The sequence below is a fragment of the Symphalangus syndactylus genome, chromosome 13, assembly GCF_028878055.3.
Source record: "Symphalangus syndactylus isolate Jambi chromosome 13, NHGRI_mSymSyn1-v2.1_pri, whole genome shotgun sequence".
Lineage (NCBI taxonomy): Eukaryota > Metazoa > Chordata > Mammalia > Primates > Hylobatidae > Symphalangus > Symphalangus syndactylus.
This window is the reverse complement of record NC_072435.2, coordinates 27947046-28176250: the sequence shown is the minus strand read 5'-3', so window position 1 is coordinate 28176250 and position 229205 is coordinate 27947046. Positions and strand designations below refer to the sequence as shown.

Here is a 229205-nt window from a genome sequence, read left to right as displayed (position 1 = left end):
GTACCACGGCGTGGATGGGCTTCTCTGGCAACACTGTGTTTTCACACGTCATTGTTGAGTGCATTAAGTGCTCTCCATATGACCCTACTGGCAGAGGACACCTGGAAGCTCATGCTTGGTCTCTCCTAGACTCCATCCTATGCACCTTTTCCCATTGCTGGTTTTAATCTCTATTCTTTAGCTGTAATAAATGCAATCAAGTATAACAGCTTTGCTGAGTTTTATGAGCCCTTCTAATGAATTACTGAACCTAAGGGTCCACTGCCTTCTCTGAGCCTCAGTTTCTCCAGTGGACTCAAGAATGATACTCGGTTTAAGGATTCTCAAAACGAGCATCAGCCGGTTCTGCCCACGCCGGCCTCCTGGGCTCAATTGTCTAATAACCACCTCCCTTTCCCCGCCTACTCCAGCCAATCCTTGCGCTGACTCGGCTCCTGGCTACGCCCTATCCCCGCCTCCGCTGCCTTTAAACCCGTCCCTACCCCTGCAGCCTCATAGGCTGCCGCCAGATTCTGGAGCCCGTCTATTCCTCTCGGTAGCCTAAATCCCCGAAATCCCCGACGGCTCGGGGCCACTCTTCAGGCCAAAATGGGCCCAAAATGGGGAGGGCAAATGATGAATGTCACCAGACAGCCGGGCCCTCAAGGACCTGGCAACTGGGGGCTTGGACCTCGGATCGCCCTCCCACGCGAAACCTGCTCCTCACCAGCATCCCGACGTTGGTGGCGACGCTGCCCCGGCCCCACGGATGCTTCCGCGCCTGTCAGACTCCCTGATGAACTTCCCTTCCCAGAGTCCCGCGGGAGCTCGCTCTCCTTAGGGCGACGGTCCTCTGATGGCAGATGCGGGAGAAACCCTGGCGTCAGGCGGCCCTCGCGTGGGGCACACAAAGTCGTGGCCTAGTCTGGCTTCAGTATGCGGGGTGGAGAAGGCGATCCACGCAGCTGCGTCTATTTCCTATGGATCAATCGCAGAATACGTTCTGTAAGCCCCGCCCCCACTGCGTGCCGGCGGCTTTTGTCTCCACGGTAACCGTCAACTCTGGAAACGCCTGTCTGTCTCCATGGCAACTGTCTACGCCACAGGCTGGAGCCGCCCGTTACCGGAGCCTTTAAGCAGTATGGGTGCTGGACAAACAGCGTGATCGGGTCGTAAAACTTGGTGGAAAACGAATATTAGAGCACAAAGAAGGAAAAACCGGGCTGGGCGGGACTGAAATAGTTGATGTGAGGGAAGATTTCTCAAAGGAGGGAGACTATTTTTTTGTTGTTTGTTTTTTACTTTTATTTTTTCAAGACGAGGTCTCGCTCTGTTGCCCAAGCTTGAGCACAGTGGCACGATCTCGGCTCACTGCAACCTCCGCCTTCCGAATTCAAGCGATTCTCTTGCCTCAGCCTCCCGAGTGGCTGGGATTACAGGCGCCTGCCACCACGCCTGGATAATCTTTTGTATTTTTAGTAGTGGGAGAAACGGGAAAGCTCTTCTTCAAAGATTATAAAAAGTCACAATTTCTTACTATAAGATTGCTATCCACTATTATATATTCCAACTCAGCTGTCTTAGCTTGTTCCTGCATGCCTGACAGAACTAGACAAGCCCCAGCCCATAGTGCATAGTTAAGGAAGCATCCTTAACTAGTCCTGGGCAACTTCCTTTTCTTTCTTTGTTCTCTTCCCCTTACCCAATTAAAAAAGTTTTAAACTAATAGCCAATCGGGTAAAGTGTAAAACGTGAGGTCCTATTCCAGCCAATGGAACCTGGACACAACAGTAGGGTAGACGTGTCATCAGCTTATAAATAACTCCGTCTCCTTTGTTCGGTGGGGTCTCGTGGTTGGACAGCTATTGAGTAGCACCCTTTCTGCAGAAAGTAAAGCTTGCCTTGCTGAGAGATCATTTGTTCTCGCATTCTTTTTTTTTTTTTTTTGACACCAAAAACTTCATTTCCAACAGTAGAGATGGGGTTTCACCATGTTGCCCAGGCTGGTTGCCAACTCCTGACCTCAAGTGATCCACCTGCCTTGGTCTCCCAAAGTGCTAGGATTACAGGCGTAAGCGACTGCTCCTGGCCCAGGCGGCAGTCTTTGAATAAGGCTTTGAGGGATGAGCAGGAGGTCTCCAGGAAGAGAAGGGAAAATATACTATACCTAGAGATCTGGCCAAAATTAAAATCTTAACGAGGGTGTGGAGAAACTGCCATTCTCCTACCCTGCTGGTAGGGAGAGGAATGTCTTCAGCCTTTGAGGAAGTAAAGCAGTCAGTCAGTGGGTGACTGTTTGCTGAGAACCTACTGTATACTGGGCAGTGCTCCAGATGCTAGGGATACAGCAGGGAAAGACATACAGGGGGCAGGCAGTAACCACGAGACATATGATTGGAAATTATAAGTGATGTGAAGTAGGCCGGGTGTGGTGGCTCACACCTGTAATCCCAGCACTTTGGAAGGCCGAGGCGGGTGCATCACTTGAGGCCAAGAGTTCAAGACCAGCCTGGCCAACATGGTGAAACCCCATCTCTACTAAAAAGACAAAAATTAGCCAGGGTGGTGGCAGGCACCTGTAATCCCAGTTACTCAGGAGGCTGAGGCAGGGGAATCACTTGAACCTGGGAGGCAGAGGTTGTAACTGAGCCGAGATCACACCACTGCACTCCAGCCTGGGCCACAGAATGAGACTCTGTCTCAAAAAAAAAAGTGCTGTGAAGTAAATAGGCAGGGGCTGAGATGGGAATGAAGGAGGGACTGTGGGATCAAGAAACATAATTCTTTGAGAACATAATGTGACATAATAAAAATAATATCAACCTCAAGAGAAATGTAGAGGAATACTATGAATTGCAGCTGGAATCTGCCCTAAATGTACATTTCTTCTTCCTGGTGTTTGTGACAATTTGAGTTGGGGTTTTCTTTTAGTCACAGCTGAAGGCATCCTGATGTGCTAGCATAAACAAGATGAGTGTCTTGCTTTTGATGCTTTTAGCTAGTAAATTATCAAGCCAGTAAATTATCATTCTCGTTTGAGCTGTGTGAGAGGTGGTCAAGTTCAGCATTTGAAGGAAGAGTTGAAAGATTCACTGAATGGGAGAGAGGGATAGGAAGAACATGGCTTCTTTCTGTTTAGGTTTCTAAGGTGATAGGAGATAAGCCTGGAGCTGCTGGTGGCCACCTTGCCACCATGGGGGGAGAACTTGCCAGAAAATGAAACTAACCAAAAAGGAAGCTGAGCTAAGAGGAGTGACCAGATTACTGACATGTCTCTTAAGCACCTGGATCTATCTGTTCCTGAAGGCAAAACTGTTCAGTTACATAGGCTAATAAATTTCCTTTCTTCCTTAAGCAAGCAGAATACTCCTGGCTGGAAATAAATTTCTACCTTATTTAAAAATCCAGATTGGATCAAAGTTTTAATTGTGAAAAAAATCATGAAAGTACTAGAATAAAATATAGCAGAACTTTTTTTTTCATAATCTTAGGGGTGAGGAAGGCCTTTGTTAGCATGATAGTAGATCCAAGAACTATAAAGGAAAATACGGATAGATTTAAATATCTAAAAATTTAAAAACTCTATAACAAACATAAACAAAATTGAAGAGAAACTGGGAGAAAATATTAGTCACTTATATACCAAAGTGTTAATATGCATAATATATAAGGACTTGCCATTATAAATCAACACAAAAAGGCTTCCCAATTAAAAATGGGCAAAATACACAAATAGGCAATTCAGAGGATACAAATAAATGCATAAAAAGATAATCTCACAACCAAGAGGACATTTTTACCTATCAGAGTAAAATTGCTTTAAAAAATGACTAATACCGCCAGGCGCGGTGGCTCACGCCCGTAATTCCAGCACTTTGGGAAGCCGAGACGGGCAGATCACCTGAGATCAGGAGTTCAAGACCAGCCTCAACATGGAGAAACCCCATCTCTACTAAAAAATACAAAATTAGCCAGGTGTGGTGGTGCAGGCCTGTAATCCCAGCTACTCGGGAGGCTGAGGCAGGAGAATTGTTTGAACCTGGGAGGCGGAGGTTGCGGTGAGCTGAGATCACACCATTGCACTCCATCCTGGGCAACAAAAGCAAAACTCCATCTCAAAAAAAAAAAAAAAATGACTAATACCAAGTATTTGAGAAGGAAATAAAGGAACAGAGAAATAGGCACTCATATACACTTCCAGGAGCTGTGCAAATTGTTTCATCCCTTTTGGAGGACTATTTAGCAATAACTATGAAAAATTTAAATGTAGGTGTTCTGTGATCCCACAAGTATACTTGTGGGAATTCATTCTGTACATATGTCAAATAATAAATATCCAATGATGGAAAAGAAAATGAAAGCAACTTAAATATCCATTAATAGGGATTGGTTAAACAAATTAAAGAAACCCAACCATGAAACATTATGCAGCTGTGAAAAATGAAAATACCTATGTATGTATATATTTTTGTGTAATATGTACAATATGTATATATTTTGCATTATCATGGGAAAGTATCCACGTTATATCAAGTGAGAAAAGTAACTTCTTAAAATTATGTTTGCATGTGGTTATGCCATATATACCATACATATGTGAATATATATACATATAAAATCAGTTTCATAAAAACAGAAAGGGAGATTTCTTATTTATAGAAAAAGTATGAAATCTTTGGAATGAAGTTTTTTTTTTGAGATGGATTTTGCTCTCGTTGCCCAGGCTGGAGTGCAATGGCGCAATCTCAGCTCACTGCACCCTCTGTCTCCCAGGTTCAAGCGATTCTCCTACCTCAGCCTCCCAAGTAGCTGAGACTACAGGTATGTGCCACCACACCCAGCTAATTTTTTATTTTTACTTTTAGTAGCGACAGAGTTTCACCATGTTAATCAGGCTGGTCTCAAACTCCTGACCTCAGGTGATCCACATGCCTCAGACTCCCAAAGTGCTGGGATTACAGGCGTAAGCCACCACACTCGGCCTGGAACAAAGATTTACAGGGCACTAAAGATTTCTTCATTTTTGTATCATCTGAATTATTCACAATGAATAATTACAATATTCACAATGAATATTACTTCAATCATGAAAGAAGCCACAAAAGATGAGGGGAAAATACCTGGGCAATGACTTTAAAATACGATAATAGCACAGAAGAAGGCTAGTGAGACACAGCCCCATATATTGACAGAAGTTCCAGCTGATACAGAACTCTAGCAACCCATTGGCAACATACTCGAGGTCACAGAAATCCTCTCCCTATGACCCCATGACCTCACTGCCAGGATTTCACCTGGGAAATGGTTAGGCACTCATCCCTTCCATAAAAGGAATGTTCCATACTATATATATGTGAAAGTCTAAAGCAGCCAGGTGTGGTGGCTCACGCCTGTAATCCCAGCACTTTGGGAGGCCGAGGCGGGCGGATCACGAGGTCAGGAGATCGAGACCATCCTGGTTAACATGGTGAAACCCCGTCTCTACTAAAAATACAAAAATTAGCCAGGCGTGGTGGTGGGCGTCTGTAGTCCCAGCTACTCAGGAGGCTGAGGCAGGAGAATGGTGTGAACCCGGGAGGCAGAGGTTGCAGTGAGCCGAGATCGCACCACTGCACTCCAGCCTGGGTGACAGCAAAACTCCTTCTCAAAAAAAAAAAAAAAAAGCCAAAAGCTAGAAACAACCAAAATGTCCAAGAAGGGACTGGATAATATGTTGGCTGAATATACATAAGCAACGTGAAACTGCAAAACATCAGGTTGTTAAAGGTGACTTAATGATATGTTAAATAGCTGACACTCATTGCTATAAAAATGTAGTGCATCCATGGTCCGTGTGCCCAGCCATGGCAGGTAGGTTAAGTTCAGCCCTTTGGAAAGCAATATGGCAACTTGTGTGAGTAATCAGGAAAATGGCTGGAACCTTGGTTCCCATCAATGCCATTGTGGGAATTTTACTCTGAGGAATAGTCACCCCACAGGGAGAGAGGAAGTGAGCATGGACATGTTCATTATAACATTATTTGTAACTGAGATAACTGGTGAACAACCCCTGTCAGTCAAAAGCTTAAAGAAGAATCTAAATGGAGAATGGATTTTTAAATTACACCTTCTCAATGGCATATCATTATCCTTAATAATGATAAAAGTGAGGCCGGGCGCGGTGGCTCACGCTTGTAATCCCAGCACTTTGGGAGGCTGAGGCGAGCGGATCACGAGGTCAGGAGATCTAGACCATGGTGAAACCCCGTCTCTACTAAAAATACAAAAAAAATTAGCTGGGCGTGGTGGCGGGCGCCTGTAGTCCCAGCTACTCGGAGACGCTGAGGCAGGAGAATGGCGTGAACCCGGGAGGCGGAGCTTGCAGTGAGCCGAGATCGCACCACGGCACTCCAGCCTGGGTGACAGAGCGAGACTCCATCTCAAAAAAAAAAAAAAAAAAAAAAAATGATAAAAGTGTATGGAGACAATGACAATGCTCGTGGCATAATGACGGCAAAAACGGTCTCTGCATTGTGATTACAATGAAATAAACTTATACTTGTTTAAAAGATTTGAAAGGAGCCGGGCGCGGTGGCTCACGCTTGTAATCCCAGCACTTTGGGAGGCCGAGGCGGGCGGATCACGAGGTCAGGAGATCGAGACCATGGTGAGACCCCGTCTCTACTAAAAAATACAAAAAATTAGCCGGGCGTGGTGGCGGGCGCCTGTAGTCCCAGCTACTTGGAGAGGCTGAGGCAGGAGAATGGCATGAACTGGGGAGGCGGAGCTTGCAGTGAGCCAAGATTGCGCCACTGCACTCCAGCCTGGGTGACAGAGCGAGACTCCGAGACTCTGTCTCAAAAAAAAAAAAAAAAAAAAAAAGATTTGAAAGGAAATATAAAAAATAAAAACAATATGACTTCTAAGGATGGCCAAATTGTCAGCAATGGCTTTTATTTCTTCGACCCAAAATTTCTGACAACTAAACCTATGGATATGGGATATAGATTAAAAAAACCATAAAGAGGCCGGGCGCGATGGCTCACGCCTGTAATCCCAACACTTTGGGAGGCCAAGGAGGGTGGATCATGCAGGAGTTCAAGACCAGCCTGGCCAGGATGGTGAAACCCCATCTCTACTAAACCTACAAAAATTAGCCAGGTGTGATGGCAGGTGCCTATAATCCCAGCTACTTGGGAGGCTGAGGCAGGAGAATCACTTGAACCTGGGTGGCAGAGGTTGCAGTGAGCCGAGATCACACCACTGCACTCTAGCCTGGGCGACAGAGTGAGACTCCGTCTCAAAAAACAAAAAACAAAAAAACATAAAGAAACACACCCAAGAATGACTGGTGAGTCTCTCTGAGCTGCAGAATTACAGGGAATTTGTCTTTTATTTCATACTTCTTTACACTTTCCAAATTATCCTTTATGATGAGCATATGGTATTTCACTAAAATTTTTTCTGTTATAAAAATATATGGCTGGGCACGGTGGCTCATGCCTGTAAATCCCAGCACTTTGGGAGATCAAACTGGGCGGATTACGAGGTCAGGAGTTCAAGACCAGCTTGGCCAATATGGTGAAACCCCATCTCTACTAAAAATACGAAAATTAGCTGGGCATGGTGGCACACACCTGTAGTCCCATCTACTCGGGAGGCTGAGGCAGAAGAATTGCTTGAACCTGGGAAGCAGAGGTTGCAGTGAGTCAAGATCTTGCCATTGCATTCCAGCCTGGGCAACAGCGAGATTCCGTCTCAAAAAAAAAAAAAAAAAATATATATATATATATATATATATATATATATATATATATATATAAAATTATTAAATGAAAAATAATACTATGTTTTAAAAATATGATTAAAAGTCTCCCCTTGGGAGGTGGGGCTTGCAGTCAGCCAAGATCGTGCCACTGCACTCCAGCCTGGGCAACAGATCGAGACTCTGTCTCAAAAAAATAATAATAAAATAAAAAATCTCCCCTTGGACATGAATAAACAGTGACGCTTAAGAACATGATGCTTAATAGAACAATCACTTTGTAGACCGGGCACGGGAGCTCACACCTATAATCCCAACACTTTGGGAGGCTGACGGAGGAGGATCACATGAGGCCAGGTGTTTGAGACCAGCCTGGCCAACATGGTGTAACCCCACGTCTTCTAAAAATAACAAAAATTTGCTGGGAGTGGTGGCAGGTGCCTGTAATCCCAGCTTCTTGGGAGGCTAATGTAGGAGAATCACTTGAACCCAGGTGGTAGAGGTTGCAGTGAGATGAGATCATGCCACTGCACTCCAGCCTGGTAACAGCAATATTCTGTCTCAAAAATAAATAAATAAATAAATAAATAAAAGAACAGAAAAATAGCTTTGTAAAGCATAGATCCTGGAAACATAATAAACAGAAACAATAGGACATTAAAAATGTCTATAAATATGTGAAACATTTATATTTATATTCATATTTATATGAAACATATTTATTGTTTAATCCAACTGCAGATTCTGATATTTGTAGCTTAAAGTTTTAAAGGAAACTAAAAATGTTACTTTAAAGGGTTAATCTTTACAGTGGTCTTCCCCCCTTGAATATTCAGGCTCCAGTTTAAGGAAGGATGAAACAGTTTAAGAAGCTTGGAGAGAGCTGTTCTTGGTGAAGGTCCCAGATGAAATGGCATCCCTTTGGACCACCCTCTAACTATACCACAATCTAGGGACATGGCAGGGTGGAGGAAATATGCAAGGGAAGCCCCCAGAATGATCAGAACCTGTCCCAGCTAGTGAAAAACTGTGCCACCTTCCCTCTAGGGAACAAAGGAACAAACCATCTCAACATATGGTGCCAGCATCCTTCTCTGGGGAGTTCTTAGTGTTGATGAAGAGCAGATTGCTGAAAGGCCGTTTATGCACCTGGATCCATCTGTTCCTGAAGGCAAAATTGTTCCTAGGGTTCCTAGTGTTGATGAAGGTGGGATGGCACCTAACAGCAGGACAGCCAGCTCATTACACACTCAGATTGTCTAATCAGCATGAGTTCTCTGATGATCAGCAAGCTGTGTGCCTCAAGCAAAGGCTTCCTCAAAATCATCATAGATGTAGGCATCCTGGCCAGTGTGAAGCCTCCGGTGTTCAGTCAGGTGCGAACTCCAGCTGAAACCCTCTCCACACTCCTCACATGCATAGCGTTTGCTGCCAGTGTGGACCTTCTGATGTTGGAGAAGGTGTGAGATCTGGGTATAGGTTCTCCCACAGTTGCTACACTTGTAAGGTTTCTCTCCAGTGTGAATCCTTTGGTGTTGGATTAAGTGGATGCTCTGGTTGAAGGCCTTCCCACATTCCTTGCAGGCATAGGGCTTCTCGCCAGTGTGAATCCTCTGATGTTGAGTGAGGGATGAGTTGTGACTGAAGGTTTTCCCACACTCCTTACACTTATAGGGCTTCTCACCAGTGTGGATCTTCTGGTGCTCAATGAGGTGCGTGCTCCGGCTGAAGGCTTTCCCACACTCGCTGCACTCATAGGGCCTCTCTCCAGTGTGAATCCTCTGGTGTTGAATGAGGTGGGAGATCTGGGTATAGGCTTTCCCACACACTTTACATTCATAGGGTTTCTCTCCTGTGTGAATCCTCTGGTGGCGTGTGAGGGAGGAGTTCTGGCTGAAGGTTTTCCCACACTCGGTACATTTGTAGGGCTTCTCACCGGTGTGGATGGTCTGGTGCTGGGTAAAGGATGAGGTGTGGCTGAAAGCCTTCCCACATTCATTGCATATGTAGGGCTTTTCCCCCACATGAGTGCTCTGGTGCCTCATGAGGTGGGAAATCTGTGTGTAAGCCTTCCCGCACTCGTGACACGCATAGGGCTTCTCGCCAGTGTGAATTCGCTGATGCTGAGTCAGGGACGAGCTGTGGCTGAAGGCTTTGCCACAGTCAGTGCACTCATAGGGTTTTTCTCCAGTGTGGACTCGCTGGTGCTGAGTCAGGGATGAGCTGTGGCTGAACGTTTTCCCACACTCGTTACATTTGTAGGGTTTCTCCCCAGTGTGGACGGTCTGGTGTTGGGTCAGGGAGGAGGTGTGACAGAAGGCCTTGCCGCACTCTCCACATTGGTAGGGCTTCTCCCCTGTGTGGATTTTCTGGTGGCGGGTGAGGTGGGAGACCTGTGAGTAGAACTTCCCACACTGGCCGCATTTGTAGGGCTTCTCCCCGGTGTGGCACCGCTGGTGTTTGATGAGGGATGAGCTCTGTGTGAAGGCCTTCCCGCAGTCCTTGCATGTGTAGGGCTTCTCTCCGGTGTGAATCCTCTGATGCTCGGTAAGCGAAGAGCTTTGAGTGAAGGTCTTGCCACATGCATGGCAGGCATAGGGCTTCTCACCTGTGTGGATGATGTGGTGCTGAATGAAATATGAGCTGTTGCTGAATGCCTTCCCGCAGTCATGGCACTTGTAGGGCTTCTCCCCACTGTGAATTCGCTGATGGAGAATATAGTCCGAATGGTAAATGAAGGCTTTCCCACATTCCGTGCAGTTAAATGGTTTCTTCTCCACAAACGTCCTTTGGCGTTTCAAGCTCTTCCGGGGCCTGCCCCACTTCCGGGGCCTGTCTCCAAGGGGCACTCGTTGCTTCTGGATGAGGGTAGAGGCCTGCCGGAGGCTTCTCCCAAGCTCGTTACACCCAAGGCCTCTCTCCCCTGAGGTGTCTCCCTTGGGAGTAGCAAATAAACACCTCAAATGCCTCTCCTGCTTTCTTGCATCCTCCAATGGACAGTGACATGCCAAGGGTTTCCCCACCTGGGCATCTCCAAGCATAGCCCTTAAAGGTCCCTCTACTGGGGAAGCTGAATCTTCAGAAATGCTCTTTTTTCGAGGTGTTTCTCGAATAGTCACAGAGCTTGTCTCCAAGTCTGAAAGAAATGGAAAATACCAATACCATCTGTCCCAGGACAAAGCAAGCTGATTACTTGGAAGTGGCAGTGTAAACCTAAAAAAAAAAAAAAGTTTTCAAACTTGATGTTGCTATTTTGTTTGTTTCTTTTTTCTTTTCTTTCTTTCTTTTCTTTTTTTTTTTTTGTGAGACAGAGTCTTGTTCTGTTGCCCTGGCTGGAGTGCAGTGGCGCCATCTCCACCTCCTGGGTTCAAGCAATTCTCCTGCCTCAGCCTCCTGAGTTGCTGGGACCACAGGCGCCCACCACCACACCTGGCTAACTTCTTTTTATTTTTAGTAGAGATGGGGTTTCACCATATTGGCCAAGCTGGTCTCAAACTCCTGACCTCCTGATCCACCTGCCTCGGCCTCCCAAAGTGCTGGGATTACAGGCATGAGCCACCACGCTCGGCCGATGTTGCTATTTTGAAAGGCATGGTGTACGTAGATAGATTCATGTTCTGACATGGAAGGATAGCCTCAATACACTAAAAATGAAGACAACCAAGTTGTAAACAGTTTATGTACACAGAGTTGAGTAGCTATGCTATAGAGTACATTTTTTTTACAAATCAATAAGAAAAATGATAGAAAAAAATCTAAGAAAATAGAGAGGCGAGAATATGAGTAGACGATTCATGGAAGAAAAATAAGAGGCTGATAAATACATGTATAGATGCTGAACATCAGCAATAGTTAAAAAAATCGCATCATTAGGACGCTACTTTACCCATTTTAGATTGGAAAATATTAAAGATATCCAGTGTTGCCAAGGGAGCATGGCACAGACTTCTCACACTATGTTTGTGGGAATGTGCAAGGGAAGAGTGAACAGAAGGTCCATCTCAGTTTTTTTTTTGTTTTTGTTTTGTTTTGTTTTGTTTTGTTTTTGAGACAGATTCTTGCTCTGTCACCCAGGCTGGAGTGCAATGGCACGATCTCAGCTTACTGCAACCTCCATATCCCAGGTTCAAGCCATTCTCCTGCCTCAGCCTCCCAGGTAGCTGGGAGTACAGGCATGTGCCACCACGCCTGGCTAATTTTTTTTTTTTGTATTTTTAGTAGAGATGGGGTTTCACCATGTCGGCCAGGATGGTCTTTATCTCTTGACCTCACGATCCGCCCACCTCAGTCTCCCAAAGTGCTGGGATTACAGGTGTGAGCTACCACACCCAGCCACAACTCAATATTTTTAAAAACTCAATTAAAAAAGGGCAAAGTTCTCAATAGTCATTTCTTTAAAGATACACAAATGGCCAATAAGTACACGAAAAGATACTCAACATCATTAGACATCAAGGAAAATAAAATGAAAATCATGAGATTCCACTTCACACTCACTAGTTATATAATAAAAAAGACATAATAACAAGCGTTGGTGATGATGTGGAGAAATCAGAGCCCTCACACACTGCTGGTGGGAACGTAACATGGTACGGCTACTTTGGAAAATAGCCTGGCAGTTTCTCGAAAGGTTAAACATAGAATTACCCTATGATTCAACAATTCCACTCCTAGGTATCTACCCAAAATAAATGAAAACATGCATTCACACAAAAACCTGTGCATGAATGTTCATAGCAGTATGATTCATAATGGCCAAAAAGAAGACATAACTCAAATGTTCACCAACTGATGAATAAACCAATTGTGGCGCATTCATACAACAAAATATTTTTTTTTTTTTTGAGACGGAGTCTCGCTCTGTTGCCCAGGCTGGAGTGCAGTGGCGCGACCTCGGCTCACTGCAAGCTCCGCCTCCTGGGTTCAAACCATTCTCCTGCCTCAGCCTCTAGAGTAACTGGGACTACAGGCACCCGCCACCACGCCTGGCTAATTTTTTTTGTATTTTTAGTAGAGATGGGGTTTCACTGTGTTAGCCAGGATGGTCTTGATCTCCTGACCTCGTGATCCGCTCACCTCAGCCTCCCAAAGTGCTGGGATTACAGGCGTGAGCCACTGCACCAAGCCCATACAACAAAATATTATTCAGCCATAAACAGGAATGAAGCTCTCATACATACTGCAATGTGAATGACTCTTAAAAATATTATGCTAGGCTGGGCGTGGTGGCTCATGCCTGTAATCCCAGCACTTTGGGAGGCTGAGGTAGGTGGATCACTTGAGGTCAGCAGTTCGAGACCAGCCTGGCCACCATGGTGAAATTCTGCCTTTACTAAAAATACAAAAATTAGCCAGGTGTGGTGGCAGGCACCCATAATCCCAGCTACTCGGGAGGCTGAGGCAGCAGAATCACTTGAACCTGGGAGGCACAGGTTGCAGTGAGCCCAGATAGTGCCACTGCACTCCAGCCTAGGTGACAGAGTGAGACTCTGTCCCCCCCAAAAAAAAAAAAAAATATATATATATATATATACACACATATATATATATATGAAAAAGGAAAGAACATACTTGAAAGAACTCCATTGAAATGTCAAAAGTTGGGCCGGGTGTGGTGGCTCATGCCTGTAATCCCAGCACTTTAGGAGGCCAAGTCGGGCGGATCATGAGGTCAGGAGATCGAGACCATCCTGGCTAACACAGTGAAAGCCCATATCTACTAAAAATACAAAAAATTAGCCGGGCGTGCTGGCAGGCGCCTGTAGTCCCAGCTACTTGGGAGGCTGAGGCAGGAGGATGGCATGAACCCAGGAGGTGGAGCTTGCAGTGAGCCGAGTTCGTGCCACTGCACTCCAGCCTGGGTGACAGAGCGAGACTCTGTCTCAAAAAAAAAATAAATAAATAAAATAAAATAAATAAATAAAAATATGTAGAAAGCTGAAACTGGATCCCTTCCTTACACCTTATACAAAAATTAATTCAAGATGGATTAAAGACTTAAATGTTAGACCTAAAACCATTAAAATCCTACAAGAAAACCTAGGCAATACCATTCAGGACATAGGCGTGGGCAAGGATTTCATGTCTAAAACACCAAAAGCAATGGCAACGAAAGCCAAAATTGACAAATGGGATCTAATTAAACTAAAGAGCTTCTGCACAGCAAAAGAAACCACCATCAGAGTGAACAGGCAACCTACAGAATGGGAGAAAATTTTTGCAACCTACTCATCTGACAAAGGGCTAATATCCAGAATCTACAATGAACTCAAACAAATTTACAAGAAAAAAACAAACAACCCCATCAAAAAGTGGGCAAAGGACATGAACAGACACTTCTCAAAAGAAGACATTTATGTAGCCAAAAAACACATGAAGAAATGCTCATCATTGGCCGGGCGTGGTGGCTCACGCTTGTAATCCCAGCACTTTGGGAGGCCGAGGCGGGCGGATCACGAGGTCAGGGGATCGAGACCATCCTGGCTAACATGGTGAAACCCCGTCTCTACTAAAAATACAAAAAATTAGCCGGGCGTGGTGGCGGGCGCCTGTAGTCCCAGCTACTCGGAGAGGCTGAGGCAGGAGAATGGCATGAACCTGGGAGGCGGAGCTTGCAGTGAGCCGAGATTGCGCCACTGCACTCCAGCCTGGGCGACAGAGCGAGACTCCGTCTCAAAAAAAAAAAGAAATGCTCATCATCACTGGCCATCAGAGAAACGCAAATCAAAACCACAATGAGATACCATCTCACACCAGTTAGAATGGCGATCATTAAAAAAGCAGGAAACAACAGGTGCTGGAGAGGATGTGGAGAAATTTTACACTGTTGGTGGGACTGTAAACTAGTTCAACCATTGTGGAAGTCGGTGTGGCGATTCCTCAGGGATCTAGAACTAGAAATACCATTTGACCCAGCCATTACTGGGTATATACCCAAAGGACTATAAATGTATAATGGTATATACCCAGTATATACCATTACTGGGTATATACCCAAAGGACTATAAATCATGCTGCTATAAAGACACATGCACACGTATGTTTATTGCGGCACTATTCACAATAGCAAAGAGTTGGAACCAACCCAAATGTCCAACAACGATAGACTGGATTAAGAAAATGTGGCACATATACACCACGGAATACTATGCAGCCATAAAAAATGATGAGTTCATGTCCTTTGTAGGGACATGGATGAAACTGGAAAACATCATTCTCAGTAAACTATCGCAAGGACAAAAAACCAAACACTGCATGTTCTCACTCATAGGTGGGAATTGAACAATGAGAACTCATGGACACAGGAAGGGGAACATCACACTCCGGGGACTGTTGTGGGGTTGGGGGAGGGCGGAGGGACAGCATTAGGAGATATACCTAATGCTAAATGACAAGTTAATGGGTGCAGCAAAACAACATGGCACATGTATACACATGTAACAAACCTGCACATTGTGCACATGTACCCTAAAACCTAAAGTATAATAATAAAATAAAAATAAAAAAATAAAATGAATAAAAAGAAACAATGAGCAGAAAGCAAAACCATTTGGAATTTGTGGAGGAAATGGATTTTTTTTGGAGCTAGTGGGTTTGTTCATGGAATGTCCATTAATTACATATGTGCCAACCACGGTGCTGTGAGTGGGTGACCTTTTGCTAAACAAGATATCTGGTTCTTGTCCTCAAAGAGGAGGGAGGGGCAGGCTTGTATTCAGACATTTTGGACATATCCTACTTATCTCTTTAGCATCCCTGTCTTTGAACAACCACTGCTCCCCTTTTCCTATAGTCTCGGTGGGGCTGTCACATATCTCCCCAACCCCCACCTCAGCAATGGGCATCGGACTTCAGACTGGCCAATCATAATACCCCATTCCTCGGGCCATAATAATTGGTTCATCACCCAAAGGGACTCAGTCAGAGACTTCCCTGAGATGAATATATGGGGTTATTAGGCAGAATATAAGTTTGAGACTGTGGGTAGCCATGTTGATTGCTACTTGGAGAGGCCTGTAGACAGAAGGAAGCTAGAAACAGACAGAATCAACACATGTGTAAAGGGAAGGAGGGGGAAGGGGGGGGTTGTGGAGAGAGAGAGAGAGAGAGGGAGAACAAGTACCATTTAAGGCCTTAGATTCATTTAAGGCCAATACCATTTAAGGCCTTAGATTCATCTATGCCAAAAGTCTTGCACTGCAATACTTCCTAGTTATATGGGTCAAAAAAAATCTAATTTTTCTTAAGCTATTTTGATTCTTTACATGCGAGAGTCCTGACATATCAGATAATAACAATTATTATTATTGCAATAAAGAACATTCATTAAATGCTTACTACATGCCAGATACTATTCTGAGCTTGTTCTGTGTATTAAGTAATTTAATCATCCAAACATTTCAGTGAGGTGGGTACTATTAGTCTCCCTATTTAATAGGTAAGGACGGCCAGGCGCGGTGGCTCACGCCTGTAATCCCCGCACTTTGGGAGGCTGAGGCGGGTGGATCATGAGGTCAGGAGTTCGAGACCAGACTGGCCAACATGGTGAAACCTCGTCTCTACTAAAAATACAAAAAAAATTAGCCAGGCACGGTAGTGGGCACCTATAATCCCAGCTACTTGGGAGGCTGAGACAGGAGAATCACTTGAACTCGAGAGGCGGAGGTTGCAGTGAGTCTAGGTCACACCACTGTACTCTAGCCTGGGCGACAGAGCAAGACTCCGTCTCAAAAAAAAAAAAAAGGTAAGGAAATGGAGGTACCAGTAGGTTAAGTCACTTGCCCACAGTCATGCAGTGGGAGAAAGGGGATTTGAACTCAGAGTCTGTACTCTTAAGTACAACATGCACAAGTGCAGTAATAGCACCTCGAGCAAGGAGCTGTGAAAGCGCTGAGAAGCGATGGCCTAGCTGTCATGGAAGGCCACCTGGAGGAGGTGACCTGTAAGCTTCATCTTGAAACACGTGAAGGTGTTTGCCAGGCAGAAAAAGCAGGGAAGGGTGTCCCAGACAGAGGGAACAGCATGTGTGAACGCCCAAAGGTGGCAACACACATTCAGGTTCAGGTACGGACAGGTGCTTCAGTGAGGTCAGGGCATGGGTACAACCAGGGGTGGATGGTGAAGATGAGGCCAGAGAACACACAGGCTGAGTTACACAGGGCACTGAGTGCCAGGCTGAGGGGCTGGGACTTCATCTTGGGGGTACTGGGGAAGCAGGGGAGGATGTGAGCAGGGGAAGGAGGGGGTTAGCTCTCAGTATGGAAGGATCCCCTGGGGTGGTGTCAACTGGAGGGTTAAGCCTGGGGGCCAGGAGGCTGGGGTGAAGGTCTAGGGGAGAGAAGCTGAGGCCTGGCCAGGGGCAGGAGGGACAAGCTGGGGAATGCTGGGCTGTGACGGGACAAGGGGAGGGGGGGTGAGAATTATAATGATGACAGCCATTAAAGCCACTACCGACTCTGTGCCAAGCTCTGGGCTCTGCTCTGTATCTGTTAATTCATTTATTCCCCCCAATCCTAGACACTCATGTCACCTCCTTTTCACAGATGAAAAAATCAAAGCACAGAGGGGCTAAGTGACTTGCCCAAGGCCACACAGCCAGGAAGCAATCAGCTGGGATTTGAACCCACACAACCCGACTCCAGAGCCCACGATGATCATCCGTGTGTTCCACTGCCTCATCCGAGTGAACCTCACTGACCATGAGAGATGGGGTAGGAAGAGGGCTCACACCTGCTGGATATCCTCACTCACCTGGACAGGTAACTCGCCAGGCCTCTCTCTCCTCCTGCCTCGGCTCTTCCCCTCGCTCCAGACGGGAGATCACGTCGGGTTTGGATCCAGGCAGCCCTGCCCCTGGGGAAAGATACAAGAGTTGGCTGTGGGTGCCAGAATCACAGGGAGGTCTGCAGGGAAGGTGCACGCATTGAGCGCCTAATGATTAGAAGTACAAATGACCAACGCTAGACTTATTTGTTGTGTGCTTAGCACACTGCAGAGAGGCTGAGCTCTGACAAAGCTGTTTAAGGCTCCGGGTCTGTGCTGTTCGAGTTAACTGCACTGGACAGTGTAAAAAACACTGTCTTCTGTGTTTCGAAGACTTACTAAAGAAAAAAACAGTAAAATCTCTCAATCATTTGTTAATCGATTATTATTTCAGTGTGTCAAGATGATACGATTTTAGATAGCTTGAGGTGAATAAAATGTATTATTAAAATTAATTTCATTTGTTTCTTCTTTTTTTTTTTTAACGTGACCACCAAAAAATGTAAAATTTACCTAACTGGGTTGCATCTTATTTCTGATGGACAACTCTGTTTTAGATTCATTGATGCCCAAAGCTTCCATCTTAAGACTTCTAAATACTTAAGTTAAAACATTCACTTTTTTTTTTTTTTTGAGACAGGGTCTTGCTCTGTTGCCCAGGCTGGAGTGCAGTGGCACAATCATGGCTCACTGCAGCCTCGACCTCCTGGGCTCAAGTGATCCTCCCACCTCAGCCTCCTGAGTAGCTGGGACTACAGGCATGCACCACCATGCCTGGCTAATTTTCAAATTTTTTGTAGAGATGAGGTCACACTATGTTACCCAGGCTGATCTTGAATTCCTGGGCTCAAGTGATACACCCACCCTGAATGTTTCCTTTATTCTTTTTTAGATGGAGTTTCACTCTTGTTGCCCAGGCTGGAGTGCAATGGTGTGGTCTCGGCTCACTGCAACCTCCGTCTCCTGGGTTGAAGCAATTCTCCTGCCTCAGCCTTCCAAGTAGCTGGGATTACAGGTGCCTGCCACCATGCTTGGCTAATTTTTGTATTTTTAGTAGAAACGGGTTTCACCATGTTGGCCAGGCTGGTCTCGAACTCCTGACCTCAGGTGATCCACCCCCCTCGGCCTGTCAAAGTGCTGGGATTGCAGGCATGAGCCACTGCACCCAGCCCGAACGTTTTCATTTTGATGAAATTGTCTTGAATCACTGTAGACAAACATACCATCCCTGATTAAAACATGAGATAATTACAACAATAGTTAGGGTGATACTAAAAAGTAAATGTCTATTAAGCACAGACTACGTGCCAGACATGTTTCTAAGCTGGTTAAATGTATTAGCTCGTTTTCACCCTTCAGTCAGGAAACCGAGGCACAGTCTAGTGTTGTGTGAGCAGGAATGGAAGAAACACACAACGCTGCACAGGAAGTCACAGAGGGTGGAGAAATCAAAGGAAACTTCCTGGAGGAGGCGAGCCAAGAGGTGACTAGACTAGGGGTGAGGAGGAGATGAATTTTGGCTCAACAAATATGCCTGGCCAGGTGCGGTGGCTCACGTCTGTAATCCCGGCACTTTGGGAGGCTGAGGCGGGTGGATCACGAGGTCAGGAGTTCAAGACCAGCCTGGAGGGCCGGGCGCGGTGGCTCAAGCCTGTAATCCCAGCACTTTGGGAGGCCGAGGCAGGCGGATCACGAGGTCAGGAGATCGAGACCATCCTGGCTAACATGGTGAAACCCCGTCTCTACTAAAAATACAAAAAATTAGCCGGGCGTGTTGGCGGGCGCCTGTAGTCCCAGCTACTCGGGAGGCTGAGGCAGGAGAATGGCGTGAACCCGGGAGGCGGAGCTTGCAGTGAGCCGAGATCGCGCCATTGCACTCCAGCCTGGGTGACACAGCAAGATTCTGTCTCAAAAAAAAAAAAAAAAAAAGACCAGCCTGGCCAACATGGTGAAACCCCATCTCTACTAAAAATACAAAAATTATCTGGGTGTGGTGGTGCATGCCTGTAATTCCAGTTACTCAGAAGGCTGAGGCAGGAGAATTGCTTGAACCTGGGAGGCAGAGGTGGCAGTGAGCCGAGATCATGCTACTACTCCAGCCTGGGAGACAGAGTGAGACTCCGTCTCAAAAACAAACAAACAAAAAAAACAAAAAAAGTCAGTGTCTTGGCCTGGCCTGGTCCCTGGGTGGGCAGGGGTCTGTCTCTGAGATGGGAGACCTGAAGGAGGAGTGAGTTTGGGCACGGTGACATGACCTGCTCAGGGGAGACAGGGAGTGTGGGGTCCTCAGCCTTCTCCACGGTAATGTTCTGGAGGCCACGAGCTGCACAAGGTTGAAACTCATGGGACACATTGAAGGGACACCATCGTGGATGTGTGGAAGAGGGTGAACACAGCCGACCTGAGATGCTCCCTTTGGAAAGGCCTGCTGGCCAGGTAGGCCCTAGGCTGAGGTCCAGCAACCTGGACTTTAGGAGGGTTCCCAGAATTTCCTAATTGATGTGGGGCTCACTAGAGCCTCAGTTGCTTGTGGTTTTAATTTTAATTTTAATTTTATTTTTTATTTTTTTATTTTTATTTTTTATTTTTTTTGAGACAGAGTCTCGCTGTCGCCCAGGCTGGAGTGCAGTGGCGCGATCTCGGCTCACTGCAGGCTCCGCCCCCCGGGGTTCACGCCATTCTCCTGCCTCAGCCTCCCAAGTAGCTGGGACTACAGGCGCCCGCCACCTCGCCTGGCTAATTTTTTGTATTTTTAGTAGAGACGGGGTTTCACCGTGTTAGCCAGGATGGTCTCGATCTCCTGACCTCGTGATCCGCCCGCCTCGGCCTCCCAAAGTGCTGGGATTACAGGCGTGAGCCACTGCGCCCGGCCTTAATTTTTATTTTAATTTTTTTTAGAGGTGGGGGTCTCACTATGTTGCCCAGGCTGGCCTTGTAATCCTGGGCTCAGGTGATCCTCCTCTCTTGGCCTCCCAAACTGCTGGGATTACAGGCGTGAGCCACTGTGTCCAGCCCTAAACTGTTTGTGCAAACACCATGGTTTACGTTGAACACCTGCTTTTTTCCCAGGAGTCTAAAATTTGGGTACATTTTAGAAGTGGGGGCTGTGTGACCAACCCCCAGGAAAAACCCTGAGCACAGCCAGGCACGATGGCTCATGCCTGTAATCCCAGCTCGTAGGGAGGAAGGGGCTGGAGGATAGCTTGAGCCCAGGAGTTTAAGACCTGCCTGGGCAATATAGGGAGATCCTGTTAAAAAGAAAAAATGCTGAGTACTGAGTCTCTGGTGAGCTTCTCTGGTGACAGCATTTCACACGTGTTGTCACATCTTGTTGCTGGCAGAATTAAACTCATCCTATGTGGCTCCACTGGGAGAAGGTTCTGGAAGCTTGCGTTTCATTTCTCCTGGATGTCGCCCCGGGTGCCCTTCCCCTTTGCCAGCTGTGCTGTCTCCTTTCTCTGTAATAAACCATCACTGAGCGTTTAACTAAGGGCTGAGTCCCTGGCATCCGCTAACGATCACTCACCTGTGGTGGTCTTGGGGACCCTGATGGAGAAGTTTAGGCCACGTTTTTAATGAGACCACTTCTTTTTTTTTTTTTTTTTTTTTTTGAGACAGAGTCTCACTCTTGCCCAGGCTGGAGTGCAATGGCGTGATCTTGGCTCACTGCAACCTCTGCCTCCCAAGTTCAAGTGATTCTCCTGCCTCAGCCTCCTGAGTAGCTAGGATTACAGGCGCCCGCCACCATGCTCGGCTAATGTTTGTATTTTTAGTAGAGACGGGGTTTCACCGTGTTGTCCAGGCTAGTCTCAAACTCCTGACCTCAAATGATCCGGCCACCTCGGCCTCTCAAAGTGCTGGGATTACAGGCGTGAGCCACCGCACCCGGCCAACTCTGACATAAATTTCTGCTGTTAGAAGCTACCCAGTTTACAGCATTTTGTTAGAGCAGCTCAAACTAAGCAAGATAGGGCCGAGGATGGTGCCTGGGGGTCTGGTCTGGAGACCTGGGGGGATGTGGGGCCAACCAGAGGTGGGGAACTGGAGGAAGAGAAGCAGGACAGTGGGTGAACTGAGCTCAGTGGGTGAACTGAGCTCAGCGTGGGGTGGATGTGAGGGGCGGGAGGTGGGGAGGGCTATGCCTGGGGGCAGGAAGGTGGGCAAGTGCAGGATCTCGGAGACACGCTAGTGGACAGCGTTTATATGCTCCGGGGAGAAGATGCCGAGGTCAGATTGGGACCTGTTGATTGGGAACATGTCCGGGAGGCACTTGGAGCCTGAGATTCTGGATTGGGCATTCCAGTGAGGAGCCTGAAGTCTGGGGACAGGGAAGTCACCATGTGTGGAAGGGAAAGCGTTAGAAGAAGCTGGGTGACCGGGCACGGTGGCTGATGCCTATAATCCCAGCACTTTGGGAGTCCAAGGTGGGCGGATCATCTGAGGTCAGGAGTTCCAGACCAGCCTGGCCAACACAGCGAACCGTCTCTACTAAAAATGCAAAAATTAGCCAGCGTGGTGGTGTGTGCCTGTAATCCCAGCTACTCGGGAGGCTAAGACAGGAGAATTGCTTGAAATCAGGAGGTGGAGGTTGCAGTGAGCTGAGATTGTGCCACTGCCCTCCAGCCTGGGTGACCGAGTGAGACTCCATCTCAAAAAAAAAAAAAAGAAGAAGCAGCTGGGGACACAGCCTGAAGAGTGTGTGGGACCCACATTTTATAGGACAGGCCAAGGGACTCGGGCCCTCCTGGCTGCTGGGACTCCAAGATCGGCCGGCAGAAAGAGAGGAAGAGAGAGGCCAGGCGTGAGGGACCAGTGAGAGGAGCACAGAGGCCCCCAGATGGCAGGGGATGGACATGAATGAGAAGAGGGTGCCAGGGGGCATCAGAGAGAGCACTGGGGGCATCAGAGAGGGTGCCAGGGGGCATCAGGCCTCCCCTGGGGGAGGGCAGGGGGAGGGGCCTCACCCAGGGAGAGAAGATTCCGGTAGTTCTCCAGCATCACGTCTCGGTACAGCTCCCTCTGGCCAGGCGCCAGCCAGCCCCACTCCTCCAGGGTGAAGTCCACGGCCACATCCTTGAAGGTCACTGATTCCTGCAAGGGCCAATTTCACTCTGTGGAGGGGCACGTCCTTCTGGAACTCGGGGGCAGAAGTGTCAGGGGTCAAGAGCCCACAACAGCCCCCTGGGCTGGAACATTCTGATTGTGCAGAATTGGGATGCCTGAATCCAACTGGCCTATGGGAACTTATCTAAGGCAGAAACTCGCCCATAGGCACCTTGGTAGATAGTAGAACAAGGAGCCCTTTCACATGACTCTTCACTGCCATGTGTTGGGAAGTCATTGTAATATACCAATTAATTTAGTGTACGATAGTTTACCAAACTGCCTGCAAATTGCCACCAATGTATGAGGTATAAAGTGAGAGTCCTGTCCGGGATGAGGCACCCTTGTGCAGTGCATAACCTGCACAGCTCTAAGTGACTGCCTTAAGAAATACTTAAAGAAAAAACTGTCAAGCTGTTGTGTGCAGGAGATATTCACAAGTCCCATTCCATCCCAGACCCCATCCCTGATCCTCACCCCCATTCCTGACTCCAGGGATGAGGCTCAGGGGTGAAGCAAAACCATCCACTGCCCACTCTGCCTGGTAACCGAAAGGCTGCAGTGTTAGATGAAAAATGTTTAGACTGTGTGATGCCGTCCCAGCTCAGAGCATGCTGCCTCTGCCCCCTGCCCCTCAGCACTGCCCGGCTCCCCTCTCCTCATACCCCCTTTCCCAGTATTGGAAGAGTCAGGAGACCTTGAGATCATGCACAGGGATGAAGAGGGCCCACTCGAGTCCACACAGCCATCCTGGGGAAGAGGAAGCCCAGACTCACCTGGCCCTCGGCCATCAGGGTCCCGTTGGCCATTGCTGGGTCATGGGCATGTGCCTCTGGGAGAAGGGTCCACGCCAGGGCCTGAAGAGCTGGAGGAGGAGACCACAGCAGAAAAAGGGTCATTTGTGACCCTGACAGACAGATGCTTTCCCCAAGACTCCTGGTCACAGAAGGGGCCATGGTCCCTTAAGAGTCAAAGCAAAGTCCCAGGACAGGCCACCTGAGGCCCCCATTCCATACCAGTGACAACAGCTAGCAACCATGAGGCTGTCTCACCTCCCCGACACAACAGCTCTCGGACATGGGAGCTATGGTTATCCCTAGATGAGGACATTGAGGCACAAGAGGTCAAGACTTGCTCAAGTTCATGGAGACAAAAAGTTTCAGAGAAGTCTAGCCACAGGGTCACCCCTATCTTTTTTCTTATCTTTTTTTTTTTTTTAGATGGAGTCTCGCTCAGTGTCCCAGGCTGGCTGGAGTGCAGTGGCGCCATCTCGGCTCACTGCAACCTCCGCCTCCCAGGATCAAGCAATTCTCTTGCCTCAGCTTCCTGAATAGCTGGGATTACAAGCACCCGCCACCATGCCTGGCTAATGTTTACATTTTTAGTAGAGATGGGGTTTCACCATGTTGGCAAGGCTGGTCTCAAACTCCTGACCTCAGGTGATCCACCCACCTCGGGCTCCGAAATTGCTGGGATTTTAGGCCTGAGCCACTGCGCCTGGGCCAGGGGTTCTTATTTATTTATATAATTTATTATTTTTTAATAATACAGACAGGGTCTCTCTATGTTGCCCAGGCTGGTCGTGTACTCCTGGGCTCAAGCAATCCTCCCACCTCGGACTCCCAACGTGCTGGGATTACAGGCATGAGCCACCACACCCAGCCTTGGCAAAGATTCTTAAAACTTTATTCCGTAAACTGGGACTTCCTGCCTGGTGGGGTAGATAGGCTGTATAACAGCCCCCAAAGATATCCCTGGAACCTACGAATCTTATCTTATATGGAAAGAGGCTTTGCAGAAGGGATTAAGTGAAGGATCTTTAGATGGGGGGAATTATCCTGGATTATCTGGGCGGGCCCTAAATGCCTTCACAAGTGTCCTTATAACAGGGGGCAGAGGAGGGTCTGACACAGGACAGAAGAAGGCCACGTGCCAGAAGCAGAGAGCAGCAGAGGCTGAGAGAGAGGACACTACACTGCTGGCTTTGACGACAGAGGAAAGGGCTACAAGCCAAGGAAAGCAGGCCCCTGGAAACTGGCAATGAGGCAGCGAAACAGATGTGTCCCTGGAGCCTCTGCATGGAGCATGATGGTGCTGACCCCTTGATCCCTTTGAATCCCGCTTCCGACTTCTGGCCTCCAGGATTGTAATATAATAAAATTGTGTCATTTTAAGTGTTTGACAATTTGTTACAGCGCCATGGGAAACTAATACAGTCCACAAAATGAAAAGATGCAGCGCCTCATACACATTTTCCAGGCGAGGAGCCACACACATTCCCGGCTACACAGAACATATACACCTGAATGCTGAAACTAGTGCATGAGGTGGTTTTTTTTTTTTTTTTTTTTTGAGATGGAGTCTCTATCTGTTGCCCAGGCTGGAGTGCAATGGCACGAGCTTGGCTCACTGCAAGCTCCACCTCCCAGGTTCACGCCATTCTCCTGCCTCAGCCTCCTGAGTAGCTGGGACTACAGGCACCTGCCATCACTTCTGGCTATTTTTTTTTTTTTTTTTTTAGTAGAGACAGGGTTTCACCATGTTAGCCAGGATGGTCTCAATCTCCTGACCTCATGATTCACCCGCTTCAGCCTCCCAAAGTGCTGGGATTACAGGTGTGAGCCACCACACCCGGCCTAGTGCACGAGGTTTTGATGAGAAAATGAGGACAAGAGTCTTAACTTTGTCCCCATGAATCACTTGTTAATTACAAAAAGAACAGGGTAACTGTTTTTTTTTTTTTTTTTTGAGACGGAGTCTCGCTGTCGCCCAGGCTGGAGTGCAGTGGTGCGATCTCGGCTCACTGCAAGCTCTGCCTCCCAGGTTCACGCCATTCTCCTGCCTCAGCCTCTCTGAGTAGCTGGGACTATAGGCGCCTGCCACCACGCCCGGCTAATTTTTTGTATTTTTAGTAGAGACAGGGTTTCACCGTGGTCTCGATCTCCTGACCTCGTGATCCACCCGCCTTGGCCTCCCAAAGTGCTGGGATTACAAGCGTGAGCCACCACGCCCGGCAGAACAGTGTAACTTTTTTATCTTATTTAAATAGTTAATTTAATAATTTGGAGACAGAGTTTCACTCTTGTTGCCCAGGCTGGAGTGCAGTGACTCAATCTCAGCTCACTGCAATCTCCGCCTCCTGGGTTCATGCAATTCTCCTGCCTCAGCCTCCCGAGTAGCTGGGATTACAGGTATCCACCACCACACCCGGCTAATTTTTTGTATTTTTAGTAGAGACGGGGTTTCACCGTGTTGGCCAGACTGGTCTCGAACTCCTGACCTCAGGTGATCCACCCGCCTCAGCCTCCCAAAGTGCTGGTATTACAGGCGTGAGCCAACACACCTGACTTTATTTTATTTTTGAGACAGAGTCTCGCTCTGTCACTCAGGCTGGAGTGCAGTGAGGCAATCTTGGTTCACTGAAACTTCCACCTCCCGGGTTTCAAGTGATTCTCAGGCCTCAGATTCCTGAGTAGCTGGGGTTAGAGGAGCCCGCCACCACACCCAGCTAATTTTTGTATTATTATTATTATTATTTGAGATGGAGTCTTGCTCTGCTGCCTAGGCTGGAGCGCAGTGGCGCGATCTCGGCTCACTGCAACCTCCACCTCTCAGCTTCAAGCGATTCTCCTGCCTCAGCCTCCCAAGTAGCTGGGATTACAGGTGTGTGCCACCACACCAGGCTAATTTTTTTGTATTTTTAGTAGAGATGGGGTTTCACCATGTTGGCCAGGCTGGTCTCGAACTCCTAACCTCGGGTTATCCGCCCCCCCCATCGGCCTCCCAAAGTGCTGGGATTACAGGTGTGAGTCACTGTGCCCAGACCAGGGAAACTTTAGAGAGGAGAAACTTGGCAGATGCCACCTTACCTATGTGAGTGAGGCTGATGTGGTGTGTGGTGGGACAAGTGGAGCCCAGGGTCCCCAGTCTGATGAGGAGACAGCATCACTCCTAGGGCATCCCTGCCAAAAGCGTGTGACCTAAATCTAACTATGAAGAAGCACCAGACAAACCCAGACTGAGGGACATGCAAGTACATGGTCTGTAATCTTTGGAACTTCCAAAAGAAGACTGAAAACCGGTTCCAGACTGAAGGAGATCCAACGATGCGTGCAATGCGTGACCTAGGATTTCCTTTGTCCATTGAGGACATTATTGGAGCCAGCTGTAATCCCAGCACTTTGGGAGGCTGAGGTGGGAGGATCGCTTGAGCCCAAGAGTTTGAGACCGAGACCAGCCCGGGCAACATAGTGAGACCCCGTTTCTACAAAAAAAATTTTAAAAAATTAGCCGGGCGTGGTGGCGTGTTCTTGTAATCCCGACTACTCAGAAGACTGAAGTGGGAGGAGCTCTTGAGCCCAGGAGGTCGAGGCTGCAGTGAGCTATGATTGTGCCACTGCACTCCAGCCTGGGTGACAGAGCAAGACTCTGTCTCCAAAAAAAGAAAAAGAAAAAAAAAACAAAAAGACATTATTGGAAGAATCATCAAAAATTTGAATAAAGTCTATAGATTAGCTATTAGTATTACATCAATATTAATTTCCTTATTGTGGTCGTGGAGCTATGGTTATGTAAGAAAATGACCTTGTCTTTGGAAAACACAGAGATTCGCTAGAAGGGCTGGGGAGTGGGAGGGCGCAGAGACCGAGAGAGGGCGACAGAGACCCACAGAGAGCGGGGACAGGACCTGAGGCAGCGAGGGTAAGGGGAAGATCAGAGAGAGATGGGAGACCCGGAGAGGGAAGAACAGATGCTCAGGATAAGGGGAGCCGAGACCGAGTCTGTGCCCGTGCAGTGCTACTCCTCGGGTTCTGGGGTCAGAATCTGGGTTGCAGCTCTACCAGCCTGAGAGAAATCGCGGAGTCTCCCCGAGTCGCAGTTTCTTCAACTGCAAAGTGAGGAAAGGTAGGTTCCCCTTCCTAGGGATCGCAGCAGTCCCACGCTCCGCCGGACTCGTGGCAAACAGCAGGTGCCCAATTCCTGCGCGCTGAGCGGTTTGAGCCGCGCTGATACTAGGTGGGACTCAGGGAATGACAAGAGGGGGCGGGGCGTCACCCACATCGCCCTCCCCACTCCCACCCAGACCCAACTCGGGCCTGCCCCCGGAGCTTCTGCTAGCCTGTCTGGTCCGGCCTGCACCCACCTGCTCCGGTCGGGTCCGCGAGGCCCGTACGTCCAGGCGGATTCCTCTGGACAGCCAGGCCTTCCCTTCCTCCGCCCGGTCCCGGAACGCGCCTGCGCGGTCCCTGTCTCGGAACTGTAAGTCCCGGTTCTTTAAACTCGGCATCACGGCTGGACTACATTTCCCAGAAACCATTGAGGCTCATGCTTCTCCCGGCCTAAGGGCTCTGACTGCGGGGGAATGCTGGGAAATGGAGTCTGGGAGCAGGATGCGGGGCGGGAGTAAGACTGTATTTAGATACATACACAACAGCTTTTGGAGGAAAATTGGTATTCGGGACATGCCTGACTGTACTGGCACGCGAATATCCCTGTTTTAGGCAGAGGCGATGCCATAGTCCATTTAATCCAAATTTCTTATACCATGGCTGAAGTCTTCAGGACAGATAAAAGTTGGCCCTGTGTAAACTGATAGTGAATTGAACCACTGTTACTGGGCATCTGCCTTACTGTTTGCCTCAGTTTCACCCATTACGTCTTAAAGGGCAGTGTGGTAAAGGCAATGGAGCCTATTCTGGGAGCTGGGAGATGTGTGTTCAGGAGTGCAAGGATGGTTTGATATTACGACATTACGCAATTTATCTTTTGACCTTTCTGAATATATCAATATGCAACCATATCTATAGATACACTAAAAAGACTTTTAATAACATTCAGTAACCCTAGATGCTGAGAAAGTTTACAAAAAAAAATTCCATAACCAGTCATTTCTACATAAGCTTAATAAATTAAGCATATATTCATATTGAACAACAATAGCAACAATGTTAAAGAATTACTGGCTTCTTATTGTGTTTATGTATGTCCATATAATCAAAACCTCATATCAGGCTTAATCGTAAAACACTAAAAGAACTGTCAGGCTGGGTGCAGTGGTTCACACCTGAAATCCCAGCACTTTGGGATTTCAAAGAGGGAAGCTAAAGAGGGAGGATCACTTGCACTCAGAAGTTTGAGACCAGCCTGGGCAACATAGCGAGACCCCCATCTCTACAGAAAATATAAAAGTTAGCCAAGCATAGTGGTGAACACCTGGAGACCCAGCTACTCAGGAGGCTGAGGTAGGAGGATCAATTGAGCCCAGGAGGGCAAGGCTGCAGTGAGCTGTGATGGTGCCAGCCTGGGCAAGAGAGCAAGACCCTGTCTCAAAAAAAAAGTGTAAACCATATATGTGCTCATGAGCAAAAGCTGGATGGCTCATTGCCAGAATGATATAATAATAGGTGTTACTTACTGACAACACGTTGTGAGCTTTACTAGCTGACTGAGCTGGCACCACCACCCTATGAAGAAGGCATTGCTCTCCCTATTTTACAGACAAGGACACTGAGATAGAGGATTTATGTCATCCCTCCAAGCTCCCAGACCTAGTTGAGGACAGAGACAGGACTTGAATCCAGGTCCAGCCCATATTTGCAACCACTTCATTTTACTGCTGCCAAATTTTCTCCTTTTTCCCTGTGTCCTGATAACCAAATGCTCCAAGCACAGGTTGTACTGTCAGCTGAGGCTCTAGAGTCAGGGTGGCATGGAGCAGAGCCTCAGCTAATCTATAATAGGCATGTCACACTGTGGAGACAAAGGTGACTCCATCTCGGATGGTAATCCGCCATGTTGACTTCTGATTAATCCCAGTCCTGGGAATTCCTTCTGATTTCTACTTTACTTACTGTCCCTAGTGTAAGAACATGTCAACCTTGATGGTGTCACAGAAATTATAGGCAATGACACAAACAGCATTCTTGCCCGTTCTGGAGGGTTAATTGTCTTAACCCTTAATTGTCTTGCTAAAGCAAGTATTCCCCTTCCCTATGTTAGATAAACCTTAGGATTAGGGAGTAACTGTGTGGAGATAGACCTGTCTTGCTGCTACCAAAGACCATGCTTCCCTTTGTAAATTCCCCAAATAAATCACCCCTTACCAACGAACTGGGTTTGTCTCCCTCTTTTTTGGTTTATTGGCTCCTTCCACATTTGGGGGTTATTTTGCATAAAGTCCTTATATGGAACACACGTGAACAAGGAGTAAGTCTTCATTGCTATAAGCCATGAAGGAGGTTGGGGGGGTGTTTGTTACTGAAGCATAACTACTTATCCTGGCTGATACAACTGTCTCCAAAGGTTTTGATGAAGCTGAAATTTGATATTAAATACAAGTTATTATCAGAGCTTTGCAAGTCATTAACCTCTCTGTGCCTCAGTTTCCTCATTGTACATAGGGCGATAATAAGTACCCACTTTATCAGGTTATGAGATTTGAATAGGTAGATAGAAGTAAAGCCATTAGAACAGTATGTGACAGATAGAAAACACAATATAAGTGTTTGCTATTATTAAAAAAAAAAAAGTGTTTGCATTAGGCCAGGCATGGTGGCTCATGCCTGTAATCTCAACACTTTGGGAGGCCAAGGCAGGTGGATCACTTGAGGTCAGGAGTTCAAAACCAGCCTGGCCAATATGGGGAAACCCTGTCTCTACTAAAAATACAAAAAAATTAGCCGGATTGGGTGGCTGGGGCCTGTAATCTCAGCTACTCGGGAGGCTGAGGCAGGAGAATTGCTTGACCCGGGAGGCCGAGGTTGTAGTGAGCCAAGATCGCACTACTGCACTCCAGCCTGGGCAACAGACTGAGACTCCGTCTCAAAAAATACCAAATAAAAAACGTGTTAATAGTTCCCACCTGTGACTTCCATTTTTTACTTATTTATTTTTTGAGATGGAGTCTCACTCTGTTGCCAGGCTGGAGTGCAGTGGCACCATCTCGGCTCACTGCAACCTCTGCCTCCCGAGTTCAAGCGATTTTCCTGCCTCAGCCGCCCGAGTAGCTGAGACTACAGGCGTGCGCCACCATGCCCAGCTAATTTTTGTATTTTTAGTAGAGACGGGGTTTCACCGTGTTGGCCAGGATGGTCTGGATCTCTTGACTTTGTGATCCGCCCGCCTCGGCCTCCCAAAGTGCTGGGATTACAGGCGTGAGCCACAGCGCCCGGCCCCAACTGTTACTTTCTATTTGCTCTTCCTTCTACCTTTTCCCCACTACTGCTTTCGGAAAACACCTACTTTTCTTGCGAGAACAAGTTCTGACAGCCTCTCCTGCAGTAAACTTTCTCTGATTTCCACCGAGCTGAGGCGGAGCTGGCAATTAGCTCTTGGGTTCCCACAGGAACATCCCAGTATCTTATAGGGCTATGTGCTAACCGCTGTGTTGTAATTCTTTGTAACTGTCTGTCTCTCTCCCTCCAGTCTCATCACACTATAATTTATGTATGACTTAATTATCTGTTTATTCTGCACTTCTCCCAGGAAGTTTCCATGAAGTTGAGGAAGTGTCTGGACCTGCAGCATTAAGACGTTAAAACAAACACACCCCGGCCAGTTGCGGTGGCTCACGCCTGTAATCCCAGAACTTTGGGAGGCCGAGGCGGACGGATCACGAGGTCAACAGATCGAGACCATCTTGGCCAACATGGTGAAACCCCGTCTCTACTAAAAAAACAAAAATTAGCTGGGTGTGGTGGTGCGCACCTGTAGTCCTAGCTACTTGGGAAGCTGAGGCAGGAGAATCGCTTGAACTCGTGAGGTAGAGGTTGCAGCGAGCCGAGATCGCACTACTGCACTTCAGCCTGGGTGACAGAGCGAGACTCCGTCTCGAAAAAAAACAAAAAACACAAAAACCAAACCCATAACACTGCTCACTACTGGCCAAGCAAAAAGCATTTTGGGACCACTAGTTTGCGACCCTCAAAGTTGAGTTTTTCCCAGGTGCTGCAGTCCGGCTACCAGCTTCAGAGGTGCGCGTGAAGTGAAGCATCTCTGACGCATCTGCTGCAGCCACGTCCCCGGCCAGCGCACAGGTGACGGTGACGTAGCGCGCACCAGGAGGAGAGTCGTCATGGCAACTAGCGTTCCGTCTCCCGGCCACTTCCGCAGGAGACTGGAGCCGGCTCCCAGCGGAGGCGCGGAGTGAAAAGAGGAGGGAGAAAAAGAGGAGGGAGCATTTCTCAGATATAGAGAGGTCCAGACGTTAGAGCCTGGTTCCCGCGGACTTTCAGAGCGGAGTAAGTAAGCGCCAATGCCGCGTAGGACAGTCCGCCTGCGCAGGCTGAGGCCGTAAACTACCATTCCCAGAGTCCTTCCGGTTGCAGCCAGATCAATTTCAGAGGTTGGCGCCAGTGCTCCATCTTCAAAACTGCTCACTCAAGGCGCACCGTACTGCGCATGTGCTAAAAATGGTATCTTGGCAACGGATGGGGCTAGACCAACGAAGTCAAGGTTTCGACCAATCAGAAGTCGCGCTCGGCCGGGCGCGGTAGCTCACGCCTGTAATCCCAGCACTTTGAGAGGCTGAGGCGGACGGATCACTTGAGGTCAGGAGTTCGAGACCAGCCTGGCCAACATGGTGAAACCCTGTCTCTACTAAAAATACAAAAATTAGCTGGGCATGGTGGCGCACGCCTGTAATCCCAGCTACTGAGGAGGCTGAGGCAGGAGAATCGCTTGAAACCGGGAGGCAGAGATTGCAGTGAGCTGAGATCATGGCACTATACTCCAACCTGGGCGACAGAGCAGGACTCCGTCTCAAAAAAAAAAAAAAAAAAAGAAAGAAAGAAAGAGAAAGAAAAGAAAGAAAATGTATTCGACTCTAGTATTCAGGTGCACAGAGGGTGAAGAATTGTAGTTCAGATAGAGAAGAAAACCTGTACCTTCCACATTGACCACTGCTCTTCCTGTAACCATCCTCGAGGGTTACACTGAGTCATGTCCTTTCGGTTCCTTCCCAGAGGATAAGTGGTTGTCGCTTCAAACCCTTACAATATGCTGTCCATCCCTTTTGAAAGTCCAAGTCACTTCTACCTTGAATTAGGATAATGGGTGTCTACAGATGAGTGGGATCTGGTCCCAGCCTTTGAGGAGCACCCAGTCAGGTAGAGAAACAGAGCTGGACACCAACTAGGGGGAGGGTCCCCAGGAAACGGACAGAGACATTGATGGATTTGTCACCAATTTTATTAAATTTATTTTCCTTTCTCCTTACCCCCAAACCACCGTCCTACTGCAGCAGGAGTTTTCGGTTTTGTCTGTATGTACAAGCCCTGGTCAGAGAGAAAAAGCCTGTAGATTAGAATGAGAATTTCAGGCTCTTCCAGATCAAGGGACCCGTAACTTCCCTCCCCATAACTTTACTCCAATCGTTGGCCTGATTTGGCTCATCCAGTGACATCATGGGTATCTGGGCAGATTTTCAGGGTTCTCTGCCAATCGGAGTTGGTGAGGAGAGAGGAAAGAAGAGTTGGGACCAGGCGTGATGGTAAAATGTGGGAACAGAAAGAGTCCAAAAAGACAAGAGGAGACACAGGCAGAAACGGAGAGAGAGAAGGTAGAGACAGGGTATAGTGGAAGCAGGTATAGTGGGTTACGCTGTGTCCCCCACCCCAAAGATATATCCAAGTCCCAACTCCTAGGATCTGGGAATGTGACCTTAATTGGAAACGCGGTCTTTGGAGATGTAATTAAGTTAAGGTGACATGAGATTTAGGATGGGCCCTACATCTAAAGACAGGTGTCCTTAGAAGAGAAAGGAGAGGGAGATTTGAGATGGACATATAGGAAACAAAACCATGTGAAGACAGAGGCAGGGATTAGAAGGGAGCTAAGGAATGCCAGCAGCCACCAGCAGCTAGGACACAGGCATGGGGTGGATTCACTCTCAGAGGCTCCGGAAGGAACCAACTTTGCCAACCCCTTGATTTCAGACTTCTGCTTTCAGAACCCAGAGAATACATTTCTTTTGCTTTAAGTCACCCAATTTGTGGTGATGTTACAGCAGCAGTAGGATATGAATACACAGGGAGACAGAGAAATGAGGAGAGAGAGTTGGAAGAGAGGCTGAGCAAGTTCACAGTGAGAGCTAGCCTGCACAGGAGCACTCCCCATGCGCTAAGTGTTATTAAGGGCGTTCACTGGCCGGGCGCAGTGGCTCATGACTGTAATCCCAGCACTTTGGGAGGACGAAACGGGTGGATCACCTAAGGTCAGGAGTTTGAGACCAGCCTGGCCAACATGGCGAAACCCCGTCTCTACTGAAAATACAACAATTAGCCAGGCTTGGTGGTGGGCACCTGTAGTCCCAGCTACTCAGGAGGCTGAGGCAGAAGAATCGCTTGAACCTGGGAGGCGGCGGTTGCAGTGAGCCAAGGTCGCAAGATCGCGCCACTGCACTCCAGCTTGGGCCACAGAGCAAGACTCCGTCTCAAGAAAAAAAAAAAAGAGCGTTCACTGACTCAGTGATCACCACACCCCCCAGTGGGAGGTGATGGCATTACTCCCTTTCTGCATATGAAGAAACTGAGGCGTTAGGGAAAAGAGATTTAATTGGGCACTTGGAGGAGGCAGAGAGAGAGAAATTGAGACGGAGAGGGGAAGAGAGGGGCTGGAGAAGGGGCTGGGGGGGCACAAGCAGAAAGAGGCAGCAAGATAAGCTTAGAGGGGGAGAGGAAGGTGAGGGCCACTTCCTCCCTAGGCACAGGGCCTGGGGTCCATGGAAATGTTTTCACTGTAGTATCTTTAAAAGCCAGGAGAAGATAAATGAATATAACAACAGTAATTATGATGATGCATAGAACATAATGAAGCCAACTTGGATGATATTTGTCTTTCTACCAATGCATCCACAAAATATAATTTTTAGCGTTTTTTTTTTTTTTAAATGTAAGAAGAGGCCCACAAAGGCAAAAGTGCTGAGGACCCGAGAAAGTTGTAATGTGGCCCAGAGGTGGAGAAAAAGGAAAATGAGAAAGACGGACAGAAATACAGATGAGAGAAAGGTACGGGGGCAGGGGGCGGGAGGGAGAAGAGGGAGGAGAGAGACAGAGAGAGAAAAAGAGAGACAGAGACTAAAGTGACTGAAAAGGGGACTCCCAAAGTACACAGTGACCCATCCAGGGAGTCGCCATTTTTGAGGGGCCCAGTGGCTTCCACGGGGGACTGAGGAGGGGGCAAGGATGACTCACGAGACCACGATGACCACGAAGACAAAGACAGCCAGAGACACAGAAATGAGGATGCCCAACAGCGCCTGGTTCCTCGGGTATTTGCTGTCCATCTGATACTTCAGGGCCACGCGGGGTTGCCGGTCGACTGGGGCGGGTGGGGAAACAGCTCTGACCTCCAAGTCACCACCCCTCCTTAGCCTCATACCCACCCCACCTGTTCATTCAGCAGCCTGCGCAGGGGTGGGGGGGGGGGCGCTCTCTCTTCTTCCTGCTTGTTCCCTGCCCTCTCCTGGGGTCTGACTCTCCATTTGTCCATTCCTCTAATGCTCTGTCTCAGGCACCATTGTAGGCATTTGGGATATAGCCGGGAAGCAAACTGGCAAACTGGCCTCATGGAGTTGACAGTCCACCCCGCATATCACAGTTATCACAGTTACAGTGAGGAGCTAGTTCTAAAAGCATTTCATTTGATGGGATGGGGTGGGGTGGGGAGGACTTGGGAAGTCTGACTCAAAACCAAAAGATACAGATACAATGGTCAGGCATGGTGAGCTCACGCCTATAATCCCAGTACTTTGGGAGGCTGAGGCAGGGGGATCACTTGAGCCCAGGAGTTCAAGTGAGCATGGGCTGTGAGATCCTATCTCTACGAAAAAGAAAAAATTAGCTAGGTATGGTGGCACAAGCCTGTAGTCCTAGCAACTCGGGAGGCTGAGGTGGAAGGATTGCTTGAGCACAGGAGGTTGAGGCTGCAGTGAGCTGTGACTGTGCCACTACACCCCAGCCTGGGAGATGGAGCAAGACCCTGTCTCAGAAAACAAAACAAAACAAAAACAAAAACAAAAACAAAACAAAAACCAGAGACACCATGCACATGAGAGGGAGGTGCAAAATGCGAACAGTTTCACAAGATGAAAGTCTTAGTTGCTACATCTTAGCTGAAGGTGGCCTTGGGAGTTGCTTTCTGCATCTTCCACTTGCCTCCCACCACCAACTCTTTCCTTCTATCAGCAAAGCCTCTTGGCTTGACCTTCAAACTGTAGGCAGAATCCAGTCCACCTCCATGGCTACCAAGCGGGTCCAACCCCAGCCCACTGCTTCTCTTAGGGGGCTCCCTTGACTCCTCCTCCCACAGTTCCTCACATGGCCTCCAGGAGGCGCTGTTAAAACCTAAGTCGGCTCCCTCTGCACAGTGTCTTCCTGCTACTCCATGGCCCCCCATCTCAGAATAAAAGCTTAAGTTCTCACCATGCTCTCGCAAGCCCTGCACCATCTGGTTCCCACGGGACCCGGCCATTGTTCTAGCCACCCTACTATTCTCTTTCATTCACTCGGCTCTGGCCACACTGGCCTTCTCCTCCTTATTGCTTAATCATGTTGGATCTTTGCATGTGCTGTTCCCTCTGTCATTGACACTGTTCCCGTTGCTCGCTTACTTCCTTCAGCTTTCAAAAGTCACCTCTTTAGAGGGGCCCTACATCCGTATTTTCTAAAGTAGCAGCCTCCCCCAGGCACTATCTACCAAACCATTCTATTTTCATTAGAACACCATTGCCATCTGGATCAAGCCTGTTTATTTGTTCATGCAATTACCATCTAACCCAGTGGTTCTCAATTAGGGATAATTTTGTCGCTCAGGGGACATTTCTGATTGTCATAATGGGGAGGGAGATGCTACCGGCATCTGGTGGATCGAAGCTAGGGATGCCGCTAAACATCCCACAATAACCAGGACAGCCTCCCTAACAAAGAATGATCCAGCTCCAAATTTCAACAGTGCTGAGGTTGAGAAACCCTAGTCTAACCTCTGGCCCCATTAAAATGTGGGCTCCATGAGGGCAGGAACTACATCTGTCTCCCATTCCACTGTTTCTCAGTTTGGGTATCGTAGGGTGCTCAAAATATTTGTTGTCACCAAATACCAGCCAAAGGAAGCACATAGGCAAATCCAAAAGTGGGACACTCTATAGGACACACTCCCTTCTTTTTCAATGCTAATGTCATGGAGGGGAAAAAAAAAAAACTGATAAGAGAAACTGTTCCAGGCCGGGTGCAGTGACTCACGCCTGTAATCCCAGCACTTTGGGAGGTCGAGGTGGGCAAATCATTTGAGCCCAGGAGTTCGAGACCAGCCTGGCCAACATGGCAAGACCCAGTCTAAAAAAAAAAAAAAAAAAAACTGTTCTAGATTTTAAAAAGAAGAGAAAAACCTAACAATTGAATGATATAAGAAGTCCTTTCATTGGACCCTGGTTTGAACAAATCAACTGTGAAAAATATTCTGGGGACAATTAGGGAAGTTGACAGTGAGACCTGGAATTATTTGACATTGAGGAATCATTGCTAGGTTTGGTGGGTATGGGAACAACATTGTGGCTACTTAGGAAAATGTCATTATTTTTAGTGATACATGCTATGTATGGGGCATGGTGTCTGTGATTTCTTTTAAGATACTATGGCAAAGAATAAAGTAGGTGAAATAAATATGGAAGAATGTTAATTGTTAGGCTGGGCGTGGTGGCTCACGCCTGTAATCCCAGCACTTTGGGAGGCTGAGGCGGGCAGATCATGAGGTCAGGAGATCGAGACCATCCTGGCTAACACAGTGAAACCCTGTCTCTACTAAAAATACAAAAAATTAGCCGGGCGTGGTGGCGGGTAACTGTAGTCCCAGCTACTTGGGAGGCTCAGGCAGGAGAATGGTGTGAACCCGGGAGGTGGAGCTTGCAGTGAGCCGAGATCGCGCCACTGCACTCCAGCCTGGGTGACAGAGTGAAACTCCATCTCAAAAAAAAAAAAAAAAGAAAAAGAAAAAAAAAGAATGTTAATTGTTAACATAATTTGATAGCAAGTGCTACTTTTGAGATTATGATCAGAGAGGCCTGTCTGAGGAATTGACCTTTGAGACCCAAATAAAGTGAAGGAGTGATTGGAACAGTGTGACAGAGAGAGGGAACAGCATGTGAAAAGATCCAGCATGACTATTCAACCTGGATAGATATATGTGGATTTATTACACCTTTTTTTTTTTTTGGAGATGGAGTCTCGCACTGTTACCCAAGCTGAAGTGCAATGGTGTGATCTTGGCTCACTGTAGCCTCCACCTCCTAGATTCAAGTGATTCTCCTGCCTCAACCTCCTGAATAGCTGGGATTGCAGGTGCCCGCTACCACGCCAGGGTAATTTTTTGTATTTTGAATAGAGACGGGGTTTCACTATGTTGGCCAGGCTGGTCTCGAACTCCTGACCTTGTGATCTGCCTGCCACGGCCTCCCAAAGTGCTGGGATTACAGGCGTGAGCCACTGCATGTCCAGCCTCATTGTACTATTCTTTCTGCTATAAGAATATGTTTTTAGGCCGGGCGCGGTGGCTCACGCTTGTAATCCCAGCACTTTGGGAGGCCGAGGCGGGTGGATCATGAGGTCAGGAGATCGAGACCACGGTGAAACCCCGTCTCTACTAAAAATACAAAAAATTAGCCGGGCGTGGTGGCGGGCGCCTGTAGTCCCAGCTACTTGGAGAGGCTGAGGCAGGAGAATGGCATGAACCCGGGAGGCGGAGCTTGCAGTGAGCCGAGATTGCGCCACTGCACTCTAGCCTGGGCGACAGAGCGAGACTCCGTCTCAAAAAAAAAAAAAAAAAAGAATATGTTTTTTAGGCCGGGCATGGTGGCTTACGCCTGTAATCCCAGAACTTTGGGAGGCCGAGTGGATCACCTGAGGTCAGGAGTTTGAGACCAGCCTGGCCAACATGGTGAAACCCCATCTCTACTAAAAATACAAAAATTAGCCGGGTATGGTGGTGCACACTTGTAGTCCCAGCTACTTGGGAGGCTGAGGCAGGAGAATCACTTGAACCTGGGAGGGGGAGGTTGCAGTGAGCCAAGATCGTGCCATTGCACTCCAGCCTGGGCGAGACTCTATCTCAAAAAAAAAAAAAAAAAAAAGGATGTATGTTTTTTAGATTTGTGAATGAATGAATGACTGAATTCAGCACATCCTTCCAAATTCCCCAGGTACAGCAATGGCTAAGAATAAAATCTTTTTCTAGCACCTGCCATTCTGGTGCTAGGGGCATTCTAAAGTTCCAGGGAGTCTTTCCATTTAACAGATGGAGGAAAGTGAATTTCAGAATACAGAAGCAACTTCTGGGCTACACTCTAAGCAAATGGTTAGGGCAGGATTCGAGGCTGCATGTGGGAGCCTCGAAACCCGTATCTAGTGGGTCATGGCTGTCTTAATCTCTTGCACGCCTGTCCCGTGTCTTCCCCCACCCCCAGAAGCTTACCAAAGCAGTCCTTTTTGTGGATACACTTGGGACTGATCCTCTGGCAATGTAAACAGTCCAACACCTCTTCTTTTAGCAAGCCTAGCAAGGGGAAAGGGAGAAGTAAGACAAGGGCAGATATCAGAGGACCGGCAAGGGTGGGAAGGAAGAAGGAGAAAGAGGAGATGGGATCCCTTGGCTTCTCCTAAATTTCATAGGTCCCACTGCTCAGCAGAGGAACTGAGCAAAATGCACTGACAATTCACATAAAAAATAATTGTTATATAATCATTGAAGAGTTAAATTCAGTTGCAGTCATCAACATTCTGTTTGTGGACATTTAATTAAACATTTGTTAATTCTGAGTTTGCACTTTTCTTTTTCTAATTTGGAGCCTCCTTTGCAGACACTGGTGAGATGTCTCCTCTTTGGGCGCACTGCCTCCTCCTTTACTGGTGCATACAGGAGGACTACATTTCCCAGGGTGCCTTTCAGTAAATTGTGTCCATGTGACCTAGTCCTGGCCAATGGAAAGTGAGCAGGATCATGTGTGCCCCTTCCAGGCTTGGCTATAAAACTCTCAGTGTGAGTGCTATTGCTTTTCCGTTTGAAGCATGCTTAGAAGCTACCATGTGTGTATAGCCTGGATCCTTGAGTCACCAACCTGGACTGCCACTCAACTGTCAATGAAATTTGGGTGAAAGAAAAATAAACCTTTGTTGTGTTAAACCACTGAGATGTGAGGGTTTATTTGTTAATACAACATAGCCTACCTTATGATGACTTACATACCTTCAAAATGTTGTTTTGCAGATAGTCATTATTTTCATAAATCTTTAAAAAGCAAATCTCCCTAGATACCATGGCTTTGGGGTAAGGGAACTGCCAAATGGAGTAAGGAGTGGTAACCGGGTTTGATTTGGGGAGACAGGGTGAAGGGGGTTAGGAGGGCAGAGAAGGGAGAGATAGACGATCCAGAACTCACGGCAAAGTTTGGGGTTGCAGGCTGCAAGAGAAAATTGCTGAGGTGAATTAAATTGGGATGGCAACTTGATAATTTAATTGGAAAGGGATCAGGAGAGCAGGTAAGGGGTGAGGCTGGGAAAGGAGAGAAGGGAAGATTGGGGAGAGATGAAGAAGGCTGAGTTATAGGGGAGGTGAAGAAGGAGTTTGGGAGAAAAAGTGATAAAAGGGGATCAAGAGATCAAGGGAGAAGGGGAGAGGGGATTGGTGGAGAGATATGCTGCACCTTTTAATTCATATGAAATTAAAACTTTCTTGAGTTCCTTGATCACACTCGCCCTGAGGGTCACCAGCTCCTCTAGCAGAGGCTCATCTGAGGACAGAAAGAGATCTCTGTGGGGCGGGAGGCACACAGAAAGCCCACCCCACTACCTGCAGCTTCCAGGAGAAGAGATGAGGAAGCTCCTCTTCATTTATAAGGGGTAACCAAGACCAGGATTACTAAGGGTCCCCTGGGCAAATCTATGGCCGGGGAGATCCTGCATCTATATTCTGATTCACTGTGGGGCCTAGGGAAAGCCACCCTTCGTTGGCCTCACTTTCCTCATCTGGAAGTGGATTTGATCTCTCTTCTCCTCTTCTTTTTTTTTCTTTTAGAGACGGAGTCTCACTCTGTTGCCCAGGCTGGAGTGCAGTGGTGTGATCTCAGCTCACTGCAACCTCAGCCTCCCAAGTTCAAGCGATTCTCCTGCCTCAGCCTCCCAAATAGCTGGGATTACAGGCATGTGCCACCACGCCTGGCTAATTTTTTTGTATTTTTAGTAGAGACGGGGTTTCGCCATGTTGGCCAGGCTGGTTTCAAACTCCTGACCTCAGGTGATCCTCCCACCTTGGCCTCCCAAAGTGCTGGGATTACAGGCGTGAGCCACCGCACCCAACCACGTCTTTTTTGTGTCTACACTCACTCCTTCATGATTTCAATCCATATGGCTTTATATATTATCTAGACTTGCACTGTCCAGTGTGGTAGCCACTAGCCACACATGGCTACTGAACACTTGAAATGGGCTAATCTGAATTGAGATGTGCTGTAGGTATAAAATGTACACTGGATTTTAAAGACATTGTGCAAAAACCTGTAAAATATATTGATAATTCCTATGTGGACTGCATGTTGAAATGGTGATATTTTATATATTGGGTTAACTAAAATATATTATCAAAATTAATTTCACCTGTTTCTATTTACCTTTTTAAAAATGTGGCTACTAGATTTTTTTTTTTTTTTTTTTTTGACACGGAGTTTTGCTCTTGTCGCCCAGGCTGGAGTGCAATGGCGTTATCTCTGCTCACTGCAACCTCTGCCTCTGGGTTCAAGTGATTCTCCTGCCTCAGCCTGAGTAGCTGGGATTACAGGTGCCCGCCACCACACCTGGCTAATTTTTGTATTTTTAGTAGAGACAGGGTTTTACCATGTTGGCCAGGCTAGTCTTGAATTCCTGACCTCAGGCGATCCACCTGTCTCGGCATCCCAAAGTGCTGGGATTACAGGCATGAGCCACCGTGCCCGGCTGCTATTAGAAAATTTAAAATTGCATATGTGACTCCTATTTGTGGCTGACATTCTATTTCTATTGGATGGTGCTGTTCTATACGCAGATGCCCCCCACATTTCTATTACTGGCCCAGAGGGCTCACTGAAGGTGGGATTCATATACCCAACTATCTGGTCAAGATCTCCAATTGGATGCTAAGAGGCATCTCAAACCCACTAAGTCCAAAACTGAACCCTTGTTATTCTCCTCCAGACCTACTCCCAACCTCCCAGTCTACTCCATCTTAGTAAATAGATGTGTCACGATTCTAATTGCTCAATTCACAATCCTTGGTGCTATCTTTGACGCCTTTTTCTTTTTCTTTTTTTTTTTTTTTGAGACGGAGTTTTGCTCTTGTTGCCCAGGCTGGAGTGCAATGGCGCGATATCAGCCCACCGCAACCTCCGCCTCGTGGGTTCAAGCAATTCTCCTGCCCAGCCCCCTGAGCAGCTGGGATTACAGACATGCGCCACCACAGCCGGCTAATTTTGTATTTTTAGTAGAGACGGGGTTTCTGCATGTTGGTCAGGCTGGTCTCGAACTCCTGACCTCAGGTGATCCATCGTCCTCAGCCTCCCAAAGTGCTGGGATTACAGGCATGAGCCACCGCGCCTGGCTGACGCCTTTCTTTTTTTTATATCCCAGTGCAATTCGTCAGCATGACTGGCAACAAATCCTGTTTGTTCAATATTCAAAACACCCATTCCCTCCCCTTAACTCTAAGATCTCATCTTCCACAGGGACAATGTCGCCCTCTCACTTCACTCTGGCCTTCTTGGATGTTCTGTGAATATGCCAAACATAGTCCCATCTCAGGGATTCCACCAGCTGTTCTTTCTGCCTGTACCCTTCTACCCCTAGACCCCCTCATGGCTGCTTCCCTCTCGCCTTCAGGTCTTTTCTCACATGCCCCTTTTTAAGGGACATCTTTTTTGGATGCCCTACTTTAAGCTGCAATCCCCACCCCTACTCACAGCACTTGCTATTCTGTGGTCCCTGCTTTATTTTTTTTCCTCCTTAGCATCTCCCTCCATTTGACATATTTTATTGGGCAATAAAGGATTAACTGAGCAGGCCTGGGTTGTCCCAACCCTGCACATCCCCTGCCCCCGCCCAAAAAAAAAAATTTGGCTCTTGCCTGGCTCACGGAAGGTAACCTCTATTTCCTTGGAATATCCTGCTTGTTAAGAATATCTTGGTTTGGCCAGGCATGGTGGCTTACGCCTATAATCCCAGCACTTTGGGAGACCGAGGCGGGCAGATCGCTTGAGGTCAGAGTTTGAGAACAGCCTGGCCAACATGGTGAAACCCCATCTCTACTAAAAATACAAACTAGCCGGGCATGGTGATGGGCGCCTGTAATCCCAGCTACTCGGGAGGCTGAGGCAGGAAAATTGCTTGAACCCAGCAGGCGGAAGCTCCAGTGAGCAGAGATCGTGGCACTGCACTCCAGCCTGGGTGACAGGGCAAGACCGTCTCAAAAAATAAAAATAAATAAGTAAATAAAAGAGTATCTTGGTTTATGACCAAGTGCAGCGGCTCACACCTGTAATCCCAGCACTTTGGGAGGCTGAGACAGGAGGATTTATTGAGGCCAGGAGTTTGAGACCAGCCTGGGCAATATAATGAGACCCCGTCTCTACAAAAAGTTAAAAAATAAAAAATTTGCCAGGTGTGGTGGCACACACCTGTGGTCCCAGCTACTTGGGAGGCTGAGGCGGCAGGATCGCTGGAGCCCTGGAGGTCGAGGCGGCAGGATCGCTGGAGCCCTGGAGGTCGAGGCTGCAGTGAGCTGTGATGGTGCCACTGCACTCCAGCCGGAGCGACAGTGAGGCTCTGCCTCTTAAAAAAAAAAAAAAAAAAAAAAAAAAGGCTACATTACATGCGTGTGGCTCTTATTTTTATATTCAAGGGAGGTGGAGAGGAGTGCTGGAGAAGGCGTTCCCTCGTCTCTCCTACCTTTCAGAGAGTTACCCATTAAGTGCTGCGTCTGGTTCTTGACGAAGGACGCCACAAGGTCCAGTTGATTTGTCTCTGGGGGAGAAGGGAGAGGACACTTCAGTGGGCCCCCCGAAGAGCCAAGTGACCTCGCCGCCTCCAGGCCTGGCCTCGACCCCTCTTGTGGGCGTGGTCTCCGGCATCCCTCGCCCAGCCCCGCTGCCCAACTTCTCCCAGCACGCACCCACTTTCCCCACAAACACGTTCAGCGCGTAGTCCCGGAAGAAAGGCCCCTCCATGCCCATGAGCACTGCTCCGGCGCGCGCCTGCAGCTGCTCCAACTGGAAGCGACTGGGGATGAGGGCGGAGCGCAGGTGACTCAGGGCCTCCAGCACCAAGGGGTCGCACTGCAGGCAGCCCCAGCCTCCGGGGTCGCCCAGGCCCGAGAGCAGCAGAAGGGTCAAGGCCAGAGGCATGGCGGGGCCTTTGTGACGTCACAGAGAGAGCCCAGCCTGCCCCGCCTCCCAGGCTAGGGCGCGGTCAAGAGGCCCAGGGAGCATTAGAGTGTTACAGGCACGTGTTAGCTGAGCACCTGCTATGTGCCAGGCACGGTTCTAGAACCCAGAGAGAGAGTCAAGAAAAAACAGCCTCTGCTCTACCCCTCTTGGAACTTACTAATTCCTCTTAAATTTATTCATTCAACACATATTGTTTTATTTTATTTATTTATTTATTTTTTCCTGAGACGGAGTCTCACTCTGTCACCCAGGCTGGAGTGCAGTGGTGTGATCTCGGTTAACTGCAACCTCTGCCTCCCAGATTCAAGCGATTATCCTGCCTCAGCCTCCCAAGTAGCTGGGACTACAGGCGCCCACCACCACCTCTGGCTAATTTTTTATTTTTGGTAGAGACGGGGTTTCATCATGTTGGCCAGGCTGGTCTCAAGCTCCTGACCTCAGGTGATCCGCTCGCCTCGGCGTCCCAAAGTGCTGGGATTATAGGTGTGAGCCACCACATCCGGCCCACATATTGTTTTTTTTTTGTTTTGAGACAGAGTCTTGCTCTGTCACCCAGGCTGGAGTGCAGTGGTGCGATCCCGGGTCACGGCAAGCTCTACCTCCCAGGTTCAACCTGTTTTTGTGCCTCAGCCTACCGAGCTGGGGTTACCGTGCCACCACCCGGTTAATTTGTGTGTGTGTGTATATATATATATATATATATGTGTGTGTGTGTGTATATATATATGTATGTATATATATGTATGTATATATGTATGTATATATGTATGTATATATATGTATACATATATATGTATGTATGTATATATGTATACATATATATGTATGTATGTGTGTGTGTGTGTATATATATATATATATAGAGAGAGAGAGATGGAGTCTCACTCTGTGTCACAGGCTGGAGCTCAGTGGTGCGATCTCAGCTCACTGCAACCTTTGCCTCCCAGGTTCAAGAGATTCTCCTACCTCAGCCTCGTGTGTAGCTGGGATTACAGGCATGTGCCAACACACCCAGCTGATTTTTGTATTTTTAGTAGAAACGGGGTTTCACCCTGCTGGTCAGGCTGGTCTGGAACTCCTGACCTGAAGTGATTCACCCGCCTCAGCCTCCCAAAGTGCTGGGATTACAGGCCACCGCGTTCAACCTTACATGCAACACATATTTATTTATTGAACACCTACTATGTGCCAGGTGCTGTTCAAGGCCCCCAGAGCTAGAGCTGAGAAAAACAAAAGGTTCTTGTGCTTGTGGTACTTAAATTAATTAACTCAACAAATATTTATTGAGCACCTACTATGTGCCAGGCGCCAGAGATAGACTGACATAAGACGAACACAATCTGTGCTCATAGAGTTCAGGCTACCAGGGGTGGGAGCAAGCGGCAGGAAGAGAAACGTAAAACCTGGTACACAGATGGGTAACCGAAATAATGACAAACTGTATTACCTGCTGGGAAGCAAATACACAGTGCGATACAGTTAAGAGAGTTCCTTGAGACCAGGAGGTGGGGTCTGGTTCCCTGCTGTAGTCCAGCGCCTAGCATGTACTAGGTGTTCAACAGATATTTAGCAAATCAATGAATCCACAAGGGAGGGTATGCTGAGGGAAGGGCACTTTGTTTTTCCCTGCAATTTTCATCTTGAAAGTTTTAAAATCTGGAGAACAGTTGCAAGAATGGCCCAATAAACACTCAGATATGACTTCACATTTTGCATTCGCTGTATCTCTCTATATATGTAGATGAATTTAATATCAATTTAATCATATTCAACTAAAAGACATTATAATAGTATACAGAAATATAGCAAATGTCAAAATAATATATTAATATATAGTTAAATATCAATTCAGAGAGATTACATTAATTAAGACTAAATATTATTACTACGTGGAGGGAGAGAGGAGGAGAGAGACAGAGTAGGAGAGGGCAGTTGTCTTATTAATAGTTTAGGTGCTATAACAAAACACCACAGACTGGGTGGCTTATAAACAACAGAATTTATTTCTTGCCATTCTGGAGGCTGGAAATCCAAGATCAGAGCGCCAGCAAGGTCGGGTTCTGGTGGGGCTCTCTTCTTGTATCCTCACATGGCAGAAAGAGGGTGAGAGGACTCTCTGGGTTCCCTTTTTTATTTTTTAATTTTTGAGATGGAGTCTTGCTCTTGTCATCCAGGCTGGAGTGCAATGGCACAATCTCAGCTCACTGCAACCTCCACTTCCCAGGTTCAAGCGATTCTCCTGCTTCAGCCCCCTGAGTAGCTGGGACCACAGGCGTGTGCCACCACGCCCGGCTAATTTTTGAATTTTTAGTAGAGATGGGGTTTCGCCATGTTGGCCAGGCTGGTCTCGAACTCCCGACCTCAAGTGATCTGCACCCCCTTCGGCCTCACAAAGTGCTGGGATTACCAAGTGTGAGATCAGGCCACAAGGAGGTGCTCACACCCAAGTGAAATTCTCTCTGCTCCCGGACTGAGAGTCAGGGCCTTGCTGCCCATGCCTAGCTTTCTTAGGATCATCCAGTTGTCTACCTAATGCTGTGGGGGCCATCATTTGAAAAATGAACCTGAGATATTAACGTGTGCATCCTTTTCCTCACCCCCTATTACCATCTGCCTTTCAGGCAGGGAGTCAAGGGGCTGTTGTTTGACCTAAGAAGGGGTGGCCAGAATGGGATGAGAAGGCCGCTCATTCCTCAGCTTCAAGCCCCAAACCCTCAGGCCCGGGCGTGAGGCAGGAAGGCCTGGGATGCAGAACCGGTTTTGTTTATCGGGTTCGGCCATGCTAATTTGGTAACACGTAAGTTAAATGAACTATCATCAGATTTCACACCCCAGCAAAAGTGGCTGGGGAAGTTCCCACACTCGCCCTCCAGGCGCACAGATGTCCATCACCGTGTTGTTGGCGGCACTGGGAGGCAAAGGAAAGCTGGATGTCCTCACTGGGGAGGTGGGTCGCCGGTGTACAGGACCCTGCAAGCAGCTAGAAGAACAGACGAGCCTCTCCACACCATGCCATGAATGGATCCAAGTGAAAACAGCAAAGAGCAAAACAAAGCAAGCAAACAAACAAAAAACCCACAGTGAAACCTACAACTCAACACCATTGATGTAATTTTTTTTTTTTTTTTTTCTGGAGACAAGGTTCTCCCTCTGTCGCTCAGGCTGGAGTGCAGTGGCAGGATCTCAGCTCACTGCAGCCTCAGCCTCCTGGGCTCAAGTGATCATCCTGCCTCAGGCTCCCACATAGAATAGAAAAAGAAATAGCCGGGTGTGGTGGCGTGTGCCTGTAGTCCTAGCTACTTGGGAGACTTAAGTGGGAGGATCGCCCAAACCTGGGAAATCGAGGCTGAAGCGAGCCATGCCTCGCGACTGCACTCCAGCCTGGGGCAGAGAGCAAGACCCTGTTTCAAAAAATGAAAAGGAAAAGAAAACGATGATATGTTTGTTCATTTGTTTATTTTGAGACAGAGTTTTGCTCTGTCGCCCAGGCTGGAGTGCAGTGGCACGATCTCAACTCACTGTAATCTCTGCCTCCTGGGTTCAAGCGGTTCTCCTGCCTCAGCCTCCTGAGTAGCTGGCACCACGGGTGTGCGCCATCACACCTGGCTAATTTTTGTATTTTTGTATTTTTTTTTTTTTTTTGAGACAGAGTCTCAATCTGTTGCCCAGGCTGGAGTGCAATGGCATGGTCTCGGCTCACTGCAACCTCTGCCTCCCGGGTTCAAGTGATTCCCTTGCCTCAGCCTCCTGAGTAGCTGGGACTACAGGCGCGCGCCACCACACACAGCTAATTTTGTATTTTTAGTGGAGATGGGGTTTAACTATGTTGGCTAGGCTGGTCTTGAACTCCTGACCTTGTGATCCACCCACCTCGGCCTCCCAAAGTGCTGGGATTACAGGCATGAGCCACTGCGCCCGGCCAATTTTTGTATTTTTAGTAGACACGGGTTTCACCATGTTGGCCAGGCTGTTCTCAAACTCCTGGCTTCAAGTGATCTGCCACCTTGCCTCCCAAAGTGCTGGGATTACAGTTGTGAGCCACCACGCCCAGCTGAAAAGGACTATATGTTTTATGCTCATCTGAGTTTGTGACTGTACAAAGTTGTGCCTGCTGCTCTAATATTTCCAGAGGGTTTGGGGGGCTTTGTGAACCTCATGAAGTAATGTACATACACGTGTGTGTATTGCCAGAATGAAGGCATACCTTATCTCATTTCGTCCACTCGAAATTTGGCTGATGTGGATTCGGAGGCAGAGCAGGGACAGTCTACTCGTGTGAGGTCACGCAGGTAGAGACAGAGACAGATGTGGGGCCAGGCAGGCAGCCAGAGGTCCCCAGGCTGCAAAGCCCTGCTGAGTGACACTAATGGCCTGATTTGGCGTTGGTGTGCAGCAGGCGGAAAAGAATGTCTGGGAAATGGTTAGAGGGATTTGGCTTCAAGCCCAGCGGAGGGGGGAATTAGAGGAGGTGGTTCCAGCGTAGGGGGGTGGGGTGAGGGGTGTTTTCTCACCATCCACTTCCCATGTCCAGCCCCCTCCCTAGTACACGTGGTGTGGCTACAAAAATGGTCACCTGTTCTCATGCACAGCTGTGGGAGGGCAGACAGGGACAGCCACGTTGGAAAGCTGTCAGGCTCTATGCAGGCTGGCCATGTGCACATCCCTTCCTCCACATGCACACACAGGAAATGGGGCACACATCCGCCAGGGCACACAGACACGAATCCCCTTGGCAGCATCCTTTGTAAGGAGCTCAAGGTGGAGACAGCCCAAATATTCGTCAACGGGAAGACTCGCTAGATAAACCCACTGTGGCGTGTTCCTCGGATGGAAACCCGCACGGCAGTGGGATGATGATCTAGCTGCCCACAAACGTCCCTGGGGCATCATTCAAACGTGATGTTGAGCAAAAGCAGAAACCAAGGACGACGTGATCTGCAATTCCTTCTCTTTTTTTTTTTTTTTTTTTTGACAGAGTCTCGCTCTGTCGCCCAGGCTGGAGTGCAGTGGCGTGATCTCGGCTCGCTGCAAGTGATCCGCCGCCCGGGTTCAAGCGATTCTTCCGCCTCAGCCTCCCCAGTAGCTGGGACTACAGGCGCCCACCACCACGCCCAGCTAATTTTTTGTATTTTTAGTAGAGACGGGGTTTCACTGTGTTAGCCAGGATGGTCTCGATCTCCTGACCTCGTGATCTGCTCGCCTCAGCCTCCCAAAGTGCTGGGATTACAGGTGTGAGCCACCGCGCCCGGCCAATCTGCAATTCCATTGATGGAAAGTTCAGAACAGGCAAAGGCATGGGATGGAGCCACAGCTGCATGCTCACCTGACCTGCGGTCTCTGCAAGGACAGTGATGATGGGAAAGTGAGGAGAGAGGTTTTCTCTGCAGGGACAAGGGGGCTCTGACTGGGCCGCCTTCTGAGGGGCCTTGAGTTTCTGTTTCATTTTGTAGGACAGGGCTTCATTTTATGTTCATTGATGAAACTGCTTGTTCTGGTTTTTGTGTTTTTTGTTTTGTGTTTTTTTGAGATGGGGTCTCACTATGTTGCCCAGGCTGGAGTGCAGTGGCATGATCTCGGCTCACTGCAACCTCCGCCTCCCGGGTTCAAGTGATTCTCCTGCCTCAGCCTCCTGAGTAGCTGGGACTACAGGCATGTGCCACCACACCTGGCTAATTTTTGTATTTTTAGTAGAGACGAGGTTTTACCGTGTTGGCCAGCATGGTCTCGATCTCTTGATCTTGTGATCCGCCCACCTCGGCCTCCCAAAGTGCTGGGATTACAGGCGTGAGCCACCACGCCTGTCCTACAGCCTCCTTTTTTAAGGCTGAATAATATTCCGTTGTATGGATGGGCTACACTGCGTGCATTCATTCATCGGTCGATAGATACGTGGGTTGCTTGCACATTGTGTTCTGCATTCTTTTCTGGATGTGTGTTATATTTCACACACACAAAAACTTTAAAATAACATGCTTTGTTATTTGCATGGCCTGGGATTGACTGGCACCCCAAGGCAGAGGCGGGGCCCATGACCTGCCCTGTGGGGCACTTCTCACCTAGTTCAGTGACTCTCACACCCACGGGTGGGGCACGGTCACACCCACACTTCCTCTCACTCCATCACCAGCACCGAGGGGTGACATGGGCTCTGCTCACACACTGGTCCTGGAGGCTGCCCCTCAGGCCAGAGTCCCCACACCCTCCCGAGGCCCAGGGGTTCTCTGTATGCTGCTTGTCTCCATCACCTGCTCTCTGGACGGAAAACTGGGGTGTGAGGTGACCACAGGCTGTCTGCCCCCAGCCAATCCTAACTGTCCCTCTTGTTCCTCAAACTCTATCACTCGCTCTGTTTTCTCTTATGCCTCCGTCTCTGCCTCTTTCTCTCTCTCTCTCTCGGTCTCTGTCTCCTCCACGGGTGTCTGTCTCTCTCTCTCTCTGGGTCTCTGTCCCCTCCCCCCTCTGGGTCTCTATTCCCCTGTCTCTCTCTGGGTCTCTGTCCCCCTCTCTTTGGGTCTCTGTACCACTTCTCTCTGGGTCTCTGCCCTCCCAGTCTCTCTGAGTCTCTTTTTTCCCTCTCTTTCTCTCTGTCCCTCTCTCTCAGGGTCTCTGTCCCCATCTCTCTGGGTGTTTGTCCCCTTCCTCTCTGGGTCTCTGTCCCCCTTTCTCTGGGTCTCTGTCCCCCCAACCCTCTGGGTCTCTGTCCCTCTCTCTATCCCTCTCTCTCTGGGTCTCTGTCTCCCTCTCTCTCTCTGAGTCTCTGTCACCCTCTCTCTGGTTCTCTGTCCCCCTCTCTCTGGGTCTCTATCCCCTGTCTCCTATCTCTGCCCCCTCCCTGTGTCTCAGTGCTTTGTCTCCTTTTTCCTGTCTTGCTCCTCCCTCCCTCCCTCCCTCCCTCTGTCCCTCCCTCCCTCCCTCCCTTCATTCCTTCTTTCCTTCCTTCCCTCCCTCCCTCTCTCCCTCCCTTCTTTCCCTCCTTCCCTCCCTTCCTTCTCTCCTCCCTTCCTTCCTTTCCTGTTGCCTGCCTGCTTTTCAAACTCTGAGAGCCCCATATTCTGTGTGACATTGGGCAGGAGGCTTCCTCTCTTTGTCCCTCAGTTTCCTCACTGCACCATCGCACTCACTGGGCTGACGTGAAACTGAAGGGAATCACTGTGTGTTCTGGACACCTGGTATTTAGCAAATGCTGAACCAAACCCACGGCCCACATGGGTTGAGAGTGTGGACTCTGTGCCAGGCCACATGCCAAGGCCTGGCACCTTCTTTCATCCTCACTGTGTGCTGTAAGAGAAGCAATGGCATTGTCCCTGTCTACAGATGAGGATGATGAGGTTGTACAACTTGCCCCAAATTGGACAGTGAGTAGGAGGCAGGGCGAGAACTTGAACTGGGGCTGCCCGGCCTCAGAGCCTGTGCTCTAACCCTACGCTGTGAGGGTTTCATATTGGCTGTTATGTGTATCGGTAAATCGGGATTTCCCAACCTCAGCGCTACTGACGTTTGGGGCTGGATGATCCGTCCTTGTAGGCCCCAACCTGTGCACGGTATAGGATGTGGGCAGCATCTCTGGCCTTTACTCACTAAATGCCAGCAGCACCCTCACTCCCAGCTGTGACAACCATAGATGTCCGTAGATAATGCCGAAAGTCCCCCATCTGTGAATCACTGTATTCAACACAGTGTGCAGGATCAAGAATACACGGTCCTGGCCGGGCGCGGTGGCTCACGCCTGTAATCCCAGCACTTTGGGAGGCTGAGGCGGGCAGATCACGAGGTCGGGAGATCGAGACCATCCTGGCTAACAAGGTGAAACCCCGTCTCTACTAAAAATACAAAAAAAAAAAAAAAATAGTCGGGTATGGTGGCGGGCGCCTGTAGTCCCAGCTACTCGGGAGGCTGAGGAAGGAGAATGGCGTGAACCGGGGATCGTGCCACTGTACTCCAGCCTGGGGGACAGAGTGAGACTCCATCTCAAAAAAAAAAAATACATAGGCCATCGAGGACTTAACCAAAATAAAAAAATCTGAAGTCCTTTGGGCTTCAGAAAACACCATCCAGAAACTGAATGGACAACTATATAATATAAAAATATATTTACAACCAGGCGCTCACGCCTGTAATCCCAGCACTTTAGGAGGCCGAGGTGGGTGGATCATTTGAGGTCAGGGGTTTGGGAACAGCCTGGCCAACATGGTGAAACCCTGTCTTTACTAAAAATACAAAAATTAGCTGGGTGCGGTGGTGCACGCCTGTCGTCTCGGCTACTTGGGAGGCTGAGGCAGGAGAATTGCTTGAACCCAGGAGGCGGAGGTTGCAGTGAGCCGAGATTGCACCATTGCACTCCAGCCTGGGCGGCAAAGCAAGACTCTGTCTCAACAAAAAGAAAAATTAAAAAAAAAAAAAAAAAAAAAAGAAGAGAAAATGCTCTGGAATTAGATAGTGGGGATAGTTGCGCAACCATATGAATATACTAAAACCCACCGAATTGCACATGTTAAAATGGTGAATTTTATGGCATGTGAATTATATTTTTAAAAAAATTTAAAAGGTAGTTGTTTTTTTTTTAAAGAGTGTGGGCTGTAGCGTCAGGATCCCAGCTTTGTCCCTTACGAACTGTGCGACCTGCGCATATTCCCCCGTACCTCAATGTCCTCATCCGTAAAATGAAGACAACATTGGCATCTCTACAATAGTTTCGCTGTGAGGGGCAAATGGGATGATGAATTTAAAGTCCTTGTACACAGACATCGTTCCGTAAATGTGAGCTGGGAGCACAGAGGTATGGCCTGTGAGATACCTGAGAATTCTGTTTGGTGAGAACTCAGCTCACATCCTCTCTCCGACTAGTCCCTGGCCCCAACCTGCCCCCAGCCCCCCTCCCAGCCAGGAAAGTTTTATACTGTATGCATGCACTACTTTGGACCAAAATCTAGGGCCTTTTTTTTCTTTTCTTTTTTTTTTTTTTGAGACAAGAGTCTGGCTCTGTCGCCCAGGCTGGAGTCCAGTGGCATGATCTCAGCTCACTGGAATCTCTGTCTCCCAGGTTCAAACGATTCTCCCACCTCAGCCTCCCAAGTAGCTGGGACTATAGGCATGTGGCACCATGCCCGGCTAATTTTCCGTATTTTTAGTAGAAATGGGGTTTTACCACATTGGCCAGGCTGGTCTCGAACTCCTGACCTCAGGTGATCCACCCACCTTGGCCTTCTAAAGTGCTGGGATTACAGGTGTGAGCCACTGTGGCCGGCCTCTAGAGCTTTAATTTTTTTTTTTTTTTTTTTTAGAGATGGGGTCTCACTATGTTGCCCAGGCTGGTCTTGAACTCATGGCCTCAAGTGATCCTCCCACCTTGGCCTCCCAAAGTGCTAGGATTACAGGCTTGAGCCACTGTGCCTGGCCAGGGCTTATTTTATGGCACAACACTGCATAGGAGAGAAAAATCTTAACGATTGTAAGGCATCATGCAATTATGAAAAGCTAATTATTTTCTATATCAAAGGTTACAATCTCAACCTAAAAAAAACCCAGTCATGCAACATGCAGTAAATATTTGACATAATGAGTGTCTAGATGTGCTTTTGAGTTGTAGAGCTGTTTGGCTGTTAAAAGTACATTCAGCCTGGTGGCTCACGCCTGTAATCCCAGCACTTTGGGAGGCTGAGGTGGGTAGATCTTGAATCTAGGAATTTGAGACAAGCCTGGGCAACACAGGGAGACCCTGTTTCTACCAAAAAAAAAAAAAAAAAAAAAAAAAAAAAGCTGGATGTGGTGGCTCACAGCTGTGTTCCCAGCTACTTGGGATGCTGAGGTGGGAGAATCCCTTGGGCCTGGGAGGTCAAGGCCGCGGTGAGCCATGATCACACCACTGCACTCCAGCCTGGGTGACTGGGTGAGATCCTAACTCAAAAAGGAAGAAAAGAGAAAAGGAAAAAAGGGAGGAAGGAAGGAAGGAAAGAAGGAAGGAAGGAAGGAAGGAAGGAAGGACGGACAGAAGGAAGGAAGGAAGGAAGGAAGGAAGGAAGGAAGGAAGGAAGGAAGGAAGGATGGGAGGGAGGGAGGGAGGGAGGAAGGGAGGGAGGGAAAAAAAATCCAGCCTCGGGGGCATTTCCAAGGAAAATGCTGTCCTGGTCACAGGACACTGCTCCACCCATGGCTGAGGCAATTGTTCCTCCCTCACAGATCTTATCAGGCTGCAGGACAGTATCGGTTTCTCTTTCCCTTGAGGACTCAGCCCTCCCCACCTCAGACAGCGACTGCTGTAGGCCGGAGCCTTATCTGAGTTCCTTAGGCCTCCAGAACCCACCCCTGTTTCTAGCCACACGGTAGACATGCTTTTTTCATGTGCACATTCATTCATAGACACAGCACATGCATCACCTCTATGCCAGGCGCAGTTCTAGACACGGGGGCTACACCAGTGACCAGCTCAGACTCAAACCCCTGGAGCTATGTTCTAATAAAATAAGCACATGAAATATATAGTATATTTCATGGTCTTCGGCACTAAGGGGAAATAAATAAAGCAGGTAGGGAGGGTGGGAGGAGGTGGCAGGAGGTGCTGCTGATTTCCAGGGTTCTGCAAAGGAGGGGAGAGCTCACCGAGAAGGTGATATTCAGGTAAAGTCCAGAGGGAAATGAGGAACAAATCATGAGGTCATCCCAGGGAAGAGCCTTCTGGGCAGAGGAAACAGCAAATGCAAAGGCCCTGGGGTGAGAACGTGCCTGGCGTTTTTTTTTTTTTTTTTTTTTTTTTTTTTTTGAGACAGAGTCTTACTCTGTCGCCCAGGCTAGAGGGCAGTGGTGCAATCTTGGCTCACTGCAACCTGCGCCTCCTGGATTCAGGCGATTCTCCTGCCTCAGCCTCCCGAGTAGCTGGAATTACAGGCATGGCCACCATACCCGAATAATTTTTGTATTTTTAGTAGAGACGGGGTTTTGCCATGTTGGCCAGGCTGGTCTCGAACTGCTGACCTCAAGTGATCCATCCACCTTGGCCTCCCAAAATGCTGGGATTACAGGTGGGAGGATCGCTTGAGCCCAGGAGTTCAAGACCAGCCTGGGCCACATAGAGAGATCCCATCTTCACAAAAAATACAAAAATTAGCCAGGGCTGGTGGTGCACGCCTGTAGTCCCAGTTACTCGGGAGGCCGAGGTGGGAGGATCGCTTGAGGCTGAAAGTTCAAGTGTAGCACCTGTTCTGTGCATGCACTTTGTGTCCTTCTGCCACAGGACCTCTGCACACGCTGTCTCTTCTGCCTGGACCACCTTACTCTCCCATTCTACCTAATAACCCCTACTCATCTTTCAACTTAAAGCTCAATGAGGACACCTTCTAAGGGAAGACCTTGGGATGGTCCTGACAAGGTCAAATCCCTCTGTTAGATGTTCTCAGAACACTATGCATTTTTCCACAGTAGCCCTCAGCAGGGAGGGGAGTTTACATTTGTGGGTGTGACTGCCGGATTAATGATGGCCTTCCCCACCTGAACGTAAGCTCTATGTGGACATGAACTTGCTCCCTGCTGTGTCCCCAGCCCCTCGAACAATACCTGTTACGCAGTAGGGGCTCAATAAATATTTGTCGGATGAATGAGTGAATGTATGAATGAGAAAAATAACAAGAATGCAGGCTAACAACTAATGAGCTCAGACAGGAAGGGATAAATACAAGCCACGTTGCAAAGGAAGAATGGGTAGGAGGCGGATTTGGAGAGAAAATAATAATAATAACCTGGCTGGGGCCGGGCATGGTGGCTCACGCCTGTAATCCCAGCACTTTGGGAGGCCAAGGTGGGCGGATCACAAGGTCAGGAGATTGAGACCATCCTGACTAACATGGTGAAACCCCGTCTCTACTAAAAACACAAAAAATTAGCCGGGCGTGGTGGCGGGCGCCTGTAGTCCCAGCTACTCGGGAGGCTGAAGCAGGAGAATGGCTCAAACCCGGGAGGCAGAGCTTGCAGTGAGCCAAGATCGTGCCACTGCACTCCAGCCTGGGCAACAGAGCGAGACTCCGTCTCAAAGAAATAAATAGATAAATAATAATAATAATAATAATAATAATAATAACCTGGCTGGGTGCAGTGGCTCACACCTGTATTCTCAGCACTTTGGGAGGCCAAGGTGGGCAGATCATTTGAGGTCAGGAGTTCGAGACCAGCCTGGTCAACATGGCAAAACCCTGTCTCTCCTAAAAATACAAAAATTAGCCAGGCGTGGGTGGCACATGCCTGTAATCCCAGCTACTCAGGAGGCTGAGCCAGGAGAATCACTTGAACCCAAGAGGCGGAGGTTGCAGTGAGCCGAGATCATGCCACTGCACTCCAGCCTGGGTGACAGAGCGAGACCCTGTCTGAAATAATAATAAATAATAATAATAAATAATAACAACAACCTTGGCAGAGAGAGGGAAATCCAGCCGAGATGGTGGAGGCTTACCCCAAACCTAAAAAGTCACCAGTCTTAGGAATGTTTGAGTTTGAAGGTTGAGTTTGCAGCTGGTCACCACATGTGGCTCCGAAGCACCTGAAATGTGGTTGGTCTGAGTTGAGATGGGATTTGAGATTTCAAAGGACTTAGTATAAAAAAAAAAGAATGTCAAATATCTCCTCATAATTTATTACAGTGACCACATGTTAAAATGATAATGATTTACATATATTGTATTAAGTTAAAATATATTACTAAAATAAATGTCACCTGTTTTTTTCTTTTTGTTATTTTTGAGACAGGGTCTCACTCTGTCACTCATACTAGAGTGCAGTGGTGCGATCATAGCTCATTGCATCCTCTAACTCCTGGGTTCAAATGATCCTCTCACATCAGCCTCCAGAACAACTTGGAGTATAGGCGCATGATCCCAGTGCCCAGCTAATTAGAAATTAATATTTTTTTTATAGATGGGGTCTTGCTGTGCTGCTCAGGCTGGTCTCAAACTCCTGGCTTCAAGTGATCCTCCCACCTTGGCCTCCTAACGTCACGCTGGGTTTGTAGTTGTTCAGGGTGATGATATTACCTGTGCAAGCCCTGGCTACTTCATTATGTCATCCAGGTCAACACTTCTCAAACTTTAATGCACACATGGATCTCCTGGAGGTGTTGATCAAATGCGGATTCTGATGTATGAGGTTTAGAGTGGGGCGTAACGTTCTAAATGTTTTCCAAGCTTCCAGGAGTCGATGATGCTTCTGTTACCAGAAAAAGGGGTCTTGATCCAGGCCCCAAAAGAGGGTCTTTAAATCTCTTGCAGGAAGGAATTCAAGGACAGTCACAGAGTGCAGTGACAAGAAAGATTTTATTGAAGGCTACTTTATTGCAGAGGAGGGCATCCTCGGAAAGCAAGCAGAAGAATGCATCGTCCTTGTTTTAAGTTTTTCTTATATAGGGGTCTTGTCTACGTAAAGACTAAACTAGGCCTGGTGGCCCATGCCTGTAATCCCAGCACTTTGGGAGGCAGAGGGGGTGGATCACCTGATGTCAGGAGTTCGAGACCAGCCTGGCCAACATGGCTAAACCCTGTCTCTACTAAAAATAAAAAAAATTAAAAAATAAAAAAATTAGCTGGGTGTGGTGGCATGTGCCTGTTATCCCAGCTACTCAGGAGGCTGAGGCAGGAGAATTGCTTGAATCCAGGAGGCGGAGGTTGCAGTGAACCAAGATGACGCCATTGCACTCCAGCCTGGGCGACAGAGCAAGACTCCATCTCAAAGAAAAAAAAAAAGACTAAACTAAACTGTGCCTGCGTGCAAGGAATGTGCCTTGTCAGTCCCAGGATGGAGCAGAACTGAAAATGGGGTTCTTCTGGCTCTCTGGGCTCCTGTTTCCCTAATGCTTCTGGTCCATGGATCACATCTCAGGAGTAAGGCTCCAGGGAGGGGTTTCTCAGCCTTGGCGCTGTTGACATTTGGGGCCGTACGATTCTTTGTTGTTGGGGGCTGTCCTATGTGTTGAAGGATGTTGAGCAGCATCTTTGGCCTCCACTTTTGTTTTTTGTTGTTGTTGTTGTTGTTGTTGAGACAAGAGTCTTGCTCTGTCGCCCAGGCTGGAGTGCAGTGGCATGATCTCAGCTTACTGTAACCTCTGTCTCCTGGGTTCAAGCGATTCTCATGCTTCAGCCTCCCCAGTAGCTAGGATTACAGGCATGCACCACCAAACCCGGCTAATTTTTTTGTATTTTTAGTAGAGATGGGGTTTCACCATGTTACTCAGGCTAATCTCGATCTCCTGACCTCAGGTAATCCGCCCACCTTGGCCTCCCAAAGTGCTGGGATTACAGGTGTGAACCAACGCATCCAGTCTTGGCCCCTTTAGATGTCAGGGGACCTCCCTACCAGCCAGGAAAATCAATCAAAACTGTCTCCAGACATTGCAACGTCCCCTGGGGGACACTATTTCTCCTGTTTGAGAATCACTGATCCGATATGATCATACCTATAGCAGTCAGAATGAAATGTGTTGCGTTGCAGGAACAAACCAACCCCAAATCTCAGAGACATGAAACAGCAGAGATATGCTTCTTACTCATGCGAATGCCCACCACAGCCCGCTCAGGACTCTACCTCCACATCCTCAGAGTTCTGACTATTGAACCCAGGCTAACAAATCAGCCATTCGTGGGACATTGCTGCCAGTTACTAAGGCTGAGAAGCCAACGTGCCTAAATCCTCCCGTGCCAATGAAATGACACATATTCCTGGTCTCATTTCATTGGCTCAAGCAAGTCACATGACAGGAAGTACAATCTTATGTGCTCAGAAAAGCGAACAACAAAATATCTGTGAACAGTCTACTGCAATGTACCAACATTTGCATATAAGTATTCACACTATCTGCCGGACGTGGTGGCTCACGCCTGTAATCCCAGCACTTCGGGAGGCCGAGGCGGGTGGACCATTTGAGGCCAGGAATTTGAAACCAGCTTGGCCAACATGGTGAAACTCCATCTCTTCTAAAAATAGAAAAAAAAATTTGGCCGGGTGTGGTGCAGAGGCCTGTAACCCCAGCTACTTGGGAGGCTGAGGCAGGAGAATCGCTTGAACCTGGGAGACGGAGGTTGCAGTGAGCCGAGATTGTGCCATTGCAGTCTAGCCTGGGCGACAAGAACGAAACTCTGTCTCAAAGAAAAAAAAAAATTCATATTATCTTATTAAAGTTATTTTACTTTATTTCTCCTATATCTTACAGTTATTTGATTTTTTTTTTTTTTTTTGAGACGGAGTCTCGCTCTGTCACCCAGGCTGGAGTGTAGTGGCGCGATCTCGGCTCGCTGCAACCTCCACCTCCCGGGTTAAAGCAATTCTCCTGCCGCAGCCTCCCGAGTAGCTGGGACTACAGGCGCCCGCCACCACAACTGGCTAATTTTTTTTTTTTTTTTTTTTTTTTTTTTTTTTTTTTTTTTTAGTAGAGACGGGGTTTTACATGTTAGCCAGGATGGTCTCTATCTCCTGACCTCATGATCCGTCCGCCTCGGCCTCCGAAAGTGCTGGGATTACAGGCGTGAGCCACTGCGCCCGGCCTATTTCTCCTTTATCTTAAAGTTATTTGATTTTTTAAAGTTATGTGTGTAAATAGTTTAGATTACCCATGGATTTTATTCCAGCAGAGTACAGAGGAAAAACAGAACATTTGTAATAAAAGAGGGACCTTGGCATACCCAACCACGATGCACATGTGTGTTCACCAAAATCCACGTACTAAAACACGGATTGGCTAACTACAGGGGCTAAATTCGGTCTACAGCCTGTTCTTTTATGAGCCAGAGCTAAGAATGGTTTTTGTTTTTAAAGGGTTGTAGGCCAGGCACGGTGGCTCGCGCCTCTAATCCCAGCACTTTGGGAGGCCGAGGCAGGCAGATCACAAAGTCAGGGGTTTGAGACCAGCCTGGTCAACATGGTGAAATCCCGTCTCTACTAAAAATAGGAAAAGTAGCGGGGCATGGTGGTGGGCACCTGTAATCCCAGCTACTCGGAAGGCTGAGGTAGAATTGCTTGAAACTGGAAGGCAGAGGTTGCAGTGAGCCGAGATTGCGCCACTGCACTCCAACCTGGGCAAAAGAGCGAAACTCCATCTCAAAAAAAAAAAAAAAAAAAAGGGTTGTTTAAAAAAAAAAAAAAAGTATATGTGATAAAGATCTTTTTTTTTTTTTTTTTTTGAGATGGAGTCTCGCTCTGTCGCCCCAGCTGGAGTGCAGTGGCACGATCACAATCTCAGCTCACTGCAATCTCCGCCTCCTGGGTTCATGCCATTCTCCTGCCTCAACCTCCCCAGCAGCTGGGACTACAGGCGCCCACCACCATGCCTGGCTAATTTTTTGTATTTTTGGTAGAGACGGGGTTTCACCGTGTTAGCGATCTCCTGACCTTGTGATCCGCTTGCCTCGGCCTCCCAAAGTGCTGGGATTACAGGCTAGAGCCACTGTGCCCAGCCTGACAAAGATCTTATATGATTCCCTAAGTTTAAAATATTTCCTCTCTGGGCCAGGCATGGTGGCTCACACCTGTAATCTCAGCACTTTGGGAGGCCGAGGTGGGTGGATCACCTGAGGTCAGGAGTTTGAGAGCAGCCTGGTCAACATGGTGATACCTCATCTCTACTAAAAATGCAAAAATTAGCCCGGTGTGGTGGCGCACCCCTGTAATCCCAGCTACTCAGGAGGCTGATGTGGGAGAATTGCTTGAATCCGGGAGGTGGAGGCTGCAGTGAGCCGAGATTGCACCACTGCACTCCAGACTGAGTGACGGAGTGAGACCCCGTCTCAAGATAAAAAATAAAATTAAATAGTATTTCCTCTCTGGCTTGTTTTAAAAAAAGTTTCACAACTCCATAAAAGACTGTTCGTAGAAACCCTATTGTAATAACCCCAAACTGGAAACTGCACAAACATCCATCCGTCCACCATTGAATGGATAAATAGATTGTGTTATATTTGTACAGTGGGATGCCATCTAGGAGGGGTTGACAAACTTTTTCTGTTAAGGACCAGATAGTAAATATTTTCGGTTTTCTAGGCCATATGGTCTCTGCAGCAGCCATTGCCAGGCTTACACAGCTATAGACCACAGTGAATGAATGCGCATGGCTTTGTTCCAGTAAAACTTTATTTACACAAACAGGCAACGGTCTAGAGCTGACTCCAGGTTGTAGTTTTCCAGCCTGTGCCATTCAGCAGTGAGAGTCAGCAATCAACATAGAACCTATGTTAAGTGGAGGAAGACAGACTCAAAGGAGCACAGACTGTACTGTTCCATTTATATAAAGTTCAAGAACAGGAAGAAGTAATCTATGGTGTTAGAAGTCAGAATAGTGGTGACTCTTGGGAGAAGAGGAGGGACAACAGGGCTTGGGGATGTTCTGATTTTAAAATCCGGTGCTGGCTTCATGGGCTTGTTCACTTTGTGATAATTTGTTGAGCTATACATTCACAATGTTTGCACCATTTTTGTGTGCATGTTATTCTAAATAAAGCTGGGCAAGGGTGTTGCCTGTGACAGTCTGATACCTGGCACAGCAGCTGTGCAGCAGAAACCCCCAGCTTCTCACCGGAATTGGGATCTGACAGCTTCTCAGCCTCACAGCTGTTGGAGCTTCTCAGATCCACTGATTTAGTGAATTTGACACGGCGGAAAAATTCTCAGGTTCTTTCAAGAACCACGCCTCAATGACTCTCCTCTTTCTTGATCTCACCACTTTCAAACCAGGAAATGAGCAGAAAAAAAAAAAACCAAAAACAACAATAAACCAGTTTAAATACCTCTGAGACACCAAGGGAAATGTCCTAAACGCCAGGCAATGAAGTCCGTGTTCTTTACTCCTGGGAAAGCGTCGCTAATTCATCTCCTTCATGCTGTGACTCATGCATCTCTGGTGAAGAGAGGCCTTCCCAGACCACCTGATCTAAGGGAGCAGCCCCTCACCCCAGCGTTTCCCGGCAGTCTTCTCTGCTTTCTGTTTTGCCTTCATGAGTGTAAGAAATTGAATTGTGTCTCCCCCTAAAAAAGAATTGTTGACATCCTAACCCCCAATACCTCAGAATGTGACCATATTTAGAAACAGGGTTATTGCAGATGTAATTAGTCAAGATGAGGTCATCCTGGAGCAGAGTGAACCTTTAAACCAATTTGACTGGTGTGCTTATAAAAATAATGCCATGTGGGCTGGGTGCGGTGCCTCATGCCTGTAATCCCACACTTTGGGAGGCCAAGGTGGGCAGATCACTTGAGGTAAGGAGTTCGACACCAGCCTGGCCAACACGGTGAAAGTCTATCTCTACTAAAAATACAAAAATTAGCCAGGTGTGGTGGCACACACCTGTAGTGCCATCTACTCGGGAGGCTGAGGCTGGGACAGAGGACTGGGACAGATTCTCCCTCGTGGACTTCAGCAGGAACCCGCTCAGGCAACACTGCAAATTTCTGGCCTCTGGAATTGTGAGACAATAAATTTCTTTTTTTTTTTTTTTTTTTTTTTTTTTTTGAGACGGAGTCTCGCTCTGTCGCCCAGGCTAGAGTGCAGTGGCGCGATCTCGGCTCACTGCAAGCTCCGCCTCCCGGGTTCACGCCATTCTCCTGCCTCAGCCTCTCCGAGTAGCTGGGACTACAGGCGCCCGCCACCGCGCCCGGCTAATTTTTTGTATTTTTAGTAGAGACGGGGTTTCACCGTGGTCTCGATCTCCTGACCTCGTGATCCGCCCGCCTCGGCCTCCCAAAGTGCTGGGATTACAAGCGTGAGCCACCGCGCCCGGCCGAGACAATAAATTTCTACCATTTAAGCCACACAGTTTGTGGTGCTTGGTTATGGCTAATACAGATGGATAAAATTCAGATATGGGGGACGGGGAGGATGGGCGTTCAAGGTGAAGGGAACAGCGTGGGCAAAGGTTAGGAACCAGGACACCACTAGTCTTCCACAGAGAAGGATGCACAGTTTAGTGTCACGGGGTTGTGGTATGCATTACTATAGGATGCTGCATCTCAAGGACACTTGACCCATGCCCACTGTCCCCTTCTCAGTTCCAAACGTGTGTCTCTGACAGGGTCTGGCCAGGCAAACGAAAATCACCTTAGGTCTTTCAACAGGAGGTAATTTAATATAGGGGATTGATCACACAGAGGGTGGAAGCACTAAAGAGTTACACGCTGCACAGGGAGGCTTTCTAGAGAGTCTGTACATAGAGCACAGCTATCTGTCTATCTATCTTTTTAATTTTTATTTTTGAGACAGAGTTTCACTCTTGTTGCCCAGGCTGGAGTGCAGTGGCACTTTCTCAGCTCACTGCAACCTCTGCCTCCCGGGTTCTAGCAATTCTCCTGCTTCGGCCTCCTGAGTAGCTGGGATTACAGGTGCCCGCCACCATGCCTGGCTAATTTTTGTATTTTTAGTAGAGACAGGATTTTGACATGTTGGCCAGGCTGGTCTTGAACTCCTGACCTTAGATGATCTCCCCACCTTGGCCTCCCAAAGTGCTGGGATTACAGGCATGAGCCACTGTGCCAGCCTATCTATCTATCTATCTATCATCTGTCTATCTATCTATCATCTACCTTTTCAGAGACAAGGTCTCACTCTGTCACCCAGGCTGGAGTGCAGTGGCTCGATCACAGTTCACTGCAGCCTCAAACTCCTGGGCCCAAGTGATTCTCCCACTTCAGCCTCCTGAGTAGCTGGACTACAGGTGCATGTCATTACGCCTGGTTAATTTTAATTTTTTTTAATAGAGATGGGGGTCTTGCTATGTTGCCCAGGCCAGTCTTGAACTCCTAGCCTCAAGCAATTCTCCTGCGTTGGCCTCCCAAAGTGCTGAGATTACAGGCATGAGCCACTGTGCAATCCATACAATCTGGATTTTGCCAAGTCCTAGAGGTGGTCTTCAGCTTTGCTCAAGTTTAAGCAGCTCCAGCTTTGCTGCTTAAAATGTGGTCCATGAAGTAGCAGCATTAGCATCACCTGGAGTTTATTAAAAATACAGAACCTCCACCCTACCCTGGACCTGATGAATCAGAATCTTAAGATCCCTCACAACATTAACTGTGGGAGGGATGCTGCGTCCTTGATGCATGACATCAAGAGGTCTCTGATGTCAGCAGGTCCCACAACGGGTGATACTAACTAACTTTGATCCCATGCTTAAGATGCTGTCTACCCAGTTTCTCCTCTGTGAAGTTACTCTTTCTCACACAGAGCTCATTTGATGGCTTTTACCAATGCACATTTTTAGAGCATATGAGACTGTGAGAATCCCTGATCTGGAGAGTATTGGTCAATAACCATAGGTGTAATGACCCGTGTTTGTAATAACAGCCCTGAGTCAAGGAAAGAGCTGATTAATGATGGCACCTGTGGGAGGTAATTTAGCTTAATGGGTAAGAGTACAGACTTGGAGGCACCAAATTAGGGAAGCAGGTAGCCAAAGCGCAGAGGTTTAAAACTTCTATCTTCACCGTACTTTTGTTTCCTATTCTCAGCATTCAGCTCCTTACTATGTTCTCTCTATCCCCTTGTTGCCTTGTTTTGTTGTATTTTTTTTTGAGACAGGGTCTCTCTCTGTCACCCAGGCTGCAGTGCAGTGGCGTGATCTTGGCTCACTGCAACCCCCGCCTCCTGGGTTCAAGTGATTCTCCTGTCTCAGCCTCCCAAATAGTTGGGATTACAGGCATGTGCCACCAAACCTGGCTAATTTTTGTAGTTTTGTAGTACAGATGGGGTTTTACTGTGTTGGCCAGGCTGGTCTCGAACTCCTGACCTCAGGTGATCCACCTTCCAGGGTCTTTCTCTGTTGCCCACGCTGCAGTGCAGTGGTGCAATCATAGCTCACTGCAGCCTTGAACTCCTGGGCTCACGCGATCCTCCTGCCTCAGCCTCCAGAGTGGTTGGTACTACAGGCATGTACTACCATGCCTGGCTAACTTTTTGATTCTTGGTAGAGACAGGAGTAGAGGCTGGCCTCGAACTCCTGACGTCAAATGATCCGCCCGCCTTAGCCACCCAAAGTGCTGGGATTACAGACATGAGCCACCACGCTCAGCCTTGTTCAGCATTTTTAAAAGCTTCACTGCCTGCCCGGCGTGGTGGCTCACACCTGTAATCCCAGCACTTTGGGAGGCCGAGCGGGGCAGATCATGAGGTCAGGGATTTGAGACCAGCCTGACTAACATGGTGAAACCCTGTCTCTACTAAAAATACAAAAATTAGCCAAGTGTGGTGGCAGGCGCCTGTAGTCCCAGCTACTTGGGAGGCTGAGGCAGGAGAATCGCTTGAACCTGGCGGGGGCAGAGGTTGCAGTGAGCTGAGATCACGCCACTGCACTCTAGCTTGGTGACAGAGTGAGACGCCATCTAAAATAAAAATAAATAAATAAATAAATAAATAAATAAATAAATAAATGCAAGCTTCACCGCCTGACATTATGTCAAACATTTTATTGTTTACTTGTTCATTTTCTCTTCCATGAGAAGTTGAGATCCAGGAGGACAGACACTCTGGCTTGTCCATGGGGATAGTCTCAGTTCACAGCACAGTGCCTAGCATACGGTAGGTGCTTAAAAAATTGTGTTGAATTTTTAAAAATGTAAGCACTGGAATCAGACTCACGTGAGTTCAAATCCCAGCTCTGCCCCTTACTTATCTGTCTCTAAGTCTGTTTCTGTGCTGGTGAAATTGAGATAATGGTGCTGAAAGGGTTAAAGAAATATGATGCATGTGAAGTTTTTGCCATACATGGCTTTTTAAAAACTTTTTATTTTGAAATAATTTCAGACTTAACAAAAAAGTTGCAAAAATAATGCAAAGAATTCTCATACAAAATAATGCAAAGAATTCTCACCCTTCACCCAAGCTTCTCCAAAGGTTGAAACTTTTCATAACCACAGTAAAATATTACGAAATAAACATGGTAACATTTCTATGAACTAATCTACGAACACTTTTCTTTTCTTCCTTCCTTCCTTCCTTCCTTCCTTCCTTCCTTCCTTCCTTCCTTCCTTCCTTCCTTCTCCTTCTTCCCCTCCTTCCCTCCCTCCTTCCCTTCTTTCTCTTTCTCTCCTTCTTTCCCTCCCTCCTCCTCCCCTCCCCTCCCCTCCCCTCCCTCCCCCTCCTTCCCCCCTCCCTCCCTCCCCCCTCCCTCCCCCCCTCCCTCCCTCCCTTCCTTCCTTCCTTCCTTCCTTCCTTCCTTCCTTCCTTCCTTCCTTCCTTCCTTCCTTCCAACAGAGTCTCACTCTGTTGCCCAGGCTGGAGTGTGGTGGCACAGTCACAGCTCACTGCAGGCTTGACCTCCTGGGCTCAAGCAATCCTTGAACCAGGACCTGGGTCACCTACTGATTTCTTTTTGTTACAGGCATGTGCCACCATGTCTGGGTAATTTTTTTTTAAAATTTTGTAGAGATAGGGGTCTCTTGGCTGGGCGTGGTGGCTTGCGCCTGTAATCCCAGCACTTTGGGAAGCTGAGGCAGGCAGATCGCCTGAGGTCTGGAGTTCGAGACCAGCCTGGCCGACATGGTGAAACCCCGTCTGTACTAAAAATACAAAAATTAGCCGGGCATGGTGGCGGACACTTGTAATCCCAGCTACTTGGGAGGCTGAGGCAGGAGAATCGCTTGAACCCGGGAGGTGGAGGTTGCAGTGAGCCGAGATTGTGCCTCTGCACTCCAGCCTCTGTCTCAAAAAAAAAACAAAAAACAAAAAACAAAAAAAAGAGATGAGGGTCTCCCTATGTTGCCCAAGCTTGTCTCGAACCCCTAGGCTCAAGCGATCCTCCTGCCTCAGCTTCTAAAGTACTGGGATTATAAGCATGAGACACTGTGCCCAGCCAAACCTTTTTTCACATTTCACTGTATTCCCACTCATGCCCTTTTTCTGCTCCAGGATCCCATCCAGGATCCCACACAACATTTAGTTGTCATGTCTCCTCAGTCCCCTCCAATCTGTGACAGCTCATCTTTCGTTGACTTTCATGACCTGAGACTTCTACGAAAGTCTTCAAGAGAAAGGTCCTGGTCGTTTAGTTTGTAGAATATCTCTTGGTTTGGGTTTGTCGATTTTGTTTTTCATTAGTTAGATTCAGATTGAGCACTTTGGGCAGAGACACTGTGGGAGGGATGCTGGGTCCTATTTGGTGCATGACATCACCAAATGGATGTTAGAAACTGATGTGGAAGGTCCCATCACTAGTGATCTTACCTTTGATCACCTGCTTAAGGTGCTGTCTTCTTCAATTCTCCTCTGTAAACGTATGATTTCTGACACAGAGTTCATTTGATATTACCTATTATTAACCGTTTTTTATCCCAATATACATTTACCGAGCACTTATTATGTGCTAGGCCCTGTCCAAGATGTGGCAACCATTTTCCCCTCCTGGAGCTTACACTCTTACAGGGAAGACTGATAGGTAGTCAGAAACTCACAAAAGAGAGAAACCAGTGGGTGACCCAGGTCTCATACAGTACTGCAGGAGACTGGAGGAGAGTGTGAAGGGATATTTGAGTTGGGTGTTGAAGGATGAGTAGGAGTTCACCAGGGAGGGAGAGTAAAGGAGTTGTGCTTGTGCAGAGATGAAAGACAGCATTTCCATTGCCAGACTGAAGGGCAGGAGTATGGTCCTAGAAGCCTGAGGAGATGCCAGACTGAAGGGCTGGAGTATGGTCCTAGAAGCCTGAGGAGCCATGGGAGGGCTGCGAGCCAAGGATGAGTAGGATCGGTTCTAGGTGTAGAAAGATCCTCTGGGGCTATGTAGGGGGCAGGGTGGACAGAACAACCTACAGGCCTGGGAGGAGGCTCGGAAAGAATGAGGCTTGAATGGAAGTGGTCACCCTGAGGATGGAGAAAATGACTTGGGGCAGAGACAGGGGTAGGAGGCCCATGTGTGAGGGGTGGGCAAGGAGGAGAGAGGCAGTGAGGGTGATGGGATGATGCCCCCCGTATCTAACCTGGACACTTACAGATATAGAGAAACTATTATTGACCAAGAGGGGGAAATTCAAGTATTAGAACAGGTTTGGCAGGGAAGATAATGAGCCCTGTTTTAGCATAAGTGGATGACACATTTCAGAGAGATTTCCCTCCGAGATGGCTGGCCCCCGAGAGGTGTGTGGAACTTAAAGAGTTAATCCCTCTGCTGTCTGGGAAAACAAGGGGCTTAGCATGAATGTCTTTCTCTCCTGCTCCTCCTATTTCTCTGGAAATAAATGTAAGTCAGATAATGTATTCAAGAAAGTACTTGGAACTTGGTAAATGCTTATTAGATGGCAGTTGTATTTTTAAAAAATGTAATGAGTGCTTACAAAGTGCCAGACAATTATTATTTTTATGGTTGGATGTCTTTTTCTCGTTGTCTCTTATTTCTTCCTTTTCTCAGCCCCTGTGGGAAGGCAGTTGTCTAGCATAATAATACATCTGTGCAATCCTGCGAAAGGTCATCACTGCAGGAGACAGGTTGATTTCCCTGTAGACTTGTAGAACTTCCCGTGATGCTTGAAATGTGGAATGTCTGTGCTGCCAACAGGGTAGATACCAACCTATACCAACCTATGTGGCTGTTGATCACTGAACATGTGGCTAGTGGGACTGAGGAACTGAATTTTTTTTCTGTTTTCTTTTTTTTTTTCAGAGACAGAATCTTGCTCTGTCACCTAGGCTGGAGTGCAGCGGCTCGATCATAGCTCACTGCAGCCTCAACCCCCTGGGCTCAAGCAATCCTCTCTCCTCGGCCTCCTGAGTAGCTGGGGCTACAGGTCCACACCACCATGCCTGGCTCATTTTTAAATTTTTGGTAGACATGAGATCTCACTATGTTGCCCAGATGGTCTCAAACTCCTGGAATCAAGTGATCCTCCCGCCTTGGCCTCCTAAAGTGCTGGGATTACAGGCATGAGCCACAGCGCCTGGCTTTGAAGATTTTAATCTTATTTAATTTTAATTCATTTACATTTAAACCACCTCATGCGACTAGCAGTTACCACATGGGACAATGCAATTCTACAGCTGAGCCTGCTCCCTAGGAAGCATAAAAATTTATCCCATTGCCAGGCGCGGTGGCTCACGCTTGTAATCCCAGCTACTCGGGAGGCTGAGGCAGGAGAATCACTTGAACCCGGGGGGCAGAGGTTGCAGTGAGCTGAGATCGGGGTCATTGCACTCCAGCCTGGGTGACAGAGCAAGACTCCATCTCAAAAGAAAAATAATAATAATTAATTTTTAATAATTTATATATAAAAAAACCTAGTGGTAATTTGTTACTGCAGCCATAGGTAGCTAATACAGCCACCTTGGAGTGAAGGCTGGCACTTTTTAAAAAGTAAACCTGGGCTGGGCATGGTGGCTCACTCCTGTAATCCCAGAACTTCGGGAGGCCGAGGTCAGTGGGTCGTTTGAGGTCAGGAGTTCGAGACCAGCCTGACCAACGTAATGAAACCCCGTTTCTACTAAAAATACAAAAAAATTAGCCGGATGTGTTGGTGCACGCCTGTAATCCCAGCTACTCGGGAGGCTGAGGCAGGAGAATCGCTTGAACCTGGGAGGCAGAGGTTGCAGCGAGCCAAGATTGCGCTACTGCACTCCAGCCTGGGTGACAGAGTGACTCTGTCTTGGGAAAAAAAAAAAAAAAAGTAAACCTGATGCAGGGCAGGCTCTTGGCTTCTACCAGGAAGGAATTCAAGAGGGAGCCGGTGGTGGAAGAAAATAGCTTTACTGAGGTGGTGGCAGACTTACAGCTCTGGGACCACAGGCAGTTCAGCAAGCAGCATGCTGGGTGGGAACAGCAGCTCAGGGCAGGGCTGCAGTCATACTTATACCTACGTTTAATGATATGCTAATTAAGGGGGCGGGTTATTCAGAATTAGCTAGAGAATGAGCTGGTAACTTCTGGGCGTTGCCATGGCCATGGTAAACTGTCATGGCGCTGGTGGGCATGTCTCCTGGAGAGGTGCTTTCAGTGCCTCTTCCTGGCTTTGGCCAGTCTTCAATCTGGTCCGGAGTCGAGTCTTGCCTTCCTCCTACCTCAATCCTGTACCTCCTATACGACCAGGAAATTCCACTCTTAGGTATTTACCCCAAGAAAAATGAAAACATATATCCACAAAAAGACTCATGCAAGATAGTGATCTAGCTTTATTCACAATAACCCCAAACTCAAAATATCCCAGCTATCCATCAACCTGAGAATGGACGAGCAAGCTGGCACATCCATATGATGGAATACTAGACAGCAATTAAAAAAGACAAATGACTTGCCGGGCATGGTGGCTCACGCCTGTAATCCCAGCACTTTGGGAGGCCGAGGCGGTCGGATCACCTGAGCTCAGGAGTTTGAGACCAGCCTGGCCAACATGGCGAAACCCTGTCTCTACTAAAAATACAAAAATCAGCTGCGCATGGTGGCACGTGCCTGTAATCCCAGCTACTCCGGAGGCTGAGGCAGGAGAATCGCTTGAACCCGGGAAGCGGAGGTTGCAGTGAGCCAAGGTCATGCCACTGCACTCCAGCCTGGGCGACAGAAAAAGACTCCATCTCAAAAATACAAAAATTAGCCAGGCATGGTGGCGGGCGCCTGTAATCCCAGCTACTTGGGAGGCTGAGGCAGGAGAATCGCTTGAACCTGGGAGGTGGAGGTTGTGGTGAGCCAAGACTGTGCCACTGTACTCCAGCCTGGGCAACAAGAGTGAAACCTCGTCTCAAAAAAAAAAAAAAAAGTAATAAATAAAAATAAAGAGACAAATGACTGATTCATGTAACAACATGGATGAATATCAAAAGCTTTATGTGCAGTGAAAGAAACACAAAAGATGATCTACTATAGGATTCTATTTATAAAAAGCTCTAGAACAGACAAAACTAATCTGTGGTGATAAAAATCAGAACATTAGTTGCCTGGGGGTGGGTGAGGTGGGAGTTGGCTGAGGAGTGTCAGGTAACTTTCTATGACATGGAAATGTTCTATTTTTTTCTAGTTGGGTGTATACATTTGTCAAAACTCATTGAATGGTATACTTAGGAATTGTACATTTAACTGTCTGTAAATTTTACCTAAAAAAAAGGAACCGTAAACAAATATTGACATTGAGTTAATGATGTGTGCAATGAAGTGTTTATGGCTGAAGCCCACTGACGTCGGCAGATGATTCTAATGAATTAGGATAAACTGCAGTTTCTCAACGCCAGCACTATTGACATTGGAGGCCAGAGAATTAGTTGTTGTAGGAGGCTGTCCTGTGCATTGTAGGATGTGGTTGACATCCTGGCCTCTACCCACTAAATGCCAGCAGCACTCCCACACACACAGGTTGACAGTAATGTTTCCAGACATTGCCAATGTCCCTAGGGGGACAAATTTGTCCTTGGTTTAGAACTGCTGAAATAGAAGGATGAATGGATGCGTATGTATCCAATGCAGCTAATACAGCATATATATATATATATATATATACTTTTATATATATATACACATATATATGCTTATGTATACACATATATGCTTATACATGTATATATGCGTATATATGTATATATACGCATATATATGCATATATGTGTATATATACACATACGCATATATATGTGTGTATATATATGTGTATATATACACATATGTATACATATGTGTATATATACACATATGTATACATATGTGTATATATACACACATATATGCATATATATGCATATATATACACATATATGCATATATGTGTATATATATACATATATGCATATATATGCGTATATATACACATATATGCATATATGTGTATATATATATATACATATATATATATATTTTTTGAGACAGAGTCTCACTCTGTTACCCAGGCAGGAGTGCAGTGACACGATCACAACTCATTGCATCCTCTACCTACTGGACTCAAGCGATTCTCCTGCCTCATTTTTTGACTTTTCTATAAAGAGAAGATCTCACTATGTTGGCCAGGCTGGTCTTGAACTCCTGGCCTCAAGCAATTCTCCCACCTTGGCCTCCCAAAGTGCTGGGATTGCAGGCATGAGCCATTGTGCCTGGCCTAATACAGCAGAATATTAATAGCTATAGAATCTAGCCAGTGGCTACTTAGAGGTTCATTGTACACTTTTTTCCCCCAAATTTTCTGTATCCTTGAAATGTTCCATAAGTATTAGGGGAAAAATGCATACACCCTAAGATCCAGCAGTACCACTTACTAGTGACTACCCTAGGGAAAAATAATTGGCCTGCATTCACAAAGAGGCATGTATAAAAAGATCCTTTACAAAAAAATCCCTTGTCTAAAATAGCAAAACACTGAAACAATGTAAATGCGCATCAACCCATCAACTGTGGAATGTTTTTTTGTTTGTTTCTTGTTTTTTTTTTTGTTGTTTTGTTTTTTTTTTTTTTCTTTTGAGACAGAGTCTCACGCTCTCGCCCAGGCTGGAGTGCAGTGGCGTGATCTCGGCTCACTGCAAGCTCCACCTCCCAGGTTCACACCATTCTCCTGCCTCAGTCTGCCGAGTAGCTGGGATTACAAGCACCCGCCACCACACCCGGCTAATTTTTTATATTTTTAGTAGAGACAGGGTTTCACCGTGTTAGCCAGGATGGTCTTGATCTCCTGACCTTGTGATCTGTCCACCTCAGCCTCCCAAAGTGCTGGGATTACAGGCGTGAGCCGCCATGCCTGGCCCAACTGTGGAATGTTTAAAATGAACTATGGGCTGGGCATGGTGGCCAATGCCTATAATCCCAGCAGTTTGGGAGGTGGAGGCAAGGGGATTGCTTGAGTCCAGGAGCTTGAGACCAGCCTGGGCAAACAGAGAGACCCCATCTCTACAAAAAAGTTTTTAAAAATTAGCCAGGTGTGGTGGTGCATGCCTGTAGTCCCAGCTACTCAGGAGGCTGAGGCAGGAGGATCGCCTGAGCCCAGAAGTTCAAGGTTGCAGTGAGCCCTGATTGCACCATTGCCCTCCAGCTTGAGTGACAGAGTGAGATTCTGTCACACACATACACACACAAAAAAAAAGAAAAGAAAAGAAAAGAAAAAAGATCCTTAATTACATCTGCAAAGTTCCTTTTGCCATGTAAAATAGCATATTCACAGGCTTCAAGGATTAGGATGCAGACATCTTTGGGGGGCCATTACTCATCCTACCACAGTGATTGTGCCATTTTACATTCCCAATATCAGTATAAAAGAACTCCAGTTGCTCCACATCCTCACCAACAGTTGGTGTTGTCAATCTTGTTTATTTTAGCCATTCTGCTACATTTCATGATGATAAATAATATACCTTAATTTTACACATTTGAAAACATTGGGCTGGGTGCAGTGGCTCACGCCTGTAATCCCAGCATTTTGGGAGGCCAAGGTGGGAGGATCACTTGAGCCCAGGAGTTTGAGACCAGTCTGGGCAACATAGCAAGATACCATCTCTATATTTAAATAACAACAATAAAATAAAAACATTATTCTATATCCATTATTGCCACACCAAAGAATTATACAGGCTAAATATCCTTTGACTAGCGAATGTAAGACAAACTGTGGTATATTTATACAATAGAGTACTACTCAGCAATGAAAAAGCATAGACTACTGATACATGCCACAACATGGGTAAATCTCACATGCGTCATGCTAAATGGAAGACACCAGACTCAGAGGCTATACACTCTGTGATTCTATTTATATAACATCCTGCAAAAGGCACACCACAGGGACCAAAAACAGAGCAGTGTTTGTCAGGAGCAAGAAAGGAGTTGACTGCAAAGAGGCACAAGGGAATTTTCAAGGGTGACAGATCTGTTCTGTGTCTTAATTTTGGTGGTGGTTACACAGGTGTAAGCATTTGTCAAAAAGCATAGAACTGAGGCCGGGCACAGTGACTCCAGCCTGTAATTCCACCACTTTGGGAGGCCAAGGTGGGAGGATCTTTTGAGTCCAGGAGTTCAAAACCAGCCTGAGCAATATAGTGAGACCCACCCCCATCTCTATAAAAATTTTAAAAAAATTATCTGGGTGTGGTGGCGCAAGGCTGTGGTGGCAGTTACTTGGGAGGCTGAGGCAGAAGGATTCTTTGAGCGCAGGAGATTGAGGCTGCAGTGAACTGTGATTGCACCACTGTACTCCAGCCTAGGCGACAGAGTGAGACTCCATCTCAAAAAAAAAAAAAATTGTACATTAAAAAGGGTGAATTTTACCTCATAGGTATACACATATAAATTATATATGTATCTATATTATGTAAAACTGTGTGCAAATATGGCTGGGTATGGAGGCTCATGCCTACAATCCCAGCACTTTGGGAGGCTGAGGTGGGCAGATCACGGGGTCAGGAGTTCGAGACCAGCCTGGCTAATATGGTGAAGCCCCGTCTGTACTAAAAATACAAAAATTAGCCAGGGGTGGTGGTGCGCACTTGTAGTCCCAGCTACTCGGGAGGCTGAGGCAGAAGAATCTCTTGAACCTGGGAGGTGGAGCTTACAGTGAGCCGAGATTGCAGCACTGCACTCCAGCCTGGGCAACAGACCGAGACTCCATCTCAAAAAAAAAAAAATTGTGCAAATATACACAAAAATTATAAATTTTTACATATATTTAATAAGCCTGACTTTAAAAAGACAATTCTGGGGGAAGGGTCTGTAAGTTTTATCGGATGCCAAGGGACCCACGGCATGTGCACAAAGACTAAGACTCCTGCGGGGGTTGACTGTGCACACCTGTGTCACCTGCCACGATGGGAATGAAGGAAGAGGAAGGAAGGGCATTCCAAGGAAAGGACCCTTCCCGGGCTCAGGTTCAGGACAGGGGTGGCTCCTGGGCCAGGAGCCCGGGGTGCAGGGAGCTTGCAGAGGAGTGGTAGGGAGGAGGAAGGGGGCGGGTTGAAACCAGATGGGGACTCGGTTTCTACCTTTGTCACCGGGCTATTATCATCTACACCCCTCCATATATTCGTTAATCATACACCTGCTTTATCTGCCCTCCCAGCCTGCATTCCATTCAGGCGGACAGATGGCCCTGAAGGCCCGAGGGACACCAGCTGCTATGCCAGGCTCCAAGGAACCCGAGGCAAATCAACACTGGTCCCGGTCTTTCAGGACTCCCCGGCCCAGTGACAGAGACCTACAGGTAAGCAAGTGGTGTCCACACCTGGGGAATAGGCTGTAAAGGAGACCCCGCAGGCACTGGCAGGGCTCCCTATGGAGCAATCAGGGAAGACATCCTGAAGAAGGGGGCATTGGGGTGAGGCCTTTCCCCATGTAATGAGGCCAAGCCCAATAATAATAATGATATTAATAATAATGGTCACTGGCCCGGTGCAGCGGCTCACACCTGTAATCCCAGCTCTTTGGTTTTGTCATTTGTTTGTTTTGAGACTGAGTCTTGCTCTATCGCCCAGGCTGGAGGACAGTGGCACGATCTCGGCTCACTGCAACCCCGGATTCATGTGATTCTCCTGCCTCAGCCTCCTGAGTAGCTGGGATTATAGGCACCTGCCAGCTCTTTGGGAGGCCGAGGTGGGAGGATTGCCTGAGGAAGGGAGTTCAAGACCAGACTGGCCAACGTGGTGGAACCACGTCTCTGCCAACAACACAAAAATTAGCTGGGCGTGGTGGCGCGTGCCTGTAGTCACAGCTACTCAGGAGACTGAGGCAGGAGAATCATTTGAACCGGGGAGGCAGAGGATGCAGCGAGGAGAGGGCACACCATTGCACTTCAGCCTGGTTGACAGAGCGAGACTCTGTCTCAAAAACAAAAAGTAAATAATAATAATAGCAGCCACCAACATTTACCGAGGGCTTGCAATGGGCCAAAATCACTACGCTAAGCACAGGACATGAACTAATTAACTCTTCAACAGCTGTACATGGTAGATACTTTTCCCATCCTGCCTTCCTGCCTTCCCCTTCCCTCCTTCCTTCCTTCCTTCCTTCCTTCCTTCCTTCCTTCCTTCCTTCCTTCCTTCCTTCCTTCGAGACAGGATCTTGCTCCGTTGCCCAGGCTGGAGTGTGCAGTCATGCAATCACGGCTCACTGCAGCCTCAATCTCCTGGGCTCAAGTGATCTGCCCACCTCAACCTCCCAAAGTGCTGGGGTCACAGGCGTGAGCTACCGCACCTGGCCAGCAGGTACTTTGACCCCTATCCCCCTTCTTACAGATCCAGGAACATTGAGACACACACTTGTTTCCTTCTCTCAAAATGTTCCTGCTGTGGCTGGGGAGATGGTCATGGACACAGTGTCAGTCTGGTGAAGCCGTGCTTTGATGGTAGCAGCAGAAGGCAATGAAAGGAAGTGAGAGGAGAGAGGGACTGATTCTGGCTGGGGAAGGAATGGAGGGTTGGGGATGCCGCTTGCAGAAGGCTTCTGAGAAGCGATTGCCCTCCAGGACAGATCCTTTTATAGGGTGTGGACTTTGGTGCATAGAATTCCGTCATATTTTCTGTTCCTGTTTCTCTATCCCTTGTCCATATCCCGATTTTGCTTTCTTTCTTATTTTTCCCTTTAATACTCCAGCCTCACTCCTGTTTCCTCCTCTGGTGCCCCGTAAACAAACCCTAACACCTTAAACATTCACGCAATCTTGCGTATGTAGAAATGCTTACAGACTAGACAGCATTGCTTCGTGTAATTATATGTTCTAAATTGACACAAACGATAAATGCTATCTTTCAAACTGTGCTGTAGACTCTTTTGTTTCCTACTCTTTCAGTTCAACATTAATTTTTTGTTTTGTTTTGTTGTTTTTTAAAACAGAGCTGGTGCCTTAGCCTCCCAAGTAGCTGGGATCACAGGTGTGCACCACCACGCCCAGCTAATTCTTATATTTTTAGTGGAGACGGGGTTTCGCCACGTTGCCCAGGGTGGTCTCAAACTCTTGGCCTCAAGTGATCTGCCCACCTCAGCTTCCAAAAGTGCTGGGATTACAGGCCTGAGCCGACACACCCGGCCCAGTATTATGTTTTTATGATCTCTCCATGTTACCAAGTGAAACCGATTTATTGCTTCCAGGACACCATGGAGGAATCCACTCCCTTTTGCTTACCAGCTCCCCACGAAACAGACCTCATGGTGGTCTCCACCTCCCTATTCCCACCCATAATGCTGCCGTGGGCATCCTGGGGTATGTCCTTGTATGTTACCTGTGCATACTTCTCTATGGTACCTACTTGGAAGTGGGATTGCTGGATCCTGGGAGAAATGCACAGTGAATGTCACAAAATTCTGCCCCATTATCTAAGGTGGGTCTTGAAGCTCTAGCAGCATGTCACCAGGCAGAGAAGGGTGGAGAAGGGACCAACCAGTTTAAAGGACTGAGAATCCACAGCATGTCCAGGCTTCAGTGAATTATAGGTGATCCACCTGAGGGGTGGGACCTTTCAGGGAATAGACATGTAATAAATACTTGACGGTATTGGTTTCTTTTTCTTTTTTTTTTTTTTTTCCTAAAAAGGAAAGTAGTCTTGTTGTGGGTGGCAGCTTGGCAACGTCTATGAAAATCTTAACTGCATATACTCTTTGACCCAGCAATATCACTACTCATGCATGAGGAAGTAGGAAGAAGGAGGCTCAGTGGGTTGCTGTCTGTAAAGGTGGAACAAGGAAAACCACCAGCAGCCCCACCAGTGGGTGAGGAGTCAAGGGAACCATAGATAGGCTGCGGCTATTGGATACTGTGTGGTGTAGACAAGATAAAGGTGAATTAAAACATAGGAGCACGGGCTGGGCACGCTGGCTCACGTCTGTAATCCCAACACTTTGGGAGGCCGAGGCGGGTGGATCATGAGGTCAGGAGATCAAAACCATCCTGGCCAACATGATAAAACGCTGTCTCTACTAAAAATACAAAAATTAGCCGGGTGTGGTGGTGGGCGCGTATAATCCTAGCTACTGGGGAGGCTGAGGCATGAGAATCGTGTGAACCCAGGAGGCGGAGTTTGCAGTGAGCTGAGATCGCGCCACTGCGCTCCAGCCTGGGCAACAGAGTGAGACTCCATCTCAAAAAGGAAAAAAAAGAAAAAAGGCGGGTCAAATTTCCCTATATCAAGTATCATCCTATATCCCTAAACTCAAGAGATCATAATATTTCTCAGTTCTGCATCTATATATGTAAACCAGGAGTTGGCAAGCTTTTTCTGTAAAGGCTCAGATTGTAAATATTTTCGGCTTTGAACATATGGTCTCTGTCACAATTGCTTAACTGCGCCCTTATAGCATGAAAGCAGCCACAGCCACAGACAATACTAAACCAACAAGCATGGCTGTGTTCCAATAAAAGTTTATTTATAAACCCAGGCAGTAAGCCAGTGTGGCCTGTGGGCTGTCATTTGCTGACCCCAATGTAAATAAATAGTAAATGTTAGATCCGGCTCAGTGGCTCATGCCTGTAATCCCAGCACTTTGGGGAGCCAAGGCAGGAGGATCACTTGAATCCAGGAGTTTGAGACCAGCCTGGGCAACATGGTGACACCTCATCTCTACAAAACAATAAAAAAATTAGCCAGACGTGGTGGTGAGTGCCTGTGGTCTCAGCTACTCTAGAGGCTAAGATGGGCAGACAGCTTAAGCCTGGGGTGGCAAGTTTAGGCTGCAGTGAGCTGTGATTGCGCCACTGCACTCCAGGCTGAGTGACACAGTGAGATCCTGTCTCAAAAAAAAAAAAAAATATTTGTGGGAGAAATTGCAACAAAATATCAGGGGTACATCTGGAAGGCGGAGTGAAAAGGAAGGGCCTGGTCAAGGGAAATATTACCCTCGTGTTTATATTTTTTCTACTTTGTGTAATTAAAATTGCTTTAAATTAAAAAGAAAAAATGTTTTAAAAATAGCTTTGGTGATCTTCTTCTTTCTGAACAGCATCGTAGAAATGCCAGCAGCAGCGGGGCCTAGTGGCTCACGCCTATAATCTCAGCACTTTGGGAGGCCAAGAAGGGAGGATCAGTGGAGGCCAGGAGTTTGAGACCAGCCTGGGCAACGTCATGAGACCCTGTCTCTATTTATTTTATTATTACTATTTTTTATTTTTTGAGACAGAGTCTTGCTCTGTCACCCAGGCTGCAGTGCAGTGGCACGATCTTGATTCATTGCAACCTCCACCTCCCAGGTTCAAGCTATTCTCCTGCCTCAGCCTCCCAAGTAGCTGGGATTACAGGCGCCTGCCAACACACCCAGCTAATTGTTGTATTTTTATTAGAGACAGGGGTTTCACCATGTTGACCAGGCTGGTCTTGAACTCCTGACTTCAGGTGATCTGCCCACCTTGGCCTCCCAAAGTGCTGGGATTACAGGCGTGAGCCACAGCGCTTGGGCCCCATCTCTATTTAAAAGAAAGAAAGAAAATGCTGGTAGTACATGAAAGCAATGAAGAAGCAAAGTTCTCTAGCACCCTACCAGCCAGAGCAGAATTTCTTTTATTCACTTAGCAGAGAGTTTCTTTTATTCACTTATCAGGTATTTACCCGGCACTTACCATGTGCAAGGAACTGTCCTAGGTGCTAGGGATAGAACAGTAAATGAAACCGAGTCCCTCCCCTCTATAGGGTGGATATTCTGCAGTCAAAGAGAGACAGGCAACAAATAACAAACACAACAAATAAATAAATGGTATAACAGGTGAGAAGGTCAAAAGTGCTATGGAAAGGCAGAAACAAGGGGCAAGTAAAGGGGATGGGGGTGCCTGGGCGCCAGATGAGGTATTAAACAGAGTGACCAGAGAAGGCTTCATTGCGAAGGTGACATTTAAACAATGGCCTGAATGAATGAGGCGAGAGCTAGGGGGATGTCTGAGAGGAAGAGCGTTCCAGGCAGAGGGAGCAGCCGTGCAAAGGCCCTGAGGTGGGAATGTGTGGGTTGTATTTGAGGAACAGCAAGGGATCAAGTTGGCTGTAGTGGCATGAGCCAGGGGGAGAGGGTGAGAGGTGAAGAGAAATGAGGGACAAAGCGGGTCACAGCCTGCACGGCCCCGTGGTCCATGGTGAGGACTTTGGTTTTACTCTGGGCCATGGTGAGGTGGGGGTGGTGTCTGAGCAGAGGAGGGACAGGAGCTGACTTGAGGTCTAAGGGGGTCCCTCTGACTGCCCTGTGGGAGCAGACGCAGTGGGAAGTGGGGAGACCAGAGAGGAGGTGGCTGCAGTGGTCCAGAAAGGAGATGATGGTGGATTTGACCAGAATGAGGCAGTGGGGGTGGCAAGAAGGGGTCAGATTCTGGAGCTAGAGCTAGAGCTAGAGATTATATAGATATAGATTTTTTTTTGAGATAAGGTCTCACTCTGTCACCCAGGCTGGAGTGCAGTGGTGCGATCTCAAGCTCACTGCAACCTCTGCCTCCTGGATTCCAGTGATCCTCTCTCGCCTCAGCCTCCCAAGTAGCTGAAACTACAGGCATGTGCTACCACACCCAGCTAGCTTTTTTTTTTTTTTTTTGAGATGGAGTTTTGCTCTTGTCACGCAGGCTGGAGTGCAATGGCACAATCTCAGCTCACTGCAACCTCTGACTCCCAGGTTCAAGTGATTCTCCTGCCTCAGCCTCCTGAGTAGCTGGGGTTATAGACATCCACTACCACGCCTGGCTAATTTTTGTGTGTTTAGTAGAGACATGTTGGCTAGGATGGTCTCAATCTCCTGACCTTGTGATCCACCCGCTTCAGCCTCCCAAAGTGCTGGGATTATAGGCGTGAGCCACTGCGCCCGACCTTTTTTTTTTTTTTTTTTTTTTTGAGTTGGAGTTTCGCTCTTGTCGCCCAGGCTGGAGTGCAGTGGCATGATCTAAGCTCACTGCAACTTCCACCTCCCAGGTTCAAGCGATTCTCCTGCCTCAGCTTCTGAGTAGCTGAGATTACAGGCGTCTGCCACCATGCCCAGCTAATTTTTGTATTTTTAGTAGAGACGGGGTTTCACCATGTTGGCCAGGCTGGTCTTGAACTCCTGGGTTCAAGTGATCCACCTGCCTCAGCCTCCCAAAGTGCTGGGATTACATGGTGTGAGCTGCCACATCCGATCAGATTCTGGATATATTTTGAAGGTCATGTTGACAACATTTGCTGATAAACTGGATATAGAGGTAAGAAGAAAAGAGGAATCAAGGATGGCACTAAGTTTTTGGCTCAAGTACAATCAAAAGCCATCTGCCACAGATCACCTGGGGACTTGTAAAAATGCAGGTCCCTGTCCCCGCCTGGATCTATCTAGTCAGCTGGCACCTCTGGGTGGGACCCAGGAAACTCCCTTCTGAGTAAGCTGCCCAGGAAAAGACTGGGGACCCAGAGGTAACCATGATCTTCTCAGGGGGTGGGGGGGCCCTCTCAGGGTAGAACATTAGAGTGGTTGCAAGACTCCCCAGGTTCAAATCCCAGCCCTGCCATTCCACCTATGTGAGCTGGAATGACACCTTAAATTCTCCCAGCCACAGTTTCTTCATCTGTAACAAGACTATCGATGGTACCTGCCTCACAGGGCTGACGTAGAGTCTGAATGAGTTCATGTGTATAAAATATATAAAATAATGCCACCACATACAACTTCCCGGTAAGGGCAGCTAGAATTAGCATCCAGTTCCAATGATGATAAATTCTTTTTTTTTTTTTTTTTTGGTGGGGATTGGGACAGAGTCTTGTTCTGTTGCCCAGGCTGGAGTGCAGTGGCGCAATCTCGGCTCACTGCAACCTCTGCCTCCCGGGTTCAAGCAATTCTCTTGCCTCAGCCTCTCAAGTAGCTGGGATTACAGGAGCCTGCCACCATGCCTGGCTAAAAGATGATGAATTCTTTTTTTTTTTTTTTTTTTTGAGACGGAGTCTCGCTCTGTCACCCAGGCTGGAGTGCAGTGGCGCGATCTCGGCTCACTGCAAGCTCCGCCTCCCGGGTTCACGCCATTCTCCTGCCTCAGCCTCTCCGAGTAGCTGGGACTACAGGCGCCCGCCACCACGCCTGGCTAATTTTTTGTGTTTTTAGTAGAGACGGGGTTTCACCGTGGTCTCGATCTCCTGACCTCGTGATCCGCCCGCCTTGGCCTCCCAAAGTGCTGGGATTACAAGCGTGAGCCACCGCGCCCGGCCGATGAATTCTTAATAATAAAATCCACACCAAAATATTATCAGGTGTCAGAGGTACATTTTGTTGGTTAAGTGAAATAGAGGATATTGGTCAAGGGAAACATTTCTCTATTGCTTGATTTTTTTCCGTCTTTTGTAATTAAAATTGGTTTAATTCAAAAATAAAATAATGTTGAAAAAATAGCCGTAGTGGGCCAGGCGTGGTGGCTCACACCTGTAATCAGCACTTTGGTTGGCCAAGGCAGGAACATCACGTGAGCTCAGGAGTTCAAGACCAGTCTGAGCAACATGGGGCTACCCCCATCTCTACAAAAATCTCAAAAAAATTAGCTGGGCATGGTAGCATATGCCTGTGGTCCCAGATACTCGGGAAGTTAGATGATTCAATATGTATGTATAAGTAAGCTCAAGCATCATAAAAGTATTAGCTATTAGTATTTGGCCAAACATGAGGAGTCAGAGACATTTTCTCAAAGGGGGAACTTTTAGTTGGGTTTTGAAGTATGAGTAGGAGCTCACTGGGTGACAAAAAGTCATACTTCCTTTCATTTTCTTAGTCAAGGCCCTCCCTTGAGGCATGCTGTGTTCCAAATCTTGTGTTGGGAGAGCCCAGGGACCTAGCATGAGTCTGACTCTGACCTACGTGGAGCTACTAGTCCCAGGGATGGATCAGACCCCAGCCCTGTCCTCTAGTGCCTCCAAGCTGGTAGGAGAGGCAGAGAAGGATACAATTCAGGGTGACCAGGGCAAGCAGAGAGAGGAACAGAGTGAGTCATGGACTCCTAGCAGGTCAGCACTGAACAAAAGCTTTGAAATGGCTAGTCTGACCCCCCTCTTCCATTTACTAAAGCCTGGAGAGGGACAGGGCTTGCTCAAGATTACACAGAATGAATAAATATCCTGATCTTGGAGTCTGGGGATTTCAAGGACCAATGAGATGCCAGAGGTGCAGAACTGCCCCCTCACAGACCCTTCACCCAGATGCCCAACACACCCCAAATCCCCACTCAAATCTGCAGACTGCCCCGTGGCCCCGCAGACAATGATGCTGTCAGAGATATCTGCCGCCCTAGCCGTCAGGCTCAGAGACCCACTTCATCCCTCACCCACATGCACAGCACACATCCCTGCAAGCCCTCATCATCTGATGTGCCCTGTGCTGGGTCAGGCTGGACACAGACATGACTCAGATGCAGGCTGAGCCCTGGAAGGGCTGCTAGTGTGGAAAGGTACCAGGAGACAGAGCATCCCAACCCAGTGTGAAGAGTGTGCACAAGCTGTGGCAGGGCATGGGATGGGAGGAGGGTGAGATGAGATAAGGGAACCCTTAACACACTTTGAACCTTGGGAAGTTCACCTGGAGTTTCCTGGCATGGGGAGATGGAGAAAGGGAGTAACAGGCAGAAAGCACAGCATATGTGAAGCCAAAAAAGCATGAAACACTATTTATTCCTTCATCCATCCATCCGTTTATCCATCCCTCTGTCCATTTATCCATTCAACCATCCATTTATCCACCCATCCACCCATCCATTCATCCATCTATCGATCCATCCATCCATCCATCCATCCATCCATCCATCCATCCATCCATTTATCTATCGGGGAACCTGCTCCGATATTCACATAGGTTCTTTTCTATTTTTCCTAAGCATCAGCCGGCTTGAGAAATAAAGGGACAGAGTACAAAAGAGAGAAATTTTAAAGCTGGGCGTCCGGGGGAGACATCACATGTTGGTAGGTTCCGTGATGCCCCACCAGCCACAAAAACCAGCAAGTTTTTATTAGAGATTTTCAAAAGCGGAGGGAGTGTGCGAATAGGTGTGGGTGACAGACATCAAGTACTTAACAGGGTAATAGAATATCACATGGCAAGTGGAGGCAGGGCGAGATCACAGGACCACAGGACCGAGGCGAAATTAAAATTGCTAATGAAGTTTCGGGCACCATTGCCATTGATAACATCTTATCAGGAGACAGGGTTTTGAGATCAACCGGTCTGAACAAAATTTATTAGGTGGGAATTTCCTCTTCCTAATAAGCCTGGGAGTGCTATGGGAGACTAGAGTCTATTTCACCCCTGCAGTCTTGACCATAAGAGACAGGAGCACCTGGGGGGGCTGTTTATAAGCCTATACCTCCAGGCGTGTATTCTCTTTCCCAGGGGTGTTCCATGCTGAAAAAAATAATTCAGCAATATTTCTCCCATTTGCTTTTGAAAGAAGAGAAATATGGCTCTGTTCTGCCCGGCTCACTGGCAGTCAGAGTTTAAGGTTATCTCTCTTATTCCCTGAACAATTGCTGTTATCCAGTTCTTTTTTCAAGGTGCTCAGATTTCATATTGCTCAAACACACATGCTGTACAATTTGTGCAGTTAATGCAATTATCACATGGTCCTGAGGCGATACACATCCTCCTCAGCTGACAGGATTAAGAGATTAAAGTAAAGACAGGCATAGGAAATCACAAGGGTATTGATTGGGGAAGTGATAAGTGTCCATGAAATCTTTACAATTTATGTTTAGAGATTGCAGTAAAGACAGGCATAAGAAATTACAAGAGTATCAATTTGGGGAACTAATAAATGTCCATGAAATCTTCACAATCCACGTTCTTCTGCCATGGCTTCAGCCAGCCCCTCCATGTGGGATCCCTGACTTCCCACAACATTTATCCATCCATCCATCATCAACTTTTCCATCCACTCATCCATTTATCTATCCATCCATCTGCCCATCTGTCTGTCCCTCTGTCCATCTGTATGTTTATCTGTTCATGCACTTATGCATTAATCGATTCTTCCATCCATCTTATTTATTTATTCATTGTGTATATCATTCATTCATTCATTCATTCATGTATCCATCTGTTCAAATGATCATCTGCCCCCTCATTCATCCATTTATTTATCCACTCATCAGTCACACATGCATCCATTCATATATTTATCAGCATCAGCTGTCATATGATCCTTCCCCACCAACACCTCCTCAGAGAGCCTTTCTGAACCCTTATTACTAAAATAATACCCAGCCACCTTGCCTCTATTACCCTCCTTTTATTTTCATCATAGCCCTGACCCAGACTTGCCATTTTGCCCTGTAATTGTATGCTTACTTGTTCAGTGTCTGTGGCTACCATGAGAACATGATCATTTATTCAATGAGTGTTTCTCTCTTTTTAAAATTTAACTTTTAGGGGCACATGTGCAGGTTTGTTATTAGGTAAATTGTGTGTCACAGGGGTTTGGTGTATGGATTATTTCATCACCCCAGTAATAAGCATGGTAGCCGAGACAAATATTTCTTGAGCATTACTGTGTGCCAGGCTCTGTTGTAGACACTGGGGATAACAGAGACAAAATCCCCTTCTGCATGAAGCTGACATTCTAATGGTGATGTCAGACAATAAACATAAACACAAATAAACATAAAGGTAGTAAATAAATTATAAGGCAGGTTGGAAGAAGGGTGCTGTGGTGAAAGAAAGCATAGAGCCAAATGAGGGTGTCAGGGGTCCAGGGGGATGAGTGCTCAAGGAAGACCTCACCAAGGAGGTGATAGCTGAGCAAAGACTGGGGGGAGAGAAGGGGCCCAAGTGGTTATCCAGGGAAAGAGCATTGCAGTTGAGAGAGTGGCATATGCAAAAGCCCTGAGGCAGGACTGAGCCTCGTGTGTTTTGGGGACATTAAGAAAGCCAGTGTGGCTGGAATGGAATGAGGAAGGAAGAGAGAGCAAGAGGTGGAGGCAGAGAGGGCAGAGAGGGGACAGAGGGGACCAGATGGAGCAGGGCCATGTGGGTGAAGACTGTTTTCACTCTGAGTGTGACCAGAGCCAGAGAAGGATTCTGAGCCGGGAAGAAACAGGATCCAGCTTAGGTAAGATGTGGTTCCCTCTGCCTGCCATATAGGGAGTAGATTAATATCTGAGTTTTGTGAGAGCCAGGATCATGTCTTTGCACCTGTCGCCTCCTCTGTGTCTGGGTGGAGTCTGGGTGGGGCACAGTGGCTCATGCCTGTAATCCCAACGGTTTTGGAGGCCAAAGTGGGAGGATCGCTTAGGCCCAGGAGTTCCAGACCAGTCTGGACAACACAGAGAGACCCTGTCTCTACAAAATCTTAAAAAAAAAAAATTAGCCAGGGCCAGGCACGGTGGCTCACGCCTGTAATCCCAGCACTTTGAGAGGCCGGGGTGGGCGGATCACGGGGTCAGCCATTCAAGACCAGCCTGGACAACATGGTGAAACCCTGTCTCTACTAAAGATACAAAATAAATAAATAAATAGCTGGGCGTGGTGGTGCGCGTCTGCAATCCCAGCTACTCAGAGGGCTGAGGCAGGAGAATCGCTTGTACCTGGGAGGCGGAGGTTGCAGTGAGCCGAGATCGCACCACTGCACTCCAGCCTGGGGGACAGAGCAAGACTCTGCCTCAAAAAAAAAAAAAAAAAATTAGCTGTGCCTGGTGGCAAGTGCCTGTAGTCCCAGCTACTCAGGAGGCATAGTTGGAAGGATCGCTCAAGCCCAGGAGGTTGAGGCTGCAGTGAGCCAAGATTGTGCCACTGCACTCTGGCCTGGGTGACAGAGTGAGACCCCATCTCAAAAAAAAAAACAAAAAAACAAAACAACAACAACAACAAAAAACAAACGAAATAACAAAAAACAGGAGTCTGCAAACTACAGACTATAGCCCACTGGTCAAAGTCCTCCTGACTGTATAAATAAAGTTTTATTGGAACACTACCTCACCTATTCATTTGCATATTGTCTCTGGCTGCTTTTATACTACAAGGACAGCGTGGAACAATTAGAGCCAAGGCTTCTGTCCCGCAAAGCTGAAACTATCTACTGTCTGGCCTTTTACATGAAGAAGTTTGCTGACCCCTGGTCTAGAACAATGCCTGGCACACAGTAGGCACTCAAAAAATAATTGTTGCAGAACTGAACCTGTCACTCATCTGTGTCTCACACGGGGTTGCTAGCTTGCTCTTGTCTCAGAGCCAGTTCCAGCTCCGAGTCACATGCAGGAAAACAACAGCCCAGTGACCAAAAATAAAATACTGGAACCATTCAAGTCTTTGCTGCAGAGAAAATGCCCAGGCAGGATTGCAGTCAGCACTCACGGCAAAACTCAGCACCCTCTTCCTCCTTTCGCTCTAGTGAGACTCAGACCCCTTTCCCTCCACCAGGCATGGAAACTGCTCCCTAATTTTTTTTTTGCTCAAAAATTCCCCCCAAACTCTCTTCCATAAAGCTGCCCTGTCCTTAGTTCTCCCGTCTCTTCCCCTTTCAGGTCCAACATTTTATCTTCTTTTTCTTTTTTTCTCACTCTGTCTTCTGGTGCTGACAGCTTTTTATTTTCATCAGCTTAGCTCCTTGCTGGCTTTCCCCACACCTGTGCTGCTCCTTACTCAGATTCTGCATAACAAGGTCACGTCTGGGGGCTGTGCCAGCTGGTGGGAATCCAGATTCCCTGGAGGCTCAGAATGCCCCCATATTCCTCTTTCCTTTTCCCCAGCACACACCCGTTGTGGTATTCCATCTCCCTTTACGATCTGGGTTCCCTCTCTGCTGCAGCTGATACCCACAGGGCCCACAGAGGGATCAGCCCTGGACAGCCAGGGACTCACGATTTAATGTGACTGATCCCAGTGCCTGGAGTTCAGAAAGGGATGGCTGATGGGGTGGCCTTGATCCCTGAAATAATGAGTTTGGGGCTTTATCCTGAGGACCTTCTCTGGCAGGCCAGGATGGAGGACAGATGGAGACCTCAGAGGCAGTGGAATGCCTCCTTTGGACTTGATTTTCTGGGTCTCAGCCTCCCTGTGCTGGCTTTGTGTAGCCCAAGCTCTACAGCCAGACTACATTGATTCGAATTCAGACTCTGCCACCGTTAAACTGTGCAGACTACATTGATTTGAATGCAGGCTTTGCCACCTTTAAACTGTGCAACCTTGGCCAGCTGTGCCTCAGTGTCCTCATCTGTAAAATGGGTTTGATATTAGTACTTACCACTTAGTGTTACCAGGAGGATTATAGGCTTTAACACACATAAGGGGCTTAGAACTGTGCCTGGAACACAGTAAGCACTCAATAAATACCAGCAACTTTCAAAGTGCTGATACAGGCGTCCAGCTCATAGAATGCCCTCCACAAAAGAAAACTCATTACTATCACTCAGTGATGTCATCAGTTACCTCATAGACTGAGCAAAATTGATGACATCTCCAATTATGAGGTCTATTTAGAACCTGGTGGGCATGATGATATCACAAGTTGCCAGGTAGATTTAGACCTGGGTAGTGTTGATGACATCACCAGCTACCAGGCAGATTATAGTTAAAATGTGGGTGCCCAGTGCCTTCTTTCCTGTTTGAGATTATGTTGTGTCCCAGCCCACACTCCTTCCTAGAACCCTTGGGAACAGGACTTTCATGTCTCTGGACCTCAGTTTTCTTTTCTTTCTTTTTTTTTTTTTTGAGATAGAGTCTCACTCTGTTGCCCAGGCTGGAGTGCAATGGCACAATCTTGGCTCACTGTGCACGCCACCTCCCGAGTTCAAGCAATTCTCCTGCCTCAGCCTCCCAAGTAGCTGGGACTACAGGCGCCCGCTATCATGCCTGGCCAATTTTTGTATTTTTGGTAGAGGTAGGGTTTCACCATGTTGGGTAGGCTGGTCTCAAACTCCTGGCCTCAGGTGATCCTCCCACCTCAGCCCCGCAAAGTGCTGGGATTACAGGGGTGAGCCACTGCGCCTGGCGTGGACCTCAGTTTTCTATCCATCAAATGGGGATAATAAAAGCACCAGCCTCGTAGGGTTGTGGAGAGAATCCAATGAGTTAATACATAAAACGGCACAATGTCCAGCACACAGTCAGCACTCCATACACAGCAGCACTCATTATCTTTACTGTAGGATGTTTCCATGGAGAACACTCCAGCCAGGGTCATAGGAGCCCTCAGCTCTGTCTTGGTTAAGACAGATTCAGGGGTCTGATCCACAGGTGTTGGAGCCCAGATCCGCCACTAGCAGTAGTCAGGAGACCCTGGACATGTTGCTGGCTTATTAAGTGGGGTAATGACCGTGCCAGCCTCACGGGTCTGGCATGAGGATGCATTGACATAATGACAGTCATGTTTCCAGTGCACAATCAGACCTTACAACCATGAGCTGTGTTATCACTGCGGGTACTCTCAGAAAGGTCCTTTCCTCCCCAGGGTGCTGTTTCCCCACTTGCAAAAGAAGTGGAAGGTGGCTGTGGCAGTCTCAAAGCCATGGCAATCTTGACACTATGACCACAGGGACGGTCCTGTGATTCAACTTTGCTGTTGCTGAGCAAATGCATTGGGAGTTGGATGCTCGAATCTGTGTCCGCCCTCAGCACCCAACTCCAGCTTCTCTTGTCTCTTGTCTGCCCATCTCTTATCTCCCAACTTTTCCTTTCATATTTCTCTGGCTTTCTCCTATGCTAGACTTTCTATGTATATAGTTTCTCTCCTGCATGCTGTTTGTAGGACAATAAATGACAATAGTCACGATAATCAGTATTTTCTTTTTCTTTTCTTTCTTTCTTTCTTTTCTTTTTTATGAAATGGAATCTTGCTCTGCCACCCAGGCTGGAGTGCAGTGGTGCTATCTCCGCTCACTGCAACCTCCGCCTCCCGGGTTCCAGCGATTCTCCTGCCTCAGCCTCTCGAGTAGCTGGGGTTACAGGCATGGGCCACTATGCCTGGATAATTTCCGTATTTTTAGTAGAGATGGGGTTTCACCATGTTGGCCAGGCTGCTCTCGACCTCCTGACTTCAAGTGATCTGCCCGCCTCGGCCACCCAAAGTGCTGGGATTAGAGGCGTGAGCCACCGCTCCTGGCCAGTATTTTCTTATTCAGCCTTTTCCCTAGTGCCAGGACTGTACTAAGAGCTTTGTAGGCACTAATTCACTTAATCCACTCAATACAAGCACTCATTACAATTTACTCAACAAACACTTATTAAACACCTACTGCGTGCCAGGCACTGAGGATTTGGCACTGAACAAAATAAAACTCCTTGTCCTCATGGGACTTAAATTCTAGTGAGGAGACAGATAATAAACAGATAAATTAGCAAACACTCCCAGTGCTATGAGAAAAAGCAAGGTGGGGTCAAGCGAGAGAGAGAGAGTGATGAGCGGAACTGTCTTATATAGGATGGCCAGGAAAGGCCTCTTGGAAGAGGTGATATTGGAGCAGAACGGATGATGTGGGAGGGAGGCTGTCATGCAAAACCTGGGGAAGAGCATTCCTGGTGGACCCAACAGAGAATGCAAAGGCCTTGGGGCAGTACCAGGCCTCAGGAGTGTTTGAGAAATTGAGCCAGTATGGCTGGAGCAGTATGAAGGGGAGGGCCTGGGGGTGAGATCAGAGAGAGCAAAAGGGCCAGCCACGTCCTGCAGGACCTCATTGGCCATGGTGACTTCTTAGACTTTTACTGAGTGAAATGGGAGCCATGGAGGCTCTGAACAGAGGAAAGGCCCCATCTGGATAGAGTAGACTGTAGGGAGAGCAAGGGTGAAGGCAGACAGTCCATCACTCCCATTTTATGAGTGCAGAAATAAATGGAATCTCAAAAAAGTCCAGCAGCTGGCCTGAGCCCGCACAGCTGCCGAGCAGCCGAGCCAGGCTGGCAGGCCACCTCGGGTTCAGTGGAGCCATTCCTTTGTGCCCTTGGTTCTTTTTATTTTCCTTTTAAATAGAGATGGGGCCTACGTTGCCCAGGCTGGTCTTGACCTCCTGGGCTCAAGTGATCCTCCCGCCCTGGTCTCCCAAAGTGTTGGGATTACAGGTGTGAGCCACGGCGCCCTTCCAACCTTGGGAAGTCTTCTGGCTCTCCTGAGCCTCAGTTTTCCCGTCTGTAAATTGTAAATGGGGAGTCATTACCACGTTTGGGCATAGCATGGCGGTTAAAAGCACAATTTCTGGTTGGATTTCAGTCCTTGCTCTGCCATCAGCCAGCTCCGTGACTTTCTGCAATTAACACCCTCTTTCTAAGCTTGGGGTTACCTCATCTAGAAGATGAAGATCTTAATAGCACCAATTTCAAGGGCTTCGTTGTAAGGATTAAATAAGATCATGCAGGTAACGCGCTTAGCACAGCTCCCGGTCTACATCGGGTGCTCGATAAACGATCATTGTTATTCTGGTGGTATCACGGCCCACACCTCCCCGGTGGGTGAGAGCCTGGGAGGGTGCCTGGTACATGGTCTACGTTCGACAAAAGTGAATTCTCTCTCCTGTCTCTCTTGCCCGCCGGCTCCCGGGGGACCCAGGCATTCCGGCCTTCGGCCGGCCCCCCCACGCCGGCCCTTACAAAGGCCCCCATTCATGCCTTGCGCACAAAGCAGCCCATTCACCCTGGCCCCTTGGGCCTCCCGCCCCCGGCCGCCCCCCGCGCCTTGCTATTGGTGGCGCCCCGTGCCCATCAGGCCTCGGCTTCCACCCCCACCGCGCCGCCTAACTCCGCGCCCGGGCCGCGTTCTTTTCCCACGGCTGGCACCCTTCGACAACTTCTGATTGGCCCCGCCCGCCAGCCCCTCTTTTTGATTGGCGGCTCCCGTCCCCCAGGGGCGGGGCCGTAGCTTGCCGCAGCGGGCGCCGATTGGCCCCAACTGCGCTCGTGGGGGCGGGGCTGTCCTGGCGGACACGCCCCTCTTTCTCCCCAGGCCGAAGCCTCGGGACGGCCCTGGAAGCCGGTGAGTGTCCGGGGCCGGCAGCCCTCCGGGGGCGGCAAAACGGGACTGGGCCAGGGGAAGCTGGAGCCTGGGGGCTGCGATCGGGGCCCGGGAGCCCGGGCAGGCGGCCGGGGACGGCGGGGAGGTGACGCGGACACTCACCTTGGGCGCGCAGCTGGACGGCAGCGAGGGAGGTGGGGGGGCGGGACATCTACACTCCCCCAACTCCAGTTGCCACCGTGTGCGAGGCCCGGTCGGGGTCCTCGCTGGCAGCCCCGGGCCTGTTCCGCAGAAGGGGAAACTGAGGCTGTCTTTGGAACCTCGGCCGCTTTAATACCTGAGTCATCGCCTCCAGTCCCCCGCCCCCAGCATGACATGTCTCTGTTCTCACGTGTCAGAATCGGGGACCAGAGAGAGGGGTCGTGACTGGAAGAGGCGGAGGGGTAGGGAAGGACATATTTGAGAACCTACGATGTACTTGGACGCTTTTATTTTTTATAACTAAATAATTTCCTTTCCTTATCGTGTTGACTCGAGGTGAGTTATATTGTACCCATTATACAGAGAGGGGAAGGCTGAGACTGGACCGAATTGGTGACTGCAGGGGGACCTGGTGGAGAAGAACACTTCGGAGACCAACTGTGTGCTGGGTCCTTTAACCTTTTCAACCCCACAGGAGTCCCCTAAGGAAAGCGGTGGTCCCTGTGGCATAGGTGGGGAAGCAGGTTGGTAGTAATCACCAACTGGGACGCAGAAATTGATGTCTTTAGGGACCTGCTACAAGTTCTTTCCAGACCCCCTCCTTTAGAATGGCAGAAAACGGTCTAGGCTTGAATCCCAGACTTCCCTCTTATACTGTGTGATCTTGAGTGCCTTACTTTGACCCTTCCTGCCTCAGTTTCCACATCAGAGAAATGGACATGCTGATCACCCCTATGTCATTGGTTGTTGAGATTATTCCAGGCCGGGCGCAGTGGCTCAGGCCTGTAATCCCAGCACTTTGGGAGGTGGGAGCGAAAGAATCGCTTGAGCCCAGGAGTTCGAGACCAGCTTGGGCAACACAGCGAGACTTCGTCTCTACAAAAAGTAAAAGAGTTAGCCGGGCGTGGTGGCGTGACTCTGTTGTCCCAGCTACTCGGGAGGCTGAGCAGGGAGGATCGCTTGAGCCCAGGAGGTTAAGGCTGCAGTGAGCCATGATCGTGGCACTGCACTCCAAGCTGGGCAACAGAGAGAGACCCTCACTCTCTCTCTCTCTCTTTTTTTTAAATCATTTTATGATCTCAAAGAGCTGTTCTAAGAGGAGAAAATACCCGACACATAGTAGGTACTCTTATCACCATGTAGTCTTTATTTCACTCCCGAGACTGAAGCTCAGGACAGAATACCATTGTGCTCTTCTTTGGTACTCTTACTGTCTATAGATGTTGTTGTTCCGTTCCCGCAGTTGGGAAACTGAGGCTCGGGGAGATTAACGATGAAGCACTGGGCTAGGGAACTTTCTGAACGTCGTTTTATTAATTTCACTGGCCGCAGTTCACAGCAGGGAAAGCTGAGGCCCAGGAAGCTCCAGCGGGGTTTGAATCCCGCGAGTCCTCAGCCTTCTCCGCGGCGGGCCCTCGACCTTTGCCCGCCATAAGGGGGAGGAGCCCCTGGCGCCGCCGCCGCCGCCGCCCACCTGGCAACAGGCTCAACCCCCGCCTTCCCCCGGCCCCCGTCAGAGGCCCTGAAGCTCCAGGCCCGCCCCGTTCCCAGCCGGGCAGGTGCTGGGTGACATCAGAGCCGGGCTCCCGCCCCGTGACGCGACGGGGCCCCGCCCTGCCCTGGACCGCGGAGGTCGCCGCACCTGAAGAGAACGGGGATTCCCGCGCCCTCTCCCCATCTCCCAGCTCCGGTCGGCGCCCCCAGGTAGCCCCGAGTATCTGCGAGTTGAGGGGGCGGCGACACAGGCGCTTGGGTCCAGGGGAATGGGTATTGGACCCTCGGACTCCTGGATCTGAGAAAGGGCCTTGGGCGCCTGCTGTCCCAGGTCTGAGGAAGGACTGCGCCGGGAGCCCGAACTCCTGGGTCTTTGGGGAGGAAAGGACTGGGGCCAAGACTGCAGTGCTGGGGTCTTAGGGGAGGAGGGGGCTGCAAGCCCGGATTCCTGGGTCTGTGGGAGCAGGGGCTGGGGGCCTGAACTCCTGGGTCTGAGACAGGAGGGCATTGAGTACTGGGACTCCGGAATCCCAGCGCTAGAAGCCAGAGTCAGAGGGCTGGATGCCAAGGGCCCCAACCTCTGCCCCAGGGCGGATCCCTGGCTGCTTTTTTTTCAAGCCCAGCAGTCTCGGCCCCTCCCAGGGCAGGTGCTTTCACCTGCCCAGGTGACAGTAATTAGCCCTGGCAGAGTGTTCCTGCTGGTTGAGGAAGGGTAGGGCAGCTAGAGAGGCTCCGCCACTTGGAGCCAAGGCCTGCAGGCCCTGCCCGCCCCGTCAGGGCTGTGATCCATCTTCAGAACTCAGCATCCTCACTTCTAGCCCGGCTGCAGTGAGGTGAGGGGGCCTGCACTTCCCGATCCATAGGAGGAGGGGGCCGGGGGCTCAGACTCCTGGGTCCTTGGAGAGGAGAAGGCTGGGAGCTTGGACTCCTCAGCCTGGGGAAGGAGAGGGCTGAGGGCTTGGACTCTTGGCTCCAGGGAGGAGAGGCATAGGGCATAGGGTGATTGCAAAAACTCCGAAATCCTTCCTGGTCAAAGGCCACAGGGCTGGAGAGGAAGTGGATGGGGTGGGGTGGAGTAGGTGGGGGTGAGGGTAAAGTCCCAGGCATGGAGTTTGGGTCCGGTGTATCCAGGTCACACTGGAGGCCTGGGGTGAGCCATGACGATTTGGGGGCCACGGGGTGGAGAAACTCCCTGCTGCATTCAGAGTGCGAGGGTCCAGCGTTTGAGGCCTGAGAGCCTCAGGGCCAAGAGTCACTGGAAGCTGGAGCTGCTGGGCTCGGGGGTAGGAGGAGAGGGTCTGGGAGGAAGTGAGTCCTCTGAGCGGAGCTGCGATTCCCGTGGGAGAGGCTTGAGGGAAAGGCAAGAGTCTGTTGGGGCCAGGTCCAGGGATGCCTCCAGGGCAGCTGGGCGTTTAGAAGGACTTCTCCAGGGGTATGTGGGAGCAAGATGGGGACGGCAGGTGCATATAGGTCTATCAGGCAGAGGTGAAGTCCTGCTGTTGGGGAGACAGAAATCTCCCACTGTTTCTGTGACTGATGTGGTGGGGCAGTGATGGGGACATTTGAGGCAGTGGATGAGAATAGGGGCTGGGCGTGGTGGCTCATGTCTGTAGTCCCAGCACTGTGGAGGCCAAAGCAGGAGGATCACTTGAGCCCAGGAGTTTGAGATCAGCCTGGGTAGCAGAGTGAGACCCTGTCTCTACCAGAAAAAAAAAAAAAAAAAAAAAAGGCTGAGCCTGATGGTGCGCACCTGTGATCCCAGCTACTCAAGAGGCTGAAGTGGGAGGATCACTTGAACACAGGAGTTGAGGCTGCAGTGAGCTGTGATTGTGCCACTGCACTCCAACTCCAGCCTGGGCAATAGAGCGAGACCTATCTCCAAGAAAAAAAAAGAGAGAGAGAGAGAAAGAGAGAGAGAGAGAGTAGGGGCAGACTTCTTTAGCAGGAAGGGGCCACGCAGGATAGGGAGAATATTTTTCCTGCTTGGTGCTTGGACCGCGTTGGAATTACCACTACTGCCCATGGCCCCCTGGATGGTGGGAGGGGCCTAACACATTCTAGTTCCCCCAGCACCTGGTTGCCTCCGGGATAGCTGGAGCTGGATCCACCCCTAGGCCAGGAGCTCCTCGAGGCAGGGCTCCCAGCCTACTCTTCTCTGGGTCCTCACGCCCACTCAGGGCGGAGTCTCGTACTTGAAAGTCCTCAGAGAATTGAATGAATGGGGCCAGTCTCCCCATTTTATGGAGAAGGAGCCAGGTTCCAGAGAAGGAAGGAATTGTTCACTGAAGCAGTGAGATTCGAGTCTATTCTGCAGGCATGAGATAGGCGTGACCAGAGGTGGTCAGGGAACCTGAATGACAAAAATCAGGTCAATTCCCGCCCTGGGCTCATATCTTAGAGTAAAAGCAAGGTTGTACCTTTTGTCCCCTCTCTTACATCCCCTCCCACCCTCTGCCCCTCGATCATTTGGCTCTAGCCACGCTGCCCACCTCACAGTGACACAGCCACACAGGTGCATTGTGGCCCCAGGACCTTTGCACTGCTGTCTGGAATGATTTTTTTCTCCCAACAACCCCCTTGCTCACTCCTGTCATCTCCCTTGGGTCTTCATTTAAATGCCACACCAGAGAGGCCCTCCCTGGCCACCCTAATGAAAACTTCAACATCCTCAACCCTAACATTCCCCGTCCCCTGGTTTATTCCTCCCCTTGGCATTTATCACCATTTAACGTACTATCTGGCTGGGTACGGTGGCTCGTGCCTGTAATCCCAGCACTTTGGGAGGCCCAGGTGGGCGGATCACCTGAGGTTAGGAGTTTGAGACCAGCTTGGCCAACATGGTGAAACCCCATCTCTACTAAAAATAGAAAAAATAGCCAGGCATAGAGGCATACGCCTGTAATCCCAGCTACTTGGGAGGCTGAGGCAGGAGAATCTCTTGAAACCAGGAGGCAGAGGTTGCAGTGAGCCAAGATCAAGCTACTGCACTCCAGCCTGGGGGACAGAGCAAGACTCTGTCTCAAAAAAACGAAAACAAACAAACAAAAAACCCCAAAAAACCCACCAAACATACTATATGTGGTTTCTGTAAAAAAACAAAAAAGAGAATTTTTAAAAAACAAAAACCATACTAATTTACATTTTTAATCTTTTTATCTGTCTCCTGGGATTAGAGCAGCTCTGTCCAATAGCAATATAATACAGGCCAGATGTGTAATGTAACATTTTCTAGTAGCCACATTTAATGATAAAAGTAAAAAAGGAAAGGGTAACATTAATTTAATGATATATTTTATTTAACCCAGTAGATTGAAAATATTATCATTTCAGCATGTCATCAAATATTTAAAATCTCAGCAGACTATCTTTTTGTTGTACTAAGTCTTGGAAATCTGGTGTGTATCTTACACTTAGAACTCCAAATGGGGATATTTATATTTAAATTTTAAGATGGGGCTCGGTGGTTCACACCTGTAATCCCAGTACTTTGGGGAGCCAAGGCAGGAGGATCGCTTGAGCCCGGGAGTTTGAGACCAGTTTGAGCAACATAGAAGACCCGGTCTCTACAAAATAAATTTAAAAATTAGTAGGCGTGGTGGCATGCCTGTTAATACATTTATTTTTTAATTAATAAATTTCAGACATGAATCACCTGAGGCCGGGAAGTTGAGGATGTGGTGAGCCATGATTGCACCACTGCACTCCAGCCTGAGCAACAGAGTGAAACCCCATCTCAAAATAAAATAAAATAGATTGAATTTAAATGAATGAAATTGAAAATCTGTTTCCTCAGTGACACATGCCACATTGCAAGTGCCCAGTAGTGCACAGGTGGCGGTGGCTTCTGCACTGGACAGCCCGGGGCTAGAAAGTGAACTTTTAGAGGCAGGCGTCTTCTTCCAGCTTGTCTGTTGCTCCATTGTCAATGCCCAGAACTGAGCCTGGCCAGGTGTGGTGGCTCACGCCTGCAATCCCAGCACTTTGGGAGGGTGAAGAGGGTGGATCACTTGAGGTCAGGAGTTCAAGACCTGCCTGGACAACATAGTGAGACCCTCATTTCTACAAAAATTGAAAATAATTGGCCGGGCGCGGTGGCTCACACCTGTAATCCCAGCACTTTGGGAGGCCAAGGCGGGCGGATCACGAGGTCAGGAGATCGAGACCATCCTAGATAACACGGTGAAATGCCGTCTCTACTAAAAATACAAAAAAATAGCCGGGCGTGGTGGCAGGCGCCTGTAGTCCCAGCTACTCGGAGAGGCTGAGGCAGGAGAATGGCGTGAACTCGGGAGGCGGAGCTTGCAGTGAGCCGAGATCGCACCACTGCACTCCAGCCTGGGCGACAGAGCGAGACTCCATCTAAAAAAAAAAAAAAAAAGAAAGAAAAGAATTAGCCAGTGCCAGGTGTGGTGGCTCATGCCTATAATCCCAGCACTTTGGGAGGCCGAGGAGGGTGGATCACCTGAGGTCAGGAGTTTGATACCAGCTTGGCCAACATGGTGAAACCCTGTCTCTACTAAAAATACAAAAATTAGCTGGGCGTGGTGGCGGGCGCCTGTAATCCCAGCTACTTGGGAGGCTGAGGCAGGAGAATCACTTGAACCCCAGATGCCAAGGTTGCAGTGAGCTGAGATCACGCCATTGCACTCCAGCCTGGGCAACAAGTGAGACTTCGTCTCAAAAAAAAAAAAAAAAGAACTGCCCCTCTGAGCCTGGTTCACAGCCTAGCTTATTAAAGAATGAATGAGTGCATAGAGAGGTGAATGAATGAAATGAGTAAGCTAGGTCTGTTAACCCACTTTGCAGAAGTATGGCAAGAGGTCTGGTAAAGGAAGGCAGAGGTGGCTGCCTGGGGAATTTGGGGTAGGGAAGGGAGGCCCGGGGGACGGAGCCCCATCTGACCCCCACCCTCTTTCTCTGCCCCCTGCAGACCATGGCAGCCGTGACCATGTCGGTGCCCGGGCGGAAGGCGGCCCCCAGGCCGGGCCCAGTGCCCGAGGCGGCCCAGCCGTTCCTGTTCACGCCCCGCGGGCCCAGCGCGGGTGGCGGGCCTGGCTCGGGCACCTCCCCACAGGTGGAGTGGACGGCCCGGCGTCTCGTGTGGGTGCCTTCGGAGCTTCACGGGTTCGAGGCGGCGGCGCTGCGGGACGAAGGCGAGGAGGAGGCGGAGGTGGAGCTGGCGGAGAGCGGGAGGCGGCTGCGGCTGCCGCGGGACCAGATCCAGCGCATGAACCCACCCAAGTTCAGCAAGGCCGAGGACATGGCCGAGCTGACCTGCCTCAACGAGGCCTCGGTCCTGCACAACCTCCGGGAGCGGTACTACTCGGGCCTCATCTACGTGAGTGGGCTCCTACTGGGGGGCGCGTGCGGCGGGGTTGCTGCCGGTTGGGGAGCCAGGTCCACACCCCGGCTCCCCTGCATTAACTCGAGGCTGTTTATCATCTGTATCCCATGTCCCGTGACTGTTCCTACGCTTACTTGGTTGCCAAATTATGAATTGCCGGATTACTAGGACAGCCTCGGAACCTACTGGGGACATCGCATGATATATATGGTAGATAAACTGTATTATTTACCTAAAGTATAAAACGTTCCAATTTCTCAGATATTACTCATCCTGAGTTTTAAGGAACGGAAACAGATCTGTGACAATCATTAATGTGAATCACTCAGTATAGAAATATGTTGCTTGAGGTTCAAGACCAGCCTGGGCAAGAAAACGAGACCCTGTCTCTTAAAAAAAGATAAATTAGCCAGGTGGTGGTGGCCCCTGCCTTTAGTCGCAGCTTCCAGGAAGGCTCAGGCAGGAGGATCATTTGAGCCCGGGAGGCCAAGGCTGCAGTGAGCTATGATGATACCACTGCACTCCAGCCTGGGTGACAGAACAACACCCCGTCTCAAAAACAGACAAAAAGCAAACAACTATATGCTAGGCTCTGTGCTAAATGCCTATCTATTAATTCAATCTCACCATAGGAAAGATAGAGTCTATTATTATTACCATTTTACTTAACAGGCAAATGAGGCCCAGAGAGAGTTAATAATAATAAAAATGAACATTTATTAAACACTTACCAAGCATTCTTCCAAGCTTTCTAAAATACACTGCCTCTGTACATTTTCGGAACTATAAAGCATCTGATCCCCATTTTGCAGGTGAGGAAACTGAGGCACAGAGAGGCCAAGTTCACACAATTAGACCTGGCAGATTTAGGTAGTGTGGTCCCAGGCATTCTCACTTTGCTGTGGTGCCTCTTAAGATTGAGATGGGGCTGGGAATGGAGGTTCATGCCTGTAATCCCAGCACTTTGAGAGGCTGAGGTGGGTGGATTGCTTGAGCCCAGGAGTTTGAGACCATCTCGGGCATGGCAAAACCCCATCCCTGCAAAAAAAAAAAAAAAAAAATACAAAAAATTAGCTGGGCATGGTGGCACACTCTTGTAGTCTCAGCTACTTGGGAGGCTGAGGTGGGAGAATCACCTGAACCCTGAAGGTGGAGGCTACAGTGAGCTGTGATGGTGCCACTGTACTCCAGCCTGGGTAACAAATCAAGACCCTGTCTCAAACAAAACAAAACAAAAACCCATTGAGAAGGGATTGATGATAGCTAGGTTGACTATGGTAGTCTTCCCACATCTGTGCTAAGCTTTGGATGTTCGTTGCATTTTTAAAACTCTTTACAGCAAACAGATGGGGTAGGGCAGTGGTTCTTAACCCCACCTCCATGGTAGAATCATTTGGGGAATTCTTAGAAAATACCAGTGCCTGAGCCCCACCCCAGAACTTTCAATCAAGCTCTCTGGGGCTGTGACATGAACACTGGTATTTTTAATAAGCTTCCAAGGAGGTTCTAATGGGCAGCCAAGGGGTTATTAATTTCATTTAACAAAAGAGCAAACAGGATTAGAGAGATTGACAAGGAATGTGGACAATCATAATGAAAAATAATAATAAGAGGAGGCTAGCAAATATTTAATCGAGCACTCGTGATATGCCAAGCACTGTTCTAAGTGTGGCGTGTGAGTTATCAGCTTCCCTCTGGGCCAGGGACTGCTGATATCACCTGATGTTCAGGAATGTTAAGTGACCCACAGCCATGAAGGAATCGTGCCAGGATTTGAACCCAGGCAGCTGGTTCCAGAGTCATGCTCCAAACTCCAGCTTAGACTGGTGGGGTCTCACAGCTTTGCTCCAACACCCACCCCTCTGAGGTTCACAAAGCGGAAGATCAGAATATTTTTATGAAGTCTCACTCCTACTTGGAGATCGAGGCTCTGAGATAAGCACTGACTGGCTCAGGGTCCCTCAGCTTGTGGTGGCAGGTGTGGAATTTGAATCGAGGGCTGTCGGACCCTGCATGTGGTTGCTGTCTTCTCCAGTCTGCACTGGCCCTTTCCAAATCCTCAAACACCTTTACTAGCCCTGGAAAAGAGGCCTCTACATGATCCACTCCCCCACATCTCACCCAAGGCCACAGACATCAGGATGACATCCAAAACGTGGATCTACTAGTTGCCTTTTATTCATTTAAATATCTTTTTGAGACAGGGTCTCATTCTGTTGCCCAGGCTGCAGTGCAGCAGCATGATCTTGGCTTACTGTAGCCTTCACCTCCTGGGTTCAAGCAACTCTCTTGCCTCAGCCTCCTGAGTAGCTGGGACTACAGGCGCCCGCCACCATGCCCAGTTAATTTTTGTATTTTTAGTAGAGATAGGGTTTCACCATGTTCGCCAGGCTGGTCTCGAACCTCTGAGCTCAAGTGATCCACCCAACTCAGCCTCTCAAAGTGCCGGGATTACAGGGGTGAGCCACTGCATCCGGCCACTCTTTGCCTTTTAATAAATACTCTGAGCGCTCCCAGCAACCTTGTAAGGTATCTGCTGTCATCTCCCCTCTGCAGGTGGGGAAACTGAGCCTCAGACTGGGGGGCAGGATTTGAACATAAGCCCCACAACTAGGAACCAGCTAAGCTAGAACTTGAAACCAGGTCATTGTGACTGCAGACCGCAGATGCTAGCCATTGCACTAGGAAGATTATTCAGAAAGTTCAGGAGAAAAAGTGGTAGGGCCTGAGCTAAGGTGGTGGCCAGGGAGCCAGACTTTTGGGGCCTAAGAAATGAATGTGAGAGAGATGATTCTAGAATTCCAGACAGGAAGCAAATTGGGCCTTAATAAAGATCATTAGCACTTAGTGAGTACCTGCTTTCTCTGCTGGGCGCTGTTCTAAATTTCTCCCCAATATGATCTTGTTGACCCCCTCCCCATCCACATCAGGTTGTGAGGTAGGGATTATCATCCTCTTTTTCCCACAGCTTGGAGAGGGGGAGCCATTCGCCCAATAGAAGCTGATAGTGGCTAAAATATTGAGCATGCAGTGTTTCAAGGTCCATGTTCTGTTTTTTGTTTTGTTTGTTTGTTTGTTTGTTTTAGACATAGCCTTGCTTTGTCACACAGGCTGGAGTGCAGTGGCATGCTTACAGCTCACTGCAACTCAACCTCCTGGGCTCAAGTGATCCTCCTGCCTCAGCCTCCTAAGTAGCTGGGACTACAGGCACATACCACCACGCCTGGCTGATTTTTTAATTTGTTGTAGAGACAGTGTTTCACAATGTTACCCAGGCTAGCCTCAAACACCTGGACTCAAGTGATCCTCTTGCCTGGGCCTCTCAAAGTGCTGGATTTACAGGCTTGAGCCACTGCTGTGCCCAGCTGGGGTTCACATTAAACCCTCTGCATGCCACATGAACTTGTGGATGACTCCCAGGCACCTTATGTAGGAAGCACTATTTCTGTCCCCATTAGCTAAGGACACTGAGACCCTGAAAGTTGCTTGCTCAAACCACTTGGCCTGAAAATGTTAGAGGTGTGACTCAAACTCTGCCCTGTTTAAGACCTGTGCTTAATACATGTTTGTTGACTGACCAACTGATGGTGGGGAAGGTGGTGTTGTCCAGTGAAAAGTGGGACGTCCAGGGTTCCAGAAACTCAGTTTCTGCCACTAACAGGCTGTTTGCTTTGAGTTGCTAAGAGTCTCAGTCCCTTTACTGGGACCCTTGGGGCAGGGAGGGAACCCCTTTGTAGAACACCCTGCTCTGAGAAACACGGAAGATGCATTATGTGATTTCACTCTCAGAACACTTCTAGGTGATGGGTTAAAAGCTGCATTTTCCAGGGCTGGAAACTGAGGTTTAGAGAGGACACATTCTTCATTCAAATTCACACACAGCTCAAAAATGCTGCATCTGAATTTGAACACTGGACGGCTTCAAAGTCTGAGCAATGAGCCTGAGAGTTTGAGGCTGCAGTGAGCCAGGATCGTGCCACTACACTCCAGCCTGGGCGACAGAGCCAGACTCTGTCCCACCTGCCCCCGCCAAAAAAGTCTGAGTTAGCCCAGGGCTCCCAGGTAGGATGAGTGACATAAGAGTCTCCAGACCCATATCTGGCGTGTGTTGCATGGGCCCCGCCTCAGCCTGGCTGGTTTTTATCCATCATCTCCCCTAATCCCCACAGCCTTTGTAATGAGGTGGGGAGTGTCACCCTCGGTTTCCCAAGGAGGCAACTGAGACTGTGGGGAAAGTCACCAGGCTGAGGGGAGCGGGGGCAGGTCTGTCTTCAGAGCCCCAAGGGCTGGAGCAGCCATTCCTGACCCTTCCAGGAGGGCTTCCCCAGCTGTCTCCCACCCTGTGGGGGTGCACCAACCTCTGTTCTTGCCCCCCCCCCCCCCCGCCCCCAGCCTTGTTGACCAGCTCAGGTTTCCGTTCCCAGGTTGTCACCCTGGAAACAAGGTGTGGTTGGCAGGAGGGGCTGGGGTGGGAGGGTGGCATGGGGAGTGGGTTCCTCCGCCAGCCAGGAGTGGGGGCTGGGGCGCCGACAGCCATGAGATACCCTCCCAGGGAATGTGGTCCGGCTGCCCCACCCTCTGAGAGCTGGGGGGAGCTCCCGGAGCAGCCCTTTCAGGCAGGGAGGGCAGACACCCAGCAAACCGGTTGTTCCGCTCCTGACTGGCCACCCAGGCCACCCACCCTCCCACCGTTAGAAGGTTGGCACCTGGGACCAGGCAGCCTGTGGTGGCCACACCCTATTGTGCTTGAGAAGCTCAAGCTCCCTGGGAACTTAAAACAGTCCTGCTGGCCGGGCACAGTGGCTCATGCCCGTAATCCCAGGCATGCCGGGGTGGTAGGATCGCTTGAGCCAGGAGTTCAAGACCAGCCTGGGCAACATAGTGAGACCTGATCTCTACAAAAAGTAAAAATTGAAAAAATTGGCCAAGCGTGGTGGTGCATACCTGTGGTCCCATCGGCTTGGGAGGCTGAGGTGGGAGGATTGTTTGAGCCCAGGAGGTAGAGGCTGCAGTGAGCTGTGTTCATGCCACTGCACTCCAGCCTAGGTGACAAAGTGAGATACTGTTTCTAAAAAACAAAAGAAAAAAATAGTCCTGCTGCTAACCAGCTTAGAAACCAGCTAGCTGGGTAACCAGCAGAGTAGGTTACCCTACTTTATCACACACAGCTAGAAAACACATCTGAATTTGAATCCCAGATGGCTTCAAAGTCGAACAACAAGCCCAGAGTAGCTAACTAGCTAAGCCACTAAGCAGGTAATTCTCTGGTTAGTTTAGCTAGCTAATTGTAGATAGCTTGGCTAGTTAGCTCTCTGGCTGGTTTCGCTAAGTGGCTAACTAGCTCTCTAGCTATATTTAACTGCTTCTGTGAGTGTTGAGCCCCTCTTTCCTATATGATACCCCTGTGAGCTGGATTTGTTCTTAAACTGTTACAGAGTCCTGAGGCCGGGTGTGATGGTTCACGCCTCTAATCCCAGCACTTTGGGAGGCCAAGGTGTGCAGATCACTTGAGGTCAGGAGTTCAAGACCAGCCTGGGCAACATAGAGAGACCCCGTGTCTACAAAAAAATACACTGGGTGCGGTGGCTCAAGCCTGTAATCCCAGCACTTTGGGAGGCTGTGGTGGGAGAATTAGTTGAGCCCAGGAGTTCAAGAGCAGCCTGGGCAACGTAGTGAGACCCGGTCTCTACTAAAAATAAGAAAAATTAGCCTAGTGGATTGACACACACTTGTGATCCCAGCTACTCTCAAGGCTGAGGTGGGAGGATTGCTTTAGTCTAGGAGGTGGAGGCTGCAGTGAGCCATGATTGTACCACTGCACTCCAGCCTGGGTGACAGAGTAAGACCCTGTCTCAAAGAGAGAAAAAAAAAAAAGATTAGGCATGGCCATGTCAGCAGGACTGTTATGTGTCTATTATCACTAGAAACCGCAGGAATGTTCCTATTGCATTTTGGTTATTGCAGATACCACAGGCACCTTCCAGAGATATTCCATGCATATTCAAGTGAGTATATAAAAATATATAAAAAGATTCCTCTTCTATCCTTTCTTTTTTTTTTTTTCTTTTTTTTTTTGAGACAGAGTCTTGCTCTGTCGCCCAGGCTGGCGTGCAGTGGCACAATCTCGGCTCACTGCAACCTCCGCCTGCCAGGTTCAAACAATTCTTCTGCCTCAGCCTCCCAAGTAGCTGGGACTACAGGCATGTGCCACCACACCTGGCTAATTTTTTTTTGTATTTTTAGTAGAGATGGGGTTTCATCATGCTGGCCAGGCTGGTCTCGAACTCCTGACCTCATGACCGCCCGCCTCAGCCTCCCAAAGTGCTGGGATTACAGGCGTGAGCCACCGTGCCCGGCCCTCCTCTTCCATCCTTTCTAATGCAAATGGTAGCTCCTCACACAGTCCTCAACTCATCTCCTTTTACTTGATATTGATTTGAAGATAGTCCCATGTCTATACACAAGAGCTTTGTAGGAATCCGTCGTATGAAGGTGCATTCAGGTCGTTTCTAGTCTTTTGCTGCTACAAAGAGTGCCTCAACCGTCACCTCGCACATGGTCATTTCCTGTGTGTGAATCCAGGCAGCCACAGGTTGTGACCCGAGTCTGGCTGGCTGCAAAGATCTTGTTCTCTCTCAGGGCAAATCCTCACCCAGACAGTGCCTTTGTGCAATTTGGAAAGATTCTTTGCTACCATCAGCCTGAAAATGCTCTTAACAAACATTCAAATCTACATTGTTATGGTGTAGACGTACCGTGTACAGATGCCCTTGTGCAGTGCACGACCTGCTCAGATGCCCCATAATGCCTTTCAGGCCGTGGGCAGGCATCTGAGACCCTCTCCCCTCTCACCCACTACAGACGTACTCCGGCCTTTTCTGTGTGGTCATCAACCCGTACAAGCAGCTTCCCATCTACACAGAAGCCATTGTGGAGATGTACCGGGGCAAGAAGCGCCACGAGGTGCCACCCCACGTGTACGCAGTGACCGAGGGGGCCTATCGGAGCATGCTGCAGGGTGAGTGCTGGGTGGGGCTGTAGGCCAGCAAGGTGGCTCTTCAACGGGGGCCTGACCTGGGGCTGCCGGAAGCCAGAGTCCAGGTCAAATGACAGCTTGTGGACTTGACTCTGTGGGGCTTCTTAGGGGGCTGGAGGGAACACAAGTAGAGGCCTGAGTGGGTGGGGTGCTAGGTCCTAGAGTCTTTTCACCGGTATCCATGTTCACCGTCTCTTTTATTATTATTATTATTATTTTGAGACAGAGTCTCGCCGTCACCCAGGCTGGAGTGTGGCACAATCTTGGCTCACTGCAACCTCTGCCTCCTGGGCTCAAGCGATTCTCGTGCCTCAGCCTCCCAAGTGGCTGGGATTACAGGTGTGCACCACTGCGCCTGGCTAAGAGACGGGGTTTCACCATGTTGGCCAGGCTGGTCTCAAACTCCTGACCTCAAGTGATCTGCCCACCTCAGCCTCCCAAAGTGCTGGGATTACAGGCATGAACCACTGTACCTGGCCTCTTTTTAAATTTTTAAATAAATTAATGTATTTTTGGCCAGGTGTGGTGGCTCACGCCCGTAATCCCAGAACTTTGGGAGGCCGAGGCGGGCAGATCACAAGGTCAGGAGATCGAGACCATCCTGGCTAACAAGGTGAAACCCTGTCTCTACTAAAAATACAAAAAGAATTAGCCAGGCGTGGTGGTGGGCACCTGTAGTCCCAGCTACTCCGGAGGCTGAGGCAGGAGAATGGCGTGAACCCGGCAGGCGGAGCTTGCAGTGAGCCGAGATCGCACCACTGCACTCCAGCCTGGGCGACACAGTGAGACTCCGCCTCAAAAAAAAAATTAATTTATTTTTTATTTCAATAGTTTTTGGGAAACAGGCAGTGTTTGGTTGCATGGAAAAGTTCTTTGGTGGCCATTTCTGAGATTTTGGTGCACTCGCCATTGGAGCAGTGTACCCTGCACCCAATGTGTAATCTATCCCTCACCACCCGCCCACCACCCTTCACCCTGAGTCCCCAAAGTCCATTGTGTCATTCTTATGTTTTTGCATGCTCAGAACTTAGCTCCCACTTATAAGTGAGAACATACGATGTTTGATTTTCCATTCCCGAGTTACCTCACTTACAATAATGGCCTCCAGTTTCATCCAGGTTGCTGTGAATGCCGTTATTTCATTCCTTTTTATGGCTGGGTAGTATTCCATGGTGTATGTGTGTCTATATATCCCATGGTGTGTATATGTAACAAATATATATATATATATACACCATGGGATATATACTCTCTCTCTCTCTCACTATATATATATGTGTGTGTATATATATATATATATGAGTATTCCATGGTGTGTATACACACACACACACACACACCATGGGATATATATATGTGTGTGTATACACACCATGGAATACTCATATATATATCACAGTTTATCTACTCGTTGGTTGATGGGCATTTAGGCTGGTTCCATATTTTTGCAATTGTGAATTGTGCTGCTATAAACATGTGTGTGCAAGTGTCTTTTTCATATAATAGCTTCCTTTCCTCTGGGTGGATACCCCAGAGGAGGGTTGCTGGATCAAATGATAGATCTACTTTTGGTTCTTTAAGTAATCTCCATACTGTTTTCCATAATTAAAAAATCAAAAAATAACATGTTGGTGTGGATACGATAAAACGGGAACACTTTGACACTGCTGGTGGAATGTAAACTAGTACAACCACCATTGAAAACAGTATGGAGATTCTTTAAAGATCTTTGTTCACTCTTTCTCTGAACAGTATTGGTTGGGTGTGGGGCTTCTACGAACACTTCCCTTGAGACAGTAATTCCCAGAGTGTTCATTCATTCATTCAACATTTATCGTTGAATTGTAGATCTGACCTCCATTGTCAGGGGGTAAATGTAGCCCCTTAGACAGATGGCAGGTCAAGGCAGTTGTGTACAGCTGGGCAGGTTGTACACTGAACAAGGGTATCCATCCAAGGGGCTGCCATTCATACCATGACAACATAGATCAGTCCTGGCAAAATTACATGATTAACATCTATTATCTATATATATATAAAATGCCCTTATTATATATGTGCTATATATCATCTATTTTAATAGATATTTAGTATTTTTTTGTTTATATCTATTAAACATTTAAAAATTATATCTATTTACATCATAAAACATATAACAGGCCGGGGCAGTGGCTCACACCTGTAATCCCAGCACTTTGGGAGGCCGAGTCTGGCAGATCACGAGGTCAGGAGATCGAGACCATCCTGGCTAACACGGTGAAACCCCATCTCTACTAAAAATACAAAAAATTAGCCGGGCGTGGTGGTGGGTGCCTGTAGTCCCAGCTACTCAGGAGGCTGAGGCAGGAGTATGGTGTGAACCCGGGAGGTGGAGCTTGCAGTGAGCCGAGACTGTGCCACTGCACTCCAGCCTGGGCAACAGAGCGAGACTCCGTCTCAAAAAAAAAAAAAAAAAGAACCACTGCTTTATTCTATTACTGATTTAGTTTTCTTCCCAGTGCTAATCGGTATTTGATTGTAGGTTTTTGTCCCCTGCATCTTAAGTGGAAGTTCTGTAGAGGCACACACCTTGCCAGTTCCCCACTCCCTTCCATGCCTGGTGCTCAGTAGGTGGTCAGTATGTGATTGTGGAATGGCTGTGTTAGGCCCAGGGCGGGCGCTGGGGTAGACATCTTATATCACAGGACCTCGCTTCTGTCTTTGAATCTCACACGCCCAGCATGAGGCAGCACACAGTAGGGTCTCACGTTGAGGTTGTTGAATGAATCATATTCTGTTCAGTTGAGGGAGCCTGTCTCCATTTTACGGGTGAGGAAATCAAGGCTCAGAGAGGGACAGCTGCTTTCCCAGGGTCACACAGCGAGCAAGGGGCTGAGCTGGGTGGGGAATTAGAATCCACGAGTGTTACAAATCAAGACCCAAGCTTTTCCTTACTCCCTGGGAATAATTTTTAAAATGCAGCGGCCAGTGTAAGGGACCAGAGGGCCCTGCTAGAGACTCTCTCAGGTGACATATTCCCCCACTCTGTCCCCTGCAGATCGTGAGGACCAGTCCATTCTCTGCACGTGAGTAATCTGGAGGGACTTCCTGGAGGAGGGGCGGTCCGGGTGGGGCATGGCTGTGTTTGGAATGGGCAGGGCAGGTGGGGATCTTGCCCAAGGTCATTGCCAACCCCTTTGCTTCCCCTTGTCATCCCCACAGTGGAGAGTCTGGAGCTGGGAAGACGGAAAACACCAAGAAGGTCATCCAGTACCTCGCCCACGTGGCATCATCGCCAAAGGGCAGGAAGGAGCCGGGTGTCCCCGTAAGCAACCCTGCCTGGGGTCACCCCCTGGGCCCTGCCACAGCATTGCCCCTTCCATCTTGGGCTTTCCCCACAATTGTCTCTCCCCCTCTTGGAGGACCTTCTCCTGGACGCCTATGCCACCTGAGCACCTACTGTGTGCCTGGGGTGGGGCTGAAAGCAGAGTCAGGGGGACACAGAGGTGTGAGGGTCAGTCTTGGTCTCACTGGCTCTCAGAATGGCTCCTAGTACTTAGTAGGTGCTTTATTTTCCGAGCACCTACTGTGTCAAGCCTGATTTTAGGTGGTCATGATGCCCGGGTTTGTCGTCTAAGTGAACATTATATCGTGCCCTCCACTGTTTCAAGCCCTGTTCTCACACTGCCTTACTTACCCCTCGGGTGGGGTGGGTGCTGTTTTCCTGTGCTGAAGATGGAGAGCCCAGGCATGGGAGGGGTGAGTCAGTTGTTGGTCACGCACCCAGGAAGAGGTAGAGTGAGGCCAGGCACAGTGGCTCATGCCTGTAATCCCAGCACTTTAGGAGGCCGAGGCGGGAGGATCGCTTGAGCCCAGGAATTCAAGACCAGCCTAGGTAATATAGTGAGACCCCATCTCTACAAAAAAAATTTTTAAATAAAGGAGGTAGAGTGGGATTCAAACCCGGGAGTGTGTCCCCCAGGCCACCCTACTCCACATGCCCGGTTTCCCCAGTCCCCCTTCCCCCACCCCCTACGCCACCACCCGAGATCACTGGTTCACCTGTGTGCCTGTCCACGTTCCATGTGCTGTGTCCTGGTCCGTGTCTCGTGTCCCGTGACTTCCTCAGGCCTCCGTCAGCACCGTGTCTTATGTGAGTAGCAGGGGATCACCTCGAGTCTTGCTGCCCCTAATGCCTTCCCGGCCACCCAATGCATGATCTTCTTGGTAGACGGGGCCCAAGGCAGCAGTGGTCCCACCTGCCAGAGACCCCTCTGCCCCACCACTGCTATTCATGGCGGCCCTGCTGTGTGTGTGTGTGCAGATGGGCCACAGACACCAACATGAAACAATCCAGAGAACAAAACTGCCACTTACTGCTGATCTACTAAAGTGTCCAGCCGGGGCCCACAGACGCTGTGTGCACACAACCAGAGTGAACAGTGTAGCAAGGGAAATACATGCATGTCCCATGTTCTTCTGTGTGAGAAGTCATGTACCCTTCACTTTATGCATCTTTTTTCATTTGACAAAGCATCCACCTAGCTAGATCATTTCATCTTAACACAAGCAAGACATGGACTGAGAGAAGACACACACAGGCTGCCATTTATGAAGCACCTACTGTGTGCCAGGCTCTGACACCGAGGGGGCTGGAGGGAAGTTTGGAGTGACTTCCTGCCAAGGAGTATCCTGGTGGGGCTAGGAACCCACTATTTTTTGAAGGCCTATTATAGGCCAGACTGCTTGAAACACTTTACATAGGTGGTACAGATTTTTGCCTTAGTTAAAAATTCTAGGCTGGATTTGGTGGCTCAGGCCTATAATCCCAGCACTTTGGAAGGCTGAAGTGGGAAGATTGCTTGAGGCCAGGAGTTCAAGACCAGGCTAGGCAAAAGAGTGAGACCCCATCTCTACTAAAAATTTTAAAAAGTAGCTGGGCAGGGCATGGTGGCACTTACCTGTAGTCCCAGCTACTCAGGAGGCTGAGGTGAGAGGATTCCTTGAGTCCAGGAATTTGAGGCTGCCATGAATTATGACCATGCCACTGCACTCCAGAATTTCTACAAGCAACACATGAGTACATATTCATTGTAACAACAACAAATCAGATTAAATGAAATTCCTTTTCCTCCCCTCAGTCCCCTTCCTTGGAGTGCCTTACACTGTTGACAGTTTGGTGTGCATCCTTGCAGACCTTTCTCCATATGTTTACAAACATGTATATATCTGTGGATTTAAGAGTCTCGTTTTGTGGTGTTTCTTCCTTAATTCATTTTTTATTAATGGGATAACATTGTAGACATTGTTCTGCAACTTGTTTTTTTGTTTGGCTTGGTTTGGTTTGGTTTCCACTTAACAATATGTCTTGGAGATGCTTCCCTCTTCCCCTCACAATAGACAGATGGGCAAGACCCGGATATGGGAAGTGGGCACATGCCCAGACACACAAAGGCCCCTCACACACAGATACTCAGCCAGCTGGAGACACAGCCCAAGCTGGGCTGGCCTAGCCTCCTGCCCCATTCTCACTGACCTCATGCATCATCTCCTGTGCCCGGCAGGGTGAGCTGGAGCGGCAGCTGCTTCAGGCCAACCCCATCCTAGAGGCCTTTGGCAATGCCAAGACAGTGAAGAATGACAACTCCTCCCGATTCGTGAGTGCCAGGGGTGGGCAGTGCTGGCTGTGTCAGGGATACCGGAGCTGGGAACCTCAGGGTGGGCTTCACGTGGATCTGTTGAGGGAGGAGGGGCTGGGGGCCTGGACTCTTGAGTCTGAGGGAGGAGGGTCTGGGGACCTGGACCCCTGGGTCTGAGGGAGGAGGGGCTGGGTACCTGAACTTTTGAGTCTGAGGGAGGAGGGGCTGGGGGCCTGGACCCCTGGGTCTGAAAGAGGAGGGGCTGGGGGCCCAGATCCCTGGGTCTGAAGGAGGACGGGCTAGAGGCTGGGTGCCTGGTTCTAAGGGAGGTGCAGCTGGGGACCAGGGGGCTGGGGAAAGAAGTCCATGGGGCCCAGACCTTGAATTGCCAAGGAGCCCCCCGCTGGGGACTCACCATAGGATGGGGTTCAGGTACAGGGAGCAAGGAAGTCGGGGGGGGGGCAGCCGCAGCTCTGGGAGGAGTGGGTGTGGGGTTTGGGCTGTTCTTCATGTCTGAGCGGGGAAGGGGACCCTCTGCTGAAGCCCACCCACCTTGGTCAAATTCATCCGCAGGGCAAATTCATCCGCATCAACTTCGACGTTGCCGGGTACATCGTGGGCGCCAACATTGAGACCTGTATCCTCTCACAGCCCATGGGGATGGCAGCCGAGGGGGGCAGCCTTTCAGACAGCACTGAGTATGGGAAGCACCTCCCACCGCAGGGACCCCTTACCTGCTACTCAGATGGGACCCGATGCCCAGGCGGCATCTGCATGGGGAGGGGATGGTGGGACTTCTGGTGTGTATGAGGCCAGCACAGCCTTGCTATGGGGTGGTGGGTTGGGGTCCAACCAGTTCAGCCATAAGGGGAGTCCCAGCACTCAGCCTGCAGTGGCACTCATGGTGACCCATGACAGTGAAATGACATAGAGTAGTGTAAACAAAGGGAAAAGGGACGTGGGACCAAGTCCCCGGGGACCAGGCACAGGCTCCTGGAACCCTCTCCAGCAGAGGCACACAGGACACCAGGTGGGACAACATTTATGAAATGCTGTCCCAGGGAAGCGCAGAGAGACTCAGTACCAGGGTTTTCATTGGTGGCTGGTCACATCCCCGCCTGCACCCCCCGCCCCCCACCCTTAGTATGAACCAAAATTCCACACTCCCAGGAGGAAAGCAGGTGATCAGTGTAAACCACAGTGTTTGCACAAACCCTTTAGGCCCAGTGAACCCCTCTCATCCCGTTAGAGGATGCTGGAACCCTCCAGAAATCCAGGTGCCCAGATGTTAGCCAGGGGCCCACCTGGCCAGCAGGACTTTCCAGGGGAGCATCTCAGGCCGGCTGTGTTCACCCTTTTCTGCTCAGGCGGTATATGGGCGTTTAAAGGAAATTAAACGATAAAACACAGGCACTCTGGGAGTGCAGAAATTAAGAGAATGGGCCAAGAAATCGTACCAACCTGGGTTCAAATCCCAGTTCTGCCACTTTGAGACTCTGGGGACTTGGGTACGTGACTTGGCCTTTCCCTGCCTCAGTTTCTCCCTCTGTAGAAGGAGAAGGAACATAGAACCTACCCAAGAGGGGTTTGGAGGATTTTGGAGTTAAATGCTTGGCCACGGCACCTGCTACATAGCAGGCACTCAAGAACAAGCTATTGTCATTAGCAATTAATGATTAAATTACTGGCCAGGCACAGTGGCTCATGCTTGTAATCCCAGCACTTTGGGAGGCCAAGGCTGGTGGATCATTTGAGGCCAGCAGTTTGAGACCAGCCAGGCCAACATGGTGAAACCCTGTCTCTACTAAAAATACAAAAAAATTAGCTGGGCGTGGTGGTGCATGCTTGTAGTCCCAGCTACTCTGGAGGCTGAGGCAGGAGAATTGCTTGAACCTGGAAGGCAGAGGTCGCAGTGAGCCGAGATCGCGCCACTGCACTCCAACCTGGGCGACAGAGCGAGACTCTGTGTCCAAAAAAAAGATTAAATTAGCAATATCTGTATCAATGCTAATATTATTGACTAATATTGATTGATAATTACTAATCAATAACATTAACAATTGCCAAGAAGCCACATCCCCATCCCAGAGGCATCTGATAAGGTCATGCTCTTCCATAATCAGTGGGGAGGGGTTTCTCCTAAGTCTGCTCAGGGCATGAAGCAGCCAGCCGGCCCGTTGGTTCTGTTGCCTCGTGGGAGATGCTTCCTGGGCTGTCACCACACCAAGTCCCCAGCAGCACCGCAGCCCCTGCTCCTGCCGTTTTCTGCTCACGGCTGTTCCTTCCTCCAGGTCCTCTTGCCCTTGGCTCCCACCTCTCCATGGCACCTGCATATCCAGGTTCTTGGAGCTCATGGCTCTTCCTGCCAAGCTGTCCTGGCACTGCGTGCCTCTGCTTATATTCACATTTGCCTTCTCTGTCCGCCTCCACCTGCTCACTTTCTCCTGTCCATGCTCCCCATGCAGTGTGGCTGCCCCTCCTGGGCACAGCTGTGGTCCCGGCTGTCTCAGGCACCGGTAGATTGATGCTCATGAATCAGGTCCCACCCCCAGGCCAATCGTATGAGTCTTGGGATGGCCTGCCGGGTAAGGAGCACCACTCTGTGTGGCTGACCCCTCGGCACTACCATCAGTGCCATCGTGACCAGCATTTCTGGAGTGCTGACTGTAAGCCCACCGCCACCTCAAGAGCCCCCATGACATCTCAGTTCCTCCTCTCTGCAACCCTGCGAGGTGGCTGCTGCTATCACCCCCGCTTCGCAGAGGAGGAAACCGAAGCTCAGGGCTGTTGTCCCCCAGGGTTGGACAGCCTGCGTGTGCTCCCTGCACTCCACCTTTGCTTGTGGGAGCCCCTCCACCTGTTTCTCCCCATCTAACCAAGCAGGTTACACCCCAGGGCTTCTGGGAAATGGACCTCAGGTTTGCAGCTGATCTTGGTCCGAATATGTATTTGGTGGTGCATCAGTGTGGGACACAGAGGGGTTAAGCAAAGTGTATGGCGTTTTGTTTTACTCTAAGATGTTTTGGCTGGGCGCAGTGGCTTATGCCTGTAATCCCAGCACTTTGGGAGGCTAAGGCTGGAGGATCGCTTGAGCTCAGGAATTCGAGGCCAGTCAGACCTCATCTCTACTAAAATAAAGAAAATTTAATTTTTTAAAATTTAAAAATTAGCCAGGTGTGGTTGTGCACACCTGCAGTCCCAGCTACTTGAGGCTGAGGTGGGAGTATCGCTTGAGCTGGGGAGGCGGAGGTTACAGTGAGCTGTGATTGTGCTGTTGTGCTCCAGCTGAGGCAACAGAGCCAGACCCTGTCTAAAAAACAAAACAAAACAAAAGTCTTGCCACCTTTTAATATGTAAGTTTGACACGTGACTTTCTTAGGAGGGAGAGCACGCAGAGGGACAGTCCAGTTGGAGGTGGGAGCTGAGGTATCTGCATGGGGAAGCTGAGGCTGCGAGAATACTAATGGCAGGAGACATTCTCACCTGCGGGTAACTTTGAACCAGGCATTGTTCAGGGTGCTTCATGCACAATAAGTCATTTATCTTCACAGCAACTCATCCAGGGTTGATGAGGATTCTTTGTTTTGTTTTGTTTTTGTGACAGAGTCTCACTCTGTCGCCCAGGCTGGAGTGCAGTGGCGCAATCTCGGCTCACTGCAACCTCCTCCTCCCGGGTTCAAGGGATTCTCCTGCCTCACCCTCCCAAGTAGCTGAGATTACAGGCACCTGCCATCACACCCAGCTAATTTTTGTATTTTTAGTAGAGATGGGATTTTGCCATGTTGGCCAGGCTGGTCTTGAACTCCTGACCTCAGGTGATCCGCCTGCCTTGATCCGCCAGCACTTTCTAAAGTGCTGGGATTACAGGCGTGAGCCACTGCGCCCATAGGGTTGATGAGTTTTTTTAGAGACAAAGCAAGACCCTGACTTTAAAAAGAGAGAGAGAGAGGAAGGTCTCATAAAGGTGTTATTTTCGAGCCCCTTGAACAGATAGATGAGGAAACTGAGGCACAAATGCTTAAGTGACATGAGCACGGCTGCTCATCCAGTTAGTGGCAAAGTCACCAGCCTGGGCTGTGAACGACTCCTCTGCTCCACAGGAGAGAAGGGGGCAGCGTGGGCAGGGCAGGCTCCTGTAGTGGCCTGGCAGCGTCGGGGCTGTCCCTTCCCCTCTAGCACCTTGACTCGCTGTGTCCAGACCTGCTGGAGAAGTCGCGGGCCATCCGCCAAGCCAAGGACGAGTGCAGCTTCCACATCTTCTACCAGCTGCTGGGGGGCGCGGGAGAGCAGCTCAAAGGTCAGTGCCGCCCCGTCCTACCCTGCTCACCCGGGAGAGAGTGGGCACCACGCCTCCCCTGGGCCCCATCTGGGGAGGAAGCAAGAAGGGGGGCTCTAATATCTGTCAAACACCGACTTCACATGAGGCTCCCGCAGCCCCTGCTCTCGCTGCGTAGTGGCGTCTGTCGCACGGTGGGTTCTGCTGCGCTCTGGTTCCAGCTCTGTCCCGCGCCCGCTGTCACGGCCACGCAGCCCCCGCCGCCTGGTGGCTCCTGCCCACGCTCGCTTCCGAAGCTCCGTGGCTTCTCTCTCGCGCGGCTTCTCCTCACTCCGGCGGGTGACTCCGGCTTTGCTGAGGCTCCTCCTGGTTCCTGACGACGCTGGTTTGTGTTGCTTCTCGGCTCCTGCTGCCTCGTGCTCCCCTCTGCTCTGGTTCTCGGACCGCGGCTCTTGCCGGAGTCCTCCTGTCCCTGCTCCCTGCTCCTCCTGCCCTCTGGCTGCCCAAGCGCCCTTGGCCCCTGTTTGCAGTGGCTGGCACTGCCCTGTGGCTCCCTCTGCTCCTGGCTCCTTCCTCCTGGTGGCTCAGGCCGCTTCCTGGCTCCTGCGGCCACGTAGCCCCTCCTCATCCAGGTTCCCACTCACTGTGGCCTTTGAGACCGCATGTCCTTGGGCGCCGGCCCCTGCCATCCCATGGCCTGTGCTGACTTGGGCCTGCAGCCCCACTGCTTCTGCCAACCGGTGGCCCCTGCCTGCTCTGGGCACTTCTAGAGACTCAAAAGTCCTTGCGGAGGGAGAAAAAGGAGTGGTAGAGGCTGGGCGGGGCTCATGCCTGCAATCCCAGTACTTTGGGAGGGTGAGGCAGGAGGATTGCTTGAGCCCGGGAATTTGAGTCCAGCCTGGGCAGCATAGTGAGACCCCCATCTCTATACATAATAACAATAATAATAAGTTGGGCATGGTGGCACACAGCTGTAGTCCCAGCTATGTGGGAGGCTGAGGTGGGAGTATTGCTTGAGCCCAGGAGTTTGAGGCTGTGGTGAGCCATGATTGCATCACTGCACTCCAGCCTGGGCAACAGAGCAAGACCCTGTTTCTAAAAAATAAAAAAAATTAAAAAAAAAAAAAAGAAAGAGAGTGGTGGTCTCATAGGTGCTAAACGCCCACTCCACTCCCGACCCTTCCCACCACACTTGTGAGTAAAGGCCCCCACCCACTTGACAGAGAGGATGTGGCACATCCTGGGATTGCCACCGATGAATCCAGGATGAGTCTGACTCCACAGCCCACCCTTGACCTTGACCCCACTCATTGTCCCTGCAGCCGACCTCCTTCTCGAGCCCTGCTCCCACTACCGGTTCCTGACCAATGGGCCGTCATCCTCTCCCGGCCAGGAGCGGGAACTCTTCCAGGAGACACTGGAGTCGCTGCGGGTCCTGGGATTCACCCACGAGGAAATCATCTGTGAGTGAGCCCCGTGGAGGCCAGGGGTGGGGGGCACCCCACGGAGAGCCACGGACCTGGCCATTCGTGCCCTGATCTCTTTGCGCAAGTGTTTATTGAGCACCTACTGGGTGCAGGCACTGGGGCCAGAGCAGGGAATGAGACTCACAGACATTTCTGTCTTGGGGAAGCTGACAAAATGAGAGCCCCCAACCAATTCAATAAGGAATCACGTGGCCTGTTAGTAGACTATGAGTGCAGCTGGGCACAGTGGCTCACGCCTGTAATCCCAGCACTTTGGGAGTCTGAGGCAGGTGGATAATTTGAGGTCAGGAGTTCAAGACCAGCCTGGCCAATATGGTGAAACACCGTTTCTACTGAAAATACAAAAAAGTTAGCCAGGCGTGGTGGTGGGCACCTGTCATCTGAGCTACTCAGGAGGCTTAGGCAGGAGAATCGCTTGAACCCAGGAGGTGGAGGTTGCAGTGAGCTGAGATCACACCACTGTACTCCAGCCTGGTTGACAGAGCGAGACTCTGTCTCAAAAAAAATAAAAAGACCATGAGTGCCATGGAGAAAGATGGGGGAGGGAGGAGCACAGCTTTAAGCAGGGGCTCAGGGGAGGGTGGACTGAGATGGGGATGTTTGAACAAAGTCCTGAGGAAGTGAGGGAATGAGCACTGGAGATGTGGGGGAAGAGCATTCATGGCGGAGGGAACAGCCTGTGCAAAGGCCCTGAGACAGGAAAGGGGTGGTATATTTGAGGGATTGACACTTCTGGTGGTGGAGCTGCAGAGGGGTGGGGAGTCTCAAACACCAGCCTAGGAGGTTGGGACTTTGTCCTGGGGTGCTGGGGAGCTGTGGGAGCAGGGGCTGGACAAATTCAGCTCTGGGAGCAAGAAGACCCGTTGGGGGCCGTGTGAGAGACACACTGGAGTGGGTGGTGCTGAGACCAGAAGGAGGCTGCTGAGGGTCTAGGGAAGGCCCAGGACGCTGGCCCCGGGTTGCTCAGGGTGGCCCAGGCTGCATAGCACTGGTTGTTTGGTCTTAAATGCTCAGCTCATCATCCCCGTGTCAGGGTGCTATGCTCACCCCCACTTTTTTTTTTTCTTTTGAGATGGAGTCTCACTCTGTCACCCAGGCTGGAGTGCAGTGGTGTGATCTCAGCCCACTGCAACCTCCGCCTCCTGTGTTCAAGTAATTCTCCTGACTCAGCCTCCCAAGTAGCTGGGATTACAGGCATCCGCCACCTCGCCTGGATAATTTTTGTATTTTTAGTAGAGACGGGGTTTCACCATGTTGGCCAGGCTGGTCTCGAACTCCTGACCTCAGGTGATCCACCCTCCTCGGCCTCTCAAAATGCTGGGATTCCAGGCATGAGCCGCTGCGCCCAGCCTGTGCCCCCACTTTTTTCACCAAACAGCATGTTTTGACAGCAGCTCTGTTTCAGTGCTGCATTAGTTTGCTTAGGCTAACAAAGTACCACAAACCTATTGCCTAAAACAACAGAAATTGATCGTTTTGTGGTTCTGGAGGCCAGATGCCTAGGATCGAGGTGTTAGCAAGAATGGTTCATCCTGGGAGAATCGGCTGCAGGCCTCTCCCCGGGCTCCTGGTGGTTTTCTGGCAATCTTTGGCATTCCCTGGCTCATAGTCACATCACCTGATCTCTGCTTTTGTGTTCACACGGCGGCTCCCTGTGTGTGCATCTGTGTCCAAAATCCCCACTCCCGCCCCACCCCAACCTTTTTGTTTTTTGATGGAGTCTCGCTCTGCTCCCCAGGCTGGAGTGCAGTGGTGCAATCTCGGCTCACTGCAACCTCCACCTCCCAGGTTCAAGCGATTCTCCTGCCTCAGCCTCCCAAGTAGCTGGGATCACAGGAGTGCACGCCACCACACCCGGCTAATTTTTTTGTACTTTTAGTAGAGACAGGGTTTCACTAAGTTGTCCAGGCTGGTCTTGAACTGCTGACCTCAAGTGATCCTCCCACCTCAGCCTCCCAAAGTGCTGGGATTACAGGCATGAGCCACCGCACCTGGCCTCCTACCCCCCTCTGGTATGATTTTATCTTAACTCGTTACATCTGTAATGACCCTGTTTCCAATAATGTCACATTCTGAGGTCCTGGGGTTTAGATCCCCAACATACTTTTTAGGAGGGGGTGGTGTAGACATGATTCGACCTGTAACAAGTACGTAGGTGGATCTCCGCCTTTTCAGAGGCTGCGTAATGTTTCATTGTTTGCGTGAACTATGATTCTTTTAACCAAGCCCTCCAAAGAAAGACCTGTAGGTGTTTCGGGGCTGAGCCGGGGCCGCCTCTGGGTCTGATTGTCCTCTGGTCTCTGGCACTGTGGGAGGCCCCAGGAGCTATTGTTGGCTCCGGGGCCGGGTTGGAAGGGCTGGAAATGGAGCGTAGCTTGGCTGTCTACCCAGGCTGCAAACAGCCGGGCCTCTTGTGGCCTATTGACACAGGGTCTTGGGCCTCTCCCACCCCCACCCCGCCGCATTTCCCAACCACGGTTGCATAATTCCCCAGCCTGCATGACTCCGCAGCTGGGCAGCTGGCACACAAGTTCAGACTGTGGCTGCAATGGGGACCTGGGCCTCCCAGCCTGTCCTCTTAGGTCCTGCCTGGCCTCTTGTCACCATGAGCTCATGTGACCCTCCTGGCAGCTGCCCTGCTGTGTTGTGGGTGCAGGCAGCAGCTCTGATTTTTGGAGTTCAGAAATAAAAACTTTGCAGCAACCTATGCATGTAGTGACATAACCTGAATGTGGCTAAAGGTCATACTGACAAAACCAAGCCTTCCCGCTCTTCCCTGGCCCTAGTTTCCCACTGCTAAGCTTCTTGTATCTCCTTCCAGAAATATTTTAAGAATATAAGAAAAGACACATTATTTTTCTGTAAGAGGAGGCATTCTCTAGCCCCACAGCTGATGTTCAGCTGTCAACATCACTGTGGTGATGAAAAAAATGTGAAGCGATTTCTCTATTGGTTCAAAAGTTCCGGCCAGGTGCAGTGGCACACACCTGTAATCCCAACAGTTTGGGAGGCCGACGCGGGCAGATCACCTGAGGTCAGGAGTTCAAAACCAGCCTGGCCAACGTCGTGAAACCCCGTCTCTACTAAAAATACAAAAATTAGCCAGACATGGTGGTATGCACCTGTAGTCCCAACTACTCGGGAGGCTGAGGCTAGAGAATCGCTTGAACCTGGGAGGCAGAGGTTGCAGTGAGCCAAGATCTCACCACTGCACTCCAGCTTGGAGCAGAGCGAGACTCCATCCAAAAAAAAAAAAAAAGTTCCTGGATGTTGGCTGCTCCAGCTGGCCCCCCAGCTCCCTACCCTTCCACTAGAGACCCCTCTGGACCCTGGCCCAGCACTCTGGCCTAGTTTAGTCTGGGCCAGGCAGTGCTAGAGTTAAATACTCAGCTCACCATTGGCTCACTCCTGTAATCCTAACACTTTGGGGGGCCGAGGTGGGAGAATCACTTGAGGCCAGGAGTTTGAGACCAGCCTGGGCAATATGGTGAGACTCTGTCTCTACTAAAAATTAAAAAAAAAAAAAATTAACCAGGTGTGGTGGTGCACACCTGTAGTCCCAGCTACTTGGGAGGCTGAGGTGGGAGGATTAAGTCCAGGAGTAGGAGACTACAGTGAGCTATGATTGCACCGCTGTACTCCAGGCTGGTGATAGAATGAGACCCTATCTCAAAACACCCCAAAACAAAGAAACAAATTACTCAGCTCATCATTCCCATGGAAGGATGCTCTGGACCCCCTCTCCACTGCCCCTTCCTACTGACTGGTATATTTTGGGCATAGTTCTGGTTCAAAATGTATAGATGGACTTCACTCCTTTTTGCAGCTGCATAAGGTTTTATTGTTTAAATAAACTATGATTCTTTCAGCCAATCCCTTGCAGATAGAGCCTTGGGTTGTTTCCATTCCATTACTATTGGAACAATTAAAAAAAAATGCTAAGCCAGCACAGTGGCTCACGCCTATAATCCCAGCACTTTCAGAGGCCAAAGCAGTCAGCTTGCTTGAGCTCAGGAGTTTGAGACCAGCCGGGGCAACATGATGAAACCCCATCTTTACAAAAAACACAAAAAATTACCTGGGCGTAGTGGTGTGCGCCTTTACTCCCAGCTACTTGGGGGGCTGAGGTGGGAGGATCGCTTGAGCCCCGGGAGGTGGAGGCTGCAGTGAGCCGAGATCACGCCACTGCACTCCAGCCTGGGCAACAAAGTGAGACTCTAGGTCAAAAAGAAACAAGCTACCGTGAATATCCTTGTGAGCAGGTTCTTGTGCTCATGTGGAAACAGACCTGTATGTTCAGTTCTTAGAAATGAAATGCCAGCTGGGCACGGTGGCTCACACCTGTAATCCCAGCACTTTGGAAGGCCGAGGCAGGCTGATCATGAGGTCAGAAGTTCAAGACCAGTCTGACCAACATGGTGAAACCCCATCTCTACTAAAAATACAAAAATTAGCTGGACGTGGTGGCACACGCCTGTAATCCCAGCTACTCGGGAGGCTGAGGCAGGAGAATCGCTTGAACCCAGGAGGCGGAGGTTGCAGTGAGCCAAGATTATGCCACTGCACTCCAGCCTGTGTGACAGAGCAAGACTCTATCTCAGAAAAAAAAAAGAAAAAAAAAGAAATGAAATGCCATTTCCAAGGAGATTTGTGATTCTTGTTTGTGTTCAGCATTAAAAAAATCCAGCAGCTTTAAGATATAATTCACATGTCATACCATTCACCTGTTTAAACTGTGCAATTCCATAGCATTTTGTATATTCACAGAGTTGTGCATCTATCATACAGTCACTTTTAGAACGTTTTCAGTAGCCCAAGAAGATAACGCACACCCTTCAGCTGTCCCCCCAGGCCCTGTCCACAGCCCCTGGCAACCACTCTTCTGCTTTTGGTCTCTATGGACTTGCCTGTTCTGGACATTTCATAGCAGTGAAATCATGCCGTATATGATCCTTTGTGACTGGCTGCTTTCTCTCGGCATCATTTCCAAGTTTCATCCACGTTGTAGCATGCAGTAGGTTTCCTTCCTTTTTATTGCTGAATAATTTTTATTGTTGTCTTCTTATCATGGAAAATTTCAAACGTGTATGCAAACAGAGTGCAGAGTGTAATGAATGCCCCACCACCAGCAGCTGGCAGCTGTCACCAGCTCCATCAATGATGAACCGGTGACCTCTTGTGTTTCATCTCTCCCCAACCTCCCTACCCCAACTCAGGTGTGAACTTTTTTTTTTTTTTGAGACAGAGTCTCGCTCTGTTATCCGGGCTTGAGTGCAGTGGCACGATCTCTACTCCCTGCAACCTCCACCTCCCGGGTTCAAACGATTCTCCTACCTCAGCCTCCTCAGTAGCTGGGATTACAGGCATGCACCACCACACCGGCTAACTTTTTTTGTATTTTTAGTAGAGGCGGGGTTTCACCATGTTGGCCAGGCTGGTCTCAAACTCCTGACCTCAAGTGATCCACTCGTCTTGGCCTCCCAAAGTGCTGGGATTACAGGTGTAATACACTGCGACTGGCCTAGGATCCTTCATTTAATCACACCTGCAAAGTTCCTTTTGCCATGGAAGGTCACATTCACAGGTCCCAGGGATTAGGTTATGGGTATCTTTGGGGGCTGTTATTCATCCTGCCACCTCCCCTGAAAACATCAGTGTGTATTTCCTAAGAATATTCTTTTACACAACAACAGACCAGCAGTGTCACCAGGAAATCGAGTTCAGCACAGTACTATTATTCCAGTCCACAGACCTTATGCCAGTTGTACCCCCAGCAAAAAAAAAAAAATCTCTCGTGCATGATGGAGTCTCGCTCTGTCTTCCAGGCTGGAGTGCAGTGGCACGATCTTGGCTCACCGCAACCTCCGCCCCCTGGGTTCAAGCGATTCTCCTGCCTCAGCCTCCCAAGTAGCTGGAATTACAGGCATGCGCCACCACACCCAGCTAATTTTTTATTTTTAGTAGAGACGTGGTTTCTCCATGTTGGTCAGGCTGGTCTTGAACTCCCGACCTCAGGTGATCTACCCACTTCAACCTCCCAAAGTGCTGGGATTACAGGCGTGAGCCACCGCGCCTGGCCCTCTTGCTCTCTGTTTTTCCTGGTCATCACATCTCTTTATTCTCCTTCAGTCTGGAACTCTTACTGAGTCTTTCTTTATCATTCATGGTTTTGACACTTTGGAAGATTACAGACTGGTTGTTTCGTCTCTATGTTGGTTTGTTTCCCTGCGATTACATTCTAGTTACACGTTTTTGGTGGGAGTACTCCAGAAGAAATGCCGACCTCCCACCCCCACTCACACACACCTTTTTCTTTTCTTTCTTTTTTTTTTTTATTATACTTTAAGTTTTAGGGTACATGTGCACAACGTGCAGGTTAGTTACATACGTACACATGTGCCGTGTTGGTGTGCTGCACCTATTAACTCATCATTTGACATTAGGTATATCTCCTAATGCTATCCCTCCCCTCTCCCCCCACCCCACAACAGGCCCCAGTGACACACACCTTTTTCTAAGCCACCTTTGTGTTGAAGTACAGTATACACACCAATAAAAGGAGCACAGGCCCTTGGCATCCAGCTTGGGGGAGTTTTGGGAGGGAACACCCTGTATATCCAGCACCCGGGAGCCCCCCATGTCCCTTCCCATCACCAGCACCCCCTCAGGGTAACCATTATTCTGACTTCTAAGAGCATAGAATTATGTTGCCTCTTCTTGGATTTGGTACAAACAGAATCACACGGTGTGCACTTGCTCACCTGGCTTCTGTCACTCAGCCGTGTGTTTGTGACATTCATCCATGTCTAGTGAAGGAAGGGGGCTTTGGAGAGGCCGGTTCCACAGACACATTCACTTCGTAAACGATCCTGGAGGTGGACGTCTATAATATGTGTCCTTTTCTGTATGTGTGCTGCGCATATGTATTTACATTCATAAACCTATGCTAGGCTGGCATGGTGGCTCATGCCTGTAGTCCCAGCACTTTGGGAGGCTGAGTTAGGAGAATCGCTTGAGCCCGAGAGTTTGAGACCAGCTTGGGCAACATGGCAAGACCCCATCTGGACAAAAAATTTTTTAAATTAGCCGGGCATGGTGGTGAGCATCTGTAGTTCAGCTACTCAGAAGGCTGAGGTGAGAGGATCGCTTGAGCCCAGGAAGTTGAGGCTGCAGTAAGCTATGATCACACCACACCACTGCACTGCAGCCTGGGCAACAGAGCAAGACTCTGTCTCTTAAAAAAAAAAAAAAAAAAAATCTATGCTAAAATGAAAAAGGAAAAGGGAAGCACAGAAGTTAAAAGCACTGACTCCCAGGCCAGGCACAGTGGCTCATGCCTGTAATCCCAACACTCTGGGAGGCCAAGTGAGGAGGACTTTTTTTTTTTTTTTTTTTTTTTTTTTTTTTTTTTTGAGACAGTCTTGCTGTCGCCCGGGCTGGAATGCAGTGGCGCGATCTCGGCTCACTGCAGGCTGCGTCCCCCGGGGTTCATGCCATTCTCCTGCCTCAGCCTCCCGAGTAGCTGGGACTACAGGCGCCCGCCACCTCGCCCGGCTAATTTTTTGTATTTTTAGTAGAGATGGGGTTTCACTGTGTTAGCCAGGATGGTCTCGATCTCCTGACCTCGTGATCCGCCCGCCTCGGCCTCCCAAAGTGCTGGGATTACAGGCGTGAGCCACCACGCCTGGCGTTGAGGAGGACTTCTTGAGGCCAGGAGTTCGAGACCAGCCTGGGCAACAGAATGAGATCCAATCTCTATTTAAAAAAAAAAAAACAAAAAAAACACAGAAAAACACCACCACCACCACCAAAAAAAAGACAACCACAGACTGCCCTGGTTTGAATCCCAGCTCTGCCAGCCTGTGTGAGCTGGGTGATCTTGGGCGAGTTGATTGAGTGCCTCAGTTACCCTATCTGTAACATGGGAAGCATAGAAGGACCTGCCTTGTTCAGTGGGTATGAAGGGTACCTGAGGTCATTTGTAAGTGTTTGGAACAGGTTGTGGCATGGAGGAAGTGAAAAATAAATCAAGGTCCATTTCAGTGCACAAATGGTACAAACTGTTCTAGAATGAATGGTTGACCAGGCGGCCGAGGGGTTGCACTGACCCATGGCCCCACCATGAAAGCATCAGATGCAGCCAGGCTTGGTGACTCACGCCTGTAATCCCAGCACTTTAGGAGGCCAAGGCAGGTGGATCACGAGATCAAGAGATCGAGACCATCCTGGCCAACATGATGAAACCCCGTCTCTACTAAAAATACAAAAATTAGCTGGGCATGTTGGCATGTGCCTGTAGTCCCAGCTACTTGGGAGGCTGAGGCGGGAGAATCACTTGAACCCGGGAGGCAGAGGTTGAAGTGAGCCAAGATTGCGCCACTGCACTCCAGCTTGGTGACAGAGCAAGACTCCATCTCAAAAGAAAAAAGAAAGAAAAAGCATCCAATGCAAACACAAACACAGCCTCACCTGCCGTCTCCATGACTCAAACACCACGCACAGCTCTGCTGTCAGGGGAGAGTGTTCTGAAAAGTTGATCAATTTTGACTAAGTCCTGAGCAAAGCAAAGAACAGCCTTCTCTGGGATTTACACGGTGGCTGTCCTCCTGGAAACTTCACTGTATATTAATTTTCTTTTTTGAGGCAGGGTTTCTCTTCCATCGCCCAGGCTTGAGTGCAGTGTTGTGATCATGGCTCACTGCAGCCTCAACTTCCCAGGCTCAGGTGATCCTCCTACCTCAGCCTCCCGAGTAGCTGGGACCACAGGCATCCACCACCATGGCCACCTAATTTTTCGTATTTTTAGTAGAGACAGGGTTTCACTATGTTGCCCAAGCTGGTCTCAAACTCCTGGACTCAAATGATATTCCTGCCTTTGCCCTCCCAAAGTGCTGGGATTATGGGCGTGAGCCCGTACCACCACCACCACACTGCACCAAGCCTCACTGTGTATTAAAACCAAGCACAAAACACTGCTGTATTTATACATAAAACTGTTGGGAATTTGTTGCAGATAATTACAAACCATGACTTCATGGATGCAGGCGTCCAGGGGGTCATTTTTCAGAAGCCATGTGGGCTGCAGAAACCATCCGCATCCAAGTGGCCTGCCCAGTCCTGGTGACGTCCGGGAACATCTAACCCCTCCACAAGTTCCTGAGACACACTCTAGGGGGCAGCACTACCCACTTCCAATGCACTTTCGAGAACTCTGCGCAGCCTACTCGCCAAATCTATTTGTAACCCCCAATTCAAGGTCCATTTCTGTATTAGTCTGTTTTCATGCTGCTGATAAAGACATACCCAAGACTGGGTAATTTATAAAGTAAAAGAGGTTTAACAGACTCACAGTTTCACGTGGCTAGGGTGGCCTCCACAATCATGGCGGAAGGCAAAAGGCACATCTCACATGGCGGCAGGCAAGAGAGAATGAGAACCAAGCAAAAGGGGTTTCCCCTTATAAAACCATCAGCTCTCGTGAGACTTATTCACTACCACGAGAACAGTATGGGGGAAACAGCCCCCAAGATTCAATTATCTCCCACTGGGTCCCTCCCACAACACATGGGAATTATGGGAGCTATAATTCAAGATGAGATTTGGGTGGGGACACAGCCAAACCATATCAATTTCCATCCAAAATCGTGAAAACTGTTCTACAATGAACAGCTGATGATGTGGCTGAGGGATTGCATTGGTGCATAGCCTCACCGTGAAATCAGTACTCCTGGTGTGTTCGTGGTCATTTACGGTCCGCGTAGAATGGAGGAAAATTTGAGTCACCGAGTGTGCACACTCAGCTCACATCAGACAGGGGTGGCGTTCTGCCTTCTGGTTTCAGTTATCATACTGTACAGTGTCCTTTCCTAAATACTGCCATGTTAGTCACAAATTTGCGCTTTTTGCTGGTGATTGCACTGTCTCAAATGTCCCCTGAGAACAGTGCTGATGTGCTGTCTGGCATCCCCAAACACAAGAAGGCTGCCATGTGGCTCTGGAGAAATGATAAAATATGTGTGTGAGATCGGCTTCCTCCAGGTGCAAGTTACGGTGCTGTTGGCCTTGAGTTCTCTGCGAATGAGTCAGTAGTATATTAAATAAGGTGTCTCTGAAACAAAACGCACATAAAACAAGGTGTCGAGGCTGGGCGCAGTGGCTCACACCTGTAATCCCAGCACTTTGGGAGGCCGAGGCGGGTGGATCATCTGAGGTCAGGAGTTCGAGACCAGCCTGGCCAACATGGTGAAACCCCGTCTCTACTAAAAATACAAAAATTAGCCACTTGTGGTGGTGTGCACCAGTAATCCCAGCTACTTGGGAGGGTGAGGCAGGAGAATCGCTTGAAGTCGGGAGGTGGAGGTTGCAGTGAGTCGAGATGGCACCACTGTACTCCAGCCTGGGTGACAAGAATAAGACTCCGTCTCAAAAAAAAAAAAAAAGGTGACTTATTGATCGGTTGCTGAAAATGTGACCAGAGGTGGTGGTACACACCTGTGGTCTCAGCCACTTTCGGGGGTGAGGCAGGAGGATCACTTGAGCCCAAGAGGTCAAGGCTGCAGTGAGCTATGATCGTGCCACCGCATACCTGCCTGGGCAACAGAGCAAGACCCCATTCAAAATAATTTTTTAAGAAAGAACATAACCAGTGCAAGTCACAAGAAGCGACTATACTTTATATTTCCTCCCTTTTGCACATAGATAGCAGTAAGCCACACACAGCATTCTTTTTTTTTTTTTTTGAGATGGAGTCTTGCTCTGTTGCGCAGGCTGGAGTGCAGTGGCGCGATCTTGGCTCACTGCAAGCTCCGCCTCCCGGGTTCACGCCATTCTCCTGCCTCAGCCTCCCTAGTAGCTGGGACTGCAGGTGCCCGCCACCACACCCGGCTAATTTTTTTTTGTATTTTTAGTAGAGACGGGGTTTCTCCATGTTAGCCAGGATGGTCTCAATCTCCTGACCTCGTGATCTGCCCGCCTCGGCCTCCCAAAGTGCTGGGATTACAGGCGTGAGCCACCGCGCCCGGCCCCAGCATTCTTCACCTCCTGTTTTTCACTCATTGTGGTAGAAGTCTTTCCATATCACTGTAGACCTTCTTCATTCATTTCCCTAAGTCCTTTTAAATTCTATTTGCATCGTTTTACAAAATACACAACGTAAGCAGACACCGGTTAAGTATCATAGCGATAGGGCAAGCCTCAGTTATAATAAACTCAACCAGAATTCACTGATCTGTTCACATATTTCAAGGCCTGCCCAGTGTCAAAGATGGATTCTTTTTTTTTTCTTCTTTTTTTTTGAGATGGAGGCTTGCTGTGTTGCTCAGGCTGGTCTCAAACTCCTGGGCTCAAGTGATCCTCCCGCCTTGGCCTCCCAGAGTGCTGGGATTACAGGTGTGAGCTATCACACCCATCCCACAAGTGGATTTTAAGCCGAGGGGTGGTGATATAATTTGCCTTAAGCTTTTTAAGTTACATGTTTAAGGGGCCAGTTAAGACCACACATCCGGGTTCAGAGCCACACGTGACCTCTGTCCTTGCGTCCCCAGCCATGCTGCGGATGGTCTCAGCAGTTCTGCAGTTCGGCAACATCGCCTTGAAGAGAGAACGGAACACTGATCAAGCCACCATGCCTGACAACACAGGTACTGCCCCCGGCCTACCTGCCCACGACCCCCAGCCCCCACCCAGGCGGTGCCCAGCCCTCCTGCACCCTGTCCCATGTAGAGAGCATCCCCCTTCCAGCCACACCTGCCTCCAACCCAGGATCACTCTGATTTCCTGCTTTTTTTTTTTTTTTTTTTTTTGAGATGGAGTCTTGCTCTGTCGCCCAGGCTGAAGTGCAGTGGCGAGATCTCGGCTCACTGCAAGCTCCGTTCCCCAGGTTCACGCCATTCTCCTGCCTCAGCCTCCCGAGTAGCTGGGATTACAGGTGCCCACCACCACGCCCAGCTAATTTTTTGTATTTTTAGTAGAGATGGGGTTTCACCGTGTTAGCCAGGATGGTCTCGATCTCCTGACCTCGTGATCCACCCACCTCAGCCTCCCAAAGTGCTGGGATTACAGGTGTGAGCCACCGTGCCCGGCCGATTTCCTGCTTTTGGCTGAGTCTTTGCCAAAATAACATCGACCTCTCTTTTCCTGATTCTAAAAGCGTGAGCTCTGCTGAAAGTTAACTGCACCAGCACGACAGTGGGGAACAGCAGGAGCCCATCCTCCCAGACCCCCTCTCCCCACAGGGAGCCACCATTAGCATTTGGCATAGCTTCTCCAGCCTCTGCGCTCTGCAGAGACACACTTCTTTTTGCCTTTTTTTTTTTTGAGACGGAGTCTCGCTCTGTCCCCCAGGCTGGAGTGCAGTGGCAGGATCTCCGCTCACTGCAAGCTCCACCCCCTGGGTCCACGCCATTCTCCTGCCTCAGCCTCCCAAGTAGCTGGGACTACAGGCGCCCGCCACAACGCCCTGCTAATTTTTTTTGTATATTTAGTAGAGACGGGGTTTCACTGTATTAGCCAGGATGGTCTCGATCTCCTGACCTCGTGATCCACCCCCCTCGGCCTCCCAAAGTGCTAGGATTACAGGCTTGAGCCACCGCGCCCAGCCACTTTTTGCCTTTCAAGAACAGAATTATAGTCAATATCCCTTACTTTAAACCAAAATATAAATAGCTATGTCTCTTTATTATTATGAAATAATACAAGCTGGAAGGGGGAAAAATCTGGCATGACAGAAAAGTAGAAAGGAAGAGAGAAAATTACCGATAATCACCTGTAATCCCAGCACTTTGGGAGGCTAAGGCAGGCGGATCACTTGAGACCATGAGTTCGAGACCAGCCTGGTCAACATGGCAAAACTCCTTCTCTACTAAAAATACAAAAATTAACTGGGAATGGTGGTGGGTGCCTGTAGTCCCAGCTACTCGGGAGGCTGAGGCAGGAGAATTGCTTGAACCCAGGAGGCGGAGGTTGCAGTTGAGCCAAGATTGTGCCGCTGCACTCCAGCCTGGGCAACGGAGCAAGAATCTGTCTCCAAAAAAAAAGAAAGACAATTACCCATAATCATACTCCCAGAGATAATTGCTGCTCACATTTTGGGATGTGTCTCTCTGGGCTTCGTTCTGTGTCTGTATCACTGTGGATATAGATTGTCACAGAAATGGAATTGTGCTTCACCCCCTTTTCCCCTGGAGACAGCAAGAGCTTTCTGTCCTGATTATGAAATCCGAAGGGCTCATTTCTAAAAGCTGCACAGCACAGAAAATAGGAGGACGGGATGCATTACCTCACTGTGCTACTGGTAACAGCATTACCTGAGGCACCTGGGGGCTCTGTACATAGGCACCCAGCAGGTGTGCCGTGCACACACATTTACTCATTTGTTTTACAAAACTGGAGTCAGAGCCTGCAAACCGTTTTGAAACCTGCTCTTTTTCCCCTTAATGCTTTGCGGATAACTTTTCAGGTTATTCACAGAAAACTCTACTGGGATCTCTTCCCTTCCTCCTTCCCTCCCTCCCTTCTCTCCTTCCCTCCCTCCCTCCCTCCCTCCCTCCCTTCCTTCCTTCCTCCCATCTTTCCTCTTTTAGATGAAGTCTCGCCCAGACTGGAGTGCAGTGGCACCATCTCAGCTCACTGCAACCTCTACCTCCCGGGTTCAAGTGATTCTCCCTGCCTCAGCCTCCCAAGTATCTGGGATTACAGGCGCGCACCACCACGTCGGGCTAATTTTTGTATTTTTAGTACAGACGGGGTTTCACCATGTTGGCCAGGTTGGTCTCAAACTCCTGACCTCAGGTGATCTGCCCGCCTTGGCCTCCCAAAGGGCCTCCCTAGGATTACAGGCATGAGCCACCACGCCCCGCCTCCAGTGTAGCTTTTAGTGACTGCAGAACATTCTTTCAAACGGGCCAGGCACCTGTAATCCCAGCTACTCAGGAGCTGAGGCAGGAGAATCACTTGAACCAGGGAGGCAGAGGTTGTAGTGAGCTGAAACTGCATCACTGCACTCCAGCCTGGGTGATAAGAGCCAAACTCTGTCTCAAACAAAACAAAACAAAACAAACAAACAAACAAACAAAACAAACCATCAGAACATTCTTTCAAATGAATGAAGCCTGACCCGTCTAACCAATTCCCGCTTCTTGGGCACTCAGGTTGTTTCCTGGTTTTCTCCGGTTATAAACAACACTGAGCTGAACGTCCTTATGGTGCAGTCTTTGCTCGCATGCAGGGGTATTTTGCCAGTGCTGGTTCCTGGAAAGAGAAGAGTTGGGCAGAGAATGTACACACTTTTGGGACTCGTAATGCCTCTCTTGGGAAAGGCGGGGCCTGTCTTCTGCTCCCCCAACAGTGTGGGAAACGGTACCCTCTCCCTTGCTGGGCAGCAAGCTCCCCTTCCCAGTGCTGATGGGATCTTGGTACCTCTCGCCCTCAGCTGCACAGAAGCTCTGCCGCCTCTTGGGACTGGGGGTGACGGATTTCTCCCGAGCCTTGCTCACCCCTCGCATCAAAGTTGGCCGAGACTACGTGCAGAAAGCCCAGACTAAGGAACAGGTAGGCGGGGCTGGCGGCGGGCAGGCACAGGAAGAGCCAGGCACCCTGGCCCTGGGTCTTTAAACAGCGTATGCCGTTTTTCCCACCACTCAACAGACTTTTGCTGAGTGCCTGCTCCGTTACTGATCCTGGTCTAGGTGCTGGGCATAAAAGCAGTCGTCGAAACAAATACCAGGCCCTCAGGGACCTCAAGTTACAGTAAGGAAATGGATAATAAAAGTTCAACAGGATGTGGCTGGGAGTTGTGGCTCACACCTGTAATCCCAGCACTTTGGGAGGCCAAGGTGGGAGGATTGCTTGAGCCCAGGAGTTTGAGGCTGCAGTGAGCTGTGATCGCGCCACTGCACTCCAGCCTGGGTGACAGAGTGAGACTCTGTCTCTAAAAAAATTTAAAAATTTAATAATAATTTAAAAAACCAGGATGTAAATGCAACATGGTATCCTAGAAAAACAAAAAACAAAAACCCAGGCTGCTTTTAGATGGTGAGAGCACCTGTGAAGGGGAGGTTTGGTTGGTCAGGAAAGTCCTCTCTAAGGACATAACATTCGAGGTGAGACCTAGATGGTTCGAGGCAGACGGAACCGCAAGTGTAAAGGCCCTGGGGATGGAGCAGGCTTGGGGAGTTGGGAACATTAAGCAGGTCAGTGAGGCCGGGCGTGGTGGCTCATGCCTGTAATCCCAGCACTTTGGGAGGCCGAGGCGGACAGATTGAGCTCAGGAGTTCAAGATCAGCCTGGGCAACATGGTGAAACTCCGTCTCTACTAAAATACAAAAATTAGCTGGGTGTGTGGCACACGCCTGTGGTCCCAGCTACTTGGGAGGCTGAGACACGAGAATCACTCGAACCTAGGAGGCAGAGATTGCAGTGAGCTGAGATCACGTCACTGCACTTCAGCCTGGGTGACAGACAAAAAAAAAAGAAAGAAAAGAAAAAAAGAAAATTGAAAGAGGTCAGGTCTCTACTAAAAAATACAAAAAAAAATTAGCCGGGCGTGGTGGCGGGCGCCTGTAGTCCCAGCTACTCGGAGAGGCTGAGGCAGGAGAATGGCGTGAACCCGGGAGGCAGAGCTTGCAGTGAGCCGAGATTGCGCCACTGCACTCCAGCCTGGGCGACAGAGCGAGACTCCGTCTCAAAAAAAAAAAAAAAAAAAAAAAGAAAGAGGTCAGGTCAGTGAGGCTGAAGAACAAGGGAGGAATCCACAGTCAGAAATGTCAGCAAGGGGTAGATCATGCAGGGTCTTAAGGGCCACAGTAAGGAGGTGAGTTTTATTCAAAGTACATAGGAGGCCATTGAGGTTTTAAGCCAGGGAGTGACTTGATTCAGTTTGTCTTTCATAGAAAGATCCCCTTGGCTGCTGCATGGAGAATTGGGTTCAGGGATGCAGGTAAAGGCGGGGAGACCTAAGGAGGCTGCATCCAGAGTCTTGGCAATCATGGGAGCTCACACCAGGGTGGTGGCAGGGAGGGTGGAGTGGAGCGACCACACATCAGGGAGGGTTTCAGAATCCAGCTTTTGGGCAGAGGCCTCTGCTGGCCCCAGGCTGGGCAGTGAGGTACCTGGTGGATAAAGTAGATGCCGTGGGGGAGATGAGGAGTTTGGGAGCCACACTGACCCGGGTTCAATCTCAGCTGAGGTACTGTTGTTAGTTCCCATTTTACAGAGGAGAAAACTGAGGCACAGAGAGGTTTATTCACATGCCTGACTGAGGTCACACAGCCCCTAAGTGGCAGAGCTGGGATTCAAACCCAAGTTGTCCGGCTCCAGAGTCCACACTCTTAACTGCTGTGCAGTAGAAACTGCTTTGAGGGGTGAGGGGAGGATTCAAGGGCTAACACACCCGAGCCTGTCACATAGTACCTGGTGCACAGTCGGACTGCAGGAATGTTCATGGCATTGTTCTTGATGGTATTTATACTCAAGGAGCTGGGAGGCGACCTTAAGGGGGACGAGCTGGGGGCCCTTCCCCGGTCCACCCCCGATGTCTTTCAGTCTGCTGATGTGCAGGCTGCGCCCTTACCATGAGCCCTGCCCCGCAGGCTGACTTCGCGCTGGAGGCCCTGGCCAAGGCCACCTACGAGCGCCTCTTCCGCTGGCTGGTTCTGCGCCTCAACCGGGCCTTGGACCGCAGCCCCCGCCAAGGCGCCTCCTTCCTGGGCATCCTGGACATCGCGGGCTTTGAGATCTTCCAGGTCCACCCTCGTGCTGGGAGGGGGATGCCAACTTCCTCACTCCAGTCCTGGTCCTTTCTGAAGCCCTGGGTCTCTCCCCTTCTCCCTGGTCTCTGTCCCTCTCTCTCTGGGTCTCTGTCCCCTGTCTCTGGGTCTCTGTCCCCCTCTCTCTGGGTCTCTGTCCCCTCTTTCTCTGGGTCTCTGTCCCCTCTCTCTGCATCTCTGTCCCCTGTCTCTGGGTCTCTGTCCCCTGTCTCTGGGTCTCTGTCCCCTGTCTCTGGGTCTCTGTCCCCCTCTGTCTCTGGGTCTCTGTCCCCCTCTCTCTGCATCTCTGTCCCTCTGTCTCTGGGTCTCTGTCCCCTGTCTCTGGGTCTCTGTCCCCTGTGTCTGGGTCTCTGTCCCCTGTCTCTGGGTCTCTGTCCCCCTCTCTCTGGGTCTCTGTCCCCCTCTCTCTGGGTCTCTGTCCCCCTCTTTCTCTGGGTCTCTGTCCCCTCTCTCTGCATCTCTGTCCCCTGTCTCTGGGTCTCTGTCCCCTGTCTCTGGGCCTCTGTCCCTCTCCATCCTCCCGACTCACGTGTCCTGTGTCCCTGCAGCTGAACTCCTTCGAGCAGCTCTGCATCAACTACACCAACGAGAAGCTGCAGCAGCTCTTCAACCACACCATGTTCGTGCTGGAGCAGGAGGAGTACCAGCGTGAGGGCATCCCCTGGACCTTCCTCGACTTTGGCCTTGACCTGCAGCCCTGCATCGACCTCATCGAGCGGCCGGTGAGCCCCAGGCCCCTCCCAGCCCACACTCAGGGTTCAGATCCATCTCTTCCAGCATCTGCGTGACCAGGGTCTAGCTCCTCCTCTGCTGGGCCTCAGGATGCCCCAAGGGTTCTGAGGGGAAGGTGACAGCACCTGCTTCCTCGATCTTTGAGACCATAGGTGATTAGGGCCCAGAACGTGCCTGCCACAGGGCCTGGCTCAAATCAATTGGTTAATCAGAGCTCTCACTGTGACTGTTGTTCTCACGTTTTTTTTTTTTTTTTTCTTGAGACAGAGTCTCGCTCTGTCGCCCAGGCTGGAGTGCAGTGGCGCTATCTCTGCTCACTGCAAGCTCCACCCCCTGGGTTCACGCCATTCTCCTGCCTCAGCCTCCCGAGTAGCTGGGACTACAGGCGCCCGCCACCACGCCCGGCTAATCTTTTGTATTTTTAGTAGAGTCGGGGTTTCACCGTGTTAGCCAGGACAGTCTCGATCTCCTGACCTCGTGATCCGCCCGCCTCGGCCTCCCAAAGTGCTGGGATTACAGGCGTGAGCCACCACACCCGGCCTCTCACGTTTGTTTTTATGTCCAAGTGTGACTTATAAGAGCTAAAAATCAGCAGCCACCTGAGTGTCCAATATTGGGGGATCTGACTTACTCTCCCCTGCTGTCGATGGCCAGGCCAACCCCCCTGGACTCCTGGCCCTGCTGGACGAGGAGTGCTGGTTCCCGAAGGCCACAGATAAGTCGTTTGTGGAGAAGGTAGCCCAGGAGCAGGGTGGCCACCCCAAGTTCCAGCGGCCGAGGCACCTGCGGGATCAGGCCGACTTCAGTGTTCTGCACTATGCAGGCAAGGTATGGGCTGGGGCCAGCCTTGGGGCATGTGGGAGTGGGGATCAAGGGGTCTCCACTGGCTACAGATGGGGGGAGGGTGCAGAGGGGAAACAGGGTTCTCCTGAGGTCCAGACAAACAGCAGGTGCTAGGAGAGCCCAGGGAGGAGCAAGGGTTCTGTCCGATGGGATCACCAAAAACTTCCTCAAAGAGGTGATATTTGCAGTGGGTTTTGAGGGATGGGTAGGAGTTCATCAGGAGGCGATCTATATGCATTTTATCCACTTATTCAGCAGATATGTGTGGGGGGCCATTTGTGTGCCCAGCTCGGTGCCGAGCAAAGCTGGATACACAGATCAAACATGGTTTCTGCCCTCACAAAGATCCCTATCTGGGAGGGAGGCAAATACAGACCATCAAGATATAAGGTTAACAGGTGTTTCAGTGGAGGCAGCTGAGGGTAGTGTCAGAGCCCCGAAGAGAAATACCTGGGAAAGCTTCACGGAAGATAATATGCTCAATCTCAAATCTCAGTCAAGGGCCAGCAAACATTTTCTGTAAAGGGTCCCACAGTAAATAGTTTCAGCTTTGTGGGCCAGACGGTCTCTGTCACAGCTACACAATTCTGCTGTGGTCACACAAAAAGAGCCACAGATAATACATAAGTATCTTCAAGCCCCCAGGAAAAAAGAAAGGAAAAAAAGACTGAGGTACAGTTTCGAGGGCTTTCCTGCCCCCAGAAGGGCCCCCATGAGTTTGACTATGAAGACATAAATGAAGGTTCTATTCATATATATATATATATATATATATACTTTTTTTTTTTTTTTTGAGACAGAGTCTCCCTCTGTTGCCCAGGCTGGAGTGCAGTGGCACGATCTCGGCTCACTGCAACCTCCGCCTCCTAGGTTCAAGCAATTCTCTTGCCTCAGCCTCCCCAGTAGCTGGGATTACAGGCACCTGCCACCACACCCGGCTAATTTTTGTATTTTTAGTAGAGACAGGGTTTCACTATGTTGGCCAGGCTGCTCTCGAACTCCTGACCAGTTGATCCACCTGTGTAGGCCTCCCAAAGTGCTGGGACTACAGGTGTGAGCCATCGCACCCGGCCCTATTCCAATAAAAGTATTTGCAAAAAGAGGTGGCAGGCTGCATTTTGCCTGTGAGCCATAGCTGCTCACTCCTGGTTTTGATGATATGGACCAGGCAGCCCCAGAAGATGGGTGAAGGGTGAGAAGGGCTCTCCAGCCAGAGGGAACAGCATAGACAATGGCTGGGAGGCAGGAGATTCCATGTGTTCTGTGTCTAGCCCTCAGTTTCTTCCCCAGACATACTCCAGAACTCCCCCTGTACCCAGTCCTCTGCTAGGCCGTGAGTCAGGCCTGGGCCCTGCCCTCGGGGGGCCGCTGTCTGGTGGGGGGCGCATATGCAGAGAATTGTAGTGGCCGAGATCGTGACTCTATGGAGCCCTACAGCAAAGCCCTGAGTACCCAGAAGGAACCAGTGGTGTGAAACCCACAGAGAGAGAACCCCAGGTGGCAGGAACCACAGGGGTAAAACCCCGAGGTGGGAGTAAGCTCGTGTGTTTGAGGAACAGTGCGGAGGCCAGGGTGGCTGAAGCGGAATGAATAGGAAGAAAGTGGTGGTGGCGGAGGTCACAGAGGTGGCAGGCGGCATAGAGGGGAAGGAGAGCGAGGGGGCCATGCTGGTGGGGTGCAGTTCAGAATATGGACACAAGGTGGCACCAGTGCTCGCTTGTCCATGGTGAGCTCCAGACCTGGGAGTCTCAGAGCTTCTGGAAGGCTCCTTAGGAAATCCAGAGAATGTCTGAGCCTGCAAGTCACCGACCTCCTCTACCTGACTTCATTCAGGTCGACTACAAGGCCAACGAGTGGCTGATGAAAAACATGGACCCTCTGAATGACAACGTCGCAGCCTTGCTCCACCAGAGCACAGACCGGCTGACAGCAGAGATCTGGAAAGACGGTGAGGACCCGCTTCCCCCACCCCGGCTCTAGGGGTCTGTGCGGACGTTCTCCAGATCCACAGTGTGAGCACCTTTGTTTCAGAGGCGGAGGTCTGAACCTGAGTTTTCTGCTCAGACCCAGAATAACCAGTGTCACGAATAGTATTTCAAATCAGTGATGGATGGATCCATAGATTAATTGATTGACTGATTGATTTGATTGATAAGCCAGCATCCTTCTCAAGGATAAAACACTCACTCTTAATCAGAAACGAGACAAAGATACTCACTAACACTACTGTTAAACATCGTTTTTTTTTAGCAATACTAGCCTATGCAATCAGACTGGAAAAAGTATGAATATCGAAAAGGAAGAGGTAAACTTATTATTTATAGATGGCCTGTGTTCCCTAAACAATTAAGAGATTTGGCCAGGCATGGTGGCTCACACCTGTAATCTCAGCACTTTGGGAGGCCAAGGTGGGCGGATCACTTGAGGTCAGGAGTTCAAGACCAGCCTGGCCAACATGGTGAAACCCTGTCTCTACTAAAAGTACAACAATTAGCCAGGTGTCCTGGTGCATGCCTGTAGTCTCAGCTACTAGGGAGGCTGAGGCAGGAGAATTGCTTGAATCTGGGAGGTGGAGGTTGCAGTGAGCCAAGATTGTGTCACTGCACTCCAGCCTGGGTGACAGCGTGAGACTCTGTCTCAAAAAAAAAAAAAAAAAAAAACTACTGAGAAATAATTTATAACAACAAGAGAACACAGAATGATGATATTTTGCAGGTCAGTCAACTTTTAGGCTTTGCTTTCTTTGTTTTCTTACAAAGTTCCCTTCAAGCCCCCAGGGAAGAAGAGAGAAAAAACAGACTGAGATACAGTTTTGGAGGGCTTTCCTGCCCCCAGAAAGGCCCCCATGAGTTTGACTGTCTTTTTGGATTGACATTTCTCGGGGTCATAGGCAGAGATGCCAAATGCCCTGTGGTAGGACTCTGACCTTTTCCAAGCCCTTTCTGCCACTGCCTCTGCCCCCTCTATCCTTAGAGGAGGTTTGAGAAATGGTTTTAGAAAGCTGGCAGAACTAGCATCCTGTTTTTTCCAGGTTCCAAGTTTCTGGCATTTGTCAGTTTGCCTTAATCTTTTATTGACATGAAAAGGTAGCTGTAGGAATACCAATCCATGCAATTTGGCAAGAAAACAAAATGAGCAGCTGGGCGCAGTGGCTCACGCCTGTAATCCCGGCACTTTGGGAGGCCAAGGTGGGCAGATCACCTGGGGTCGGGAGTTCAAGACCAGCCTGACTAACATGGAGAAACCTCATCTCTACTAAAAATACAAAATTAGCTGGGCGTGGTGGTGTGTGCCTATAATCCCAGCTACTCGGGGGGCTGAGGCAGGAGAATCGCTCAAACCCGGGAGGCGGAGGTTGTGGTGAGCCGAGATCGTGCCATTGCACTCCAGCCTGGGCAACAAGAGCGAAACTCTGTCTCAAAAAAAAAAAAAAGAAAAAAGAAAACAAAATGAGCAAGGTGAGTAGTTCCCAAAACACACTTACAGAGCAAAACAGCATGGAGGGTCTTGATCTTGTGAGCTCGTGCTAGAAAGATAGATTTTATTTTTATGTCTCATATAGTATTTACACAAGGAGATTGGAAAGCAGGGTTCGATGTTCAGGAACAGAACCAGATTATGCTGTGAGAATCATTTCCCGGCTGAAAAATCTGCAGCCCTTTTAAAATATTTGTGCTGTCTTCATAAACACATGATTCTCCACAGTGAGCCCTCATTTGTCACACTCTGTGTGTGCCTGACTCTCAGAGGGTTCCAAGAGAAAAAGTGGAAGCTGCAAAACCTCTCGGCTCAGCCTCCCGAGTAGCTTGGGGAGCTGCCATAATGTCACTTCCTCCATAATCCTCCTAAACAAAGCTAGTCACAAGGTCTTCCCAGATTCAAGGAGTTGCAAGACACAGGTAAAGGGTGTCAATACAGGGAAAAGTGGGGGAATTGGGGCCATTTTTGCCCAATCTCTACTAGAGCTGCTTTGAGCCCAGAATTGGATGCCCAGCATCCTGACAGCACAGGGAAAAAGGGAAATGAGATTAGCTCTCCTCTGAGAGGCAAAAACAAGTGGCCTGGGAGCATCCAGTTCGTTCTTGAGCTTCCTGGCAGCCAGAGCAAAAAGGGCAACCTATTAAAACAGATATAACCTCTAGAGGGAGAGATTTTTTATTCTTTACACTGAATTCTTACAGAGGACATTCGTCCTTTTGGCCAACAGTGTGTGGATTCAAAGATGAACAGGAGTTCAAAAGTTTATGGCCAACATTCTGGTTTTCCCTCTTGCTTTGCTCTGTACTGTTGACTAATAACCCTCTCCTCTTTTTCTTCCTGCCACCTCTTCTCCTTCCCCTCTTTTCACGCATCTCTCCCCGCCATCTCTCTGCCGTCTCCCCTCCACCCACCCATACATCTGTCCTCACTCCCCAGAACATGGGGGCTTCCAGCAGTTCTCTTTCCTTGGCTCCTTCCCACCGTCGCCCCCAGGATCTGCAGAGAGGTGCAGCTCTGCCATTTCACCGCCAGGGGGTGGGTGTCTCTGTGCATCGATGGGTGAGGCTTGCTGGAGGAGGAGGGTGGACCTGTTGGGCTGGGGACGTGGTTTTGAACATCTGTCCCCTCTCCTCTCACTGTGGAGGTCTCTCACTCTTTCTCTCCCTCCTTGTTGGCTCCCTTGGAAGTTTCCAGACTCTGTAGCAGCAGAACCCCTTCTTCTAACTAAACTGCATGTAAAAGTACAAACGAGTGTGATAGTACCAGCTGGCATTTCTTGAGCACTTACTATATGCCGTTCACCATGTGAAACCCCTTTAGAATTATCAACACCTCATTTGTGTAATGGGGTAATAGTACTAACACCTCATGAGGCTGGTGTTAGTACTATTACCCCATTACACAAATGAGGAAACTAAAGCACAGAGAGGTTAAGTAACTTGCTGAGGTCACACAGCCGGTAAGTGGCAGAGCTGGGATTTGAACCCAGTACATCAGATTCCAGAACTTTAGTTCTTATCTGTGCTATGAAGACTTCATAAATGATAATTATCATTTTGAAAATGACAGGGAGTATGGGGTAGGGGAGACAGTTGAACCAGGAGAAGAAAATAACAGATTTGAGCCCCTGCCATGACCTGGCCCTGCCCTAAGCACAGATTATCTAGTTGATGGCTGATGGCCCTTGAATGGGATGAGTTTTGCAGGACATCAGATTCTGCCCTAGCTGTGGGTTCCTGAGGAACCTGGCATGATGCAACACATAGAATTTGGGGCCAGGTGCATTGGGTCACCCCTATAATCCCAGCGCTTTGGGAGGCCGAGGTGAGAGGATCACTTGAGGCCAAGAGTTTGAGATTAGCCTGAGTAACACAGGAAGACCCCACCTCTACAAAAGAAATTTAAAACTTAGTGGGCATGGGGGTGTGTGCCTGTAGTCCCAACTACTTGGGAGGCTGAGGTAGGAAGATCACTTGAGCCTAGGAGTTTGAGGCTGCAGTGAGCTGTGATCACTCCACCGTACTCCAGCCTGGGTGACAGTGAGACTGCGTCTCAGAAAACAAACAAACAAAACAGAATCCGAGACAGTACGAATGGAAGAAATGGATATTGTTCACTACCCGAAGCAGCACCAGCAAGTGGCAATAGAGAAAATAGAATCTTTTCTTTGAGACAGAGTCTCGCTCTGTTGCCCAGGCTGGAGTGTAGTGGCGCGATCTTGGCTCATGGCAACCTCTGCCTCCCAGGTTCAAGTGATTCTCCTCCCTCAGCCTCCCAAGTAGCTCGGATTACAGGCACACACCACCACACCTGGCTAATTTTTTTTGTATTTTTAGTAGAGATGGGGTTTCACCATGTTGGCCAGGCTGGCCTTGAACTCCTGACAGGTGATCCACCCACCTTGGCCTCCCAAAATGCTGGGATTCCAGGCATGAGCCACCACACTCTGTCAAGAAAATAGAACCTCTATGAAATCAGGCCCTTCTGGAAAAATGGTTAACATAGAGACAGTTTGCCGTATTTCAAATATTGCATATAATGCATTACATCTTTTAATATGTTTCAGATTCCTAAAATGCAACTGCAGTGGTTATGTTATCACTGTTTTCTCTCTGTGTGCCTCAGTTTCCAAATCTATAAAATGGGAATCATTCTTACAGGCTTATAAAGCCATTGATCTAAATTGCTTTGAGCAATGCCTGCCAGAGTATCTATGCTAGGTAAGCATTTGCTGTTATTGTCATCATTTATTGATAAGGAAAACAGAAATCATGTCCTTGAAGAGAAGAAGGGTCAAAGACCAGAGTTTGAGAGGACTCCTACTGTCTGAGTTCTAATCTTGGATCTTCAGTTTCTAAGCTGTGTGACCTTAAGCACATTCTCCCACCCTTCGGAGCCTCAGTATGTCCATCTGTCCAATGGAGCTGATAATATCTACCTTACAGGCTGTGTGAGGTCCTTCATATGTAAAGTGCCAGTTGTGATAAATGATAAGACCCTTGACCTTTGGCCCAGGTCCCTAAAACTGACCCCTGACCTCCTTCTCTCTCTCTGCATCTCCATCTGACAGTGGAGGGCATCGTGGGGCTGGAACAGGTGAGCAGCCTGGGCGATGGCCCACCAGGTGGCCGCCCCCGTCGGGGTATGTTCCGGACAGTGGGACAGCTCTACAAGGAGTCCCTGAGCCGCCTCATGGCCACACTCAGCAACACTAACCCCAGTTTTGTCCGCTGCATTGTCCCCAACCATGAGAAGAGGGTGAGTGACTCAGCCTAGGGAGGAAGGGATGGCTGTGGCTGTGGGTTAAGGTTTGGCCTCTGGACTTGGCTGGAGCCACATCTGATTGGAGGACCCTCAAATTGGCTGTGTGGCTTTGAGCAAATTGCTTCTATTCCTAGGCTCAGGATCCGGTTGGGAAAATTTATCCATTCATATGACTTAAATGTATTGAGCACCTACCGTGCTGGGAACAGGTACTGGGGAGGCATTGGAGAGAAAAGCACAGCCAACTCCTGTTCTCAGGGAGCTCACAGTCTGATGGGGAGCATAGACATTCATCTAACCATCCAAAATGAGTGTCCAGTTAAATCTGTAGGGGGGTGAGTATCACACAGGGCTTAATCTGGTCAGTGAAGTTAGGGAAGGCTCACTGCGGGAGGCGATGACTGAGCCCTGAAGGACACGTGGTATTCCAGGCAGACAACAGTTTGTACAAAGGCCCAGTGGTAGGTTGGAGCACGCGAGGTACAAGGGATAGAAGAAGGCCATCGGGGCTGGGGTTGTGGGATTGTTGCATAGGTGTGACAAGACCATGGCCAGCCTCACCGGCCAATGATTTTCACGTTGAGAAAATCAGAGAATGGGCCCTACAGAGAAGGGTCAGTGAGAATGGAAAACTACACTGTTTGCCATGTTGCCCAGGCTGGTCTCGAACTCCTGAGCTCAAGCGATCCCCCTGCCTTGGCCTCCCAAGGTGCTGGGATTACAGGCGTGAGCCACCACACCTGGCCTGAGATCCCATATTTTATCAAATCTAAGACATGTATTCCTCCCCACTAGTGTCTCTGAAGTCGAGATGTAGCTTACGGTCAGTGGCCTGTCGGGGTTTAATTGCCAGGCGTTTTCCTTTCTTGGTGGCATATTTAATGACAGTGTGTGCCATTTGAATTTTTGTACTGTTTAGATTTTTGCTATTTATGTATTACTGTTGAAAAGAGAAAAGGCGGCCTGGTACAGTGGCTCATGCCTGTAATCCCAGCACTTTGGGAGGCTGAGGTGGGAGGACTGCTTGAGCCCAGGAGTTCAAGACCAGCCCGGGCAATGGCGAAACCTCGTCTCTACTCAAAATACAAAAATTAACTGGGCATAGTGGTGTGCGCCTGTAATCCCAGCTACTCAGGAGGCTGAGGCAGGAGAAGCTCTTGAACCTGGGAGGCAGAGCTTGCAGTGAGCTGAGATCACGCCATTGCACTCCAGCCTGGGCAACAGAGCAAGACTCTGTCTCAAAAAAACAACAAAAACAAAAAACAAAAAACAAAAAAACACATGATTTACCAGCTTTGGACAGACATCAGCTTCCCAGGAGGCCTTTTGGCAACTCTCCTGCGTGCAAATTCAGCCCTGCCCACCTCCCTCCCTGTGGATCTTTTCTCCTTAGCACTTAGTATTTCTTCTTTATTAGTGACTGCCTCACCTAGGGTATTTCTAGTTTCTCCTACTGAACTCTCAGTTCCCCAGGGCAGGCATTTCCCCCTGGCTTGAGCATTGCTGTCTTCCCAGGGCCTAGAACCGTTCCTAGGCACCTAGTAGGTGCTCAGTAAATTAATGTGGAAACAGGAAATTGCCAAGCTTGACCGTTTGGCGCCCCCGTGTGGCCGCCGCTGACCCCCGCGTGTCCGTCTGCTCTCCCCAGGCCGGGAAGCTGGAGCCGCGGCTGGTGCTGGACCAGCTTCGCTGCAACGGCGTCCTGGAGGGCATCCGCATCTGTCGCCAGGGCTTCCCCAACCGCATCCTCTTCCAGGAGTTCCGGCAACGGTGAGCTAGAGCGAGGGCCCAGGCCCGGCGGAGGGACTGGGTGGGACCCGGGTCTGGAAGCCGACACACCTGCACTCAGGTCTCCACCCACTCTTGTTCCTTCTGAGCTGGGGAAGTTGAGGCAGATTACTCACTTTGCTGAGCCTCAGTTTACTCGTCTGTGTATGGGAGAACAATAGCCCACTTGACGCACTCCTGAGAGAAAGCACACAGAATCTATGGGGATCTGGGGTACATGGCTGCTGCTGCTTAGGGCAGTGGTCCCCAAACTATGAACTTGAAATCACTGCATGGTGTTACAAATCTGCACGTCTTTGAAAATGAAGTAGAAGGCCGGGCGCGGCGGCTCACGCCTGTAGTCCTAGCACTTTGGGAGGCCAAGGTGGGCGGATCACTTGAGGTCGGAAGTTCGAGACCAGCCTGACCAACATGGAGAAACGCCGTCTCTACTAAAAATACAAAATTCGCCGAGTGTGGTGGCGCATGCCTGTAATTCCAGCTACTCAGGAGGCTGAGGCAGGAGAATTGCTTGAACCCGGGAGGCGGAGGTTGCAGTGAGCCAAGATCACGCCATCGCACTCCAGCCTGGGCAACAAGAGCAAAACTCCGTCTCAAAAAAATAAATAAGTAAATAAAGTAGAATAGGACAGAACAGAAAATACCAAGGCCTAATGAGCAAGTAATACAGCAAATATAATAAAAATGATGCTTCACACAAGCTGTGTAAAGCAGCACCATCCCTTAGAAGTAGAATGGGAAGCCTTGTACACAATTGAAAATTTTCTAATAGCTACACTTTTACAAGTGAAAAAAGTGAAATTAATTTTAACAAGATATTTTACTAAAGCCAATACATCCAAAATACTGGCCAATACTGGCTGGGCACCGTGGCTCATGCCTGTAACCTCAGCACTTTGGGAGGCTGAGGCGGGTGGATCACTTCAGGTCAGGAGTTCGAGACAGCCTGGCCATCATGGTGAAACCCCGTCTCTACTAAAAATACAAAAATTAGCTGGGCATGGTGGCACATGCCTGAATCCCAGCTACCTGGTAGGCTGAGGCAAGAGAATCGCTTGAACCTGGGAGGCAGAGGTCACAGTGAGGCAAGATCTCGCCACTGCACTCCAGCCTGGACGACAGAGCGAGACTCCATCTCAAAAAACAAACAAAACAAAAAACTGAAACAGTCGATCATTGTCGATGTTGCTGTCCTTGGTATTGGCGTGAATGCTCAGATGTGAGTTTTGTGACTGTCCTTGTTATTGTCACTGTTGTTCCTGCTGTGTGTCACTCTGAGCCCAGCGCCCGGCCCGCAGCAGGCTCTAGGTGAGCGTTTGCTGTAACTCTGTCCTCCCCACCCCTCCCTGCTCATTGCAGGTACGAGATCCTGACACCCAATGCCATCCCCAAGGGCTTCATGGATGGGAAGCAGGCCTGTGAAAAGATGGTGAGTGGGGCAGAGCCTGGCGTGCATGTGTGTGTGTATGTGCATGCATGTGTGTGCGTGCGTGTGTGCGTGTGTGTGTGCATGCATGTGTGTGCGTGTGTGTGTGCATGCGTTTGTGTGCAGGGGCCCAGGTGGTGGGGGAGTGGGGCTGGGATCTCCCCTTCATTGCCCTTCCTCATTACCTCTCCCTATCACCCCCCCACCCCCACTTCCTCATTATCCCCTATCACCCCCCGTCACCCCATCACCCCCTCCCCCACCACCCCTCCATCACCCCTCCCTATAACTCTTCTCCCCATCACCCTCCTCCACATCACCCCCTCCCCCATCACCCCCTCTCCCCAATCACCACCCCTTCCCAATCACTGCCCCTCCTCATCACCCCGCTCCTCCATCATCCCCCTCCATCACCCCCTTCCTATAACTCCCCTCCCCTATCACTCTTCACATCACCCCCTCCCCATCACTTCTCCTCCATCACCTCCCTCCCCCATCACCCCTCCCCAATCACCACCCCTTCTCTATCACTCCCCCTCCTTGCCACCCCTCCCCCATTACTCCCCCTCCTCACCACCCCCACTCCCCCATCACCCCCTCTCCATCATCACCCCTCTCCCACTCCTCTCCCACCCCTCACAGATCCAGGCACTGGAACTGGACCCCAACCTCTACCGCGTGGGACAGAGCAAGATCTTCTTCCGGGCTGGGGTCCTGGCCCAGCTGGAAGAGGAGCGAGACCTGAAGGTCACCGACATCATCGTCTCCTTCCAGGCAGCTGCGCGGGGATACCTGGCTCGCAGGTGGGCGGCCAAGCTGTCTCCCAGGGTCCTGTTGGCCGAGGCTGGGTCAGGGAGGGGTTGACCAGATGGCTCCAGGTGTCAGGGCCTCCAGGATGGGTGCAGGGCTGAGGAGCAGGTAGATGGAGCCACCGGGTGTCCAGGCTTCTTGGTTCTGCAGTCCCTGAGGGGCCCTGTGGGCAGGCCCTAAGACGGTCAACACAGAGGCTGGACTTAGCCACAGGGTGACCAGCTGTCCTAGTGGGCCTGGGCCTGGGTTTCCCAGGGTGCAGGACTTCCAGTGCTAAAACAGAGAAAGCCCGGGGCAACCCAGGTCAAGCTGTCCGCTCTCCCTGGCCAGTCCCTCGAGGGGCTCCAGTCTAGAGGTGAGACTTGCATGGGGACAGAGTCCCAGTCCCGGGTGAGACCTGCTTTGATGGGGGCCATAGAGGTGCAGCGAGGAGGCCCTGCTGCAGGCCATGACTCCCCCAGGCCACACCAGGTGGATGAAGGAAAACGGGAGAGGTGCTCAGGGCAGGAGCAAGCTTGTGCAAAGGCCCAACGATGCCAGATCCTGGTTCGCTTCAGGAATACAGGGAGTTTGTGGGAAAGTCTCCTTCCTCCTTAGAGGTGGCTTAGAGAGGCCGGGCGTGGCGGCTCACGCCTGTAATCCCAGCACTTTGGGAGGCCAAGACGGGCGGATCACTTGAGGTCAGGAGTTCGAGACAAGCCTGGCCAACATGGTGAAACCCCATCTCTACTAAAAACACAAAAATTAGCCGTAATCCCAGCTACTCAGGAGGCCGAGGCAGGAGAATGGCTTGAACTCGGGAAACAGAGATTGCAGTGAGCCAAGATCGTGTCACTGCACCCCAGCCTGGGTGGCAGAGTGAGATTCTGTATCAAAAAAAAAAAAAAAAAGCTCAAAGAATAGAGTGGCAGCAGGAAAGGATGGCCCAAACACCAGTCTGAGTGGGGCCTTGTCCAGAGGAGCTAGGGAGCTGTGGAGGGCTATGAGCAGGGGAGGGGTGGGTCAGCTCTGGGTGTAGAAAGAGTCTCTGGAGGCGTGTTGGGATGGGCTGATAGGAGAGGCTGGAGAATGAGGCCAGGCAGAGGGTCCAGGCAAGGGAGGGTGGGGCCTGAACTGTGGCTGGGGCTTTGGGACTGGGCAGAGAGAGTTGGGGGCAGGGGGGTGAATGGCCAGAACACAGTGAGATCTCAAAGTAATAAGAGTGCCTGCACACAGTAGGCATTTTATGATGGCTGACTAAGTGAAAGGAGCTTGGCTTGGTCAGGCATGGTGGCCCACACCTGTAATCCCAGCACTTTGGGAGGCCTAGGTGAGTAGATCACTTGAGGTGGGGAGTTCGAGAGCAGCCTGGCCAACATGGCGAAACCCCATCTCTCCTAAAAATACAAAAATTAGCTGAGTGTTGTGGCACGCACCTGTAATCCTAGCTACTTGGGAGGCTGAGGCAGGAGAATTGCTTGAACCTGGGAGGTGGAGCTTGCAGTGAGCCCAGATCATGCCATTGCACTCCAGCCTGGGCAACAGAGCAAGACTCTGTCTCAAAACAAACAAACAAACAAACAAAGAAAATAAAAAAGAAAGGAGCTTGGCTGTCTTGCTAAGGGGACGGCGCCTGGAGGCTCCCACTCTGCCTCTCCCCCCGTTTCCCCACCCAGGGCCTTCCAGAAGCGCCAGCAGCAGCAGAGTGCCCTGAGGGTGATGCAGCGGAACTGTGCGGCCTACCTCAAGCTGAGACACTGGCAGTGGTGGCGGCTGTTTACCAAGGTGAGGGCAGCCTGGGGAGGCGGCCCCAGAAGGGAGAGGATAGGGCCTTGGGGCTTGGTCTGCTTGACAAGTGACTTCCTCCATGTGGGCTTCAGTTTTCTGCATCAGTAAAATGGGGCCAGTCGGCCCAGCCTTTGCTAGCTGCGATTCTTTAGTTAGCAAGCAACAAGAAAAATCTGACTCGAACCAACATGGATCAAAGATTCAAGACGATGTGGGCTGCACCTGGATCCAGGGGTCCCCAAGACTTCTGTTCAGGGATTTGCTGGAAGGACTCACAGAACTTAGAAAAGCTGCTGTACTCACAGCTACAGTTTATCACAGTACAAAGATACAGATTGAAAACAGCAAAGGTGCCAGGTGCGGTGGCTCACACCTGTAATCCCAGCAGTTTGAGAGGCCAAGGCGGGCGGATCACTTGAGGTCAGGAGTTCAAGACCAGCCTGGCCAATATGGTGAAATCCTGTCTCTACTAAAGATACAAAAATTAGCTGGGCATGGTGGCAGGTGCCTGTAGTCCCAGCTACTTGGGAGGCTGAGGCAGGAGAATCACTCAAACCTAGGAGGTGGAGGTTGCAGTGAGCCAAGATTGTGCCACTACACGTAGCCTGGGCAATAGAGCAAGACTCTGTCTCAAAAAAAAAAAAAGAAAGAAAGAAAGAAAAGAAAAGAGCAAAAGTTAAAAAAAAAAAAAGTGCATAAGTGTCTCGGAGAGACCAAGCATGAGCCTACAGCTGCTCTCTCCCAGTGAAGTTGTGTGGACAACACTTAGCTTTTCCCAGCAATGAAGTATGATAATATGCACAGGATATTGCCAATCAGGGAAGCTCACCTGAGCCTTGATGTTCAGCATTTTTCCTGGGGCTGGTCATACAGGCATGGACAAGGTCACACACATGGTGACCTCAGTTATACAGTCTCCAGCCCCTCCAGAGTCAAACTGATGCCATGTGGCCCAAGGACCCCACCACAGATCCCATTGTTAGCATGGACTATCCAGGGTGGCCCAAGGCCCCAGGTAAACCAAGACACTGTTATCAGGTGGGACATTCCAAGGACTTAGAGGTAACCTCCCAGGAGCCCATCAAGGGCCAGACCTTTCTTAGGAATGTGTGGGGTTTGGACAACCCAGGCCTGCTGAGTTAACCCTTTACTGCACAAGGGTCCAAACAGGGACGTCAGTATGCAGTGTTCTGCGTCTCTCACTTGGCTTTCCTCCGTGATGACACCAACAGAGGCTTTCCACACAGGGGCCACCAGCAGATGGAGTCTTGCCCCCAGCCACCTTGGCTAGCCTGGTCTCTCTTATCACAGAGCTCCAGCGAGATTCCCAGGTTTCATGCTCATTGGCCCAGCTGGAGTCATGTGACCATCCCAGAGCCAGTTAGTAGGGATCAGATGAGCCAGGCTGGCATCACATGCCTACCCAAAGCAGAGGGTGCAAAGCCAGGTCGCCATGCACCATGGAGCTCGGGGACTGGGTGTTCCCCCATGGGGAAATTGGAAAGGAATGAGAAGGATGGAGGTTTTGGAGGCAGTAATGTAATTCTGAATACGATGTCTGAGAGATCAGCCTGCATTCCCTTGGCCAGCGTTAACTGAGCACCTACTATGTGCCCAGAACTTTTATAGAGGCTGGGGATAAATGAATAAAAAGAGACCAGGTCCTGCCGCCATGGAGCTCACAGTCTGGGACAGGAGTTGCTGCACTGCGGCCTGTGGGCCAGATGGCTGTTTTTGCAAAAGCCCTCTTGTTAGCATGGTGTCTGCAGCTGCCTCTGAGCTACAACAGCTGAGTGGAGTAGGTAAACAGCCAGAAGCTGAGGTTAGTGGCTCACACCTGTAATCCCAGCACTTCGGGAGGCCAAGGCAGGAGCATCACTTTGAGCCCAAGAGTTCGAGACCAGCCTGGGCAACAAAGTGAGACCCTCATCTCTACAAAAAAAAAAAAAAAAAAAAAATTAACTGGGTGTAGTGGTGCACACCTGTAGTCCCAGCTACTTGGGAGGAAGGATTGCTTAAGCCAAGGAGTATGAGGCTACAGTAAGCCATGATCACATCACTGCACTACAGCTTGGGTGACAAGAGTGAGACCCTGTCTCAACAAAATAAATAAAAATTTAAAACTGGCCAGGCATGGAGGCATACGCCTGTAATCCCAGCAGTTTGGGAATCTGAGGTGGGTGAATCACTTCAGGTCAGGGGTTCGAGCCCAGCGTGGCCAATATGATGAAACCCTGTCACTACTAAAAATACAAAAATTAGCTGGATGTGGTGGTGGGCACCTGTAATCCCAGCTACTCAGGAGGCTGAGGCAGGTGAATCGCTTGAACCCAGAAGGTGAAGGTTGCAGTGAGCCAAGATCGCACCACTGCGCTCCAGCCTGGGTGACAGAGCGAGACTCTGTCTCAACATAAATAAATAAAAATAAAAATTAATAATAAATAAAAAACAGCCAGGGTGGCCTGTAAAATCTCAAATATTTCCTGGCTGGCCCTTGAAGAAAAAGTTTGCCTACCTTAGTTGTTGCGGGCTGGGGTCAAGTAGGATTTGATTGGCATCAGTTGAGAAATGTGAATGATAGCTGTGAAAGATGCTAGAAGTCGGGGCAGAAAAGAAGAGAATAGAAGGGATACAGAATTGGGTGGAGAGGAAAAGAATCAAGTAGACTTGTGTAGAACAGAGTAGAATATGATTGAAGAGAAATTATCAGAGCAGATCTCACTTAGCAAGGGCGACGAGGTTTTGTGAAATTTTTGTTTCAGTTCTGTGTGTACCTGTCACTGCAGCCTGAGTCATGCCATGTAAAGCTCATCTCTCACTAACAACCTTGGACTAACAGGCTTAAAAAACACTGGCCCTTGGCCAGGCACGGTGGCTCATGCCTATATCCCAACACTTTGGGAGGCTGAGGCGGGGGGATTACTTGAGGCCGGGAGTTCGAGACCAGCCTGGCCAACATAGCAAAACCCTCTCTACTGAAAACACAAAAATTAGCCGGATGTGGTGCAGACGCCTGTAATCCCAGCTACTCGGGAGGCTGAGGCAGGAGAATCGCTTGAACCTGGGAGGCAGAGGTTGCAGTGAGCCGAGATCCCACCACTGCACTCCAGCCTGGGCAACAGAGCGAGACTCTGTTGAAAGGAAGGAAGGAAGGGAGGGAGGGTGGAAGAAGGAAGAGAAGGGAAGGAAAGAAGGAAGGAAGGAAGGAGGGAGGGAGGGAGGGAGGGAAGGAAGGCAGGAAGGAAGGAAGGAAGGAAGGCAGGCAGGCAGGCAGGCAGGCAGGCAGGAAGGACTGTTCCAAAGAATAGCAGCAGCCACAGTACACAGTGTCTCTTGGATGCGGAGGGATCCTTTAGCCAGAGAGATTAGATAGATCAATAGTGTATTTAGTGGTGCTTGCCTGTACCTGTCAGTGTTCTAGGCCTGTGACCAGGGGCTGTTGCCAAGGCGGGGACACACAGCTAATAGGTGGAGGAGAAGGGATTTGAACCCAGAAACTCAGACCCCACTAAGAGTGTGAGGTCTTGGCCCCTGAAGTCAGCCATTCCACCCCCTTTCACCTCCACCTAGGTGAAGCCACTGCTGCAGGTGACGCGGCAGGATGAGGTGCTGCAGGCACGGGCCCAGGAGCTGCAGAAAGTGCAGGAGCTACAGCAGCAGAGCGCCCGCGAAGTTCGAGAGCTCCAGGGCCGAGTGGCACAGGTGAGGGGGCGGGGGCAGGGCGTGGGGGCGTGTCTTCGGGGTGGGGCTGTGTCGCATGGGTGGAGCCAGGTGTGAGGGGCGGGGCTTCCGGCTGAGCCGGAAGGCAGGGCTGTCGGGAGGATGGGAGCAAAGCTAAGGTGTACTGAGGCTGGGCCGGGATTGGGGCTGTTTAGTTTGGTTGAGTCGTGAGGTACAGGGAGTAGGGCCCTGGGGGTGTAGCCAGGGTATGGGCCGGGTAGGGGTGGGGTGGGAGAGTCCTGCAGAGCCAGAATGCAGCTGGACTGTAGGATCTGGGGGCAGGGGCCTCAGCTGTGGCCGGGCTATGGTATGCAGGTGGCGAACTTATAACTGTTTCCAGTATTTTGGCTATCTTAAAATAATGCTAGAACATTTGGGAGGCTGACGCGGGCAGATCACCTGAGGTCAGGAGTTCAAGACCACTCTGGCCAACATGGTGAAACCGCGTCTCTACTAAAAATGCAAAAATTAGCCGGGCGTGGTGGCGCACGCCTGTAATCCCAGCTACTCTGGGAGGTGGAGGTTGCAGTCAGCCGAGATGGCACCACCGCACTCCAGCCTGGCCGATAGAGTGACACTCTGTCTCAATAATAATAATAATAATAATAATAATAATGCTAGAACAAACCCCTTCTTGAGCATTTTTCTGTTTGCCTTTTCTGCATTATTTCCTGTGGTTACATTTCTAGGTATGAAATGTATTAAATGAAATGTGAGGTAGTAGAAAGACCCCTTGGGGGTTATTTGAAGGATGGACTGGAAGGGGAAAGGCTGGAGGCTGGGAGGCTGGGGAGGAGGCTGGAGAGAGACAGGTGAGAGAAGGCAAGACCTGAGCCTGCTGGGGCTGTAGGGACAGAGAGGAGGGGCCGGAGGAGAGCAGGAGTGCAGACTGATGGCTGTGAGAGGTGAGGGAGAAGGACATCCCCAGGATTCTGACTTAGTGATTAAGGGGATGTGGGCTCATCCTGAGATGGGGACCTGAAGGGGGGGAGGTGGGGACACTGTGTCCTCCTGCCCCTCAGTCCTGCCCTGGAGGACTTAAAGGCCAAAGCAAGTTACAAGGCAGCAGGCACCCAGTGCAGGTTGCCCTTGGAGCACTGCCCGCTGACCACTAACCTCCCACACACTCCCCAGCTGGAAGAGGAGCGTGCCCGCCTGGCAGAGCAATTGCGAGCAGAGGCAGAACTGTGTGCAGAGGCCGAGGAGACGCGGGGGAGGCTGGCAGCCCGCAAGCAGGAGCTGGAGCTGGTGGTGTCAGAGCTGGAGGCTCGCGTAGGCGAGGAGGAGGAGTGCAGCCGTCAAATGCAAACCGAGAAGAAGAGGCTGCAGCAGCACATACAGGTCTGGCCCCCTGCATGCCCACCAGGCCACCCTCCAGACCCCTCTCTCTACACCATCCACCTTTGCTTCTACAAACCGTGTGTCTTTGGGCCATGAATTTGTAGAAAACTCAGTTCTAAGTGAATTTGCAAAAAGAATACATTTTTGATTCAGATCACGGGAGACCTTAAAATATGTGAGCCTCATGTATGGGTGGGTTCAGGCGTCCAAGTGATATGTTCAGCTTCAGGCCTGGCTGGATCCAGGTGTCTGAGTGATTTTCTCAGCTTCAGGCATGGCTGGATCCAGGCATCCAAGTGATATCCTCAGCTTCAGGCATGGCTGGATCCAGGCACCCAAGTGATATCCTCAGCTTAAGGCATGGCTGGATCCAGGCACCCAAGTGATGTTCTCAGCTTCAGGCATGGCAGGATCCAGGCATCCAAGTGATATCCTCAGCTTCAGGCATGGCTGGATCCAGGCACCCAAGTGATGTCCTCAGCTTCAGACATGGCTGGATCCAGGCATCCAAGTGATATCCTCAGCTTCAGGCATGGCTGGATCCAGGCACCCAAGTGATGTCCTCAGCTTCAGGCATGGCTGGATCCAGGCATCCAAGTGATATCCTCAGCTTCAGGCATGGCTGGATCCAGGCACCCGAGTGTTGTCCTCAGCTTCAGGCATGGCTGGATCCAGGCATCCAAGTGATATCCTCAGCTTCAGGCATGGCTGGATCCAGGCATTCAGGCAATGTCCTCAGTACTCCGCCTCTCTCCATCTCCTGGCTTCATTCACCGGCAGGCTGCCCTCATGGTTCCCCTTCAAAATCTAGTGTGTATTTTACACTACAGCACATCTCAATTCAGATGCTAAATTTTCATTGGAAATACTTGATCTGTATTTCTATTTCATAATTTCTGCAGTTTATAAAAACTAGATTCACATGGCCAAGTTGTTCCAAACATGCTTAAAAGCTTTTCAGTAATTGGGTGTCTCATTTTAAATTTAAAATAAATAAAATTAAATAAGACAGAGAATTCAGCTCATCAGTCCCCATCAGCCACATTTCAAGAGCTCAGCAGTGCTTTTCTGTTTTTTGTTTTTTTGAGACCGAGTCTCGCTCCGTCGCCCAGGCTGGAGTGCGGTGGCGCCATCTCAGCTCACTGCAACCTCCATCTCCCGGCTCAAGCAATTCTCCTGCCTCAGCCTCTACAGCAGTATCTGGGATTACAGGCGCACGCCACCACACCCAGCTAATTTTTGTATTTTTAGTAGAGACAGGGTTTCAGTATGTTGGCTAGGCTGGTCTCGAACTCCTGACCTCAGGTGATCCACCCACCTCAGCCTTCCAAAGTGCTGGGATTACAGGCATGAGCCACCATGCCCAGCCCAGTAGTGTTTTAATCAACTTCTCTTGACCCCTTTGGTGAGGGAGGGACCCTACCCTAGGTTTATGGGGATGGCTGAGCATACAGCACTGGACGCCAGACAGGTGAGATTGATTGACAGCAGTTTCTTGAATATTGAATATTCGCAGCCTGAGGGGGGCCAACACCACACCACAGACGGCCACATGGCTGTTGCCCTCAAGAGCAGAGTGAACAAGCAGGGGCTGTGGGAAACAGGCTTTGTCGCAGCAACAGGGGGAGGTGACCCCTGGGTGCCATGGAAAAATGTGTTTGGTTTGTTTCAGTAATTCCATGGGCTGGCAGGGAGCCGGACTGTGCTTCTCAGGGATAAGCAGGCACTGTGTCTGGTCCCCAGGATAAGGAGGGTCCCCAGATAAGGCCGGGGGACCTTATCTGTGGGAGCAGAGGGAGTAGGAGGACTTGTTTAGGCCATTTGAGGCCCCTCCTACTTTTACCAAATGTCAAGGCAGCACATAAAATTGAGTCTTGGCTGGGTGCAGTGGCTCAATCTGTAATCCCAGCACTTTGTGAGGATCTCTTAAGCCCGGGGGTTCAAGACCAGCCTAGGCAATGAGGTGAAACCCTTTCTCTACAAAAACAAAAACACAAAAATTAGCCAAGCATGATGTCACACACCTGTAGTGTCGTCACAGCTACCCAGGAGGCCTGAGCGGGGAGGATCACCTGAGCCCAGGAGGTCAAGGCTGCAGTGAGCTGTGATGGCACCACTGTACTCCAGCCTGGGTGACAGAGTGAGACCTTGTCTCAAACGATAAAATAGGCTGGGCGCGTTGGCTCACTCCTGTAATCCCAGCACTTTGGGAGGCCGAGGTGGGTAGATCACCTGAAGTCAGGAGTTCAAGATCAGTCTGGCCAATATGGTGAAACCCCATCTCTACTAAAAATACAAAAAATTAGCCAGGTGTGGTAGCAGGTGCCTGTAATCCCAGCTACTTGTGAAGATGAGGCAGGACAGTCACTTGAACCCCGGGAGGCGGAGATTGCAGTGAGCCAAGATCGCACCATTGCACTCCAGCCTGGGCGACAAGAGCAAAACTCCGTCTCAAAAAAAAAAAAAAAAAATTTTAAACAGAATAAAATAAAATAGATTCAAAAAATAAAATTGAGTCTCAATTTCCAATGTGCCTGATGACTGTCTTATTGCCAGTACCCATTTCTATAATTTGTTTATTTACTATGTTTATTTTATTTTATTTTTTAGTATTATTTATTATTTATTATTATTTTTTGAGACGGAATCTCGCTCTGTCGCCCAGGCTGGAGTGCAGTGGCGTGATCTTGGCTCATGGCAAACTCTGCCTTCCAGGTTCACGCCATTCTCCTGCCTCAGCCTCCCGAGTAGCTGGGGCTACAGGTGCCCGCCACCGCACCTGGCTAATTTTTTGTATTTTTAGTAGAGATGGGGTTTCACTGTGTTAGCCAGGATGGTCTTGATCTCCTGACCTCGTGATCCCCTGACCTCGTGATCCGCCCTCCTCGGCCTCCCAGAGTCCTGGGATTACAGGCGTGAGCCGCCGCGCCTGGCCTATTTACTGTGTTTGTAGTTTATAATCTGTACCCCTAACTCCCACACAAGAATGTGATTTCCACAAGGATAGGTATTCCTTTTTTTTTTTTTCAGAGGCAAGATCTCGCTCTGTTACCCAGACTTCAGTGCAGTGGTGCAGTCATCTCTCACTGCAGAAGGACAGGCACTTTTACCCATCCTCAGTGCCTAGAACCGTGCCTGGCATACACTAGGCACTCAATAAATGCTTGTTGAGCTAATGAATGAAATGGGAAAGCCAATAAGGGTTTGATCCTTCCCAGCCTCACCCAGGGCATGGACATCTCTGAACCACAAGCCCCGGGGATCCATGGGCCGGCCATCCCCACTCCCATTCTTCCCCATCACACTCCATCTATTGGCCCAGCATCCTCACTCCTCCTGCCTCTCCACCCCAGGAGCTAGAGGCCCACCTTGAGGCTGAGGAGGGGGCGCGGCAGAAGCTGCAGCTGGAGAAGGTAACGACAGAGGCAAAAATGAAGAAATTTGAAGAGGACCTGCTGCTCCTGGAAGATCAGAATTCCAAGCTGAGCAAGGTTGGGGGCCTGAGGGCAGCTGGGAAAGTGGGGATGGGGTGCATTGGTGGGTTAATGAATGGTGAACTTCAAGCCATGGGGGTTACCACACTGCAGTTCTCAGGTGTGCACCGGTGGGGGTGGGATGGGTCTACAGACCCCAGGGAATGGGAAGAAGAGGGAGGTGTAGGGGGAGGAAGGTCAGAGAAGGGTGAAGAGGAGCAGAAACACAGATGAGAGCAACACCAGAAGCTGCAGATCAGGTAGGGGCTGCTCCTGGCCCAGCTCCTCCTGACTGCCCCCCATCCCACTCCACCCCTCAGGAGCGGAAGCTGCTGGAAGATCGCCTGGCCGAGTTCTCATCCCAGGCAGCTGAGGAGGAGGAGAAGGTCAAGAGCCTCAATAAGCTACGGCTCAAATATGAGGCCACAATCACAGACATGGAGGGTGAGCTCCTGGGGGTCTGTGTGTGCTCTGATGGGGGACCTCAGGCAAGCCCCATGTGCTACAGGGCCTCAGTGGCTGTGTCTGCTAAATGGGTTAGGAAGGAAGGCTCAGGGCGGATTGAGTGTCCTCCCAGCTCTTGAGTTCTTAATGCATCTCTAAATCCAACTCTCTTTCTCTCCTTGGTGTCTTGGGTTGTCCTCCTTTCTTCCCATCTGACTGTCCCACTGTCTGTCTATTTCAGACATGTTTTTGTCTCCCTGTCCCTTCCTGTTGACTTAGAATCAGAAACAGAAGGGAAGGGGCACAGGGAGGAGGCAGGGCTATAGACACAGGGCAGAGAGAGTCAGAGGGTGGAGGCATGGGCTGTCGGTGGGGATGAGGAGGAGAGGACAGTGCATCTAGGACAACATTGTGGGAAGAGTCCCTGAGATAGATGGGGAAGGTGGGAGGAGGAGAAGGTGTTAAGGGAGGTGCTGAGCTTAGCCTTATATGTGGCTGGGGGCCTGTGGTCTCTGTGAGAGCGGCTAAGTGTGCAGGCCTGGAGTCCTCATGCACGGCCCCCACCCCTGCCTCCAGACCGCCTGCGGAAGGAGGAGAAGGGTCGCCAGGAGCTGGAGAAGCTGAAGCGGAGGCTGGATGGGGAGAGCTCGGAGCTGCAGGAGCAGATGGTGGAGCAGCAACAGCGGGCAGAGGAGCTGCGGGCCCAGCTGGGCCGCAAGGAGGAGGAGCTGCAGGCTGCCCTGGCCAGGTGCAGGGTGGGGTGGGCTTGGTGGGGTAAGCAGCACGGGTGCACGGCCGGCCAGCGTGGGGTGCCCAAGTCAGAAACTCCTGGGTACAAACCCCAGTGGAGCCACTCACCAGCCACAGACAGGCCACATCCCCTCCGAGCCTCAGTGTCCCCTTCTGTCAAATGAAGATAGCAAGAGTTCCAGGCCCACTAGGTTAAGGGAAAAGTGAAACAAGACTCTATGTGTCTGGTAACTTGCATAACAGTGCACAATGGGAACAAGAAAATGCTATTTCTAGGCCAAGTACGATGGCTCACGCCTGTAATCCCAGTACTTTGGGAGGCCAAGGCGGGTGGATCACTTGAGGTCAGGAGTTGGAGACCAGCCTGGCTAACATGGCAAAACCCTGTCTCTACTAAAAATACAAAAGTTAGCTGGGTGTGGTGGCAGGCACCTGTAATCCCAGCTACTCAGGAGGCTTAAGCACGAGAATTGCTTGAACCCCGGAGGCAGAGGTTGCAGTGAGCCGAGGTCATACCACTGCACTCTAGTCTGGGCAACAGAGCAAGACTACGTCTCAAAAAAAAAAAAAAAAAAAAAAAAAAAGAGCTATTTCTTCCTCTTGACTGCTTGGCCTCCCCACACCAAACAGCCCAGAATCAGCTGAGATTTGACAAGTGGCCTATGTTAGGAATCATAATAATTATATTTACACTCGTTCACAATAATTGAGCTCCCACTCTATGCCAAATGTGGTGCTTAGTATTTCAAATGCTTTTTATGCACTGTGCTTCATGCAATCTAAGACCCCCTTGATTACAAGTACAGCTCCATTTCGGAGATGTTAAAATGTGAAAAACTGTGCATCTTAGAGTTGATGGAACATGGTGTGTGTGTGTGTGTGTGTGTGTGTGTGTGTGTGTGTGTGGTTAAGAACACATCTTTTTTTTGTTTTGTTTTGAAATGGAGTCTTGCCCTGTTTCCCAGGCTGGAGTGCAATGGTGTGATTTTGGCTCACTGCAACCTCTGCCTCCCAGGTTCAAGCGATTCTTGTACTTCAGCCTCCCAAGTAGCTGGGATTACAGGCGCCTGCCAACAAGCTAATTTTCATATTTTTAGTAGAGACGGGGTTTCACCATGTTGCCCAGGCTGGTCTCGAACTCCCAACCTCAGGTGATCCATTTGCTGAGGTTGGGATTATAGGCGTGAGGCACTGCACCCAGCTGTGAACACACATCTTTGAGTCTGACTTCTGGGTTGGAATCCTGGCTTCTCCCCTTTCTAGTCATGTGACCTCACACAAGTCACATCACCTCTCTAGCCTCAGTTTTTTCATCTATAAAATAGGATAATTGTAGACGCTACTCCTAAGATTAGTGCGAGGGTTAAAGAAGAAAGTGCTCCGCAGACGCTTGGCATATGCTGAGCCCTCAATAAATGCCGCATGTCTCTATTACTACTTTTATTACTCTTGTTAATTTTTTTCTTTTTTACTGAGGTGAAATTCACATAAAAGTAACCATTTTTTAAATGTACAGTTCAGTAGATTTTGCCTATTCACAATGCTGTGTAACCATCACCTCTATCTAGTTCTAGAACATTTTCTCTTTTATTGAGCTGGAGTCTTGCCCTGTCGCCCAGGCTGGAGTGCAGTGGCGTGATCTTGCCTCACTGCATCCTCTGCCTCCTGGGTTCAAGCAATTCTCCTGCCTCAGCCTCCCGAGTGGCTGGGACTACAGGTGCCCACCACCACACCCAGCTAATTTTTGTATTTTTAGCAGAGACAGGGTTTCACTATGTTGGCCAGGCTGGTCTCGAACTCCTGACCTCGGGTGATCCACCCACCTCGGCCTCCCAAAGTGCTGGGATTACAGGCATGAGCCACTGTGCCGGCCTCCAGAACTTTTTTATCACCCCCAAAAGGAAACCCTGTATGTATTAAGCAATCACAGCCAGGCACAGTGACTCACGCCATAATCCAGCACTCTGAGAGGAGGCAGGAGGGTCGCCTGAGCCCAGGAATTCAAGACCAGCCTGGGCAATATAATGAGACCCTGTCTTTACAAAAAACTTAAAACAATTAGCCAAGCATGGTGGCACGTGCCTGTAGTCCCAGCTACTTAGAGGGCTGAGGTGGGAGGATCATTTGAACCTGGGAAGTCGAGGCTGCAGTGAGCTATGATTGTGCCACTGCACTCTGGTCTAGGTGACAGAACGAGACCCTCTCTGTCAAAAAAAAAAAAAAGAAAGAAAGAAAGCAGCCACTCCCTATCCCTCCTTCTCCCCAGCCTGGCAGCCTCTGATCCACTTTCTGTCTAAATAGAATTTGCCTATTCTAGATATTTCGTACAACATGTGGCCTTTTGTGCTTTAGTTATTTTTATCGCCATCTCCCCAGCAACCCTGGTAAAGGGGAGTGTTCATCGTCATGTCCTCCCACAAACCAGGACCCTGCCCGTCTTAAGTCACTTGCTGGAGCAGGGGGCCAGGAGAGGATACTAAGCCAGGCCTGTGTGGCTCCCTGAGCCATTAACCCCCAGGTCCCAGTTGGTGCTGTCCCCAGATCCAGCTTCTCTTTGCAATGACACTGCGTGAAGGGACAGGAAGCCACATTCCTGTGAGAGCTATAAGGAGGGACTCTGGGCCAACCCAGCCACTCACGGACCGGGTAACCTCGGCAAATGCTTTCTCCGCGCTGGACCTCAGTTTCCTCATTTGGCAGAAACGTTAAATGGGGTGACACAAGTAAAGCACTGGCATGAGGCAGGAAATTACTAAGTGTCTCCTACGATTACTGTTGCTGTCATTCCCACTTCACAGCTAAGAAAACTGAGGTTCGAAATGAGTCAGGCTGGGCGAAGTGGCTCACTCCTGCAATCCCAGCACTTTGTAAGGCGAGGTAGGAGGATGGCTTGAGGCCAGGAGTTCGAGACCAGCCCTGGGCAACATAGTGAGACCCCGTCTCTCTGGGGAAAAAAAAAAGTAGCCAGGCATAGTGGACCACACCTGTGGTCTCCGCTACATGGGATGCTGTGGTAGGAGGACCACTTGAGCCCAGGAATTTGAGGCTGCAGTGAGCCGTGACTGCACCGCTGCACTCCAGCATGGGCAACAGAGCGAGACCCTTTCTCAAAAAAATTAAATTAGTACTGGAGCCAAGTGCCCAGTGGCAGAGAGAGGATTCGAACCTGGGACTGGCCACCTCCAAAGCCCACATCCAGCCTTTCTGTCCCCAGAAATCATTGCCTCACCCTTGCGTGCCCCTGTACCAACTCCATGGTTCTTGTCACCCCCAGGGCAGAAGACGAGGGTGGGGCCCGGGCCCAGCTGCTGAAATCCCTGCGGGAGGCTCAAGCAGCCCTGGCCGAGGCCCAGGAGGACCTGGAGGCTGAGCGCGTGGCCAGGACCAAGGCGGAGAAGCAGCGCCGGGACCTGGGCGAGGAGCTGGAGGCGCTGCGGGGCGAGCTGGAGGACACGCTGGACTCCACCAATGCACAGCTGGAGCTCCGGTGAGGCCCGGTGGCAGGCCGCTGTCACAGCCTGTGCACGTACAGGGCTGAGGGAAGGACTTAGGTGCAAAGTCTCTGTCTACACAGAGGCTTACTTATCGTACAGTTGTTCATGAACCACCAGCTCTAGGTCTGGCCTGGGTCAAGCTGGGGACAGAGATGGGTCGGACCCAGGTGTTAACCTTGGGAACTTCCAGTCTCAGGGGAGGCAGATTGAGGCAAAGACAATCTCAACCCAGAACAAGGGGTGCTTTAGTGGAGTAACACGGGGCATTGTGAGTGATAAGTGAAGACCCCTAAACCAAGTCTATGGGAGATCCAGGAAGACTTTGCTGAGGAAGGGCCTTTTGGAAAAGGGTTTTGAAAGGTGAATAGGAGTTCACCCTTAAAGCCACACTCCTTCCACAGCGTCACCACCCAGATCTCCTGGGGAGCATAACATGAGGCCCTCATTTTTTAAGGAAACATGAAAAGGAGAAACAACCAGCTCCCCCAAAGCCCCTGCCTTCCTCTGCTCTGAAATTCCCTTCCCCTCTCCCTTCCCCCAATAAAGGTCCAAGAGGGAACAGGAGGTCACGGAGCTGAAGAAGACCCTGGAGGAGGAGACCCGCATCCACGAGGCAGCAGTGCAGGAGCTGAGGCAGCGCCACGGCCAGGCCCTGGGGGAGCTGGCGGAGCAGCTGGAGCAGGCCCGGAGGGTGGGTTGGGGCAGGGGGACAGGGCAGAGGGGCCACGGGGAGGGCAGGGCAGGACACGGGGTTGGAGGAGTTACCGCTGGCTGGTTCTAGGCCTGCTCGTCTCCCTGGGCCCCTTTCCTCACGCATTCATGTGCATCTTTCATTCGGTAAGCATTAATGGGGTGTGGACTATATTCCAGGAGCATTGCTGGGGAACCAGCCGTTAACCCAACAACCAGCACTGCCTTCCCTTGTGGAGCTTTCCTTTTAGGGAGAGAGGCAGAGAGTAAACAATATAAACACCTTGTTTATATTGGGTGATAAGTGCTATGGGGCCGTAATGAACAGGGAAAGGGGATCAGAATTCTAAGGCGGGTGAGTTTTTAAGTAGAGAGGCTGTGGAGGTATTCTGTGAGAAGGTGACATCAGGATAAAAAACTGAGGGAGTGGCCAGGCACGGTGGCTCATACGTGTAACTTTGGGAGGCTGAGGCAGGCAGATCACTTGAGGCCAGGAGTTCGAGACCAGCCTGGGCAACATGGTGAAACCCCATCTCTACTAAAAACACAAAATTTAGCTGGGCATGGTGGCGCACATGCCTGTAGTCCCAGCTACTTGAGAGGCTGAGGCAGGAGAATCACTTGAACCCAAGAATCAGAGGTTGCAGTGAGCCGAGATTGCACCATTGCACTCCAGCCTGGGTGAGAGAGCAAGACTCCATCTCAAAAAAACAAACAAAAAATGGGCCAGGCATGGTGGCTCACGGCTGTAATCCCAGCAGTTTGGGAGGTCAGGAGTTCAAGACCAGCCTGGCCAACATGGCGAAACGCCATCTCTACTAAAAACACAAAAAATTAGCTGGGTGTGGTGGTGGGCACCTGTAATCCCAGCTACTTGGGAGGCTGAGACAGGAGAATCGCTTAAACCTGGGAGGCAGAGGTTGCAGTGAGCAGAGATCACGCCATTGCACTCTAGCTTGGGCAACGAGAGTGAAGCACTGTCTCAAAAAAAAAAAAAAAAAAAAGAGGGAGTGAGCGATGAGCTATTTGTTCACTGGGAGAAGTGTGTTCCAGGCAGAGGGAACAGCCAGTGCGAAGGCCCTGAGAGGGGGGTGTGCCTGGCCTGGTCCAGGAAAGGCCTCATAGATCTTTGCTCATCTCCTTCCCACACCAGGGCAAAGGTGCATGGGAGAAGACCCGGCTGGCCCTGGAGGCCGAGGTGTCCGAGCTGCGGACAGAACTGAGCAGTCTGCAGACTGTACGTCAGGAGGGTGAGCAGCGGAGGCGCCGCCTGGAGTCACAGCTGCAGGAGATGCAGGGCCGGGCTGGTGACGGGGAGAGGGCACAAGCAGAGGCTGCTGAGAAGCTGCAGCGAGCCCAGGTAAGTGGTGTGGCCAGGGCAGGGGTTTCTGCTGTGTGACCTTGGTGACATGCCTGCCCTCTCTGGGCTTCTATTTGGTCCATATCAAACCAATTGTCTCGTTTAGCTCTTCCAACATAATCATGTACAAGTCGGGGCACAGTGGCTCATGTTTGTAATTCTAGCACTTGGGAGGCCAAGGCAGGAGGATTGCTTGAGCCCAGGAGTTCGAGACCAGCCTGGGCAACATAGCGAGACCCCATCTTCAGAAAAAAAAAATTTTTAATTAGCCAGGTATGTTGGCATGTGCCTGTAGTCCCAGCTACTCAGGGGACTGAGGCAGGAGGATCCCTTGAGCCTGGGAGGTCGAGGCTGCAATGGGCTATGATTGTTCCACTGCACTCTAGCCTGGGCAACAAAGTGAGATCCTGTCTCAAAATAATAATAATAATACCCAGTACTTTGGGAGGCCAAGGTGGGCAGATCACCTGAAGTTGGAAGTTTGAGACCAGCCTGACCAACATGGAGAAACCCCGTCTCTAATTGAAAAAAAAAAATACAAAATTAGCTGGGCGTGGTGGCGCATGCCTGTAATCCCAGCTACTCGAGAGGCTGAGGCAGGAGAATCACTTGAACCCGGGGGGACAGAGGTTGCGATGAGCTGAGATCACGCCATTGCATTCCACCCTGGGCAACGAGAGTGAAACTCCACCTTAAATAATAATAATAGTAATAATAATTCACTCATTTAAGGTGTGCAATTCAATGGATTTTGGTATATTCACAGAGTGGTACGGCCATCACCATAATCTAATTTTGGACCATTTTCATTATCCCAAAAAGAAATCCTATACCCTTCAGCTGTCATCCCCCACTTCTCCCCCACCCCACCCAGGGAACCACTAATCTCCTTTCTGTCTCTACTGATCTCCCATTCTAGAGATCTTATATAAATGGAATCCTACTATATATGGGTGGCCTTTGTGGCTGCCTTCTTTTACTTAACATAACGGTTTCAAGATTCATCTGTGTTGCAGCTTGTAGCATCATTCCTTTTTTATTTTTTAATTTTTAAAACACCAGCCGGGTGCGGCGGCTCATGCCTGTAATCCAGCACTTTGGGAGGCGGAGGCAGGTGGGTCACCTGAGGTCAGGAGTTCGAGACCGGCTACCTGACCAACATGATGAAACCTTGTCTTTACTAAAAATACAAAATTAGCCGGGTGTGGTGGCGCATGCCTGTAATCCTAGCTACTTGGGAGGCTAAGGCAGGAGAATCACTTGCACCTGGGAGGCAGAGGTTGCAATGAGCCGAGATTGCCCTATTGCACTCTAGCCTGGGCAACAAGAGTGAAACTTTGTCTCAAAAAAACAAAAACAAAAATAACCCAAAAAACAACACCATGCAATAGATCCATATACCTTTCTATTGCCCAATAATGCCCGTTGTATGGATGTTCCACGTTTGTTTATCCATTCATTTATTGATGGACATTGGGGCTGGTCCCGCCTCTTGGCAATGGTGAGTAATGCCACTGTGGACATTCCTGTACGAGTTTCTGCACAGACCTATGTCTTCATTCTTTTGGGTATACACCTCGGAGCGGAATTGTTGGGTCATGTGGGAACCCTATGTTTAAGCATCTGAGGACCTGCCAGACTGTTTTCCACAGCAGCTGCACCATTTCACATTCCTGCCAGTGTGGTAGGGATTTGAGGCAGATGGGGTCGCTGGGTGGAGGCCATGATTGGAGGGCTTCATTCCCCTGTCCCTTCCCTGCAGGCTGAACTGGAGAATGTGTCTGGGGCGCTGAACGAGGCTGAGTCCAAAACCATCCGTCTTAGCAAGGAGCTGAGCAGCACAGAAGCCCAGCTGCACGATGCCCAGGTGACCCTGCCTGCCCTTCAGCTCCACCATCACCCTCCCCTCCTTGTCCTCCCGACCACACCTGACGTTGCCATCTCCTCCATTTACAGGAGCTGCTGCAAGAGGAGACCAGGGCGAAATTGGCCTTGGGGTCCCGGGTGCGAGCCATGGAGGCTGAGGCAGCCGGGCTGCGTGAGCAGCTGGAGGAGGAGGCAGCTGCCAGGGAACGGGCGGGCCGTGAACTGCAGACCGCCCAGGCCCAGGTGAGCAGCCCTACGTAAGAACTTCAGGGAGGCACAGCCCCCTCACTGCTCCTCCTGGGTTCCCCAGCTCAGGGACGGCCATGCTGCCCACCTTCTCATAGGCCAGACCCATGGGTGCCTTTCTCTTCTCTGACTCCCCCTTACCCCCCACAGCCTGTGCCCAGCCCTGGCTCTCCTGCCCACTGACTCTCAGCCTCATCCCTTGTCCCAGCTCCAGCTCAGCCCCAGCTCGAGCGCCGTCCTCTCCCATCTAGATCCTCCTCTTAGCCTCCAGCCTCTCCCCTAACAGCTCATCCCCTACACAGCCCCAGAAGCTTCTTTCTTCACCTGGAGCTGACCCTGTCCCTCCCCTGCTCACAGCTCTCCCATGTCTCCCCAGTACCCCTAGACAAAGGCCGTGCCTCTCAGTTGGGCATTTGAGGCCCTGCAATCTCTGGTCCTTCCTGTCTTTAGCTGTATTCATCTCTATCTCTACTTTCCTATTTTATTTGAAAAAAACCTTTTATTTTTCCAGACTTAGCATTAGGCTCCCCTGTGGGAAGTTTCCTGACCCATCTTCTCTTTCTTTTCTGTCCCAACGCCAGTCACTTTGGGCTGGGACTGTCTCTGCCCATGAGTCTCCCCACCAGACTGAGAGCCCCTTCAAACTAGAATCCCATCACAGTTAGATCCAGGTCTGTAGCACAGCCCAATATAGAGCCTGATGTATGGTAGGCTTTGAGAAGTGCCTATTGAATGAATGAGTACATGCCTGCAGATATCCTTCAACTGGCAAACTCCTATGCATACTTCAAGACCCATCTCAAATGCTCCTCCTTCCGGAAGTTTCTCCTGAATGTTCTAAACAGATTCTGAGCCCTTCCTGTGGCCTTCCATAGCTCCCATACTGCTATCTTAACCTCTATCACCCTGGCTGTGACGCTGTGTCTCCCCCAGCAGCCGAGGGCCTCCCCAGGAAAGACTCCAGGTCTGATTCACCTCCGCATCTTGGAGGGAGTAATTTTAATTCCCTGGAAGAACTAGGGCTCATAGTACTCACAACCTCACACCACTCAGAGGCAGAAGAGCCCAGCAGAGTGACCCTCTCCCTCTTCAGGCCTCAGTCTCTTCATCCTGGAAATGGAGCACCACCAGCTCACACCTTGGTCACTCATGGCCGTGACCACCAACCACCCTCTCTCTCCTCCCCTCAGCTCTCTGAGTGCCGGCGGCGCCAGGAGGAGGAGGCAGGGGCACTGGAGGCAGGGGAGGAGGCACGGCGCCGGGCAGCCCGGGAGGCCGAGGCCCTGACCCAGCGCCTGGCAGAAAAGACAGAAGCCGTGGATCGGCTGGAGCGGGGCCGCCGCCGGCTGCAGCAGGAGCTGGACGACGCCAGCGTGGACCTGGAGCAGCAGCGGCAGCTTGTGAGCACCCTGGAGAAGAAGCAGCGCAAGTTCGACCAGGTGGGGCACCTCAGTCCACCCAGCTGGGGAATCAGCAAGTCCGTCTACACTTCCCAGAGTCGTTGTGAGGAACCAGTAATCCGTGCTGTCACGGCTCAACTAGGCAGTTGTAGTGGACCAGGAAGCAAGACTCTTCTTTGCTCTGGGCCTCTGTAAAATAGGACATCCCTCTGTCCTGATTCATGCCTCTTGCCACAGCATAATTCCTCGTAGCACCCACTTTTACTTTCAGAGCTGCCCTGGTTTTTGGATGACAAAATATACGAATACCTTCAGTACCCCAGAGGTTGCTTATGAGAATTAAACCAAATAACTCATCTCACTTCTGCTGATTCACGGGGTACCTCAGGCAAGTTGCTTTTTCCATCTCAGCTTCAGTTCACCCATCTAGCAAATGGCAATAATGCCAAGCATCTGGCAGCCTGAGGGTGAAATAAAAATCACAGAACCTTAGAGAGTTCAGCTCAGGCGATCCTGAGGTTTGGATCCCAACTCGGCCTCTTGATGGCTGTGTGGCTTGGGCAAATTGCTCAACCTCTCTGTGCTTTCTTTTATTCATTTAGAAAATGCAGTGTGAGGCCGGGCACAGTGCCTCATGCCTGTAATCCCAGCACTTTGGGAGGCCAAGGCAGGCGGATGGCCTGAGCTCAGGAGTTCATGACCAGCCTGGGCAACACGGTGAAACCCTGTCTCCACTAAAATACAAAAAAGCTAGCTGGGCATGGCAGTGTGTGCCTGTAGTCCCAACTACTCGGGAGGCTGAGGCAGGAGAATTACTTGAACCCGGGAGGCAGAGGTTGCAGTAAGCCGAGATCGCACCACTGCACTCCAGCCTGGGCGAGAGAGCAAGACTCCATCTCAAAAAAAAAAAATTAAAAATTAAAAAAATTTTTTTTAAATTGTCATTTCCCTGTAGGTGGTGCAATATGTTTTTCTAGCTGACTTACGATTTCTCTCTTTATGTTTGGTTTTTAGCAGTTTGACTGTGATATGCCCAGCTGTGGGTTTTTTGTATTTTTCCTGCTTTAGATTCACTGTGCTTCCTGTAGCTGTGGGTTGATGTTTTTGATCAAATGTGGAAAATTTCAGCCATTATTTCTTCAAATATTTTTATCTCCCACTCTCTCTCCTTCCCCTTCTTCTTGGACTCCAAATACATATGATTTGATTCTAACACTCTTCCACAGGTCATTGAGGCTTTATTATTTTTTGCATCTTCTAGAATTTTATATAAATTATTTTCACATAAATCTCTTTTGGGATGGGCTTATTTTACTCAAAATAATTTTTTTTTTTTGAGACAGAGTCTCGCTGTGTCACCAAGGCTAGAGTGCGGTGGCACGACCTCAGCTCACTGCAACCTCCACCTCCCGGGTTCAAGCGATTCTCGTGCCTCAGCCTCCCAAGTAGCTGGGATTACAGGTGTGCACCACCATACCTGGCTAATTTTTGTGTTTTTAATAGAGATGAGGTTTCACCATGTTGGCAAGGCTGGTCACGAACTCCTGGCTTCAAGTGACCCACCCACCTCGGCCTCCCAAAGTGCTGGGATTACAGGAGTGAGCTACCGCACCCAGCCTCAAAATAATTATTTTGAGATCCATCCATATTTTTGCATATCAATAATGTATTCCGTTTTTTGCTGCTGATATTATTCCTGTGGTATAGATCAGCCACATTTTGATATTCATTAACCTTTTGATGAACATTTGGGTTTTTTCCAGTTTGGGACTATATGGATAAAGCCTTAGTTTTTCTCAAAGGTGGTTTTAATTAACATTTCCCTAATGACCATGATGTTGAGCATCTTTTCATATGCTTATTTGCCGTCCATATATCTTATTTGCTGAAGCGTCTGTTCAGATCTTTTGCCTATTTGTTAATTAGGTTGTTTGTTTTACTGTTACTGAATTTTGAAAATTCCTTATGGGCCAGGCACGGTGGCTCATGCCTGGTAATCCCAGCACTTTGGGAGGCCGAGGCAGGCGGATCACCTGAGGTCAGGAGTTTGAGATCAGCCTGACCAACATGCAGAAACCCCGTCTCTACTAAAAATACAAAATTAGCCAGGCATGGTGGTGCATGCCTGTAATCACAGCTACTCGGGAGGCTGAGGCAGGAGAATCGCTTGAACCCGGGAGGCGGAGGTTGCAGTGAGCCAAGATTGTGCCATTGCACTCCAGCCTGGGCAACAAGAGTGAAACTGTCTCAAAAAAAAAAAAAAAAAGAAAGAAAGAAAGAAAGAAAATTATTTATATATTCTAAATGCAAGTTCTTTATCAGATATATGCTTTGCAGATATTTTTGTCCAGTCTGTGGCTTTTCTTTCCATTCTGTTAGTCTTTCAAAGAATAGAAGTTTTTAATTTTGTCCAATTTATCAATTTGTTGTTTTATGGATTGTGCTTTTAGTATTGTATAGAAGAAATTTTTGCCTAACTCAAGGTCACAAAGGTTTTATCCTGTTTTTTTCTTGTTTTCTTTTTTTGTTTGTTTGTTGTTGTTTTTTGTTTGTTTTTTGAGACGGAGTCTTGCACTGTCGCCTGGGCTGGAGTGCAGTGGCGCGATCTCGGCTTACTGCAACCTCTGCCCCCTGGGGTCAAGCGATTCCTCCTGTCTCAGCCTCCCAAGTAGCTGGGATTACAGGCACGTGCCACCACACCTGGCTAATTTTTTTTTGTATTTTTAGTAGAGACAGGGTTTCACTATGTTGGCCAGGCTAGTCTCAAACTCCTGACCCTCGTGATCCACCTGCTTCGGCCTCCCAAAGTCCTGGGATTACGGGCATGAGCCACTGCACCTGGCCTATCCTGGTTTTTTTTTTCTAGCAGTCTTCCAGTTTCAAGTTTACATTTAGGTCTGTGATTTATTCTGTGTTAATTTTTATATATGATGCTATCACGGCTCCATGTTAATTTTTGTGAATATAAATATCCAACTATTTCAATACCATTTGTTCTCCACTGACTTGTTTTTGCATATCTATTGAAAATCATTTTTCTTCTTCCTCTTCTCTTTTTTTTTTTTTTTTTTTTTTTTAGATAGAGTTCCACTGTTTTTGCCCAGGCTGGAGTGCAGTGGTGTGATCTTGGCTCGCTGCAACTTCTGCTTCCTGGGTTCAAGCGATTCTCCCACCTCAGCCTCCCGAGTGGCTTGGATTACAGGTGTGCGCCACCACACCTGGCTAATTTTTGTATTTTTGGTAGAGACGGGATTTCACCATGTTGGCCAGGTGGTCTCGAACTCCTGACCTCAGGCGATCTGCCTGCCTCAGCCTCCCAAAATGCTGGGATTACAAGCATAAGCCACTGCACCAGCCTTTTCTTCTTATTTGAAGTTATTTTGCCTCTTCTAGTTCCTTTGCATTTCCATATGTATTTTAGAATCAGTTTGTCAATTTCCACCCCAAAACAAAAAGCCTTCCGATTTGGTACTGTGTTGAATCTATACATCAGTTTGGGAATAATTGACATCATAACAATATTGAGTTTTCTCACCAAGGAAGATGGTATATCTGTCCGTTGAAATACCTTAGAAATGTTTTTTAGTTTTCAATGTACATCTTTCATATCTCTTGCCAGATGTATTTCTAAGTATTTCATGGTTTTATGGCTATTTTAAGTGATGTTACTTTCATTTCCATTTTTGATTGCTAGTATGTAGAAACACAATGGATTTTTGTATATTGATCTTGTATCCTACAATCTTGGCTAAACTCACTTATTAGTGCTAATAGAATTTTTATATATTTCGTTGGAATTTCTACATAGATGATCATGTTTTTTGTGAACAAAGGCAGTTTTACTTCTTTCTTTACTTTTTCTTTAACCTTCTAGGACTCCAAATGCATGTATGTATGACCACTTGGTACTTTTTTCAGGTTGTTAAAGTTCCATTGATTTCTTTCTTTGCTCTGTTTAGATAATTTCTATTGACCTGCTTTCAAGTTTACTGATTCTTCTGATGTCTCCAGTCTGCTACTAATTTCATCCAATGACTTTTATTTCAGATATTTCATTTTTCAGTTCTGGCATTTCTATGTGGTTCTGTTTTACAGTTTCAAATCCCTCCTCAAATAACTCTGCCTCTTTACCCTTTATATCTGTCTCATTCTGAAACTTATCATGAAGTCCTTGTGTGCACATTCTAATATATAGGTCATCTGTGGGTCTATTTGTATGGACTGATTTTTCTCTTAACTATGAGTCTTGTTCTCTTTTCTTCTTTGCATGTTTTATAAGTTTATTTGCCGATTATTGTGTCTTAAAAAAAACAGTAAAGGTTGAAGTCCATTTAAAAATATATATATATATATATATTTTTTTTTTTCTACTGCCACTCTTAAGAGGAAGGAATACCCTTTCTTCTGTTGAACATATAGAGTTAGGGACTGATCAGTTTGATCCATTCAAGAGTTAAGCTGGTTTGGGACACAGTTGCAACTTTAATCCCTCTACCTCCCTCTTGTGTCTCTGCCTTTGTCTGTCTCTTTCTCTCTCTTTCTCTGTTCCTGGCTGCTCCCTCTTCCCGTTCCCTTGTACACTCCTTTCAGCTAATCTATTTCCCCCTACCCCATCTCCCTCAAACTGGAAGCTTCTGGCAGAGGAGAAGGCAGCTGTACTTCGGGCAGTGGAGGAACGCGAGCGGGCCGAGGCAGAGGGCCGGGAGCGTGAGGCTCGGGCCCTGTCACTGACACGGGCACTGGAGGAGGAGCAGGAGGCACGTGAGGAGCTGGAGCGGCAGAACCGGGCCCTGCGGGCTGAGCTGGAGGCACTGCTGAGCAGCAAGGATGACGTCGGCAAGAGCGTGAGCAGGGCCCCCACTCCCCAGGACACACTGGGTGAGGGGAGACACGTACATGCATGTATGCTTTCACACATAGAACGTGAAAAACAACCAGCCATCAAAGTCGTATATTCATGCACAAAGAGAACAAGAGGGCTGGGCGTGGTGGCTCACTCCTATAATCCCAGCACTCCAGCACTTTGGGAGGCCAAGGTGGGCGGATTACCTGAGGTCAGGAGTTTGAGACCAGCCTGGCCAACATGGTGAAACCCCACCTCTACTAAAAATACAAAAATTAGCCAGGCGTGGTGGCACGTGCCTGTAACCCCAGCTACTTGGGAGGCTGAAGCAGGAGAATCGCTTGAATTCAGGAGGCAGAGGTTTCAGTGAGCCGAGATCATTCCACTGCACTCCAGCCTGGGTGACAGAGCGAGACTCTGTCTCAAAAAAAAAGAGAACAAGAGGAGGACTGTTCAGCAAACATTTGCATCCATATACACACACACACGGTGTAAAGAGAATCTCCCACCAAATACGTGTGCTGATGCACACGCATAGGAAGTAAGGAGAGCCATTCACCAGAGGTAGGTCTTCACGTAGACATTCACAGAACGTGAGGAGAATCTTCCATCCAGCACGTGTTCACACACAGAACACAAGAGCTGCTCACAAAGCACACATGCTCACATTTGTGTACACGGGATGTGAGGAGAATCTTCTATTACTTGTTTTTGTTTGTTTTTTGTTTTGTTTTGTTGTATTTTTGAGATAGGGTCTTGCTCTGTTGCCCAGGCTGGAGGGCAGTGGTGCAATCATGGCACATTGCAACCTCAGTCTCCTAGGCTCAAGCAGTCCTCCTGCCTCAGTCTCCCGAGTAGCAGAGACTACAGGTGCATTCCACCATACCTGGCTGTTTTTTAAATTTTTTGTGGAGATGGAGTCTCGCTGTGTTGCCCAGGCTGGTCCTGAACTCCTAGGCTTAAACAATCCTCCCACTTCAGCCTCCTGAAGCATTGGGATTACGGGCATGAGCCATTGCACCTCGCTGAGAATTTTCCATTAAATACACATATTCATGTGCATATGTACACGTACAGCATGAGAAAACTACTCACCACACATGTGTGAATTCGCAGAGAGAGACCATGAAGAGAATTTACTACAACACACAGCCTGAGAACCACTCCCCAGACATGACTGTGTGCATGCATACATACATAACACACACACGCACACACACACAGTGTGAGGACTCCCACTTTGCCTGCCACCAATTCCATTGAGCATACACAGACTCTCCCACCAAGCCTCTGTCTTCCCTTAACTCCTATATCCCTCCAGGGCCTGTAGGGTGGTGCCCCAAGGCTTCTCCCAGGCTCCCCTCACCCAGCCAGTGTTCCAGCCTTCTGAATGGTCAAAATGACCCACCACATCCTCCATTCCATCCTTCCTTTATTCATCCTCTAAATACATTTATGGATCACGCCCAGGGACACAGGCCACCCTCACTAATGATGGGAGGCACTGGCAGAATTTGTTGAGCTCCTGCACAGATGCCATCTGGACATCCTTATTTCTTTGTTTTCCCAACAACGCGCTTCTAGGAGTCCAATGCATGAGGGCTTTATCTTCTCCACACATGTAGACATTGATCCGATTTTGCTTTTAGCCAGGCCTGGAGAGAACCCCTCTCTCCCTGACGCAGACCTGGCCTGCAGCCCTAGGGATGATGGAGCTAAAACCCAGGTCATACTTGAGCCGTTAAGGTCTGTCCCTTGGGAAAAATGTCAAGTTATTTGTAGTGACTCCAAAGGCCCTTGTGGGAAACAGGATGTTGATGGGAGAAAGTTTGATCCCTTCAAGTAAACAAAATAAATTGGCAAGTACCAAATAGGAAGGGAAGCTAGAGGGCCCATTCCAAGGACCGAAAGTAGATACTGTCAGTGACCAGAATTGTAATGATCATCATGTGGGCAGTGGCGATCCACAGACATAGGCCTTGCTCTGTGGAACTCACGGTCCAGTGCGGGAGGCAGATGTTGCACAAAAAGCCACCTAAGCAAATGTCAAATGACCACTGTGACTAGGGCCAGGTAGGAGAGGGGCCCCAGTGCCAGGAGCGTGGGTAGCAGAGAGGCCCTGATGGGTCAAGAGAGGCTTCCTTGAGGAGGTGACAGTTAAGTAAGGAGAGGGGTGAAGGGGGAGTCTCTGAAAATTCATAAGCCCAGCTCTACTTTCACAGCATTTGGGGTTTTAATTCATACCTCCCTGAAAGATCAGGGACCCTCCCAAACAGAAAACCCAATAGAAGTAGATAGTGGGTTGGTGACACCCTGGGGAGTCTGGCAGACACCGGCACTGATGACCCTGGAGCTACGTGCCTTCAACCCATTCACACAGGATTCCCGAAGATGAATTCCCAGTGAGTGAGCTCACAATGCAAAATTACAAAACTCAGGGAGTAATCCACCATGAGTGAGAGTCAGCTGACCTAACAGACACTTGTATTGGACTCTGAAGCGCTTCAGATAATAGAATTATGAAGCATCAGTTATTCATGACATACATTTTGGGATGATGCTGAATGAGACACCTAGGAAGGAACCGCTCAGCAGATTTTGAACGGATGAATGAACAAACTAAGATGGACACACTGACTTGCCACCTCCCCATCCCCCATCAAATCTTCCCCTACTCTACCTAGGCTCCTAACCTCCTCCGCCTCAGTGACCCAGGTGCCTAGCAGCTACTCTCCCTCCCCACCAGGTGCATGAGCTGGAACGAGCCTGCCGGGTAGCAGAACAGGCAGCCAATGATCTGCGAGCACAGGTGACAGAACTGGAGGATGAGCTGACAGCGGCCGAGGATGCCAAGCTGCGTCTGGAGGTGACTGTGCAGGCTCTCAAGACTCAGCATGAGCGTGACCTGCAGGGCCGTGATGAGGCTGGTGAAGAGAGGCGAAGGCAGCTGGCCAAGCAGGTATTGTCACACAGAAGGCCACAGGGTGCCAGTCCAGCTGGGGTATGCCATCGTGTGCACAGGCAGCAAGAAGGGCAGCAAGGGGTCTTCCCGACCCACCCACCACTCTGTCTCCTCCACCCGCCCACCACTCAGTATCTCCCCAACCCTTCCACCGCTCAGTGTCTCCCCACCTGCCTGCCACTCAGTATTTCTGCCAGTCTTTCGTGCCAGCCAAACCATCTTCCTCCCACAAAACCATCTTCCTATTCCCCAACCCATTAACCTGCCATGACCCATTAACCCACACACATATCCTGTTGACCTGTTGCTGTACCCGATCATTCATCCTCCATCCACCACACAAACCATTCATCCATCGCCACGCCATCTATTCAACCACCCCAACCACCCACATACAGCCTCTCCCCCAACCAGCGCTATGTCCAACTACTGCTCCATCCACCCAGTTACCCCCTTCCAACCCATCGCCTCTCCCCAACCCAACCCCTCCCCTATTTACCCAACCCCAGCCCCTCAGCACCCCCTGCTGACTCCACTTAGTCACTGACTCAATGACCTGCTCCTCCGCCCTCCCCTCCATCCACATCCTTCCCCAATCCACTCAGTCATCGTTCCCTCGCTTCCTTGTTTGTTCCTTTGCTCTCTCCCTCCCTGCACCATTCATTCATTACTCGTTCTGTCCAGGAACTTCCCATGTCTTCCCTCTGCTAGGTGGTGAGGGGCAGGGGCAGCTCTGGGTGTCGGAAAGACCCCTCTGGAGCCATGTGGGCAACAGACTTGGGGTGGAGGGTGCTAGAAGCTGGGGAGGCAGGGAAGAGAGGTGAGCAGGTGACCTAAGGCCAGGGGTCTCCGTGGGGTTTTGTCTCTACTAGCCCCTTTGACTTAGACATGGCTGAGTGTCCAAGACTTGGCCCTGGGGGCACCAGGGAACCATGGGAGGGCTATGAGCAGGGTCAGCTCTGGAGACGTGTTGTAATGGGCTGGAGGGGAGAGATGAGAGGCCAGCAAGGAGGCTTAGGTGAGATGGGGGACTGAGCTGGGGCAGTGGGGATAGAGAGGGGACCAAGTAAGGAGAGTCAGGGAGTGAGGGGAACGGGGCTTGTAGCCGGGGCAGGAGCTCCAGGGCAGACCTCCATGTCCCTAGCACACAGAGGGAGGCTGGGCTTCCTGTGCCTGACCCGGTCCCTCCTGACCTCCTCTCCAGCTGAGAGATGCAGAGGTGGAGCGGGATGAGGAGCGGAAGCAGCGCGCTCTGGCCGTGGCTGCCCGCAAGAAGCTGGAGGGAGAGCTGGAGGAGTTGAAGGCTCAGATGGCCTCCGCCGGGCAGGGCAAGGAGGAGGCGGTGAAGCAGCTTCGCAAGATGCAGGTAAGAGCGGGCGTGAGCTGTGCCAGGGAGGGGAGGCTTTGGTGTACTCAAGCCCCAACCATCACTCCAGGGTCTGAGGTATCTCGGACCCCTCCCTCTCAAACCACAGGCAGTATCTGCATGGGTCAGCACCTTTATAAACATCCATGCCCCAGAGGCTGGCTTCCTTCTTCTTGTATTTTACATTTCTTTCATTTAAAATGCTGCACTTTTAAGTCAAATTTCCTCATTTTTTGTTTGTTTCTTTGTTTGTTCAGTTGGTTGTTTTTTTTTTTTTTTTTTTTTTGAGACAGTCTCATTCTGGAGTGCAGTGAGTGATGTGATCTCAGCTCTCATGGCAACCTCCGCCTCCCAGGTTCAAGCAGTTCTCCTGCCTCAGCCTCCTGAGTAGCTGGGATTACAGGTGTGCACCATAATTTTTGTATTTTTAGTAGAGACGAGATTTCACCATGTTGGCCAGGCTGGTCTCGATCTCTTGGCCTCAAGTGGCCTACCCGCCTCCATGGTTTTGTTTTTGAAGTGAAAATACCATATGGTTTTTTGACCAGACACGGTGGCTCACACCTGTAATCCCAGCACTTTGGGAGGCCAAGATGGGCAGATCACCTGAGGTCAGGAGTTCAATACCAGCCTGGCCAATATGGTGAAACCCCATTTCTACTGAAAATACAAAAATTAGCCAGACATGGTGGCACGCACCTGTAGTCCCAGCTACTCAGGAGGCTGAGGCAGGAGAATCTCTTGAACCCGGGAGGCAGAGGTTGCAGTGAGCTGAGATCCCACCACTGCAGTCCAGCCTGGGTGACAGAGTGAGACTGTCTCAAAAAGTAAAAATAGAAATAAAATAAATAAATCAATGGTAGGCAAACTGAGGCTCAGAGAGGGGCAGTGGCTGGCTCATGGTCACCCAGCAAGGAAATGGCCAAGTTGTAATTCAAACCCATGTATATCTAACTGGAAGCCAGGCTCCATCAGGCTTCCGGCTGCCTTCCAGGCTCAGCCAGGTCAACCTCCTCCCTTGAGGACCAGAGTGGGAGAGGCTGGCCCAAGGTCACACAGCAAGTGGCTTTACACACAGGAGCCCAGGTCTGCAGGGTTCGGAGAACTCCCTGCTTGTTCACGGGAGCTGAGGAGCCCCCATCGGTCTGGCAAGGGGTTGGAGGAGTTCCCTGTGCTGTGTGGCCAGGCTGAGCCCATCTACCTGTTCGATTCCACCCAGGCCCAGATGAAGGAGCTATGGCGGGAGGTGGAGGAGACACGCAGCTCCCGGGAGGAGATCTTCTCCCAGAATCGGGAAAGTGAAAAGCGCCTCAAGGGCCTGGAGGCTGAGGTGCTGCGGCTGCAGGAGGTGAGGCTGGGGTAGGCTGGGGTATGCTGGGTCCTGGGACAGGAAGCTGGGAGGTGGGCAATGCTAATCTCGGGGCCGCTGGGGTGTGATGCTGGGGAGGTGGGCAAGGCTAACCTCGGGGCCGCTGGGGTGTGATGCTGGGGAGGTGGGCAAGGCTAACCTCGGGGCCGCTGGGGTGTGATGCCGGGGAGGTGGGCAGGACTAACCACAGGGTCCCTTGGTGTGAGCCTGGGGAGGAGGGAAGGGTTAACCACAGGGTCCCTGGGTGTGAGGCTTGGGAGGTGGGTGGGGCTTACCATGTGGCCTCCAATGCCAGCCTAAGAGCAGGGATTTTGTCCTAGGGCACTAGGGAGCCATGGAAAGATCCAGAACAGAGGATGGGCAGGGTCAGCTCTGTAGCAGTTGAACTGGAGTGGAGAGATTGGAGGCACAAAGGCTGTGGGAGGGGGAGTGGGAGGGGGAGAGACAGATTGAGAGAGAGAGAGAGAACCCTGAACCAGGGCTGAGGGGATGCAGAGGACAGAGAAGGCAGTCAGAAGGCAGGAGGGAGAAGGCTATGGTGAGGGGGCCGGAGGAGGGGAGGAGAGCACTGGGGGTCTGGCCCAGTGATTGGGGGACCCTGGAGGAGGCAGGTTTGAGAGGAGAACCTGTGCGCAGTAAAAGGTGGAGAGGGTGAGGGGCCTGGGGGTTGGGCTGCAAGAGGTGAGCACAGGTCAGGGGCTCAGGAGACAGACTTCAGAGACGTCTGTCGATTGAAGCTCATTCCAGGGTTACGCAAGGACAGCATGAGAAAAAAGCCAAGAGACTTGAGGTGTGAGGGACAGAGAAGGGGTGAGACCCGTGCCCAGATTGCTTCTCCTCACACCCACCAGCCGCCCCTCTCTGTGTCATCACAGGAACTGGCTGCCTCGGACCGTGCTCGGCGGCAGGCCCAGCAGGACCGGGATGAGATGGCAGATGAGGTGGCCAATGGCAACCTTAGCAAGTAAGTGCCCCAAGGGTCTGGAGGCTGAGGTACTGCATCTGCAGGAGGTGAAGCTGGGGTAGGCTGGAGGTGGCTGGGCTCTGGGACAGGAAGCTGGGAGGTGGGCGGGGTTAACCTCAGGGCCCCTGGGATGTGAGGCTGGGGAGGTACGTGGGGCTAACCACAGGGTCCTGTAGTGTGAGGCAGGGCACCCTCCTCTGATCGTCCTGTCCTCTCATCCCCACCCCTTCCTGTCTCCCTAGGGCAGCCATTCTGGAGGAGAAGCGTCAGCTGGAGGGCCGCCTGGGGCAGTTGGAGGAAGAGCTGGAGGAGGAGCAGAGCAACTTGGAGCTGCTCAATGACCGCTACCGCAAGCTGCTCCTGCAGGTGAGCACGATTGACAGCCCCCACCAGCCTCAGTCCCCACTGACCTGGGACTGTAATCTTCAGTCCTCTTATTCAACAAATATAGAAAGGGGATATTTGAGTTGGGTTTTGAAGGTTGAATAGGAGTTCTTAAAAGGGTGGAAAGGCACGATTCATTTGTATTTCTGAGGGGTTTCTTCAGGGCTGGATCCAAAGATGAATTATGTGGGGCTTCTGTCCTATGAAGTTCCCTGGAGGAAACGGACATGGGACTATGTTGTCACATTAAGGGCCAGCAAGTGTGATCATGGAAGTCTCCTGGGCCCAGTAGAGAGAGATAAAAGACTTTCTGCAGGAGTCACAAGAAAACATTTGGAAAAAGAGACATTTGGCTGGGGGTTTTAAAGCATAAGTTGGAGTTCAGCAGAGGGAGAAAGGCATGTTTTCCTTTGCATATTTATTTATAAATATTTTCTGAGGATTCCAGTGGCCCAGATCCTGTTCCGGGTTATGCTGGGGACCTGGAGATGGATAATACTAAGTCTCTGCCCTCAAACACATCTTAGTCTAAAGGTGGAAACAGACCATCCCAATACAGAGATAAAGTGAAAATGGAGGAAACACAGGCACTGTGGGAACCTAGAAGGGACTACTAACCTAGCCTGGAGGATAGAGGCCATCAGAGAAGGCTTCCTGGTGGAGGTGGTGCCTTGAGAGATCTTAAAGGAAGTGTAAGAGTTTGCCGAGAAGACAACAGAGCGATGGGATTTCCAAGGACAAACCAACGTCTACATTCTTCATTAATTTTTTTCTAATTTTTTTTTTTTTGAGATGGAGTCTCCCTCTGTTGCCCAAGCTGGAGTGCAGTGGTGCGATCTCGGCTCACTGCAACCTCTGCCTCCCAGGTTCAAGCGATTCTCCTCATTCTCCAATTTTGTCTACAACATATTTAAAAATTAGCCACAGGCAGTGGTGCATGCCTGTAGTCCAACTACCTGGGAGGCTGAGGAGGGAGGATCGCTTGAGCCTGGGAGATTGAGGCTGCAGTGAGCTATGATTGTGTCACTGCACTCCAGCCTGGGTGACTGGATGACAGAGTGAGACCCTGTCTCAAAAAAAAAAGGTAATAATTATATGCTCAACAGTTATGTGTAGTAAGACTACTTTTTAAATGGTGAGAATGGGGAAAATATGCAAAGAAGTTTTAACCTACTGTAATTAATTGATGGTGATAGTATTAGCCTTGTTTTTCTGAGACATTGAGTTTATAATGTGGGATAAAGTAAATGATCAAAGATGGGATACTATGTCATCTACTACGTCCTTGACATCAGGGTACTCAGCGCCAAAGAACCTTGATATAGTTGTCCTAGAGAAGAGATTAAGTTTTTTTTAAAAAAACAGGCCAGGTGTGGCCAGGTGCGGTGGCTCAAGCCTGTAATCCCAGCACTTTGGGAGGCCGAGGCGGGCAGATCACGAGGTCAGGAGATTGAGACCATCCTGGCTAACACAGTGAAACCCCGTCTCTACTAAAAATACAAAAAATTAGCCAGGCATGGTGGCGGGCACCTGTAGTTCCAGCTACTCGGGAGGCTGAGGCAGGAGAATGGTGTGAACCCAGGAGGTGGAGCTTGCAGTGAGCTGAGATTATGCCACTGCACTCAGCCTGGGCGACAGAGCAAGACTCCATCTCAAAACAAACAAAAAAAAAGCCAAAACTGCCGGGCGCGGTGGCTCACGCTTGTAATCCCAGCACTTTGGGAGGCCGAGGCGGGCGGATCACGAGGTCAGGAGATCGAGACCACGGTGAAACCCCGTCTCTACTAAAAATACAAAAAAAAATTAGCTGGGCGTGGTGGCGGGCGCCTGTAGTCCCAGCTACTCAGAGAGGCTGAGGCAGGAGAATGGCGTGAACCCGGGAGGCGGAGCTTGCAGTGAGCCGAGATTGCACCACTGCACTCCAGCCTGGGTGATAGAGAGAGACTCCGTCTGGAAAAAAAAAAAAAAACAGGCCAGGTATGGTGGCTCATGCCTGTAATCTCAGCACTTTGGGAGGCCAAGATGGAAAGATCGCTTGAGCCCAGGTGTTTGAGACCAGTCTAGCCAACATAGTGAGACCCCATCTCTACAAAAAATATATATGAAATAAAAAGAGAAAGAAAAGAAATTACATTTAGTTGGGCGCAGTGGGTCACGCCTGGAATCCCAGCACTTTTGGTGGATTGCTTTTAGCCTAGGAGCTCAAGACCAGCTTGAATGACATGGCAAAACTCCATCCCTACACAAAATTTAAAAATTAGCCAAGTGTGGTGGCACACACCTATAGTCCCAGCTACCCAGGAGGCTGAGTTGGGAGGATCACCTGAGCCCAGGGAGTCGAAGCTGCAGTGAGCCATGATTGCACCACTGCACTCCAGCCTGGGCAACGTAGTGAGACCCTGTCTCAAAAAGAAAAGTGATAAACTATGTTTAAAAAATAGTTTAAGCCAGGCGCGGTGGCTCATGCCTGTAATCCCAGCACTTTGAGAGGCCGAGGTGGGTGGATCATGAGGTCAGGAGTTCAAGACCAGCCTGGCCAACATGGTGAAACCCCGTCTCTACTAAAAATACAAAAACTAGCCGGGCATGGTGGCGGGCACCTGTAATCCAGCTACTCGGGAGGCTGAGGCAGAGAATTGCTTGAACCCAGGAGGCGGAGGTTGCAGTGATCTGAGATCATGCCACTGCACTCCAGCCTGGGTGACAGAGCAAGACTTTGTCTCAAAAAAAAAAAAAAAAAAGTTTAAAAACAAAGCTAAGCAAACCTGTAGTTCTCAATTTGACTTCATCATATTCACATGAACTGGTGATATATTTTATACAGATCCAGTCTCTCTGACCACCCAAAAGGCCTAGAAACAGGGAACCCAGTAGCAATGAGTATCCCTATGTCCACACTGTGATCTGGAAATGCTGTTTCCCTCTAAAGGAAACTGGGGCTGGCTGGGCGCAGTGGCTCACACCTGTAATCCCAGCTCTTTGGAAGGCTGAGGCGGGAGGATTGCTTGAGCCCAGGAGTTTGAGACCAGCCTGAGCAACACAGTAAGACCCCCCTCTACAAAAAATAAAATTAGCTGGGTGCGATGGCGCATGCCTGCGGCCCCAGCTACTCTGAGGGCTGCGGTAGGAGGATTGCCTGGACCCAGGAAGCAGAGGTTGTAGTGAGCCAGAATTGTGCCACTCCACTCTAGCCTGGGTAACAGAGTGAGACACTGTCTCAAATAATAATAATAATAATAAAAAGAAAAGAAAAGAAACTGGAGCTTCTTCCGAAGTGGGTGATTCCAGATCTGGAGCAGGCAATGAACAAGAGTAACCCAGAACATTTTGTGATACCCATTAGCAGGGAAGATAGTATAGTTATGTCAAGAGCACGCAGAAGTCAACGTGAAGAGCCTCGCGCTGGCCCAAAGTGGGGCAACTTGAGCTTCAATGAGGAAAATAATTGCAACTGATTTAATCCCTTGAAATCTGTTTAAATTCATGAGTTCACAGCAACATTTTTAAAAATATTAATTAGTTGCTGTGTTAGTTCCCTAGGGCCACCATAACGAATTAACACAAACACAGTGGCTTAAAGCAACAGGAATGTATTCTCTCTGTTGTTGTTTGTTTGTTTGTTTGTTTGTTTGAGATGGAGTCTTGCTCTGTCGCCCAGACTGGAGTGCAGTGGTGCGATCTCGGCTCACTGCAACCTCTGCCTCCTGGATTCAAGTGATTCTCTTGCCTCAGCCTCCCAAGTAGCTGGGACTACAGGCATGCACCACCATGCCTGGCTAATCTTTGTATTTTTAGTAGAGATGGGGTTTCACCATGTTGGCCAGGCTGCTCTCAAACTCCAGACCTCAAGTGATCCACCCGCCTCGGCCTCCCAAAGTGCTGGGATTACAGATGTGAGCCACCACACCTGGCCAGGAATGTATTCTCTCGTGGTCCTGGAGGACAGAGGTCTGAAATCAAGGTGTGGGCAGGGTTGGTTCCTCTTGTTCGTGCCTCTCCCCTGGCTTCCGGTGGGTGCTGTCAGTCCCTGCTGTTTCTTCATCTGTAGATGTGTCACTGCAATCTCTGGCTCTAACTGTACAAGGCATTTTCCCATCTTTGTGGCTCTGTCTCATCTCCTTTTTTTTTTTGAGACGGAGTCTCGCTCTTGTTGCCTAGGCTGGAGTGCAATGGGCCGATCTTAGCTCACTGCAATCTTCACCTCCCAGGTTCAAGTAATTCTCCTGCCTCAACCTCCTGAGTAGCTGGATTACAGGTGCCCACCACTACATTTGACTAATTTTTTTTTGTATTTTTAGTAATGATGGGGTTTCATCATGTTGGCCAGGCTGGTCTCGAACTCCTGATGTTAGGTGATCCGCCGCCTCGGCCTCCCAAAGTGCTGGGATTACAGGTGTGAGCCACCATTGCCTGGCCCTCATCTCTTCTTAAAAGGACAACAGCCATATCAGATTTGAGGCCCACCCTAATCCAGTGTAACCTCACATTAATCAGTTACAACTGCAAAGATCCTATTTCCAACTAAGGTCACATTCTGAGGTTCTGAGTGGACCCCCATGGGTGCATGGGGCAGGACACGGGGGAGGGGCATGGAGCTTCCGTGCCCTCCTGGGAGCGCCACCCTCCAGATACTGCACATGTTCAGCTTCCAGAAGCTGCCCAAACCCTGTCCTCTTGGGCCTTTTATGGAGACATCACTGGATAGGTGTGATTAACAACCATGTAGAAATGTGATTGGACAAAAAGGGTCCGATCTAAACCCAGCAAGGCCTGTCTGTTCAGATTCTTCCTGGCTTCTCTATGCAGCGTTCCTTCCCCCTCTGAAGTGAGGGTCCTGTGACCCACAGTCAGATTAGTGTTTCTGCCTTGTGCAGGTGAAAGAGTGGGCAGGAGGAGGTTAGAGAGAGAGGTTCTATTTACTCTAAAAGGGCTATGCAAATTATGATCAAGGAACCACGGACAAAACCCAACACACACACACACACACGCACACACACACACACACACAAAGTATATACACAAAGCCATATCACAGGTACAAATTCCCTTGAAAATTCACAAATAAGGCCAGGCGCGGTGGCTCACACCTGTAGTCCCAGCACTTTGGGAGGCCGAGGCTGGCAGATCACGAGGTCAGGAGTTCAAGATCAGCCCAACCAATATGGTGAACCCCTGTCTCTACTAAAAATACAAAAATCAGCCAGGCATGGTGGCGGACGCCTGTAGTCCCAGCTACTTGGCAGGGTGAGGCAGAAGAATCACTTGAACCCAGGAGGCAGAGGTTGCAGTGAGCCGAGATCGAGCCACTGCACTCCAGCCTAGGCGACAGAGTGAGACTCCATCTGAAAAAAAAAAAAAAAAGAAAAAAAAATTCACAAATAAGAGAGAAAGATTGGGTGCAGTGGCTCATACCTGTAATCCCAGCACTTTGGGAAGCTGAAGCAGGTAGATTGCTTGAGGCCAAGAGTTCAAGACCAGCCAGGACAACAAAGTGAAACCATGTCCCTACCAAAAACAACAACAACAAAATTATCAGGACATGATGGTGTGCACCTATAGTTCCAGCTAGTCAGGAGGCTGAGGCTGGAGAATCGCTTGAGCCCAGGAGTTTGACGCTGCAGTGAGCTACAATTGTGCCACTGCACTCCAGTTTGGACAAGAGTTAGACCCTGTCTCAAAAAAAAAAAAAAAAAAAAAAGAAAGAAAGAAAGAATAAAGTCCCTGGACACAGCTGCCAATTTCCAGGAAACATAGAGGAGAGATAAATAAATGCTGAATTAGACCGTAAGTGTGTGATCAGAAAAATCCAGACCAAGAGGAACTCTACGAGTCTAACAACCTAGATTCTTCAACAGATAAATTGTAAGAAATAGGCTGGGTGCAGTGGCTCACATCTGTGATTCCAGCACTTTGGGAGGCCGAGGTGGGCGGATCACTTGAGGTCAGGAGTTTGAGATCAGCCTGGCCAACATGGCGAAATCCCGTCTCTACAAAAAAAATGCAAAAATTAGCCAGGTGTGGTGGTGTGTGCCTGTAGTCCCAGCTACTTGGGAGGCTGAGGCTGGAGAATCACTTGATCCTGGGAGGCAGAGGTTGCAGTGAGCTGAGATTGCACTACTGCACTCCAGCCTGGGTGACAGAGCAAGACTCCATCTCAAAAAAAAAAAAAAATTTAAAGGAATAAAAGGGATGGATGAGGGAACTATAGGTTAAAAGAGACTTAAAAGACATATATCTGGCCGGGCGTGATGGCTCACACCTGTTAATGCAATTTGGGAGACCGAGGCAGGTGGATCACTTGAGGTCAGGAGTTCGAGACCAGCCTGGCCAACACAGAGAAACCCCCATCTCTACAAAAAATACAAAAATTAACCAGATGTGGTGGCAGGCAACTGTAATTCCAGCTACTCAAGAGGCTGAGGCAGGAGAATCGCTTGAACATGGGAGGCAGAGGTTGCAGTGAGCTGAGATCGTGCCATTGCCCTCCAGCCTGGGCAACAGAGCAAGACATGGTCTCAAAATAAAATAAAAAAAATAAATAAATAAAATAAAATAAAATAAAATATAAAATAAAATAAAAAAATAAAAAAAATTAGCAGGGATGATGGTGTATGCCTGTGATCTCAGCTACTCAGGAGACTGAAGTGGGAGGATCACTTAAGCTTGAGAGGGTGAGGCTGCCGTGAGCTGGGATTTCACCAGCTGGGTAACAGCTGCGCTCCAGCCTGGGCAACAGAGCAAAACTCTGTCTCAAAAAGAATTTTTTTAAGTTAAAAAAAAAAAAAACACACACACACACAAAGGAGAATATGCTAATTACCCAGTCATTGTGTCCCTGCGAGGGTGAAATAAAGTATGAATCAGACTGGGTCTGACTCACTTCCGTGTCCCCAGCAGAAGGCCTCGCTCGGAGTACGAGCTGAATAAATAAACGGGAACTATTATTAGGGGTGTGTTTACACATTTTCCACGTAGCAGCTACTGTTTATTGAGGCCGTGTTTCTCAAAATGCTCCTGCATATAACTCCCATCTGAACCACCTGAGATGCCTGTTATAAGTGCAGATTCCTGGACTCCACTTTGGTCTTGCTGAGTCAGAATCTCTGAAGGGTGAAACCCAGAGGTCTGCATCTTTTTCACAAGCTCCCCCAGATGATCCTGGTGCAAACAAAAGTGTGATAACCCTTGGAATAGAATCACTCACAGTCAGAAGTAGAATTTGTGACATTTAAACAAGTTTGTGATGGTCTCATGGACTTATTAAAGTAAGGAGAAAACTATCCAAAATGTTAAGACCCAGGGCTGGCAGTGCTGTGGGTGATAAGTCAATAAAATACAAGCTAACATTTGTTGAGTATTTAGTATGTTTCAGGCTCTGTGCTACGTGTGTGACAATCATCAGTGCACTTAATTCTTGGAGGTGCCTGGATGTACCTACCACCTTCCCTCTGAGACTCCACCACGACATCCTTCCTTCCCCTCCTGCTGCAGGTAGAGTCACTGACCACAGAGCTATCAGCTGAGCGCAGTTTCTCAGCCAAGGCAGAGAGCGGGCGGCAGCAGCTAGAACGGCAGATCCAGGAGCTACGGGGACGCCTGGGTGAGGAGGATGCTGGGGCCCGTGCCCGCCACAAGATGACCATTGCTGCCCTTGAGTCTAAGTTGGCCCAGGCTGAGGAGCAGCTAGAGCAAGAGACCAGGTAGGTGAGAGTGCAGGCCACGGGAGAAAGGTGACCTCCACATGCTGGTCAGTGAGAGGAAGGAGGCTGTGTTACAAACACCTGGTTTAGAAACATCCAAAAGACATCATCGTAGTAATGACTGCTGGCCTGGCATGGTGGCTCATGCCTGTAATCCCAGCACTTTGGGAGGCAGAAGCAGAAGGATCCCTTGAGGCCAGGAGTTTTCAGACCAGTCTGGGCAACATAGCAAGACCTCATCTCTAAAAAAAAAAAAAAAAAGGCCAGGTGTGTTAGCGCGTGCCTGTAGTTCCAGCTGCTCAAGAGCCTGAGATAAGAAGATGGCTTAAGCCCAGGAGTCTGAAGCTATAGCGAGCTGTGAGCACAACACTGCACTCCAGCCTGAGCAACGGCAAGACCTTGTCTCTAAAAAAAAAAAAAAACACAGCTAGGCACAGTGGCTCACGCCTGTAATCCCAGCACTTTGGGAGGCCAAGGCGGGCAGATCACTTGAGATCAGGAATTCAAGACCAACCTAGCCAACATGATGAAACCTCGTCTCTACCAAAAATACAAAAATTAGCCGGGAGTAGTAATGGATGCCTGTAATCCCAGCTACTCAGGAGGCTGAGGTAGGAGAAGCACTGGAACCTGGGAAGTGGAGGTTGCAGTGAGCCGAGATCACACCACTGTGCTCCAGCCTGGGCAACAGAGCAAGACTCCGACTCCAAAAAAAAAGAGGAGTATACTGTTTACCTTCCCACGTGCTGGTCACTGAAAAAATCTGACATGCCACGGAAGTATGTCTAATTACCTCCATGGTACGTCCAATACCACGTGTGGTGGGATTCCCCAAGGTGAAAGAGTCATGAGCTGGACGTGGCAATGAAGGCCTGTGAACTAGAAGGGCTGAAGGGACACAGGTGAAGAAGAAGCTGGAATGCCTTGAGATGTAGTGGTTTGGGAAGGGTTTCCAGAGGAGGAAGCACTTGAGCTGGAGCTGACAAGAATGGGGTTTCCAGGGCTTAGAGTCCCAAGTCAGTTGGCAGCTCTGTGGGAAAGTCGGGGAGACATCAGGGCATTTGGAGGACGAGTGCGGTTGGTTCTGAGAGTCTGGGACCCAGGAGAGGGATCAGGGAGATGGGGAGGTAAATGAGGCTTGAAGCACGCAGAGCCTTGAATAGTGGGCCAAGGAACTGTGTTCTGTGGGCATTGGGGAGCCCTGGGGGGGACTGGGAGCCATGGGAGGGCTGTGGGCTGGGGAGGGACATGGCCAGCTCTAGGTATAGAAAGATCTCTCTGGGGCTGAGGTGGGAATGGATCACAGGAGGGAGACTGGAAGCTGGGAGGTTTGGAAGGAGTCTGGAGTGACGGTCCAAGCAGAACAAGATGAGGCCTGAACTGGTGCTGGGGCTGTGAACAAGAGAGGATGAAGAAGAGAAATCAGGAGGCAGAAGGAATGAAGCTGAGGCTATGGGTGGTGGCAGGGGAAGAAGACACTGTTTGGAGCTAAGGCCTGGTGACTGAGGGAATATTGGGTTTTTGGGGGAAGATGCTAAATTCATTGTGGAACATGATGAGAGTGAGAGGCCTCAGGGACAGGCAGAAGGAAACGGCCCCAGAGCTTCATGAGAGAAGTGGTTCTCAGTCCACAGGGTTACCCAGGGGCCCCAGGGCTCATGGGAACTGTAGCTTGAGGTCTATGGGGACCCCTGCTCCATTATACAAATGAGGAAACTGAGGTTCTGAGGGAGTAGAGAGTTGCTTAAAGTCACCCTGCACCAGGTGCAATGGCTCACGCCTGTGATCCCCACACTGTGGGAGGCTGAGGCAGGAGGATCACTTGAACCCAGGAGTTCAAGACCAGCCTGGACAACATGCTGAGACCCCATCTCTACAAAAATAAAAATTAAAAATTAGCCCAGCATGATGGCACACACCTGTAGTCCTAGCTACTCGGGACACTGAGGTGGGAGGATCGCTTGAGCCCAGGACACTGAGGCTGCAGTGAGCCATGATCACACCATTGCACTCCTGTCTGGGCAACAGAGCAAGGCCCTTTCTCAGAATAATAATAAAGTCACCCTGGGAGCAAAGAATGACCAGATGATTCTTAGCTGAAGAAATCTCAGCCGGGCGCGGTGGTTCATGCCTGTAATTCCAGCACTTTGGGAGGCCAAGGCAGGCGGATCACCTGAGGTCGGGAGTTCAAGACCACCCTGACCAACATGGAGAAACCCCATCTCTACTAAAAATACAAAATTAACCGGGTGTGGTGGCACATACCTGTAATCCCAGCTACTCGGGAGGCTGAGGCAGGAGAATTGCTTGAACCCAGGAGGTGGAGGTTACAGTGAGCCGGAGATTGCACCATTGCACTCCAGCCTGGGCAACAAGAGTGAAACTCCATCTCAAAAAAAAAAAAGAAGGCCGGGTGCGGTGGCTCATGCTTGTAATCCCAGCACTTTGGGAGGCCGAGGCAGGCGGATCACGAGGTCAGGAGATCGAGACCACGGTGAAACCCCGTCTCTACTAAAAATACAAAAAATTAGCCGGGCGTGGTGGCGGGCGCCTGTAGTCCCAGCTACTCGGAGAGGCTGAGGCAGGAGAATGGCGTGAACCCGGGAGGCGGAGCTTGCAGTGAGCTGAGATTGCGCCACTGCACTCCAGCCTGGGCGACAGAGCGAGACTCCGTCTCAAAACAAAAAAAAAAGAAGTCTCTCTCCTTGCATCCTTTTCCACTGCTTAGTGCCTTCCCACTCGCCCTCAGCCCTGTGCCTTCCTCTCAGCACATCTGGGGCTGTTGTGTCCAGTGTGGCTGTCAAGCAATCCCGACTGCTAGAGGTCCCATCACATGGATGTCACCCCAGATGTGATGGTCCTTGCAGGAGAGGACAGGTGTAAGGGCAAAAACAGTGTTCCCTCCCGCTCTGAAGATTCAAGTCTGCTGAAATAAACTGACAATAAATAGATTAACAAAATAAAAGGCATACAAATATATTAATGTGCATGAACACAGGAGCCATACAAAATATAAGACTTTTTATACAGGGCCAGATGGTTGAGGCTTAAGTATCCTCTTTATAGGGGAGAGGGACAAAAGGGATGTATTCAATTGTGAGAGATAGTAAATGATTTTCAGGGGAAAATGAATGGGCCCAAAGAGTAAACTGTAGTTTGTAAATGATCCTCTTTGGAAACTGAATGGGACCAAACATATACTTATTATAACTCGCAACATCATAGGAAACAGGTATGTGAGGTGTCCTAGTAGAAGCCAAGGACGTGGATGCCGAGGAGAAGGGAGCCTGCATGTCAGTGTTTGGCCTCAGTAAACTGTGGGAACCAGTTAGGGGTTAGGAAAGAGGGAAGAAGCCAATCCAAGAACAAGACGACAGCCACTGCATGAGTCCGTGCGGACAAGATCCGAGGTTGAGCCCCTTTACTGAGACTCCTCCTCATCCGTCTCTTCAGAGAGCGCATCCTCTCTGGAAAGCTGGTGCGCAGAGCTGAGAAGCGGCTTAAAGAGGTGGTGCTCCAGGTGGAGGAGGAGCGGAGGGTGGCTGACCAGCTCCGGGATCAGGTAAGCAGCTGACATCGTTAGGGAGCAGTGGAGAGTGTGACCACTGACTGAGAAATTGCACAGGCCATCTCCAGAGGCAATGAGCTCCCATCACAAGAAGCAACTTGCAGGTGCTGGACTGGAAGTGAGTGCAGATACCGTCTTGGCACTTGGCACATCAGCAGAGGGTTGGAATCAGTGAGTTTGCAATTCATAAATGCTGGCATCTAGAAAGGGCCCTGTAGGGAGCTGAGGCAGCCAGGGCAAGGGAAGAAGTTAAACCCTACCCAGAAGCTAGACCAGGACTAAAATAATGAAAGATAATGTTTATTAAGTGCTTTCTATGTACCAGGAACTGTGCTAAAGACATAACATTTAGTGTGTTTAATTCTTATCAGAATGGTAGAAGGAAGGTGCTATTATTTACCTTCTTATTTATGTGAGGAAACTGAGGTACAGAAAGGTGAAGTAACTTGCTCAAAATTATTTAGCCGGTAAGAGGTGGGGTCAGTATTCAAACCTCAGCACTCTAGCCCCAGAGTGTGTGTTCTTGATTACTTACTGAGCAGTTACTGTGTCATAAGCAACTGCTTTTTAAAAAATACATATTTGCATTGCCTCACTAGTCCCATTTCACAGATGAAGAAACTGAAACTTTAAGAGGATATATTTTGCATCAGAGTCACAGAGATAGAGCCTAGATCAGATCCCAGGTCTGTCTGGACACAGTCCCTCTGCCCTTAAAAGCTCAGCTATTCTTTAGTCGCCATTCATTCCACAAACAATTATTGAACACCTGCTATGTGCCAGACACTGTGGTAGGCATTAGGGATATGGATGTGAACGAAACAGAGGAAGTCCCTGCCCTCATGGAGCTCACATTTTCTGCATAGGATGAGACATAATAAACCTGTAAACAAGCAGATAATTACGGATTGTGACAAGGGCTATGAAGAAAAAAAAGTGAAGAGAGAGGAAGACACAGAGCATTGGGGAATCCTCTTCAGGTTGGGAGATCAGGAAGAACTCTTTGAGAAGGTGACATTTAAATTGATACCTGAAGGGTGAAAAAGAGCCAGTCAGAGGGACCAGCAAGTATAAAGGCTTGAATAATAGAAATATGTTTGGTGAGTTCAGAACAAAAAGCAGATCAGTATGGTCTAGATAAACATCTGTTATTTTAGTCCTGGTCTAGCTTCTTGGTAGAGTTTAACTTCTTCCCTCACTTTGGCTGCCTCCGCTCCCTACAAAGGCCCTTCCTAGATGCCAGAATTTATAAATTGCACAGTCATTGATTCCAACCCTCTGCTGGTGTGCCAAGTGCCAGGATGGTATCTGCACTCACTTCCATTCCAGCACCTGCAAGTTGCTTCTTGTGATGGGAGCTCATTGACTCCAGAAAATGTGGGGTAGGAAGGTTGAATGATAAGAAATGAGGTCAGATCATGTATGTTCCCTCCCTGAAGAGAGAGGTGGTAGGGTCTGGGGAGGATCTCAGTGAAGTTGGTCTGGACAGTGGGTTTATGGGAAGAGAGAGCTGGACAAGAAAAAGACTCTGTGGGGCCTGGAATGCCAGGCTGAGGGGCTGGAACCTTGTCCCAGGGGTACTGGGGAGCCATGAAAGGATTGTGAGCAGGAGGGTCTGGGTCAGCTCTGGGTATAGGAAGACCTTTCTGAGGCTATGTAGGAGACAACCTGGGGGGGAGAGACTGGAGGTCAGGGTAGAGGCTGGCATGAAGGATTTAGGGAAAAGAACAAGGCCTAAACAGAGCAGAGGATGGGGCAGAGAGAGTCAGGGGGCAGTAGGGATGGGGCAGTAGTGGGCTGTTGGGGAGGGAGGGAGTGATGACAGTACCTGGAGATATAACCCAGTGCCCCTGCTTCCATCAAGCTGGAGAAGGGAAACCTTCGAGTCAAGCAGCTGAAGCGGCAGCTGGAGGAGGCCGAGGAGGAGGCATCCCGGGCTCAGGCCGGCCGCCGGAGGCTGCAGCGTGAGCTGGAAGATGTCACAGAGTCGGCCGAGTCCATGAACCGTGAAGTGACCACACTGAGGAACCGGCTTCGGTATGGTCATCCCACGTGCAGGCCTGACGGGTGGGCAGCACCCTCACTCCATAAACCCCAGGGACGCGAGGCCATGCCAGGGGCAACAGCGGGGGGAAATGGGATCCACGGGGGTGTCGGGCTGTGGGAACAGCGGCTGTGTTGCGGGAGAGCCAGATCCAGGTAACTTCTTTCTTCCCACACCCATTTCTCCCTGTCTCATCTCTGTGCCCTCCTTTCCCACCGTGCACCACCACCTTTCTCTCCTTTCCTCCTCTCTGTGTGTCCTTCATCTCTCTGCCCCCCATTGCTTCTCCTCGTCTCCCTCCATTTCTTTTGATCTCATCCCTCTCTTCCCCCTTATTTTGTTCTCTCTCTCCCTCTCTCTCTCCGCCTCCCTCTTTCTCCTCTCCTCCCCTCCCCTCATTTCATCTCTGTATCCTGGTCTCTCCTCCCCACAGACGCGGCCCCCTCACCTTCACCACCCGCACGGTGCGGCAGGTCTTCCGACTAGAGGAGGGCGTGGCATCCGACGAGGAGGCAGAGGAAGCAGAGCCTGGGTCTGGGCCATCCCCAGAGCCTGAGGGGTCCCCACCAGCCCACCCCCAGTGACCCTACCCTGTCCCCAGATGCACTAACAGATAGGGCCCAGCCCCCTTCCTCCCTGGATCCCACGGGACCCTGTCCCAGGAACCCCACCCTCTGACTTCCTGCCCTTTGGAAATGGTGCAGCACTCTGGCATTTATCACCCCCACCTGGGCCCCCTGCAACCTCCCATCAAAGGATGACCCCTAAACACAGAGGAGCGGGACAGGCAGGGAGGCAAGGACTGGAGCTACCTTGCTTGTGGGGGGACTGGGTACAGTTGGCGAGCTGTGTTCTCATCAGCTCCCTGTCCTCCTTTCTTCCCTCGTTATTGATCTGTAGATATTAGGAAGGGAGTGAGATGGCTCCTCCACCGTCCTCAGCCAGTGCAGCCCATTCCCTCTGCTTCTCTCTCTCTCTCTCTCCTTCCCTACCCTCTCACCGTCTCTCTTGGCCTCTCTGAGGGTCTCTCTGTGCATCTTTTTAGGAATCTCGCTTTCACTCTCTCTCTACGTAGCCACTCTCCTTCCCCCATTTCTGCGTCCACCCCTGAACCCCTGAGCGACAGAAGCCCCACGCCTCCACCAGCCTTGAACCATTGCAAAGGGGCAGGACAAGGGGACCTCTCTCACTCCTGCTGCTGCCCATGCTCTGCCCTCCTTTCTGGTTGCTCTGAGGGTTCGGAGGCTCCCTCTGGGACTAAAGGAGTGTCCTTTACCCTCCCAGGCTCTGGCAGAAATAAACTCCAACCCGACTGGACCATCTGTGTGGCTGTGTGTGTTCCTGCAGGGGGTCTCTGATGGGGCAGGATGGACACAGGCTGCTTCAGCCTGCTAGGGCAGCAGGTCAGGCAGCCTGCTGGTTAGAATCACAGCTGCGTGGGTATACATGGGCATCCTGTGGATCAGGCGCTTCGTAACTTCTTTCCTCCTCACTCCAGTGTATAACGGAAATATTCCCTCCACTATACAGATGAAGGAACAGTCTCAGAGCAGCAGCATCCCTCACTCCACGCCCGCAGTGAGTGCTAGAAGGGGTGTTGCACTCGAGCCAACTCTTAAGTGTTTGCAAAATAAATGACAGGCCTGCTGCAGTGGCTCATACCTGTGATCCCAGCACTTCGGGAGGCTGAGGTGGGAGGATCACTTGAGCCCAGGGGGTGGAGGCTGCAGTGAGCTATGATTGCGTCACTGCACTGTAGCATGGGTGAAGAGTGAGATCCTGTCCCAAAAGCAAAACAAAACAAAAAGACAGCTGTGGTCGTTTGTGCTGGGTGCTGTGCTAAGCACACAGTTTATCTTAACCCTTAGCACAGCGCTACAGGTAGAGATTTCATTGCACTCCAGTGCCTAGAACAGTGTCTGGCACACAGCAGGCATTCACTCAATATTTGCTGAAAAACTAACTGACGCCCCTCCCACCCTTTTAGAGTGGTGGAAACAGGCTCAGAGAGGCTGAGTGACTTGCCCAAGGACACACAGCTACTAAGAAGTTGAAACAGTTTGAACCCAGACAGTCTGACCTCAGAGTCAGCACATATAGTCTGAGCCCTCAGCCCCTGACCCCACCCTGGGGACCCAGGTCTATCCCTCTTGTGGGAACTAGGCACCCTCGGGGGGGGGCTCACGTTCCTCAGACTGAGTCCTCAGTGGATTTTCAGTTAGAGGTGTTGATCCCCATTTTTACCATCAGGGAGACTGAGGCAGGTGCTTGCTTTAAATAAGGTGCAAGCCATGGAGCGGATGTCAGGATCACCAAAGCCCATCCTCCCCTTTTTTAAAAAATTGAGAAAGGGTCTCACTCTGTCACCCAGGCTGGAGTACAGTGGCACAATCACAGCTCACTGCAGCCTCGACCTCCCAGGCTCAAGCGATCCTCTCACCTCAGCCTCCAGAGTAGCTGGGACTACAGACGCCACCACACCTGGCTAATTTTATTTTATTTTTTGTAAAGACAGGGTCTCTCTTGTGTTGCCCAGCCTGGTCTTGAACTCCTGGCCTCAAGCGATCTTCCTGCGTCCTTGGCCTCCCAAAGTGCTTGGATTACTGGCCTGAGCCACTGTGCCCAGCAATAGGGCCCCACTCTAGAAGTCCCAATCCCTCTGTGCGCCCCAGCCGCAATCAGGAGACTTTCCTAGCAGGCACACAGGAGGCAATTTTTAAATGAAAAGGAAACCTTTATTTTGGTGGGGAGTGAGGGTGGGTGGGAAGGGGGCATGACACTTTTTCTTTGGGGAGACGGGGGTGACATGCGGCAGCTTCTGCATTGGGCGGTTCATGCACCCAGGGTGGGCGTGGGGGAGGCTTGGGGAAGGGGCCACGCCGACCCCTCCCTCCCTGCCCTGCGGGTGGGCTGAGAATACCCGCCATTAGCACCAGAGTTGGACGATTTGCAGACCTCCCCTCCCCACACTGTCTCCGAACCCCGCCCCCATCCCTGAGAGCGCCCCCTCGCCACTCCCCCCACCAGCGACAGGCTAGGCCCGCCCCGCCCACATTTGAGTGAGAGAAACTTATTGCTGTGTGTGTGTGTGTGTGTGTGCGCGTGTGTGCGTGTGTTGGGGAGGGTGAGCCGCGGAGCTCAGGAAAACCTCCCCGCCATTCATTCCTCCCCAATCGCCCCGCCCCCTGGCCCGTGTCCGTGCGTTCCCGGAGCGCAGGAGGGGCGCGACATGCGTGTGGGGGGCGCGTCATGCAGCGCATGCGTGTAGGTGCAGGCACCCTGGCGGCAGGGGGGAAAAGGGGGAGCCGGGACTTGGAAAGAGTCCCTTTAGCTCCCTCTCTCCCTCCCCGAATCCCACACTGTTGACTTGGGGGATGGGGTGGGAGGGGAGGAGAATCACGTTTTGTAGAAGTTTATCATGATTGTGGTTATTTTGAAAAGCTGAACTAAAAAGCTGGGTACGTGTGGCGGATTGGCGAGCAGAGGAAGACGTTGGGAAGAGGTCAGTACCCTTTGGAAAAGACCCTCACCCCCTTTCCCCGCCCCCTTCGGCTTTCGTGAAGGTCAGGGGAAACGGGGGGGCTTGTTAAAGAAGTTGAACCCTTTGGCAATATAACCAGTCCCCACCCCGTCCCCTGGTGTCTGGAGCCCCTAGCCCTTTGCCCCGCCCCCACCAAAACCCGCCCCACCCCTCTCCCCTGATTCACCAAGGTTTAGGGTCCGAGGGAAGGATGGGGGGGACTCAAAATGCCCCTTGCATAGGAATCGTTGCATCGAGAATCGTGCTCAGTGACGCCCCCCATCCACCCTCGGGTGGGGGGTTCCTGAGGCCGTGGGAGCAGAGGGAGGGAGGTGGCTAATTCCGTGGGACCCCGGCTCCAAAAGGGGGGTCCGCTAAAGAGTCTGGGACCGGTGTGGTCTCTGGGCTTGGGGGAGGTAGCGCATCCTTGAGCCAGGATAGGAGGTGGGAAATGATTTTCCACCCGCGAGCGTGACGCGGTGAGGACCGCTGGGGAAGGGGGGCTGGGATCCCAGCCGAGTTGGGTGTTGTCGGTTCCCAATCTTCTGATATTCCAGTGTCCCTCCCTTCGGGAACAGCCTCTGTGATCATTTGTGGACTACTTTAAATGGAAACACTCTAACCTAAATAAACCTTGTCCTAGCCAAGCCGCGATGCCTGCACTTACCGGCTTCTGTACAAAATGCGTATTAGAGACAAAACTTTTAAAACAAGTGTTTGTCCTCATACTGCCTCAAACCTTAGCACACCACCAAAGGTACAAATACAACCCTCTGGGAAACACTGGTGTCTGTGAAGAGGGTACCTTTGGGGCACCATCTCAGGGAAGGGACTCGGGGTTAGCCATAAGACAAAGAGGGTGCTTGGGGAGGGTCTGGTTCCCTGGAAGTGCAGATAGGTTGCGCCTATCTTGGAAGTTCTAGCATTAAGGGAACCTGGGCTGGACAAGTCTGTTAGGGCTTTGGGGATGTGGGTGGGGAACAGGCCTGAGGATTTGGGGGTGTCCAGGAAATGTCAGTTGTGGGAAGGATTTGGAGCATCCCAAAGGCTGAATTTGAGCTGAAAAGAGCTGGGTCAAGTCTTGGAGGTTTGAGAAGTGCTGGGATGCAGTTCAGGGAGTTTGGTGGGGGTGTTTGGGGTGGCGGGAGTGGGGAGGGAGGGCGGTGCGGGGAGCCTCTGCGTGCAGAGGTTAAGTCACAGGAGTGTGTGGGGATTGGGAGATGTGGGGTGCCAGAGTCAGTCTCAGAATTCTGGGTGCAGGTCTCGTGTCCTGGGAATGGAGGGGGTAGTTGGGGAATTTCGTGTGCTAGGGCCAGATCATCCCAGGAATTCTGGGATAGGAGGTCTGAGTCCATGCAGGAAGAATAGAGGCGAGCAGGTCCCTGGCGGAAGGGGCGGATGAGAGGGTGAAATTCACCAGAGGGATTCTCCTAAAGGCTGAGGGAGCAGGTCCGAAGCCCGCCCCGCCCTCCCACCCTCTGAGCTCAACTCCGATTTGGGGCTTGGATAACTGTTCCTCCTTCCCCTACACTGTTTCTAGTTTCTGGTTTGTTTTCTCCTAATCAACACACAGGGTTGGTTGTCCTCCTGGGGTGAAGGATGGGAAGGCTGGAGACCTTAAAGGCCAGCCCGACCCCTGGGAGGTGCCAGCCCCCTTTCCAGAGTGCCTGCCCCTCAAACCCGCGCATGCGGCCCCTGGCGGCTTATTGCTGAGGTGGACTTGGAGTGGGGGCTCCAGGTTAGGGAAGGCATGCAGTGTGTGGGGGGAGGTGCCCCAAGATGTAACTGGCATAATTTGGACTTATTTACACAAGTTGATGGCAGGGAGATGTCCTATGGCTCGTGGAGACCTGAGAAGGCTTTTTGGGGGGAGGGAAGAGTTGGGGGGACGGGCTGTGGCCCCTCTCTCCATCCTGGGGGCCCAGGTTGGGGGTGAGGGGCCCGGGGGTGTCTGCTGGCATCGTCATCTCGGTTGCATATTATTAATGACTTTTTGATTTTTTAAAAAAAACCCTTTTCCCCACCCCCCACCCCTAGCTCCTTTGACCTTCTTCCCGGTCACCCCCGAGTCCCCCCACAGGGGGGAGGGGAGCGCTAAAGGATGGAGGGCAGGGTCGGGGGAGCGCGGCGGGCGGCCCGGGGAGAGCCAGGGGGGGTGGCAAGGGGCGCGAGGCGCAGGGACACCCCGCTCAGGCCCGCGATGCTGCTCAGGCTGCGGGATTTCTCGTAACCTGGGGGATGGGGAGGTGTGCAGAAACAGGGGGGAAGCACGAAGATGGGGTGCAGGGAAGGGTCCGACAGAGAGACCCAAGGCAGGGAGAAAGAGACAGAGAGAGAAAGAAATGGAAGGGGAGGACAACAGATACCCAGAGACAAAGAAGGCGAGAGAGACAGAGTCAGGCAGACACAGACACAAAAGGACGGATGACAAGAGACAGAGATAGACAGAGATGAACCAAGAAGATGGAGAGAGAAAGTGAACAAATCGGGGAGTCAGTCAACATCGATGAGAAAGGTGGAGACATCGGGGAGGGGGGAGAGACTCTGGATTAGGAGGCAGGTTGGTACCCACCGAGCCTCCCCCGCCCCATTCCCACCACAGTCCACCCCCCTTCCTCCCCTCCATTGGTCCCCTCATCTGAGGCAAAAGGTGGGGGGCAGCAAGGCGGGATGGTGGGCGGCAGGGGCGTGGGGAGGGGCTGGGTGGAATGCACGTGGGAGCAGCCAGCGGAGAGGGCAGGGAACAGTGCGGCCGCCATGGCGGGGCTGGGGGTTGACCTAGTTGTAGGGAAAGAGGGCAGGCAGGGGGTGGGGTCTGCAAGGGGGCTGAGTGGAGCGAAGCTCGCAGTGCCCTTGGGGAATCAGATGAGAACTCCAGAAGCAGTGGGGGTGGGGGGGGGGGAGGGAGCCTCCTCCAGAAGATTCTAAGGACGGGGTCCGGGGTGGCGGGCGGTGAGGCGGAGGGCTGGGGAGAGGGACATCTTTAAAGGGTCCAAGAAGGCTCTGAGCTTCTGACGGGTGCGGGAAGGCTCTCACGGGCATCTCACAGCTAATGGGACTCAAGATCCAGCAGCAGTGTGTGTGGTTTCTGCAAAGCCTGGGGCTGCCTGCAGGGTTCTGCACCCCCGCAAGGAGTTCTGTGGCTTTTCCAGGCAACGCTAAGGGAGCTGTCTGGACAAAAGGTGTCTTGATCGTAGGAGAGGGCTTGGGGGGAGATTTGAAGCCCAGTGTCTTGGGGACACCCCCTCCCAGCCATTCCCAATTGCTAACCTGGGGGGAAGGGGCAGGGGGGGACCGAGAGTCTCGCGAGGTCTCAGGCGGTGACAAGAGCTGGGGACAGAAATACACAGAGTCACGGGGGTGGGGAGAGGATGGTCAGGGGAAACCCCCCAACACAGCCTCACTGTTGGGGGGACGGAGAAACGCCGCCGGGATCTCTTCCTCCTCTCTGGTGTTTTCCGGGGGAGGGGAGCAGTGAAATGGGGGGCGGCTGAGACATCAAATATGGAAAGAGCTTCCGGGGTGGCTAGGGGAGGGGGAGGGGAGGGGGAAGGATGGGAGGAGGGAGAGTGCTGGGGAGGAGTGGGAGCCAGTGATCAGGTGAGGGCAGATGTAGGAGGGAGGAGCAGGGGTGGAGGACAAGCCCGGAGGGAAGGAGGGTCTTGGGAGGACCATAGGGGACAATTAGGGAGGGAAGAAGCGTGGCGCAGTGGCTCAGACCTGTAATCCCAGCACTTTGGGAGGCCAAGGCAAGCAGATCACTTGAGTCCAGGAGTTCGAGACCAGCCTGGCCAACAAAACCCCATCTCTACTAAAAATCCAAAAATTAGCCAGGCGTGGTGGCAGGCACCTGTAATTCCAGCTACTCTGGAGGCTGACGCAGGACAGTCACTTGAACCTGGGAGGCAGAGGCTGCAGTGAGCCAAGATTGCGCCACTGCACTCCAGCCTGGGCGACAGAGTGAGACCCCATTTCAAAAACAAAAACAAAAAGGTTGGGAAGGGAAGGCTGTGGTAGGAGAGACTCTTGGGGGAAGGAGCATGGGGGGCAATAGGCCAAAGGGGTCTTGTGGGAGGGAGGGTTGTGGGGCTGAAGGACAGCAAGGAGAAGGCTTGGGGAGGGCTGGAGGGGGAAGGATCCAGGGCACCAGGGGTAGAGGCTTCAGCCCACCCCATCAGCTCCAGCCATGATTTGAGTTCAATGAATGGATTTTGGCATCATAGGCAAGAGAAGCAGGGACCTCCCCCACCCAGCCACCCCCACCCCAATCCTCCCTCACCCATAGGCCCACACCCTCCCCACACCCTCTCCCCCTCAATCCCACAGGGGCCCCTCTAGACCTGGGGGTGGGGAACAGAGGGAGGTAAAGGACTGGGAGTGGGTGCAAGCAGGGGGAGGAGTTAGGAGCAGGGAGGGGAGTGGGGAGGTAATGAGATGGAAATGGACAATGACAGGGGTGGGGGGATTGCAAAAAGGAGAGGTGGGGGGGATGGAACAAGAGGAGCCAGACAGTCCCCCCTCTGGACTAGGAGCCCGGAAGCCTGGGGTCTCGGCCCTTGTGCTCTGTGGCCTGGGGTGGTGGGTTGGTCATGGCCTTCCTTGAACGTCTGTGAAACACAGGGGTTCAGGTGAGGCCATCCCTGGAGGCCCCTCAGGTTCCCTTATGGTATCTCCTTAGGCTGTGGACAGGGATCCTTTAGGATGTGTCTCTGCATTTCTAAAGAAGATTCCATAGACAGTTGTTGAATGAATGCGTGATGGATCACATACCTTCAGGTGGCTTCCCTTCACGTTTAAGATAAAGTCCCACCTCCTCACCATGGCCGAAAACCCATCCTGATCTTTCTCCCTGGACTCCAGCAGCCCTCTCCCCTTGGCCACTGGGATCAGCGTCACTGCGCTCTTTGCTGTCCCTTAAACAAGCCAAGCTCATCTTCCACCCCCTCCCCCGGGCAGCTCAGGGCCTTTGCACTTGCTGTTTCTTCTGCCTGCCTGGCCCTTTTCACCCTCCAGGTTCTGTGTCACCTCCTCAAAAAGTCCTTTGCAGAACTCCTTTTCTTCCCCAGAGACAGGGTCTTACTCTGTCCCCCCAGGCTGGAGCACCATGGCACAATCATGGCTCACTGGAGCCTCCTAGACTCCTGGGCTCAGCAGTCCTCCCACCTCAGCCTCCCAAGTAACTGGGTCTACAGGCATGCACCACCACACCTAAGTTTTTTGTTTTTGAGGAAATGGTCTTGCTGTGTTGCCCAGGCTGGTCTCAAATTCCTGGCTCAAATGATACTCCCACCTTGGCCTCCCAAAGTGCTGGGGTTATAGACAGCAGCCACTGTGCCCAGCCAGACCTCTTCAACTGAAGTGGCCAGAGTAATAGCCTTGTTCTTTTATCTTTATCTTAACTGCTTCTTTTCTTCTCTCTCTTTTTTTTTTTTTTTTTGAGAGGGAGTCTCACTCTGTTTGTAGCCCAGGCTGGAATGCAGTGGCGTGATCTTGGCTCACTGCAACCTCCGCCTCCCTGGTTCAAGTGATTCTCCTACCTCAGCCTCCCAAGTCGCTGGGACTACTGGTGCCCACCACCATGCCCGGCTAATTTTTGTATTTTTAGTAGAGATGGGGTTTCACCATGTTGGCCAGGCTAGTCTCGAACTCCTGACCTCAAGTGATCCACTGTCCTAGGCCTCCCAAAGTGCTGGGATTACAGATGTGAGCCACCCCACCTGGCCTTAATTGCTTATTTTCTGCTTCTCCCTATGAGGGGCTAGAAACTTTTCCTGTAAAAGGCCAGATAGTAAATCTCTTTGGCTATAGGGGCTATATAGTCTCTGTCCCAATTATTCCACTCTGCTGTTGTAGCTTAACATGGTTGTGTTCCAGTAAAGCTTTGTTTACAAAAACAGATGGCTGAAAGATCAGGCCCTCAGGCTGGAGTTAGTTTGCTGACCCCTTACGATCTAGAGATTGTAAACCGTGATGGCAGATTCATGCTTTGTTTTATCCCAAATCTGTAGTGCCTGCAACTGTGTTCTCAAGAATCAGTTGTGGCCATGGCCATGCCTGTAATCTTAGCACTTTGGGAGGCCAAGGCAGGAGGATTGCTTGAGCCCAGGAGTTCAAGACCAACCTGGCCAACACAGCGAGACCCCATCGCTTGAATCCAGGAGGCAGAGGTTGCAGTGAGCTGAGATTGCACCATTGCACTCCAGCCCAGGTGACATAGCAAGACACTCTCAAAAAAAAAAAAAAAAAAGAATCAGTTGCTGAAACAGTGAATGAATGGATCGAATACATGAATGAAAGGAGCTAGGAGTTGGCTCGGGTTGTTACAAGGATTAAAGAATATATGTTAAATTCCTAGCATGTGGTAAGTACTTGGTGATATCTGCTGAATGATTCATCTACTAAATAGCACCACACTCTATCCCCCTCACTTCTGCATGGCCGGCAGCCCCCCAGCCTGTCCCTTCTGATCCCTGACCCCTGAGTCTCTCGGCCTCGTCCCTTCCTCTCCATCCTCCCAGCCCTGGCCCCAGCTCAGGCTTCCACCTGTCACCTCAGCCTCCTCTCCAGCCTCCTGACTTCCAGCCTCCCATCACAAGACCCCAGAGCTGCCCCTCCCAGCTCACCTGCCTCCTCCCCAGGCCCCTACACAAGGCTGCAGCCTCTCAGCCTGGAGCCTGCCTCATCTCTACCTGAGAATCCTCCCTCTATGGTCTAGTCTCCTAAGCTCTGTCCTGCGGTTCCCTCCAGCCATTCCTGTGGATGGGATTTCTTCCTCTGCGTGTGGTCAGAACTCCTGCTCAACCTTAAGGCCCCACTGCAGATATCGAGTCTTCCCTGATGCCCGGCCCTGCCCCCTGGGAGTTTCTAGTGCTCCTCTTACTGTCTGTGCTCCCTCCATTTTAGCATGTATCGCCTCAAACCATGACTTTCTAGGTCCGTGTCTGCCTCCTGCTCCAAAGCGGAAGCTCCTGGGGGCATGGATTTTGTTCACGGTTGAACTCCCCATGCCCAGTACCTGGGACGCGTGGGTGCTGTCTAAGCACTGGCTGAATTCACAGGGGCATGGATGGATGGCTGAGCCTTTCTCTCCCCATTCTGCACCCAGAAGTGTTCTGGGTATGCCCTCCATTTTCCTGATTGAATTTTTAAAAAAAACCTAGGACCAAGGAGGGAGGCAGAGATGTTGATGGCGGTGAGGATGGGGTCGGTCGTGAGGGCAGGTGCAGTGTGGGAGGCAGGGTTGGGTTAGTTCGGGGGTTAGTGAGGAGCAGGGTGAGTCCTGGGTAGGTGGGTGTGGGGTCAGTGTCAGGAGCTGGGGGTTAACTGGGTGCAGCTGCTTGCAGTGAGGGGGCCAGAGTCTCGGTCAGTGGGGGCTGCATGTTCTCAGAAGGGTTAGTCAGGCAGGAGTGGGGAATCTGGGGGTCCGGGGGATCAGAGGGTGGGGGCTACTTACCCCAGGGGGAGGGGGTTCGTCCACTAGGGGGATATCCAGGCCGCGGCGTTGGCGTTGAGGTCGGGCAAGAAGCTTGGGGGGCCTGGCTTACGCCAGTCTTGGGGGGGCAGTGGGGGAGCACCAGTGGCTGGGGGTGGGGGAAGAGGCCAGAGGGTTGGGGGGAATGGACATGGAATAAAGACAGGTGAAGGGTCAGTGGTGAGGAAACTTGGGGCGGGGGTACGGGGAAGATCTGGGAGGGAGGCAGTTTGGGGCCAAGGGAAGGGGGAAAGGAAGTCCAGCACCTCCTCCCCCATCCCCTCTCCTCCCTCCCCTGGGCAGGGGAGAGAGACGGAGGGTCCCAGGGGGTCAGTGGGGGGGCACCTCACCTTTTCGGATGGAGCCATCAGGGGAAGCGGCATAGTCGGTGAGGAGGAAGCAGGCTCGGTCCCGGCTATAGCGGCCACGGCTTCCAGGTGTGATGGGGCTCTTGTCTTCCGGGGACATGGCGGGCTGGTCAATGGCTGGGCAGTCCTCGTGGGCAAGCGCAGCTGCTGCCGGATCCCCATTGGGGCGAGGATCTGCATCCCAAGGTGGTCAGACAGAGAGACAAAGGAGAGAGTGAGGTGCAATGAACACGCGCTGGGGCGAGATGTCTGTGAGGAGCAGATGGTGGGAGCGTCCGCGGATGTTTGGCACCGGAAGTGGAGATTCAAGGGCAGGATGATGGGAAGGAGTGGCCAGGAGGGTGGCAGGGGGCACAGCTGGGAGAGAGTATCAAGGGGGCGCGGCTAGGGGGTGATCATGGAGGGGTGTTGAGTGCTGGGAAGGGTGACTGCAGTCGGGAAGGGTGGTCTGGACAGGGAGTTGGACTCCCTGGTGATGCAGGGAGGTGTTGAGAGCTGGGATGTGGTAGTGGTGCCAGGTGTGGGGTGCCAGGAACGGTAGGACTGGGGTGGGATGCTGTTTAAAGATATGGTCTGGAGCTGGCCACGGTGGCTCATGCCTATAATCCCAGCACATTGTGAGGCTGAGGTGGGAGAATTGCTTGAGGCCATGAGTTTGAGACCAGCCCTGGCAACATAGCAAAACTCCATCTCTACAAAAAATAGAAAAATCAGCTGGGTATAGTAGTACATGCCTATAGTCCCAGCTACTCTGGAGGCTGAGGCAGGAGGATCACTTGAACCTGGGAGGTCAGCCTGCAGTGAGCCATAATAGTTTTACTGCTTCAGCCTGGGTGATAGAGTGAGACCCTGTCTCCAAAAAAGATAAAAGATAAAAGATGCCAGGCGTGGTGGCTTATGCCTGTAATCCTAGCACTTTGGGAGGCTGAGGTGGGTAGATCCCTTAAGGTCAGGAGTTCGAGACCAGCCTGGCCAACATGGTGAAACCCCGTCTCTACTAAAAATACAAAAATTAGCCGGGCACGGTGGCGGGCGCCTGTATTCCTAGCTACTCTGGAGGCTGAGGTAGGTGAATCACTTGAACCCAGGAGGCGGAGGTTGCAGTGAGCCAAGATGTTGCCACTGCACTCCAGCCTGGGAGACAGAGTGAGACTCCATCTTGGAATAAGAAAAAAAAGAGAGAGATGGTTGTGGATGAAGCAAGCCGGGTGTTCGGGAGAAGTTGAGGCAGTGTTGGGGGGTGGTTGGCTGGAGCGAACTTCGGGGGGCTTGGTTGGGGTAGGGGTAGGGGGTGGAGGGATGGCTGGAGAGGATGTGTCAGGCTAGGAAGTGGCTGTTCAGGGAGGAGTGCTGGGCTCTGGAAAGGCACCAAGGGCTGGGTTAGGTGAGATGGGAGGTGGGACCTGGGGGTCCCCTAGGCTCTGACTCCGGCTATTTTTAATTGGTGTGAAACTGGGTCAGTGGCTGAGGGAGCAAGATGGGGGCCAGGTGGCCCAGCTCCCTTTCTTAACCTACTTAAGGCGGGGCGGTGCAGGGGGGGCCACCAGCCTCTCCTTCTTCCCAGACTCCCAAGCCACTGCCTCTGAGGCATAGACACCCCCTGGGGGAGGAACACACATAGAGGCACAGGTAACTTTCTTCTCCCTCATCTCTCTCGCTCGTCTCTTCCACTGAGCAGCACCTCTCTGGATCTCTCTCCGGGACCCTCCCAGGCTGCCCGCAGCAAAGCCAACTGACCAGGCCCTGGTTTCCGTTCTGCCCTGGGGGCTCTGCCCTGGCCTGACTCTCCGTTTTGAAGTCTGTCTGCCTCTTGGGCTTGCTGTCATTAGAACCCAAACTCTCTGCCGCTGACCGCCCCCACCTCCGCCCAAAATCTACATCCCATCTCTCTCTGGTCTCCATGACAATCTCAGTTTCTGACTCCCCGCCTCAGACCCTATCGGCTTCAGTCTCTCTTCCCTCAGGGCTGTCTCCCGGATGCTCAGATGCTGCTATGTTCCCTGGGGTTCTGCCTCGGGTCTGCCTGTGATTCGTGTGAGACCCTCTCTCTGTGTCTCTCTCTGAGCCCCACGCTCCTCCGGGTCCCTCTCTCTGCACAGCTGATGACACTGCCTCTGCCTCGCCAGCCCCTCTGAATACCTTGCAAATCTGTTTCTCCCCAAAACTCTTTCCCATGAAACCTGTGTCTCTGTGTGATTATCTGTGCTTCCTTCTTGGCCTGAGCTCCTGCTGTTGGCTTTTTTCTCTCTCACCTCTTCGACGCCGACCACCCCAGGCTCTCTGAACCCCGGCAGCTACCTCCCCACTCCTCCCCAGGTCTCCACCTGTGCCCCCGACCCCTGACGCCCAGGCTCACCTGCCCGGTTGATCTCAATCACCTCCTCCTGAGCCAACGGGCAAGGCTCACCAGGGGCCGGCAGAGGAGGCAGCCCCATGATCCCCAGCCCACCCGCTCCCCCCCTGAGCAGCCCGGGGTGCGCATGGGGCCCCGCTGGGTAGGCCCCGGCCACAGTCACCCCCACGGAGGGTGGGGTGATGGGTGGCGGCGGGCTGATGCCCCCGCTGCCGTGGTGTGGGTGGGGCGGGGGTGGCGGGGGTGGGTCAGGCTTGCAGTAGTTGGGCGAGCCCGGTTGCGGGGGCCGGGGGATATGTTTGTTCTTCTTCTTGGGCAGCTTCTGCTTAGCCATGGCCAGTGAATAGTACATGCCAAAGTTGTTGACAATGACGGGCACGGGCATGGCGATGGTCAGCACCCCCGCCAGGGCACACAGCGCCCCAACCAGCATCCCCGACCATGTCTTGGGGTACATGTCTCCATAGCCCAGGGTCGTCATGGTGACCACGGCCCACCAGAAGCCAATGGGGATGTTCTTGAAGTAGGTGTGGTTGGAGCCCAGGATGTCATCGGGGTCGGCGCCAATGCGCTCAGCGTAGTAAATCATGGTGGCGAAGATGAGCACTCCCAGGGCCAGGAAGATGATGAGCAGCAGGAACTCGTTGGTGCTGGCGCGGAGCGTGTGTCCCAGCACGCGCAGCCCCACGAAGTGCCGGGTCAGCTTGAAGATGCGCAGGATGCGGACAAAGCGGACCACCCGCAGGAAGCCCAGCACGTCTTTGGCAGCCTTGGAGCTGAGGCCCGAGAGGCCCACCTCGAGATAGAAGGGCAGGATGGCCACACAGTCAATGATGTTGAGGCTGCTTTTAAGAAACTCCACCTTGTCCGGGCAGAAGGTGATGCGCATGAGGAACTCGAAGGTGAACCAGACCACGCACACCCCCTCCACGTAGGTCAGGAAGGGCTCCGTCTCCACCTCCACGTTGGTGATGTTCTCCGGAGGTGCCCCGGGGATCGGGGAGGCCTGGGTCACCGTCTTGTTGCTGATATGGATGAAGCCCTCATGGGTTTCCAGGCAGAAGGTGGTGATGGAGATGAGGATGAAGAAGAGGGAGGCGAAGGCCACATACTGCAGGGCAGGGAGGGAGAGAGAGGGCGAGAGGTGACCTAGGCATCGGGTTGGCCATAACATCCAGAAGACCCTTCCAGTGCCCCCTTTCCCAGCCTCCTGGGCCCAAACTCTGGGCAAAATCCAGGTATCTCAGCCCTGTGGCTCCATCACTTCGAGAATCCCATTCTCCCCTCTAAAGCTAGCAAAAGAGGAGAGAAAGGAACAGAGGCAGTTGGAGAAGAGCTGGCCCCAGCAGACGCAGCAGATGGGCAGCTTCTTTCCTTGGAAACATTTCTGGCCCCTTGCTGTTTCCTAGACCACCTCCCCCCACCCTCCTGTTCCCTGTGTCCTATTTCAGGGCTCCCCAGCAGGGTCCACAGGTTCTGCTGTGGGACGGGAGCCACCGGGCCTAAGATCACACATCCTGTGTGTCTCAGAGGCTTTAGGGCTCAGCTTGGAGCTGAGCAGAGGGGAAGGGGAAAAGGTGGGCAGGGAGGCAGAATCATGAGGTGGTTAAGAGTCAGAGAGCCTGCGTATGCATCTGGCTTTTAACCTGTCAAAACTGGGCAAGGAGATTGAGCTTTCTGAACCAGAAGTTTGTAGTGGGATTGTTGTGAGGATTAAATTAGATGAGCGTACAAAGGACTTGGCTCCAAACACAGTGCTTGGAGCAGTGCCTGGAACACAATAGGAAGACCTGAGCTGTTGTTAGGGTATGCAGGCAGCAGTTAGTTGGGGGGCAAGGTCAAGGCCTCACCCAGAGAGGACACGGCAGTGGTGGTGCCACAGAGGGGAGCTGGGGGTCAGAGCCCTTAAGGGAGGAGGAGTTGAAGGGTTAAGCCTGCAAAAATGAAAGAGGAGATAAAAGAGGAGAGTTAGGCAGGGTTTAGGGCCCTGCAGAGGAAGGGAGAGTCATTGGCCTGGACATTGTGGGAGAAGGCAGAGCCAGGACCAAAGAGAAGTTAGGGCATTTGCCAAAGGGGCAGAGAATGAGGGGTGAAGGGTCCTGAGCCATTTCAAGATGGGGGATAACCAGAGTCCTGCCACACAGTGATGTGGGTTTTGATGAAGGCCTAGAAGAGGGAGTGGGGTCAGGGTCTTGGAGAAGGAAAGCAATGGGCCAGGCCCCTAGACATGTCATGGGCTTTATCAGATATGCAGAGGGGTGGGAGGGGAGAGGAGTGCATTGGAGAGGGAAGACAGGTGTTATAGTAAAGAGAGGGTTTTAATCCTGTGGGTAGTGGAGGAGGGAGGGCATGGGGAGTTTTGCTACTAATCAGGGGCACAGAGCACGGGGAGGCCACTGCCGGACCACAGAGGACGTTGGACTTTGGGGTGGGCCAAGAGCCAGCACTGTCCCTCTGTGTACCCTCCTTCCTCCACAGGGGTTGTGCTCTGGGCTTGACTTCACTGAGGTGCAGAACTGGGAAGTAGGGGGTGGAGAGTTTCGGGGCCACAGAGAGGACCCTAGACGTTGGGGTGGGCTGGGGGCCGGCGCAGGTCCTCTCTGCACTCCCCCCACCCCCACCCTCGCTTCTCTGCAGTGGTTTAAGAGGCCAGAGGCCTTCGCAGAGCGCATGCCTGGTTCCCCGCCCCCTCTGAGCCGGGCGCGCGGCACTAGCTGCGGCACCGCAGTGGGGGCGGGCCAGCCGGGCCGGGGGGCGGGGCGCACGGCGGCCAGTACCGCGGACAGCTCCCCCGCCGCAGTGCGCAGCCGCAGCGGCTCGGGGCCGTCTTAACCCCTTCCGGGCCGGAGCCTAGTATTCAACGCGCAGCCGCAGTGTTGCTGCTTTCCGGCGGGAGGCCAAGGGCCAACAGTCTAATTAACTCCTTCCCTCCCAGGGCACAGGGAAAGGTGGGCACCCGCCGCAGTGCGCAGCTGCAGAGGCTGGACGGCGTCGGGATGGTTTAACCCGTTACTCCAGGGTGTGTCAAAAGCAGAAGGGGTAGGAGTGCATGGAGTCTCTGTAAGAAGGAAAGGAATGATTACGAGGAAGGGGGCGGGGGCAGGGGGCTGTAGGGTCGGACCCTCCACTTTGGTTTGGCCTCAGCTCCCAACTCTCTCAAGCCATCTCACTGGGAGGCTGGAAAGGGCTCGGCACACCCTGGACACCCAAAACACACTGGCGGAGTATATGAGTATCTCCCGTAGCTGTCCCGAACACCTAGCCTGACCATCACAGAAGAACTCTAACTTCCTCCCGCCCCTCACCTCAGCACCCTTCAATGGGGTCACAGGAGAGAATGGCGCCCCAGGCCATGGGGGAAGGAGCCGCTCAGTGTCTTCAGGGGGCATCTAGGGCCATGTCCCTTCCGCACCTCCTCTTCCCCACCTCCCCCCATCCAACCCCAAATCTCGCCAACTCAGCGCTTTCTGGGGACCAAACTTTATGCGGTGGCTCCAGGCGCCCCCCCCCCCGCTCCCTCCCCCGGCGCGAATGCGGCACTGCGGCTTCGCGTCCTTCCCGGCTCAGGACGCGGCACGGTGGGGGGAGGGTGCCAAGACCTGCTCCTCTGGGTGTTTGGGTCCCCAGGAGCCCAGGAGGGGGGTCCTGGGATCGCTCTTATTTCCCCCATTTCCAATTGCCCCCATTTTGCACTGCCCCCCTTTTCCACCACATTCTCCCTCCGGGGTCCCCGGGACAGGGAGGAAGTTAGTAGGAGGAAGAGGTTCAGGAGAGAACCCAGGGGGAGGGTAGTCATTTAGCCTAGGAAGTTATGGATGCTTGAGGAAAGTTTTCTGGGAGCGATGGAGAGAGCTTTGCGGAAAATCTAGAATTTGGAGAGAAGACTCTTTGGTTCACTTTGATGGAGGGGGACAGACTGAGGGGCTAGGTTCTGGGTTTTGCACAGGGGGATTCGAGAAAGGAAGAGAGCAGGTGGAAGGAATCCCAGGGCAAGGTAGAAAGAATTGTAAGTTATTTTGGGATCAAAGTTTTAGGGCTGATGACTTGAGGGGCATCCCAGGGTTTGAGGTTAGAAAAAGTTCTAGAGCAGGAGGGAAAGTCACTTAGACTAGGAAAGGGGCTGTGGGGGCTTTGGATGGGGGTAGTCCCAGGGATAGAGAGTGCACTCTGCAGTTAAAATGATGGAGGGGAGAAGCTGCGAGGATCTATGGAGGAGGAAGAACAATTCTGGAGGACACGTGAGGGTTCTGGAGAGGAAAGGCATATGATGGCATGGGATGCTTCTAGAGACACTGAGGAGGAGTGTGAAAGGCTTGGGGGAAGTCTGGAGCTTTATGGGGAAAGTCCTTGGGATGGGAGTTGGCGTGGAGGTTGAAGAGTGTTGAACACAGAGTGAACACAGAGGGGCCCTGGAGGTTCCAGCGGAGCAGATGCCCCAAGACTCAGTATTGCAGTGAGGGGGAGGTGAAAATGTCCAGGCAAGAACAAGTGGAGGTTCAGAGGGGCCCAGAAGGCTGTGAGGTTGGGGTGGGGGAGTTTTCTGACACTTGGAGAGCAGAAGATACTGCAGGAAGGGGGTGGAAAAAATAATCACGAGATTCAAACTTGGAGAGAGAGGTCTTCTGGGAGAGGGGCCACGGGGTGAATCAGGGAGGTGCGGGGAGAGACTGAGAGTTGAATAGGGGGCCCCAGAGAGTCTGGAGAAGGCAGGGAAAGTGGGGGACAGGGCTCACAGGGCCTAGGAGAATTTGAGGGCTGAGAAGGGATGTCTTCTGAGGGGCTGGGGAAGGTCCAAGAAACCAAGGGCTGGACGGTGACCAAGAGTAGTGAGAAGAGATTTGGAGGGGCCCAGGAGACGTGAGGGTTGGGGAGGGTCTCAGAGGAGCCCAGGAAAGGTGGGGACCGGGTTGTTCAGAGAAGCACGGGAGATTCACGGTCTGAAGGAAGTGTCTAAGGGTCTAGGGTGGCCTTGGCGGGGGAGGGGGAACTTTGGAGGGGTCTGGAAGAGCCTGAAGGTTGGAGACTGTCTTTGGAGGATCTGGGGGATGGCTGCGAGAGGGTGGTGTGTTCGCAGGAGCCCAGGAGACTCAGGATTGGGAAAGAGGCTTCTAGGAGACTGAGAAGCCTAGAGGGACCCGGAGGGGTGTAGCTGGGGCGCTCCTGGGACACTGGGGGGCGCCTGGAGAGGCGGGGGTGGGGTGGATGGGGGCCCCGAGAGCGCGCTCACCCTGGCAGCCCGCGACGAGTAGGGGTCCTCGAAGAGCGCCCACACGCGGGGCTGCCAGCGGCGCCACCACGTGCCGCCCGCGCCGCCCGCGCCCCCTGGCGGCCCCCCGGCGCCGCCGCCCGCGTCCTGGAAGCAGAGGCGCTTGAGCTCGCCGCCCGCTCCGTCCAGGCCGCCGCCGCCCGCGCCCGCTTCGTCGTCCAGGCCTCCGTCGTGGGCGCCGGCGGCGTTGGCGGCGTTGGCGGCGCCTGCGGGGTCGGGCGCCTCGAAGGAGTCGAGCGCCTCCTCAGCGTCGCGATGCTGCCGGTAGGTCATCCAGCAGCAGGCCTCCACGTCGGTCTCGTCGATGCCCCAGAAGCCGAGCTCCTCCTCAAACAGGGGTCCGCACACGTCGGCCGGGCAGTGCAGCTTGCCAGTGCGGTAGTAGTTGAGCACGTACGCGAAGACTCCCGGGTGCCGGTCAAAGAAGAACTCGTCGGCGCCCGGGTCGTAGTCGAAGCGTGCCGCCGCCTCGGGCTCCGTCAGGCCGGCCAGCCGCGTCCCCGGCAGGGTGCGCAGCGTCGAGCGGTACGTCTCATGGCGCACGCCGCCCACGTTGATCACGATCTTGCCGCTGTCGCCACCGCCGCCGCCGTGCCGCCCCATGGCCGCCGCCGGCAGCCCGGGGCATGGCTCGGCGCGCCGGCCCCCGGGCCCGCGGGGTGCCGGGGGGCCCGCCGGGGACGCGGCGGGGCCGGGCTGCGCAGGCTGCTGCTGCTGCGGCGGCAGCGGTGGCGGCGGCGGGGACTCGGGCGGCTGCGGCGTTGGCGCCGGCTGCTGCTTGCTGGCCCCCTGGCGCCCGCGGAAGGACGAGACGCAGACTGAGCTCAGCATTGGACGGGGGGCGGGGCGGGAGGGGCGGGACGCAGGGGGGCGGGGACGCAGGGGGAGAGACAGACGGGATTGGGTGGGAGGAGGAGCGAGGTAGCGGGGGCGTGGCTCAGGGGAGAGGAACCAAACTGATTGGCCTGGGGGAGGTGGGGTGGGGCTGTGGCCGGGAGGAGTGGGGCGGGCACTGTAACGCGACCCAGCTGGACGAGGCGGGGCCGCCAATGAGACGCAGCGATTGGCTCTTTCTAAGAGAGCAGGGCGGAGGGGCGGGGCGGGGCGTCAAAGGAGGCGGGACCGGTTACTACTAATTGTGTTCGGCAGCACTGGTAGCTAGGGGAAGGCGGGGCTAGATACGAGAGAGAGAGACCTTATTGAACTGAAAAAAGTGCGGGCGGGGTAGAGGGAGGAGCGGACACGTCCAAGCTATTTAAAGAAGCCCGACTGGCCTGGGGGGGCGGGGCCACCATGAGAGAGGCCGTCCTGATTGGGCTGGGAAAGGGGCGGAGAGAAACAAAAGAGATCGCACGCCCTCACCTAAAACACCGCTAGGCAGGACCTGGTGGGGAGGAGCACTGCTTGGAAGAGACAGGGCCGCAGAAACTAGAAACAGTTCAGATGAGACTGCACTGGGGCGGGAACTAGAGATGGAGGACTTTCCCGCGCAAGGGAAACAGGCTGGACTGAAAGGGGACACGAGAAGAACAAAGACTTAGACTCGGTGAGAAGGCGTAGAGACCTGAGAGAGGCGTGGAAACTCGAGAGGGTCTGGATAGGCCTAAGAAAGGGGGAGAGTAAGGAGGGGGCGGGGCTGAGGCTCCAAGGTGGGCCTGGTTAGTCGGGGCTGGGCTCAGAGAATGAGTGTCCGGATGGATGAGTGGTACTGAGGAAGGTGAGTGGGGTCGACAAATAGAAAACGTCTGGAGGCAGGGCTCACGCCTGTAATGTCAGCACTTTGCGAGGCTGAGGTGGGTGGATCATTTGAGGTCAGGAGTTCGAGACCAGCCTGGCCAAAATGGTGAAACCCCGCCTCTACTAAAAATACAAAAATTAGTCGGGCGTGGTGGTGGGTGCCTGTAGTCCCAGCTACTCGGGAGTTTTAGCAGAAGAATCGCTTGAACCTGGGAAGCAGAGGTTACAATGAGTAGAGATCGCACCACTCCACTCCAGCCTGGGCGACAGAGCGAGACTCTGTGTCAAAAAATAAATAAATAAATAAAAGAAAAAGAAAACGTCTTGAATGGGCGGTAGGAAAGAGTGACTAAGGGAGGAGCGGGGCTATGAGGGGCTTGAAAGCAACCAGGGTAGGCGAGGGCAGGGCAGGGCTAAGGGAGGGTAGAGGAACGGGAGAGGTGGGTCCTAGGGGAACAATGAGATTACAAAGAGTACAAAGCTACTGGGCTGGATGGAGGGGAGGGACCTGGAACGGGGAGTCTTGGGGATCAGAAGACCTGGGACAGGGCACTGCCTAAAGGTCACAGGGTCCTCAAAGGGCGAGGCGAGAACTTCTAACGAAGGCTACACCGCGGCGGACTGCAGATTGGAGGACCCAGGGTAGATGAGGGCTGGTGAGGAGGGTGCACGCAAGGAGGCAGAGAGGACGGGAGAGGGGAGAGGCCAAAGCGCCAGGAAGCACCGTCTAGACTGAGGCAATAGGCAGGACCGATAAAAAATGGGGTGGGCTAGGAGTCTGACAGGTGGGGTTCTGGGGAAGAATGGAGAGTGAGGGGCGGGGCCAGAAAAAGGGGACCGCCTCGGAGCGGGCCCTAGGCTCCGAGAGGCAGAGCGCAGGCTCAGGGGGCTGGGGCGGGGCCAGCGGCTGCGGCTGGGGCTGCGGAGGGAGGAGGCGGCGCCTGCGGGAGCGAAGGGGGCGGGTCAGGGGGCTGCGGGCGCCCTCGGGCAGCACAGTTTCTGGCCCGCCGCTTCCCGCTGCAGGTGCGGCGGCTGGTTCGTGTCGCCTCCCTACCCCATCCCACGCCCCGCTCCCATTTCTGGGTTTCTTGGCGTCTCTTTTTCTCCCTTCTTGAGTATTTGTGCCGCCGTCTCTGTTCCCACCCCTCTGAGTCTCCGACCCCTCGTTTGTAAATCTGCTCTCCTGGGTTTCTGATTCTGTCCCCCTCCTTCTGAGTCTTTGCTCCTCTTCTCTCTAGGCCTCAGTCTCTCCTCCCCGGTGTCTCAGTCCCCGCCCCCCACCCCAGCTCCCCTGAGTCTCTTTCTCTTGGTTTCTGTACCATTTTATCAGGAGTGTGCCTCCGTCTGGGGCTCTGTACCCCACTCCCTGGGTCTTGTGTCCCTGTTCTCTACTCCCTCCCCGCAACCCGCTCTGTCCTGCCTCCTCTCTGGGTCTCTGCCCTTTCATCTGAGTCTGTCTCCTCCTTGCTCTCTGACAACCTCTTTCCCCTCCCCCTTCTTCTCCCCCTTCTTCTCCCCCTTCTTCTCCCCATCTCTGGTGTATTTCCCCCTCTTCCGTCTCTTTTCCTCCTCTGTCTCTGCTCTTTCTCTTGCTAGCTCTCTATTCTTCTCCCTCTCCCTCTAAGTTTCTGCCTCTTCACTTTCTCTATGTCCCCTCCCTGGGTCTCTATTCCTGCTATGTTTCACCTTCTTCTGGGTCTCTCTCTTTCTAGGTCTCTGTCTCCACTTCCTGGGGGCCCTGTCCCCCTCTCTGGGTCTCCGTTCCTTTCTCTCAGACCCCCCATCGCCCTCGCTAACCCCCGTCCTGGCTGGGACTGCGTCACTGCAGAGAGAGGTGCAGAAGTGGGGCCTGTCCTACAGCCCAGGAAGGTCGTTGCCCTCACTCCCCAGACTCAGGGCTCTCCATTGCACCCAATCCATCATGTCCTTCAGCTTCTGATGGAATCTTAAGAGGGCACAGAAAAGACATAGGTACTTCCTACGCCTTCCCCGAATTCTGGTGCACCCCCAGGCAGAAGCAGTGAATCCTGAGGTGAGAGACTGGTCTGGGGCTGGATGAGGCTCCTGGGCAATTGGGGGTGGGGTGGTGGAAGCAGGAGCAAGGGCTGGGTAGGCACTATGGGCTAGGTAAGGACCTCGGTCACCATCCTCCTCCACACTCCCCCCTCAACCCTGCTTTTCCCTTCTGCTTTTGACAGCAGCCAGGCACGGTATCAAGTGGCTAAATCAGCGTTTTTTTGCAGAGGTCAGAAGTGTGGGAGGAGGTGGGGGCTGTGGGGAAAAGGGGCTGGAATAAGGAGGAATGTGCGATGCGACTCAGGATTCGACTCAGGATTAGAGGCCATGGGAGGGGAAGAGGCAGCGGGCCGGGAGTAGCAAGCTGATCCACACTCCATCAGGCCCTGGGAAACTTGAATGCCAGCACTCCCTCATGGCCCTCCACAGACCCCACCAGGGTCTATGGGAGGATTTGTGAGCCTGGAGTCTCCACCCACCCATTAGAGAGGTGGGGGCTTCTGGAAGCCTCATGAGGGCTCCAAATACTGGACACTCAGCTATGTTCACAGACCAGGAGGAAGTAGACTCGACTCATGACTAGGGACACCAGGAGGGGAGAGGCCAACGTCTATCTACGTTTTCAGTTCCTTTCCCCACCCCTGCTCCTCCCAATCCATCCGTTCCCAGGCCCTCAAGGCACAAAATTCCTGAAAGCTCCAACTCCCATCTACCTCATCCTCGGCGTCCCCTGACAACCCTCCCTCCCCCATTACCCCAGGCCCTGGAATTGGGGAAGGGTCTTCCCCTCCCTGACTTCTAGGACCCCTTCCTTGTTCCTCTGTCCCCATTCCCACCCGGTTCCATTCGGAGCCTTGGTCTCTGGACACCAAAGCTGAAAATGTGAGGACTCTGCCTACGATCCTTCGTCCCCTAAAACGCTCCAAATACCTTGGCCCCCAAAAGCCCAGAGTCGAGGGAATCTCTCCGCTATAATCTTTGGGTTCCTGGATCCCAAGTCCCCCGTCTCCAAAACTAGGATTCGGGCTGTCTTACCGCCCCCGGACCCTGAGCCTTCGCCCCCTCCCCCGTACTCACCCCAAGTCGAGGCGAGGCGGGGATGGGGGAATCCAGGGCTCGAGATGGGGGGAGGGGTGACCCAGCCCCGGCAGCTCTGGGCAGCAAGAGGCTGCGGAGGGGGGAGTGACATCACCGCCGGAGGAGGGGCAGCACCGCTCCCCCAACTCAGGGGCTTCAAGCTCCGCCTTTATGGCGGACCCCGGGGTCCTGGAATCCCAAGGGAGGGAGGAGAAACAGGAGATGAGGTCCGAGGGAAGGGTATTCCCGCCCCTTAGAACAGGAACTGGTAAACCCTTACCAATTACAGCGACCCCCCCAACTGCCACCTGTCGCTGCCGTCGCGACCTGTCGCCTCCCACGCATGTTGTGGCTGCGCCCGCCCCCGTCAGGGCGTGACCACGGCGTGGACAACAACGACCGTGATGCTCCACGGAGCCGGGAGCCTTTGACGAAAGGCAGCGTAGGCGAGGGGCTTCATGGGACTCGTAGTACAAGACCCCACACAAGGGTACTCCCTGGAGAAGAGGGGTGATACCCTTCGCCTCCCTCTCTTCCTCAACTCCGTGGGTCCATGCACAAAGTTTTCTCTTCAAAAAGTACGCTCTGAAAAGAAGCAACCTAGGCAGGTTCGTTCAATGAAAACACTGGATTTTTACTGAGTAGCGCTAGCTCTGCTATCCGTTGCGCATGCGCATCACCTGGGCGTCACCCGCGGTACTGCGCCTGCGCCGTCTCGCGCCTTCCCAGGTCCGCTCCGCGAGGGCGGGCGCGCGCCAGGCCCACTCGTGCGCCGCTCTTCATGTCACCGCGGTCGAAGACAGCCACATACGCCCCCAAAAAAACGTCGCCGAGGATCCACACAGGTACTGGAGGCGAAGCGATGTCCAAGGCCCGGAAGCCGGACAAGCAGAGGCGGAAGTCACCCTGAGCAAACTGCAAGGCGACAAGGCAGCAACTGGGTGTCCAGGCCGCAGGAACCACCATTTCCCTGGGAGTCCGTGCTCTCTCCGCCCCCAACTCCGGGGACAAGAAATGTTTCTATGGCCCCTTCCAGCCCTAGTGATGTCTAACTCCCAGCTCCACCCTCTCAACTCCAGTCATATTACGTCACTGTGGCGTCATTATGACGGACACCTACCTGGATGACGTAATCCTGGGCCGTGAGATTAAACCAGACCCCCCCAATGAGGAGTGAGACTGCGGGGAGCTTTGGGATTTCTGAGCACCGGATGAGGTACTGGGGGAGGAGAGGAACAAGTGAAGATGGGAGATTCCTGCTTTGCTCAAATCCCGTCCGTGGCTCCCCAGGGCCATGGAGTAATGTTCATACTTCAGCACCGTGTGTGGACAGCCCTGTTGCCTAGGCTCCTCTCACCTAGTCCCAAGCAAAACTGCATTATCATCTCCCCCAACCCCCCACCACTCCCACCCCTACTTCACCATCCACTGAGCCACTTAGCATAGAAACTTGGGAAGTATCTTTGCTTCCTCCCACCACTCTCCAGCATGTCACTTAAGAAGCCCAGCCCCCTCTGTCCTGGATACGCTCTAGCTACCTGCTTCCCATCCTCAGGCCCCAGTGTTCACCATCGAATTGCCATCATCTTCCCCAGGACACACCCACCAGAGACTGGGACCTCACCTCCCCAGCCAGCAAGGGGATTCCCCCAATGGCTGCATGCAGGGCCCGGATCTCCTCAGTGGGTCCTATGATGACAGGTGTGCCTGTATCCAGGATGGCAGCACAGCCTCGGGCACAGAGAGTCAGCCCTGAGCCCACCTTCACACTGAGAGGGAAGGAGGCAGTCATTAGAGGCAGGGTCCTAGGAGTCCAGGCCCCCAGCCTCCAGCTCCAGACCCAGGAGACCAAGTCCCTCACCGCTCCATGTGGATCTGCCAGTAGGCAGGGACTGTGACTGGCACGAAGGTGAGGGGTGGGATGTAGTGTGCCGGGTCTGAGCCCCCCAGGACCAGCTCTCCTCCATCAGCCACTTCAGGGTCCCTGCAGGGGCAGAGTGTCAAGGTCAGTGTCACCGGCCCTCCCCCGCCAGCCCTAGGAATGGCCAGGGATGGGACTTCCTGCCAATTGAGTCATTTTTGGGGTTCTAGCTGGGGCAGTGGAATGCAGGCAGGGCCTAGATGTTGGGACTGGAAACAAGAAATGAAAGGAAATGGTGCTTTTCTTGATGGAAGTTAGGACTTTAGGATGATGGATACTTCCTGAAGTGGAGAGGAGACTTCATTTGGCTGTGGAAGGTAGAGCTTTTGGGGGAAATTCCTGAGCTGAATATCATAGTAACCAAGCAGACCAGTGGAGTCTCAGAATTGGCTCGAAGGTGTACAGGAGTGGGGTGGCTTCCTGGGAAGATGCAGAGACTTTCTGAATTGTGGTATCTAGAAAGGTGTTAGACTTCCTGAGCTGGCTGAGAGTGATGGGAACAGGGATGGAAACTTCCTGGAAGATGTAAATTAGTGGGATCTACCGAGAGCTGGTGGAACTTCTTGAGTGGGTTAGATGTCAGGGTAACTGAGTGGGCATTGGACTGTGTGTGATGGGCCCTGGGAGGGAAAGTGAAGACTTCTCGAGTGGTGGGTGGGACTTCTGAGCATAAGATTGACCTTCCTACGAGGTGGGTGGGGCTTCGTGAATTCAATCAGGAATTTCCTGATTTCTGGTCAGTGTTCTCAAATGGGATTTGAGCTTTATGGTGAAGAGAAGGTTCCTGAGTATTTGGTTGGGTGGGGCATAGAATTTCCTAGTTCGATTTTGAAACTGAGCATATTGAACGGATGGTGAGTTTCTTTAGTATATCTTAAGTTGTCACTTAAGCTCTGGGGCTTATGAATAGGGTTGAGGTGTTTCTTCTGTTAGGTAGGTGGCTACTTCCTGAATGAAGCGTGGGATTGAATTTTTTTTTTTTTTGAGACAGTCTTTGTCACCCAGACTGGAGAGCAGCGGTGCAATCTCGGCTCACTGCAACCTCCACCTCCCGGATTCAAGCAATTCTCCTGCCTCAGCCTCTCAAGTAGCTAGGATTACAGGCATGTGCCACCACACCCAGCTAATTTTTATAGTTTTAGTAGAGACGGAGTTTCACCATGTTAGCCAGGCTGGTCTGGAACTCTTGACTTCAGGTGATCGATCAATCTGCCTCAGCCTCCCAAATTGCTGGGATTATGGGCATGAGCCACCGTGCCTGAACTGGGACTTTCTTTATGGAGTAAGAGACTTCCTGAAGGAGGGCCTCACTTCCTTCTTGGGAATAGGACTCATAGATAGGTGCACCCTTCCCATTACCTGTTGAGGTAAAAGGAGAAGATAGGCTTATCCAGTAGCCCCTGCTCCACCAGTACATCCAGCGGGGGCCGAACTCCTTCCACAGCCAGAATGGGAAAACCGAGGCCCAATATCCCATCTGGGCAGGAAACAGTGAAGACCAGGCTGGATTCCCACAGAGCTTCCCCGAAAATCACTGATGCACCCTTGATTCCACCAATCTAGGGGTAGATTGAGATGTGACCAGTTACTTTTGGGAGGACAATAACCACATGTCCTGAGGTCTCCCAAACCAAAGTATGAATCCCAGGTCTGGGGACATCTGGACCCAAGCCCCCAACTGCTTAGCAAACTTTGCCTCTGGACTTGAGAGAATTCCTATCCCTTCACCCAGGAACCCCTCCCCCTCCTTGAGAAGCCCCATCCATCGGCTCGGGAAGCCCCTGCACCTCAAACCCCTCCCTAAGCCAGATGATCTTAGACAACGGGGTTCTCCCAGGCTCGAGGCTTCCTGGAGTCAAAGGCCACTCACAGTCAGCTTGTCCTCACTCAGGATTCCATCTACCCGCCCGGTTCCATATTGAATAGCAAACTTGGTCCCATTGGGCTTGAAGGAGCTGGAGGCATTGGGATTGAAGCGGTGGTGGAACCCTAGGTCAGAAGTCAGAGAGGTGTCACTGTGGGAGGGGAGCTTTCCGAATGCCTTCTGCCCCTTTAACCTTCTGACCTTTGAGGGTGTCAGAAAAGAACAGTTCCTCAAAAACCTTTGGGAAGCTGAAGCTCAGCCCCGCCTTCTCCCTTCACCCCCCCCCCCCATTCAGCCTTATTCTCCCGCATAGAAGCTCACAGCAGGGCACACTGAAGAAGTGGCATCTCCTGGACGGGACCCAGAGATTGGAGGAGCCAGTGTCAAAGGCAACAGTGAAGTTTTGTGGTGGCGTTCCCAGCCCAATTTCCCCAAAATACTGGGCCTGAGGAGGCAAAAGAGGAGACAGTCAATGAAGAGTTTGGCTCGAGGGCACAGGAGTGGGGGCTGTGTAGGGCTGTGACTCACATCCAGCAATTTGGAGAGAGGTACCGAGGCAGGCTTGTCCCCAGGGGATGGGGCCCCCAACTTGGGGAGCTCTGCTGGTTTTCCCCATCCCCTCAGTAGGTTCAGGGCCCTGCGTCCAGGGTGGACTCGACGAAGAGGGATCCTGGAGGGTAAGAAGATGATAAGAATTAGGAGGCCGCCCTTCCTGGAGACCCTCTAAAATAGACTTACTCAAATGGAATATGATGACAAATTCAACATTTCGAAGGTGCTACAATAGGAGTCATTACCAGAAACCCTACAATAACAACCTCCGGGAAACCCTAGCACAGAAACCATGATGACAAATATCCCCAAAGACTTCACGGGAACAAACCATCCCAAACAGACCTTCCCAATGGTATCCAAGTCCTTAAAATAAGCCATTTCCAGGGAATTGACATTCTCAAAGGTTTCCCAAGACCCTAACATGAAATCTAACCTTTGCAGAAGCCCTCGGATGGTGGTCCCTGCATGCTTCAGTTCATGATGTTGGAGACTATTTCCCCACCCTTGTGGAAAAATGTAAGCATCAAATCTTAATTTCACTCTTTTTTTTATTCTTGCAACCTCTGCCTCCTGGGTTCCAGTGATTCTCCTGCCTCAGCCTCCCGAGTAGCTGGGACTACAGGCATGCACCACCATGCCCAGCTAGTTTTTGTATTTTTAGTTGAGACAGGGTTTCACCATGTTGGCCAAGTTGCTCTCGAACTCCTGATCTCAGGTGATCCACCCGCCTCGGCCTCCCAAAGTGCCGGGATTACAGGTGTGAGTCACTGCGCCTGGCCTTAATTTCACTCTTTACACTAAAATACATCTGAGATATCAAACACTTAATGGGAAAAGTAAAATTATAAGAGCACTTTGGGAGACTGAGGCAAGCAGATTGCTTGATCCCAGGAGTTTGAGAGCAGCCTGGACAACATGGTAAAACCCCATCTCTACAAAAAATACAAAAATTAGGTGGGTGCAGTGGCACGAGCCTTTAGTCACAGATACTTGGGAGGCTGAGGTGGGAGGATCATTTGAGCCTGGAAGGTGGAGGTTGCAGTGAGCTGAGATCATGCCACTGCACTCCAGCCTGAGCAAAACTCTGTCTAAAAGACGAAAAAACAAAAAACATAGAAGCAAGTAAAATAAGTAAAATGTTTAATTCTGGAAAGAGGACAGCTTTTTTTTTTTTTTTTTTTTGAGATGGAGTCTCACTCTGTCACCCAGGCTGGAGTTCAGTGGCTCAATCTCGGCTCACTGCAACCTCCGCCTCCCGAGTTCAAGTGATTCTCCTGTCTCAGCCTCCCGAGTAGCTGGGTTTACAGGCATCGCCATCATGCCCAGGTAATTTTTGTATTTTTAGTAGAGATGGTGTTTCACCATGTTGGCCAGGCTGGTCTTGAACTCCTGACCTCAGGTGATCCACCCACTTCGGTCTTCCAAAGTGCTGGGATTACAGGCGTGAGCCACCGTGCCCGGCTGAGACAGAGTCTTGCTCTGTCGCCAGGATGGAGCACAGTGGTGTGGTCTCGGCTCACTGCCACTTTTGCCTCCCAGGTTCAAGTGATTCTCCTGCCTCAGCCTCCCGAGTAGCTGGGATTACAGGCACGCGCCACCATCTAATTTTTGTAGACAGAGTTTCACCATGTTGGCCAGGATGGTCTCGATCTCTTTACCTCGTGATCTGCCTGCCTCGGCCTGAGCCGCAACAGCATGAGCCACCTTGCGTGGCCTGAGGACAGCTTTTCTAAGCATGAAGGCAGGATCAAAAATCATGGGGGAAAATATTAATAAGTGTGACTCAAAATTGACACCTGTTAGCCAGGCACCATGGCTCACGCCTATAATCCCAGCACTGTGGGAGGCAAAAGCAGGCAGATTACTTGAGCTCAGGAGTTCAAGACCAGCCTGGGCAACATGGTGAAACCCTGTCTCTACTAAAAATACAAAAATTAGCCAGGTGTGGTGGCACACACCTATAATCCCAGCTTCTTAGGAGGCTGAAGCGGGAGGATTGGTTGAGCTCAGGATTTCAAGGCTACAGCTACAGTGAGCTATGATCTTGCAACTGCACTCTCCAGCCTGGGCAAGAAAGCAAGACCCGGTATCTAAAATAAATAAATAAATAAATAAATAAATAAATAAAATAAATAAATTTTAAACCCTTGTACTTCCCCTCTACATACACACACAAAGCTGTAAATAAAGGCGAGGACAAAAAATCTGGGGGAAATAATTATAAGTTGTATATTAAGAGTTAATATTCCTAATATGCAAAGAGCTTCTACAAATAAATAACAAGATAACCCAGTCTTGGGAGACAGTTTTTCTTGAGTCTCTCATATGTCTGCAGAGCACTGACTGCCTTTGTCCAGACTTGTCTTTTGAAGGATTTTGTTTAGTGAACAGCCTTGGAAGAGATGGCATCTCCTCCTGGAGCAAAGGGAAGGCAGGCTTATGATGCCTTATAAAAGATGTAAGCTCCCTATGCTCAAGTTTCTATTAATATCATGCACCACAGTGCATGTGCAGGTATCATCTGGCCTTCTTCATTTCATCCTGTGGAAACGGGCTCAGAAAAATAGGCCAGCTGTGGTGGCTCATGCCTGTAATCCCAGCACCATGAGAGGCCGAGGTGGGAGGATTGCTTGAGGCCAGGAGTTTGAGACCAGCCTGGACAACATAGTGAGACCCTGTCTCTACAAAAAATAAGAAAGCCAGGTCTGGTGGCACATGCCTGTAGTCGTAGCTACTTGGGAGGCCCAGGAATTCAAGGTTACAGTGAGCTATAGTCATGCCACTGCACTCCAGCCTGAGCAACAGAACAAGACCCTGTCTCAAAAAAGAAAAAAAAAAAAGAAAAAACTGGCACACATACTAATACTCTTGCTACTACTACTGCTGGGAGTAATAAACTGCCCTTTGTCTCTGACTTGGGAGTCTTGGGTCTTCTATGAGCAGCCATGAAACTATGACAAACTAACTTCGTAGTTCTTGACACTCATTAGGAAAATGGACAAAGGACATAATTTGCAAAAGAAGTACAAATAAATTCTAAATACATGGAAAGATGTCATCAACAGTCATCAAAAAAATAAAAATGACAACAGTGAGAAACCTTGTTTCACCATACAGATTGGCAAAGAACTGAGAATACTTACTGTTGATTAGGTTTGGCAAATGTGTATCAAATGCTCGAAAATTGTACCCACCATTTAACCCAACCCAGAATTTAATCTATAGGAGATCACCGGATGAGTGCACAGAGGTGTGTTTATGAAGCTGTGCCTAATTTTGGAAACTGGAGACAGTCCAATGATGAACTGCGTTTGCAAAAACTACAAGTGAGAAAATTAGGACAGTGAAAGAGATCTGATCTAAACAACCGCCATCTTGCCTTTAACTTCCAAACTGCCCTTGGTCATTGCTGGGCTTGGGCCAAGCTAACTTTGGGAGACAGTTTATAGTTTAAACGGTAATAGTCCATCCCCAAAACTAAACCACCTTGGTAAAGCTAATGAAGTACCACCAGGATAGGAAGATGAGAGGAGCATGAATTCTGCTAAGGTGCAGACATAAATGATTACCAGTCATTATTCCAGAGGTCAAAATATTTGCAACTTCCCCAATTACTCCTGCAGATTACATCACTATTGTAGAACCTAAGATTGGCCTTTTGAGACTAAGGGTTTTTGCATTTCTGGTGATGCCACCCAGACCTGCCAACCAGTCCTGTGATTCCACCCAGAAGCAGACTGGCCCCTATGAATGATTACATCCCTGACCAATCAGCAGCACCCATTCCCAGGCCTGACAAACTATCCTTGAAAAACCCTGGCCTCCAAATGTTAGGGGAGGCTAATTTGTTGTTTTCGTTTTGTTTTTTATGAGATGGAGTCTCACTCTGTCACCCAGGCTGGAGTACATTGGCGTGATCTCAGCTCACTGCAACCTCCACCCCCTAGGTTCAAGTGATTCTCCTCCCTCAGCCTCCTAAGTAACTGGGATTATAGGCACCCACCACCATACCCGGCTAGTTTTTGTATTTGTAGTAGAGACGGGGTTTCATCATGTTGGCCAGGCTGGTCTTGAACTCCTAACCTCAGGTGATCCACCCACCTTGGCCTCCCAAAGTGCTGGGATTACAGGCATGAGCTGCCATGCCCACCTCTGATTTGAGTAATAATAAAACTCTGGTCTCCTGCTCAGCCAATGGCTCGGCATAAATTAAACTCTTTCTCTATTGCCACTTTCTTATCTTGATAAATTGGCTGTATCTGGGCAGCAGGCAAAAATAACCAGCTGGGTGGTTACAGTGGCCAACAATGGGTACAGCTTAGTTCTGCTTTGGAACATACATAGAATGGAACCCCATTCGACCTCTAAGAAGGAGGAAGTGGCTGTCTATACCAGTCATTCTCAAACTTTAGCATGACCCAAAATCACCTACAGCAGTGGTGTTGGGCAAATCTTTGTGTAGAGGCTTTGCAGGCCAGACAGTCTCTGTGGTAACTATTCAAATCTGTCAAGATAGCATGAAAGCAACTGCAGACAACAGATGCTACGGAAATGAATGTGCATGCTGACTCCAGTTTTGTTAGAGACAGGGTCTCACTCTGTTGCCCTGGCTGGAGAGCAGTGACACGACTGTGGCTCCCTGCAGTCTCAAACTCCTAGGCTCAAAGGTCATCTTGCCTCAGCCTGCCAAGTAGTTGGGATCACAGGCATATGCCACCACATCCCAGCTAATTTTTTTTCATTTTTTATAGAGATAACTTCTTGCTAAGTTGCCCAGGCTGGTCTCAAATTCTTGGCCCCAAGCAATTCCACCTCAGCCCCCCAAAGTGTTGGGGTTACAGGCATGCGCCACTACATCTGGCCTAGATTCCCTTTAGCTTATTTGTAAAAGGGAAATAGCAGGCAGGATTTGACCCTCAGGCTCAGTGTTTGCCAAGCCCAGACTCAGAGGGCTAGTTGAAATTCAGATCTCTTAATTTTTAAGTAGATCTGGGATGGGGCTTGAGAATTTGCATTTCTAACAAGGTCCTGGGCCATGCTAATGCTGTGGGTCTTGAGACAACATTCTGAGACTCACTGTTCTCTGCATTGACTTGGAAAATGTCCGTGATTTATTAGGTTTGCAAAGCAGATTAACGGGGAATGACGAATTCATTGAACCTTGCACCAGCAACATCTATACTCTCAGAGTCCTGGGAGAATTTCAGATTGTAAATCCTTACTTATTCAAAGATCTTACTGAGGTGGGAGGATTACTTGAGGCCAGGAGTTCATGACCAGTCTAGGAAACATAGTGAGACCCCCCCATCTCTACAAAAAAAAAAAAAACTTAAGAAAAAGCTGGTTAACAAACATAATGTACAGTAATTTTTAAAATAAATTTTATATTTAATGTTTTTTTGTAGAAAGAGATGGGGTCTCACTATGTTGGCCAGGTTGGTCTTGAACTCTTGGCCTCAAGCCATCCTCCAGCCCTCTGCCTTCCATAGTGCTAGGATTACAGGTGTGAGCCATCATGCCTGGCCTCATGCAGTAATTTTTTTTTTTTTTTTTGAGATGGAGTCTCACGCTGTCGCCCAGGCTGGAGTGCAGTGGCATGATCTCAGCTCACTGCAAGCTCCACCTCCCAGGTTCACGCCATTCTCCTGCCTCAGCCTCCTGAGTACCTGGGACTACAGGCACCCACCACCACACCAGGCTAATTTTTTTGTATTTTTAGTAGAGTCAGGGTTTCACCATGTTAGCCAGGATGGTCTTGATCTCCTGACCTCATGATCCACCCACCTCGGCCTCCCAAAGTGCTGGGATTACAGGTGCGAGCCACCACGCCTGGCCTGCAGTAATATTTTTGTTCCCAATTTTAGTCACTCCTTGGAGCATGACACCCTGACTCACACCTTTGCCCTCACCCCTCATGACTCAGTCTTTGAAAGGCACAGGAACGAGAAGTGGGGAAAACCCTTTCTAGAAAATACGCCCCTCCCCCTACCAAGAGCTCCAAGGGGTAAGGAGAAGAGAAGAGAAGAGGGGAAGGGAGAAATTGGGGAAGCATCAGAGGTAAGGTAGGGGGAGAACTTCTTGGGTGGGATCCCCAAAACTGGACTTCTTTTTTTTTTTTTTTGAGACAGGACCTCCCTGTGTTGCCCAGGCTAGAGTACAGTAGCTCAGTCATAGCTCACTGCAGCCTCAAAACCCTGGGTTCAGATGGTCCTCCCTCCTCAGCCTCCAAGTAGCTAAGACTACAGGCACCTGTCACCATGCCTGGCTGATTTTTTTTTTTTTCTGTAGAGACTGGGAGCTCACTATGTTGCCCAGGCTGGTCTTGAACTCCTAGCCTCAAGCAATTCTACCTTGGCCTCCCAAAGTGCTGAGATGACAGTGGTGAGCCATTGTGCTCAGACAAAAAAATAGACTTCTTGAGGCCTAAACAATTTAGAGGGTGTGAATGTGGGGGAGTCTTAGTTTAAATGTCACATGCCTTGGTCTTCAAGATGGCAGGAATGTGTCACATGTCTGGAGACCCCCATAACTGGTCATTAGAGCTCAGAGTGGGATCTGCCAGAGGCCTCCCAAAAAACATATCCAGAGAAGAAGTGGAGGATTCCTCACTCAAGAGTCTCAGTGAAGGCCAGGTGCGGTGGCCCACGCCTGTAATCCCAGCACTTTAGGAGGCCGAGGCGGGCAGATCACGAGTTCAGGAGTTCAAGACCAGCCTGGCCAACATGGTGAAACCCCATCTCTGCTAAAAATACAAAAATTAGCTGGGCATGGTGGCGCGTGCCTGTAATCCCTGCTACTTGGGAGGCTGAGGCAGGAGAATCACTTGAACCCAGGAGACGGAGGTTGCAGTGAGCCGAGACCATGCCACTGCACTCCAGCCTGGCAACAGAGTGAAACTCAGTCTCCAAAAAAAAAAAACAAAAAGAGTCTCAGTGTTGGATCTGGGACTTAAAAGGGCTCTGGGCTGGACGTGGTAGTTCATGTCTGTAATTCCAGCACTTTGGGAAGCTGAGGTGAGAGGATTGCTTTGGGAGGCCGAGGCGGGTGGATCACGCCTGGGAAACATAAATTATTTTAAACATAGGGATACCCTCTTCTTTACGAAAAATTTCAAAATTAGCTGGGCATGGTGTTTTAAAAAGGGAGCTCTAAGCCAGGCGTGGTGGCTCACGCCTGTAATCCCAGCACTTTGGGAGGCCAAGGCAGGCAGATCACCTAAGGTCGGGAGTTCAAGACTAGCCTGATCAACATGGAGAAACCCCATCTCTACTAAAAATACAAAATTAGCCAGGGTGGTGCCACATGCCTGTAATCCCAGCTACTCGGGAGGCTGAGGCAGGAGAATCGCTTGAACCCAGGAGGTGGAGGTTGTGGTGAGCCAAGATCGTGCCATTGCACTCCAGCCTGGGCAACAAGAGTGAAACTCTGTCTCAAAATAAATAAATAAATAAAAGGGAGCTCTGATCTTAGGAGATGTCAGAGTAGAGCCCTTGGGGTGAGAGCCTACTTTAGAGATCTGGAAAGCCAAGAAAGAAGAGTCAAGGATCCTGGGTGCCATGTTGGGGAATCACTGAACCAGGAGCCCCAGACTTAAAGGGCAAAAAGCAGAGAATCCCTCCCAGGTATGGGGGTGGCAAATGGGGTCACCATACCGGATCAGTGTGGCCCCAGCAGGCTCCACGTTCAGCAGAGGCAGCAGCAGCAGCAGCAGGGGTAGCAGCAGCGGTGGTGGAGACATCGCTGGGGACCTGGGTGTGAACCCAGGCTTCCTAGTTTTCTTTCCCCTGTGACTCCACCCTGTTTATGCCCCACCTCCCGGTTTAGGAGGTGACCAGAACACGAAGTCTCTCAGCAGGTGACACAGGGGGACAAGGATGTTTTTGAAGATTTGTGCAGAGTATTTGTGTAGTGTCAACAAAAGTTGTATCCTGTGTCCTTGGTGCTCCTCATTCCCCACTTGGGGGGGGTGGTGGTGGGGTCTCCTCTGGTGAGACTGCCTCCCACCCCCCATCCTTTAGCCTCTGTCACTTTTACTTCTCACTTTCACATCACTTTTCTGAGACTCATTAACCACAAGTGTTTCCTTGGCCAAGTGGGAGGGACCAGCAGGTGTCTGTGAAGGGTCTGGGGAAGGGACAGAGGAACTGATTACAAGCCTGCCCTCCCATATGAAGTGGGACTGCCTGTGTCTCAGGACCCAGACTCTTATTATTTGTAGGTGAAGTATGTTTCTTGTAAGCAACAAAACATTGGGTCTTCTTTTGCATCCACTCATCCATTCTATATCTTTTCATTCGAGAGTTTAGTCCATTTACATTCAATATTGTTCTTGATAAGAATGTCCTCCTGCCATTTTGTTACTTGTTTTCTGGTTGTTTTGTGGTATTCTCTTCTTTCTGTCCTTCTTTCATTTTATTTATTTATTTACTTATTTACTTATTTATTTATTTATTTATTTATTTATTTATTTATTTTTGAGACAGAATCTCATTCTGTTGCCCAGGCTGGAGTGCCCTGGTGCAGTCTCAGCTCACTGCAACCTCTGCCTCCTGGATTCAAGCGATTCTCGTGCCTCAGCCTCCCAAGTGGCTGGGACTACAGGCACATGCCACCACACCTGGCTAATTTATGTATTTTTAATAGAGATTTGGTTTAATCATGTTGGCCATACTGATCTCAAACTCCTGACTTCAGGTGATCCACCTGCCTCAGCCTCCCAGAGTGCTGGGATTACACACGTGAGCCAGCACACCTGGCCTCTGTTTTCCTTTTAGAGAGGATAATTTTCCTTGGTCATATGATTTAATTTTTTGCTTTTTTTTGTATCTGTTATGCGTTTTTTGATTTGAGGTTACCATGAGGCTTGCAAATACTGTCTTTTTTTTTTTTTTTTTGAGATGGAGTCTTGCTCTGTTACCCAGGCTGGAGTGCAGTGGCTCGATCTTGGCTCACTGCAAGCTCCGCCTCCCGGGTTGATGCCATTCTCCTGCCTCAGCCTC

General features: G+C 50.5%; 6 protein-coding genes across 23 annotated transcripts; 1 reads left to right on the top strand and 5 right to left on the bottom strand.

Moving 5' to 3' along the window:
• Nucleotides 1-8397: 8397 nt before the first annotated feature.
• Nucleotides 8398-27836, bottom strand: LOC129460515 (zinc finger protein 883-like). The gene is made up of 5 exons (XM_055238421.2): nt 27732-27836; nt 23365-23453; nt 22450-22576; nt 17474-17575; nt 8398-10859 (listed from the first exon to the last, which is right to left on the bottom strand). The coding sequence occupies exons 2-5, from the start codon at nt 23395-23397 to the stop codon at nt 9025-9027; spliced, it is 2097 nt and encodes a 698-aa protein (XP_055094396.1). The 5' UTR covers nt 23398-23453; nt 27732-27836; the 3' UTR covers nt 8398-9024.
• Nucleotides 27837-32758: 4922 nt separating this feature from the next.
• On the bottom strand, nt 32759-44084 carry IZUMO2 (IZUMO family member 2). Of its 7 annotated transcripts, none has more exons than XM_055238441.1 (7): nt 43769-44084; nt 43546-43620; nt 40278-40364; nt 40014-40034; nt 39050-39130; nt 34780-34906; nt 32759-32862 (listed from the first exon to the last, which is right to left on the bottom strand). In XM_055238441.1, exons 1-7 carry the CDS (start codon nt 43998-44000, stop codon nt 32820-32822), a joined length of 666 nt encoding a protein of 221 aa, XP_055094416.1. In that variant the 5' UTR covers nt 44001-44084; the 3' UTR covers nt 32759-32819. The 7 variants fall into 7 exon arrangements, with proteins under 7 accessions (XP_055094416.1, XP_063471047.1, XP_063471044.1 ...); XM_063614977.1 differs by having other exon boundaries at nt 32759-32881; nt 34780-34934; nt 43769-44006; XM_063614974.1 differs by having other exon boundaries at nt 34780-34934; nt 43769-44006.
• A 47632-nt stretch (nt 44085-91716) lies between these two features.
• Nucleotides 91717-193375, top strand: MYH14 (myosin heavy chain 14). 7 transcript variants are annotated; one of them, XM_055237048.1, is made up of 43 exons: nt 91717-91766; nt 98371-98778; nt 105646-105802; nt 108858-108885; nt 109022-109124; nt 109929-109952; nt 111364-111456; nt 112012-112075; nt 115637-115735; nt 117037-117177; nt 128745-128840; nt 131630-131748; nt 133788-133940; nt 134513-134686; nt 135351-135524; nt 137373-137487; nt 139956-140054; nt 142090-142277; nt 143932-144053; nt 145431-145500; nt 146140-146300; nt 147963-148071; nt 151645-151776; nt 152929-153135; nt 156489-156626; nt 156929-157052; nt 157629-157800; nt 161077-161289; nt 161843-161987; nt 163140-163346; nt 165109-165213; nt 165303-165455; nt 166649-166897; nt 171490-171702; nt 174448-174660; nt 175868-176029; nt 177249-177377; nt 178274-178362; nt 178605-178728; nt 186238-186446; nt 189900-190008; nt 191879-192051; nt 192492-193375. In XM_055237048.1, the coding sequence occupies exons 2-43, from the start codon at nt 98374-98376 to the stop codon at nt 192640-192642; spliced, it is 6111 nt and encodes a 2036-aa protein (XP_055093023.1). In that variant the 5' UTR covers nt 91717-91766; nt 98371-98373; the 3' UTR covers nt 192643-193375. The 7 variants fall into 7 exon arrangements, with proteins under 7 accessions (XP_055093023.1, XP_055093026.1, XP_055093028.1 ...); XM_055237047.2 differs by lacking the exon at nt 91717-91766 and adding an exon at nt 93545-93650; XM_055237051.1 differs by lacking the exon at nt 139956-140054.
• Nucleotides 193376-197595: 4220 nt separating this feature from the next.
• Nucleotides 197596-211867, bottom strand: KCNC3 (potassium voltage-gated channel subfamily C member 3). Of its 6 annotated transcripts, none has more exons than XM_055236570.2 (5): nt 210998-211867; nt 205774-206881; nt 204929-204931; nt 203400-203591; nt 197596-197809 (listed from the first exon to the last, which is right to left on the bottom strand). In XM_055236570.2, the coding sequence occupies exons 1-5, from the start codon at nt 211865-211867 to the stop codon at nt 197673-197675; spliced, it is 2310 nt and encodes a 769-aa protein (XP_055092545.1). In that variant the 3' UTR covers nt 197596-197672. The 6 variants fall into 6 exon arrangements, with proteins under 6 accessions (XP_055092545.1, XP_055092540.1, XP_055092546.1 ...); XM_055236571.1 differs by lacking the exon at nt 204929-204931 and adding an exon at nt 198849-198908 and having other exon boundaries at nt 197671-197809; XM_055236568.2 differs by lacking the exon at nt 204929-204931 and adding an exon at nt 203032-203158 and having other exon boundaries at nt 197719-197809.
• Nucleotides 211868-211936: 69 nt separating this feature from the next.
• LOC134732267 (mitogen-activated protein kinase kinase kinase 11-like) lies at nt 211937-216167 on the bottom strand. Its single transcript, XM_063615692.1, has 2 exons — nt 215867-216167; nt 211937-213714 (listed from the first exon to the last, which is right to left on the bottom strand). The coding sequence occupies exons 1-2, from the start codon at nt 215976-215978 to the stop codon at nt 213380-213382; spliced, it is 447 nt and encodes a 148-aa protein (XP_063471762.1). The 5' UTR covers nt 215979-216167; the 3' UTR covers nt 211937-213379.
• A 312-nt stretch (nt 216168-216479) lies between these two features.
• LOC129459622 (napsin-A-like) lies at nt 216480-228234 on the bottom strand. Its single transcript, XM_055236572.2, has 9 exons — nt 227859-228234; nt 220180-220321; nt 219973-220096; nt 219658-219776; nt 219147-219346; nt 217728-217850; nt 217491-217635; nt 216987-217085; nt 216480-216781 (listed from the first exon to the last, which is right to left on the bottom strand). The coding sequence occupies exons 1-9, from the start codon at nt 227942-227944 to the stop codon at nt 216554-216556; spliced, it is 1266 nt and encodes a 421-aa protein (XP_055092547.1). The 5' UTR covers nt 227945-228234; the 3' UTR covers nt 216480-216553.
• Between the last annotated feature and the right edge of the window lie 971 nt (nt 228235-229205).

What these genes read in the sequence shown, in the direction of transcription:
- LOC129460515 (XM_055238421.2), bottom strand. Translation starts at nt 23,397, where the DNA reads ATGGCCAACGGGACCCTGATGGCCGAGGGCCAG. An exon ending in CCGGAATCTTCTCTCCCTGG is followed by an intron (nt 17,576 to 22,449) that starts GTGAGGCCCCTC and finishes ATCTTTCCCCAG; the next exon opens with GGGCAGGGCTGCCTGGATCC. An exon ending in CTGGCGAGTTACCTGTCCAG is followed by an intron (nt 10,860 to 17,473) that starts GTGAGTGAGGAT and finishes CATTTCTTTCAG; the next exon opens with ACTTGGAGACAAGCTCTGTG.
- IZUMO2 (XM_055238440.2), bottom strand. Translation starts at nt 44,000, where the DNA reads ATGCCTCTGGCCTTGACCCTTCTGCTGCTCTCGGGCCTGGGCGACCCC. An exon ending in CGTGTTTGTGGGGAAAGTGG is followed by an intron (nt 43,621 to 43,768) that starts GTGCGTGCTGGG and finishes CTTCTCCCCCAG; the next exon opens with AGACAAATCAACTGGACCTT. An exon ending in CTGCAACCCCAAACTTTGCC is followed by an intron (nt 39,131 to 40,013) that starts GTGAGTTCTGGA and finishes TCCCCTTGCTAG; the next exon opens with GCTTGCTAAAAGAAGAGGTG.
- MYH14 (XM_055237048.1), top strand. Translation starts at nt 98,374, where the DNA reads ATGGCAGCCGTGACCATGTCGGTGCCCGGGCGGAAGGCGGCCCCCAGG. An exon ending in ACTACTCGGGCCTCATCTAC is followed by an intron (nt 98,779 to 105,645) that starts GTGAGTGGGCTC and finishes CACCCACTACAG; the next exon opens with ACGTACTCCGGCCTTTTCTG. An exon ending in CGGGGATACCTGGCTCGCAG is followed by an intron (nt 146,301 to 147,962) that starts GTGGGCGGCCAA and finishes TTCCCCACCCAG; the next exon opens with GGCCTTCCAGAAGCGCCAGC.
- KCNC3 (XM_055236570.2), bottom strand. Translation starts at nt 211,867, where the DNA reads ATGCTGAGCTCAGTCTGCGTCTCGTCCTTCCGCGGGCGCCAGGGGGCC. An exon ending in ACTCGTCGCGGGCTGCCAGG is followed by an intron (nt 206,882 to 210,997) that starts GTGAGCGCGCTC and finishes CCTGCCCTGCAG; the next exon opens with TATGTGGCCTTCGCCTCCCT. An exon ending in TGATGGCTCCATCCGAAAAG is followed by an intron (nt 197,810 to 203,399) that starts GTGAGGTGCCCC and finishes CCCATCCCCCAG; the next exon opens with GTTACGAGAAATCCCGCAGC.
- LOC134732267 (XM_063615692.1), bottom strand. Translation starts at nt 215,978, where the DNA reads ATGTCACTCCCCCCTCCGCAGCCTCTTGCTGCCCAGAGCTGCCGGGGC. An exon ending in CCGCCTCGCCTCGACTTGGG is followed by an intron (nt 213,715 to 215,866) that starts GTGAGTACGGGG and finishes TCGCTCCCGCAG; the next exon opens with GCGCCGCCTCCTCCCTCCGC.
- LOC129459622 (XM_055236572.2), bottom strand. Translation starts at nt 227,944, where the DNA reads ATGTCTCCACCACCGCTGCTGCTACCCCTGCTGCTGCTGCTGCTGCCT. An exon ending in GCTGGGGCCACACTGATCCG is followed by an intron (nt 220,322 to 227,858) that starts GTATGGTGACCC and finishes CTTACCCTCCAG; the next exon opens with GATCCCTCTTCGTCGAGTCC. An exon ending in TTCTCCTTTTACCTCAACAG is followed by an intron (nt 217,851 to 219,146) that starts GTAATGGGAAGG and finishes CTGCCCCTGCAG; the next exon opens with GGACCCTGAAGTGGCTGATG.